General features: G+C 39.0%; 4 protein-coding genes across 4 annotated transcripts in view; all 4 read left to right on the plus strand.

Moving 5' to 3' along the window:
* Positions 1-6,111: 6,111 nt before the first annotated feature.
* On the plus strand, positions 6,112-7,654 carry LOC128885534 (uncharacterized). Its single transcript, XM_054139626.1, has 2 exons — positions 6,112-7,297; positions 7,533-7,654. Exons 1-2 carry the CDS (start codon positions 6,854-6,856, stop codon positions 7,569-7,571), a joined length of 483 nt encoding a protein of 160 aa, XP_053995601.1. The 5' UTR covers positions 6,112-6,853; the 3' UTR covers positions 7,572-7,654.
* An 827-nt stretch (positions 7,655-8,481) lies between these two features.
* On the plus strand, positions 8,482-141,254 carry LOC128885520 (uncharacterized). Its single transcript, XM_054139603.1, has 16 exons — positions 8,482-8,623; positions 43,712-43,741; positions 49,155-49,257; positions 52,383-52,500; positions 86,060-86,183; positions 114,401-114,520; positions 116,744-116,913; positions 117,326-117,519; positions 117,943-117,975; positions 119,232-119,350; positions 119,694-119,880; positions 119,992-120,189; positions 120,812-123,412; positions 123,948-124,051; positions 124,137-124,339; positions 140,596-141,254. The coding sequence occupies exons 1-16, from the start codon at positions 8,602-8,604 to the stop codon at positions 140,698-140,700; spliced, it is 4,431 nt and encodes a 1,476-aa protein (XP_053995578.1). The 5' UTR covers positions 8,482-8,601; the 3' UTR covers positions 140,701-141,254.
* On the plus strand, positions 127,848-130,409 carry LOC128885535 (uncharacterized). Its single transcript, XM_054139628.1, has one exon. The coding sequence runs from the start codon at positions 129,726-129,728 to the stop codon at positions 130,377-130,379; it is 654 nt and encodes a 217-aa protein (XP_053995603.1). The 5' UTR covers positions 127,848-129,725; the 3' UTR covers positions 130,380-130,409.
* Positions 141,255-185,140: 43,886 nt separating the features above from the next.
* Positions 185,141-288,358, plus strand: part of LOC128885518 (uncharacterized) — a 224,820-nt gene continuing 121,602 nt past the window's right edge. The window contains exons 1-3 of the mRNA XM_054139599.1: positions 185,141-186,161; positions 191,861-192,680; positions 285,430-288,358. The exon at positions 285,430-288,358 is cut by the window's right edge and continues 3,009 nt beyond it. Coding sequence (XP_053995574.1) covers positions 285,980-288,358 — 2,379 coding nt within the window. The 5' untranslated portion in view covers positions 185,141-186,161; positions 191,861-192,680; positions 285,430-285,979. The remainder of the gene's footprint in view (positions 186,162-191,860; positions 192,681-285,429) is intronic.

A 288,358-nucleotide genomic window follows, 5' to 3' on the forward strand; every position in this document is an offset into this window, starting at 1 on the left:
ATAGTTTCTTTACTTCAGCTATTTATTTCCAAAATCTCAGCTTGTACTTTATTTAATACCTATACCCCTTTCTTCTTTTTAATACTTGTATTCATTGATTCATTCAGGCTTTTGTATTGTTTCCTTCATCTTGTCTAAACAAATAGTAATCTGTTATAAAAATATAAAATATTACAAAATTACATCAGGGAACTTTCAATACTTACCAGTGCATTAATTTGATATGTAGCGTTCGTAAAAAATATAAAACGTATTACAAGTACACAAATTGTTTTCTACGTTCAATAGTGGCATAAATGCCTTGCTGACGATTCATAAAATGGATTTTTATTTTATAACTGGTATTATGGTTCTCGATTATCAAAAAAAAAAAAACAAAGACAGCGTGTTAAATTCATTTTTACCTCATCGTTGACGTATTAACTTTGTTGTTTGTTGAACTGTTTTTCGTCAAGCAAACATTTTAATCTGCTTAAATGAAATAAAGTCTGGATTGCACCTACCATTTCGCTTATTTATGGTATCGTAAAAAACGTGTATCGTAAATGTCACGGATGCATATCCGCGTGGGACGATGTTTATTCTATTCGTTGCCGAGCTTTTTCAATTTTTCATTTTAAATAGGAAAAATGGATGCGCAATCACGCGCTGAAATTCGTAAAAGTTTCGAGTCCTACGCGCGACGCTTTATTCTATTTCATATCGGTTTAGATGAAACTTTCGTTTCTATGCGTGGCCGACAAAACCCTTGTTTATCGCAAACACCTTGAAAACAACATTGTGTACAACCGCTGGCAATCAAATTTCTAAATAAAGCTGTAACAAGAGCGGTTACTCCATTCAAGGAAAAGGCAACGTATCACAATGGAACCCAGGGAAATCAGTGGAAGAAACTTCGTTGGCAAAGTTTCGTCAAGTTGGATGAAGAAAATGAACGTAGTGCGGTTTCTATCGCGAGTTTCAGTCTTGCAGAAGACCACTTGGAACCTGCCTCGAATATTAATCAATCTCATTGTACAACTCCGTACCTATAATTCGTTATAATGTCGCATGTAAAATCTGTTATGAATTTTGTCTCGACGTTCCCATTGTCTACTGTTCTTTCAAAAGTAATTGCGTCATTTTTTGGGGGAAACAATCTTATACATTTTCTATCCCTTGCCATATGACAGATATCAATTTTAATTTATCTTCCGCTATCACCATTCAGGTAGATAATATCAAATTTTGCTTTTTATAAGAAGAAAGGTAGACATTCTTTAAATTTATTTTCATTGCACTAACAGCAAGACACATACTGATTCTATTGCTGTCTTCAATTATCCTCATATCACTAATGACACATTGATTCACTAATTCTATATTTGGAAATGCGAAGAATATGCTTTTTCATACTTTTGTGCATACTTTCATTTCTGTGGCATGGGTGATACCAGATTGTACCTTCTTGCTTCGCGTTTATATGGAAACCCGGTACGGTACTGCCACGCACATTCGTAATGCGACGCGCGTATCGTTTGACGCAAGGGTTGGAGGTAAAAATAGATAGAAATAAGACGTTTCCAAGTGGCAGTCGTGGCACAAGAGGAACGTTTGTATATTACGTCATTCTTGCACTTAGGACGGCAGACGTGGGCGAATGATCAGATGTCGGGGCAGGAGTTGAGAGAAGATCCGGATAAAATGGTTTTCGTGTGATGCCTGAAACGAGTAAGACGACCGCCAACGCGACGCATTGAAAGCGAGCCACAAAAGTTCCGGTTTTCTTCGACTGTATACCGACTACTTTTCAGAAATATTTTTCTCGGCACAGGCCACGACTACGGCGAGCCTGTTATGTGACCGACGACGTATTTATACTTCTACTTATAAATACTTCTCGAAATACCACTTGCACGATCCTAATGCAAGCGACCTACTGTCCTTTCTACAATATTTTCAGCAAAAGAAATTTTTAACAAAAATACATTGTAATTATGAACATTTAGTGTTCAGCAAAATGACATCGAAAATGAAGCACGACTTGGCTATCGTGTCTGACCAGTGCTCACTATTTCTACTTGACTAGGTGAAAATTGTATATAAAAATAATTCGTCGAAAACGGAAAATAACGTTTTTGTATACGAGGCTTTTCTCGAGAACAATAATATTGGAAATTTGTAAACACGCGTGCGATTGAATACGAGTAGGCACCAACGTGTCTGTCCATTACTTGTTACTTTTGTTTGCATTCCTATTTGGTAAACATTGACTGCGATGTAGTAAAATATTTTTGTTTTTGCAATTTTTACTGTCTATAATCTAGCCAGTATTGATTCATCGGTACTAGTCACCAGCCCAAGTAGAAACGGCGAACAATGGTCAGACACGGCAGCCAAGATACTTTGCTGAATAATGAATGCTCGGATGAGAATATTGTATTCCACAGTTTCGATTTATGTTCTCGTATAGAATCACTAAAACAATACATCGTCATGTTTATTCAACAAAAAAGGAATAAGTAACATTATTTCTTGTTTTTATTTCTCGGTCGAGACCTCCGGAATTCTTTATACTTCACGTGCATTCAATAACTCTATGCGTATATATATATATATATCTCCATGCGAGTATCTCTTATTCCAGAAGTGTGTGGAATTTATTTATAACTCTCGTTAATAAATTACTGCACATCGCGTCAGCATTGTACATTTTTAAATTCGATTTATCGAAAGCGCGCGTTGCGTAACGAACTGCGCTTACATCGAATGTTGCCATACCCCGTGCGAATATACATTTCCTATTCACAGCTCGTTGGAACCGCCACAATGCGATAAAAATATTCCCTCATTCGTACCTTCGAGGAGAGTACGCAATATTTCAGTAGCCGAGGATGTAGTTGCTCGTGTCGTGTAACACGTTGCACGAGATCGAGTAGGTTTAGGTGGAGTATAGTCAGACATGTCGGTAACTACATGGCAACGTATTGCTGCGCCGAGGATACGAGCCAGTAGTATTACCACAGAGCAAGCGAAACGATTTCACAGTAGTACAAGTCAGCATTCGACGCATGTGCCAGCCAGGGAGTAATGAACCTGTTACTGATACTTCGGTATCGCGGATCTGCTTACCTCTGTCTATGTATCACCCGATCTAAGCTCCGAGTACCACGAGAAAATTGAACGTCAACTGAAAGTATCGTTTTCAACGGAAATTATTGTAGGTGGAACTGAGGTTAAAAGTTCCTATTTAAAATATAGAAAATGATTGAGAAATACTGTAGTTATCCTTTTCACTATTGACTAATTTATTAAAAAATTATCGCTATCTCTTTTAATATTCAAGATGAAGCCATCGGAACAGCTCCCGTCTCTCCTACGGTATTTTCAACGAGTTTTGCGTTAGCATCGCGTCGAGAATATCATTAGTCTAGAGAATGATACATCGTTCTATTTCGGATGCTATTCGCAAGAACTGAAAATTCCAGACATTGCGTGTCCTCAGGCTCGTTCAACTTTATATTACGGTCACTTCTCACGCGAGCCAAGAACGCTTTACGTGCAGTTGTACGAACGAACCAATTTTCCACCTAAAATGCTCGCGTTCGGTGTATTTTAAACCTAAAAACGCCGACGACGTTTTATATCGTGTTCGTTGTATGGGAAAAACTGCGCTTAAAGATCTCTATTAAAAATGGGACAGCTTTGGATTTAATTGAAAGGTTAATGTTCTTTTCAGAAGATTTCCTTGGGCAAGGTATATTAAAGAACTACGTTGAAACGATTCACGATACCATGAATTCGAGAGAAATTACTGCTACGAACGAACCAATTTTCTACTTAAAATGCGCGAGTTCGTTGTGTTTTAAAGCTTAAGCGTGAGCTATACATTGTTCTTTACGTGGGAAAGCTACGCTTGTTATTCAATACGGGCGAGTACTTTAAGGATGTCTTCATCTCTGGGATCCTTTTTCTTAGAACTTCCCACTTAAACATTATTCAGAATAACCGTTTTAAACATTTATTTCAAGCAAACGTATTTTTAATGGAAAATTAATTTATGTGCAACGATAAAAGAAAGACAGTTTTACAAAATAAATGGAATAATATTATTTCGAATACAGCGAAGAAAATAATATTCAGAGTAACGAGATTGATAAAAGAAGTTTTAGTAGCTCGCGGTGGATACATTAATGAAAAGAAAATTGAATTGTTGTTTTATTAGTACTGGTGTGGTATTAAATTAACTGTTGGTACAATGTATTCTCATTATTTATGTACATATTCCAGTTGAGGAAGTGTTCAAATACTTATAAGCAGGAGTGTATATATTGGGATAAATTGATAGCTGTCAGTGAATTAAAAATAATTGCAAAATTGAAAATCAATACACATCGCGATTTCATAGCTGGAGCAACTTCTGTAAACATTGAATTATCGAAGCACCGATGCGATATTTTTCAGGCCACGAGCGAGAGGCAGGCGACGTCGTTCCCGGACAGAAATGTGTTAAGGAACTCTGCTGAAACGATTTACGATATCGTGAATTCAAGAGAAGCTACTCGTCCCTGGTGGCTCGACGCGTCTTAAATCGATTTCATAACGCCGGGAAATTAATTGAAACGCGGGAGGCAACCACTCGAACACCTTTTCCTGAGCTCTCGTGTGCGGAGATAGGAAGCGGAACTACTGGCCCTTGCATTAGAACGCCAGAATAAACGGAGCGCCCGAGCGGAAACCGAAGGAACGAATCCATTAAAGATACAGATTCCGAACTCGAACGCGTGTCCCGTTTAATCAATTTCTCGTGTAACGTTCCACGTGGGGATTCCTGTATGAGAAAGGCGTTTAAACTCTATCTGGCACGATGCCTATCGCGATAATTAACAGCGCGTACACGCGTCTTCGTATCGCATCCAGCGAATAATACGGCAAAAAAATATAATAAAGCGGCTCGGAGCTTCGTTGATCGCTACGGTAGGAGGCAGTGACGTTAATACGGCATCCTATAGGTCAGCGTTCCTTAAACGTTTTTCGCTCGCGACCCTTTTTCATCGGGCGAAATTATTGACGATCCCCGGTTTCGTAAAATCTATAAAGAGGACGGATTCAACCATCGTGGCAGGTGCAACGATAATTTTAGACGTCGATGCATCACTCTTAACAGGTGAATTCTAGTTATTTTTAAACTAATGCTTCGCTTTTAGTAGGTGATCTCTAATTGTTATCAGAAATTAATTCATCATTATTAACAAGTGAATTCGGTTATTTGGAAATTAATACTTTATTCGTAACAGGTGAACTTAAATTATTTAGAAATTAATAAGTCATTGTTCAGAAGCAAGAGTTAATTTATGGCAATAATTATTGTACAGTTTCGAGTACAGGCAAAATACTCTGATATTTGGAAATAATGTGAAATATGGAATATAGTAACTTTTAATTTTACATAAATAATGGATACTTAGTTTCAGTATTAATTACTTTACGAACATATGAATATGCAACGAGTAACTTTATTAAAAAAATAAGTTTGAAAATTTGTCGAGTACGCGTGTACTTGATTTACTTCGATTCAATTTTTTACGTAAAAGCACCCCCTACTCGCTTGTACCACCAGTTACGGGACACCCTGTATAGTTACGTCTTGTGCTCACAAGTGACTTTTCAAAGAAATCGACAACGCAACGTTCATAAACGTTTACCAACAAATGAGCATATTTCGATGAACATCCCTTATTAAATCACAGTACACGATTGTCTTCAACAGTCTAGAAAAGTCAATCTCCGTTAACATTGACTTTCGAACAGTTACTTTCAATTTACTTTAAATTCAGTAGTTTTTAATAATTGATAATTATTTCCTTTCTTTTTTCAAGGTGCAATGTATAACCGGCAGGTAGGAAGGTCGCGAAGAGGTCCGAGAAGAAGGTCGACCGAGCATCAATCGAGCGTGTAATCGTCGACAGAAACGTCGAATTAGAAATGAGGAAACAATCGGAGCGAAATGCACGGCAGTTCCGCGAGGACGGTCGAAAGGGGTGGCTGGATTCGTGGCCGTTCGCCGAAACGATCGGTCCCTTTCGCTGGCGCTCGCGTTCCCTCGTTCACCCCACAAGGCGCCGGCGCCACGCTACCAGCTTGACGTAGCAAGATGGCGGCGGCGTGTCGGAGGCGTCTCCGTCCGCACAGTGCTCGACGTCGAGCAGTCCGCGTACGTTCGCAACAACGTTTCACCGCATTAATGTGTCAGTGCATCCGGAGCACCGTACACGTCCGCGGCAACGGTGCAGTCTCGTCATACGCACCGTAGATCATCAACAATCAGAGAAAACGACGCGCGATACGACGGGACCGTCGCGATCAGCGCCGAGCACCGCGGTATACGTAGGGGTAGTGTGAACTCGATCGTCCCGTTCGCGACGTTCCTCGTTCATTTCTCTCGTGGTGCGTGCTACACGTTCCCCTGTGGCCCTCTCGCACCCCCGGTTCTACCTTCTCTCCTTTTCCCTCCGATTCTCACCCTCTCTTTCTCTCTCTTTCTCTCTTTCTCTTTCTCTCTTGTTTTGCACCCCTCTCTTTTCTTACCTCCTACACACCAGTTCTTCGCAAGACCTGCACCCATACATACGCCCCGCGTGTGTTCCTTATTTCTTTCCTTTCCTTTCACCCCCCCAATCCCCCTCGTCGACAGTTTGTTCCGTGCTCCCAACCCCCGAATCTCTCTGTCTCTCTCCGATCGCGGTGAAATGCCCGTAACCGGTCGTGGCTCGCGACGACGACGAAGACGAGGCGGGTGTCGTTGGTGCACGGTTCCTTGACGAGCAGCACGGGATACGTGCAAACCGGCGCATGCACTGCAGCCCTTGCTACTATGATAATAACGAGAAAGGTGGCACGGTGGGCGCTCCTCCTGAAGCGAGAGGCGCTCGGCCGAACCTACGGTGCACAAAAGCGGTCAGAGCAAGCACCCCGCGGTGCCACGACGATGCTGCCTCGTTCCGGCCGGGTAGATGACAACATCGACACAGACACCGACACCGTGGCCACCGACCTGACGAGGACCAGCAGCTGCGTACCGCTGGCGCTGCCGTTGCCTTGCCCGTGCTACTATCGCTACTGCCCTCGTGCTACCGTCACCCTGTTAAGCTCGGACCACGAGGACGACTCGCCGCTGCCAATCGCGGGGATCGACGACACGCAAGCGGCACCGACGGCACCGACTCCAGCAGCATCGACCGCGAACATAGCGGAGCAACAGGACGCGGTGCACGGCGAACAGGAACTCGAGTACGCGCCGAGAGGAACTGAAGAGGAGGTAACGGCGGCCGCGAGCGTGGACAGTAGCCGACTTAACTTTTTGCGGCACAAGCATTTTAGCATCGAGACCATTCGTGCGCATTGGGGGGAGTCGGGAGGAATGAATGCGGCGATGCACGTTTGTTCGTACTCGTTCATGCAAGGTGGTGCAAACGTGCGGTGTATGATTGCTCGACGGTGTGGCCCGGCGTTAGGTCACCGATGCTAAACACTCGTGAATGGACATTTTCTAGGTGGTCAACCGTGTCAACTACCGTGCTGCGAAGAGTTAACCGGCGGAACGTGCGAGGCGCACGGTTTTGCGCGTGACCAGCACCCCCTACGCTGTCATTCGTGCGGTACCGGTTACGTGTGAGAAAGGAGACCCTCGTGCGCGACAGTGAACCGCGAACGGTCCAGCTCCAGAGAGCTTTCTACGAGATACACTGTTAAGGGATTGCGGAACGTAGTACGCGCGTGAATCCTCGTATCGTGGACAGCCCCACAGTGTTCGAACAGAGTGCGCGTATAAGAAAAAAGGTTCGACGTTTCGAGTCTGTACCGAGCCGCGAATTTCCGTGGAACAACGGTGAGGAAAGTTATCTGGGAGAGAGGAAGAGGTTATCTCTCGTTGTCGACGGTGCACGCGTGCCGGCGCATCCGGAGAAACTCTTCTGTGAAAGGACACGCTGTGAACGCGTGGTCGAACGAAGAAGGAGGCATAGAACGTGCATACATACGTACACACGAGTATAGGATAAAAAAAAAAAAAGCAGAACAAAAGAACGGGAGAAGTGTGATATCGACTGCCCGTTGCATTTGTACTCCTGCCCTGAAATTTCGATTCCGTGTAGCGCCATATCGCGACACACACACACACACTCACACTCTCTCCACACACATATATACATATTGTATCTTTCTCTATCTGTTTGTCTGTCTGTCTGTTGTCTGTTTGTCTCTATCTCCTTCTCTTTCACTTACTCTGTAATATTTACATATATATACATACGTATTATATACACACATACATATATATATATATATACGAGTACATATATGCACGTATAAACACACGCGTGTTTCCACCCCCGCTATTCACACGTTGTACGTGGTACCCAGGCGCACAGTGCGAAAGAAAATAGTAATATCGGTGCGGAAAGGGGCTTGTACGTCGTATACGCGAGTGTGCTCCTTCGATCCGGCGTGTCTCGTTATATAGCTGCATCACTTTCCTACGGATCTCCACGACGCGTCAAGTGCCGCTCGGCCAATTAAGCGAAACTTTCAGCGTTAAGCCGATCTACCCGAAGATCTTCGAACATGTCGCTGCTCGGCGTCACGGGTGAGAATTTACCCTTATTATTACGCTGGTTTTTTTTTTCGTCCAGTTGTTCGGGGACGCCGGCTCGAGGCGACGAAACAGAATAGGTCACCTTTTTCATGGATCGAATTAATCGCGACGCTCTCTACGAGATTCTTTGCATTTTTTATTCTGGATTTAATTCTGTTTCTTTTGTTCGTTTCTGTATAAGCAGGTTTAAAAATGCAGAAATTACATTCTTTCTGACTTGATCAGCTTTAATCTAATCGTTGCGATTTTTACTGAAAAACTAAACAAATTAATTCTGAATGTTAAGTGTCGGAGAAAATAAATTTTAACGAAATCCTTGAATTGAATCGATGAAGTTACAATTATAAATACCACAACAGATATTTGATTATGTAGTTTCCAAAAGGCTGTAAACAAAATTTAATCACAGTAGAAATTATCAACAGTATTAGACTAGCAGTCAACGTGTTAATCGACATCATTTCTATGTAATCAGCGTATTCTTTTATTTAAAATAGGAAAATCGAATTTCATGACATCCGTGTTTTATTAAAAAACAGAATCGTAAATCTCTTCCTCAGACCACTCCTTGTAAATTGGAGTGGAAAGGTTTTGAGCAAATACGCCATTGAAGATTTTATCGTTATAGTGGACCAACGATTCTTTTTTTTTTGTGAGGAAATTTGTGACGAAGAAATTGTGTTACTTCTGACCCCTTCGTTGGGGTGAGTTGTAACATTGAATGGGGTAGGTCGTAACTCTTTTCCTTTTCCGTGGATACGAGGACACCGGCTCGAGTAGGTCATCTTTTCCTGGATTAAATTATTCGCGAGGCTTTTTCAACGAGATTGTCCACATTTGGATTCTTATTCGTATTTTTCAACAAGTAGAATATCTGACTTTCTTAATTATCGTTTGTGAACGACGATCGATGCGAAAGAATAGGGGTGAATGTAACGAATTATAATTTCGATTTAGTTCTTATAGTAGGAAGGAGTAGTAAAGTAATTAAATATTAAGTTTTCCTTCCTTTATATATAGAAATAATATTAATTATTCTCTTTCTTTTATAGTTACATTAATGTATATGATTGGAACACTATAATTCCAATTCTAATTTCGACAGACAAATAATATTTTAAGTTTTCAACGATTAAGGTGTCTATAGCTTGCATGCGATACACTGCATTCATTTTTCTTTAGTAACGTTGAAATTGTATGATTCATAGCAGATTAGGTAGGATTCTTTTATGTCGGATTCGTTTCCTTTTGCATCATCAGTGACACATCGTTCTCTAACTTTTCCTTTGGCTTTGTTTTCACAGAAGCTTTCGTTCGCCTTTTATTCCTTGTCTGCTCCAAGCATAGCAAACTTTTCTCTGGGGTATCAGTTAGTATAGCTTATTTCCACCGCTTTCTTCCTTTATTTGTTTGCAATCTAGATCCTGCTTTGAGAAAGCTTACACTATTTCTGACGAGAATTGCTAATGGACGATAATTTTTGTTACAATTAGTTTTACAAAGATGTTTATTCCTTTTAGGCAAAAAAAGTTTCTATTGAAAATAATAATTAGATCGAATCGAACCGATTATTAATTTCAAAGAGTATGGAAAACGTTCAATATATAGAATAAAACAGGTACAAATATCGAGCTACGTTTGCTTATAAAATAAATGTAACGAATAAACCTTTAAATGATGTGTAGCTTCTTAAGAATGCAGAATCATCATCCTTTTATCTGTATATAAGCTTATTTATGAATATTTAACCTTGTTACTTTCAGCCAACGTCTCCCATATAAAAAATGTTGCAACCCTAGTAAAAATCCTTTTAGAAGTACCAATTTCGCTTGTATAAGGAAGTTTACTAGGACGTTGTTACATAACAGAACTTTCAAACAGAATATTACATAACAGAAGCAAAAATTAGAAAAGAAATTTAAAGAGAATTCATAGTTCCTTAATTTTTTAATAAGCTTGAGCTTAATTTCCTTGTCTCGACAGAAAATGTAAATTTAGCGTACTTCCTTATTCGATCGCATAGGAATTAAACAAATTATATACTCTCATAAATTTTCTTTCCTCCAATTTTGCGCGGCTGTTGTTTATTATATAAAAGTCTGGACTCTGGTTCACGTTGTTGGTAAATTTGCATTTTCAGTTTTTATAACTGGCATTTCCTTCTGCAGTTCTGCCATTTTCCTGCCTTTTTTGCGAGTCGCACCTGCAGCGGTACTTGACATGCATTTCACAGTCTCTACCTTCCACGTACAGAATAAACAACAAAATATCTTTTATTGCAAATTCGATAAAATCGTGCAGCGTTACAATTCTCTTTGAATTCTCGTCGTGCAATTACTCCAACATCGCTATTTTATTTACAAAATCCAAATCTAAATTATTCTTTCATTGTTGTATCTATAATAAATCACAGTTACTAAATATTCTACTAAGTCAACTGTGCTCCAAAAAATATTGTCGAATATAGATTTTCACGTGTCCAAGATGGTTTTTTCTCTATGTTACATTACAGTGGATGATTTTGCTTGAAAAGGCTTAGAATATCACAGAAATCTTTCCTTTGTAAAACGAATGCAACAAATACGTCAGGTTATTTTCACAACGCGGACCACAATTCACGGAAAATAATTTTTACTTACATTTATGTGTCAGTGTATAATTGATCCAGCAACTTGCAATATTCTCTAAGCTTTGTTACTTTCGCTTATTCTTATTTCCTCTGTTGTATTCCACGAATAGATTTTACTAGGAAAAAACATCTCTCGCGTGAACAAATCACAAATCCAGATACCAGTGAGCGCTTTCTAACGTTCGAAAAAGACACGGCCATCAAATTTGTTCCGTTAGCGAGGACATTTTCTTTCCAAACAAGCGAATGTAAGGGTGGAACGGTTGTTTATAAAGCCGTTGAAATTTCGTAACGATTCTCGTACTTTACCTTTGTCTCGGCCGTAGTTACTTTCATTTAACAACGCTAGCCAATTTATTATAGCCGGATTATTCCTGAACTTAAAATTACACGCGCGAACGTTCCCACGATAGGAATTACCAAAATGAGCAAAGTTAGAAATTACGTTTCGGACAACGAGCGTTCGTACTCCCTGGATGGGTTGTCCTTTTTATCGGAAAACCATTGGAAGACGGGGGATAGAGAGAACTAGGAATAGTGTTAAGGGTCGGCGCGATATTTTCATTCATATCGAGTGGCGCGATCGGGTTAACCGTCTATTTTTGCAAGTAAATGCCTGAGTCTGTATCTGTGCGCGATTACTCGTCAAACGGAGGCTAATCGGTAGCTAATCTTTCCATTAGTTATGAATCTCGTTTCCTTTGCTTGATTAATCCCGGCGACCTTATCCGATCAAGAATTCATCCTATCGTGTTCGCGTCTGGTTCGTACCGAATTCGAAATTTGAAATTCCGAAGCGGAGGTCGATGGCCTGGAATCCTGTTCATGGAGTGGAACTCGAAGATACCGGTGTTTCTTTATTTTCCTTTCGATGTATAAACGTACTTCATTTCATGATATGTATGGTCGCGCTAACTTCACAGGCGAAATATCTGGGATTTTCTCTCTATTCCGACTTTTGTGTTCGGGGTCGCGTGGTCCGGTTATTGAACGATTTAACCCAGTAGTATAAACCACCGAGAGAAGAGTTACTTGAAAAGATCTTTCTGGGTTACTCAGCCTCGGCCATTGACCATCGCCGATACTCTCTAATGTATCTTTTCGAATATACGGTGAGCCTTTGCTTGCATTTATATCTTCGCACAAAACATTCCATGACCATTGCCCAGTAAAAGGGGAACAAAGCTTGGATACTGTCTTAAAAGATATTTTTCGAAGATTTCAATTCAACATTTTCGTCGCCTTCGCTATTTAAAGACTCGCGCTGAAAATAAATTCAATAAAATTTTACATCTAGAAACACTCTTACTATTTTATTGAACGATATTATTTTTTATAACGAGACAAGGTACAATTTTATGATGACATATTGTAGAAAAGGCTGGGTGATCTATCTCTTTTACCTGTCACTTTGCATAATCTATTTAGAATAGAGATTTCACACCTTTTCACAAGACAAAGTTATTATCGACCCTGAATTTGATGACAACAATTTTAAAACCCGTCTAATCTAATTCAGAAGAGTGATCCTTATATATTTTTTTAAACACAAATTTCTACAGAATTACTTTGATATTCCAGAATAATAAGAATATACGTTTCAGGACTGTTTGAAGACTCAAAGAATTTTAAGAGAGACTCCCTGAGAGGACTCATAGTTTAAGAAGGCACTGATTTAGAGTAGTACCCATTCAGATCTTACAATACAGGGTGATTCTAGAAACTGGGGTAAGCTGCAGTTCTTTTCCAAGAGAAGAGACTAAAAATTGATGCAATAGGGTACTTGCAGTTACTTTCAAATGGAATCATAAATTTTCTTATACACAAATCGATTCCTCATATCGTACGAGACAATTCATATTTCACGTTAGGAAATTACTTTATTCCAGCAGGTAATGAAATGTTCCGCAGTGAAAGTATAAATATTTTATTACTCGCGATTGTAAATCTTTTATGGTACATTTAGATTGCGTAGCAATTTTAATTTCTATACTGTCGAAGCTGAGGGCTGCGAGTGCATTTAATCTTTTTAAAAATTTCATCAGAAGAAATTATATAAATTCTATTGCCATTTTAATTTTGTTCGTAAAAGAAATAGAGTACGTGTAATTAATTGCTCCCATACCTAAAATCCCAAATATGTGGCCGTAATAATAAAAGAAATTATTAACACGTCGATCGGCAAGCTAATACTCGTGAAAATCTCCACAAGGTTAAAATTTTGTTTCGAGACAATTGCTAAGTATATAGTCTTATGGTACTTATTTTTCTAACTAGACTATATTCACGAATATTATCCAAATTTATTTTCTTCAACAGCTTGCCACCAAAAGTAATAAATTTCGTTATTCGGTACAAGCTCTGTCACTAATAAATGGATAACGTGTTAAAATTAAACAATGCACTTTTATATCATTAGTTTAGCATGCCTGCTATTATATACAAAATCATTGACATTCCACAATTGCGTATGAAATAAATGAAAAGATCTTACTTCGGCGCGTACGATAACAGTCCCTTGATTCGAGGCAGATGTCAAGCGCGGAAGCAATCGACCGCGGTCGATGAATTTCTCTGTCCGTCGCGCGTTTCGTGGAAAAATCAATGCTGTAACGCCGTGCCTGTAAGGAGCCATCCCGGGCAATCTTTTTCCGCGAACGGAAACGGAGCCGAGCGCTAAGGAGGTATTGACCAACCGGGGTAACGCAGTGCAATTCTCGATGGTTCTTTTATCTCTGTCCCATATCTGACCATAAATATCGTCCAGCCCCGAAGTCTTCCTGTAGTCACGTAGACGCACGTGCACTGGCCGCGTATCGGTGTACTCAGGTGGTAGCGTTTCTCCGACAGCACGCAGTCGGTATACACTGATAACAAAGCGTATGAGTGTTCGTCTATGGGTACGGGACAGCGAGAGAGGAGAAAGAGGAGAGCATAGTGCAACGGTTGACCCCGGTACACGGGGTCATTCCCTTCTTCAACCACCACCAATCCTCCCACCGCCATCCGGTTCTACGGTTCACCTACCGGCCCTACTACTGCTCTTCCACCCCCTTCACATCCTCGTATCCTCCACCGACGCTGCCATCACGACCACGCAACTCCGCTCTCCTCTCGCTCGCCCGGCCAAACGATGTAGCTACGAGGTGCCACGGGAACGTAAACTCCTCTGCATACATTGGCCGACGGGGACGATCTTCGGTATGCAGCTCCACCTAGATCTTCTTTTACCTGTCAGACTCGAACGCGAGTTACAGCTTTTCCCAGTCGTTTGATTTATGGTAATGTAGCGTGTATTGAGATACTTACTCGCTGGTAGATCCGATGACTAGGTAGCGAGGAAGGGTTGCACCTGATGGTAGCTCCCTTCGATTGTCTAACTGGAAATTATTATATGGTAGAGTCGTCCTTACCTCGATGGTAGTTTAGGTTGATATCAGGGGGCATAGGTGATGTTTTCTTCTTAGATGTTGACATTTAGACTGATGAGAACCTTGGAAGTTGAACCTTGGAAGCTATGAATAGCAGAGAAGTGACCTGAAGGTTGCTCAACCCTTTGGTTGTCTGACTGGAAATTATTATATGGTGGAGTCGTCCTTACTTTAATGGTAGTTTAGGTGTATATTATAGTTATACACGTGAATAAACTTTGCACACGTATATATTTATAATGGAACATTTATTTGGAAACACCAAACCTGTCATTTAGACAAATGTCTTTGATAGACATAGAGGGTATGCTTACATATGGAACTGACTGCAGGTGATGCTTACTTCTTGGATGTTGAAGTTTGTTGATTGCTGAGCCTCTTGGAAGTTGAACTGATCGAATGCTATAAACAGTAGAGAAGTTCATGTTGTAAGTATTGCATAAACTTTTTTTGTTAAAACGAAGTATACCAGTCAGTGAAGTTGAACAATGTAGCTTCTGAAAAGGCTCACGTAACTTTCATAAATATAGTTTGTCACGGAATGGTAGGTTCATTCATACAATTTTCCATAACTCCACCCTCCAGTAGCCTGAATGAAATAACTACATGGTTATTGTCGACGTCTCAGTGGTGAACCAAAAACGAAGCTTGAATGTAAATTTATAAGTGTACGTGGAAGTGTTAGAAGTGGAGCATAGGCAGGGGGATTAGGACTCGAGATCTTTGAAGTCATCACTATGCTGATTAGATACTTCACCTAACTTCACCGACAAAGTTCTTGCCAAGAAAGTCTCACGAAGACGCAACAAGATGAAATTAATGGACAAAAGAATCTATTTCGTAATAAATCATCCCCATTTTATGGTTTTAAAATAACATCTTATAAATTCTTTCTTGTCCGTGTTATTGTACCTATCTAAAAATGCATAACAATTGCTGAAATAATGCATCACAAATATTTGATTAATTCATAGAAATTAATTTCAGTCGAGTTTCGAAGCATAAGGTGATTATTCAAATATTCTTTGAAGAAGTGAGATTTAAGAGTGAGGTATAAAAGTACAGTCGGTGATATAGCTAGCAGATTCTACGGGGGACGTAAACCTCTGTGCATACATTGGCTGACAGGGAGGATCCTCGGGTCCTAGCTCCACCTAGATCTTCCTTTGCCTGTCAGTCTAGAAGACGGGTAATAACTTGCCAGATGTTTGATTTATGGTAATGTTGATGCCGATGTGCTCTAGCGTGTATCGAAATACTTCCGTAGCCGAGTTAATGACCGAGTCGGTGGCAACCGAAGTAGCTTAACCCTTTGGTAGTCTGGCCGAAAATTGCAATATGATTGCTCTACTGGCTCTGTGATCTCAACTGTAATTTAGGTGAATACACAAGTGATGGACGTTCTTTTCCTCACATATTGAAATTTCCTCACTAATACAGAAGCTTTTCAGAAGCCAAATCCATCTACTCTGTGTAACAAGTAGTAGAGAACATTTGGCTTGTAAACATAGGTTCCATATTGTATTTTAATATTTATATTGAAATATTCTCAGAAAATGAGGTCGACCAATTTGGCTCCTTGTGGTCTTGTACAGCTAGTGTATAGTATATTTCAAAATTCGTTTCACGATGGGATCCTTGATACTTTGAAAAATCTGAGAAAGATAGTTAAAGATTGTGGAACGAAATAATACCTACAGTCAGTCCCATAAATATTCATACCCTCTGTGATTATTGAAGGAATTTGTTTAAATTAAATGACAGGTTTCATGTTTCCAAATAAATTTTTCATTTGATACATACAAACGTAAAGTTTACCCATGTACATATTCTTTAACAGACATGGAGGGTACGCAGAATATTTATGAGACTGACTGCATGTAATTCAATAAATATATATGAAAATTCAAATATGTTGCCTTCTGAATTTTCCTTAAGAGTCTGCACGAACTTTCTCCACAACCCAATGCATTCCGAGGCAACTGCGCTTTCATAACCGATGATTTCTTCCGAAACATGAAAAATCCAACGAGACCGTCCGTACGCGCGTACCGATCTTTTATCCCCGGCGTCGATTCTCTTGGAATTGATGGGAAACCAGTGCCGAGAACTCGAGCAAGATTAATCGGAAAATCCTTCAGGATTTGCAGTTCCGGAGATTACACGGATGAAATTTAAATGTAACAAGAATTTATGTTGCCGTGTTATTTATCGGTGGGCGACTACAGTTCGGGCTCGCAGCTTTATTTATTCGCCTCTGGTGTATTGACGATAGAAATAGGTCGTCTGATTCGACGAAAAACCGTCGACGTCTCGGCTCTTTGCTATTCCACTCGCGAAGATATCGTCTCGCTGAGCGTAGGAGCGTACGGATCGTTGTTTGTTGTCGGAAAAGATCATCGACGAGATCGACGAGGAAACGACATAAACATCGGACGGTTTCGATTCGGATTGGAAGGATTATGATTGGACTATTTTTAGGTGTATATTTTTGAGCCGGGCGGTGACGCAGGTTATTCAGGTCACCTCGAAATCCAAATACGTCGACGGAAACGAGACTAATAAAGGAATGCTTTCACGGCACTTCTGATTACGTGTGCCTCGCGAGTTATTATAAAAATGAAAGTGAAGAAAATGGGACATTCGAGAACATTTTCTTGGAGGAACAGTGGGTTCGCGGGCGCGCGAACGCGCGCCGCGTTAATTTATATTCGCGAACGCGGGAGTGCGAAATTTCTGGCACGTTATCGTCACAAAGAACGCCGTTCGCTTAACAATGCGGCCAACGTCGTGAAATCTCGCGGGAGGGGGTGCGAAAAACAGAATGGAAACAGTTCCCAGAGCAACGACATGTTATTGACGGAAACAGACTAGGTTTATAATGGATTGTTCGGTGCTTCGCGCGTATTGCATTCTTTACGCTTTGAGCTTTCGTCTGCGGCTCGATCTTCTATTTACCCAAACCTCTGCGTTATGCCACTATGTATATTTAACAGATTACGTGAGCGTATCATTGTCAAGGCGTCGTTAATATTTGGTTTGGAAGCCTTGTTCGGCAGAATCACACGAGGCAACCATTGTCCACGAAACATTCGCGCATAGACGACCGTGTGATATTGATGACGCGGATTTTTGACCTAACGACGGTGGAGCATTATTAGTCCATCAGGTTGGTGCATACGAAATGTTGGTTTCCCCGTGTTTGAATTGGATGTTAACATACATTTAGCTCTACTCTGTCGTTTGTAAAAATATTAACCCCTTCTGACCTCGTGTACATTGTAATGTACATTATTAAAAAAAAAAAAAAAAAAAAAAAATAATTAACAGGTTCATTTAAATGATAATAGCTGAGTTGTTTTTCCAGTGTTTCCATTACCCTGGACGATACATTTTGCTCCACTTTGTCGTTTGTAATATTATTAACCCCTTCAGACCTGGTGTGCATTGTAATATACATTTTGTCTAGGTTTTCACGAAGGTATAATACGTCATCGTGTAATGGCATTGAAATGGAAAGGTTAAAGCGTCGTTCGATGATAAATTTTGCACGAGATATATGGGCAATTTGTTGGACGGTATACGGAATCGAGCGAATCGAATGAAAATGTAAGAAACGCTCGAGAAGAGTCCGGCTAATGTTTACTCAAACTATTATATTCCTCCTTCTTCTTTTTTTTTTCACGCTTCATTTTTCTTCACCCCCCCCCCCACCTCCCCCGCCCCCTTCTCCTTTGTTGTACACTCAAAGGATTCGCGCTTGCAAATCCTCCGCTTGAGCTTTTTTTTTCTCTCTCTCTCCCCCTCCCCCCCCTCCCCCCCATTCACTGCGTATAATATTTTCAATGACAATGTCTCTCCGCCAGAGACCTACTTTTTGCAACTCGCACTTAGAAAGGGAACAACGTTGCATTTGAACGCCCGCGTTTTTCACCATGTCGTGGAAATGTGTCATCGTTAATGGAGATGCATCGCCTACAATAACGAGGACAATCTATTTTACACTCGCAAAGCCCCGACCAAACTTTATTTCGGCCTGACGCCACGCAGAATCGTTACCGTGGAAGAACCGAAATACGTACACCGTCATCCATAAACGTTCGGAGTACGTCTTGATTAACAGCGAGCCGACATTGTTAATCTGGAGGCATTCATCGAATTTAATATTCACGGCTGCCCCTCGTCAACTAAGACCATTGAAAATTTACGTGTTTCGAATCCTATGAAAAAATCCACCAACGGAATTCATTTGGTTTTTTCATTATTTAAATGTATTTTATACGTTACTCTTTGGGAGTTTTCATTTGGGAAATTTTGCTAGCTAAATTAGAGACGACGAAATTTCAGAAAGCAGTCGAGTAAATTTAATGATTAAAGCTTCCACTCTGTAAGAATAATAGACACTTGAAACATCATTATCAGAATAAAATATTAGGTAATATTATGCAAAAGCTAAAGAAAATTAGGGAAATGAAAAGTAACTCTTGTTGAGATAAGATATTTTTCTCATTATTTCTATTTCCAGGAGAAGAGAGGGAGGTATATTTGGATGTTCGACAAGCATGGAGCTCGAATGAATAAATTACTACTTCCTTCGACTTCTTCCTGGAATTTTCGCTTCGTATAAATTTGATGCTTTCATATCTGTATTTTCGTAGACTCTTTAAATATTGTACAATATCATTTTTTACCACCACACTTTACATTTAATTCTCTGTGTAGAGTAACGTTCCGCCTAAAAGACTTAAAAATAAAGTCGAAACTCATACGTTGCACGTTTTCGAAAACAGAAGAGTACGCGGACGATTCATGAATGAAAATGCGTACGTTCCATTGTTCTGTCGTGATATTCCGTCTGAATGAAAACGATCGAGTTTCAGGGAAAAACGTTCGTTTACGCTGCTACTTTAAATGCTCGGGATTATTAGCGTTTAACGAGACAACAGCTCTGAATAGAAAATAAAGAAAAAATTGAAACCATTGTTGCGTATTCATTGGCAATTCAAATAAATTCGTGCTCTTCGTTTATATTCGCCCCGACGAGTCGCGAGGCAAGAAATTTCGAACTGGAAAGCGATTAACGAGAAAGATTGCTCGTTAAAATACACGAAGACCCGGACTCTTTGTCGAGTAACGACCAGAGATATCTTCGATACCCGATATCCTTGCTATTTACTGAAGAATTTAATTCCGCGCGTTCTAGACAATGCGAGCCATAACAGGGGATATGAAATTGCATTTGCATGCGAGTTATACGCGACTGTAAACGTTTCGATTCCGTGAATTTCCCTTGATAGAATCTTCGCCTCGCGGAGTAATGCCTCTTCGATACCTCCCACATCTCGTTATTCTGTTTCTTTTATTTCTTCTCGAAGCTGTTTCCACTTGGACTGCTCAGGTGAGAATTTCCGTAGGTGATTTGCGGTATCCTGCGCTGCTTAAAGTGGCGCGTACACGAACGTCAGTCGCGGTACCGAGCGCGCGTGTGTGGATGGTTGGGAATACAGTCGACTGGTAAGTTTCCTTTAGAACGAGAATAGGAAACGTTATCGAGCACGGAAACCATCCCATAGTTACCGCTCGCAAACGAAGGTAGATCTTGTCTTCGTTCGCGAACGATATTTTCCGGGCATTTTCTCTCGAGCTCTCTAAGGCGAGACACTCCACCCAATTCGATTGTTTCCTTCGGCGTGAGTAGCTCGAAGACGGCACTTTAAACGGAGTTTAACGGTATTTCCCTGCTCTGAAAAATAATTCGAGTATTTTCACTGAATTAGTTGTCCGTGTACGCGATATTGGCACTGATATATAGGAAGAAACTCAATATAAACTGTTTAGTATGGAAGATGAAATTTTATTGAAATGACAGCATTAAATGGTTGGAGTAAATAAAAAATAAAGTTTAATAATTACAATAAGCAGGTATTTTGACCCAGTATATTCTTAAATAAATGAAACAATATATCGTATTGACAGATGAATTAATTGAAAGGGAATTGGAGCGAATGAAGTATGTACAATACTTCGATAAAAATTCATATAATAAAAGAAATTGCTTTCTTCATCAGATTACGTTTTTAACTGAAATAGTACTGACGTCAAACGACCGTAATGACGTCATGGAAGTTGATCACGAGAAGTAGATGTAATGTTTACCTATTGCTGACGCGAAGCTTCTACATTTAATTATTGCTTACGCTCGAAGGTTAACACACGGTTATTTCCATCCACGATATTTTGCAACGATAACACTAGAACATTAAATGTAGACTTACGATATAAGGGTTGATTATTTTCAGTGGTTTCGAGTGTTTTTTACGAAAAATATTTACCATGAAATTTGAATTCTATTTTTAACAAATATCATGTACCCATTGTAAACGTAAAAATTATTTTCAATGAAGATTATCGTTGAGTTGTAGTTGTTCACGTGTTTGTAGTTTTTTCATCAAATGTTTAGTTTCAAGAAATAAAAATAAAGGCATTCAATTCAAAAAAATTCGTCCAAGGAAAAGAATTTTAAATACAGAAAATTGATTAAATTAAAAATTGACACAAACTCGTCACACTGTACCTACGAAAAAATAACGATCTACCATGGCCATCGTTGTGTAAAAGGTCTCCGTCGTAGGGATCGTGCTTGTCTTCGACGAAAACTATCCGCTGGCTCGACGATATGCTGTGGACTCGTCCGGAATGAACTTTAGGAACGCTTTGATCTAAGCTACCGTTGGCACTTTGTGTCCCTACACCGGCGCCCCGACGCCGATATATTAGGATAGCGCCGAAAAGGTATGCGCTCTAAATCGACCAGCAGTTAATACCGTGTAGGTGTACGACAGGTGGTTCGATGAAACTTGGAAATTCCGGCTTTTCGGGCTCGCCAACACGCGACGTGCCCCATTCCCGACATTTTAAAATGCATAATGTGCATTCGCCGAACGCTTGGCTGCCGTGTCAAGAGGTTACACCACTATGGAGAACGAAGGAAATGCTAATACAGTTGAGATGGCTGGGAATGTTTTTCAGACGGTACAGAATGTCTGGTATAAACGTCTCGCGCGTATATTAAATATGGTTTTCCCAAAAGGGCTCCAGGATTTTGTTTTTTAATAACCGAATACGCCTGTCAGCGTGGTTGGGGTTTCACGTTTAATTATAATCACGTGCACTTTCATTTAAAATGAAAAAGTTGGACACGTTTCATATCGTTTGCATTTTATTAAAAAACAAACTCCTAAACACCGTTTCCATACGAACGAGATTTTTAGGATTTTTCATGAAAAAAAAGCAAAATATCTTCTGTATCAAAATATTTTCTGTAATGTATTATAACTGTGGTGTAGTATCGTGGACTTTTCTGGGTGATGTAGGACACAGATTTAAGATCTCTAACGAGGAAAAGACTAGAAGTGAAAACACGCCTTTTAATGAGTCACATCACAAGTTGTAGGCGTTGACGAGTCCTTTTAAGAAGTGCTGCCCTTTTGAGCATATATGACCACTCGTTTTCGAGCTAAGTAGAATTGAAGGTGACATTTCTGAGGTCCTTACATCGACAAGGTAATTAATATTGGTTCCCAGATGTCGATGAAAATAGCAAAATTATCTTTTATTAATTTATCGATAAAACTTTTATTCATCTTTCTTGGATGTTGCAAGTTCTTCTTATTCCAGTACCAATGCTCTGTGCATGTCGCTATAAATAGTAAATAATTTTTTTCCAACTTTTACAGTGAGTTAATGTATCCATTTATATTAAAAAGGATGTAAACTTTTGCTCGAGTAGTTTACGATTATGATTGTTCACTCAAATGATATTTACGTTTGTTCTCTCAATTTGAGAACCATATTCCTTGGAACAATATCATGAAAACGTGAAAGTCAGTTTCACGATGTTAATAATACCTGCGACGAGATCTTTACGAGTGCAATTCTGCAATTATGAGAGCAGATTAATGGCAGGATGCCTAGGTTTTTCGCGTCGAGAACATTTTTCTTCGGGGCACGAAACTTGCACGCAAAACGTACTTTAGCTCCACCCATAAATATGCATTACCTGAAAACCGTTTCAGGAGCCTGCAGTTAAAGCCACGTCGTGCAGTTTTTGTTACAGATTACAATTCCGTGGAGAATCTTGTAACTATCAGAAGTGGTACGAATGTAATTGTTCTTACTGTTTGTTACGCGAGTTGACGTTTCCTTTCGATAGGCTCCATTTATCAATGGAACTATCATTGATTTGATCACTTTTCGATGTTTACGAAAGAAATACTTCTCGAAATGACAAAATTGGGACTTTCAATCCAAAATTTTGTTAACGCGTTCTCGAGACACGTATGTTCTATTTACTGCAGTATTGTTACGTGAATGCAAGTTGAGCCTGCGAATTTCGATTGTCAACAATTTTTTGAATACTTTCGAGTACGAATGCACTTGTCTAGTCGGCCATACACTTGTAAACGATACGATGCGTCTCTATTTTCTGTCGTACGGACCCGGATAACTAGGTATCGTGGGGTTTCGAAGAGGGGTAGGAATCCAATACGAGGATCCTGTGGGAGTTTGTAGCCGCAGGAAGGATCGGCCTTGGTTAAGGATACGGGCATCGTCATTATAAATGGGGTGCTTTGAACTCCTGGTGGGGATGGGATGCCAAAGGAAGGAGGGGAGAGACGGAGACAGCAATAGTTTGGCTGCCTCCAGACAGCAGGGTATGGATTCTCTGCTCTCTTTTTCTATTCTTCGTACACTCTCGATCGTCTGTCTTTTTTCTCTCGTCCGACTGTCTCCTCCTCTCCTATTTATTCCCGATAAAAGGTGAAAATCCGTGACGTGCCGAAATCAGGATTACTGCTAACAAATTTCGACAGCGAGCTGATATCCGAGACGAGGTGCATTTCCGATTATATTTGGATGTGACCGTTTTAGCCAAGTATTTAAACGATATTCCATTTTTTTAAAATAGGTAATTTGGATGACACTCATAGCACAAGACCTCCTGAAGAGATATAGATATTAGGTGTTGAAATTAATTGGGTGCCTTTATATTCATTTATTATAAATGTATTGTAATAATATAATTGTTAGATATATATAGTTTACTATATATTCGTTCCCATATTTTATATATAAATCATTCCTACTATATTTACAAATGTATAAATACCATTTACAGAATTTGTATACTTTATCTATAAACAAAAACTGGATGAGGATAATGTAAAACTGCACACAGGGTTATTCCTTGTACAAAAGTATATAAAAACTATCAAAGAAAATATTTATTACGAGGCTTCCCTTTCAAGAAATCAGCCCTGAATATTCCTAGAGACCTTGTTCGATTAATCCTAATTATTTCTACTTGTTCCGAGTGAGTACTACACTGACAAACTTATAGCTTTATTCACTTTCAATGTATCCTGCTATTTTTTGACTAGTTACACCCAAAACGATCAAACAATTAATACTGCACCACCAACAATGTTGCTAAAAATTCCAACACAAGTAGAAATAACCAGTAATAGTCAGACGCGTTCTCTAAACTTCGCTCAGTCCCTACAAACGTAACTCTATCTTCTCGTGAACAAAGCCCAATATTAACATATTATAAAATGTTTCTCGCACATTTTCCATTTACATTTGCACTAGAAATGATGTATTATACGATGTACTACCTCGTCAACCCTATTCAACTCGAGAGAAATAGAATCCCGTTCGTATACAATTTCGCTGCATCGCTTCGTCGCCCCAGGACTGAACCATTAAAGGATTAGTCACTTTCGCGTGTCAGTCGCATTTGTCGAGATAAAACAGCACAACAGGTTACTTAAGCCGATTAATCTTCGATTTGTCGGAACGTTGAAAAGCGTTTCCACCAAGAGAATCTGAAACAGGACGTACCGTAGCAACGTCTCTCCGCTCGACTCGATATTTTTATTACCAGACCCGATCCGTTCTGTTCGTCCAGTGGTAAGCGTACTTTCCAAGAGCTCTTCCATCGAATTTTCCCTCCCGGCACGCAGGTTTTCTCGAGAACGTCGACGCCATTTACGAATCGTGCCGTGGAGAGCGTAACAGCGTTTTCTTATCTCCTCTTATCGAACGTCGATCCGTCTGCTCGCGTTATCTCGCGAAACGCGTCCGACGTCATACTCCCACCGCCCCTGGCCAGGTACCATCCGCGTCGAGGCGGGTAATTTTCTCGTGGCCGTGCATGTAGGTAACAATGTTGACGGTTATTGGTTTTATGGAGCAGCTGGCAATCGAAAATTTCACGACAGAAGAGGGTTGAACGAAGGCATCCGACGCCCGGCAGGTTCACGTGCTAGCCAGGGAGTTAATTACGCGCGAAAACAATATTATCGAACGAATTATCGGACAGGAGAGCGAAACTCCGTTAAGTGCTGGCCCGACAGGGCCGCTCATTACCAGCCTCCTCCGCGTAAATGTACTGCACGATATAAATTATTTAGGCGGATGGCCAATTGCCTCGATTCAACGGGACCTCGCGGTTCCCTTTAAAATTTTATATCGTTCTTCTTGCGCCTTTAATCTTTTTAACGGTGGCCGAGATTTCGCCTGGTCGATGCATATTTCCTTTTCATTAAGGGAAGCATTGGACGGAGCGGGTCGAGAAACGCGATCAGAGTTGGAGGGTGATGCCTCGCGTGTAAAAATAAGTCGAGAATGTGGAACGAATTTCTTTCGTGGGAAGCTTCGTTTTTGAGAGGGATAAGCAGGATTTGATTTGAATAATAGATACGTGGGAAACTCCATGTAACGACTTATGAAATACTAGATTTCGTCTTTCCCGAACAATTAATTAATTTTAATATCTCAGATTTAACGAAATTATTACTTCTAGAATTTAAAAGTTCTTGTAATGTCCTCATTTTACTTTTTCCTATTTCATTGCAATAAGATTTGGCATTAAGTAATACCCTCGGAGACTAGACATTGAGGATGCATAAATGATATTAATATTTAATGCACTTACAGTACATGTCTTTCATTCCATTAACTCGGGTAGTTAAAATGTATACACGGTTAAGTGGTCTGGAAACTTCGACGTTTGAGTATAATTTATTTACTTTTAACGAATTGAAAATTTGACCTTTATTATTCTGGTAGCTGATAAGTACAATGACTTCTCGTAATTGAGATCTATTCTCTGCTTAATTGCGTATCATTATCGTTACAAATTTAACAGAAATACGCCATCACGGAAAGCTTGTAATTACAGTTATGGTTAATTTACAGGTTCGTGTAGGCGTTTACAATATTCGTGGAGGTAAAAGCGTCATTTCAAATATTCATTGGAACTTTACGCATCGATGTATTTTCACTTTGCGTTAAATTCTGATACAATTTCCTTCAACCCGTCAATTATTGAACGCGTGGGTGGTTTGATCAGTAGAAATCAATTTAACTTGCTTGAAAGCTTGTTTATTTATGTCTGCCTTGCGAATTAATTTCCATTGATACATTTATATTTGAAAAAATTCCTCAAAACGTTTGGTGTTCTTATTTGCTTTAGGATATTGCTTATTATTAACAATATTCATAAATTTAATTTTTAAATGCAGGAAGAACAATAACGGAATCAGAAAGAATTATTTCTTACTTGAAGAAATTTCCAATTTATCTCAGAACAAAGAAATTGATTAACTTATTCGCTATGAAAACTCATTTATTATTTAATGCATATAAATTCATTCATTTTGAAAATTTATTTATTGTCATAATTTATACGAACTCACTCGTTTTATAATTAAAGGCATGCAGGTCTATTAATTTTGAGAAGGAAGAAATAAATCACACTGTGGTACAAGATTTACTTCAGTTTGGAAGATTGTTGTAATGTCCCAATCTCGTAATTACATTTGCTGTTATCAGCTGAATTCTCAGCGTAAGTAGCTGAACAATTTTCTACGGGAACAGGCCACAAGCTTAATACCGCAATATACGCGCTGCCTTTCGGAAGTGTTTAGAATATTTACTGCTCGTTTATGTGAAATGTTTGTGCCTCGACGAAAGAAGCGCATCAAACGTTTTACAACCCACTAAACAAGGTTACGCAATCTTCGGGGTGCAACGCACATATTGATACTAAAACAAGATTCCCGTCAGCTTTAATCAAACAAATGAGAAAATTACCTCTGATAATTAATACTAGGAACGATGTAAATAACATAACTTATAATACAAAAATACTACGATATATAGATTCACCTAATTCACACCCGATAATACCTAAACTCGAAGTAGGTCTAAAGTGACTTCGGATATTATAATTAACAGAAGTCACTTATGAATAAAAATATAAAATGAGATCCGAGCATTTTGTAACTTTGAAGTTAGAGTATCGTTCAGTAAACCTGCGAGTGGTGAATTCATGTATTTCACGCGATGAGTTCTTAATATTCGAGGGTCTTATCTCGCACGAAACACAGGGGCCGTGATATCGATTTGTCTTAGTTTACGAGTTGAACGACCGATATTAAAGAAAGAGAGAAAGAGCTCGAAAAAATTCTCCCTCGCGTGTAATTTATCGTAGCAGAATATGAGCCCCGTATTTTCATACTGTTCGCGTTATTGATGACTATACGCGAGGACAAAAATTTATCGATTACACGAGCTTCGAATACGATTCCTTGTCAGTTTGCATAAAATCGTACGTTCGCATGCGTGATATTGGTTCTCGCCGTAAAAAGAAGACGAGTATATCTCTATCGTGATTTACGTTTTTTATGCAAAGCGGAGGAACGAGGATTAAGTAGTAATATCAGATATTGCATCGACCAGGGAAAAACTAATATCTTTAAATCAACTTTTCGCTTTGAAACTTTCCGAGTTCCACGTATTTCAAAACAACGAAGTAAAAGCGAAATGAAGTAGTTAAGAATGTACACTCGATTCTGTTTCTTTTTTCTTTACACGAATTGAAATTACACGGTCGAATAAGGTCAAAAATTAGACTCATTATTCGATAACTCTTATACTCATTTCGTATGACATTTAAATAACATACTGCATCACTAAATATTACATGCGCAATTGAATGCTACTATAGGAAATCGATGTTTTTTTAACACGAATTTCTGGAGAAAAGATTTGGTTGTAGTTCATTTGATCCTAGAGGATAGAGAGGGGAGTAGAACTAACCTGAAGAACGATACTAGGAGTAAATCACTCGTAACTGGAAATGTTACGAGGTGCAAAGACAGCTCGTATCAGCCAGTGCTGGGCTCTGAATAAATTAGAATCTCATTCGGGGACATCAAACTGTTTGACTTTATCGATGGAGGGAGCTGGCGCCGTTTTATTGGTTCTCAAGGGGTTTTAGGAACCCTTGCGATAAAAAGGGATAAGACATCATATCCCCGATCTCGGGGATTCGTTCGATTCACTTTGAATGGAACGCATAATCTCGTGTCAGCATTCCTAGCACGAAACGTAATGCGAACTAAATTGTAATCACAGTGGCTCGAATTAATATTCGGGCACGACGGTATTGTTTGTGTTATTGCTTTTTGTAAACAAATTTAATATGGGATTAACGGTCTAAGTCCCATTTAATTGGTCAAAGCACTTGCTCTGAATGTTGGAAATATAATACTTATTTGTTTAGTTAATCGGTGTCCTGCATAACGAATTATGGGAGAAAATAATACCTAATTTTAGTGTCTTAAATATATTTATTGAAATAATTTAAATTAGGTAAACTTTTTGCACAGTGCAAATTGTCTTAGTTTGTTGTTTCTTGAAACATATATATCGCATCAATGAAGCCATATGTTCACTTAAGGGTGATTCCGAAAAAACCGTGATGGACGCTAATCGCAAATATAGTTATCTTATCTTCCTGGTACGGCGGGTCTGGGGCATTTAGAACGCCATTGAATTAAAATAGACACTGATTATTCCTTCTGTGCTCTAAACGATACATGTATTTTTTATATTTGTATAAACAAGGATCTTTTTGTGCGAACAGGCAAATTTAAAAAATATCATAAATTGCATAGATTTGGACCGAAGGCTACATTTATTATATCTTGCATTAATAATTCAGTATTTGATTACAACGGCTACCGAAAACGTTCTCGTATGTTTGCATTATCGAAGCACATCTCGATATTAAATTATATAAACGAGAGAAATCATTACGATAGCGTTAATATTGCGCGATTCAATTTGTTTGTCAAAATGTTCGTGATCGAACTTGTGTGTATAAATTAAAGTATGATAACCTTGCACTATCAAACGAGCTGTCATTCATTTACGTTTTCGACTTTTTGTTTGAGATCTATGTTCAGAAAACGTGAGCATTATTATTACCAAGTAAATGGAATTTATTAATTATAGTGTGTATATACGAAGATGCCACTAGTTCTTTCAAGCAAAAAGATATATAATACACATATTTAATATAGAATATAAATATGCTTGAAAACTAAACATTGTATGTAAATTGAACTAATTTAATTATTAAATTAAAAGGGTGGAGAAATGATATATCATATACAGAAAATTGAAAGAATATTGAACCGTTTGCTTATATTATTTTTTAATAATAAATATGAATTCTACACTATGTATTTTATAATTGTTTGAGTTTCCATAGAACATGCTTTTCTAAAACATCCCACTTGCGCCGATCATTGAACTTTCACGCAAAAGGTCATAACTATCGGCACCGCAATGAATGTTATTATTTAACGTTAATGGTGATGCTAATCGTATTGGCATTTCGGATATACGAAGCCGGTGATGTATTTGGTTCAATATTCGATGTAGAATAATCCCGTACGGACGATTGATTTTGCGAGGCGGCTTAAAGTAGAGCAACCGAGTTGTGTTATTGATTCTACGTAATGACTACACTCATTAATGTCTGCCGTTAGTTTTATTGATGACGAATAGTCGCTGAAATCACGAGTAAGATCGTCGGCGGAGCACGTAACTTCGCAACTGAAGTAATTAATTCGTTCCGCGGGGTACGAAGGCTCCTTTGATTTATCTCATTAGCGATTCCGTAATTACGATGAATCTTGGGCACTGCACCTGTGTCTGACTACGAAAGAGAATTCAAAGGTCAATCACGCTCGCGGAAAACTCGTCAAGCTCGTCGCAAATACCTTTTCTCTTCCTTCTTTGTTATAGTTCAATGCAAAACGACGACACGACGAAAGGACAATGTCGTACACGTGGAAATTTTACGTTTGTTCCATTTTCTCAAAATAATTCACACAAACGTTCTTTGGTATATTTATTAGAGAATGACAATTGTCGACGTAGTTTATGAGACAATATAAATACCTTCTTTTTCATGAATAATTTATTAGCAGTTAGCATCGAATTTTTGTTAAAGAACATTTCATTTTAATAAATAAATTTATGAAATGAATTTCTTTGTTTATCGTATCTCAGCTTTTATTATTATCGCTTTAATTAATATTTTAGTCTATTGCATAGAGCAAAGAGTAGAACGAGTGCGATAATAAAGCTTATAATGTCGATTGACCTTAACTTTATTAATAGCCTCTGTAGTTGATGCACCTTTAACTTTCAATGAATAATGGAACTGGACACACGATATTCAAGTAGGCGTTTGTGATTATGAAATTGACAAAAGTTATAACATAAAATAAGAGTGTTTCAGATTTTGCGCTCAGAAATTGCGTTTCGCGAATTTGAAGTCTCACGATGACACTTTTTGTTATTCGTGGGTGGCGATATTCCAACAAGAATACATTAGTTTACCGTAATTTTTAACGTCCCTGGAAATTCCCGTGTTTCCTCTGGATTGGTTCCTTTGAAAATCAATGGCTTATCTAGCCAGACCGCTGGCCTTTATCATCCTTCGATATCGCCTCATTAACCGTTCCGTTCGAATCATTTTACACGTTTTTTTTTTTTTTTTTCGTGCATGTAACGGTACACGAACGTTCGCAGATATTACCCAGTGATCTCGCGGAATCAACAATATTCACAACCGTTAAAAATTGATTCACACATTCGCGACCGCTGACCTGAATTCATGTCACTCCAAATTCTATTCCTTTTTTTATGAAAAAATTACGAAAAGCTTTTTATTTTGTGCACTACATATTTACAACATTGATATTTCAAAACGTATTTTGTAATTTCTATTGTCTAGGCCGACATTAATTTCTACACATTATTAACTCCAGTGATTCGAATGGTTTCTTGAATTTATCGTTTGAAACAATAATCTTGAAGTGTCATTTCGTATGAAAAAAAAAAATCGATTTGTAACAAAATTTACAACGTTACGAATGTATGAATAATATAACGCCTTTGATCTCGTACATGTGAACACATAAAATATTGTTTTGTAGTTCATATGTACCTAAAATATTAAAAAGTATATTGTTAATCACTAATGTTTCTCGATCCTTGAATTTCAAGAAACAATTTGTTTCCTTCGTTATACATGCCAATATGTTAACTAAATATTAAATATTCAGTAATGTCTCTCGATCCCTGTCTTCAAAAAAATCTCATTTCCTTTGTTACGCAATTATTAAAGATTCTTTAGTAAAGAATACTCGAAGATTACAAACAGGAATGGTAATTGCCTTTTCTCCGTGGATTCCATGGTCCAGTACTTAGACGAAATAAAATCGTCGGTAACCCGAGCACACGCGAACCAGCTGTAATCCTCGGGTCATGCGACTACGGAAAGACGCCGTTTCATACGGAAACAACGAAAAAGCGCCGGCACGCTTGCAGACTTACGTATCGCTGGAATCTAATAAGGGAACTTCGCGAGGGGATTCAGTCGTTTTTGCATCATCCTCTCGTCCTCGGGTCCCGTTCTGCATTCAGTTCTTTATAATGAACACGGCTAGCACACGCTCCGCGACTACGCTCCGACGTCTTCTTCTCGGGGATCGCTGTTGCGCTTATCAGCCGGAGTAACGTTTCTATTGAAATAGAAACCAGATAGCGAAAATATGGGTATGTCGCGAGAAAGTCGTTCATTCTCCTTTTATTGTCGGCGGGATGAAAAATGTTGGTTCGTCGTGCATCCGGGGTGGAATTCTTTTGCCAGCCCCGGAATTTCCTTGACGCGCATTTCACCGTTCAGCATCGCGAAGAATTTTTTTGGAAACCGTTTCCGTGTTTCGAGCCAGCGCCGGTAGTATTCTTCGCCCAGTCACGCTAGACAGAATTTTCGTTGTCCGACGATTCGTGTTTGCTTATTCAAGGACTCTCCACGGCTAGTGATTGTGTTTTGCTGGGTGTTTTTGTTACTCGAGATTCGAGAACGCCCGAATTCCTCTCGTCCGAGCGAAGTGTAATTCTTTGAGGGCGTGTAACGATGAGGGAACTCTGTTTGCTTCGTGTCTGATGTTTCTGCTAACTGGTTGCTGTTGTTCTTATGTGATTGACTCGTCGAACGAAAATAACGAGCGGTAAACATTAATTGAATGTTATATATTGGATATTGAAATCAATCCTGTGCTTTTCCATGGCGAACTTACCATTTGTTTATGAAGGAAAACTGTGCAACTATTTATTTTCTCTCAGTCACATGTTCCGAAGAGGCACATAGATTTGTAAAATCAAATGTGAAAGCAACGTGTGCGTATTACTATTGCGAAGGTTTGTAAAGAGAAAGAATTTATTTTTAAAGAAAAATCATACAACTTTTAATTTTCCTTCGGTCATACATTCCAAAGGAGCACATACAATGTAAAATATATATTGTAAAACCAAACGTCGAAGTGTGTGTATCGTTAATACGAAGGTTTATACTCCAATGTGATAAAATAGCGAGTGAACATTTGAAAATATACATTTTTCAAAGTACTCAAATTTCATATTTCATATCTAGACCACAGTTTTGAATATCGGTGTTCTCGTGTGCATACCATAAATGTTACTCTAAGCTTTGCAGAGAATCGATCCAGCGCGGTCACTGTTTCATATTATATGTCGCGATAAAAGATTTAAGGGAAATATGTAAAATGTATTTATATACCTACAATTACGCGATAAGATCGATAAAATGTAGGTGATGTGCATGCAACGCCCTTATTACTGACACATGAAAACCATCAAAGAGTAGGTAACTACTTTCGTAATAGGTGTACATACTTTTTAACATACTGTTGATTTTATTACGTCCCTAGGTTAATAGGATTTGATCAACACAACGACAATAATTATTTCTCAATTTAACAACAGTATTAAGTACTACAACTACCTCGTTTCGATGTTTTTTGAAGATTGCAATCCACCAAATCATTTTAATTTGAGTGTAAGGGTAATTTAAATTAGGGTTGAAACATGAGACAATATATATATATACAGGGTGTCCCACAATTAGTGTAAGAACCCAAAATGGGGGATAGCTGAGACGATTCTGAACCACAATTGCCTTTGAAAAATTGTCGGATGGTGCTTCGTTTTCGAATTATTTTCACTAATGTAATCGATATCTCCAGATCGCTTCTTCCAGGACATCCTCTTCTCTTTGGCGTTTGCCACGAGAGCTAGATCCTCGACAAGGACGCATTTTACTCGACAGGAACATTTTTATAGTCAGTTTTTATAGTCAGCGAGATGATGGTCGAGGTTTCGAGGGAGACGCACACCGGCCATCGCAGGATCCACGATGGCTTGATAAGGCGCGATAACGTATCGGATTTATGCGTCGCGTAAATATTGCTTCTAATATAGCGAGGTTATAAATAACGGTTCTAATATACGCGGTGACTCTAGTAACTGGACTAGGCTACATCTCTGTTCTAAGTGAAATTTTAAGTATAGTTTAATAGCCTCAATTATCTTAAATGAGCCTCAGTTACATTCGTAACTCGATCAAGTAAAAAATCAATCATAGAACAAAATTCGTGAATGCCTATTTTCGAACCAGCCCCTTAATTAAACATTCGAACACTTTCGCGTATGCGTCTATATTAACAGCCACGAATGACGTACTACCCCATCGTACACATCCAAGTAAAAAAGTCCGAGCGACGCATCTGCGGGTCGGCGAAATGCCAACGTGTTAATAGCAAATAAATAACCGCCAGGTTTTTTCGTGAGCTGCGACGTTTCCGCGGCTTCGTCGGTCGGTTCGCCACAGGGTCGCGTTTTCATGCCATTGAAACGCAGCACCGTTAGGGAAGAAAAAGTATAGGGGTGGAAAGTATCCCATTAGCGTATGCACACGCGCACAGGCTCAGGATGTTGCACGTACGCTCAGCCCGCGGAACAGATACAATGCGGTACCTGGTACACAATGACGACGAGAACGCCGACAAGAACTCCTCGACTGGTATTCATACGTAGACGCCTATTGTCTCGAGTTGTTCGAAGGTAAAAGACACCACGCGTAACTTCGTGCGCAGAGATATACCCTTGGCGCGTTTTCCATGGAATTTGTCGCTCCTCGACCATCATTTGCCCCTCCGCTTCGGGCGCGCTTCTCGTTCACTCCTCCTCCAACTCCCTCAGCCCTTCGCTCGTCGTAGCTGCCCCACGCTTTTTAGTTTATGGACGTTTTCGCTTTGTCCGCATTACTCGAAGACGGCTTCCTCGCGTGGATGCTGGCTGAGACTCTTTGACGCGGCGGGAAACGTTTTTACAGCTCTCGTGCTCGAGACGTGGAAGAGACTTGAAAACCGCGACTTGGGCGTATGCTTTTCTTAGCTTCTTTCTAAGAAAATGTCACCCCGCGAGCGTATGCTTAATTCTCTTCCTACGTGATCTCTTTGTTTCCACGATTCCGATTTTAGGGGGGTTTCTGCGTTGGTGTGCAGGTATATGGGGTGGGGTAATCAGAACTTATCCGTGAGAGGGATTCGTATGACAGAATTATTAACACTGTATATACTCACGTAAAGATCCAAAATCCAGTCACTTTTTGCATTTTGTCCTGCTACGTTGGATCCGCCATTTTGAATTTCTAAATTCTGAATTCAGATTTGGAATCAGAACCCCATAAGATCCCTGTAAACCAAGTCTCATCCAAATCCAGTCATTTTTCACATTTTGTGTCGCTTTAGATCCGTCATTTTGAATTTGTAAATTTTTAGTTCAAATTTGTGAGGTGTTACAAGTCAGCGAGAAATCGTCCGACTTGTGTTTTTGTTACAATATCTTTAACAAGAGTCAAATTAAAAGTTGGAATTTCTACTGTCTAATAGGCAGTTCTAATAATTGCTAGATACTCTTAAACAATTGTTTTATTCATTTCTGTACCAGAAATATGATTCTGGTGTAGTAGGTGCCATGCTGGTTAGTTAGTGCTTTTAGTTCTTGCGACTTAATTTAAATTCTCCTTGCTGTTTTGGGAAGTCTGTTTAGTACTTCCTCTTCAGGAAATGAAATATTTCTGTGAATATTTAATAGTGCTAAACCTTTTAATCTTTCTTCGCTAATAGCATTTCTTAAGTAGACTCAAGTCGTCTTAGACTGGAAAATGAACGCTCGCTCATTGCAATTGTTCCTGGTAAAGTAATTGCTATGCGTATGCACCGCTGGAAAAGCAGTTTAACCACACCATATAAATGGTTCTTGTAAAGTTTTCAAGGTGCATGTATTATCATTTCAGATATAAATAAAGAAGTCACGGAATTGTTAAGTGTTTATTTTAACGTTTCTTTTTTTTAAAGAGGGATGTTTGACTCCCCAGAAATACATACCTTCGTGTTTACTCTTGGGTAGTATGAAGTTAAACGGATCACCATCACTTTACTATTTTTATTTTCAGTACAACCTTTTTTCTTACTATTTCAGAAGGTAATAAATCTTTTCTGTAGAATTTAGATTGAATTATACGATTTTTTATGGCATTAGTCTGATTATATAAATATCTTTACTATGCAGGCAGTCGTGCATTTCCTGTTCAGTTGGAATTTTTTCTTTTCCTCTATTAAGATGTCAGAGAAAGATTAAAAAAGATATACAAACTTTTCCCTTTATAGATAAATCTTCCATGCTTTTTACTCAGTTTTTGAAAGTTATGGAGCAAATTCTTTATTTTCCCGTAAGCAATAAGCCTTCTTTTTTACCAGGTGTTCTTTAGAACGTGCTTAATGCATAAAAAGAGTATTAAGTGTATTGCATATCCTGTCGCTGAAGTGCTGTGGTATTATGAGGTACAAAGGGAATGCGATGTTGCAGCAGCATTTTTTATGCCGACGAATATTTAAATATAATACTAATACAAAAAGGTTTTAAAGTTTAAAAATGTAACGACCTCTATCGATGGGATAAATAATCACTCATGAATAAACCTAACAGCATTAAATTTATTAACGAAATAGGTGCAATTTTTCACAGCTTAGACTTCAATCCCCTTTGAATCAAATGCATTGCCTTGATTCACGTCCATATATATAAACATTTTCATCCAATGAAATAGATCCTTCGAATATATAAAGTTTCGAACGCTGAGGCTAAATGAATTTCAACTCATTTTTACGCTTTTACACTTCTCGATACGGTATGAATTAAACATCATTTCACACAGCTCGTTGACAATTTATCTGTAAGTACTTTTGAAAAATTCACGTTTCATAAATTCATCGATTTTTTCAGACTCTCGCGTATGTATCACCTTTCCCATTCCATATACATAGCAATTCTATACGATTTAATAATTTTAGACTCGATTTAGTTGAAGCGAATTACTTTTTAGCGGTTTTCCCGTTGCATATTGGGTTTCAATCGTGCCTGGCCGCAGGCCAACTTGTATAGATATCAAATGGCATCATGTACGCGAGCGCAGGTAATTTTAAGTGGTCGAGAGTAATTAATTCGCAAAAGAAAAGGTAATTAAGTGATATGCACCTGTTGGTGGTATCCATGGCCCTCTTGTTGCGAGCTCCGAACACATATTGGCGCCAACGATGCCGAAGTGTATGCCCCGCTTTAAATTATTATTCCCCCATCGCGGTTACCGATATCGTTCCACGGAAACTTTTAATCGTAATACACGAATTTTTGTACTCCAATACAAACGACGCCATTACCCCAGGATAAACGTTATGTTCCTAGCTTTATCGATACGTGTTGCTTTTATTCTCCTATTACGTTTTTGATACGAATCGAATCGAAATTTATTCTCGCTCACATTGTCGCGATCAATTTGCATTTTGTGAATATGGAGAACAGTGGTACTTATTTTTCTAGCATGGATCGTATAACGTACTGAGTAACTTTTTTATTTTATATATTTATTCGTCTATCTGAATTTATTTATTATTTTAACCCCTTTTGTTCGATTTTTATTACAGGATTATTCTTATAATTTTTATTTGATTTTCTTTTCCATTCCGTAAAATGCAAATTAGTAAACAATCACAGTGCTTCAATTATATTATATTTATAGCACATAGTGTTATGTACTCTTACATTTTATCTGTATGATTTTTTTTCTCAACTTTCAAACGCGAACTAATTTTCTGCTTGTTCCTGCTGATCTGTTCCTGACTGTGCAAGCATTTTTTTTTTTTTTTATCGAACGCATGCGTATTTAATGTACATACAGTAGGCGTTGAAGAGTTCACCAAGAGGAAGAAATCAATGCGAGCCGAATGAAACTTCAACGCCTGGGAGTATTTTATACACTTACGGAATTACACTTTCCGGGAATCGTAACGCTGTTTCGCGTTTCCTAGGGCCAGGACGATTGGGTCAGTCATCGGGCCAGCCTCTCGCTGCTGAGGGCGCGCTACTTGGGCGCTGTGATTGGTCGGTGGCTTTTCGTTAATAATTCAAAAACGAAGCGCCATCCGACATTTTTGCAAAGGAAATTGTGGTTCAGAATCATCTCAGCTACCCCCTATTTCCGGTTCTCACACTAATTTTGGGGTATCCTTTATACACCTAGTCAGAATGATAAATTCATGCACCAACGATAGAAGGTTTCGACTGTTTCAATGAGGGAGCCTTTCCATTTCTGAATACGTTAGCGGAGTACTTCGTCGCACGATGGAATAAATACCTTTGATTATCGTCCTGCGGCAGTTCGGATTACACGCTCGCCTGTGCGAATGAACGCTGGCTGCTTGTATACTACGCGCTATGGCACCTTGGCGAAGCCATTCTCGTGTGTCGCAGTTAACCTTAGGCCAGTTACTCGCTCACCATAGATTCCTGCGCATTGTCTGGCATTTATTAGTACAGGTCGTTGCTTTAAGTCTCTCCTGGTTCGTTAGAAGATCGCTAGCTCGTTTGCGAGTAGACACAAGGCACACGGAAGCACGAATCGACGACACGTCAACCGCATTCGCTCGAGCCTGGGTTATATATACCGTCGCTTCGTGACCTTTTCATTAGAACCGTATTAAAAAAAGATCATTGACGGAGCTCCTCGGATCTATACCCCAGGGATGGGCGAATGTCTCATCTATATGAAAAGTTTCGAATAAGGAATTCAAGATAAACACGTTTAGATTCGTTATTTGTTCGTTTCAAATTAAAGATTGGATCCAACGATCGAATTGTGTTTCACGTTTGGAAAATTACGGTTAATTCGTGTAACTTTTGGACGGAATAAAATGTGTTAGGTGTAGAAATGAATTCTGTATTTTCAGAAAGTAATCTTTATTATTTATTTGTAAAAATACTCATACAATTTTAAATCTTCCCTCAATTGTAAGAGGGTAGGTACAAACCCTCATTCAACTAAGTAAAATCTTTATGATTTTCCGTGTTACATAATTCATAGGAATTATATAAGAAAGACATGTTCCCGGTGTAAAGATTTTGCAAATAATTCTAGGTAAAGAAATTTCTCTTCGACGTTTAACTTATTTTTTATTTTCTTACTTAACGGCTTTACTCGCCAAGTTGAAAAATAAAATAAAATGAAGGCGTAAGAAGTTGTACTATATTGTAGCAAGGTAAAAGGGCAAGGTGAAAGGTTCAGCGAATGAGGCTGCTTTACAACCTAACCCAATTTACCATGACGCATAACTTATAGTCTAACTGAAACACGAAGTAGATGAAAAATGATGTCAATGCTAAAGTGTTTTAACAAAGTCCATAATAAGTGATAACGTTGTCTCGTTCACGCTATTTTCCAGAAAAATTGAAACTTTCGAAAAATCACGTTTCACTTACAAATATTATTATAGTAAGTCTTAATTAAATATATTTTACCATAATGAGAAAAAATAAAAAACAAAAAATTTTAACCTCGTATATGTTAGTATATTACGTTATATAGTTCATTGATATATGCATTAGTCAAAAGAACACTGATTTTTAAGATACATATATTATTCACTGTATGGACCACTCTTCCAGAAGCTTCATTTTTCCAAATGCTACAATAAACCATGACAAACTCTCAACGAGAAAATCATTTTTAATTGACTGATAATTTTTTAATAAATCATGTACAAAATCCTCCAAAATACCAAGGAATATTCTACATTACCAGCCATTTCTCGTTTCTCTCCTTATCAAGGGACCCTCTAATCGTCTCCCAGCTCCAGGTCTTAAAGACCTTTAATCCGACCCTGCTGGCTACACTTGCGTCGATATAGTAATTCACGCATACTTGGACTGTTTGACCTAGAGGCCTCTTTGAATCTTATTAAGTCTAATTGGACCGTCTGCAGTTCGATAAAACGTGTTGAAACAGCGGCGTTGTCATGTCGGGGTACGCGTGGATTACGTCGTGCTGCTACTTCGTGTCAAATTTCGTGTCCTGGCCGTCAGGAAGTCAACTCTGGTTAATTTTTTCGCGATAACAGTTCATTATTCATGCACGGTATTATATTTGACCCAGTGAATTATTGACTATGTTCCTAGCGGAGTTAAACGGTACGCACTGGCACTGGCCCGTGATGTTGCACTTTCATGCATTGATCCGTTAAATCCAATAATATTTTTCATTTTTGCCATCGAGAACGAAAGTGTTTCTTTAATTTTTTTTCCATCATTTTGTCTTCACTACGCGAGTCCACCTGTTATATAATTTTCCTTTTATTTATTGGCACGCTTAAATATTTTCTATACCATTCTTTTATTGCTGTTATATCTATCATATATTATACTAACTATAGAGCTACCTCTAGAATGTCCAAAATTTGATTGAAAATTCGGTGGAATAATATAACTGTATCGTTGGAATTGTATTGCCTTTTCGAGGCAATGAACAATCCATTCCTCTATTTGTGTATTTTAATGCTATCCATCAACAATCGTAATCTGTATTTAGATTATCGTATTTCTGTGAAACTACTATTGTTTGGACCATAATCGTCGTGAAAATAGGACAATGGCAACGGCTTTGGAGTTCGAAAATATTGGCTGTGCATGTTTATCGCTCTTCGTATCCAGTTTTTCGAGCCGAGTTTGTTCTCAACAGGTAGAGTCGAGAGGTCCAAGAATTTACCATAAGTCTGCGCCGAGCGTGCGAAATATGAGGTTAGTCACCTCGAGAATATGAAAGTCAAAATACTTGTTCAGATTGTGTTTGAGCGGGGAAAGAATTTTTATTCGGAACGCCTTATTTTATCTGTTGAATGGAAATCGATTGTCGAAGATTCACACCTTATTCACAAAAATAATCCTCATTGATTTGTTACTTCATACAACTGGGATAAAAAATAGAATACAGTAATTAAACCTTGATAAAAATGTAGTTAAAGAATGAAAAGTAAGAACTAAACTAAAGGATTTTATTTTGTTTACTTTTAACTATGTTGTTCTAAGGTCAGTTAACCAATTTCAAATTTTATAAGCACCATTAAAAGATATTACTGGCCGCATGGGTAACGTTATTGTTTGAGATAGAAGGTAACAAAATTTTACGAAACTTCGCCAAACGATTGCTTCCTTTATGCCCGTGTCGCGATTTGATGTCTCTTTAATGATAGGTCCAACATCAATACATCACCTGTGACAGCTGCCTCGTAGCTCCTGGAACAATATGTACCTACCGACAATGTGCGCAAAGCTTGTTAAGCAGAGTATCAAAACTTTGTAAAACAGGCGACCTTTGTAATTCAGGAGACAATGCGAGGAAAATAACATAACGCATTTATTTTCAATTATTAATTGAATAAGCTTGTTATTATTTTAATTATTAAGTACTATTTTCATTGTACCGTAATTACGTACAAATATATTTACGTACGAATACCGTATAGAACCCATGCATCTTATTTTTGCTAGCTTCACACACGTTCTTTACAAGGACTGAATTTGTTCAAAATATTCGAAAAGGTTAACACGTAACAAAAATGTTTGATTCACAACAAAGAGTCCCGAAACACGCTCACTTATATTAAATTTAATTGTTATTCGGTACAAACACTGATACAACAACAAATATGAATTTTGCCAAGCGTGCAATTATTCCAATAACAATCGCACATATTCGCTAAGTCTGCTTCGCCATGTTCAGACGCAGTTATCGAATTTCTTCGATTGGACGTGGTCTCAAGAAATTACATCCAAGTAGAACGCAACAACAGTTGTTATATCCAGTCTAGTTTCGAATGTCCGCACGAACGAGCGATTCCGCCAACGCTCGTTAAGACGCGGATAAGTAATTACATCCGAGCACACGGTGAGCGCGCAATAATGATAATTTTCACTTCGCTGAATCGATTGGTTCGTTAGCGTGGCTCCATTTTCTATCGAGACGAGAGCATTCGGTCAAGCGCGTTTTATATGTCGTTACCGATGCTTTCCCCCGGAAGAAATTCAATTCCCTTCTCCTGTTCGAATACCTCGATCGGCGTATGCGCGATTTTCTCGCTGGTGTCGGCGTGTACGTGTGTGTAGGTACTATCTGTCTACGCGTTCGTCGAATGCATATATGGAAGCCGTTTCAAGGCAGGCTCATTGTCGGTGAAGTGTCACACGTGAATTGCGGCGAATTGATTTATTCAGATAGTGGCTGTTCAATAGAAAATCGTGGAAATCGAATTCACGAGCTCCAGCATCAATTTCCGCGTATATGTCTTCGACTTCGAGAATGCATTTAAATGCGACCGGCTATTTTTAAACCACTGCTACGATCGGGCGTCGACGTAAACTCAAAAATCTTATTCGCCGTCGAATGGTTCGCGCTCGCATCGCTCGTGACCCGTAGATCCGATCTGGGGAAACTAACTGGTCGACTCTGGCAACTGAAACTAGTTATTTTCATGATGATTTCATCTCCCGACCTTATTTCCCTTTGGTAATAGTTGCGAAATGGAGGAAAATGGGTGTGGTACATGATGGAAACGCAACAGAGTGGAATTAACGAAGATAGAAATATAAATTCTTGGGAGTTTCTGATTGAGAATTCGAGATAGGTGTCATCCAAAGGCGATGCGTTGGCATCAAGTTGCGTTTACTATTTTTGGAGGTGTGTGAGAATTGAATTTTTTCAAGATATTTAGTATACTGCAAAAGGTCGTGCAATAAACATGTCAACCATGAGTGTCGGATATTTAAGAGTCGTTTAATTCATGTAAGAGATCATAGGTTCTTATTTATGACGGAGAAATAGCATTGGATTGCCAATACGATGTGCTGTAATACCCTTTCAGTGTTCTTAATGTGCTGTTTGTACCACTATGACCAGAAGATTGACCCAAATTCAAGAAAAGATTCAACTAACGATATATGCAGTAGTCTGAATGTATTTAATGGTTTAATGCTATCTTCTTGCTTGTCTTTGAATTTCATATTTTCTATATCATCTCGTTTCATTTTATTTCAATTATTTTCTTCTCTACTATTCCTTTACTTCCCCTTCTTTTCTTCACTCAGTACCAAATTTCTCAACGCAGCCAAACTATTATAGTAATTACCATCCTGTCAGAATAACCGAAACATCATCAACCCTATCGAAAATAATGGAAAGATCGAAATACAATTAACGACGAGTCTCAAAGGGTGAAGTAAGCCTGAAATACTTATGTAAACGCAATCACCGACTCGCTATCGTTCGATTTCTCCGTGGGGCGAAACGAAATTAACCATCAACCCGTTTGCGTTAAGACAAATAAGCGAAATAACCCACTTTCGTTTTAATTATTCCGAAAGTCCAGCTGCGCGTTTACGCGCGTATGCTTTTAATCGAGCCGATGCGGTTTAATTCCATTTATGGACGTGCTCGTGCTCACGCAGATACGTTTCCAGTTGATTCAGCGAAATAAAGCGATCCCACTACTGTTAACACATTGCTGACGCTATAGGTGCTATGAAATGGATCGAGTCACCTCTCATTTTCGGAAGATAAGTTGGCTATTCAAAGCCGTGTAAATATTAAATTAAGCGAAATATTTGATTGAAAATTGCTAAAATTGTGTGTAAAAATAACCAAATCATGAATAGTTTATCTGCGAAATTATTTTGTTGTTGTATTCGTGTTTTATGTCAACAGTGTGTCAACCCTTCAATAGTTAGGTTTCAAACAAATATCATAAAAAACTTAGCCGTGACAATTACAAAATTTAAGAGAAAGTAATGTCATCGAAATAAAAAGTATCATTAGATTTAATTACATATATCAAATCACTACGATATACAACGATACTTAATATCGTGGTAGTAGAAATATAAATAATTGCGTGACTATAAAAAAAAAAAGTATAAAGTACATACACGGATCAAATCGACCGGGTTGGTAGTTTTAGTGTTATAATTGAGTTAATGACAGTAATACGAATGAGTTCTGAACTAGTAAACGCATTCAACAAGTTAAGACCTGTGATTTTCATCCGCAACCATATAGTAACTCACCCACAACTGTGTATCGGCACCTTTCGCAAGTGGCTCATGAAAATTTGAGTTGCCTATGGAACAACGTGTGTACCACGACAGCTTAAAAATCTCCAAAACTCTAAAGACATTAGTGGTTGATTGCGCCCCGAGATACAAGGATCCCTACTCACCCATAGTCAATGATACATCGTCGTTCGATACTAAACGGGTTAACAGTATTCGTTGCTGGCGTTCCCGTAAGCAAACTGGCGAAATGAATCCGCGGATCGCTGATTTCTGGTTTCTCTGTTGCAGTGAAGAAGGCGCGGTTCGTCTGCGAGGAAGGTTTGTATGCGAGAGGACAGGACGAGGCGAACGGATCGATCGGGATCCTGGAACGAGGAGCGAACGAGCTGGCGTCTGGCTGTTCCTGGCTGTTCCTGGCTGATTCTCAAAGCTTACACGAGCGCAGAGGGGAGCGCAGAACTCGCGTGCAAACTGTGAGCGATCCGTTTCGTCGTTCGATTGTTCCCAAAATTGGAATCGAACCGATACTTTCATAAAACCAACGGGAGTAGAGGGGGCCCTTACTCACGCTCCAGTTCTGAAGTCCGCGCAAAATTTGTTGCACTCCGTTTGGAACGGTTCCAAGTTAAAGGCAACCTGACTCCTCAACCGGAATATCGCGATGTTCTGTTCATGCCGAAATAATTTTTCCGCGGCAGGCAAGATCCCCGCGACAACGCGACTTTACCGATGCCAGCTTCGAGAGAGGTTCAGCCTTAGTTGGAAACACGCAAATAACACGGGTTGAAACTGTAGGAAATATGAAAGTATAGATTAGTTAAGATAAGAGAATTCAAAGTCAGTAGAAATTTTGGTGCAGTAGCAGTGAGCTTGGAGCACGAAAGCTAGTGGAAGGAAAGGGAAAGGACTGGAAAATTAATTGATTATAGATCACTGATCAGAGCAGACGTATCGAAGGCTTAGCTTGGTTCTAAAACACGCAAATAATATTGGTGAAAAAATATAGGTAACTGGAAAATGTAAAGAAAACTTTTCATTTACAAACTATTACATCGCGATTTTTCAATTTTATAAAATTCTATTTCGCTGAATAAAAAAAAAAACTCCCCGTGAATATTCAAGGAGTCTGAACGTTGATGTATATCTTAACGCGTTCATCGTATGCGGCACACGCGATTCGTCGAGAGCGTTTAAGTTTAAACGCTTGGCTCCGAATGCTCGCCTATTTATTATTCCAAGTTTTAAATTGTCCTACTTTGCATTCAATAATTTCTCACTTTCATGCGATGCGGTATCTCGTTCGAGGGGCTTATGTCGACCGGAAGCACAGCCTGTTCTTTGGCCTTTTTATATTTCAACGCGAAACAATCCGTCGAGCACGGGACTAAAATTAACCGTTCGGTATTTGTGTAGAGCCACGGTTTCTAGCGTTGCATTATTTAGCGCGATATAACTTCCACGCGTGGCACGGTCTTTCATATAGAATGTTTAACGTTTAAACTTTCCAGATCGCGGTAATTTCCTGTTACGTCTCTCTACGGTTTGTGCCTCGCGTTGTTTCACGGATCTGTCCCGTTGTTCCAATGGATAAAGGCCTTGAGACTTTCAGTGACTTTGCATTCATATTGCGCATCTTTTTGTGTCCCGCGAACGCTGCGCAGGCACGTGTGCCACCCTCACTGGCTGCAGCCACGGGAATCATTATTTTCCGTGAACGTCACGCGTGGAGAACGACTACAGGACTCAACGTTTACATTGCTCGCGTTCTACCATTGTACGCGCCGTCACCGTTTAAAGAGACGCAAATTTTCGTCGCATGTCTCGGGACTCGTTGCTCCAGGTCGGACTAATGTTCCTTGTCACAATTTCGTTGGTATCGTTTCATGTGTCGCACGTCTCAGAATTCAGTGATTTCTCGTTTAAGCTAATTAAATTTTAGTGAAAACATGGATATTATTTTCGTAGAGTTTAGAAATTTACTTTCTTTATTTTATGGGTAGTTCCAAGTGGTTGAAACATTCACATAGTTCATTTCGATTTGAAATGTATTCAACTCTTAGCTTCCATCCACGTTATTCACATTTTAGGTACAGCTAATTTCTGTTGTGTTAAATAAATTTTTATGATTACAGTAAATGATCTATTTATAAGGTTTAGAATATTAAAATATAAAAGTATTTCTAAGAAGCAGTGGTAAGCACAAAAATATTTTTTCCAGTCCGTCAGTGATGAAAACTTAGCAAATAGAACTTTTTCATTCATTTATCGCGACTCTTTCCATAGTAGACTCTCGTTACGGTGCACTAGTGTTCAGCGCCACACCTGTTGGAAAGCACAATAGAATACAAACTAGTCGAGTCCGCATGATTCAGTAACAACGATTCGTACATCGTAGAACCACGTGTCCACTTCAGAGTGTCACGAGGGTGTCTGATATCTTCAGATTTCCTGAGACTCGATAGGCTTACGCGGTTCCCTAAATCTAATTGGTTATGGGGATATTAGAGTACCTGGATGAAGGGAGGGTGACGTATCCCCTGGCACCCTCCGTTCCCATGCAATCCTTAATATCCTTCAGGCTTTCTTGACCCCCGAAAGTCGATACGAGGGTCCGAAATTACTGGATACGTGATATTGTATTTTAAGGTTTCCAAGGTCACCTGTATCATATTTCGCGAGTTCCGTGTCACCTGCTTGAAATTTAAAGAAGTTGGAATTATTACTATGACCACGTGAGACTCCGAGGTTGCTTAATTCAGCCGTATTCGAGAGAGATCTATATCGAGTCGTATGTGTCCTGAAATATTTGTATCGGGTATCGCAGAGCTGAGAGTCATCCGTATTGGGTCATACGTGCACTGAAACGTTATGTTAAGGCTCAGATGTCAGAGTAAGATGTCACAGTTATCATTATTAGATAGTGAAATTCCGAGATCGTTCGTATTGGCATCTACGTACTCTACTTTGTTCCTATTAGGACTCGTATATTTAAAAATCATTTATATTGGTCCCTAAGTAGCGTGGAACATTTATAGTTCGTTGACCTGTATGTAATGTTTATCGAATCTCACGTGCTCTAACATTTTTATTTTGGTACCCGTAGACTTAACAGTAGAAACGTAGATTTAAAAGCCACTTACATTAGGTCTAACGTTCTCTATGTCTTCTAAATTTTTCTTATCGTTTTCTTACCTATAATTCCACAATTATGATCTCTAATGGATCCTACGTTCCACATATCGTTCGTTTCACGCTTAATAGAAACAGGTGTCGCTCGTACAATGAACTGTCAATTGTACGAACCGGAATTTCTGTATTAGATCTAATCAGTTCGATAACGCTAATATTGGGTTCCACGAAATTGGAGCGATCGATATCAAATGCCACTAATCCAAGGTCATTGCTCTATTGTACTCCGTTTGACCAATTCCAAAAAGTACCTTGAGCTTCTTTAACGTACCTATTAGTTTTATTATTTCGTTTATGTTACGTGTCGTTTATTGGAAATTATCAGAATTTTCTTACTATCGAAATATTCGAACACGTATGTCATTTATGATATGTGTTTATTCCAGCGACACAGACAGATTCAAAAGGTTTCGGTTAGAAGAAAATTGAAGAAATTTTTCCATGCTTGCTAGACTGAATTATAAGAGTTTACGGACGCGTGAATGAGAAATTGTTCGAGGAATCGCGAGGACAGGCAATGTATCACGCGAGTCAGACCGAAGCGTTCTTTATTCGCGACAATGTGCCAGATGGAAATGCAGCATGATTTCAGGCGGAATAAGACTGTAACAAGTGTTTCATTTGTACGATTAAACGATAGTCTTCCTAACCGCCCATTAACTCGCCTACGGGCTGCTGGCATTCTGTAGGTATTCGTCGATAATGCAAATTGTCTCGCTTCGTGAACCAATTGGGGGATTTCTCCGATACCGGAGTTGGATCTCTTGAAATATTAATAAATTCACATTTAACTCTTTGAGGTACACGATTTAAAAGAAAGATGAAACTCAAGCTGCACAGGATACAATCCCATAAATTATTCAGTATCAGAATTTCTATGTAAAGTGAAATAACATGTTTTTTTTTTTTTTATTATGAAGCTAATCAGCCACTTGTTATAGATTTTTAAGAAGAAAAGAATTTTTACATCACACGATTCGCTAACTTTGATCACAACAGTGTCAACAATCTACTGATACGTTCTTGCTTCCATACATTTTTAAAATTAAAAACAAACACGACATTATTTATTATAGGTACTTCTATTATTATCTGAGAATACTCATATTTGAAAACTATTTCTTCCCCAATGGTAGAAGTTCGCATACCATTTTACTGTGATCTAGAAATCGAAGGGGAACAATCCAGGCGTATGATGATCGTCTTCGTTAATTATCCACCTGTGTGTCGTTTGTCCATCGACCCGTTGCTCGTTTCTTCGGTACGAGCAACGTTTTCTACGACGTCTATTTGTCAAGACAATTTCGTTGCACACCAAGCAGAATGTCGAGGGTGACGACTCGGTGTTCGAAATACGCTGCGTCGTCCACCTTTTTTCCGAATTATCGAGAGCTTGTAGCCAGAATAATACTATACGCGTGCATGGACATCGTAGGTGGAAGCTTACAAGGCTTTACGGTTCGCCTGCGCCGTTTCCTAGGCACACAAACGGGGAAGACAGTCCGTATCCTTGGTAAATTGAGAAACGATCGCTGGTTCCTCGGGAAATGTTACGTTCGTGTGTGTGTGTGTGTGTGTGTGTGTGTGTGTATGTGTGTATGTGTTACCCGTCTCTTATCGATTCGACGACGTCGGCTTATAAATGTTTCCCGTCGACGTAGGTTGTTAGACAGGTCAAGCTCTGAGAGGTTATCGGAAAATACACTCCCGGACGCCAGTGGTTCGTTTCTGTATAATTATACGCAGAAGGAGGCTTCAAAATGCTCGATGCTTCCATAAATAACATTTAATTGTCCGTGGAACAACGCTATGCGATAATCCGTTTTTACTCGGAACAGTTGCGAGCTCATTCTCGTGGATTTCTGTTTCTAATGCGTCATTAATTTTTGTTTATTTTTCTATTATGTATCGGGTTCTCCAAAAAGTTTCTTCCGCGACTTGCATTCGGCAAGTTTTTCTGTTTTCACTTAATTAATATTTGACTTTTAAAATGAACAAAAAACGTCACTATTTGTTACGAGTACTTTTAATTTCGATACATGTGTAAGGGATGTATTCATGTTATTTGTTTTCACCCACCAAAAATCGACATGAATTTTCCAGACAACTCAATAACATAACACATAAATTACTTACTAGTGAAACAAAAGAAATTTTGGGACAACCTAGTAGTTGTAGTTTCATACATTGGACTCCATTCAATTTTTCATAACCAATGTGATTGTAACCATTGTTCGAAAATAATTTGTTTCGGTCTTTAGATAATTTATCATTCGATTAATTTAAATTTCGTCCCGATAACTCGCCATGATCCTCGCGCTCGACCGTGGCTACGGTATTTGTCAACATCGAAGTTTCCATTTTCATGGGACAGGTTCCTTTTACGATCAGACGCGTACCGCCGTATATCCCTCTGCGCGATCCATCGATGTCGAACAGCCGTCGCGATCGCCCGCGTGCGAGCGAAACGATCGCCAGGAATCGCTGGCGCCAGTTCGTACGACTGTAACCCGACTCACGAACGATCGACGACGATTTTCAGCGGAACAGTTCAACTCCTACGTAACGCTGAAGCTGCAGAACGTGAAGTCAACGACAGTCGCTGTGAAAGGGGCCAATCCATGCTGGGAGCAAGATTTTCTCTTGTGAGTACACGCAAGTTCGATCATGGGATGGCTCGAAGAGATCGTTTGACGTTAGAATTGAATCTGTTATTCCAGAAACGACGTATGCAAAGTTCTCCATGGTTCCGAGCTGGAACCAGAATGCACGTGTGATAGGAACTCGATTAACCGAGAAGTTAGTATAATGCGAAAACTTTCAATTGGGGATATCGGTTTCCCGCGGATTTTTCGAATTTATGGATCGAGATGGTATTTGCAATTTTATTTTTTACGAGAACTGAAAAGCGTTGAATCGTTTCTGACATAACAGATCGAATTATTGGGGATTCAAGATTCCATGAAATGGATCGTTAAGAAATTCTTAAGCTCTCGTAATCAGCACATGGTTTGATCATTATTGATAGCTTTGGTACAAGAACTTTCCTAAGCCACATAAACCTTTTTATATGCATACTGAGTAAATGTATAAGCATACTGAGGTAACAAACAAACATTTCTCTCTCTTATAATCTTATAATACAACATTTATTCTAATATCTAAAAATCTTCAGTAATTAAACTTTAAGTTTCGATCGTTACCTTTTAAGTTTTTATACCTATGTAAATATCACCTTATCAAAAGGTGACATTTTGTTTGTTTAAATTCTTACTGGATTCCAATATATAATATACTTTCCATGGACGAATATACACATTTTTCGCTGTCAAAGGTTTATGGGTATCGTATAAAAGCACGCAACAAACATATTCATCTTTCAACCTGTACACATATCCAGCACTCACCGAAACCAGTCAATAATTTTTGTCCCGCTGCGCTGCATCTAAATTCTCGCTCCGCGACGGGGGGCCGCAACAAACTTTCCAGAGTTCTCCACGAATTTTTCCATACGAGCAACCAATAAAAAAATGGAGAACTTGGTTTGCTGAATCGAGATTGAGCTAGAGATGGAGGGAGATGGCGGGGTTAGGGGGTGAATGCATTTCAATTTCGAATTTTAAATTTCGAATTGGAAGTTTCACGATCCACGGTACATCCTCGATTCCACGGTTCGCGAAAACTTTCAATCCAACTGGGTAATACCCGATGGCCGATGCTGAATAAAACTGATAAGGGCCGACAGAAATTGTCGCGGTCGGAGCGTGCGCGTTATCTAGCCGCGTTCGTTACCGAGTTTGCGTCAAGGCTCGCGGACCTCCGGAGTTTCGCGATCGACTATCGAACCCCCTTAAGAGGTAATCCGATCCATGGCTGATGTATAAATAGGTGCTTAGCCAGCACAATGGGATAGCGCGTTCACGATAGCGCGATTAGCTAATCGCGAGTTATGTTTCACATTTTAATCCTTTTTCCTCGCCTCGTGATATTTTCCCTCATCGTCGACTATCGATTTCTCGGCCCTTCCGGTCGACGAAGAGGATCCGTTTTCTTTTTTACACGTCGTGGTATAATTACATGCTTGATACATGCGGAGATATCTTGGGGATGCTGAGAAATCGGTTTAACTATCGATACCTGTCCAGAATACCGTGTAAATCAAAGTCAAGAGCTTTTTGGATCACTTTCGTTATTTAATTGAATCATTTATTTTATCGTGGAAAGATTCCATTAAACTCCAATTTAGAAGGAATTGCAATATCGATCTCGTCTCCCGAAAGAATTTAATTTTTAATAATATGTAATATAAATTGTAATTTAAAACTACAGCGCAAATTCTTGCTATCTCCAGAAAAATGTTCCGTACTCTTCGTGGTTGACACTAACTGAGGCCTCCAGGTCTTGTCCGAAGAACACGCTTTACATTCAGAACGATTAATTCGCTAAGAAGAAATATCGAAGTCATGGAAATCTCATATCGATAATGTACACCCAACTCTTTCTTTTATTTGCTTCGGTTGACGAACGGCTGAAAGCAGATACTCGATTCCCTAGCATATTTCCAGCATCTCGTTTCTCGTCAGAGGATGATTCATTTTATTTCGGGGCTGCATTTTTAATTACACTCGAGCGTTTTCTTTATCGGAGGAAGAATACGACCGCGTCAAGTGCTCGAGACGGAGAACACGCTATTGATCGAGCGTCGAAAATATATAAGGAGGACAATCGCGAGTCGCGGTAGCAGAAAATGGGAGAATTTTGGATCTTAGCTCTCGGAAATATCCCTACTGGCGCCGCTAAATCCTTAGTTGCCAAGTTGCGAACCTTTAACCTACTTTTCCTTTGACGCGCGACTCTAAGTGTGCACGGGCCGCTTTTAAATCGTATTTATTTAACCTATGACGAAATAGCTGCCTAAAAATAAGAATCCCGAGGATGTACCGATCAATTTCACCGTATTTACAGCGCTAGCGTCGGTTATGGAAATACTAAGGATGTGCTGTCAGAATTCGCAACCTAAATTCTGGACTCGGAGATTTTTCAAAAATTTAATGACGTCGGTGCTCCATTTGCAGAATTCGCCGTACAAAATTTATGAATTTTTAACACACCACTCCTGCGATACGAAGGAAAGCTGAGTTAGATATTTAAGCAAGACACACACACACACACACACACGTGTAGCCATTAATGTGTACATGTCCATACTTACAGAATTTGCTCAAATGTTTATTCACATCCACGTTCTACATAAACGTGTCGCCAATGTTTCATGATTTTCTAAATTATTTTATAATTTTGAAAGTTGTTATACATAAGCAGTACATATTATTAAACACGCTATGATTTTATTTATAATAATTTCATGTTCAATTGCTTATTAAAATCCTTAATGGCGAAAAATTATAGATCACCAAAGAACCTATATACAATATCGATCAGATACTGTGTGTACAAACATAATGAAACTTCGAACTAACTTGTTACCCATAAAGGGTTTTCCAAGCCTTCGGGATTTTGTTTTCGAATTAAAAACAAATGGTGTAGAAGATCATCCAACAATATGTTTATGTCTGTTTGTGTCAGAATACATGCGATTAAAAAATCAAATTTGAGAAATAATTAAGTGCCCATTACGAAACGTGTTTTTGTATTAAAAAACAAAACTCAATGCCTCCTTTGGAAAACTCTTAATTTATCACTCGATGTCAGTAATAAATAACCGTGCAAGCTTCCAGGTGAATTAACCACGATTTCGTTTGTTATCTAGCGAAACGAACGACATGAACACGGGCCTCCTGGCCGAGGTCTGGTCCAAGGGTTTCCTATGGGATCGTTTCCTGGGCTACTACTACGTCCCATTATCAGAAGTGTCCTGCATGAACGAGGTAACGTCTAAGCAGTCTCACAATACATCCGCCACGATATCGACAGGGAAACAAGAACAACGACACATATCCCCCGACAGCATGCGAGACACGAACAGCAATACACAGCCACCAGACATCACCAACACGGTACACTAATTGATACATGCACCTACCCTAGAATCTCTGTCTTAGTGCTCGGCAGCCTTTTGGATTAATTCGAAACCGCGCGTCCCCGGCGCTGTCGTGTTTCCAAACGCGCCCATAGGAAAATCTCGATTATCCGAGTGAACGTCGACAGCAGTTTCTATTATTTCGGGGCGTCGTTTAAACGACGTCCAGATATTTCGCACACGTGACGAGCTTATCGCGGCCAGATCTATCGTGTACGTTGACGTCAGACATGTTAAACGAGCCTCTTCTGCTGTTCACGTTTGATATATCATGGAATTCTCCAAAAAAAAAAGAAAAAAAAATATGCAGTATATGGGAGACTGAAGGAGACGCGAAATGAGAGCTTTATTTACATGAAAATCGGGCGATGAGTGACTCCTTGAATTTAAATGAACTCCGTGGGTGGACAGAGAACTGAGAAATAGTTGATTCGTGCGTGGCTGTTGGGGTAGATGAGGGTACAGTAGAAGATAGGAAAGTTTGTTTAATAAGGACCTAGGAATTGAATGTGCATTTTCTATTTAACTCCTTGAAGTTAGGTGGGTTGAAAACTACCCTACCTTTGGTTTAGTTTTACTATTTTATTTAAAGCTTTCCATTCATGTGGCAATACCATGAACAAAAAGTACAATTAGTGGAATCAGAAATGCATACAGGTGAAAACTCGTTAGTAACTTGTTGACGCTATCTTTTGAGCAGCTTGAATTTTATTTTTATTTTATAATCGTGTGCCTCGAAGAGGTAAAATGATTTTTATATACAAAATTATACATACAACTTTTTTTTTATCCTTTTTTTCTATACCAATTTCTAAGTAACGTATCTACCGTGTAAAAAAAAGAGTTAAATGAATAATTTGAAATCGAGTCTGCAAATGTATCTCACTGTCTTCGTTATTAAAATATTTGTTATTTCTCCATCTACCTACGACACTTCGTTAGAATCCAAACGTTAAACACACGGTTCCCTTCGTAGACACTTCGAACAGTAGCTTCTGTGTTCGCGTTTGAACTTGGGTAACCGAGATTCCTGTGATTAGAGATACACCGCACGAACGTGTCGTTTATTCCTAAGCAAGTACTTCCCGGATATCGTATCGCTTAAACGTTTCGAAGTAGCACTATCTTACAATCAATCCTGATCTAGCTCTAAGCAACTAGAAAGTGGAAGCACGTCTGGAGACAACCGCTTCTCCACTTTGCCGATAATACGATACGCAGAGGAGAAGCGGTTGCTATAGTTCAGCAAGGAGTACTTTCTTCGGTTAAACCCCCGGCTGCGGAAGAATATCGCTGAAATTGGCAACATTATGCGGCGAATCCGCTTTCTACGATTTCATTGCGTCGCTGTATATCCTGAATTATGCTTTCTACGCTTTGTTAGAAATTATTTCAAAACGAAGAAAGATTGTTTTGGTCTTTTTAAGCGATTATGAATACTAATATAATCTTCATTCGAAACATAATTTGATCGTGTCTTACTCTTTTTTTCTTTTGTAGTTAAAATGATAGTTTTAATCAACAAATGATGAAAACCAAACATTAACCACTTTCTTACTAACACATAAAAAGTCGTTCACCCTTCTTTCGTTATTCGAAATATTTATTTGGATAACAATTTCGTCCAAAGTTCGGTCTCCACGGTCTTGGACTTGGTAAAGAGAGTTCACCACTCCGTAGGGAACGACAGCTCGATTTTTCAGTGTCTGTTGAACTTTCGACGTGAAAGAAATGTTTTTAAAGAAACGATCGCTGGTGTCGGATCCGATGGAATTCTCTTTTTTGCGAGGTACCGTGATCTCGTTACCCTGGAGTCGATGGCAATTAAGAATTGCAACGGGTGTTTTATTTATACATGAAAAACATCGCTGAATAAGTATCGCGTGTGTTTTATTCGCGTCGCGATAAGAGTGGACGGCCACACCCCTTCCATTATTATTTTTCCAACAATTGTCCCGTAAATGACGCGAGATCGCGCTCCATCGAGCGTGAACGTCGCTCGATTTTGTTTTAGATGAGAGGAAAAAGTGTGGCGAAACAGGAGCGCGGTAAATGCGGCATTGTGACGCTTTAAAATGGCATTTTGTTGACCGAGGTCGCTGCTGCTAAGAAAAAGAAAAATTTGGCCGGGTGTGAGTAAAGTAAAATGAAGTACGCTACGGATATTGTGTTATTAATATTGGGTTGTGCCACCAGTGGTCTAAGATACAGTCTCTATATTTCTTGGAATATATTGGCATAATTTTTAAATTATTCGTAGAATTAAATGTAAAATTATTCTAGTAGAATGTTATCTCATTTTTCTTCGACAAGTTTCTTTTAAAATAAATGCTTTATTTTTCATCCACTTACACGGGGAGGACGCGGTCACGTAACCTCGAATCTGGTCCAAACTGTTTTTGGTGATTCTAGATCCTAAAAAAGTTTCGCTGTGTCCGAGGGTTTTTGTGAATTGGCCTCAAGGGGTCCAAGTAGAATTCAAAAAGCCAGAAAACGAATATTTTAATTTTACTCTGTCCCTTGTTAGTATGTAGAGGGTTAATTTGTTCTTCAAAACTATATTCAAATCAGGTGTCTGTGTTGGTTAAGGCAGATATTGGAGATTATTTTGGTAATCCTCGTAACAAGATTTGACTTTTCTGGCTGTGAGGATTACACTATAATCTTGAGAAATGTCTTCCTTGTTGGGAATTAATATGTGGATCATAGTATACACCTGATTATCTGGAATATCCAAGTATTCCAGCTGGCAGTAATACGACCAGTTACGGTAATGACGGAGGCGGCTGAATACCAAGGCATGAGCGTATGAATTATCATAGAACCTCCCTTTGTCCTTACCCTTATAACTTCGTCTGAATCTGCAGTCACATATTCATCATCAATATTCTTCTATCTTCAATTTAATCTCCTATTAATGAGTTGAATGTGTATTATATATAAAAACTCAATAATATAGTCCACAAATAATTTGTTTTTAGTATCTATTTTACAGTTTCTTACATTAGGATGTTCTTCACAACTGATAATAATATTACTGTCTCTCTAACAATAAAATAAATTCATTGTAATAAATTCATATTTCAGTAACTTTTATAATTATTTATTGAAACCATTTTTCAAAGCATAAATTGTCTCGTACTTTAATGTTAACGTAAAATTTTATCACGTATGAACGATTTTTATTACATATACTGCGTAGAGAATATAAATTGTTTGCCTCGGTAAGGTCACGTGGAATATAATAGATCATCAAATTAATGGCTTACGTGAAAAAAGAAAGTGAAATACGTGTTAACGATCCGAGTCGTAAATGATAATCACAAACTGCACGGTTAAAATCGCGACGTTATCGGATAATCAGCGGAGGACGTAAAAATTACGACGCGATATTTCATCGGGTCGTTTTATACCTGCAGTATATGAGCACTGTAACGTCATCATTTGGGGTTCGTCCTTTGGTGTTGCTGCCGTAGACTTCACCAGTAATATAGAAATAATATAGTAATATAGAACCCAAGAGCAACGTCCCTTGCAATTGCTCGTGATTAGAGATTTACGGGGACTTCGAGTACTTGTCTCGACGAAATGCAAAAATGGAGATGGCTTATCTTTCCATTCCCTTTCTTGGTCGACTTATAGTGGGTTCGTTAGAATGAAAACCCCCACCAGTAGTACTGGTACAAATAACCAAGTTATTTGGCGCCCGTTCGTTGTTATACGAACCCATCACCTTCGGATGGGGTCAGGTTCGGCCCTCAGGCACGGGTACTGACCTTCTGAATGAATAAAAAGATTCGTGTAACTTCACCATTACGCAAATTCTAGAAAATGTACATGTCGTAACAGTTGTACGGTGCATAAAGACAAGGATCAGTCAATGCCCTATTTTACACAAAGGGGCTAAAGAGGGAAAGGCATCATGGAAATTTTTATTTTTGTTTTGACTCTAAAAATGATTCATTTTGCCATATATATTAAAAATACATATGCTTGAATGTGTGATTTTTTAAAAAAAAATTGTATAACATTTCAAAGGACGCATTATGGCGTAAATACCTTTAGAAGCCAGTTATGAAAGGCACTTAAAAAGTAATTATTTACCCAATCGATCCACAAGTGTTGTCTTAATCATGCTCCACGTGTTGCCTGATCAGGCCCAAGTGTCGTCTCATCACCCATTAATAAATGACCAAACTTTCGAAACTCATTCTACTTCCCTTCAGCATGAAAAATGACCAAACAGCGATTTGCCCCGAAACATTTCCTTTCCAGTTTATACACACGGTTATACACACTGGCAGAGTTTTGTGAGAATGTCAAGAAAGATCGTAAAAGTTTGGTTTTACGACGGACATTGCACTATTTTCGAGCTTACACAGTGTCGAGTGGACTTGCTTGATCACAATAAATGTCCTTATTGTCTACCGCTGACTCAAAGGAAATGGTACCACTGGTCTGCATCTCCGAATGTACCAGCTATTTTTGCAAAACTTTATTGCAGTCACAAAGTAAATATGTATAACTTAAGAAGGTCTTGAAAAGTGTCTTTTTTATAAGGTGCCTCGTTAGATCATTTCTGAAACCTGAAGAAATAAAGAAAATTGTTAGGAATCTTTAGATGAGACAAATAATTGCTCTCCCAATGAATTATTTATCCATTTACTTGTTTATCTATTTTACCTACATCTCATTTCCACTTCATCTACCATTTTCGAAACTTATCCATCCATTTCATTTCAATTTCATCCACTTGTTTTCGAAATAAAATCTTCAAAACGACCCACTCGATCATGAATTTTTACGAGAAGGGTGCTCCGAGCCTTTTGTACGAAACGTGAAAAAAAAAAATGGCCATGCAGCGCACCGATAGCAACTGTAACGAAATCTTTCGTTCGGACGATTCGGTTTCCGGCCGAAGTGTCGGTTCTCCATCGATCGAACATCACGCGTGGATTGAGTGGATCATCGAGACGAAATACTCGCGGAGGGGTAGAGCGTGCGAGGCTGGGCGCACGTGAAATGAAACTGAAACGAGTGTTTACACGTCGAACGAGCCCGAATCAATTGACGGCAGTTGTACGTTCGATGGAAGTGTGTAACGAGTTTTAGGTTAGCTTCCATGATGCCGTCGAATGCGCCGGATTGGTCTGTGCAACGGTCCAAGCTGGTCGATAATGCGATTACCGGTGAACACCGTGTTTGTCTCCTCCGTGACCGCCGCGCGGACGAGGAAATAAAATGTAATATCTCGAAATTTCCGCTCGCGGAAGTCGCTGGTTTCCGCTTCGTCGGGAATTAATTTAATTGCTAGCGTAAAAGTTGCCCTCCATTAGGCACAAATTCTCCGCCCACGGATGACTACCGCTAAGCGTACATACAGAAACGGTTTGATTAGCGAAATCGAGGATCCTCCTAACTGCGCGATACGCGTCCATGGGGGATAAAATAAAGCATGACATGTAAAACATTATCTAGAAAAAGGAAAAGCGATCGGTGAATATTTTCAACGTTGTAGTCACTGCATGCCTTTTATAGGCAGTGCAAAAGCTTTGAAATGGGAGTAGAGAGGGTGAACTCGAGGATTCTGTTAATTTCAGTGGCTCGTTACACCTCCATGGTATACATACTGAAATAAAATTTGAGGGTCATTGTCTGAAAAGGGAAAAAGAGAATGAGTATCATTAACAGTAAAATTACTGATAGTATTTCAGTAATAAAATAAATAAACATTCGAATATAAAAATTCAATGTCCTTTCTGTTCCTCTTTCAGACTACTTCTGAAGCCAATTTTAATAAAATCAGCATAACAAACATCAGAATATATAATACACGCTACAATTATATATTCTGAATTTTAATTTAAATTACAAAGGAAAACTACTATTTCAAGCATATGTACCTTGCAACATTTACACATTTTGAACTTTTCTTTTTTTTTTATTGACCACATTGACAAAGCAACATGTAAATGTCGTCCTCAATTTGTACCTATAAATTGTGCCTGTCCAATGCTTTCGCATATTGTGAACTTTGATACTCAAAAATTGTTAAATATTCATTCGACACCCTATCACATTATTTTTCTCTGAATCTCAGTTATCCTACCTAAATTGAATTTATAATTTGTTTATTATGAAACTCGTACCAAGTACTGCAGATGATAAATTGAAGACCAAGGATGATATCTCTGATTGAATCCGTCACGAACAAACGTTACGGTCCTCGACCTTCCATTTTCAATTTCCGCGATGTCGAAGCTCCACCGGAGCAAACCCGTAATATTTCTTGCTAATTCGAAGGATTAATGGTATAATCTTGGATAGAGCTGCGCGTACGACTGTGCACGTCTCGATGCAACGGTGCGTTTCACGTCTTAATCGTCGCAATCCATTTCGTGGTAACATTGGAACTGGTAGCTAGATCCTTCGCATTCTGAAATCAATTAATAATTAACGAGCATGACGAGACTGATTAGAATACACAGAGCGAGGCATCATGCAACACGCTCATCCTGAATAGCTAGCGAATTATGCGACTTATGAAGAATTTTCATGGTACGATTGTGTTAAATAATTGCATGGTTTCGAGGGGAACATTATGCAATCGATTTTTGTTTGGGTGGAGATGCCTTAGAAATTTAAATGTAGTCTTTGATTTTTTAAATGGAATACTCTGTTCTTTTTTTGCAGAATTCGATAGAGAGATGAATTCCAGGAATAAAAGTGTTAAAGTATTCTTATCCTAAATCAATATTTTTCAAGATATTTGGTCATTCAGGTATTCAAATGTGGTATTGATTGCACTTGAATTGTAGGTCGTTGAACTCGTCTTTAGAACAGAATAGTTTCTAAGTATAGATACAACTTTAGTAGCAGTGTTGAATTGTTAGGACACTGTCTATTATTTGGCAATGTTTCAAGCAATGAGATGTGTATACAATATAGCAATCGAATGGTTACAATTCTAATATTTTAGCAGAAATATCATATATTTAAAGACACACGATTGAAATAAAAGAAAAGAATTCATATGTTGTTGGTGGACAAGAAGCTTACCCAACAGCGCCTGAGAAAATAGTGTCGAAGAGATACACCATGTATACAGTAAACTATTTGGCCAAACAGTTTGGTCAAACGTTACAACGTGTAAACGTTGCAGTGAAATCGAAGTTGGTCTGAAACTGAACCGATACTCTTATTTTTACTGCTATTCGATACCTACCGATGTTTGTTTATATTCCACTATCCAGAAAATTTCAAATCATTTTTACTCGAAAAACAAAGTGAAATTGACGTTTATTTGTTCTTCATTGATCAGTTCGACGAGCTGGGAGTTCAATGGAATGGTCACACTCCATTTAGAAATAATTGAATTAGGCAACACTAATCCTTAATATTTTTTCTTTTTCTTTTTTCTTCTTAAATTTCTTCTGCTCCTTGCCTTACATGAATAAGCGTTGTTGTAAATAATTCGCGAAAATTAATATCGAATCGTCGTTTCAATTATGGTTCCATAAAGTTTAGAAATCGGTGAACTAATTGCATCCCATTATTAAATTGCTTGAGCATTTATTTAAATGTAAGAATGTTTCGATGATGTATAACTTTAGAGGATTACATCGAGTAAAATATGCACTCGTGGTTCTATATTTGGATGACACTTTGCCATCGATATGATTACTTAATAATATTTGCAGCTTTCTGGTGTCGTGTCCTTTTGGAAAAGCGCTGTGACCTTTCGCCAGCATTCCAGGTTCATCACGGGGTCAAATGACACGCCAACGTACCGAGTATCGGTTTTCCAAAAGGACACGACTTATACGAACGTACGCGTATGGTTCAAGTTATATGAAAGTTTTCAAACTATGTGAAAGATTTGCCAAGTATTTATAAGTTTCTTTGATTAACTTCCATGGCTAAATCGTTGTTATAACTATTAGAGGGCTCAAAGAAAAAATAAGTTTCTGAGACCTATTATGAAATTAAGACCAATTAAATTTATTTTATGATTTCGCGATGCTCGTATACCGATCTTGAAAGCTTCCTTCAGCTTGAAGCTGTCTTTAGGTTGTATAAATTGACAATTACTTTTCTAGGAATAAAAGTATGAAAGTATTCTTATCCTAAATCAATATTTTTCAAGATATTTGATTGTTCAGGTATACGAATATGATATTGATTGCACTTGAATTGTAGATTGTTGAAGTTCCTAACCCAGTTAATTCGTCGACCTAATTATTTGAGTGGGCTTGGAGAACAAAATAGATCTCTTTCAACTTATTAAGCAACGAAGAGTATGTGAACAACATCCACCTATTATCATATCAGTTAAAGTTACTTTATGGTTCAGTGAACCACTGATACCGATCTTCAAAGCAAAGAAGCTTGCTTGTCTTCTGGCTGTAGAAATCGACAATTTCTCTATTCCTAATCCTGTCAATGCACTTTGAACAATACGAATCATCCGAAACAAGGACGATTCGACGGACACAAAGGATTTAGAGGGTTAACGTCGAGCGAACCGATCGAGCGTCGATCGATACCACGGTTTCGCTACGGCTTTCCTCTGAAAGGGTAGAAAACGACTTCCTGCTCTTTGCCGCAGCCATTTTCCGTCACCGTGAGTACCACGCCGGAAAATCGGTCGGCGAGCGAAGAACGATGAAAGTTTCGCGATGAACTAGAAGTCAAACTCGTAAAAGAACGAAACGTCTGCACGCGGAGGGATCCCCTTTGCTGTCAAAGGAACTGCTCGCATTGTCCCCGACGAATATCGAGGCCATTCATCCACGATCGATTTCGTATTCCGGGGATAGAAGGGGGTGCTTCGGGGAGGAACCAAAGGTCGAATAATTATCCGAGGAAAATTGTGAAAACCGTGTCCGACGACGACCTCGGCGATTTACACCCTCGACGGATCCCGCGACGGATTTACAATTCATATTATGGTAATTCGCGCTATTAATAATTAACGCCTAGGCGTTAATGCTGCTTGGAAACGTAATTTCACTCATCGTTCGCTATGTCGGCTGTTTCTTCGTCCCGCGTAATACATGGTCCTGGGGAAACTTGGCGATATCGATCTGCATATAAAGTTGGCCGGTCTGTTTAGACGTCGCGTGACAAATTGGCTAAAGTGACGATAGCGATAGCTGATCATGTATCAGTAGTTGAGCGTTTTTCAGATGAAAGGTTAGGAAGAAGATTTCGAGGGGCGATCATCTTTTCAATCGAACGCTATTGAGATATCAATGCACGAAGAAACACAGAAAATTTAGTATATTTTAATGTGAATTTAAATGTCAGGTTTTTTGATCTTATGGATAACTCAAAGCTAAAAACATTTTAAATAGTTAATTAAAGTATATCGATACCAACGCACGAGGGAATACAAAAATCTTATAAATATCTCAATGGTAAGAACAATTTGGAATACTTGATTTGAGATTATCGATACAGGATTCTCGACGAACAAATCGCGATGATATAATCATAATATCAACTAGAGTTTCTCTTGTCTTCAAACAGAACGATTCGTCTTTGAATGGTTTAATTGAGGGAAGATAAGAGGAGCAAAAATCGTGGGAGGTTGAATATCAAACGAACGAAACGACAATGGCCAACGATAGGAGGAAACGACCTTAAAATTGTAACGCTAATTTAAACGTCGAAAAAAAAGTCTTTGCATGCACCGTTCGTCACGCCCTCGTTTCTATTCCTCGTCTCGTCTAGATAAAGAAGCCATCCAATTTAATTAGCATGAATTCTCCTTTATCGCCGTATGAAAGTGCAGTGGACCGTATCTCACAAATGAAGAAAGAATGGAAGATAAAGGGAATTCCTAGGTCGAATTTCTTCCCAGGGAAATATTCCGAGGGTTGAAGAACCTCGGAGAACAGCCTGAAGATTCCGGAGGTAACCGATCTTAATTTCGCCGTAGCTTTCGCACCTTTTGTTTCAACAACGTCGTCGGAGAAAGAAATCTTCAGACTTCTTTCCCTGCTTACATGCGAAAGGCCCTCAATGGAGACAATTTAAACGGAGAAACTACACCGAGAACGTTATTCATGTTCCTCGGAAGGTTCTCGTTACGCGAAACAAACACATTGACGCGTTTACCCTTTATTAGGAAATGTAACATTAATGGCGGTTTTAATGCTAATAACTTATCAATTCGTAGTCATACTAATAACACACTGTGTTTAATGGCTGCATTTTGGAAGTGATGTTAAATGATTTAGTGGCACGATAGTGGCAAAATCAACGTTGAATTTCAAACTGACTTTATAAATTTCATTTCAAGTAAGCAATTTTTAACTAAACTATTCTTTATTTTTATTTACAAAATACTCGGTTAATAAGGAGTTATAATCAATGCTTAAGAGGCTTCTACAATACGTAACGACCGTCATACATATAATAAGATAATACATTTGAGACTAAAAAGCACTTCCGTTTCATTCTCGTTCATCACCGTGTATTTTCAAATTATTTTAATAAAATGTCTTCCTTCCATAATTCATCCAATATAAAGCGGCATCTAATTTAACTTCGTAGCGTACAATGATCCATATTGGATTTATGACGATAATCTTATATTTCCGATACATCCGGTTGTACGGGGACAGTATCTCATATTTATGATTCGTCATAAATTTTCTGCTTAAAGCATATTACAGAAATACTCGATGGACGCATATACGAATCGATATTCGTTTAAAATAAGAGTTATAGTCCCGTAAATGATTTAAGATCGTTAATATCACAGTCTCGAATCGGCTATTATTTAATTCACATTTCAGTTTTTCGGTGGAAATTATTTCTAGAGACCTGTGAATTAAAAATGGCCGCGACGACCAGACGGCGAGCATCAGACACCATGAACAGAGGATATGCAAATGCACGAAAGAAAGTGAAAACTGAAAGGCCCTGTTTGTTTTTTCCGCACGAAGTGCACCAAGTGCATCTTATCTTTCGACGGAGGGTCGAACAAATTAAATTAGAGGGCAGCCTTACCTCGGATAGGGGTGCAATTCAGTCACGTGCGAGCCCGCCCCTTCTTTTATACACACTCGAATACTCGCGTCGCTCTTTGGCTACTTTCGTTGCAACCCTTCTTGCACAGATTTGCCATAATCTCCTTGTAAGCGTTCGAGCAAACGATAGGCTTTAACGTTACGACACCCGTTTCATTCCTGATGGGTAATGTTCCTTTTCTGAAAGGGTCGCAATATTATGAAATTCAAAAAAAGAAATCAATGCTTCGTTGTGGCATTTTTCGACAGATAAGAGAAATCTGGTTGTGTTAAATATATACAACGAATCAGGACGTTGAGGATTGTCGTATTATGGAAGTTCGTGTCTAAAATAATGGTGTTTGATTTATATTATACATAACAAAAGTTTTATATTGTTCTAAATAACATAACGTCTGCCGAATACAGCGAACGAGTAGCAAGTGATTTTCTTACAAATTCAGAACAAATAAGTACCAGTTACATTTTGGCGTAATCTACTAAGTGAGTTGTTAAGTACATTCGGTACTGTTCAATGTTCATACATACGAAACGAGGTTGCTGCACACAAACAATCGCGCAGCAAATGAGACACTAGAAATGTGTCAATAAATCAGACGTTCATTACGAAAATGGCGTAAGTCTATCTTCCTTTGTTTCGAGGTATAAAAGGTTTACGTTTCAATCGATGACGTAGTTTGATCAAGGATTTTAAAACAATCGCGATGCACAGGTGACGCGAACGATGATAATTCAAGCATTTATTTCAAATATTGGTGGAATAGCTTCTGGAATTTCATTTCTTTTTTTGTCGAATGGACACGAATCACTTCAATAAGGTCTTACGTATGAGAAAGACTTTTATTTTAGTAAAATATTCACGAATATTTAATACAGCAATTTGTCTCGTTCAAAGGTCAAAAAACAAGGAATAACTTCCTTAGATTACCTTTGACTGGTATCGCCATTAATTTCTCCTAAATTATCATATATTATGCATACAGCAAGTTTTAAAATTAAACATATTTCCACTCAGAAATACAGTCAAATGTACAGTACAATATTTAAATAACATTTCAGAAACTCCAATTATCTAAACGGTGGACTTCAACCCCTCTCATAACGAACAACAGAAATATCATTCTACGTTACGAGTGAACGTCGCTGTAATTCTTTAAAATCCACACGAACATTGTAACCTTCAATTCGATAACATTTATCGATCACGAAGCAATTGGAGTCACGCGAGGAATACTTTGTTTATCCGTAGAATAGAATTGAATTCGAGATCAAGAAGGTTAAGGCCAGCATTCCTTTGGTTTTTCTCGACTCGGAGCCAGCGGGGAGGCTATCGGTCGAGGTATCGCGCATCTCTGGCTGTCCTCGGCCACGGTTCCATCACCATCACCGTTGACAATCCCCGGCTCTCTTCTGCCGGTGACGTCACTTGGCGCATAGCCAGCTCCCAGCGCTCAATGAAACGGTCGGGGAAGCCAAGGCGACCGGTGGTTGACGTAGCTTTACGACGGCGTTATGCTGCGTGCACACATTCGAACTGGACTGTGGCAACGACCTTGACAAAAGATTTCCTGGATTTGCCCAGCACGCGTTCCTCGCGCGGACGCAATATGCAGTCTCGGGCACGCGCGCGCACCCGAGTCGCGAACAGGGGAGAGAAAAAGCATCGAGCGTGACTATTCGGATCGACGTGGGGTTGGGAAAACCTCCGCGTTTGATATTCGAAATTACACCGTGCCTGGAACGCGATACCAGTTCTCACGATACGTCCGAGTTCGGTAGATCAACGTACGAGACGTTTTGTTCGAAGCGAAATTAGGGGATGAAGTTAGGGGATGAAGATATCAAAGAGATGCGATTACGAAATTTATTTGGTACAAAGGGGGGCATTATACGGTCGATGACCTCATTACTCATCTTATTAACGATCAGTTATGTATTTCATTCATTTTGTCTTGACATTTTAAGGGTGGAAATAATATTAGAAGGCCACATTAGAATATCGAGTGTTTTTCGTGATTTGTTTCATTTTCTCTGAACATTGAGAATACTTTAGGTATGTTTTAAAGTACATTCGGTAATTCTTTTAATTTATTTGACATAGAAATCTTCGAGATATCTCTTCTTTTTTAACTACAATTCTCCAATCAGAGGGAGTGGTAACTCAAAAACTAATCGACCATTCCTTTTCGAACTCCTTCACCTCTTTACTTTTCTCTTCGATACCTATTTATTCTTTTTAAACATTCCCATTAAAGGGTACAGTTTCATTTTCTACTCTCCTTTAATCTCCATTGAGCCAATACACTTTTCTCAACGTTTTTTCCACTGCTGGAAACAGTTCTTGAAGTCTTCAACGTGAACGCCCTTAATGGATCCTGGCGATTTTTCTTTCTCTTCGTCTACATCAACGAATCGCCTCCATTTTATAGTTTTCTTCGTCCGTAGAAAAGAAGTCGCACTTGAAGCGACAGAGTGCCGAACAAGAGCCATCTTGTTTTTCAGCGAAGACTTTTCTTGATCAGACACTCGTAGAAAATCGAAGATTGCTTGCCATACTATGTATGATAGCGTTACCTCGAACTCGACCTTGTTTATCCAAAAATAGTTTTTATAAACAATATTGCGCGGTTCTTTAACGCTGTCTCGTCCCCGTAGCATTCTTTTTCATTCCCATGGATGAAGAAGACTATGAAAGGGAAACGATTCGTTGGCGTAGACGAAGTGGAAGATAAATCGCCAGAGGCCATAAACAGTATTCCCGTTGAAGAGCCCCAGAACTGTTTCCAGCAGTGGAAAAAAACGTTGGGACGAATATATTGACTCGCATGGAGAGTACTTTGGAGAAGATTGGAATGTGAAATCGTGAATTTTAAATATACGTGCTGGAAGAAAATGGTGTGGTTATTTTTTAGTGCTTTCTCGTATGTACATAGAGGAGATTATATGGGTAGAAATTGTTTAAAAATTTGGGTGACTTCAGTGTCCCAGGCATGAAAGTTACCATAACGATTTTCATGATTTTCTGACAGACCATTTCTGAAATTTAAAGGGAAATAAAGGCCAAAGACTAATTACATACCCACGTCCATGCATACAGAAATTGTTCAAACTATGATTTAACGAATATTTCATAGATACAAATCGCAAAGGCTTAAATTTTTACTAAACCACTCTCGAATCATAAAGCAAAGCAGACACCAACATACATAGAGACACACCTAGGCAAACATCCACGCAAACAGAACTTTATACTCACTTTGGTCGCATTTTAGAACTCGATGCATCTCTGAACGTTGCGAATGACAAAAACTCGCGATGAACGATGAGGAAATTTTGACCTACAGCTACGCTCTCCCTCTGTCGTTTCCCGGTAACAGTCGAGAATGTGAAAAATAGTTTACCTAGCGTCCTCTGCGAGGGATGCAACAGAACCACCCGGCTGTACTCGTTTCGCTAGCACGCGTCAACCCCGTTATGATCCCTTCCACTCTGTGTTCGAAACGCGGACGATCGTGGCCACGGGTAAAGAGGATTGATGAATCACGGGCAAACTCATTCTTTCATGTTTCTGGACGATCGATCGACGAGCCTCGGCGCTCCAGCGCCAGCGACACTGAGCGAGGGAATAACGGACAAAGATAGATACGTAAACATAGAAGAGAGAGAAAGACAGACGTGGACAGAGAGCTAGGCGAGAAAAATGGAAAAAGATAGAAGGAGACAGCGTTAGAGAAAACGACAGATTGAGGGTTGCACGAAAGAGAGACGGAGAAAATTGTACTTTAAATAATTCGCAGGGGATCACGAGTTAACTCGTGTTTCTTGTATTATCTATTCGACTTTATGAAACCCAAGGCGATTTAAACAAATTTGGAGTTATGCAAGAGATACGTATGTAAAATATTTCATGTCAGTTCGTTTTATCTTAGTAAAATATAAATAAAGTTTATTGGAGTTTCTGTGTAAAATTGCCGGTCCACAATGTGTTGATACCACCCTCGGTGAGTTATTTATCACGATTCTTCATAAATTGAACGATACAGTCGAAGAAACATAACGGAGAACGTAAATTATTTCATCAATTCACAGACATTCATAAACTTTAACAACCCCTGTCGACGCTTTATTTCTTCCACGAACGGGAAATGCGAAACGGCGAACGAGGAGGACGACGGAGGACGTGGTGGCACATACGCGAGGATAGCGAGCGTAACAAAAGAGAGGGTATAATAAAGGGGGATAGGAAATGGACGGAGATGGGTAAATATGGAGAGCGAAAGAAAGGGTAGGAAGAGGAAGACAAGTAAAAGCTGAGGAATGAAGTGAACTCTAGCTGGTAGCCGAGGCCAGGTTGGTTTTCCTGTTGCGAGGACAATCTGGGTCAAGCCTGGCTTAAAATATTCATAAAGCTGCACGCGAGATCCACGTACGACCGGTTCGATTCACATTAGAAATGCGCTGACTGGGGTATGTCAAGTAACTCTAGAGGGATGACGATGAGACATCGCCGCGGACGGGCACCGCAGCTGATTCGTCGACGTGTGTGTTAGTGATCTGCGGCTAACCGGGTGTTCGTGTCCCCTCTCCCCTCTCGTCTATGACAGGGGCTTGACAAAGCTCTTACCGACACCCCCCCGCTACCGTCTCCATTTTCCTGTCCCGGACGGTGACGGTCTGCCATTTCTGGGCTGCTTCGGGGTGCACACGTCGCCGTGACGACAAAATCCTTGATTCCCGTGGCTGAAGAAAGCTTTGCTTCGCGCGGGGAAGCGCGGAGGGGAGAGGCTGAGGGATTTTTCAGCGCGGGACGTGTCACGGCTTGAAAATGAAAGTTCAACCGCGAAAGGCGCGCCTCTCGAAAAGGAATTCCGACCTCCAGCGGCGTCCCTTTCGTTACACGTCGCGACGGAATATTCCCGCGAATAGCTGGAATAATATCTCCGTCTTGACGCCGGGACGCCGTCGCTTGTGAAATATTTTCCCCTGGAACTTCGTTTGCTCTCGTTCGACGCTAACGCGCCCCTGCGAATTCGATAGACGGGAATGTTGCAGGAATTTTTCGACGACTGGCAGCTTCGTATTGGGAAGGGGAGTCTTTGTTCGGGAGACAAAACATTGTAAACTTCTTTACAAATCCATTTTTTTCGTACGTTTCTTGAAAGACCCTCCAGGAATATTTTTTTTAATTACTGTATTTAAGTCCGCATCAGCTACGAGGTTATTAGTGACCACGTCCATGATTACAATCTAATTATAATTTATTTAACACGTTATATTTCATTAATTTCTTCGCGACATTGGTCAAATATGTGCACGTTCAACTTTTCATAATAACGAAAAAAATCCCTGAAGAAATTGATGTCTTGACTAATTTCAGAAATTCGTTCCTGTGTTTAAGGATTGTCTGCGTACTATTTGAAAGTTTAAATTCTACTCGATCGATTCGTATTCTCGCACATTCTTCAATTAAATCTTTTACTGTAAGAGGCTCGTCGCAAAAATTGCATAATGGTAACTGTGACTTAGTTATTTTGTAGCAATGAACAGAAAGGATATGATCCAAGTCTCATAATTTTAAAGTACATTTATTCGAGACGAGGTAGCAGTTCTCTCGGAGATTTTCCTGCTGCGAAGATGAAAACTGAATTTAAATCTCGGAAAATCTAGTCGAAATTATCCACAGCTTTCGATGATAACGGAGAAACTTTATGGAGTTGGACAAGGACATGACTTGAACGTTTACATTTGGCGAGGAATATGAAACCGTAAACAGCTGCAGTCACCGACTCAGAAAAAGTGTGTCTTTTAGAAAGAAATTGGAGAAAGTGTGGACAGACATATGATAGTTTTCCAAACACAGACTGTTTTCTTCTCGTCGGAGTTATATTTAACCCTTGCAGGACGTTGTCGATGTCTCTTCGGATCTAGGCTCGATACTTGATACTTGCGTTAACGATTATGTCAAAACGACGAACAACGTATGATTAAAAGGAAGTATTTTCTGGTAGTATTCTGTGTGGCATCAGAAAATTCCAAACATTGTAAATATTCTTTTATGTAATGGTAATATTAACAATACCAACTGTAAGCTTGCAATTGTACCATCTCTGTTTATTGTATCTTTACTGTATCTTTTAGTCGTTTTCAGAATTTACAAATATGGCAATTAATTTTTTAATTTTCAAACAAATACTCTGACAATTCCAGAAATTTCAACACATTGGCTGCCAGACTAAAACTCGTGAAAATTTGTATAAAGTTAAAATTTAATCTCGAGTCTGTTGAAAATTAGATAATTTAATATTTTCTCTAGTATGTAATTTTTTAACTTGGCCAAATTCAAAAATCCTATCCAAATTTATTTTCACTTTTGGAATTAACTCTTTTAGTTTCTTAATGAAAAGTCCTGTCATTTATTTCTGGGCGACGTGACAATCAACGTGTTAAGTTGATTTATTAAACTGTTATATCGTTATTGAATCCCATTACTATTTTATATTATCTCACGCATTGATGGTCCTAAAAAAAGCTCCCTAAATTCTAGAAAGTATCCATCCAATTTATTTCAACAGGCGCATGAAAGAAGACGCTATGCACGCGTTCGAACCTTCCGGTCGTTGCCACAGCCGTTCGAGGGTTAAGGGCGCCCAACCCCTAACACACTTACACACACCGGCAAACTTCGTTCAGCCACTCCAGCGGCAGCACGCATTCCGAGAAACCTTATTCCTAAACACCCAGCTCTCCTTCCATTGGAAATCTCTCGCTCGCGCTACTCGAATCCCCGCTGAATAAGGAATTGACTTATTACTCGTACCTGACCTACTGCTGTAGCAAAAATAATGCCGCTGAGATGCGATTCGACGTGCACGATAAGGAGATCGATTCTCACGGCGATTCGAGTTTTCGCCGGGGGAGATTACTTTTCGGAATTTGCATTTTCATTAACGGCTTAAGTCTCGTTCAAGAGTGCTCCGTCAACAGTGTTCCCTGCCTTTTCGTTTCCGAGCAAGGACTTGCCGTTGATCGAGGATTTTTTCAATGTTGCGCCCAACGACGAATAGAATCAAACCACCTGAGGCTCAGGTGAGATGAGACGAAACGGGTGAATATATCGTCGAGCATAAACATATCTTTGATGTACCGTAATCCTGGTAGAACGAAGAGAAACGGCGCCAGAGGGTGAGGCTATCTCTGGGCTTGATGGAAAAAGGATCCAGGATCATCTTCGTGATCCATGGAAGATCTCAGTCTGATGGATGATTCCTTACTAACCGGCGATCTAGAAGGAGAGCAAAAGGAAATCACGGATCGATCGGCTTCTTCCCTTCATCCAGTTTTCGCTTATTCTGCTTTCGTTTCCTTCGCGGTGCCGCTGGGGAAGTAGGAGGAGCCTCGAAGGCACTAAATCGTTCCTCTAATCCTTGAGAAATCACGTCTGATCGACACGTGGTCGAGGCCGCAATCGTTGCGCGCTCTTTACAGGGGATATATTTCGTTTACAGAGATTTTTAACTCTAACTTAACTTAATTTTATTTGCAACGATATCTTATTTTACTTAAAATTCCTGCCGAGGCACGTATTTTTATTGTTTTCGATGTCTTTTTCTATTGGAAATATATGCTTCACTTATAAACCCTATCCTACTTGACATGTCTGACCAGGTACGGTTTTACTTGGACTATTCTACTTAAAATGTGTGGTCATGTCGCATTAGTTTCTGTGACATTATTATTCTCGAGAACCGTCTTATTGTATAGTACGACAGTGTCTGGTCAGTTAGATATGTTAAGGGGAATAGGACAGCACCTGAACAGACATATTAAGTAGAATAGGACTATGCTTGGTCGGACATAATAAATACTACAGGAGCATGTCTGACCGCACATTTTAGACAAATTAGGAGCTTGTCTGGTCGCACAGTTTTAATAGAAATATTCAAAGAATTAAATAACAAAGTTTACAAGAACATGTAAGCGATGTAAAGTATGTTTAGCTAAATCCCTTGGAAGGAAAACTAATTTTCAAATATTTCGAATTTTTCTTATCGAAGTTACAGAAGTATTTGGAAGTTTGCCATGAGGTATTGGTTAAATAAATAAATATTAGCAATCCAAGGTTCTCAACTTTTGCATCGTGCATTGGTCGAATAAATAAGAAGAAGAATGTAAGAGATTTAAATTTGAGAAAGGAACACGACAGGTAGTAAGTCCTATAAGACCAATCTATCTTTTCAGGAAAATCTTTCGTTCAAGAACTGTCTGGCTACTCGGCTGAAATAGGACGGTGCAACGTCACGCATAAATCACACGCGACGTACTACCTAATGGAACTTCTTCCAATAATTCAAGAAATTGGCATAAGACTCGCCCGTTAATCTTTTATTAAATTAAATTAAATGAAAATGGTGGTATAACAATGAAGAACAGTTTTGTCTTTCAAATGTTGCAACGCACATTTTATTTCTCATATTTCATATATTTATGCGTTTCTACACATTCTCGTACATTCCTGTATATTTACATTTGTGATAAATAGTAACAAATCAAAATAGATCTTCTCACAAATCTCATTAACTGAAATGAATCCTACACGTTAGGACACATCCTGGGAAAAGGATCCAGACTCATTTTCGCGATATCCAAGTAAGATCTCGAGCCGATAGAAGACCTCATTCTATCCAGCAATCCTAAGGAGGCTATAAGGTATTCGCGGATCGATTCCCTCCGTTCCGTTTTACCTTATTCCGCTATCTTTTCCTTTCGCATGCCTCGGGAAAGAAGGAGAGGCATGGCCGGCTGTAAATCGTTCCACTAATCCCCGTGAAATCACGCCTAGTCGACACGTGGTCGAGGGTTCACTCGTTGCACGCTCGTTACGAGGGTGACTGAACGAACCTGTCGGGAAGTCAAACGTTTCGGTGGATTTTCGTTTGTAGCGAGCAAACGGAGCTTGAGTTACCTGTTTGCTCATCACGGCGAGTTCGCGTACCTTCGCCATGCGAATTGTTGACTCGAGGAATTGATGAGCGACCATCCCCAGTCGGGGGTAGTTCCTTTCTTTTCTTCTGTTCTCTCCCCCAAATGGTTCATTGCGTCATGAAGGACACGTTGGACCGCGGTCGAGTATTTGATTGGACAATCGCGGTTAATCTCACCCCATATATCATTAGCAATACCAAATCCATCGATACCAAATACAATGATATCGTACAGTGACAGGTGTTTAAACAATTAAGGGGAGGTTCAATTGTCGAATGGGAGAATTTGTTAGGGTATAATATCATTTCCTAACTTTATTAAAAATAAAATGAATCAATCTTTCCCTTCGTATCGTAATTTTTCCACATGGACCAAAAGAGAGCAATCACGTGGCGACAAAATGGTTAATCGCACGCGGAAGATTAACTTCAATATAAGCGAAACGCAATATCGTTCGTCGCCCAATGATTTGCATTTCACATCAAAGTGGGACGAAATAATGCCAACACGCGAGTAGAAACGCCATTGCACATGTCAGACAGATCGTCGGTCTTGTCGCCCGTAACAAATGTGCCTGTAAGTAGATGCAGGCCTGCAAACGTCAGACGTAGAAGCGCGTGTCTTCGGATGCGCGTGATGAATATACACGTATTTCGCTTAAGTAGGCAACTGGTATAGCCTCGCAATACAACGTCTGCGCGGTTTCCTGCAGGGCTATACAGAGTGTTCACCAAAATAGTAGTCAGTGATTTTCTCGTAAGTAGCAAGTATTAAAAAAAAGACGAAACAGTTGCTTCTCTATATTCATATATGAGCCAAAAATAATTAACACAGATAATTACTTGTGGTTAGAAAAATCAATTATTACATATTAACAATAACTATAAATAATATTGAATATTGACAGTCGATTTTAGGAGGTTTTAGTGTCTTGGAAATTAGATATAATTTTTAATATGCACTTCTTGTCCTTCCTGCACTTCCTGTTTTCATATTTCGTATATATTATCGTGCCTTGAACATTCTTGATTGGTTGACATCAAATTATCCATCCCTGAAAAAGTGATTAGATTTTCGTATAGAGAGTAGCCAGAGTATAACGAAATGAAAAACAGGAATATTCAACTCGCTCGTTGAACGAGTCGATGGGCACGAAATTCAGAGTTGAAGTATATTATGTTGCGTAGACGGGAAGTTCTGACAGAGTGGAGGATTTTATGCATGAGACAACAGAGGTGTAAGATCCACTTTTGTGTCACGTTGAGCTAGTCGGATTCGTGGAGAAACGGGGTGACGTGGCCGTATTTACGAGCGAAAAAGAGAACCAAAGACATGAATTCTGTACACATAGCGCGTGGAACGAGACAATTTTTGGCCAGACAGGGCCAATAGACAGTAATAAACATTTCAAACGCAAGCTTGCACTGTTTATGGCAGTCTTTTATTTTATTGGTGTTTCGATTCATCGAAGTAAACCGTTTTCAAAATATCTGAGTAATAACAGTATTCTACTTTGAATTTTAAAGATGCGGTTTGTGAAAGATTTCAGAAACAACAGTCAATATATGTCAAGCTTGATACGAATGTTACAAATTCAAGGATTCAGTTAGAAAATAAAGAATTTTTACTACTTACAGTCGACAATAAACCAAAGAAGATTAGACAAGGTTAAAAAGTGTCAGTTTGAACGAATTTCAATTTTTTAATAAAGAAGTCCAATGATAAAACGTGTATATCGAAACCTGTAACGAAAAAATATTATGTAAATGCTGTATCCGTTTCATATTTCTTTTCCCGTCAATTTTTTACACGGTCGCGACGATTACCCGCCGCGGCGGCAATGAGAGGCTTGCAAAAAAGATACAAGTGGAACACGAAGAGGGAGGAACGCGATAGACACGAAACAACATTAAGAACCGTGTCGGTCACACCGCCGGCATCATCGTCGCGTGCTCGAAAGTGTAACTTAAAACCTGGCTGACTTCTATTTACGACTTACCTACTCCACGTTAAGCTTGATCTCGCCACCGTGTTCTTTGTCGCCGTTTGATATAGCTTTGCGTTGTTACATATGTAATTGTTTTCATAAATTCCACCAGGCACACCTTATTTCTTCAATTTACATTTTGTCCGATTGTTATTTTCAGACACGTGTGAAATATAATATTTCTTTGCGAGTACTTGACATTTTTCATTTGTTGTCATACTATTTATTGTCAATACTCACATCCTTTATTTGCCTTTGTGAAGTAGGCTCTTAAATTTAGATCAGCCTCTAATTTTAGATCAGCCTGTATAATGAATCCTTACGAAAAGACTGATACGATTAACGACGAAGCTTGAGGACACACGGAGAAGACTATTGATACCGAAAGAGTTGGGAGAGAAAGTCGCGTCGCGGGTAAGATTGATTTGTAGGTGGAGGCATTAAGGTGAACTTAAAGGTCAGTTTCGTTTCCTAGACTTACGATATCGTGGAAGCTCCTGGGTAATATAAGCGACTTACGAGAAAGAATTTCGAGTCTATTATCTTTCAGTTTGAGATATCTAGTGGTTGAAATATCAGGTTGATAATTCTGATTTCAGTAAATCTCGGAAAGGAGTATATGCAAAGAGTAAATTGTTTAAAAGTGAACGAAGTGAATTACCCAAATGAATTACTGACTCAGTTTACGATACAAGTGATTTAACTATCAAAACGCACCTCGATAAACGAATTCCAGCTACAATCGTAAAATATCAAATATTTATTTGACGCTGCGTGGAAATTAATAAAGTCCAGTCAGAAAGGATGTCCCCGTATCGACACTCAGCATATACGATCATACTGTTTCGCGTATGTACCGAATCGACGATACGATCTTGCGATTATTCCCAGCGATTGTACCATCATATAGGCCAGATAATGCGGATTTCTGCATTATTGAACCGACATGGATATTCCGTGCAGTTCGAATAAACGAATTGCAACCTGCTTGCACTCGTTTGCTTCATATTTCACCAAGTCCCTGCTTTAATATTGCCTGCCTGTTCTGTTGATCTTGTCAACGACGCTTTATATGTTAAACCTCTCCCGTTTCGCGAAATGAAATTATTTACAGAAGTGCAGACGCGGAAAACGCGTCGTTTAGTTTTTATTATGCAGGCGAATAAACGAGAGGTAATCAAGTGTTTAATTTTCATTTAGAGAGCGAGAATGAGAGAGATATGGGCAGTCATTTATTATTCTAAAGAATGTTATACAAATTATCAGAATCATTAAAATAAAAATTACCATTATAATACCTCATGATAAAAAATACGAAACAGTGGAAACGACAAAAATTATTTCTCAGCATTTACAATTAAAATCAGAAATAAATATGAAACAAGTAAAGGCAGTAGTAAGACAGAAGTAATTCTCCAAACTCGAGGCTTGCTCGTTACAACCTTCCTTTCTCGATCCAAAGTGAACAGTTTCAAGAATTGTTCGAAACCCTTAAACTCTTGAAGGTTGACGACCAGAGTTTCCATTACTTCGGTTTGGGATTGAGAGTTTTACTAACACAGAAAAAGAGATATAGTATATAAGAAAAATTGAGAGGGTGGAAAGGGAACAACAGCCGATGAATCGAAGAAAACTTGTTTCCTTCACTGCGAAAGCTCGTTGAGGAATCGTATTTTTCCTGACGACTGATGAAAATGCATATTCGCTCCGTAAGTAGGCGAGATCGATCGGCTCGCTCGCTTTTCCAGTCTATGCAGAGATAGGCAGATACGTCTCTCCCTCGCGTCTTGCACCCCATTCGACTGGCAGCCTCTTATAAGGGTGTATCCCCTAATGTTGTTGTGAATGACTTCATCAGTAAGAAAATGCCCAAGAATAAACGTCCTTACAACGCAACAGACTAGAGTTAAACGGATTCAGTAGCTGCCTCAATGAAACGAATAATGAACAGAGGTCTAGTTAAACAATAGTTCTTTGAAATAATTTATAGTTATCTAAAACAATGAATAAATTTAGCAAAATGTATTTTTTCCTTTTTTTCAATAAAACTATTTGAATATACAAATTCACAAACTTCGTGAGAATCGTGAGTTATACCTACAGTAGTCAGTCTCATAAATGTTCGTACCCTTTATGACTATTAAAGAAGTTTGTTTCTCGCTCTCTAAATGTAAATTAAATAATATACATTTGTATATATATATATATATAATGACAAATTCTTTCAATAAACACAGAGGGTACGTATATTTCTGAGACTGACTGCATATTGGTTTGTATGATTGAAAAGGAAATAAATTTATTTAAAATCAATGTGTTATTTTTCATCCACTTAGTGCGTGTCTACTAAACAAATCATTTTTGGTTTCTCTGAAGAAAAGTCAGGTATGAAAGAGTTAATCAGGGAATCGTCGTGCCTCTTAGACAGGATTGTACGTATCATAACTTCATTTTACTATCACACAGGAAAAAACGAATAATCGAAGGTACGTAGTGCTATCCTAAGGGAGCTCAGTCGCTTTTACAGACTATGCAGCAAGGTGCGTCTCTCCCTCGTGACTTGCATCCCATTCGACTGACAGCCTCTTATTTCTCCTGGCATGATCGTCGCGATAATTGGTCTCGGTTGCTCAGAAACAGATTGAAACCGGAAAGGGAGGGAAGGAACAGCGTGCGTCACACCAGACTCCGTGACTGCTAACCTAATTCGTGTCTCCCCGCCAGAACCATAATCGCGTTGAATCGGCAGCCAGCACTTTTGCCTCGTGCAGTGCTGGAAATGTCGACCACTTTCCGGTGATCGTCGCTCCGTTGACAGGAAACAAAGTTAGGATTTTGTTACGGCCACGAGGGGACAGCAGGACAATCATGTCCGCGGTTCTGAGAAAATTAGAGGAGAACTTTGATGAAAACTACGCCAGAGAGCCATGTTTTCATACATTAAAATTTATGCTCGAATCTGATATCGTTGCATACAAACTCTTCCTTGTTGAGGTATTGCAAAGGTGAGGATCGTGATTTGGAGGAGCGATGCTATTTTGGAGAAATGTGTGTTGGAAATATTTAAACATTGATTAATTTGAAAAGAGAATAATCGTTTTACTGCTGGTTGTAGGAGTGATTGAAGTTTTGTGTATAATTGATTTCATTATTGAAGATTGCAGGGGGAAAACAATTAGCGTCACTACAGTTACGATATTTGGAAAACAATTTATCTGGACATTCCGTCACAGTGTGTATGCGATTAAAGATTTAATGTTCGTCTTCTTTATAATAGGCTTTGGGGTTCGCGCATAAATTTCAGGACAATTATTTCAAGTAATCAGCAATTATTTGCGTTGCTTTGGCTTTGAACGCCGTCGAGGACGAAAAGTCATTTCGAACGTAATTTTCTTTACCTTTCGACGATTTTCCTTTCTGTCGACCGGTCGTTCGCTGCGGATTTCATTGCTTTTCATTTTCGAGGTTCAAGGAACGTTTTCGTTCTCTCGTCTTTCCCGTGTCCAATTTACAAAATTAAATTCTACGTCAGTTGAGATGCAAGAAAAATCAATACCTGCTGCTTGCATGTTCACGCTTTATATCGCCCTGACATGACTTGCTGCCATTTCGATCGTCGATAGATTTCAATAGCATAGTCAAAACGATCGTTATTTTAACTGTACGCTTTTCTTGCCTATTTGCATACTGTAAAACAAAAGTATCCCATAATTGAGTCTAACTCTGCCGAGAATAATTCACGAAATAATTCAAAATTGGATTGCTTTGATACTAATATTTTACAGGCAAATCTAACTCCAACGAATAGTAATAGTTTAAAATTTAATTAGCTTCAGAATAATGCGTGTTTAAATTCGTTTTTAGCTTCTGTTCTATAACCCACCATTATTATAACGCCTGTAACATAATTCTTGAATAGTTCCCCAAGGTATATCACTATCGCTGAAATTATACGCGAATTAACTAGTTTATTATTAGGACCAGTACCGGTGTTAATGAATGTATGGATTACGTGATCAGATTGCGTCTTGGTGTGTACAACGATAGCAGCTAGAATTAAAAATACTATGCAATGTAGCCAACTGCTTATTAGCCTCGTAAATAACGAGAGCCTATTTCTGACGAAATTATACCGATGTATTATCTGCCGTTTAATTCAGCATGTTCTGACATATTAAAAGTCGTTAAAATTTTTTATTCCAGAATGACGAATAACGGTCACGTTTGCGTGACTGTGCTGCTAAGGTATTTTTAAAAATGCATTTTTGAGAACGTAATCGAATGTTTCAAACTATCACTTGCACCGTTCAGCAGTATGAATTTGTCTGCTGATATTGCAAGGAAATATTACTCTTTTATTGCGATCGTAACGATTGATGCATTAACATACAAAACGTATTTCAAATGTGACGATAAAAGATGCGAAGCACTGCTACCAATTTCGTAGGAATTACTGCAACTTTCCTCATGAAATATAAGCTATGGTGGACCGCACGACGAATCGTTATCTTTTAGTGCGCGTTTGCGCCACGAGTACAGTAGGAAATTATTTAATTAGTTTAACGAAATTTTTAGTTGAAAATTCAGTAATGGAATCTACCTAAAATTACAGAAACTACGGACTCATCCCGCAAGTTGGGTTCCGCAGTTCGTGCTGCAAATGAGAATTCTTGTTGATGGCCAGCGTTAAGTATAAGTACGCATAAGTCTCATTATCGGAGATTCTCATTAGCAGCGGAAGTTTGCAGGTGTAAAGCGACACGAGAACGAGAAAACTTGCTGCTCGGTGACACAGAACGATAGACACACAAGTTTGCGTGACGAACGGAAATTGTGTTTGCACGACAGACTTCTCCAGTCAGAGGGAACGTTGTTTGCTTCGAATGTTTCATTCTGAACTGCGCTTAATCGGTGTTTATATAAACAAAACAATTGCATAAACACGATTGTGGGGTAATATTTCACGTCGGATCTAAAATTGTAAATCAATTGTATAGTTTTATCGTTAGTAATAACAATTCACGTAGGTATTCCTTATTCAGTGACGTTTCGAGTAAAAATGAACTTAAAATTTCTCTTACCATCCCAGCGTAGAAAACAAAATAATTATAGTGAAAATGAATATAATAAAGCAGACTTTATTTTGCATGTTTTAATTAGTTTGCAGAATATTAAATTAACATGCGATGAAGAGACAGATGAACCATTTTTTTAGTACACCGAAACCATAGATCTTCCTTTATTTCGACATTTTTGCAGAATTCCATAGAAACGGTTTCGTTATTTAGATACTAGAGGTTTCCACGTAGCTAGAAACAAAATTGTTGAGTTTCCATGTTCGGCAACACAACTCTCTCACCATGCTGTATGTTCCAGCTTCATTGTTATTTTATCTCCGCCATCCTATCACTCATACCGAATATTTTGGGATAAACAGATCCATTCTAGTCGAAGTACACTTGAAAAATCTATTTTCCTCTTTCGAGGATTTCGTTCGTTTCAAAACAATCCTTATTTTCGTCGCAAACCGAGATAGTGGCATTCGTTCGCTTAAGATGGATTTTTATCGCGAACTGGGTCGAGTAAACAATGTAGAAATTCATTTTTTCTGCTTTAATTATTCGTACTTATAATTGCATCAACCTTGCAGAATTAGTACCTATTTATCTCAGCTTTGTCAGATTTAATGTTAACAGTTTTGTATTCTTAAGAAGTACAGTAGCTTCTTAGTGTTACTGGTATTTCTAGCAGTTCTCAATGTTTGAATTTGCCTCGAGAATTCTGTCTCTCACATTTCAGGCATTTAATCAATACATCTACTGTGAATTGTGTTCCACATGTTTCAGATGAATTATCCTCGTGTGGATGATTCCGAGTCTTGCTCGTATATTCTGTTCCTTACTGAGCTGATTAATTTGTTATCACCTTATATAACATTATATAAATAATTACACTTATTTATACTAATTTCATTATTATAATAACTATTTTATAATTCCATAATTATGTTACTTCGTAACAGTATATTTTATTTCAAAATAAATCATTAATAATTAATTAGCAACGTTGTTGAGCATTAAAGATTTAATTTCCATTAGAGAAAACACAATTTATTAGCGTAACAATTTACAATTGCTACTACATTTGCAATGTATTTACGTACACGAAACATTGTATTTTTAAAAAGTGTTGTCACTACTGTATGCAACATGATAGATCCAAGTGAGAAGGGTTGAGTACTATAAAGAATACAAATTCGTTAGTTTCCTGGTCAAATATTGGCTAAGAATCACCGATCTAGAGTAACCATTAAAATAAATTGGATCTACTAGAGAATTAATTGCTGGACTGCAAGCAACTTTTAACGAATTCCTACGTTCGATCTCCTGCGTGCTGTTTAAGTGGGGTGGCAGGATGACCTTTAAATATACGAACAGATTGTCGAAAAGGATCAGTTCTGTACGTAAAAATCCAAATTAACGGGAACAAAGGTCTCGCTCGAGCGTGATTGATTCGATCGTTCAGCCGTCACCGAGCGTTTAAGCCGCAAATCCGCTCGAGCTTGAGGTTGCGCTTTTTTTTTTCAAACGGTCAAATATATGGAGGTTTTACAGCGTCACCCGTTCCGACGGGGCGATCTATTGAATTTTTTACGCTTCCGTAATTACGCATAACAATCAATTTGAGCCGATAACGACCGCGCACCGACTGCGGTTAATTTTATTGATTTGTTAACGTTTCCAACGTTGGCCCCTCGCTTGGCGACTAATTGCTATTGCATACGAATGGTTTGATTCATATTCGACACGCGTCCCAATGAGTTGCTGAAATTGTTTCCGTTTTATTTGAGAGAGCTGAGAAACATACATTTTTAAGTTTCAAGCTTGATTCCAGCACGTGGGAAAAATAATGAAATTATTTTAGACGATTTCAACAAGTAATTCTATTGAGTACACTTATAATATGTAAATTTTCAAACAGCTTCAAACTTCAACTTGAAGAAGCTTGGAAACATAGAATTTTATGCTTCAAGCTTAATTCCTGCGCGTGGGAAGATAATGAAATAATTTTAGAGGATTCTAACAAGCAATTCTATCGATTATTCTTACAGTACGTACATTTTGAAACAGTTTCAAACTTCTGTTGGATCTGTACGCGATATCACCTTTGATCAATTCGATAATCATTCGGTGTTAGCAAATTCATTGATGCATTTCCAAAGTCGACCCCGATACTAGGAAATGGAAACGTTGTTAAACGTTTAATTGGGTCTGTCAAATTGGGCTTCCCTAATCACCAATTCGATACTTTCGTCAGGTAAGCCCGGTTCGAATGATTAATAGACTCGACTGGCGGTTGGTGGTTGGCTCGTATTCGGGGAGAACTAATCACCGCAACCTCATGAGAATATCGCGTGTATGTCGGTCGAAAATCAACAACGGGAGAATGCATTCCGGCTAGATACAACAGGTGCAAGCAGGTGTCTTTACTTACAGAGGCAGCTCGGTAAATGGGAAGTGGCATCACGGTAATCCAATTGTTCTGGATTTACGTTTACCCGTGCCTCCATTATGTTTGCGCCAATATCACGATGCCAGCTATCTTAGCGGTGGTCGACAAATTTCGCGGACGACACTCCGCACTCTGTTTGGCTGATCTTCCTTTCCGTCGTCTCGGCCATAAATGCGTCGATGCGCTATCAATTCTGTAACCGCGTTTCCAGTCGCGGACGCTGTGGAAACATTTGCGTGAAACTTTCATTCGAACTTGCTGTTTATGCACGAACGGAATTGATATTGGTGGAAACACGCAGATAGGAATTAAACTTCTATCCTCGACGGGAACCATCGTCGCTGGCCTCGCCGAGTGTATAAATCTGTTATTATTATCGTTCCGTTAACGTACACGGCCCTGCAAAAGCTTGGCCAAGCATGCTAATCAGAGCGAAACTTACGTATTTCCCAGAAAACTGAAACTGTGTGCTCTGACTATGAAGTTCATTTAAGTTGTGCCAAGCTGGTGGTTGATTATGTAGACTTATGCTGTGTAGGGAGCTCAAACATTAACGATAATCATTCCAAATCTAGAATACTTTGTGTAGTTATGGCTGGGGTTAGGTCTAATACAGAAGGGACGATTTTCAAGGCGGTGGATGCCGAGAGTGGCTTGAACATTCTTGCAAACAATTTTACATTTGACATACTTTCGACGAGTTAATAAGGATATTCTACATCATTAACGCCTGTGTTGTTATTAGACTGCGAATATTTATGCATGTGTACAGAAGGACGTGTACAAATGTACAAATATGTAAAATATAAAATATAAAAAGTAAAATATACGTTACAACATTTAGAAAACATACTTTAACACGTTGAGAGCCACGCTAATTTTTGTGAAACTTTGTATTGGCTAAAATTTTATTTTGAAATCATTCGATTTATTTTCTTTCACACCTCGTTTTCAGAATAAATTTTTTAAATTCCTAAAGTTCTGTCACCCATATATGGGTGACGTTGCAGTCAATGTGTCAATTTAACTTTCTGCTCGATATCACAACAAGAATTTGCGCAAATATCCGCAGTCTATTCGTTGTAAACGCGAAATAGAGCCCTGTACCTAAATTAACGTTAACCCATTTGTTTTTCAAAATTGAACGTACACCGCATCGAAAGAAAACGAGGGCTCGTATATCGCGGGCATGAAAACAGTACCCGGTTCCATCGCCACCCCAGCGTTAAGCTCGCGTCCCTGCTATGCTCGCAGCGGCGTTCAAGTGGATGCAATTATTAGATACGAGCCCGTGGGGGTAATTTACGTAACTGAAAGTTACTCCGTCGAAACCATTCTTTGCGCGATATATATAGGAAGCATCGGCGCGGACTAGTAATGGCTATGTACAGGTTGGGGGTACGGGAGGGGCACGTAACGCGTGTACATAAATTCCGTAAAGGTCTCTCTCCCCAGCTACCTACAGACCCGCGCTCTCCAGAAATGAGCTGCGAAGCATGGCTATCAAAGTGCGCGCGCGGCTGTTTGCAAATGGCAGGCACGTAATTAAAGCAATTCTCTTTTATCCGCAGCTGCCGCCGTCGCTGAGACTTACAGCTGGAACGGAAACGCGAGACGTCGTATTTCACCGGCGCTGCGCGAAATCAGGCTTGAGAGCGTTTCGTCTTAATTATTAGTAACGAGATCACGTTGACAAATTAGCTCTTTGCACGGGCCCCTGGCGTGATCGAAACGAACGCCGACGGTTCGTGACATGCGACGGACTCCTGTCCGCCCCTCGCTCCGACCGCCCCAGCTTCCACCGACCGAATACTCGTAACTCCGGCATCCCTTGATTGGGCCAAATTGTCCAGCCTCGTCGTGGAAATTGGATTTTCCTAATAAATTCGGTTTGTAACGAGACTGGCCTGTTGTTACAATAATGCTCGATGGAGTCGTTTCTGACAGAGACGGGCGGCTCGAATTGGTAGGCGATGAATATTGGAGGTAGCCGTAAGCAATGGTGTTTTTTTTCTACCGACTTTTATTTTATGTTAGAGTTAATACAGTTTCAGATTACGATATGAGCGATATGGATCCCAAGTATTATAGAATTCGTACAAATGAAAGGCGAGGCTAATAGTTATTCAGATGGGAAATATAAGACAAAATTGAAAGGACAACGAACTGTATTATAAATCCAAACTAAGGTTCACGTTGAGCGAACAAGAAGCTTACCTGCATAACTACCCAATTTAATAAACCGATACGGAGAGTCTCCATTCATCTCCCATTATTCAAATAAAATTCTGCCTCTCTCTGAAACAAACTTAAATAATACCATCTACGTCGACAGAAGAAATTTATCTAAATTAAACGATAGGTTCGATGTTTCCAAATCAATTTTGTATCATAAACATATTCATATGTAAAGTTTATTAATCTATATATTTATTTGTAATCAACTAATCATCAAACTTATCATTAATTATTATTCATTCGGACAAATTTCTTGAATAGAAATAGGTGGTACAAATACTTATGGAACTCACTGTACATCGTCGCCTGATGTCTCAACGCAACGTTTGGGAATTGATACCTATCGGTACTAATGACTGTATTATTAGTATCGGTCCACTGCGCGAGAATTAGATTTCGTGATCGAAGAGTAATCGTTCGGCGACGCCCACGAGTGTTGCCAATCCTATTAATTTATTCATAGCGTTATTTAAGCGAGGTAAGTAAGATGTCGTTTCGCTATAGATTGATAATTGGGCGTTCGCCATCGAACCGAATACCTATCCCGCGGCCCGAGCGAGGATTAGAATTTAGATGGAACATTAGCGGAATTCAGCGCACTCGAATCGGTCGCGCGCTAACGAGCACTTGTATATTATATGCACGTCTTGTATTGCATTAATCGTGTTAACGCGCATCGGCGATTTTAGAGAGAAACCGCTGACGATTTAACGCCGTAGATACGTACGCAAGTTCGTAGTTACCGGTGCTTACGACGGATAAACTATTGTTTAATAGTTCAGGGAGCCTGGGATAATATGGATTACAGTTAGGTTTATTTTCAAACTTGGGGAAAGTAACAGGGACTGAATATCTGAAAAATAATACAGAATACTATACTCAAACTAAATACTACACTATTCTACACGAAACTATTCTTTACCATGTGGATATGAAAGTATTAATACAATGCATTATGATGCGGTATATAATTTTTATCGAACCTATAATTTGGTACTGAATAAGGTACAATTTATAAAATGTTTCACAGGTTACATTCGATGCTTGACTGTCCATCACTATTAGATTGGTGCAAAAATAATTTCATTCTTTACCGGTCAATTTTCGAATGTCGCAAATCAAATTGCAATAAAACGTATATTATTACAATATCAAATAGTAGACTTGGGGAGGAATTTTTCTATTGAGATAACAGAAGCATATTATAGAAGAATATTAAATATTCGTACCTTCTGTGTTTAGTTAAGCAATTTGTCTAAATTAAATAATAAGTTTCATGTTCTCAAACAAATGTTTCATTATATATATACAAGTGTATTATTTAATTTAGACAAATTCCTTCAATAAACTCAGAGATTGCGAGTATTTATGGGACTGACTGTATATGTACATTCTATTCCGCACTTGTCATTAAAATGCATTGTATGTAGGCGTAACGAAACTTATGAACGGTGGTGTAGCTGACCGACGTTCGCTGAATTTTATTTGAGATTTTATAGAACACAATAAGGTGAAATTGAGTTCCCGCGGAGCTTGATTACGGGCATTTGCATCTCTTTGCGTTTAATCTGTTCAATTATCCCGTAATGGCACGGCGCTTCGCTGGGATTTCTTGTTACCAATGTTTGATGTTCTGATTTTCCTTTCAGGAGGGTTCCGGACAATGGGTCAGTCTAGATTTCGAGCTCGAAGTGAAAGGTGCCGAAATCATCGGCACAAAAAAGCCAACCGGGCACTCCCTTCTCATAGATTGCCGTTTGGAGCTCCCTTTCGGTAAGTCAGCAGAAAATTTTCCTTATTCGATGTAGACCAGTGGTGACGCATGCCTGTCGTATGTAAAGCGTACGTGCTCGCGAACGTGTGTGTACCCGCATCGTATAGATAAATGAATAGAAACGTTCTACCAAGTAATGAAAAGCATATCGGTGAAATTTTCGTTCCACGAATGACGACGAATATTTTAAAAATTGTTTGGAATATTAAAACAAATTAATTTTAAAAATATATTCCATCGGAGTAGCTGTGTGCCTTGGGTGTGATTGGTATACGACCTCTGACCATCTACGTTCGAAATGTAATTAAAACTAAAGCTTGTTACTTGTCAAACGTAATGGATTCTATGAAAATAAATATTGGACACTTTCGTTCACTGTATTCCACGACATGGATTCGTTGTTTTTTATTTCAATCGTTTTAAAGCTTCCGCAAGAGAAACTTCAAGTGATTTAAGGAAATTAAATATTACGCGCAAAGGTAGAGTATTAATTGAAATGTTGTGCAATTCAATCAATGATTTGGCATTAATACGCTTTCGTTATTAACCGAGGCCAGGTCTGTTGAAGTAAACTTCGTTTAAACAGAAACTTTGATTGCTTCCGTACTCGACTAAGTCGATTCGACGGTTGTTTAAACATTTTGGCTGTTCTCCGCAATGAAATGTTCTCTGTTTCGTTTAAAGAAAATTTGTATCGATACATGAATCGATAAATTTGTTAATATGTATCACCTACTGTGACAAGTATTTTATGGAGGTCGTATACTCATTTCCACTATATAGTGTGTCTTAAAATGATGAGACAAGTTGAAACACGTGAATTTTGTATGGCGGAAGGAATTAAGGAGTATTTTGTCATTTTGCGATCCGTTGCTACGTTTTCCTAGGTGAATAAATTGAAGTGTATGACAACGCGAAATATAATATATTGATGGCTTACCTTTAACTATTTTTTATAGATTTAATTTATTCCTACTTTCGTGATATTTCTTGGTACAGATTTGGATATTGTCAAGATAACTCTGATCAATATTGAAGATCTAATGAAATATTTAAAATTTAATCTAACCTAGAAAATTGAGAAAGTAATCTGTCCCAACATCTTAAGAAGGTACTCTAAACTCAATCTATCCTAGTAGCCTTAGGAAATGTTTTATCTTGTGTCCAATCCAATATTTTAATAAAATATTCTTACTTCTATATAAGACATATAGGTGAGACTAATTTTACCTGCAAATTGTAGAAAGGATAGATAAAAGATTAAAAATTCTATCAATTTTTAAAAATTTTCTTACATTTCAAAAACTTGATCACAGATTGCAAAATATCTCCATAAATCTTCTATTTCTCGTGGCATTATCGAATTGCATGCTTCATCGTGTCCCATAATTTTAAGTAACGCTCTGTAAACGTTACGTTTGCAAATCAAAAGGCACACGACTCTCGAAGCAGATTACAATCAAAGCAATTACAACTACCGTTGTTAGATTATCGTTTCTATTCATTCATCAATTCCCCAAAGAAACCCCCAAGCGAAAGGTGATCATGGTGCACGCAATATGCGCCATGCAATCCGTTGCGATAGTTGCGAACGGTGACGCGAAACAAGTAGAATGCTCTATAATGCGTGAGACATCGTCGAGCGTGAAGCGATTGCCAAAAGCACCCTCGCAGTAACAACTACATCTCGAGACGCCGCGAGGAATCGACGTAGATCGAACCGTGTTCCAATTGACGCCGATCGCTGCAGTCGACCGACGTAATCGGTGGAAACAACCCCGTGGCGTTAAATCGACGGAAAAAGGAAGGTAGACAGAGGTTCAAGGGGGTAACATTTTATTTCTGGATCAAGAAATAGATATTTGTTTTAATATTCTCGTTACCTGAGATTTTTAAAATATTTGTATGAAATTATACTTAAGACATTTCCAAATTGCTAAAGCTATACCCATTTATACCGTTGCATATTGAAAGAAAATGTTTTCTTCTTTTGAAAGGATTTCAAAAAGGAGTTGATTGTACATAGTATCTACTATTGTAATTGAAGAATAATTGGATTGGTAATTTTTTAAAAAAGTTATTTACCTAAAACTGATATTAATAGAAAAATTACTCAACATACTGCATATATTGATTAATATGGGTAATATATTCCCTTATATAACTATATTTTTATATTCATTTATGTGCATAATTATATTCCATTTTTGGTGATTTATTCTATTACTACTATATCGAATTTGCATTTTTCTATAAAGACTGCATCTAATTCTGTACATTTATCCATCCCAAGACATTTTCTGCTAAAAACACACGAACCGTTTAAAGTAATCGAGGAAGTACGAATAGTTTTGCGACTCACTGTAGTTGGGGTAGTCGAAGCCGATGGGTAGCGTCGCGACGGTTGAATCCGAAAGGGTCGAGTGAAATTGGCTGGCAGTAACCAGAAGCACTCGTGTAATCGAGGCGATAATGAAATGCCAGAGGATCGTGCCATTCGACTGTGATCGACGTGGATCCCACTTGAGGAAAAAATGAAGACAGAATGGGTTCCGGGCCGCGCTACTTTGTTCGAGCGCGGTTCAAACTTTTAATTGAGTACGTCTAGGAACTTGTCGAGGCTTTGGGGAGGTTCTCGGTACGTTCCTCTATCGTATATTCAGCGCCATCGTGTTCCATAACACCGTGAGAACGTACGCGTGTGCCTCGAGGATTATTTCTATGTGTGGAATTTCCGAAGTCGAGGAAAGGAAGCTGCGAAGAGGAGACTGGAAAAGACTCGAACGGGTTTCCGAAGAAAATAGAAGTCTCACGAAGTTTCTTTCCTCGAACTTCCGCCAGCTTCCAGTGCGTTGCAACAATTGACTTCTGCCTCGTCGCCTGAAAAATTAACGTAAAACCAGATTTCTTCATTTCGAACAATTCGTTACTCCGTTGGAAAAGTTATTTACCTAAAACTGATTTTTCTTTATATATAGTGCGGTTTTTCCTAAGCAAAGTTTTAACGAACATTCAGAGAAAGATGTGCACAGTTTAATCAAGGATACATTTTTCTTCTTTATGATATTTTTCCATCTCCCTTTTAAATTTTGAATACTATTTTCATAAAATTGTTTTGATATGAATTAAAAACATTAATTATCTCAGGTTTTACGTCATTCGTGTTTGACATACTTTTTCATCCTACCAAATAATTTTGTGAGCTTCTGAAGAGGCAACAATTATTTTTAAAACGTAATATGATTCATGTGCTCTTGCATCATCTTTTATTTTAAATCATTGTAAAACACTGAGTTATTTACGTTACCTTTTCAAAGACTGAAAATATACCGCGGACACAGACAAATCTTATACCTCCCTTTAGAGGAAACATTCAAGTTCCACTTGAATTATTAACCATAATTTTTACCTATTTCTTAAATCTTAACAAAATCGCATTAAATATAAAAAGACCAAATATATTCAGAGCCACCATGTTCAATAATGCCGTGAGAACCTACGTACATGCTTCGAGGATTACTTCTATGTGGAATTTCCGAAGTCGAGGAAAGAAAACTGCGAAGAGGAGACTGGAAAAGTCTCGAACGGATTTCTGAAGAATATAGAAAATAAAAGTTTCAAGAAGTTTCGTTTCTCAAACTTCTGTCAGGTTCCGGTTTGTTGCAAGAATCGAGCTCTGCTTCGTCGCTTGAAAAATTAACGTAAAAACCGGAAGTGGTTCTGCCACGGATTTCTTCATTTTGAGCGGTTCGTCTTTCGTCGAGGAAGTGGGAAAGGGGAAGTGGGCACTTCGAACTTCCCAAAACGAGATCTTGCAATATTAAATCCACCATCAACAGGAATTCGCGGGGTTATAGTCTGACGTTGGGATGTATTCGTCGCGATGAAGTGTATACAAAGAACTAGTTTAACAATACTGTCTTTGGAACAGTAATATTTTGCTGAAAAATAATAAAATAAAATAGTAACATTATACACGTTATAATTCCCCTGAAGAAAATCAGCATAATAACTAATAGATGGAAAAAATAAATCTTCACCAAATTCTCCTTTTATTCCAAATTTTACAATTTAAAAATCATAAAGAAAAATTACCACTTTGTATCGGTTCTTAAAAATTGGACTCAAGTCTTTTTCAATATTTCTTCTCAAAATCAATATCATTCAAAGAAGATATCGAAGTGGTTATTGTTATAGAAGCAAAACAGTAATGGTTTTTTTTTCCAGGAAGAAGCATTTTCCGATCAACGCGTACAGCTTCATTTAAAATCGTTTCAATTCGCTCGTTCTCGTTACGTTGCAACTTTCTTAATCCCGAACGATCGATATTAAAGCAACCGCTGGCTTTCATGCTAAAAAAGAATACCATGGCTATGAACACCTATATAAAAGCGTCGATCTGATTCGTTGATCAACCGTACGCATTACAATCCAACCGCCCATGCATTATTTATGGGGGCCGGAATAACTGTGGAAAAATGTAAATCTGGCTTCTCATGGCTTAGAGCGCGGTTTTAACTGATTTAGACCAACAGATAAACGATATTTACAAGGGAACAGTACTGCGAACGTAAATAGTTTGGGTTAAATGAGAACAGTGCTTGGTTGTTTAATCTAAAGGGTAAACAAAAATGGTAGGGAAACATTGAAAAAATAGTAATACAAATTTAAGTAGAAAAGGTCAATAATATCGACAGCGTTTTGAGCCATTTATTGCAATGTTGCATATGTCTGGTCTCAGATCTTTTCAGAATAAAAAATGTTTAAATTGATCAAAACTTTGCACATGAAAGAACAAAGACGAGGAGTAACATAAAATGATTACATAAATTGTGAAGAAGAACTTTATAATGATCATAAAATTGTCGATTCATAACCTTCGTAAAGATGGCAAAGCGTAGTAGACTAAATTATATCTGTAGCTAGAATATTTATAAATTAAAACTTACAAAATATTTTGAAATTTATAATTATTTATACGGTATGAACGTTATTGAAATTATGTAAAGCTATAGATCATAGGAAAGAAAGCATCTACAATAAAGGAGAATTAAACCCAAATATAAAAAAAAGTACTGCTCGTGGCTTCAGTTTTATGCTTTCATTTCATGTTAATTTTCAAACTTTCTCGACACTATAGCCACGAAGGCTAATAAATTAACGTGGCAGACGTAAAGGATGGATATTGCGCGAGTGATATTGTTCGTTGTTCGATTACCAGTAGAAAGAAATTTATTCAGAACGGCATCAACATCGATCACGATTATCTTTCATCTGTCGAGTTACTTTCGTTCCATTTGTTCCCGTCATATTTTTCAACCTTAGCAACAAGTTCAACTCTGTTTTAACGCCCCCGTATAGGTGACAAGTGAGCAACTACTTCCAACGAACTCTTTACTCCCTGGGGATGGATAGAGAAGGATTCGTCCGGTTCCCCTTTCCCGGAAGTGGCGTGCTTTCATCCATTCCCCGGTCACCGGCACATCAACGATCCATTACTATCGATCCCTGGTTCCCACGAAATAGGGTTAACGACATGTTGCGATTCGACCGCGTTTCTTCTCGGGGCACATGCATTTCTTAGATTCCCGGGACACGAAGAATTAGATTCCTTTCAGATGTACGTAACATATTCTCTTCTTTGGATTATCAGGCTTGGAGTACCACTTTTAATAATAATTTGTTAAACATTCTATGCGTGACGTGCCTGTTAAGAAATTTTAATTTAGACTGAAAGTCAGAATGAAAAATGATTTCTTCAAATTATTATAACAATCGACTTGCATTCTCTTACCTTTTTAATACGTGGACTCCCACATCAAAATTATAACGACTTATTGTAGCATACAAATCGTGAATTATTTTATCCATATCCTGGAGAGTGGTTAAAATTACAAAATCGAAATGTCTCCCGATGTCTTCAAATTTTCATGTATTCATTCTAAAACACGTACTTCTACGTATGTGTGTATAATTAAACTTCATTTTTTATTTTACGAGTAAGACACCCGCGTAGGAAGTTACTTTTATATTTAATTAAATTTATTATTCGAAATTTTTATTTAGATTTGGATTTTGTTCGTCTCTGGTAGGTGCTTGCAACCCTCCTACGATTCCTCGAGGATGGTATCATCGCGCCGAACTTTTTTCATAACGTGCCATCGAATTCGCAATAGTCGCAGAATGAAATCAAAGTTTACCGCGAGATAATACGCGATTTCGACGACCGATTCGCGAATTCTTCGCGTTGGTACGCGACAAATGTGCTCCGCTGGCGAGTGTTTCCGTTCCGAGGAACTCCGGTTCGGCGAGCGGGCTTCCCTTGACGTAAAGGCGCAAATTATTTTTCGCCACGCGATGCTCCACTTGACCGTGTTGCGAAATGAGAAAAACGAGGCCGTTTATAATAAACCTACCGGCAACGAAAGCTGACGTTTCACCTACCACTCCTCTTCTTCCCCCCCCCATTCCTTTTTGATCCGTTTCCTCGTTTTTTTCCCCTCTTTCTCATTTTCCTCTCAGCGGGTTCCTTCGGTTTCTCGAACCGCGCCAACTAGTTTAATGGAATTTCGCTGAATACCGTCGCGCTGTTCCCTGCGTTTTTCGTGTACGTTTCATCGGCGTTTTTTCCCGTTCGAGTACGGGCTTCGGTTTAAATGGAAATTTGATCGTAAGTAACCGAAAGCAAAATTTCACCCCTTTACAGTTTACTTTCGTGTGGCTGTGGTCGTACGTCCAATCCCTGTCGAATAGTTTTCAATCAAACGTAACGGTACGAAATTTTATGAAATTACTATGATTGTTTGTTAAATCGGTCTAATAGAAATAGAAAATAAAAAATATGTAAGTATAGTCTCTCTGTTAGTTTTGACACTTGGACTGTCAGAGCATGAAAATGTCATCTGAAATAAATGATTTGTTATTCGATAACCAACAAAATTTTCTCATTTAATAGTATTAATCTCGATTATTCAGGCGAGTCATTATAAATATAAAAAGGTGAATATACCGAGAGCTTCGACACTTAAATTTAAGATTTTTTAAAAAGTGGAGTTAATCGATTCGTGCAGTGAAAGGCTCAAACCGCAGGCTTATAAATCGCTATTCAATTACTCTGAGCATGCAGTCCCCTATCGAGACTTTCTTAGTACCCCCTTCGCCTCGAATCCCCACCATCTATGATAAGATCTCTCGCGAAAGAACTGAGCGATTCGTCCCAGCCCATTTTTGTCCCTTTCTCTGTTTCTGGCTCTATCGTTTCGTTTGTTTCCTTCCTCCCTTTCCTATGCTGGTTCTAACCCTCTCATCTTTCCCTTTTCATTGCTCTTGAACGTTCTCCCGCCGGGAAGATCGACCTGGCCGCGTTTTCCTTCTCTCCCACGCTCGCCAGCCTCCCCGTTCCTCCCGTCGTTTCGTCGGCACAAAGAGGAGAGGAATAAGTATCAGAAAACGGATAGAGGGAAACTTGCCCGATACGATCGCGGGAGTCGAGTGTCTGTTTATCGTGGAAAGTATCGACATGTTCGGGAAGACGAGCTCATGACGATGAAAAAGTAAGATCTCTATCGCCGCGCGACGCTGAGACTCCGCGGTGCTACGACGCTAAACGCAATGTTTTAATCGCGTCATCGGTGGCTCGGGCTAAGATCGGCTTGGCGAGTGAAAAATTGCGATGAGTGATACGAGTTACTGGTAAGAGTTCTCATCAAACTCGATCAAGAGATCAGAATCTTCGAAATTGGCCGCCGCGAATCGGAAACTTTCGAACCGACTTTCAAAGTTTCGCGTTTCGCACGAAGTAGGATCAAGTATCGTGGGATCACGCGATTTTTGTTGATTTTTTTTCACGAATCGCGGCTCCGGTTTCGCGACGTCTAAATTACCAGCAGTTAACTAGTTAAATAACGCAACTAAAGTAATTTGTTCTTCAAAGTACGGAAGTTCAATGACTGTAGTAGCATATTTCTCTTGTAGCATATTGAATATACCACCTGCATTGTTCGACGAATGATTCCATTCTAAAATTTTCGGTCAAATAAATTGTATATTTATGTAATTCGAATTTTCGTAATTTCTCGGATTGTACCACATTATTTGAAATACATAATGCACGAGTATCACGTGTTTATTAGAACGGGAAGTTTATTTACTCTTAGTTTGTCTCTCGGATTTATTTAATTACGTTATTACATTTAACGAGCAAATAAATGTGGTGAACAATGCGCAATGGTTATCATAACAGGAAATTAACCCAGAATAACATCAACGAAGCAAGTATACTTTAACATTTTTCGCCCCTGTTTAATATATAATTTTATTGAAATCAATTTTAATTATATACTAAAGAGGCTTCAAGCTGTCAAATGGAAACGTTTAATAAAAGTTAAATCATGCTTGAACTGTTACTATCACTTTGAAAAAAAAATGAACTGAATATAATTCAGTGAAAACAATTTAGTCTGTAACAAATTAACAGTAAGGATAACATTTTGTTTATAAACCATGTGATGCAGAAATTCTTTTTATTACGAGGGAGTAGCTTCAACGAGTTCGTAAAGCGCTGATTTAATTAATCGAAATGAATAACGACAGCATCGTTGAGTTTTACTCGAAGTAAAATAAAAATATTGCAAGCCCATAGGAGCGTGCATTCTCCATGCTCTCCGTTATAATGCATCCAAGTACGACGACTCTGAACAGAAAATTTCTATACCTCTGACCTCTTTCTACCTTTCTCTCACCCGCCACGGAATTGTCATATACGCCGGTGAAGTTCGATCGAAATAACGCAAAGAAGAATGTTCGCCGCAAATTGAAAGTTCCATTCTTTTTTTACATCTTTGTTTCCACCATTTATTATTGACTCGTAAACTTCGCTTCCGTGCCGTCGCATACGAACGTCGCATAAAATATATATATATATATCTGATGTTTCCCAGCCTTGAACCAACAAACAGACAATCGCTAACGGTGACAGTTAACAATTTCTCATTTCAGAAGAAAAATAGAATCCTTGTGTGCGCACGCGAGGACTTATACACGCGCCAATGGACATTTTTACGTTATTTGGAGAGATGAATCCCTAAGTCGAATGACGATATCCTGTGGAATATTTTTTTAAAGAATGGAGAATTGAAATGCAGAGGTCTTGAACCTTGATGTATTTAATCATTTTTATTTTGTTTATTCATACTTTTTGTCAAGTGTTTTATAAAAGTCTTTTATAAAAAAGGCATTTATAAAAGTCTTTGGATATTTGGAAGTCTTATTCATAAATAATTACATGTAGATAAGACGTGTAGCTGTTAGGAAGTGATTAAGTCTCATTTTAGTAGAGTTTTTACTATTCAATTCCATCAAATCGCTTTTATTCGTTTAATTTTCATTTATTTACACTAGTAGGTTTCCAAAGTTGAACGAACTTAAAAGATTAAAGTATTGATTCAATCTCAAACGTTCCATTGCAAGCGATTTAATCGAATTAAATTAATTAAATCCCTCGCGACAGAAACTGGATCGATAGAACTCTTTTAAAATTATATTCGCTCACCTTCGATTCCCATGAAAATATCTATGGACAAATTTCGCGCGCCTTTGAACACTATAATCGTCATCGAAACGGTCGCTTTTGGTAATCGCTTGTACGCGCGAGATTTCTTCGCGCCCGAAGGGCTGAGAAATTAGGACATGATCGCGAACCGGATCATGGCACGGCCGGATCTTCAGTCTGATCAGTCTCTGACCAATCAGGAAAGTGCGAACAACGAACGAGATGGAAAGCCCTGCTAACGAGTGAAACGGCAATGCAGTTGCGAGCAGCCCGGCCCATGTGTGGCTCAGGTACCCTCGTCAAGATCCTTGGTCCCGATCGTAGGACCGTCCTGACTTCAGGATCGTCCTTGATCCCGAGATCTTCGTTTCGCTTAATATCCTGGTTCTTTCTGACCAATGCATCTGATGATCTTCCACGTCATGTGGATTTCTCGTCGATCATGCGACCGCGAGTTCGTCTTAAAACGCGATCGTAATATACAAAATGAGACGAGTCGAGATCTAAAAGCTCCAGGAGCTAGAGAATCACGTGTGCGCACATACATACGCGTTTCCGGGTCCACCGGGGATCGTAGTTTCTCGCGAGTTATCTTTAATCCGAACTTTGGCGCGGATTTAGCTCGTTGAAAGTTCACGAAGCGAGTCCACGATCCACGAGAAATGGAATCCACGCTGTTTGTACGTAATTAGCGATTACATAAACCCCTTCTTGCTCGTCAGCCACTGCACCTGAGATTTCTACTACGATTCTAATTTCTACACCTTTCTTTCTCTTTCTTCTCCTCCTGCCAGAATCCCAGGCCCCCGTTCCCCATTCACCGTTTCAGATTGAGCGTCGACGATTGGTCGGTTCGGCCGGATATCGAAAACCGCTTTAGATAGTAGCTAGCGCCGAGGGAACCCATCATCGTTAATCACGAAACTTGTGCATTACTTTCCGTCGCTGGGAAGGAGGGAGCCCGGAGAAACGCCCGAACGATCTGAAATTCGTAATCCAATTTTATTTCTGCCTCGACGTTTCGCTGGCTCGAAACAAGCGTTATTTATTACGATTGAACTACAGCTTCGAAAGCCACAAATATCACGATTTAATTTAAGTTTAAATTCTAATTCAAGTTTTCTAAATCGATTTCAATCTCGCGGGGAATCATAATGCGAGTAAGCGGAGGATCATAATGTGAAATAAAATAACCATTTTCTAATTGAGAAATTTGACGAAACTTTTAAACGGGAAACTCCGATGAAACTTTTAGATTAGGAATTTTTAGAATATCTCTAAATCGAGAATTTTGCTATCAAACTTTTAAGTCAGTTTTTTGCGACACAATTTTCAGATTGAGATCAATTTCAAATGTGTATAACACGAAACTGATTATTATTAATTCATTATTGGTACAGAATTACACAATGTGTTGTGTAATTGAAAGAATAACTAAATGTACAGCTTTGATTGTTTATATGATACTCATATAGCAGTATATTACATTGTCATATTTCATTAATTGTGATGAGTTCCAAAGATAACTGAAAATTAGAGTCGACACGTAATAAATAATGTTCAATTTAATTCGAAGGAATAATATTCGACCTATAATCTAAAATTAAATATTACTCCAAGTCGCGACATTTTTATTTATTTTTATTTGTCGATTTTGAAGTCATAAAACGTAGTACAAAAGGCGCGATTAATTGGATTGAAAAGTGTTTCGAGAAGGATACATTCAAAGTAAACGCTTTGAAAAGTGCGAGCATTAAAGTTGAATGGCAATAAAATTCATCGTCAAGGAAAGAGGGATTACTCTGACCCGAACTGATTCCAAGTCGACGTGGATTCGTGGTCTTGGACTATCGCGAATAACGACGTAATGGAAATTCAATGAGAGATGACGTGGATAAAATGCAGTAGAAACTCTTTATCTGAACTAGTCTTGGGAGAAAATCGAGCAACTTTTTCAACGTGTCTGAGAAATGATAATAAGCTAAAGAGGTCGTATACACTAAATTGTTAGAATATTGGTTCATCTCAATAACAATGGCATCTTGAAAATCATCATAGGATTCGACTGGGGTTCTTTATCATAACATATGTATGAAGTGACAAGTAATTCTACGTTTTCAAGACTGTCGCTGGCACTCGATCAAAGCACTTCGATCACTGCACATATTGTACATAAATATTGATACATTCTGCATTCGAAAACGTACAAATCATATCAGACAGTGATGAATTAACCAAAAGGTAAACAGACTGATAATGAACATTATAGACAGTCTACGTCTTCATCAAAAGCTAGCACCTACCGTCATAGTAAGTTCATTTCGATGAAATTTGAGTCATCGTAGGTAGAATAATCTATCATTACTTGCTCATTAATGCGTATGATAATAGAAAATTCAGCAAAAGTTATAGTAACATTAAAAACAGAATTTGATAGTTTTATTTTTGTTAATTCGTATGCTCATCTCGAAAAGGGTTACACGCAGATTTATAGTGTATATGATTCTTTTGGTTAAAGGAATATCATTAGAATAACAGAGATTTTGGATAATAGAGGATATACTGTAAAAAGGCGTGTCTAACGAAACAGTAAAAGAAATAGATAGACGTACCAAATTAAACTGCATAAATTTCTGGGAGCTGTCACTAGCAAAAGTTGATTTCCGCGAACAGATGAAATCACGAATTTCAAGGAGTACTTTTCACGGGGTGTCAGAGGTGGTTTTAAAGTTTGAATCAGTCAAGTTTGGTTGAATCTAAGTAACAGAAAAATTTAAATTCGTCGTTCAACGAAACTCATTTCCGATGAAGACAAAATCTACTGTCTACTGTAATTAATGAAATTATAGTTTATATACTTTAAAACCACGATTGATATATAATTCAATAACAAAATGGTGGGTTTTTCGAGGAAAATAGAGTGTATGCGTCAGAATAGCGACGACGGATTAATCGGATAAAGTAAATGGAAAAAAAAATAATAAGGTAATGTTACTTATAAATATGCATTGAAAATAATATATTAAACGATACAGAGCTAATCCTTGTATTATCTTTTATTCAACGGTAAACACAAGACCGACCATTGTTCGATGCCCATGTGTTACAGCTAAAAGCATAAATAAAATACTACGTCGATTCAGGATAAAACATTTTGCAAATAAACATCGATGTGTACATACAAAGTGCAAATAGAAAATTCACCAGTTTTTCAGTAAGCACGCAATGTTTTCCTCGAAAAAGTCACCATTTTATATCGTTCATATTATTGCCAGAAGCAACCCTCGATTCAATTAAATTTACGCATATCGATAGGTGGATTAAATCGGAGATAGAAAATATTCGTGACTCGAAACTCGCGCGGTATTAAGGATGGTTAAGTCTCAGCTCTTCAACCCGTCCAATCGACAATGATGAGTTCCCTTCGGCGCCTGGATTATTTCATATTCATCGAGTTTCCGCCGAATGACACACTTTCCGTTGTTTTCGTGGCTTCAGCGTCGTTTCTACATTTTGTTTGTTTTTTTCCATCGCGAATATCAGTCTCCCGGGTTTTTACGTTTCGTTCACACGCGTCTCCTCCGTCGACCCTGTTTCGTTAATTTAATCGTACAGCCTCCTTTGAGTTCTCCGTACACGCGTGTCGGACACGCTGCCGGCTGGTCACGCTATCGAAACTCGTTTCGGTCGTTACCAGCGTACTTTGATACGATTTCATGCTTGATTAAACGACTTTAATTATGCTATCACCGGTAGTCCGCGTTAACCGACCAGAGGAGTTTTCAACCGCGAAAATCACTGGCCGTTGTAATATTGGTTGGTCCCCGATACTCGTCGCCTATTATTCCTGTTGCCCAGCAATCGTGGCGGACGCCACTTTGTCGCTTATCGCGTCCCTGCATGCGAACCGAACGATCGTCGTGCCCTCGGAAAAAAGAGGGCCCATCGTCTGTGCACGAAAGGGTGAACCTCATTTGTTCCATCCGGTTAAAACAGAATTTCTGCGAAAGCGATAGACGACAGGGAAAATTATACCACGAGTGATTTGGAGGTATGAAGTTTCGAAATGATGTTGAAAATTATTAGGTGTAATCTATCTTGAAGTGGAATTAGGTAAATTAAGAATTTATATCTATAACGATACGTTTGTATTAAATATATTTACATGTCACGAGTGCTGTATTATTCGTCGAACTTAGTGATGAAATCAAAATGCTTCGAATCGGTTGTTTAAATGTATATATCTGTGTTATTATTCAGCAGCTAGTAAATAATATACTTGTCTTCGTCGATTTAAGCTTTAATCAAAATCCAAAGCTTATAACTGAAATTAAGAATGTAAACTTGTTCTGTTTGCCATAAAAAATACATGTACCTTAATTCATGGTAATTTAAATAGTCGGTTGTACACGATTCATACATTAATCAATTATGTAATCATAATCGTTGATATAACTAAAGGTGCGGTAAATTTATTAAAATCCTTTCTAAAAGAAAATTATATACATGTTAAATAATGATATCCAGATTACAAATTTCATGCATATATGACGTGAGTAAGCATGTTAAATATATGGTAAACGTGTGCAGAGTATGTGTACCTTCGTAAAAGGAAATAATAATGTTATTTTATCATTTTATGAAATATGTTCTAGGTTTCGTATACGTTTTCCATATCAGCATACATCATAAGTACATAAAATCCCCAAACTAATAACGACAATTCCAGTACAAATTTTAAATGAACGTTACCTCTGAAATTGAAGTGGTATTATTAAAAATTTCAAAGTTTCAAGTCACAAATATTTCGCTTTCGCAGAAATTAATTTTTCACCGAACAGAATAAATCTTTGATGTCTCAAAAACAATATCGAAAACCCTTTTAGATTTAGAATAAATAAACTCTATTCCAGCAGAAATGGGCAAAATTTTACTCCAGTGGTAGATACAATGGAGTGCAAAGCTTTTCGAACAGACTAACTTTTCACTGTATGTTTAATGTTGTTTCGAAATAACTAATATTTGTTAAAATTACTTTAAATATCGTTTTCGGAATATGAATTAAAAACTCTTGAACATCACTGTACATTCAAGGGTTAAAATATTATTTATGAATTGTAAAATACATCCCTCCTATAATTCAAATTCTAGCCACTACTCATGGAGTCACGGATAAACAATCGTCCACTTTTCATTCCTTATTCGATCCTTTTATTTACGATACTACCACTGTAACTAAGAATTCTGCTCCTCTCTGCGCCCCAACGCACAGTGTTCCTACAAAACGAAGCCCTTTTTTTTTTTTCAAACGACACCTGCCAGTTCGTCTCGCGAGGATTCGCTGAAAAGCGATGAGATGTTCGACGCGTTCTCTGCTTACCCAGTCCTTCTCCGTCCCCTTTACCCTTCTGAATTTTTCTGTCTATCTGTTTCTGTCACTCTGTCTCTGTCTGTCTTTCTTTTTTATCGAACACGACGTCACAAGATCGTGACGCGTCGTTGTCACTCACTGCTTCGCGAGGAAACGAAACGGGCTCGCAACGTGCAAACAGATAGCGTTTGCAAGGTCTGCTCGGGCTGTTATTCAATCTTTCTTTTATTTTTATTTTTTTTTTATTTTTTTATTTCGCTTCTCTTGAAACCCGTTCCACTCAGAGGTTCGTTTAAAGCGCACCAACGGGTCGATGTACAGTAACCGAACGTTGCGTGCCCATTGAAAGAAGCACCGTGTTGTTGAGTGAAGCACGTAGTGAAAGAGAACTTCGTTTGATCCCTCTAGGAGTTTCTTATAGGGTAGTAATGAGTTGCGATCAGGCGAAAGGAAGAGACTCCTGCTCGGATGTATCGGCCAGCGAATCGACCTCCACGCTTATGTTTCATTTCCGGTCGTGGTGAACGCTGCGTTGAGAGGCCTCGCTTCACCGATGTTATTGCGTTCATTCCTTTTCCTTTTTTTTTTTTTTTTTATTATTAACCGTTCGTTTACCTCGCGATACGTTTCGCGCAACGTTTCTATCGTCAAAGGAATCGGGACGAGCGATCGTTTAATTTTTACTTCGGGCGGTTACCTTCTCTCGATCGTCGAAACGTTTCGTTTCGTTTAATGCGTGGACTCGTAACGAAACGCACGATCGTTTCGACAAAGTTGACGCGTTGACTGCTGTTAATGTTGTATTATTGTAATAAGTACAAAATAAAATTAATTATATTTTTCGAAGACGGAAGCATTTTGACTTTTATTATCGAGCACAGTTTTGAACTGAAAATGCTGACTCTTTTCTGTGGCTTGCAATGGGTGCGCATGAGTATATCGAAACTAGGAGAATATCCAATTACGCGAATAAACGGTTGCACGTGTAATGTATACGTAATAATTTGATTAAGGATACGTTTTAATTATTTCTGACGTCTCATTATTTGGCTCGAACGACCCCCAACATTTTCAAGCTTAAAAAGTAGCTGGTGCGAAAATAATTGATAATAGCTATACAATATATGAAAATAGTAATACGACTAGCGCAGAAATAACCATTTGATTGATTTAAAATCCAAATTTTTGTGTTTTGTTTTGTCATATGTATGCATACACATCCATAAAAATTTCTATTTGTAATTTGTGTTGAGTTCTGCAACGTTTAATTTGTCCTACTCTAAGACTATCCCTACGTTTCTGTCTCTAACATTTTTGTGTTATTTGTATTACCAATTTATAAGTATTTTATAGTTATTATCTACCAGTTATTTCCATAGAAGGTACATATTGAACTTGACTGAACCAGCATTCTTAATCGAAACGTTGCCAGATAATAAAAATTAAAATTGCTTTCACTACTCCCAAAAATACTAATTTTACGTACACGTGTCTCGAGAATTAAAATCTAAAAGAGGTCTTTTCATAAACTTCACGATCAAAAGAAGTAACAAATGGCAGTAGTCAACGTGTTAATAGCACGATGACGACGAACAACTCCGTTCCAATTGGTCGATATTAACGTAGAATCGACTGTAGGCTAAAACTTTTGGAGTTTTTCTCCTCCCTTCAGGCATAATTTTGTTTGAGCACAAATTCACATTTTCGGCGCACCATATAATCGCACGTGCACGCAGTGGCGCGGCGATAGCATAAGACGGGTGGAATACCGAACGGGGGATAAAAAAAAAAAAAGGTACAATAAATATGGAAAACGAGAAAATGTATAAAACATGAAAGACATCATGTCTGCCGCGTGAATTGACTCTCGAGCAAAGAGAATCGCGTGTATTCGATGCGGAACATCTTCTTCCGATGCGCAAAATGTGAAAGAGGGTACCTGCAGATGCATCGAGCTATGGCTGCGACACTGTAATCAGTTATCAATTTGTCCGTAGACGTTTTGTCCCCCTCTTCTTCCGATTATTTTTCTTGTTCCTCTGTTTGCTACACGACTATACATGTACAGGGTGTTCCACTAGACCGCCACCTTAGTATCGTCATTATTTAAAATAACAAGATACTACAACAAATGACCATGTATTACGGGTCATTGAATTCGTCGAAACAAATGCTATCATGTAACGGATAAAAATACGTGAGGCTCCATTCTACAAAATTAATTTGTCGAATCTCACCCAGAACATCACTTGCAACCAAATTATTTTAATAATTTATCCCTTTAAATCGAATTACTTTTGTAAGTACATTCTTTCATAGCTTCATCCCCTTATGATATTTTACCTTTTCGATTTAAATAAAACACACAAAGCTTTACACCTACCCAGAGGCCTTGATTAGCATCGATCACGAAACCGAACAGGTGAAATAATTACTCATTGAGACTCAGGAAATTGTGCATGGTAATTCCTCCCATTATTTCGAATAGGTAAAAATGTGCCGGTGGCCTGTATCTAGTGGGACACCGAGTATAACGATTTTCATCGACGTCGAAGCTCGAAGTAGTGGCACTGCGTCGCGCGAATTATACGAGCCACGCCGAAAGCTACTTTCGGCGACATCAGCGTTCTACATTTAAGTATGGTTTAACCGATTCAATTAGAATGAGAAACCTTTAGCTAGAATTTAATCACGCATGACCTAGCATCGTGAAGTGTGTATTCGTTCGTCCGTTCGCTTCTTACGGTAAGGATGCCCGTAATAATTAAGGAGCCCAAAAGCGAAGTAAAGTATCGAGGCGAGTCCGTTATTTCAGCCTGCTGCGAAGTATGCCGTTTCCGACATGATCGCGTTAACCTTCGGCGAGCAAAGTTATATATACGGGGATACTTTGAACGCAATGCACCGTTTGATTCGTGAAAAATAAAGTACCACGAAGGTAATCCAAACGACTTTCGAGACGATCGTACACGTTGCTTGAACAGAACAATCCTGTCCCGACGAAAATTACGAGCACGGCTCCCCGCAGCCAAATAGTTTACACATTCTAGTACAGTTAGTAGATTAATAATAAATCTACTCGGGGGTGCGTTACAGAATTACGAGGAACTTTGATCATCGAGGGTGGTTACACGATGAATTAGTTTCCATAGATTATTAACCCTTTCGGACCTGACGTCCAAAATCGAGAACACGAAATTTAAAAATTACCGTCATGAAGAAAGAGCAGTGAAAAACTGCACTATGAAGATTTTTTTTTTTTTTTTCATTTTTTCCATACTAATTTTAGTCCATAGTTAACACTAAACATTAAATTACATTAGTACGAGAAAATAAATAATTCAGGTCTGAAAGAGTTAATAGACTAATGATTATGAAAATTCATAGTTTTCTATGCACAGGTGACGAAGTTAAATTATGAAACTACTGGGTTGTCTAGAAAGTTCGTGCCAAATTTTAAGAAAAATTGAAAGACTCGTTTGAATTTTCAAATTTTTGAGAAACTCGGCAATAGACTTTCCAGAAAAACCAATACAAATAAATTAATAAAGGAAACTATATTCGTAAATTGTATACCGCAAAAGCGGTCGTGGATGTAAAATATCCAAGGCAGACGACCGATTTTCAGACTGTTTTCTTATTGTTCTTGGGTAGCACGTTTCCAAAGTTCCGCTCACGTTTTGCGGTGGACTCTGCGCAACGAGTTAAGCGTGTAGAGTTGCCACGTTCGTTGTACCGTTTTCGTTCTCCAGTAGGCAGAGCGTGCGCGACCACCTTTCTTCGGGGCGGTGCTCTAATTCTCCTCGTCGACGACGAAGTTGAGTCGGCAAAAATAGACTAATTACACGCCTTTGGCCGTCCAGCGAGTCGCGCAGACAACCCGAACGAGCAAACCGGATGTGCCGGGATTAGAGGTAAAGGTGGCGGAGGGTGATTAGCGGAACGGAAGCGACTTTTCAGGGATTTAAACTTCCCCCCCTCTCCCCGTATCTGGTTACATGCGACCCACTGTTTCGCTTTCGACTCGAAACACATTAATCCATCGCCAGAGTAGGGATGAAACAATATCGAGCGCCTGGAGGGCGAGTGGGTTTGTCTGAATGCAACCGGTCTGTTTTAAAAGTCAAACAAACGGTCCGCGGTGGAGAGTTTAATTAAGTTGATTAACTCGCGGCCGCAACTTCTTGACGATCCACGCGCGGCGAAAGAATAATTCGCTGACTAGGAAACGCCACGTCACTCTTTATTCGACGCGGCGTTTGGTCTGCCGTGACTATCTGAAGGAAATTTTGATTTGCGAAAACGGAACGTTTCGTCAATTGTTTTTAAACTCTTCGTGCAAATTGTATGTTGTTATTTGTTAGGTCGATGTATATCAAATTCATCCACTGTTTGAATTAGATTAGAAAAAATTAGAACTTCATTATCAACAATTATGAATAGTAAACTTGGGAAAATAGCTTTTGAGGAAGTTGCCGTTGACTGTGGACCAACTTGGCTAAGATGTCTGATCATTATTCGTTGTTTCCACTTGCGTTGCTGTTTCCAAACAGTGTCAGTGGTTCTTATCCTGATTAAATCGAAAGAATTTCTCTTCTTTGCGTTCGACTTGCTCGGTGGAATGACGTGCGAGATAAATGTAAATTTTATTAACCTTCGTGCAAAATTACAATTGCAATCTATTAGAAAATGGAAAATTTCTGTTTGTTTCTTCTGCTTTTCTTCATTCTATCATTTCATTTAGATAAACTTTTTCAATGAACGTATAAGATATTACCATTTCAAGTTATTTCTATTTGATTATAAAAAGAAACGTCGTAAGTAACAATCGTGCAGCTTCAATCAGAAAATTTCCCGATTTACGCTTTTTCTCCACGTGTACTCGTTAGGACAAAACCATCGATGGCTCCCCGTCGCCAATTCTCGACAGCGACAGGTTCGACAGGACGAGACAAAGACAAAAACATAAAGAGAAACTGGTGGCTAAGACGAAAGACAGTTCCAGTCGACAAAGACGCCTCCGGAGACGCTTCCTCTCCACATTGTCTCCCCTTACGAAGTTTGTCAATATATCGACGGCCAGCTGTTACCGTTCGACCATTACCGTCGCTGCAACTTACATCGCATTTATATTTCGAACGAACGAAGCAAGCAAACGCTACCGCGAAAGTGCAACATAAAAATGGTTGCAACGTTCTTGTTGGACTTTGGTATTGGTTTAGAACGTATGAAATTTTTCTCACGTTTCGTTATCGAAACTTTCGACCATCTAATTGGCCGATCACTGTAGAAAAAGGATAAGAGTTTTCAATTTTCATTTTTCATTTTTTAAATCACTTCTGTACATTTCGAACAGAGTACAGAAACTTAGGTTAGCGTGCACGTGAACAAAATTTTCTCGGATTACAATGATCGCGAATTATAAAGCGCAGAATACTCTGGTCCCCGCCCACGAGGGGGTGGATTGCTTCAAGCGCAGAGCTTGGTAGGATTTTTTTTTTTCTTTACTTTAAAGAGACGTCCCACTGCCAGGGTGGAGGACCCCAATGCACTCGGGGGTGGTGGGATGGCGTTGTCGTTGGAGTTAGACGGGGTTGAGGGAGGGTTGGCGCGGTGAAACCCTCGCCAAACAGGGACTGGGAAGGTCTCAAAGAAAAGAACTACTCGCGCTGCCGAGACGCTCTCCTGCCAGGGCTTGACCCTTTTTTTAATTGCATCCAGACCAAAGTTAGAAATAGCGAACGGTGCCTTCCTCGAGTGAAGACGAGAAAGAATAAGCGAAAGACGGACGGTTGGCCGCTGTCGTCCACTGGAGGAAATTATACACAGTGTGACTATGAAGTTTCTAGACTGATTGAAGCACTATTGGTGTCATAAGAGGAACTTTACCTTGGAAACACTTGTCGATTTTCTGTATATTTACGTAATATACAGTCGCTCCCATAAGTATTCGTACCCTATTTGTTTACTGGAGAAATTTGTTTATATTAAATGGCAAGTTTGGTGCTTTCAAGTGTATGTTCATTCGTAAAAAATTCATTTGGCGATATCAAAACTATCGTTTAATTTAATTAAACTTCTTCGATAGACATGGTTCCTTCAATTTATTAAGTTAGTGCATATAAAATGTCGTTTTTCCAGTATCTGAATTGCTCAACCATTATTGTTCGTAATTTTTTGCCATGTTAGCCTCTTGAGAAACGAATTTTAAATAGACTGTTACTTCAATCGAATACCAAACCAAAGTAATCTTTACCTGAAAATTGATTTTGACGTACAAATATGCAGCTTTCTTTAATATTATATATTTTTTAAATCTAAAAGATGTTGTGATCATAAATGATGATAATTTGTGTCATATCTGCGCTATTTAAAGCTACAGTGTTGATATCAAATATCGAGATTTATTATTACAGCCAATAAATACGAGCAAGGAAAAACGATGAAATTTAATTTGTTCAGCTTGAAGCCATTATGGTCACACTGTGTATGTTGGTGGATACCGCGGGTCGTACGTGCTGGCCGAGGGTGTTAGAAGGGGTTGGAACGCAAAATATGTGGGTCACGGTCGCGCTCGAGACCATCGAGTTCGTTTCCTTTTTTTTTTCCCTTTTTGCTTACTTCAAATCCGAGTTTAATGGGCTCGCGGCGTCGTATTACGCTTCTTCTGATATTATTACGAGAGATTTTTGTCGAGAACCGGGGGATTAGGACTCCCAGACGGTCTCTCATCGGTTTGAAAAGGGTTTTCTCGGTCTTCGTCCTTAATGATCGTTAACAGTTCGTTTACTCAATCGTGTTCGACGGCGTGCTGTTGTAATTATTTTCCTGGATAATTGAGAAGCATTGACTGCCGAGTGTGTCGCTGTTCACTTGTTGGAATTACTGACGAATGAATTCATTTAATTTCTTTACCATATCGTGTATTAATTACTCATATATTCTATCACTTATTTATTTAGTAGAAATATTCATTTTAATCAGAGTAGCAAGGTGCACTGAATGCGTCGAAGAGTCGTGTCATCTAGAGTTTTCTTAATCCTGTAATATACATATTGTAATTATTTCGTTGGATAACTGAAATGCATTAACTTCTAAAAGTAATCTCGGTATCCTCGTTGATGAAAGAATAATTTTTAAAAATTTCTATGATTATTGTATCAAAGAAACTTCTTGTGCTGATGGGAATTAATAAACTACATACTTCTATACTTACTCACACTATGTACTTGCAACTAAAATTGGTTTGATGAAATTGCACTGCTCGGTTAAAAATTAAATTTAAAAAGAACTTTGTAGCAGAACTGCTTTCTCATTATCCTCGAGTTACGTCACGCTGAAATTGATCATTTGCAACTTCGCGATTCACGCAACTCTAAGCTCGTCGAATGCCAATTTTCTTGAAACGGGTGAGTAATAATTTAGTCGAATGATACACGAGCCCGAATGGCGACAATAAAAGTAACATTCGCGTGACTAGGTTGCGTTTCAAGCCACGATACACATGCACAGTACGTTTCCCCGAAAGGAGTTAAATTTACTAAGTAGTCTATTAATAAATACCCGTTAATTCATTAACTGCAACATTCAAAGAATAACGTTACTATTATTACGAACTGGGAACTTCGATAAGCTTGTAAAAGACATTGATAAAGCGTCAAGAATAATAACTTACTTTGTGATTTGAATTTGTATTATATTTGCTATTGAAGTGTATGTTCGTTGGTCAGTTTGTTGCAACTTTCCTGAGGAGTATTCTTTTACTGAACGTCCCATTCGTTTTAATCGATAGAAATTGTATAGAATCGATAGTCCGTCGTCAGATCGTCGGAGGAAAACTAGCCAGACGGAATAAATTTTGCATAGGTTGCTTTCTAAACGCTCGGCTACTGTTAGAAGGAAAACAGTAAACAAAGTGGGTCAGCCACGGAAATAATCGAAATCTGAATCCTTAATCGTCTGGTTAAAACTTTCACGACATGGAAACCAGATTGCGCCACTTCATAATTCAACGAGCATGCAGAATAAAAGTTTGAATATTTATTTCTCACATATTCGACATAGCCATCGCGGATAATATATGCGATATTTAAATGTTTCGGGCCTTGCGTGTGGTTTCTCTTTGGAATTCAAAAACTAGGGACAAAAGTATTAATTTTTTTACAATAATGGGGAATACGTTTGAAGAACTTTCGTAATCTAATGATAAAAATAGTTTAAGGCATAAGTTTCAGCCTTGATTAGAGACTTTATACAAACTGACTATCAAACTGGGATAATTTTCAATTACTTTGATGATAAAACATAACATTGCATATTCCGTCGTTACAAAACTTGAAAATGTTTTCATTAAATATAAATCGTTGACAAAATACAAAACGGAGAGAATTTTTAAATAAAAAATTGAAATAGTAACTTTTCAAATGAATATTGCGAGAATGCAACAGGAAATTACTGAAAATTACAAATTAAAAATAAAACGTAAATTTACGAACGAGATGAGAATAAATCGAATTTTATAATGATAAAATGAAATTGGGGTTTTTACATTAAAACTGTGTGAGCGCAGCGTGTAGCGTTGTGGTAAAAGTAATTAATTTACTAACGCAATATAAAACCAAATACAAGGCTACGCGAGTTATATAAAACATAAGAAAAATCAAAAACTTATAATTAAATCAATTAAAACTGTGTTCAACTTTTCTGGAGAAGGAGCAAGTGATATTCAACATTCGTAGTTTTACAACAAAAACTGTCATAAGTATTAAAAGTCATTACACCTGTAGTGCAAAAGGGTGTTGCTGCGACGGAAGTAATATAATATAATTTTGTAGATAAGAAAGGAGAGTAATCGTTAAATATAACAGCACGGGTATAGTTTGCTGACTAAGCTCCGCTGAAGCGTCCACCTACAGACCTGGAAAGTTTTGTACCATAACTGGTGTATCTTTCTGGATGGCTGGATACTGTTGAATAAATAACGAACAATAACAGTGAGGTTCTATTAATCATAGTTTACTCAACTAAAGTAATACTTACTTTCCTTCCATTTATAGCGATACTTATGCTCTTGTCACATACGTATTTCAATCATTTAACCAAAACATGTTTGACCTTTTGTGTATTTCTGTAAATAATAAGTCAAATTATTAAAGAAAGAAATTGTGGAACAATTAGTAAGGCATAATTGCTCAGTGTTTGAAAACATAAAGTACAACGTTTATTTAAATCAAAGCATTCGATGGCTAAATATTTACCAAGAAAATATTCTGCAATTTATTAATTTATTAACACAATGTTGTAACGCTTGTTTGTGCTGATTACGAGAGCATACCTTGCATTCATTTGCGTTTTCATTATTTGGTTCGTTCATTTTTCGAATGAGTTACGAAAATAAACAACGTTTTGCTGTCTTGCGCCATTATTGAAAATAAAAAGATAATCTTATGATTAAAATTGCAACGCATCTGAAATAAATTCCACTCTTTAAATTACTTTCTTTCAAATTTACGCAATTTTCGAGCTGAGGTAATTCAACAATGGCGACGACATCAAATATGGATGCGAAACACTTTTTGCATCCAAACAAATAGCATGTGTATTGGAGAAAAATGCAACTGCTTTCAGAATGAACTTCTGGTTGAGGTCTTCAGTCTACAAAAGTTAGTTTCATTATTACTCTAGATCATATTTTTCTCTACAAAAGATGAAAACCGAATCTGAAACTCGAGCAAACACAATGAACATCTGGTCATTAACTAAATAGAATGAAAATCATTAAAAAGAATAAAATATATAAATATTCACCAGAAGTCCAAACGTGTAAATAACAATTGCGAAATGCTCAATGTTTTTTGAAATGCTGTAACAAAATTAAGAAAGTTGAACTTCGACGAACTTCGATGACCCACTTTTAACACTGGAAAAGAAAGGTGAACTAGAGACACGTCGATTGACCAGAAGTTCAAAGTACCCGAGAAGCGTTTGCGAACTTATGATCGGCAGCGTACGCGTACGTAGTTTCCATTTAGGGCTTAAGTTGCTAGTTTTGCTTCCGCCTCCGACGCAAATATCGAGTTAGAAGTAGCTGCTCGAAGTTCCAGCGGACCAAGTTACCCCTCGAAACCGTGAGACGAACGCCGCGAGGCGGGATATCGATGCATCCTGTTCAAGAGCGGTTTGCTAAGTCGGCTAGACGACGCAGACCTTCCTGCTCCTCTTTCATTTTCAAACAAATTGCGTGCGAGCTGAGTAGCTCATCCCTAACTCGAAACCATCTTTCGTTGCTGCCATCATACGGTTTCGGGGATGAAACCACCCTTTGGAGAACACGCAGATTCTTCTTCGTTGTGAAATAGCTCCGGAAGGGTAAAAGATGTCGAAGAGTTTAAACAAAAATTGCAACTTTTATTATTAGGTCCATATTATATTTATAGAAGACTATGAAGAAATAATTATTGTAGAAAATTTGATGATTTTTATGTAGTTGCTTTCTTCATTTTTTTCTTCGATATTTATATCGTACTGATTTTGTGGGTATTAGTATGAGATGCGAGATTTATTCGAATTGAAAAGCGTGGTCTCGTCACTTTTCTTATGAAATTTGAATCTGTTAATTGGTCCTGCTGACTTTATCCTATCAAAAAAATATTATGGCACCAACAAAAAGTGGTTTTATATTGTAAATGCACTACTCTGTTTCTACAAAATCTTTACACATTTCTTTCTATAATTAATGTGCAAAATCCCAATTTGTACACACTTGATAATAGCATAGAAATTTACACGAGAGAAAGAAGATTAGATACCATATCGTGTAAAAATAATACCACCACCGTGTATAATACACTCTTGAGAGGAGAAATTTAACCCTTTTAGTGCCGAACAACGATATATCGACGTCGGCAGGTATAGCCTGCACGAGTACAAGTTTTAACTCGGTTGGACGCGTTTAGTAGTTAATCCAATTATGATATCATAAAATATACCTCAACCTCTCTGGATGATACGGAATTAGTTTAATCGACTGGTAATGTAGAATTAAACGACGAGAGTAATAACTTGTAATATTGTTTCTATCGTCTCTACCAACTGCTTCCCTTAAGCTCGGTATTTCTCGTTTCAATTTCTTGGGTCAGCACTAAATGGGTTAACGTTTGAAAATTGTCTGAATTTAGAAGATCGCGAATGTCTCCCGTAGGTTGGATAGACGTTTCCGCTCCTCTTTCTTAAGCCTGGCCAGCAAAAGGGTTGCGTCGGCGGGGTTGCATAATAAATCGTTGTTAAGCTCTCGCATCAGCGCGCCGCGTATATCCACCCACTCCGCGTTACGAGGAAATCTCTAAAGGACGACACGAGCTATACTTCATTCGGCTGCGATATTAATAAACCGCTGAAGCGAGCAAGACCGCAGGTCAATTTACGCGGCTTAGAATATGCCTGTGCAGCGGCATATAATTATGGTTCAGGATAAATTAGACAGCGGTGGCGTGCGGTAATTGTACGCGAACTTTTCAGAATGTCAAGGGTCCGGCGACTTATCGCGCGATAATTAACGGCTAATCGCGCCAAGTTGGATCCCACTTATGGCTCTAATTGATTCGAATTTATTACGCTCGGTTTTTACACTCGTGAAATTTCGTATTTGGATACGATCTCCCACGGTGATTAATCCTTTGCACACACGAGAATTTTGTGTATTGCTCAACAGACAATTGAATTCTGTAAATTATCATGTAACAAGAGTTTACCAAATTAGTATACGAACGTGTGTAACAATTTATTTCAAGCAGAAAAGTGTGAATGAAAATACAAAAGAAGTTTAATATTTTCATAATTTTAAATGAATAAGAGCTTGTCCAAGACTGTAAAATAATCATACTTTAATAGAAGATTGTATATGAATTAATTTTTATGTATCATTTTATATTATTGATTCAATGCGTGTTAATATGTATAAATAAAACTTGAACTGAATTGAGGTACGCATTATGTCGCTGTAGCGGCGTCAGTGGAGTGCAAAGGGTTGAAAAACATCGGTGCAACTCAAATCATCAACCCCGATCTTTGTACTATTCCTCGCTCAAAATAAAATCTGAGATGAAAATGATAAAACATATTTCAAACGCCATTTAAAATAAAAATGGAAATAAAAATTCTACTGTTATTCGAAATACCTAGATAATTCAAAAGAATCGAAAGAAACGCGAACATTGAAGTAAAAACCCGGCGAAGTTTCGTCCAAGTGACAGAAATTGATGACTCTCGAACAATGTACATCTACAAAGATACTTCATACGGTGATGTATCGCCTCGCGTTTACGTGGCCGGCTCGACGGTATTAGATTAGACGAAATTTCTTCGAATTTGTTTCAAATCCTGAACCATAAAGCGGCATCATGGTATGATTAATGGCCCCCTTGCGATCCGCGGCACACTTTATCCCATCCAGCCTCCAAGCAACGTGTACGGTGCTCGACAATCGCGGACTCGTAATGCATATGAAACGCGTGACACGAGTTTCCTTTTAAGACGGCGCATACTGCTTGATTCGCGTCCATCGGAGGCGTAAAAACTCCGACGGCGCTCCTGCCCCGTAAGCTCATTAGAAACTGTAGCGTCGCACAGTGGTAGATACGCGGACGAATCGAGGCACCATTTTCCACCTCGTTTTCATTCGGGTACCCATTGGTCCAGTCACTTCGAATTTTATCATGGGAATAGTTTTGTCAAGCTAAGTTGTTGCGTATATATTTATTCGGTTCTTACAGATAATATGTAAAAAATTGTGCAGTTACGGTGTCATGAGTATTCTGAGTAGTCCAAATTAAATGTGTATAATTCAGAATGAAAATTTTATTCGGAAACATCAACTCTTTCATTTAATTTAGTCGAATTTCTTCTGTAGAGGGGATGAATACTTATGTGACTGATGGCATGTGGCATATTTGGAAGATAATTTTCACAGAGAATTTCCACATCTTCATTTTTGATAATAAAACTGTTCCTGCAATAAATAATGTTTGGATACACCCAAAGAAACTTTTTATAAAAAATAATTGAACATCTTCCATATTACTTGTAAGTGCTTAACAGAAGTATTTGCAATTAGCTGGACAAAACGATTTTGGTAACCTCCTGTTAATTAAATCCAGAGTGACTGGACTGTACGATAGGGGAAATAATTGAAAAACTGAAAGAAAAATTGAAACGCAATCGGTGCAGATTAGAGACAGTAGAGATCGTCGAGACTCGCGATTAACAATATCCCCACCCAATGTCTATCTTTCCGAAAGACCCTAAGAACACGGAGACGGCGGATCTGCAGAGGAAGCTGGAAATGCTGAACAACATGATGGACCAGGAAGCACGAGTCGAACAGGCACGACGACAGATATTGTACAATATAGGCCACTGTAAGTACTCGCCAAGTTACAGTTTATGTGGCTGCTGTTTTATTCGAATACTCTCTGACACGAAGGGAATGTCCCAGATCAATTGCTACTCTTGACTCGATTACTCCGTGCGTCGTCGCTTGCGCTGTTTTTGAGTTTCCTTTTTTTTTTTGGTCGCGACGGATTGCGTACGCAGGGTGCCTCTGGCAATCGTGGTACCGCTGAGAAGGGGATGATTTACGCAAAAACGAATTGAAATGTGAAACATTTTGTTATATAGGTTTCCGTCAACGAGGAAGACACGTTTCATTCATAAATTCATTTCGACGCTTCGACATTTTTATCTGTAGTCTTCGTCGCTGGATATAAATTTACACAGACAGAACATATCACTCGAATCTAGGAATAAAAATGTTTAAAATATATTCCAGATTATTTTTAGAAATTGGAATGTTCTGATCTTTATAAAATTTGACTTCAAATTTTTGATTTGTTTCTATACGAAGAATCATTCCTTCCCTGCTCATACTACGAATCCTGGGACACCCTGTATACGTGCAATTTGTAATTAACGAGCGTCATTCGTGGAATTTATGAGTTCGTTTTAAATTGGCAGCTGAAAAGTAAACATACTGCTTAAGTAATTATACAATTTTATTTTGTGGCACCTCTTTGTTTGTTTTTGTGGTATTTTTGTTCAACACTGGTACTGTACGTACAAAATAACTGACAATAAAGTCACATTAGTAAATGTGTCTAATAAACAGTGTGTTAAAAAATGGTAAAACTATATGAAAATAAATTTCAAACTTGCTACAGTAAATATTTTAAAAAAATCATGATAAAGTACATCGTTTCTTTGAAACTGGAAAGAATTTAATTTTTTAATTTATTGCACTTTTTTTACACTTTTCGTTTAATTGTGTAAAACGGTATCACTGGTAAGTGTTCTGTTAATTTTATGTCCAACCACAAATTTGAATATTTGTACAAGCTGATTCAAAAAGAACTAAACACTTTCGAAAATGTATTATTGATTAAGTGTTATAAACACACTCTCACCTTTTAGGGACCATATTCAGTCCCAAATAAACTTTCAAATACATTTTCGAAATAGTTCAATTATTTTCGAGTCAGTCTGTACTGGTATCGCAACAACGATTACTTTTACAGTTCTTTTGAAACATTTTTGATTCCCAATTTTCAGAATGTGTTCGCTCGAATGCTATTTTGGCGCGGCTAGAGAAGGTTCCAGCTAGCTTTTCGCCTAAAAATTGATTCAACGCAATGCTAGTTTTTTTTTTATTTGCGATCAGCGACCATAAGAACGTTTAATGCAATAGCAATTGCATTATCCATGGAGCGTACGCGTGGATAACATCGGCTGACAAGCGTAGTATGAAACGTCGCTCCTGTTATGGTTATCGACCATCGAAAGTCGTCGGTAACTTACCCCTAAGAGTTTCACCTCCGTTTACAATTCTCTCGCCATCAATGATCACCACATCTTTGGCATGATGGAAATTTCATACCTTTTTCACCTTGCTTTTTGTAAAAAAAAAAAAATGAATTGTATTCGATCCATCTATTTTCGCTCTCCCCGTTTGTGGATCTCCAATTGTATCACCCCCCTCAACCCCCAAAAAAAAATATACCGAACTCCACCCCCCCCCTGACACGTCAATTACATGGATGTTAATAAAAAAATTCGCATGGTTATTAACTATTTCTATCTACATCCCGCTGTTGCACTGTTTCCATTCTCGAATTCGTCCAATATCGACCAATTCCACTTCGGGGAAATTTTCAAAAACGTCGCGACGGATTATCCGGACAATGGCTCCGAAATTCCACTGGGAAACAGAAAAACGGAGAGAAATACACAATGACGTCCGTCGTTCGTATTTACATTCTCTTTTCGTCGTTTATGCGTATCCATTTCGGTGAAAATCGTTGGAACGAACGACGCACGGTTTTCGTTGTAACGCCTCGATTTTCCAAGAAATATTATTTATGGATGGATCGTTAATTTTTCGGGGGAGAATTTGTCGCTTGATCGTCGCGCGTGTGTTTAATTTTATGGAGACGAAGGCGACTTGCGAATTGTGTTTTTCAGTTGATCGTTAGGAAAAGCGATTTCCGTTGAAAATTAACGAATCGTTTCTGTGACCATGAAAGGATGACGATTGTTTTGAGTAGTTTGTCCTGCTTCTGTCTTCGATTGAAATTTTCATTACCTTTCAGCGGGCTACTCGGAGGACTCAGACTACACGTCGGATTTGAATTATCCAGTAGGCGGACAAGGCGCGAACAGCTCGGCTTCGCAATTTCGTACCGCTGCAAACCAGTTGGCCACCCCTCAAAGATCTCTCGAGACCTCGAGAGAAAATAGCTACGAGAGGGATGATCATCAGGTATTGATGACAATTCGACACCTTTATTCATTAGTCGCTAAGCTTCCAAGCAAAATTGCTTAATCGAAAATTTAGTTTAGATGTAACTATACTGGAAAATTGAAAGGCTTAGAATATTTATGGTGAATAGTTCGCCGCTTAAAAGTAAAGCGTTAATTTATTTCGACCGCTTTAGAATTAGATACATTTAATTTTGGAATGATACCAAACAAGACAAAATTGACTCATTATGAATATAAAAAAATTAAGTTATTCGAGCGTCGTGCTACTACTCGAGTAAAATAAGAATGAATTCACTTTAACCAGTATAGTGTCAAAGGTTTCTTAAGGAAATCGCGTTTCGTGGTATAGTAATTCGTGGAAGTTACCAATGAAGAGAAGAAACTAACGGAAGAATCGTTTGTGTCACCAGATTCCAGCCACAGTTGGAAGCAGACTAGCTCCGAGTAATTACGGAAGTTACGGTGGATCAGGCCATAGTCCACGTTACGATGAACCGTACCCCGAAGAAGGTCCACCGCAAAGGTATTCTCAGTCTCAGCACGCTTCAGAACCTTCCGAGCCACTCTTCTACAATAGTAGACCAAGACACTATAAGGAATACAGGTATTTTCACATTTACGAGCCTTAAAAGCACAATGTACACACAGATTCGATATATAGAGTACCACACGTTACATGAAGTAACAGTTCTCACTTACAATTATACTTCTACCTTTAGCGTGACTTCAATTTACAAGACTCGTAGCGAAACAGATAGTAAATCTCTTCTCTTCTCTTCTCTTCTCTTCTCTTCTCTTCTTCTAACACTTTATCTGCAATTTACTAGAACTATGTTTAATTTTTCAAATCAATTATTATATCGCATCAACAGGGTCGTGCACTTTGCCGAGATACTACTTTCGATATTTTCGTTTCTCTGTTGCCGTTACGCGGTGTAAATTCAATTTTCAAGCTCTGTTGTGCGACCCTGGTCGTGAATCGCGACGAACTTGAACCAAATCGTTTATTGTTTTCTGCCTGATACAGACGACGGAAGCACACGTGGGATTACGAGGACAGGTACGAAACGTGTACCCTCAGCAAATTTCGTGAGAAATTTCAATCGATTTTTCATCGCATTTTATCGAATGTTCGATCACACGATTCATCTAGCAAACCTTGTTTTTTTTCCATTAGCGTGCCACACCGTTAGTTTGATCCCGTGTCTTGGCGCACTGGCAACTTTCTAGCTTTTCCATATATACGTACGGCTAACTTTTGATATTCGGGCACTTTGTCATTTTTACTATGTAGCTTTAGAATTTTGCCTGCGATGAGAGGTAAAGTAACCAAAGTATATATAGCATTAACAGTCTAGTTAACAAAAATATAATTGTGGCATCTTTGAGATATAATATTTTTATGAATTTCATTAATAAATTTTATACTTTCGTTAACTCGACTCAAAGTTTTAATACAATATGCACCATAATTACTTTATATACTCGGTCCCATAAATATTCGTACCCTTTGTGTCTACCGAAGAAATTTGTTTAAATTTAATGGTAAGTTTGATGTTTCCAAGTGTATGTTTGTGTAAATACGTTGATGTGTATATACATATATACATGTATAAACTTATTCATATACATATTTACAATAAAAAATTTACTCGGTAATATCAAACCTATTATTTAATTTAGTCAAACTTTTTCAATACACATAGAGGGTACGAATATTTATGTATGTACATAATTACTCCTTCGTCGTAGGTGAGGTTATTATATAATGCGACAAAATAAAAATGTGGAACTGTCCAAATACACAAGTTACTCACCGTATGTACGCAATCAGGCACGTTGTGTTCGATCACAGAATAGTGCAAACATTCTTATAGCTTAGTTGGTCGCAATCACGCGACTACGGTCCTTTCACCGCTGGTTTATTTCGCGTTCATAGTTCCGAACAAGATCGCAGTTTGCTTCAACTTCTTTCACGACGAAACGAAGGGAGATCACAGTACACACACAGACACACACTCACGTTTCAACAGAGTTGGTCGAACAGAATCCGAAGAAGCTAGATAGAGAATTTCATCACAGATTAAGATAATAGTCCGCGTTTAATGGGTCGCAGAGAATGCACTGAACATCCACAGGTAGTTGCATGGTGCAGTCAGTGTCGCTGCGGCTATCAGAGAAGTCGAATGGAGGTGTCTTTTTGCCAACTATACTCCCACCGAGCATCGTCATTAATCTCGGGTCATATTTCGTCTACGCTTCTATCGCTCTCGTCTGAATTCACGACTTTGTCTCACCGTTTCACCCTTATTTCAGCCAAGACGGCTGGTACAGCGAGGGTTACGACTACCATGGCACAAGAGTCGACGAAACAAGGATCTACAGCGACACGGAGTACTATCCTAGCACCACGACGGGCTCCTCTAGACGAAGAGGTAACGTTCATTCATGTTTCACTCTGTGAACGCTTTGGGCCATTCCATTAAAAGGAACAGCATTACAGATTTTGTGCAAATTTGAATACGTTGCAGTCTTTAGCGATACTTGAACGTATCTCGAAGGATACTTCAAAATTTCAAAAATTATGGATTTTAAAGCATAATACTGCAAAATACAGAACATTTCAGCACCATTACAGCATAATACTGCAAAATACAGAATATTTCAGAATATCTCAAATATTAACTTGCAATACCTGATGTATCACTAACCATTTTCATACGATAGCGACCATTGTCATTCCAGACTACAGATTGTTTCGTTTACATGTGCGAACAGGTCCTCATAGACGGCCATCGTTGGAAAGGCAGATGACTTTATACGACGATCACTCTTATTACGCCGATGACTACTGTAGCGACGGGAGAGTCGGGAAAATGAGTGCCACGTATCCAGAATGCCAGACGGATATCAGATACAATGAGTACTACGATAGCATCACGGGATACACTTATCAAGATGAAAGGCAAGTGTTTCTGAATATTATCGGTCTTTCATTCAGTCCCGCGCTATTATTAGCGCGATACGTATCGGTTTTTCCATCCTACGTTACAACTGACATTATTCGCCACGCTAGGTACGGTCAAGACGACGAGGACAGACAGTGGGACAGCGGAGGGAAGTGGTATTTAGGAACAAGTACCTATTATGAGAACAAACGGAATAGAAAAACGCTTCCACAGAGGCCTGCATCTAGCATCGGTATTCATCGACCAGATTATAGACCAACGGTCATCAGACAACGCAGTTACGAATCTGATGAACTCAATTACAGGTATTACTATAGCTCCTTTCTCTCCTTTTTTTTTTTTAATCTTAAAAATGTCGTCTCTAATTGAAGCATCGGAGGCATTCGCGTGTAAGTCGTGCTCCCTTGGAAAATGATTTCGATGCTATACCACCATTGTTTCGTCGGTGATCTAATGACTTATTAATATTTTAGTAACAGAAGGTCAGAATCATTTTCCAAAAAAAGCGACGAACAGTTTATACATGGTATCCTGCTATACGTTGGAAGTATTGTATTTCAGGGATTGATTCAGCACCTGAAAATAATCGAATCCATTCGTATAAACGTATGATTTAAGTACCTCAGTTTAAAGTGACTATTTGACATTTCAAGGCACACATGTTTGCCATTGATCTGAACGCTCTCTTGAAAATATAATAGCTCAATTCTGTAACACAGTACCTCGACATTTTCAACAGGCATACACGTTATAAAACCGTTCTTCTTGCTAATAATAAAAATAAAATTAACAGAATCAAATAGGATATACATCGATACAAACATTCCTCGTAGCTCCCAAGTGCTAAATTACTCCCTGAAATATCTCTCACGTATCGCAAGAGAGATTTCTGAATTTTCACGACACTAACGAGATATTTTTCCGCAGTGGCCATAGTACCCGTCGTCGAAAACCACTCCAACCTCAACAACGACCGACGTCCCGACAGGAAGGGACGGGAAAGAAACTACCTCCGACACCAACAAAACCCAGCAACATTATTATCAGTCGTAAGCTTGCCTCCTTACCTGCCACGCCGAGCAGGCAACTGCCAAAGACACGAACGCCCTCCGAGGAGAGCTACTACAAGTCTGAATACAACGAGGACTATAATTACGCTTATCGCAGCCAAGACAACTTACCTCAGGACACCTACATTGACAGCATATACAGCGCCGATCAGGGTGGTTACGATCAGATTCGCGCCCCCGTGAAGGCCCAGTACCCCGAAGAAACCCAATACGGGTCCAGCTACACGCCTCAAATCGCCGATCAGTACGGTCGCTCGTATCAAGAGCCACCCACGCAGGATCCCTACGATCAAACGTACTTGCAGAACTCGTACAAGGACGAGTACCAAACGCCTTACGTTCAACAGAACGCGCAAGTTTATCAGGAAACGTATCAGGAGATGACATATCCGAACGCCAGTCAGCCGAACGATCAGTACACTAGCCAACCCAGCGATCAGTATAGGAAAACTAGTAACGAAGATAATTATCCGATTATGGGCTACGAGCAGAACAACGTCCACGAGGACAGGAAGACGACGCCCGCTTACCAGAAGGACGCGTACCAAGAGCAATACGGTGATTACGAGGTGCCTGTGCCGTCGAGCGTATACGACCAAAACAACGTGACGAATACATACAATCAGTATCAACCAGAGCAATACGATTCACAGTACAATATAAATACGTCGACGGATTATCAGAAAACTTATCCGGACGCGTACAATCAGGGCACGTACACTCAGAACACGTATAAACAGAGCACATACAATCAGGAACCTTACAGCGTGCAGGAGAGCTACGGTCAGCAGGACGCTTACAATCAACAGGACACTTACGTTAAACGAGATAGCTTCACTCAACCGAACACTTATGTCAAACGTGATAGCTTCAGTCAACCGGACACTTACGTTAAACGTGATAGTTTCAGTGAACCGGACGCTTACGTTAAACGTGATAGCTTCAGTCAACCGGACACTTACGTTAAACGTAATAGCTTCAGTCAACCGGACACTTACGTTAAACGTGATAGCTTCAGTCAGCAGGATACTTACAACCAACAGGATACGTACAATCAACAAGACACATACAAACAACAGGGCACATACAATGAACAAGACACTTACATCCAACAGGATACTTACAACCAACAAGATACTTACAACCAACAGGATGTTTACAATCAACAAGATGTATACAACAAACAAGACACCTACAATCAACAGGACACCTATAGCCAACAAGACACCTACAACCAACAGGATACGTACAATCAACAAGACACCTACAATCAACAAGACACTTACAATCAACAAGTACCCGTCACGTCGCAAAGCAATTACGAGCATGCGTATGAGAAGCAGAAAGATTACGTCGATTACCAGCCACCGTACACCAAGGAGGAACCCATCACTGCGCCGTACAAGAACGATTACCAAGATCAGTACCAGGACTATCACGATCAGTACGAGGATTCGTATCACGGCTCTTACCAAGGATCGTTCGAAGAGAGGTACAAGGAAAGTCCAGTTGCCAGCACGGAAAGGAGACAGAGCGAAGTGCCGGAGTTGTCGGTGACCACGCCGAGAGGTCAGACGAGAACCAATGGATACCAGTCCACCGAGCCTGAGTACTTCTACGGTTCCCAAGAGAGTCAAGAGGTGTCGGCGGTAGGATTAATGAGACGGAAGAAACTCGAGAGGCACGAGCCTAGTCCGCTCGTGCAACAAAACACCGACTCCTTGGAGTCCAGAGACGACGAGCTGAAGGAGTCCATCGACACCGTCGTGAGTTCGATGAGCAGCATTCAGCAGAAGATAGGAATCGAGTACTCGACAGCTGGTGACTCCATCCCTGTTGCTCCTTCTTTGATCGAGTCTCCACCGACCACTGTCCAGCCTGTGACGACAATAGCGAACCACGTAACGTCCAATCACGTCACGACCAGCATGACGGTGACGGCGATGGTTCACACCACTACCACGGCGAACGGGAAACGACTGGTCAGAACCGAGTCCTACCAGGAGGAGACCATCGAAGACGAGGAGTACCCAGAGATCATTCCCAAGGAGCCGCAGAGGAAGGACTCCCAGCTGTCGCACCAGAGCCAGCTCAGTCAGCACTCTTCTCAGCACAGCCAGCACTCACAGAAACCGAAACTCACCAGGGGAGATTCCTACGCTTCCGATCACTTCCCCGAAGAGTCCTACAGCAGAAGGGGTTCCTACGTTCAGCCGCCGAGGAAGGATTCTTTCTCGTCGACCACGCAGGAACCTTTCAAACCACCTCTGACCAGGACGGACTCTTACCAGAAGAGAGGCAGCTATGCACAGAACTTCAGCGCCCCGCAACCTATATCCAGAGCTGAGAGCTATCAGCGTGGATACTTCAAGGACCAAGAGTCTATAGAGGAGCCGGAGGTTGTTCTGAGCAACGTCGTCAACGATGATTACAAGATCAGGGACGAGTCTCTCGAAAGGTAATTGTTTGCGGTGTGATTCTTCTATGAGTAGCAAATGTACTTCGTTGGAATATTGTTCTTTTTATTTTTTGGTAGAGTGTGAATCTGGGAATTTATTTAGATTTATTTAAACTGAAGGGTGCAAGTAGTTCGTTACAGATTGTAAGATGGTTTTGTAATACAAAAGATATTTCTTTTCATGAGAAAGATATTTATCTGATTGTTCTTCTTATTTCTTGGTACAGTGTGAGTCAATGGATTTACTTAGATTTATTTCAATTAAAGGGTGCAAGACATTCATTACGGAATTTGAGTGCCGGATGAAATTTTCATACATATGAAAATAGTATTTCTATACACATTTCATAGAAATATGAAAACTCCAAAATCGTAAAAGTTAAAGCACCCGAATGATTCTCATTCTCGTTCAAACTGGTCAAAACCCTTAAAGAATCATGACTACTCTACTCTGTAGTTACTCGTGACTAGGTCGAGGGAATATCGTAGTATCTAAATTGTAAATAATGATTGAATCTCTGCATTGTTCTTTCAGGTACGAGCGAGCCGATGAAGGGATGCTTCGTAGCTCTCGAGAGGACTCGTTAGTGGATACGTACAAGACAACGCCGCCGATGTCGCACACCGACAGCCCTCGTGGTAAGCTTTGTAATCGTAATTGGCACCTACTCTGATCGACAAGTTATGAATGTGGATTATAATGCATTTAATCGTTGCCTGGCAGGGAGTATAACGAAACAAGCATCGTTGGAAGAAAGCGTCCAAATGGACACTCCGCCGAGGAGTCCACCGGAACCGCCACCAGATGAGGAGCTCCTCGAGATGGTAGGGGCTGCACCAGTGCCTACACAGCTGAAAGAACGACCAGAGATGACAGCGAAACAACGATGGCATTGGGCGTACAACCAAATCGTCATGCAGCTGCGGGTGAGTAGCTTTACGAGCTGTACTTCGCTTTGTAATGGATATGAAACATGTAACACAAGCTTCTACTGATGAGAAACACGGATAAACAGATAAATAGGTTCATAGGTTCATTCATTCCCTGAGAAAACGAAATCATCCAGTACCAACAATTTTTTTAATATTTTGGGCAGGCGACATTGTCTTTAATTACCAAGAATCGTTGTAACCAGACGTACATAACAGGTTTATATTGTAGACAGACACCTTTAAGGGTTGTATTACCATGGTTGAGTCTTGCGTTCTCTATGTAAATGAAAGTCTTTATAAAAGATCATTTGTTTAATCTGAGAACTACGACAAGTAATGAAAAGTATTAAGATCTTTGTGTCAGCGTAGGTGAAAGCTCCTATCAAAGTGTCCAGATCCATAGATCGCCCAATAGCCAAACAATCGAGTGAAAATTGCTTTCCATTTCACCGAAACGGTAGTCAACGACCTCGGTTGGCGACCTTCCGAAAAATGCGGCCACTCGATGCCGGCGACCCGCATTTCCCTGGCAGTCCTTCGCAGATACAACGTCGGCCTTGTCAATCATTACCTTCACGGCGTAACGATTCGTCACGTACGCTCGTCACGGTTGAAGCTACCGAGTGGTTTATCACCTGCGAAACGCATCATTCATCGCGTATTGGAAGGTCGCCACGAGTCCGTTGATCTTTGGCTCGAGATACGACGAAAGACCCCACACCACTCTTGGAAGTCACACGCGAGTGTGTGCGACTCGAGGATGATTTATGGTTAGCAAACGGCTCGTTGGCAAGCTAAACTCTTGGTTTGCACTGTTACTAGTGGATTATGCGAACGCGTTCCCTGAACGTGGGTTTCTGTACCTCAGGGGCGAACTGTATCAAGTCCAAAATAGACGTACATATGTACTATAAGAAGGAATTAGTATTATTTTATGTTATTTATACTTTAAACTCTATCGAGTATTGAAATAACCCTACACCGAGATGTAATGTACACAGCAACCCATTCTCTTCCATTGTAGATAAATTCTACTGTCTTGAAGAGATCCCACAACAAGGGATGAAACAGTGGGTTTCTATTTTATTTTCGTAAATAGTATTTTTCCTCTTCTTCAATTAATTGTTATCAATCATATCAGCCACACAAAAGAGGTATTAGATTCTATAAAGAATACATTGAGTCGTTACCATAAATATTCGTACCCTCTGTCTATTGAAGAAGTTTGACTAAATTCAATTATAGTTCCGATATTACCAAATGAATTTTTCGTTATACATATGTATAAGCTTATTCATGTTCAAACCATAAAATGAAAAATTCATCTGGTAACATTAAAATTTTTATTTAATTTAGTAAAACTTCTTCAATGGACACAGAGTGTACGAATATTTATGGTATCGACTGTATTTATTCTGTGTCACCTTCTTTAATTACAATGTGGATAAATTTACGCGACCTAGGTTCAATCAGCTAATCTTAACTAAAGATCTCAATTCGCTTGCTCGTTCACGCATAGCCTGATTAACGTCCAATTGAGTCAGACGTCTGGAAACTGCATCGCCACGTGCTAATTCGATTCCCAACAAAATAGAACGAGACATTTCTTTACGATTCGACTAGTATCGAGTCGCCGAACCCCCATCCTAGATGACACGCGCACGTATAAATTACGAGTAATGCGTGGGCGATATCGCGTTGGAAACGAACGGTGCCGTCGTTATCTCTACGAGCCATTAGAACTGTACAACGAATGTTCATTAAAAGTTTTATGGACTATCACGTGGAGAAATACGAGATTATCAACACGTATGCATGGATACGATCAGCGAGGCGAACGAAAACAAGTCGAATCGAGGCGATCCGATCTGAAAAGGGGAAGAAAAATAAAAGAACGGAGAGATTTCGAAATCGAAGCCTGTGTCGTCGAAAGGAATAAAGTCGGCGCTATCGGGTATGGCCAGTCACCTTGAAAATGGCTCCGGAGAGCGACGAGTGGAGGATTAACAGCGACTGACACGAAACTTCCATTAACGCAGCCTTGTCGCCCAATCATGGCCCCCTAAGTACGCACCTGGCGCGCTCCTGGGAGCCACCGTAGTCGATTAACGGGACCGGGAAACTCACCCCTGAAATGGAAAATGGAAATTCGCCTGGGCCAACAGCGGGGGACGAAGTTAGGACTGCGACAACGACTGTTTGCTGGCGCAGTCCGGCGTTCAAAATTGTACCGCCTGCTGCAGTTGCAGATGGATGCGGGAATTTGCATTTCCAACATCGATCCTGAAGGTGCAGACTCTACTGCGCTCGATGTTGCGTCTTGCGACGTTGATTTTTATTTATGATTCTGTTCTACGATTTAATGAGGAGTCTTCTTAGAAACGGCGTAGATGGTTTATTAAATGAGATGTGATGCTTGTGAAGGATTTTTTGTAATGAGAATTGAGTTTGTTTTTTAGTAGGAAGGTACGAAATATTTTAAATTCGAAAATCTGAGATACTCCGTGTCACTTGTGGATGATACCAAATATAACCTAAAGAAATCCTTTTATTTATTATTTATAAATGGGATATTCTGATATATCAGATTCAATACTAAAATTTAAGAAGATGAAGAATATAATTAAAAAATATTAATACAGACAAATATGTCGGAATATTTTCTGATAAATTGTATTTGTAAAACAATTTTTTAACGAGTCAGTAATATCATCGGATGCAAATAATGAAAAAGTTGAGAATAGGAAAAATATAAATTATACCTTCGCACTTGTCTAAGAATGTAAGATTGATGAAACCATAAGTGAAGTAAATCTGGAAGCTCGAAAAAGTTCAAACCAAGACCACTCTTGTCTACTAAATCACCAAGTGGTCCATCTCGTCTATGTTTTATTAAACTTTCCTTCTTCTCTTAAGCGTACAGATTGCGTTCAGCGAAAAGAGCGATGCGTTCGGATAAGCTTCCTCTCGAAGATATGGGCCATCGTCAGTGTCCAAGCGCTGTTTTACAGAACTGCTTTCCACTGAAAACTTTCAAACATCTCATTAACTTCCATTTCACGACGAATCGAGTTCGCTTCCGTGTTATGGCGGTTGGTATTATATCACAGGGGATAATGCATAGCCACCTTATTTCCTTTGCCACTAGAAAGAACCACTGGGAAAACCGTTTGTCTGAGAGGCTCTTTGTTACTTGTAACCCAAGAGTGGAGCGATTTGCAAGAGCTCACAGACGTCAGCGGCTGCTACCTTTATACTCCATTCTTTCCGATTCCCTAAAATGGCACTCACGTGTAGACGCCATTTTATATCGTATCCAGACCCGGGTTTCACTGACGTTACTTCATATTTGACGAATTCCCTGAGCACCGTTCCGTTTTATCGCTCCCGTAAAGATCTACTCTGCTATTCTTGGACTCTGCTCGATCTGCACTTTATTTTGATCCCCTCGGGTACTTCTCACTTGAACACTCTGTACGTATCTGCTCTTTGCTTCGAGAAATGGTAATACGTTATTGATGTATGATTACGGACGTACCGGTGAAAGGTGTCGATTTCTTCTTGATATCTTCGAGCAAAAGAATTCGAGAAGAACGTTCGCCTCAAACCAAATCCATGAAGGAACTCTGTTCTTTGAAAAGATGAACACCACTTATTGTAGTAAAATAGTTGCGAACGTTTAATAAAATACTTTATTTCGAACGAAGGTAAGTTAAATTAAATTTACTTGTACTGTATCGTGAGTATTTTATTTTTAATTATTACAGAGCGTATTTTAAATTAAATAGATACTTCTATCAGAAATATAAATCATGGTTTATTTACAAGCACTGTAATTCTAAATGCCACGCCTTCGATGCCGAAAATCCTCAACGCTGAAATCCTCCAGCCACACATTCTAAATTCTTCCTTCCCACTTCACCCATATTCAACCCTCTTCCTCCACATTCGTTACCCTACTGTACGCATATTGCGTAGGCGACGCAGATCGTCGCATGTGCCCCAAAAACCGGTGACACACTGTGCCCAAATCGCTCGAGGCAAGAATCCAGAAGGAAGGCCGTGAAACTAATCCGTTTCGTTAGTCAGGTCACGTTCCCTTGCTTCGAACGAAAACATTATTTTTTCCGCGATAGGACCTCGCAGGGCCGCAATCTATGTAGGCCAGTCGGCCCAACCGCAATCGGAAGCCCGTATGTCGACTGGCAACCAGACAGAGTTAGTGGTATCACCTTCAGCGCCAAGGTCTCGACCCCCCACCCCCTGTCGTTCGTGTTATCATCGCCAGTCCGTCATCGCGTACGAACTTGGCATCTTTCTGTATCGTATTTGTTCACTGGACGTCGGCCGAGCGATACGAACCGAGAGGAAAGGTTTTCTCTCCCTTTTTCCACTCTCTCCGCAAGGGTGAAAGGTTCACGAACCGTGAGGAAGAATCGGCACACACGCCTCGCGGAGAACTGAGAAAGCCACTGGGCGACGATATCGATCGTTATTAGGCTTTTATTAGACGGAAGTGTTGTCGATGGCGCGCAGAGGGTACATCTACACGGGGGGTCGTGTTAACTTAAGTGAAAATATCACCGAGAGGTCCGTCAGGGGCTGACCACCTCCTTTGCCTTAATTCCCGCGCGATCTGTCACAGAGTCTGATCGCGCTGCTCCCAGAGGCAGGATGCTCTTCTCGTTCTCCGGCTTCGTCCCGAGATCCGAAGAGGTCTGCGTTGAACGCTGCGCGTATTCGAGACTGGTCGACGGTACCTGGATCGTGCCGGAGTGCTTAAAAGAAAAAGGGACAATTACTTCTGTCAACAAATTTTTGACGTCGTTACCAGCGAAGTTCGAAGACGTATCAGAGGAAGGACGTTCGGAGCGAGACCGTTGGGAAACTATCGGATAGCTGTCGCAGGAATGCGAAACACGTTCTGTGAACTATAACTTTCCCAAGTTTGATAACCGATTGACCGGAAGCGTTTAAGCGACGGACCGGATGCCGCGATATCGCCCGGATAATGGTATCATTAATGTCGTCGTTTGCCACGCGAGACACGGTGAATTAGAGTGCGGTTGCTGCTGAAACTATGCCATCGTCGGCTAGTACGTCTTAAGGTTCTTTTTTCTCGTGGACAGTATTGAGTGTTTCTCTTAGAGGATCAGTTAAAAAACGATGACTGTGTATGAGTGCTTTGTTCGATCTTACTTGTGTATTACCACTTTGCTCTTGAAAGGTGACTTAATTTTCAAATCTCGAATTAGTTTAATCAAAGCTTAGCATTCGTGGCAGTAGAATGCTAAGGAAGCATCTCGAGTTGCTGGTAGATACCAGAAAAAAGCCTTCGAGTGCAAAGGGTTAATAGACGAAGAAGTGATAAAGGTTCACGATGGAGGCGCGTGAAAAGTCCATCGAATGGGCCCTGCTGTTCCCCTTGAAGGCAGGCCTCTTCGCCATGAAGTCGTCCTTGTCGTCCAAGAGCGTGAATCGCGAGAAGGACAGACTATCCAAGAAGAATCTGCTCCCCAGCCCTAGAATACGTCGAGGCTCCTCATTGTCCGATTTGGACAAGCTGCAGAGCAAGCCAGTCCTCCCGGATGTGGTGAGATCCACGGAGAAATGCTCCGAATCTCTTCCCCACTCGCCAGCCTTCTCGAGGACGAACCTTCAGCTGGGGAATCTTTACGTCAGGGGCAGCATAGGCGACCTGATGAATATGAAGAAATACGGCGCGTCCACGTGGAGCGTGAGAAGTGAGAGTCTGATCGCCAAAGCTGTGCCTCTAAGCACGGTGACCCCTAGGCACAGCCCGCCGTTTGAAAAGAGCGTCGAGGATCTTGAAGACGAGCTCCAGGATGAGTGCCATGTCCCCGGGAAGCCTTTAACCTGCGCTCAAAGAACGCAGAGGCTCAGCAAACTCATCAAGAAGCAGAGACGCATGATGGTCTTCAGCCCCAAGACCCTGCAGCGTGATCTTGTAAGTGGAGGCTGGAGGAACCTTTTGAATTCTATTCTTGTGTCTGGAGATGGAGATTGTAATTAATTTCGATCGTAAGATTGAGTACTATTTTTGGGAGGGTTGATTAAGTAGAATGGAAGACAGGATTATTCGATCGACTAGATGTTATATGATCGACTAGAACTTATATTTTTCAAGCGAGCTAAAAAGAAAGTTATATTTAATAAATAACTAAGATTTGTTATTCATTTGTTTGAATGCAAGGTGATGGGTCAAATCAATATCAAGGAATATAATGAAGATATGATAAATTCAAATAATTTAATTAATTTGATATTACCGTTGTGTATAATTTCGAATTAGGACAAATAATTAGGTTTATGGTGTACACTTTTTCTTCTGTTGAATTATTAGGTTGGTAGGACAATAATGTCGGTTTTCAAACTATATATATATAAATCCGTTGCAATTTATACGTTTTTCCCAGCGAGCTGTCAATTTTTTAATTCCAGTAGCGTAAAATTCTGTTGTTCTGGACTTGATAAATTCTTTGAACGCATTTTCAGCAGTTGTACTAAATGCCATGTCACACGTGGAAGTGTTTCTCAACCTTCTTTGGCCCGGTGGGTCTTATCTAACAATAGTATTATTTGCCTCCGTAATCTTTCCTATCGTAGTCGCCAACAGTTGGTACGAATTATAACATATCGTTCATTTATAATTCGTAATATAAATCTGACTGAAATACATTTCTGAGCGTGATCCCATTTCGTAAGCGTCGTAGGAAATGACGGAAGTCGTAAAATAAGTAGCAATAATCGAGAATGCGGAACATTTATGGTGATACGTACATTTATTGCGAATGCAGCTCCACGCGAGTTCTTTTTGTCACTGCAAATCGTCCGCTTTACTGGGAGCAAGTTACGAGATTAAAAGTCACGCTCCAACCTACTTCTTTCCTTTTTCGCGTTCCACGAGGAATTACGAGCAGCTCCTATATGGATAAAAATACGCACCACGTTTCCGTTGCAGTTTCAGTCTTCTTTATACGCCTGACGCGTGTGCGTAGTAAACTGTCCTCGTATATTTTCATACAGTATTTACTAGGCTGCGCCTTGGCGTTTTCCTCACTCCTCGATTCATGTTTTATATCGATCGTACATTTTCCTCTTCTTCTCCTTTTCTCCTTGGATTTTGAATTCGGGAGCGAATCGCGCCGCGCATCTTCGTTGGCAATTCGTTGACTTGGAAGGATGTTAGATTTGATGGGAAACGGAGTCATGAAATATTTTATTGCTTCCTTGGTTTATATTCAGAGGAAAATTACGACGATACTCTCGAATGTAGCTTGACTTGTTTATGGCGACTTCTAAGACATTGAGGATTTGAATTTGCGACCTGGAACATTGTATAGATATAAACGAATCACTGATGCTGGCTGTGAAGAAGGGAAGATACAAATTTATGACCACAGAAATCATGTTAGGAAACCGCACATGTAACTCACCGATTGACACTCAATTTTCTTCGTTAATATGATTATTTGGTAGAACTTCTATGTTTCCTATTTTCAGTAAACTGTTAATTTTATATTTATTGATACGGGTTGCACGAATGATGGATTCACTGGGAATTCATTGATTTGGATGAATGTTAGATTCGATGGGAAACGGAATCATCAAATGTTTTATTGCTTACCTTGGTTTATATTCAAAGAAAAATTACGACGGTACTCCTGAATTTAACTTTATTTATTTATGGTCGCTTTTAAGACATCGAGGATTTGATCAATAACAATAAAAGATGAATGTGATTGGATTGTTTGTCGGTGGGATATTCTGAACGATCCTTCATGCGTATATGGTAAAAATAAGTTATCGACCGTGGACTGAGGAGGCTGTAGGGGCTAAAACTAGAAGCGCATCGTTAAACTTGAAACAGCTTCTGTAGTCGCGGCGTGAGACACTTACAGGGGTTGAAATATTCATGGCGCATCCTCCCCTTTCCCTCGTAGGCTGCTCTATCGGCAGGTGGCCTGCATTATCCTCTCGACACCCATCCCGGTGTCTGTTGTTTTGGGTAAAGGCTCCTGTCCCGCAAGGAAGTTGTCATTCGGGAGTTGTCCAAATGAATCAAGGAAGTTCGTATTCGAGTTAATTAGAACAAATTCAGCACGATAGACGAGGAAAAGTATTCTCACATTTCTGACTTAAATCAATACTTTCAATTTTGAAGTTGATTGTTGACATTAATTACAATAAAGTAATTCTGTGAATATGACAGTATATATATTTTTATCTGCGAATATAGATTTTGTAGCTCTGATTACAATCGTAAGTATAGAAAATCTTGAAATTGATGTGTCTTATATTTTTTAAGTAAATGTCACGAATGAATCATATTAATTATAATTTTAAAACCATAGAAATGTAAAGGGGACCATTATACTATTAATTTATAATAAGGGGTTTACGGTAGTGCAGAATCAAGTTTTCGAGCCAATTATCGATTACGAACGCTGCACGAAGTTAACCTTTGATGAGCTGAAAATTCGCCTCTATTGTGAGGTCGACTGTAACAAATAGAATAAGCAAGATACTTAAGAAGTTCTCCAGTCTCGAGATTATCGTGCGATTAACTTTATGAATCCACTGAGGAAGGATAACTGCATTGTGAAAGTAGTTACTGTAACATCATGAGATTAATTAGTCGAGTGCTCTCCAGTTTGCCTTTTTTATTTCTAACCGCGAGTTAACGAGATCTATCGAATTCTCAATGATCATTTTTATGAAAGTACAGTGAACTTATACAATAATATAAAAACCGAAAAGTTGAACTATTCTTTATGAAAATGAAATTTTATTATATTCAACGCTTTCAAAACAATTACAAATTATTTATTATTCGATTCCTTTACTGTTCTCTGATTTATTTCGGTAAATTCTAATTTTTGTATGTATGTAAAGATACTTTTCTTTCGACCGATACTAAAAATTCATCGATTTCAGAGCTGATTAAATTCGAACACGAGAATCCAATCTAGATAATGACAATGATAATGAAATCAGCACTGAATCGCTTATTTATTAAAACGCCCTCCAAAATTTGTGAAGTTTCGCGAGGTACCATGCTCTGTTACGAAGGTGAAAACTTGTATCGTAGTTTAATACGATGTATCGCAGTTTTAGTCGCAACGAAGTACTTGAAAATTTAACGACAGTGCTCTCTTGCAGCATGCATTGTTGCTGTGCAATATACATTGCCGTCTTAGTAAGTTCGTCTTGCGTTGGCTTGTGTTTCATCATCCACATCAAGGAACCATTTTGCACGCATGGAGAGAGTATCAACAAAATTATATTTTAAATTATTTTAAAACATTTCCAAACCATTATTTAAGAGAGATATTTATTTAGTTTCATTAAGGTTTAACCTTACTGCCAAATATTATTGAGATAAGAGTTGTAAATATAATTTAACTTCTGTTACTCACATAACTTTTCTTCATTTCAACTTTAAAACCTTAATTTATATATCTACCACCGATAAAACGTTGGATAATTAAATTAAACATGACGAAAATACCTGTGATCATGTCAGAAACAATTGAAATTCGTAAAGGATCAGTCAGGGATGACAGATTTAGTACAGCTCGAGACCCAATCGTACGTGATTCATAAATAATTCCCCACGGTTATTTCGATGGAAAGGCTCATACTTTGATGTTTACTTTTCCTTCAGCGCTTTGCTTTCCTGTAACGTATCGAAACCTTCTTGAAATCTCTTCTGTCGCTCGGAGTACTCGACACTTTGGCAGACATTTTAAACATGTAAATACTTTTAAATATTTTGCATATTTCTCTTCTGTAAATACTGCACGATTGATGCGTCGAGGGCTTCTCAGATCCTTTGCCAACTACTTAAACGACGTTCGAATATTAACATAGAAGTCCATTCTGATACGTACATGTATATTTAATTGTGTAACAAGGAGAGCTTTTTATTTAAATGTCGAGATATGCAAGTCGAGTTTTTCCTCCTAGTCTTAAACATCTCTACTTTCGAGAGGAAGATTAAAACACCACTCTCAAGTACTTGTAACACAATATCGGAAGTCATGAAGCGGATCACGAGTGGGAGAATCTGTCAAATGAAATCAACGCAGAGACAGATCCTCGAAATTTCGAAAGTACCCTCGGCAATCCTAAAGGAGGGATTCGTCACTTTAACTCCTGCTCGCGGACTACTGTCTGAAATTTGCATATTTTCGCGCAGTTACGCCGACCCAGTAATTTCTGCTTCTCTCCCGCCCCCGCCCTTTGCAATGCACACCATAAAGCTCGAGTTTCGTTGGAGCTTTTAATTTTTGTTCCGTGTTCCCCCGTTTGCTTTGCCGTCCGCTCCATCTGGGTACAAAGAGAATTTCTAAAGTTCGCTTTGGCGATACGTGGGGAACGGGAATAATGTTCGGGTCTCCGGGAAAAATGTGTGTGCACACAATGCTACAAAGGATCTAATAAAATAATTTTTTGGAAAAAAAATTTAACAGACTTCCAAAAAGGTGCAGTGAAAAGTAATGAAATAATTGCATTATCGACCGAGCACTCAACATTACCGACAGAGTAATCTGCGCTATCGGCCAAGCACTCTACATTGTCGACAGAGTAATAAAATTTATGATTTTCTTGATAATTTGTTCATTATTCCAATGTAATGACGAAAATGTAAATTCCGAGGAATATTTCAAACGGGGTTGCCAGGGGAATTTAATTTTACGGTGAAGAAATATTAAGAATGAAGAGAAAGGACATTTTTGGGGGTTAAGTAGGTTAAATGGGCCTAATAAAAAAATGAAATTATTTTCTTCAATTAAAATGCTACAGTAATAAACCGATCCGGTGTGAAGTACTAGACTTTTTCTCGAAATTTTGAATTGTAACTTGCTCTCGTAATTGGCCAAGAACAATCTTCTTCGTCAAGTCAACCGAGTCCCAGACGGCAGCAATGTTTCGATGTTTTGTTTAGATAGAGAGCACCCGTCGACGACCTGTACGGCTCAATCGGTTAGATAAGTCGTTCGCCAAACGAAAGGTCTGGCCTCCAATCCCTGGTCCAGCGGTTCCTCTTGTTCCTGCAGAAACAAAGAGGCTTCAAGAATCAGAATTTATCGTCGCGCCAGCAATACAGCAATCTCCTTCCAACCGATAAAGCCGCAAAAATATACGCTGCTCGTGTGGCGTTGCGACTGCAGGATACCCATTGTACCCGCGGCTTGACTTTTCCCAGGAAAAGCTGATGTAGCGTGCACGGGCCGCGGAAATACGTGTGAGAAAGTTCCCAGCGAGCGATAAACTTCGATCCTGCCACCTGTGCACTTCCTGCGGTTCCCAGGAGGAAATGAGAAAAAATCTTAGAACCGCGAGCGTCACCCGTGATTTTAATGCTTCGACTCTGTCAGTGTTCATGGGGTACGCGAAATCGTGAAACATTTGTCCGAGTCTTTACGACGTCGTGACCGCAAGCTTTTGAAGTTAAACTTTCTTTATTGTGTTCCATTTTTCTAGTTCCGAAGGTACCGAGAAGGGAAATTTAATCACGTCGTATATTAATTCAATGTTTAACAGGTTACACAATACATCGCCTTCATATCGTCGATATCATACGTACTAATTATTTTACATGTCATATTCATACATGTTAAACTTTACATAGTCATCGGTGTACACTCAGTAGTACAAGTATTCGTACCCCCCGAAGGAAGTCTAAATTAAATGATAGGTTTGATCTTTCCTTTAGTTTTTATATGCGAGAATATATAAAAAGTTTTAAATTAAAATATATTGGTTGTACGTTCACTTTTAATTATCGTATGAAAGTAATCATCCAACATTTCGGATAATATTCTGCATCTTTTTATATCCTTCAGCTTGCTGTTAGAATTTTTTACGCTCACTCTACATTACTCTTCCTTTTCAGCACGAGGGTAGAACCTTCATTCCTGAATCATCCCTCTTCACTTCATTCTAGCATTAGTTAAATAATCTGTTTGCGAATATTCAACTAGGCTCTCTGTAATATCGCTATAGGTTCGATTTTAATAACAGGCGCGCTTGGTATTTTAACATCGCTTTTTTTGTGATTTTGATTGAGATTAAGTAATAATGAACATTTTCCAAAGACGGTACAGAGCAAATTACTGTTACCCGCAGTTAAGCTTTGAAAACTGTTCAACGGATGCCGCCACGGGTATCGAAATTTGAAATTTGCGTTGTACCGTCTTCGAAAAATGTTTATTATTATTTACTGATCTGAACTTCTGGATGTGATAAAGTGCATGAATTAATTACAGAACGTGTATTTATGTATCTATTTATGCAATACATTTTCACTTTCGACACTAAGTTTTCCATATTATAGAAATAAAAATAGTCCAATTATTCTTCTAAAATATAAACAAACCGAAAGCCTCCCTTCGCATTACCATTTCGATACATCGAGATCAAAGAAGTAAAGACACCTGTTTATTTGTCGGCTGGCACACTAATCTCCAGGGAAATTCCATAGAATAATCCCGAGAAAAAGAAGCGTTAAATAATTTCTTTGCCCGTGTCTCCGAGTATGAATATTTCACTAACCGTGATAGAGTTAACTCTCTGAGGGCCTAATCAAAATTCACCTCGCTCTTGAAACATTTTCACGTATTTCCGCGGTGTATATCCGTGGAAGGCTCGCGGTACAATTTCGCCTTACCTTTGAGATTCGCCTAAGAAGGAAAGCGTAACATCTATCGGTGTGCCTGGCTTTTTATCCATCGAATAAACACAGCGGTTCCGTCTAGCTCCTTTCAATTTGCAAAGGCTCCGCGATTTCGTATTTACCGAAGAGATTGCCCCGCGAGAAAGAAATTAAAGGAGGGGTGTCCCTTTGAGAATGTTCATATCTGTTAAATCGCCCCGATTGGTTCTGGTCCAGATCCTTGGAAACGGTCTCCTTTATCCGTTTCGTCAGGCAAATGAGACCGACGACTGTCTTTCCCGTGCTCTCGCAATATTTCCTCTTCCTCTGCCAACTCCTCGGATAACCCTTGCATGGAATCCTTCCGCGCGATCGTATCCTGGATATCGTTTCAGACGTCTCGGGTTAAAGGACGCTGGCGAAATCCCTACGATTAAATTCAACGTGAACGAAATCGTATTCCGACATCGTCTGTGGTGGTGGTTGGGGGGGGGAGGCATTGACCCCTCCTTTTTTTTCTCCTATTTGTTTCTATGGGTAATCGTAGTTGGGCTGCTTGGAGACCTCGAACGAATCACTACGTATACAATAAGAAACGAAACTGAATCGATCGCATTCCTGAAGATTATTTGTTATTATTGAAATAACTCACAAGAAGAAAAAAATTAATGTTGATCATCGTTACGATACCAGAATAAATAATGGAAAATATAATTTAGCAAATGATAACCGCATCTGAAAAATGAACTTTAATATTTTTTTTTAAATTTTGAGCTTTTTAATCAAATTCGTAGTTTACACTATAGCCTTCATTATTTAGAACAAGAACGTTTCGTGTTTTTTGATCAGAAGACAATGTATTACGTATTTTCGGGAACATACATTCAGCATATGTAATTTTTCCGAAATTCCACGCGTTTATTAAACCAGTCAATCAATCCAGACGATTGGAATACATAGGGAAGCATTCCAGCCGCGATAGCTGATCCAAATGCGAACTTAGCCCGGCTTACCTTGCAATTAACACATTCGCTAATCCTCGTTTGCAACTCGATGGACTTTGAATGGACGCGTTCCCACAATTTGCGTCTCTAACAATGCTGTTGTGCGCGACAGAATAGTAACGAACGCTTTGTAGACGATGGTGATAGTAGGTTGCAACAAGATGTTCACACAATTCAATTGCATCAATTGGAACAAAGTTTTCAGGATAAACGACAAGGAAAATTCTAGGAAAAAACACGATGAGTACGTTATTTGTGGTGTACATAATTTTTAATTTAAAATCTTGAGGTACGAAATGTGTAAAAAGTAACAGAAATCTTCAAAGTAATCAAAATCCAAAGCAACAATAATATAGGAGTCGTTGAAGTAATATCTACATACTGTGTACCAAATGAAAAAAGTTAAGAAGCTTTAGAACACGATGTTCCAATGTAAAATAGAGAAATGACTCTTGAACCTCTACCTTGGGTAACTCATTCGTATTTGTATGACTCTGTTAAATTTAGCATTGCGTTGCGTTGGTTTATTAATTATACTCCTTGGAATTAGCTCCCATTATCTTCATAGTCCTCGAAATCTTCTACCACGTTCCTCGAATCAAGTTTCGTAAGTCTATTATCCACCGAGTCGACTTCCACGGCATTGTTATCCTGTCCAAATTGCGTCACGCGATCCTGGCCACTTGGGAATCAGTGACCATTATGTTTGCATTCGGCTTCCGCCACCTTAACGTATCGGAGTATCGGATCCCGCGAGCCTGAAGTCGTCGAAATCGACTTTTCTGACACGATGTTGTCATAATCGACTCCAAACCGCCCGAGTTTCTCGGTATCGCATTTCATGCGTTCAGGGTCCTTGGTATCATGTGCTAAGTGCTGTTGTATGCGGTATCGAGTTCAACGTGCCTGGGCTATTTGGGATCGGCTTCCATGGCGTTTGAAATGTTTGATATCGTCTTCGATCGTGTATTCTGTGATTCTCAACTTCAACATCCTATAAAGTGACCCTTTCTAATATTTCTCTATAGGGATCTGACGTATTGGATTACGAAATAATCAATAGAGATTACTCTTTTAAACGAGGAGCCATCAAGCTTTTGCTTACGTTTTCTTAATTTTATCTTGAGCCAAGTGTGTTTTATTTTTTACGTATGCATAAATTTATATTCGTTGTGAATGGGAGTAAAAATTTTAATTTTAATTTCTATCTTCACTTACACACTTTTATATTTCATGTCGTTCATTTACACCGCGAAACGCACGCTTTCCTCCTTGGACCGTTTTATTCTACTCGGCTGTGTGCCGTTTTCTAGCACATGTTTCTAGAGACAATTTCGACGTCGTGCTCAGCTCTCATATTTATTCATGTCTACCGACGGAATAATTAAAACGGCCTCTCCGGTTTGTTCATATTTACAAGCGAGCTTTGTTGCGCTGACTACAGTCAATTGCATATAATAATAGACCTGTCGATGTCGTTTTCGTCTCTATTTACACACGCTTTTCCTACCCGTTCTCTAACATCAAATAAGCTCGGAAATTCTAGGAACCACATTATGTACCTTCCACTTGCCATTTTTATCTCAATTTCAAGATATAAAAAATGATATTTTAAAAATATTTTTAATATATATTTGAATAGAGCTTAGGTAAAATTTTACTAAATAAATTTTACTCGTTTCGATTTTACACGCAAAGAATATTAGCCATTAACGAGAAATTTGTCGAATCGTTATCATTATTTTCATTATGCGTAACTCCTTCTAGAATTCTGCTCCGTTTCCTGTCGTCTTACAGATGGTTCTGACATTTGACTAATTGAATGTGTGCAGAGTTCTAAATGAAACGTCCTTCAAGGTAGAAGGTATTCCACGACGTGAATACATGAATTCATGTACATTTAGTTATCAATCATACCTCTAACTACGTTACACTTGCAAAATGTATTATTAAAACTTGATAGACGGCGCTACTTTATTTACAATTGTACCTACCTCAAACTGTATCTCATCCTATTGATAAATAAAATGGTCTATTATATTAGCTAATATAAAAATTATAAGGTATATAACGTAAAAGAAAAAATTTTAATAAAATTAGAGTTGATTATGGGGTTGTCACATGCATTGAACATAAAGTTTCCCTTTTATTTAGCCCTTGCGTGAAAACTCATATCTCTCATATTTCAAACGAAAAAATTACAGTAACATTATAAATAGATTCCGTTTATGAAAAATACCCGCAAGAATTTTCGTTCAAAAGAGAAAGGGTCAATTAAAAGTTATAATAGCGCTTTTACGTTCTCCGAATAAAAATAAAAATGTTCTAGTTACGAAAGCTGACAAAGGCAATACTATGCTAGTGTTTTTTCTGGCGGCTATGGTAACAAGAATATTTTTATACTTTTCTGTGGAGCAAAAAAAGGTTGTTCTTTGTCTGCTGTGGTAACTGGGATGTTCATGTTATTTCAAGAACGAAGAAGTGCAATTACAATTTTTAATATGTTAGTTTAGTATATTATATAGAATATGTATCTACATAATTTTGTTTGCTTTCTGTTGCAGGTAAGTAACTATATCCGTTCAATTTCCTGGGAAATCCTATCGATTCAGCGGGCGAAATCGTCGGTCGCAGGTGAGTTTTATCTTCGCACAATGCTTTGCCTCTAACTTTGATGAACGAACAGTTCAATATGTGTTTCTAAACACCCCGATGAAAACTACGATACGGCAGGAGTAACGTATCGTCCTCTTGCGGATGAAGTTTTCGCAAGAAATCGTTAAACGCAAGTGCACCCGGACGTCGAAAAGATGATAAAGCGAGAACAATGCTCTGACAATATTATTCAATTTCTCTCCGGAGGGGCAAACTCCAACGTGCTCCGACGAGAAAGCAAAGCTTCGCTTCCCTCGTTAACCCACGCATACTTGCGACAACGTGATTTAACAAATACAAGAACGAATTAAATAACAAAATTCGTTTATGCGTCATTAATGAATATGCTATTTGGTAAAATTTCATTTCATTTCAATTTTTAATTAAGGCTTGAAGCTGAAAACAATACATTTGCGAAATGTGAGTGAATAATATTTGTTATAATGACGTACTATACGCAGGAATGTAATATAATTTTTTTATCAAATTTTTGTACAGGTATTATAATAGAAATATTTTTGAAACTCGTTATTCTAATAGTCATAAAACTATGAAGAAATATAATAAAAATATTATTTATAAGTCCACAGTCTAACTATTATATTTTTTAAATAAAAACCATAGCGAAATTTTTGATTATTACTACTATCTTTAATAACCCCTGTGTGTATTAATATTTTTGTGATTCGTCGTATTTTATCGGAATCGCTATTTTTAGCAACGATATCGACACTCGAAGATGAAAATTTGAACGAGTATTACCATTCGAGGTTATCTTTAATTCTGAAATATTTATAGATTCGCGCAGGATATAGTTTCAGCGCTATATATTTCAATAATTCCTAGCCTCTTCGAATGTCACGTAAGTGATATTTTTACGCCAACCAACGGCCTTTAATAAATTACGTGCATTCCGAGAAATAATTCTATGATCAATTGAAATTTCTCAGACATGAATCTGTTTAATAAAAATGACTTGAATTTTAGTTATTTCTCGTATTTTTTTTTTACGACATTTAATTGAGAAGGATTGGAACCAATTTACGAATCGTATGAATGTATGAACATATTTCATTTCATTTTATTCGCTAATTGAATTCATTTGGATGCACTCATGATTTTTAATGAGTTTCAATAAATATAAATATTCTGTAAATGCACGTTGAAATGAATAAAATGTAAACAATAGAATTTGATCACGCGAGGATTTATTTCGGGAAAAATAATTTTTAAACTTCATCGCGTACACGAGCAATTGATCACTGGCTAACATGTCTAACCATTTCCCACTGTTTCTACTTGTGCTGACGTTTGATAATATTCACGGTGGAATAGCATTATTTGTTTCAATTAGTTACAATTATTTACACTCTGGGTAATTTGTAACTCGTTAAATACTACCACCATCAATATCTCTAACTTCTCGAGGCACACGATTTAAAAAAAATGAAAACTTCTCACTTCTAATTCAGCTTCAAAATTGATATGAAACATCAAATAACACGATTTCTTTGATTATAAACCAATTTAGAGACTCATATTGAACGAGTAAAATTATTTCGTTGTGCCTAAAAAGCTAAGCAAAGGTGAGACAGCTTTAAGTAGAACATAAGTAGAAACAGTGGCCAATGGTCAGACATGTTAGACAAGTTACGCTTAAATGGTACTTATGCCTAAAGAATTTTCGAAAACGATTTTATCGAATGCAAAATAAAAAACAAACGTGCACGTGTTCGAGCAAATAGTTTATTAATTAACATTTCGGATTAAACGAAAGACAAACAGAAAACAGAAACGTTTAAAAAGCAAGAAACATAAGACAAACACGTTGGTTAAGTGTCTACTCGCGCACACACTCGTAAACAAATCTTGTTCCCCTTTATCTGAAAATTTCTGGTTGCGCCACTGCTCATCACCGGTATCTGGGAATCAATCTAGCGAGTGGTATGCAAAATTCGCGCGGTCTTCGTTTCTCTGAGAGCCTCGTTCCCGCTGACGACACATTTTCACCGCGTAATTTTCGTTAATAGTCGCGTCGTGTAGCCCGGTATATAGCGTGCTCGTAGATTTGCTTGCAGGAATATCGAGCACTCTTTCCGCAGCCGCTAACTCGGGGAACCGTGGACCATCGAAACGACCGATGACACGATTTACATTTTGCGCCGGTGTTCTGCGGCGTTCTCCTCGCTAAATCGCCGTTAAATCCGGGAACGTGGTCTCGGTTTACCCCGATACGAATACCAAATATGCGCATCGCTAGGATACCAACAGCGAAATGGTGTACTGGTTACTTTGCATTTCTGGTTAATTGACTCCTACCTTCCCCGTCTTCCCGTGAACCGAGCTGCCAGAATTCGTTCAAGTTCAAGATTCCCTCGTATTTCCATCGAGATGAAACGTTCGCATGGTGCAGAAATTGGGCAGACTTGTCCAGGTGAAGGTTTTGAATAATTAATCTCAGATAGAGAACTGTTGATCTTATTACAGGTCCTTGAATATAAAATATATGGAATTATATTTCACAATTCGTGGAATTCGTGTCTAGTGGAAGAATGGAGGAGAATTCTTAGCTAATAAGAAAGCTACGAATGACATACATGAGATAAAGATTGTTTGGTTTGTCGTTGATTCAATTAAAATTACAATTTTAAACATGAATGGGTAGAATTCTTATCCGGATGAACACCTCGATCAACGAATATCAGATAAAGAAGTTATAAATAATAAATGGAAACATAAATAAGTCATAGTTTGTTTGAGACTGCAAATAAATTATCCATTAATTATACATGCTATATATACAAGCTCTCAATGAATATATATAAATAATCATTGAAATTATTCCATCAGTATTAAAGTATTACCGAACAGTATTAAATACAATGAAAAATCCCCAGAAATCTTGAATTTTCAACTGCAAAAGGCCCTTCTACGTTTCAATTATATAATTTCAAACACTAGCGCAACAAAGCTCGACAGCTCTGTATCTGAAATCTCCCGAAGAACATCAGAATACGGCGACAAAGAAAAAACAGTGGCAACGTGTCACGACCAAATTTTCATTGTTAAATTCTTTCGCGTATGATCTCGTTCGCTGGTGCTTTTGTCATTTGAAAGCTGTTAATTGACCCGAGCGATGTCAACGACCGAGCGTATAAAAAAAAAGAGCAGTCGAAAAATTGTCACTGGTTACGATTAGAGGACAACTCTTTTGTTTTTAAATTTCGTGAATTTCGACTTGTCAGACGATTTCAAATTGTCAGTTTCTCGTGACATTAGTCCTGAATAAATTTTCTGAAAACAAATGACAATTTTCCTTTTTCAAGCGTGAATTAATTGAGATTTGTATTTGTAGCGCCAATTAACCGTGTAATTTCGCAATTCTCTGCGCGCATTGCACAGGAATAATTCAACAAGTTTAGCAAGAAATCTGAACGTCGCAAGGGTGAAATACGCTACCAGAGATTGTAGGTATGCAACGCAAGCAAAGTGTACACCGGATAGGTCTTCGCCATAACGAGTCCTTTTTTCCAGGGCATAAAGTCCGGTTTTTACATGAACGCAACATCGCGTAGCCTCATTTTATGACACCCTCGGTGCTCATGGTAATTATGGTGAATCATAAATCTCGGAGACATTATTGAACGTCTGCCATAGCCGAGTTAGAGCGCCAGATTTTATTTAAAATTATAGTGCAAACGACTTACTACATATTGGGTGCTTCACGAGAATAGATCCAAATTGATTAATAAAACTCAAGGAAATTAATGAAAGCATCTTACTTCCTTTGGAAACATTTAGTTCTTTATTCTGTTTGGGTAAATAAATAGTTTAAAAGTGTTTGATACTATAGGATACCAATAACCTTTATAATTCCAGCATTCGCAACAATTTATTTTAATCCTTCAGTACACGTACATTCCAGAAACAGTAATAATACCTCGTGTAAACCATACTCAAATATTTTCCTCGCTGATTCGAAGGCTCCAATATTTCGTATAATTTAGGAGTTATTCTCGAAAATATTTCAAAGAGAATACTCTGACCATTCCCTACAGGTCCAATCCCACAAGACCCTAACTGCCCCAACGATACAACTGTTTATACGTTGCCCCGTGAAATGGTTCCAACCACCTGAGAGACTACATAACGACTTCATTACAATTTTCCTGCTGCGGCATAGAATATCCACTTAACACTAAGATCTCAGAGTGGTATTCGCCCTCGGCGAGAGGGTTTCCGAAGGCTGCACTGCTCAGAAGCATCCCTAGCTCAATTTGGAAATTGGTAGCTCATGAACGTTGACTTAATGGACGGTAATTTAAGGTCGGAAGCTTAATGGTTACGAGAAAATCGACCCGTTGGGGATACAACTGGGAACGGAGTTTTGGGAACAGTGTAAGGGGTGAAACGACAGGATGCGAGGAAGTTCGGTCGTACGAAGCGGTGGCAGGTCTGAGAGAGATTGACGAACTCGCGTGACATAATACGTCGCTACCATGCGTCACATATCTGGGTCGCACTCATTTTCATGAAAAATCGACGTCATGTACGTGTGACAGCGATTATTTTCCACTTTGCACCCCTACAAACGGATGAAGCGAGAACTAAGCACAGACCAGTGTCACGTTACGCGTGGTATATCGTTTGGAATGTTTCGACAGGATTAGGAACGAACGCAGACTTCTTAGAGTTCCCAAAGAAAATTCAGTTTTAACCGAAGAATGAGTTAGTTAATTAGTTATAAATCTTTTTCACTTGTTTCACTTTGTTTCGATAAACAAGTGAAGTGAGAACTAAGTGTACACTGATGTTACATCCTTTAGGACTATTCAGGATATCTAAAGGAAATTTAATTATAATCAAAGGAAAAATTCTGTCTTTTATTTAAGTTACAATGGGATTTTAACATATATCTGCATAATAAATAAAATTTTTGTAATGGAAATATTGTTTCCTTGAAATGTGTATTTTTAGCACGTACGGACTATTTTAATTTTGCCTTCAACGACTCCACGAACGGTACCTAACAAACCAAAGAATAATAGCCTGCCTATCGTACAATACTAATAACATCAGTATCAACGCAGCATGCTCTGTCACAGACGATTTTCCAGCCGAATGATGATATCATACGTGGTAATCATACACGATATCAGCTCGATGATAGAAAGAATTCCTAGCAATCGTGTCTGTATTTTCTATTTTGTTTTTTTCCGTGTCCTAGACGAATATTATCTGATCTCTGTCATTCTTTTGATATCGCGAAACGAATCGAGGGTAACGTTCATCGTCACGCGAGCTCAGTGATACTGTTTTTCCCATTTTTTTTTTTCGTTTTAGCGACGGGGTAGGAAATACCTGTACGAAGGGAAACGCGACGTGCCAAGTGTGATCACCTTTTTATCTGGCTGGCTGTTATCGAGGACATGCGAAATATCAAACGCGCGAAACGAGAACGTGCGGAGGTGATATGTACCTCGAGCTTTGGGCTCCCTTGGGACCAGAAACGCGGCTCTTCTGTTCGTAAAACGAAACTTCATTTCGCAGAACTTCCTGGGCGAAATAAAACTGCTTTGCGATAAGGCTGATTCCAATCTGTCTTCGTCCAAAGGGAACTTTACGGGTTACTCTTATTTTTGCGGAAGATTTCGGTGGATAACGAAACGAGATTCGTGGAATTTTGAAATAGGAAATTGGAAATTTGGGAAAATTAGAATTGGAAGTTTTAGGAAACAATGTACATTATTTCGTCGCATTTTTCAACTTTTTGTTTGATAGAGTTGATAGATTTATGCAATGAACTGCTCATTTAGAATTGAACAGTGAAATTCACAAAAAAGTCAGTGAATGTATTACATAAAATATTCCATCACGGCGACATCGTTAGCGTCACATTGCCACAGTTGAAACATTCGCAGAAATTTCATTGGAACCGTTCCCGTCGTCTGAGCGCGAGGATCATCGCAATTCTGAAAATTGACAGGTAACAAGGTCGAAACGCCCGAATCGAATGGCGCAAATTTCGATGATCGGCGAACGCAGTCTGCCAGCTCTATCATTATTCATCGCGTTAATTCGTAGGTTTCGAGGGAGGCGTTCCAGCGTACGCGGGCGCGGCGAAGTGTAAATATCCGCGGACAGGCTGCGGTATTTTGCCAACGAGCGACCATGTCTAGCGCGTTCGAGAATTAGTATCGCTGGAAGGATCGAGACGACGAGCATGTTTGGGCTGCCGTATCGCGGCGTGCGATGAAGATCGCTAATTCGGAATAATTACTACCGCAGTCGCGCGAACGTCACTTTATTAGAGGCGTTAATTCCACCCGAGAGAGTAGAAAATGAACGACTAGTTATGAGACTGTTATGAAGCAAACTGCCGGGAACGTTTAATATACTCCATTTGGCGCTCGTCCAGTATCTATCAATTTTACAATTTCCCTTCGAACGTTGCGTCTCCTTCGATTTACATTATGTTGAATCGATGTTGAAATAAGGGATGCACCAGGGTTCGCAAGCTGCGCTCGGGAACGATCCCATCGAATATTCGACGAGTAGCAATTAACACGTTAACCCTTTCAGATATGGCGTCCATAATTGAGGACACGAAATTTAAAAATTACCGACACTATCGTTTAGGGAGAATGTTTAACTACGCTATTAGGATTTTTTTTCTAAATTTTGTCCATGTTAATGTTAGTTCAAGGTAATCCTAAAAATGAAATTGCATTAGTATGAGAAAGAAAATAATTTAAGTCTGAAAGGGGCATATTGACGAGGAATATTGACTCTCGAGGAATATCGACACGTGTGTATGGTTGCTTTTACATAAAAGTTACCATTATCTGTTTTATCAAACACGAAAAAAATTAGGTTTATCATGTGCTTGAATATTTTAAACGTGTCAGTTATTGGTCGATGCATCCCTACGTTCACAGACACGCACTGCTTCATCTTTATCCATCTCTGCATACCAATCAGTGGCGAACACCTCAACTCCCTGCGGTGCCGATGCTGTCCAATCTCACGTTAGCGTAGAACCATTTCCGAAGGTGTTGAGTTAAATATAGGACAGGTATAGTTCAACAAGTTTAATAAGATCCCCGAGGTAGTGGCCTGAATGTGAAGGAATGACTGGTGAGGGTGAGACCAGACGATTGAACCATCGCTGAGATCTCTGGCTTACCTAGCTGCTGTCATTAGGTACCTTTTAAAAGAAACACTACTATGGAAATGGTATGGCTATTGGAGATTCGCTTAAAAATTGAATTTTCTCTCTGAAATGGCAACCTTCTCAATCTTCGAGTTTTCTTATCTCTTTCAGATCAATAAAAACTCACATCAGTGCAGAATAATAACCTGCTTAAGTTGGATGTTAATCCATCTTCTGCAAACATACGTTACTTGCACAAAATTAAGTATTCATACTTCAAATAAATACAAATAAGTACTTGCGTAAAATTAAAAATTGACAGATCCAGTAGCCTTCTTAATAAAATAATCTGAAATATCTCTCACAATCAGTATGAAATTTGAGGTTTCAAACTAATCAGATCGTTCAACCGGAAATCGGCTTAAACTGAGGTCAGCAGGGGAGCTTCCGTCTCTGCGTACACACCGCATGATGCGGAATCCAATTTTAATCGCAATCCAGTCAGCGATTACGTTGTTGTTTTTCCACGGGCTAAGTGCACCTGTTACCAATGCTCGCGTCGTTCCGGAAATCAGTGGCTCGTCGCGCGTATCGGTAATTGCATTTGCCTGCAAGCGAATCACACCGTTTCGACGATTTGTCTCGTACAATTTGGTGGAGGCTTCATTACGGTCGCTGGCCGCGCGCACCGTTTGGTTTCTGCACGTAAATCCGGCACGCGAGCGGCCAGCCTCGTCGTTTATTCGACATTCCGCCAACGAGACGCGGAACAACTTGTCGAATACGCGCAAGTTGTCAAATTCTATGAACCGTGAAACTTGCAACAGGATGTTTCTCTCAACGAGTCCCTCCACCGACGATTTATCGCGAGAGCGTTGCCAATCGTAGACGAACTTTCCTAGTTTGGGGGTGAAATTATCCGTCTCCAAGTCAAGACGTACTTATTAAATCTTATTAATTAATATTGAATGAAGTAGAACAAGTTCCTACTTTGTATTTTATTCATTGATAGCATCTCTTACAAAATGAATCGAATCTGTTGTTAATAAACTGTAGATGTTAATGCATTTGTGGAACATGAAATTAAGGAGAAATGTATGAGAATATGGACAAATGCAAGAATGTATAAAATATCAAAAATAATGTTCCTGTATATTATACTGTTTAGAAGATATGACAGAGTTTCATATGAAAGTAATTATTTAAAAATACTACATACAATTGGAGATTAATATAATAGGTAATTCAAAAGAAATAAAGGAATGGAGAAGAGTCAATTAATCGTGGCACGCTCGAGAACGGAGCGTGCACTTGAGGAAGAGATACTCGGACAAAAAGATGCTACGTGAACGCTAGAAGGTTCAGTTTTGAAAGATGAAATAGGTTCGCAGTCCCACAGCTGTCTGCACCGCAGACAGCGTATCCTTTTGAGATTTGGCACGAGTCCGAGAGACGAACTTTGAATATCAACAGGGCCAAGAAATTCATATCCACTTCTTTGAATACTGTTGCTAGCATACATCGAAGTGTACGTTATGGAAACTCATTCGATGAATTTTTATAGCGTATTCGAACATTATACACCACTAATCGACATAGAGTTAATAATGTTGACATAGCTTCAAATAAAAAGGAGATTTATTTTCGTAGACATTTATATTATAAATTTAATGTGTGCAATCAAAATGATTGCATAAAAGGTTTTCATGTAATTTTATGTCATACAGTTAATTTATATATCCAATCAAAGAGGTGATACCTGTGACGTTAATTTTCTATTCGATGCAGAGGCTAAATGATGACTAAAGCAATACTGTGAAATCATAATATCTGGAAATAATGCTACTACAATAATGATCTGGTCTAGAACAATGAAATTAGTACAAATTGATACAAATTATTGGCTACAAGATCAAATTTGTCAGTTAATGATTACGTGAAAGGATAATTAGATAAAGGGTGATGGATAACCAGGGAAGAGAGGAATATAATAGCAGATAAATAAATGTAATAATTTTGCCAAACCAATAGTGAAACAAATAAATACGAAGCTATAATCAATAAATTCATCAAGTGAATAATATTATTAAGTTCACGAAATAAATGGACAATATGCAGATATAAATAGCACATTAAGAAGCATTTCCAGCAAACAACGAGAGAAATATATGACACGAATTTATTGGCTGATGAATAAATCAGTGGACGAGGAACTTGAACTTCAGGGAGCTCGATGTCATTAATTAAGCGCTAGCTAAATGCAGGCCAAATGAACGTGTAAGGCCTCGCCCATAGATTACCTGCGACCTCGCACACCGTAATGAATGTAATTCGATTTCTTTTTCAACGAAAATCTGAAATAAACGTCACTTTATTGCACCATCATTTCAGTGATACAGTATTCATTAATCGACACGTTTTAATTTCCAAGCGTTGTGTCGTGGTATGAAACAGATTACGAAATCAATATTTATTCACGGATGACTGGACGTATGATTTATTTATTTATCGAAGAAATGAGTTGTGTTATTGAGGTGTACTTCTTAACAGGCGATATTCTGTTTGTGCTATTTTTCATTTCTGAAAACTAATCGTTTAATTTTAAATGAATCCTTTTCAATTTACCATTCTTCATTTTGTATGAGAACCGAAATCGACTCGGTAATAGTTGGACTGCAAATTGCACGCGTTTGTAGCGTATGCAAATGTGAGACATATACGTATGTTAAGCGTATGCAGGGTATAATACACTTAGACGGAATGAAATATTATTATGATTGTATTATTTTCTGAAGCATATTCTGCATACGTTCTGCATATGATTTCGGCATTAACGTAAGCCATAGTGCATAGAATCCACAGTGTAATAATAACGCAGTGAAAAAATGACCATAAAGTCAAAGATCAGCATAGTTATTAATTTCCTCTGCGAGATTCCTAGAATGTAATCGGGAGAGGATAAATCGGAAAAATTGATGAATCGATCAATTCTCGGCCGGCTCGACTCATGCATATTCAAGACCTAGGATAGATTTGCGAGGCTAATCGTGAATAATCGTATATTTATTGTATGATTTACGGATAACCAGCGCCATTTCACACTTTACACGCGCGGAGATACCAGGACGATTTATCCTGAACGAACGAGCGTCGAAACATGGGAACGCTGGGAGATAAGATAAACTATAGATAAAATCCGTGAATCGGTTTTATTTGCGGTTACGTCTTCGTAGGAAGTGTTTACAATATATTGGTTATTCATTTTGGTTTTAAAAATGAAATCTTTATTTATTATGCGACGGTTCGGGTATATTTGCTAGCAGTTTTTAAGTGAGACAAAAATTGTACCATTGAGCTCCAAAGTTAGCTCCAGCATCTCCTATCTTTAGATTCTCTAATTTCTTTTGAAATTAAAGGACGCGGCATTAAGCTACTCGAAACACCAACTTCAAATTAAATATGCTTTCGATAAGTTTGAATTAACGAACCGCCGTTTACGAGGTCTCTTCTTCAAGATTGCTCTGCGAGTTCCCGAGGCAATAAACGTTGAAGAAAGGTGATTTCAATTTACGACTGCGTGGTCGATTAAACGAGAACAGAATGGATGCTCGACAGTGGATGATTTCTGTTTGAGGGTGCAGATAGCGGACCGTGGTACGGAGAGCGGTATTATTCCCTTGATTCTGGTTCGATAACTTGGGGATTCACTGGCCGAGCAAATCATTTGCATAAAGTACGAGTCAGCCTAGACGGAGATGGGAGTATACTCTCATGGAACGATCCTAGCGAGCTCCTCCGTTTTCAGATGCTTGCGAACTCGTAAATTCCATCGACAGTCATCAGACCTAACCCTGTTCCGAATCGTTCCTTTTTATGGATCGTTGTGGGCCAAAGCTGCTCGGTGTATTTCAAATAAAAAAGCAGCGCGTTGATGTCTTAATTTTGATTAAATGTCAAATACTACTTCACTGCATCTTCATTTCTTTAGTCTGCATCCTCATTTGTTGCTCAGTATTTAAAGATTTCTATAATAAATTAATGTTTGGGCCCTCTAATAATACAATTCTGAAGCTAGACAAAATACTTTTTGAGATATCAATGTTGTAAATACGTATAACATAATTATTTATCATTTTTCCTAATCAGGAATAGAATTTGACGTGACGTAAATTCACGTCAGCGGCTGTGTTAAGACATTGTGGCCTTCAGAAGTTTCAAACTAAATTAATCCACTCAGAGTTAGGTTCTCCGTCGACCTAGAACTTATTTCCGTAGTATCGAAGATAAGTCGCGACAAATCAGGCGGAAAATTGTACTTCCACCTTTCCCTGGTTCGCGTCGACTCCTCGCTTTTATTTCTCAATCGTCTCGCGGTCTGGGCATCGATCAAGAATCAACAGAGGCACGGTTATTCTCTCGCGATTCGATCGCGCTGGCCGGAACTGATCGACGGAAGTAGCTGGAAAATCAGACCGATTGAGAAGGGAGACCAAGTGCACTCCCTCGAACTTCTCCCGTTCGTTTTCCATTCGCGTACGTTCGTGGGTAGCGTTTCACTCGAGGGAGACTTCGTTACTTCGCCGCTCTCGTTTCAATATTAACTGACTAGAGTAAAACGTACAGAAATACAATAAAGGAAGGACGAAGGTAATTGTTTCCCTTGAAGCATTTGGGACGTCTTGGCTCTGGTATTGGCGAGAGCTGAATATGTGCAGAATGCTTGATGGAAGTTACCAGCGCTCGAAGTACAGAGTTTGAATGCCCAACTGCGAGAATATCTGCAGTACAGGGCTGAGACAGAAGGTAGCAACTCAGAAGGCACAATGTATCTGTGAGAAGTTCAAAATCCTAATCGGTGGAAGTTGCAAGGGAGTTGTTGCAAAGCACTGACAAATTGGTTCTGGGATGTTGGTTTTGGGATTTGAACTGGTTTACTCCATTAACATCAGAAAAATATTTGTATGTTCTTTATCACCTATATAATGTTTGACGTATACTGATTATTCAAAAGGATAAGTTTATAGCCCTTTGAGTCACGAATTATTGCAAAAGAAGATCGCGAATTTCCTTTTGAAAACAACAAATTTAACATCACTTTTTATTATCAAAATAATAACCTAGATTACGCATCTGTAAAATTCAAGACACAAACGCAGAACTCTTGTTCATAATATATTTTTTATAGAAGTACTCCTCGTGGCTATTTGCTGCTGCTTACTTGGACAGTGCTATCTTCGATATACGAAACCGAATCTAAACGTGGACTTTAGGAACTGGGTCCTCGTTGATATTTACATTTGAACTTTCTGCCGCCATTACTATCAAGTACATTTTAACGTGTTTGAAAATTCCACGATGTGTTAACTTCGTAACGAGGCTCGTGGACTCCGCGGGGGCCAGTAGGGTGCTCTGGTGGGTTGTAGGAAGAAACGTCAAGTTCTCGGTGTTCTCCAAGTTTCAATTAGATTTTCGAGTTTTCCCGCGCGTACGTTAGTAAGTAAAGCCGAGGGTCATGGATATAGCAATTCTAAACGGGGAAAGAGCACGAGCGCATCGTAAATCCTGCTCGGCTTCTTGGCTGGTCGATTACTATCGCGACTGTTCGCGCGGGTGGAGAAAGCATCAGCGTTAAAAGGCGTTCCTGTTTACAAGCTGCCTCGTGTAGACATTTGTTCTTTCATTTTGCAGTAGGGCAGGGACTGCTCGAATAATTTAGTATTTAAATGCCGTACAGGAATTCAAGGGTTACACGTAAATTTTGTCAGACAGTATTCCGCTTCTTCCTCTGGACAACCGGGCATTGAGCTGTCACGCGCACCGAATGAAATAAAATCGACAGGAGAAACTATTTCATTACCTCCAACAAGAAAACTTCAAACTACATTATCAAGATTAAGGATCGGACACACTAACCTGACACATAAATATTTAATCAAAAACCACCAAAATGCAACCATTGTGACGGGACCCTCGCTATTACATATCTCAGAGACTTTAGTAATACTAAACGATACGGGTAAGTTCTATAAATTTGCGAAAGCATTGAGCAGACACAACTTACTGGTCCAAGTATGACAGACATAAATAATTGACATTTACATAAACAACTAGTCGCTTTGCCAAACGTGGTCGCTAATAACCTAGACGTTGATGCGACCTTAAACAAATTATTTAAAAAAGAAAAATATTCTGCTCCTTCGATTCGGTACGCTCTCGTTCTATTAGTTACACTGGAACGTATAATGGGAACCTGGTCTTGTTAAATGCGAGAGAAAAGTGGGACGTTGGCAATAAAACATTTCTGATAGCTCTGTTAGTAATAACGGACGAAGATAGAGAGACGGTTGGTCGCGATTTAACGCGCCAACGGGTACTTGCGGTGCTGCGCCCGTTCTTTCGCGCCCCAAGTGAATTGCAATTCATGGTCGAACGCATCTTGATTAAGCGATGCTCGTGGAACGATTAAATTTTCATCTGGGGAAGATGAAATCGTTGTGATACGTTGTTCGCTGCGAACCTGTGGGATTGAGACCGTCCCACGAGTCCAATTCGATATTTCAATGCAACATCTGGAGTTATATTTTGTTAGAATATAAGTAAATTAAAATTTAAGCAAAAACGCTATCTCTGTAGAAGCCAATATGAGCAGTCGTAATTAACGGTGTTATTTTATTTTTCCTTAGTATCAAGTATTGATATTTTTATTTATCTTATGTTACATACGTTGTTCAGTAACTGTTTGCTTGTTAGAAATTTATTTAAGAAAGAACTGAAGTCGTCAGAATTACCACTAATGAATTTATGGAATTATAAAAATCACAGTATGCAAGGAACCAAGCGGAAATGCTGATACATAAACAATTCAAGGTCTCGTGTCAACAGACGCTGTGTTTAAATTGAGAATAGCGCCAAGTGCTGCTGCAAACGTTCAATTAAATGTCTCCACGTTTCCATAGAGATATATTCGCGAACAGGTAAGACGAGACTCTTCAGGCGCCACTTTTAAGCTGGCTCAAGAATTTGTCTTCACTGACACAATTTAGATTCAAACGATAGCACCATTCGACACAAGCAATCGTCAGAGGGGAGAGGAAACTAACGTATACATTCAGAGTTGATAGAGACATGTTGACACGGTTAAGTCTCTGCGGCCGACCAATGTCGCAAGTTAGGCGTTTGTTAAGTGTCCAAGTAAACAGTAAAGCCTATTCATCGTGACTTGGCACAATTGTATCCCCCTCGACAATTTGGCATTCTCCAACAATGCGCAGTTGCGTCGAGTATACTGAACGATACCGTGACGCATGTAAGTCGTTGTTGAGAAATTAACTGCGAGGAAGTATACTCGTATTCATACCAAATAGGAGCTATAAAACTCTTTATACCGCAATGTTGCACAATAAAAAGTGGACCTTTGTTATTTAGGGTTTGATACTTACTTTGATACAAATGGAACCTCATGAACTTTCACGAACCTTCCAACTACTAATTTAAATCATTGACTCTACAATCGTCTTCTCGAATTAAATTCTATGAAAATTTCCAACGGCTCCTCGCGCCATTCTTCTCTTCACGACAGTGGATCCTCATTTCGAGCGGCAAGTCGGGTGACCAGAAGGCCCAGTTCGCGATTTCATAACTTCCTTGTACACCCCATCGGTCTCTGTGTTCGGCAATATGTCAGCCAACGTTCGTCGGATCTGCAGAATTGACTTCTGCCCCGGAAACTTCCCTCGTAGCGAGGTGACGGGCCAATCTGCCGTCCCGAGATTCGGCGGCGGAACGCATTCAGCCGGATTGATTTGCCGCGCGGAGCGAAGTCAACGGAACAGAGTCTGATAGATCAGCCGTATGGCATTAAGCGGCCATTCTGGCCGACACGGGACCAATTAATCGAGCTGCGACGACCCGAAAAACAATCAACCGCGCGTTCAGCGTCTGGGATTCGATTCGGCCGAACGGTGATTGACTGCGCTGACCATAATGGAAGAAGATGGAGTAGTGATTCCGAAGGAACACAATATGCCGGCACAAATTCGACGTTATCTTGGCAGATTACTGGATTGTTGGAGCACCATGGTGGATTGTTGTGAGGTTCTTGTTAGGCAGACTGTTTTATTAGAGGAACCAGAAAGTAATTGTTTATTATTTACCTGCTTATTGTGTACCAATAGATTTTTATCGACCAGATATTGAAAATTTGCACACCCGATAGCAAAAGATAGAAACTTGTTATTAATTCATTTATTTGAATTTACTGTAATTTGTCATTGCTTTTTAGCTCTGTTGCCTTCAAAGTATTCATCTAGGAGTTCTTAACGATCGTACATCTATTATTGGTAGCTAAGAAGGGTGTTTCCGAAGAGTATATACTATATAAAGAATTCTTTCATTGCTTTTTAACTCTGTCACTTTGACAATATTCATTCCCGGGTATTCTTAACAATTGTACATCCATTATTGATATCTACGAAAGGTGTATCTAAGAAGTACACTTCAAAAACTATAACATCATCGATTAGACACGTGTGTACGTAACCATAGCTCAAAGTGAACGTCCAGATGCACCTCGGTGCATCAAGGTGTACCAGCAGCGACACCGGCAGAGAAAGGACGACTCAGATTGGCCAAAACTGACAGATTCTGAAACGGTCGAGCGACAGAAATAAAAGCGACAATGGTAGCTTTTACGAAGACAACGGCGTGAGAACTGTTACACGTATCTACGCGTTGCTTCCAAGTGGATGTTCCCGTTTTCTTTTTTCCCCGTTCCCCGTGCCTCGTCGCGACGTCCCCTGCAACCATAAATCGCGCCAGCAATAAGTTGTCTCTTTCCTCGGTCGCTCGACCCGTTTCTTTCCACCCCCGCGCCAGTCTTTTTCCATTTCTCTACGAAATACTCCGGTTTCAAACGCTTTTAAGTGCTTTCCGCTGTTGCTTCTGAACTACCCGAAAATCTAGCCGGCCGTATCTCCAGCGCGCTCCACTTCTGATCCGTCGGAATTCCTTGACAGAGCAGCACACGCTCCGAGTAAATTCGCAGACGCTGTTCGCGAAGCCAGCCGCGTCCCGATGCTGGCAAATATTCCCATTTACGCCCACTAAGTATCGCACTGGGTACACTCGACCGCGGTCTCCGGTGATCTTTAATTCATCTCGCAGTGTCGACGATCCTGGGCGAATCTCGGGATCAAAGGTTCCTGGTCGGCGTTTCTTAGGGGCCGCGAACGACAGATGTTGACGTGTGACATCTGTTACTTGACGAGATTAATGTTGGTACACTTGCGAAGTTGGAAATTTATATGTCGAATGGGGCTTACACTGGGAATCACGAAGGCTACGAAGTTTCGTGAGCTTCGAAGTTAGTGGAGTTTTTAAAAGAGATGTGGTAGATATATTTTTGAGGTGTTGATAGGTTAGAAAAGGTATAGGTTTGATAAAAACGGGCGTGAGTTCACTTGGTTTTATTAAATATCAATTTACTAAAAGCATGAATTATTCTAGCAATGCTTGCAAAATTCAAAAGAATACAATTATGATATTATTCCATTGTATGTCTAAAGAAGAATGTAATTCTCCATATATGACTGTAAGAAATTCATGAAATTGAATGATTGAATTTATACAAAAAAAAAAACAACAAAATTGAAATAAGTATAAATAAACTAAGTACGAGAATAAAATCATGAATACAAAATTCTGTAAAACGTAGAAGAACCTAATTCAGATGGAAATGAAATTCAGAAGATAAATAACTCCATTAGAAACAACGAGTACCCGTATAAGCAAAAGGAAGTATACTAGATATTCACTAGAAAATGAGCTGAAAAGAAAGCAGAGGTGTTTATAAGAGAAGAAAAATTCCTAAGAGAGACTTGCGATCCCTTCGAACAAGTAATTGGCTGACAAAGAGAGCAACGTGGAATGCTTTGATCAATCATTCGGATTCGTTGACAGCGGATCGAATGAAAAATCATCGATCACGTTCCGTTCGATCGCCTTCGTCGCGTCGAGCGCTCAGCGTGACACGGGGTGAATCGGTGCTGGAAATATTATCAAATTGAGAAATCGACGTCGATTTTTAATTTCGTGGGATTCTGCACGCTGTCCGATCCTCTGTTTTCGCATCGACAAGCGGGAACAATGATTGGAAATGATGTCGGGGGTTTATACGATGACGAAGGTACAACAGCCGGCGCGTACGTGTTGCGCCCCCGACCTCTTGGCACGTCTCCAACCCCGTTCGTGTCGTTTTTACCGCTCGTAATTGAAAGTTTGTTTGAACGACCGCGGACTGGAAAGTTTGAACTCCCGATATATGAGTGCGGCACGTACGCCCGCGGTCGTCGATTCGAGCGGCAATTTGTAATACCTTGATAACGTAATCTAAAATATTCACCCTACAATTTTCTTCTACTTTCTCTTGGCTACTCCATCGACCAAGTCGATTTCGTACATCCAAATTGCAGGGTGAGCGAGAAGTTTGTACATTTCTTTTATCGTTGTTTCTTTCCTGTTATTTATGAATTTTTCTTAATTTTCGTTATATAATATACGACATCTATTGAAGAAATTTGTTTAATTTAAACGATAGGCTTCGTGTTGCCAAATCAATTTTCTATTATAAATATGTACAGGAATTACTATCTACTTAAATCGAATAAAGAATTCAATTACAGGTTACTGTAGTTGTAGTTAATTAGTGGATTAACAATCTTGGACGCAACGGCCACCTACCAGCGACGTAATCACACATAATTGCTCAGGGCAACCGAAACATAATTGCGCTCCCATGACTCGGTTATTTTGATTGAGATTTGTGTTCGACGCCCTACGATACTCTGCACTTGAACCGCGCCGAGTCAGTCGCTGTAATTTCGTCTCGAGGAATGTTTGCAGAAAACATTAAACGTGCTTGGTCGAATAATTTTGTCTCTCGATTGTATCGTTCTTCCTCCCTCGTGCCTTAATTTTACGAATAATGGAACGCGAAGATAAATTCACAGCAAAGCGGATTAACTGTCCCACCTGTAAATCTCCTTTATCTCTGTAACGAATTAATTTACAAGGTGGCGCCGTGTTTTGCAGACTTTCCACGAAATTTCAACACCACCGACCCGAAAAAGCGGTGAGATATTCGCGTAGCTTTTGGGCCAAAAATTGCGAAATACACTCGGGTTGCGGTGCTGTAATCGCGAAGCTTGTATCGCAATTTCTGGGGAACAGCTAATGCTCTGGCAAAGGACAGCGAAAGGAAATTAAAGTATGAATGTACACGATGTAGGCGTATTAACATTAACACGTTGTTATGCAAAGCACGACTACCATGGTTTCCAGACTTTTATTTCAGTTGTGTATACATCAACCCGAGTGGATTTTTAATTTTTATAGTTGACGGCACAGCTTTTAGAAGAAGATTTTTAATCTTTTTGAACTCGTTGCGTTGTTTAGGAAGTTTTTAATCCTGGGTAATTACAGTATTAATAAATATTATTCAACAGTGTAACGTGTAGGTGTATATTTTTATCTCTTTCTTCATTTTTGTCTGTTTTATATGGTTCTAATTCAGTCTTCCACATTTAGACTAATAAATAGATAAGAACGTAAGTGAATTTTGATTTTGTTTTCGTTAAGCAGACTGTATTTTTAACAGTTTCAAGTAAATTGAATTTTTCCAAATGAAATATTCTTTATCCATGTTGCTGTATGCTCAACGAAATTACAATTTTAATGAACCCTGAAAATAGGTTATGCAAGCAATGTATAATATCCACTGACCAAGTATTGGTTAAGTATACTTTATTTAATGAATATTATAGATTGCATGCACTACCCAATTTCCACGTTTATCAGGCTCATAAATAAATAAAGTCGGTAGGGATGGAATATAATCTTGTTCTTTAAACACATTTATTGTATGATTTGCTTCAGATATAAATACACTGCATTCGTTAGCGAGTATTAAAAAAAATTAAAACACAATAATTACTATAATACATAAATTTTGTTAGCAAAGGAGGTACGAAACTCAAACACCCAATTCGTGAAGTTAATTGCTTGTCGCAGTCCTCGCCGTCGAATAAACAATACAACAATGATTATGCAATTAATGGCTCGTTTAAATTACTTGATTAGTAGGAGCTGTTGTTTACAGGAAATAGAGTAAGACAGTGGAGCCATGTGGTCTCGTTTCGTGACCTCTTCGCAACCATGGAACTCATTTTATCGGTAAGAGAACTCGCAGAACGTTGCATTAATATCTGGAGAGCACGATTAGTCTGAAAAGGTGTTTTCATGGAAAACATAGACTGCATCCATGGTTGAGCGTAAATACCGCGGTATGATGGATTACACGACCGCCAGAGCGGCAGAGATTTTCCAAAAAGTCGACACCACGAAGATCGCTGAACCAGGAACATTGATTTCTCGCGCTGGAGAGCCACCGTGAAAGCCAGCGATGACTATTTACTCGGTGGTAATGAATACCTTCATCGAGACGGCGATTAACACCACGAGCAGGAAAAATTCGAATCGATAAATGAACCGTTCGATATGAAAGTGATTACTTCCGATTTTACGATAAAAGGGACTTTGGAATTTTCATTATTCATCGCAAGGGACACTAAAATTTGCCATTTCACGCGACGAAACGTAACATTGTGTTTTTTGGTTTACTGATATTATTCTCTTCTCAGCGAAGGTTCTATCCTTTTTTTGGCGAACTGTATTAAAGCAGCTCGTCCTCGACCCCTGAGCAGCCGAGTTTCGATCAAGCGAAAAGTTCAGCGTATCAATTATCAATTAGGTCCGTGCGAATCGGATTTATCCCTGTAATCGAATTAGTATAACTGAGGCGAAACTTTTTTTGGACATGGCTGACCTTTTCACGCGTTCGTTCGACGTTAAATGATGAAGTTTGAGAAATGGTTTGGGATTTGAATGTTCAACTAAAACTTGTATATTGATCTCTCTAGTTTTGAATTATACATAGATTCATGTTTGGTATCGGCAGTGCAACAGCAGCAGTGATTGCGAATGGAAAAATGAATGAAAAATTACTGATGCAATTTTTTTGTACGTGGCTCCTATTTTGAGGAGATCGATTTCGAATATACGTGGGCTGTGGCGAATTCAACTACACTAAATTAATTGGAAGACGATGGTATTTCTGTTTTTAAATTGTTTTGTATGCTTGTAGCATTCATCAATTTGTCACTGATAACTAAAATTTATGTGACATCAAACTTATAAACAAAAATAATTTATTATTTTATTGGAACTAGAAGCACAGAGCTGGTTATTGTGATGTTTGTCGGTACAATATTTGATTGAGCTTATGGACCAACGATAGTTAAAAGCCATTTTTCTGTAATAAAAAAAAATATTTTATGTAACGTAGGATGCGACTATAATCAACTATTATAGAATAACCGAAATTAAGTGAAGGTATCGAAGTCTGCTTGAGGTCGGCTTAAGCAGATCTTTAGCTTACGAACTTCTTGCTCCTTTTTTCCTCGTTGCTTTGCACTTGGCGAGCTCCTTTTACCCGTAAGACTGTTTTTCTCTTAAAATCTGGGACGACGCGAGCAGAGGGATTGGTTTTCTCCATTCTAGCGGCTGGTATTCAAAATTCTGTTTACATACGGCCAGGGAGCAGGGGAGTTTACATTTCACGCTGTAACTGCACGTTTTTACATTTCAACCAGGGGAGAAGGGGTGTCCATCGCGAAAGCGACGCGACTGTCACGTTTTTCAACAGAATGAAAAATTGTGTTTGGAAAGAATATTTTGCAAAAATTATGGTAGCCGCTGAGATACGCATGACCCTAGCTCGACGGAGAGTGCTGATTGACGCTTAAAGAAAATTATGTATAAGAGAAACTACAGAGAGCAAGTTCGCGTTTAGTTCTTTATTTACTTATTGTTCCACTAGATATTGGCCCTTTTAAAAAATAGGATCGACAAAGAAATATGTTTTTTTCAATGTATTCTTTTATAAGAACAGGATTAATAATTAGAACGAGTACTTTAGTTTTTATTTTGGTCGTAATTTAAGAGAATGGAGATAGTAGTATAATTTAGACAACATTTTCCTACGGGCTTGCTATTATTAAATTTATATTTATTTTAATATTGCACCGTGGAGCACGTGTACGCAGTTAGACGCGAGGATATTGTGCGCCGTGATGCGCATAGCAGGCAGGTGGACAAACAGTGGTACTCTGCTCACGTTGTTGAAATTTCAACGATTTCCCTAAGCTTACAGAATTCTCGGGAGGAGAGCTCCGTTTATGCGAACCGCAGAGCCAGTGGTCGCGAAGTATCGTCAACTTTGAACGGTAGTTACCATTCAACCTCTGCAATCAACGGCTCCGCATGTAGACGTGGGAAGTTTTAATTAACACCTTCATATTTAATATTCAATGTAATGTATATTAATATTGCTTTTCGATACAAAATAATTATTTTCTCACTTGCTAATCGTTCACATTACTTCAATCTACATTTGGATAAACGACTGGATGAATTCACTTCCCACACTAAGGAGAACAAGTGTCTCTACTTTCTCTAAAAAAAATAAAAATAACCTCGGTATCCCACAATTCTGCCATTCTTCGGACTTCCAGCCACAAAATCTCTGTCCTGCATTACTCAACTAATTAGGAAAATCTTGTATACAATTACGACACACGATGTACGAGCGTCAGTGGCAGAGGCATTTACTACGTTTCAAGCAACGATTCAACGATTTCCCCATTCATCAATTACTGCAGCGGCACTCACGCGTGGGAGAAATATTGTTCGCGTTAGAATGACTCCATTATCGAGTGTATCGATCGTGGATACTAATGCGAGCGTCGTTTTATAACACGAATGACAAGTTGGAATCGTTTGTCCACGTCGAGTATTAAGTCATTACTTACAGGAATGCTTGCGTGGACGGTGGTAAAGCAATGCTTCTTTCCATCGCGATCGAGATGGGAACAGGCGGCTGCCACTGACAAAGCAAAATGTCCGTTGACCGTTTGTTCGACCCTCTTGGCCCCCGTGATCCCAGACCGCGATTAATCATCGAGCTTTCGTGAAAATGGGTAATCGTTTCCACGGTCGACGCCAAGGTACATTCGCCAATGGACTTTTCTCAACCTCTGCTGGCCGGACTGCTATTTGTCAGGGAAAGGTTTCGGTTGACTTCTCGTCCACTTGAAATTTCGTTGTCGTCTTCGCGAGCGATACGATGCGCGATAATTGGAGTTTTTGAATGATAACGAACATCTACCATATCGTAAAAGTGAAGTTAAAATATCGTTTGGATATCGTACATAGAGAATTATAATAAATTGATGTATAACCTCGTGCACTCTACGTAATGAATATAGATTTACTTCCATTGGGCCGGGATGAATTTCACTAAAATTTCATTGGACGATCAGTGTAAAAGCGATACCAGCTCAACTAAAATAGATTTATGATCTAATAAATCTTGACAGTCGTTGATCTATAGGCACGTGTATATTCGAACGCGAGCTACGGGTATTTGAGGCTCCTTGATTTTTAATTTAATGGCAAAAAAAAACGGAAAGGATTTGTGACTTTATGAAATCAACGTAATTAATGCATTGCAAATATTTCTTTAAATAAATTATAAGTATTATTGATGGTAAAATTTTAATCAGGGGAATAATTCGTTAAAATTGGGATACTGCTGCTTATTGATCGCCCAATAATGACGTCATATCTCTCGTCGAATCTGGTTTATAGTAATCTAGATCAGAATCCAGCATTAATTAGGTACTTTTCGGTTTATTTAATCGTCGAGTTTCCTACATTTCCGTAATTTCAACGCGGCAAAATTAATAAAGTAAACTTTTCATCGCAAGCTCAAGTCTTGTTAAATGATAATTATAATATTATATAAATGTTACTTATTTGGTTCAGGTTCTAGATTCTTCTTATATATTTCTTATTAAGATTGTAAATATCGAACTAAGCAAATGTAGATCGATATGAAAAAGATTGCTCATTTAGGTTAAATTAATATGCGAACTATTCTCGGAACTAAAATTACGTGTATTTCACTGTCTGTCAATTATAATTAAAACTTGAATAAATAAAATGAGGTTTAAGAGATTTCCAGAGTTAGCATTTACGGTGTATTTTTCACTCGGTAATCCCGCCTCTTTTCAACAAGCCCTATATCAAAAAAAGGGGACGAGTTAAACTTCATAAGTGCATGTAATAAGTGCGTGCCACGATTTATAGCCTTATATAAGTGTGTTCTATCTAGCCTTCAATCACCATTACGTAGCACTGTATAGCCGACGATAAGTCATACCACAGTTTCTTCCTTATTATCTTCGATAAAATCACCCCTTGTCTCCCGTTCCTTCCATGCGTCGAACTCTGAAAGAACACGCGAAGCAGAAATTCGCGATGGCGTCATCTTGAGTGACTAGAAACACTAGAAAGGAACAAAAAGGTTCGAATACTTGGACAAAAGTCATTTGAAACTTAATTAAATGTCTGTCCGTGACTGTCAAATTATACTTCTAAGCAGTGTTTTTGAGTGACAGATATCCGAATGAGAAGTAATTTATGGGATCGTTTTCCGATAAGATATCGATTTCTCTATGCCATGTAATATTCAGGGATAATACTCTCCGCGAGATTTAATCTCTGTCGCTCACGATCTATCTATCAATCACGTGATAGATTACACCGGTGATCGAAGACGATGGCTGGTTGATTATTAAACGGTTGTACTCTTTGACGCTTCAATGTTCGCGCGTAAATGGAAATTCCGACACATTGTGCACGACTGCGAATTGAGCTTGGGTTGATCCCAAAAGAAAAGGAAAAGAAAGAGGAATTGAACTTGAAAATTAAAATACAATTTCAAATAAAATGAATGTAAAATTTGAAAGAAAACGGGGACTCGAGTCAATCGAAATTCTGAAAACAGCTCTCATCGTGGTTAAAATTTAAATCGTACCTTTATGACAAAATTTATTCACGCTCTTCGCCGTAAACTTCTTTGTATTGATTCTAATTTTGGAAAGCAAACAAATTGAAGTGTAAGTGTTTCACCATTGATTTACCGCCATCGCGCAATATGTCGTCGCGTTCATCCGATGTCATATTTTATTCACGCACTAGCGTGCATTACGAATGCAGATAGTCGATTTTGTCGATATAATGCCGTGCCCGTTTAGAAACACTGGATGGCGACTGAACATCCAGCTGAACAGTTATTATGCGCGTCGGAAGTTCAATCTCCTGCTTATTCTATTTTCCTTCGATATGTATTAGTCACAAATTTCTGCACATGAAACGGGTTCTGTCGATACGTCTGCCCCGTGGCGTTGTTGGCGCGCCTCTATCGATTATTTGCATTTCGCGAGACGATTCCGTATGAATAGAGAAAACAGTACAATTTTTCATCAGCTTAATGTATCGAACTACTATCCTCTTTCGACGTGAAACGAAAGGTCCACAAATTCGAAAAATATTTCAATATTATTAAATCTCTTTGTAATGATAAAATAGAGAGGTCAAATACTACTAATCGAAGTAGTGTTGCTCCATTATTTTTTGTTTCGAAATGTTAAAGGTTTAAGTTTCAATCAATGGTGAAGAACAATAATTCTATTACACCCATGTGTTATTGCAACCTGTTTTTGTCATGAATGTTTTCCTCAATTTTTAAAATACATAAATAAAATAATATAATTAGAGTTTCTTGTTCAATCAAATGTAAGCAAAACTGTGAACCGAGTCAATACATCAAAATATAAAATTCATGAAATAATTGAAAACTAATCGAAGAGTCCTACGAATCCACGAAACCAAAATCAAGTTTAATTTCACCACTTGTTACTAACAACGTTTACCAAAAATTCGAATTTCCATGGGTTCATGTCCGAATAATTTAAACGCCAACTCACGTCTCGAATCTGCTACTTCATTTTCATAACGTATCCGCAAGAATGGCTGCCAGCGAACATTTTCTACGAGGTCGTCTTCTTGCAGTTTCCTTTTCCGTGGCTGGTGATGACGACACCATGATTTCGTGGTTAACTGCCAACGACGACATTGGCCGGAAGCTGGACGTGTCCAGAGTCTCTGTCTACCGATATAAATTACTTTTCTCCGTGCGGTTTTGTAGCAACGCGACCGCAGGACTGCGGCCGTCGGGCCGAACCTCGACTTTAACTACTGGCAATTATACCCGACACGGTACACGGGCATATCGCGCTTTAATTACCGAAAGTTTCGGACTCTGCGGACCTTTGCACCTGGCTCCGTCGTTATCCACCGGTTTAACTCTGCATTCAGCTAATCCTTTATCTGATTCTGCGTTCTGCCTCTCGATAATGCAGCGGAGTTTCTTAGAAATGCACTGCGACAATGGATGTTCAGTCTATAAGCACTAGCAGCACACCTTATCGACGATTAAGGAATAATTAAATGTATCCGAGCTAACATTGACTGGAATTTAAGTTTCTATACGCGCCTACTTTCACTTTATTCAGAGTGAGTTTGTTATTTATTAATTGCGTTGTGTAGAATTAATCCTTTTTCTTAAATATCACTTTAAAAATTTACAATCGTTCTGTTTATATTACTTTTTCATTGGTACTTTTATTATTATCGTCGTTACAATAAGGTCGTAGACCAATTTTACTGCATGGCAATTTTATTGAAAGTGCTTTTATTCCCACCAAAATTCATGAATGCTTAGAATTAAATTTTACAAGTGTCTTTATTATAAAAGACAATTGTATTAAAAGTGTCTTGAAAAATAAGTCTCCTACCTATGTATATAAAAGAAAACTTCTTTTTCCAATCCAATGAATATAGAAGTCACTGTTTGGGAACACACGAATACAAATTCATTCAACGTTTATCGATAATAATTAAACAGCATCTAATAGAAATGGATGGTAAAGGGTATGCAAATTATTCGAAGCCCGCAGTACAATTATGAAAACAAGTCTGGAGCGCTACAGACCGCAAACTACGGAGTTCAGAGAGACAGAGTTTATTTGTTCGCCCGGCAGAAAAGACAAACTCTCTCCGATTCTTACGAACTATTTCAATATTATTCCTACAGTGTAATTCCCTCCAAAGACAATCTTGAACGTCCGGTTTTGAGGATGGAAACCCACGAAGAATCAATAGCAGTTCTAGAGCTCGGTTATTTTTCTGAGAAATGTAGCCGATCCTCATCGACGCTAATCAAATTCTTACGGGACGCATACAAGGCCAGAGCTATTAAATCAAAATCTGAATTGAGCGAATCTAGAGCTGCGTCGGTGCGGTTTCACTCCGCAATCGCTCCGAGCAAACCCAAATTCATTTATCATGAATTCCGTATAAGCATCGCGATTCGTCGCGGAAATAGCTGCGCCAGCGTTTAGTAGACAATTCAAGTATTACTAGACGAAGGGTATTATTGTAATTGTTGAATTGAAGGGTTCCTTGCGCACGGAACGCTATCGATTGAATACCTAATTTAATTTAATTGGACTGGTTCTTCGTCTGCGGAAGTACCCTTCTGCAGAAGTCATCTTATCTGCTCTTGCTTGTTCCACTTCAGAACACAAAACTTATTAAGCTCCATGGTATACGTTGCTGCTAGAAAACACTGACAAGGAGAGCCTGTTTGGCGCCTGCTTCCTATTAATTTCAAAATTTCCATGCATGTGGAACATTGACAAATATTTCAGCTCCTATATCAAATTTTGTGAAAATCGTTCTAAGGAAAACATGTACGTTTTCTTTTTTTACGAACATTGAAGAGTGCTTTCACCCCCTAAATTTGCAAACAGTGTAAAATATTTTTCCTTGCGAGGAGAAGCGCACTTTATGAAAGCAACTTGTTAATTCTTGTTTATCGCCAACGTGCCCGATGCTTTATCTCTTTACACGGGAGTGCATTCTCCGCTCACCTGTATGCATCAGGAAAAAAACCCGGTAAAGCACGATTTTCGTTGGAATCCGTGGTGTTGGAGTCGGCGAACTTCGAACGAAGCGTCATGAAAGTTTAATCGGATGATTCACGTGCTGTGAACTCGACCTTTTCTTTTATAGGCGCTATGCGAGCGAAATCCCTTGTTTGTTCTTTAATAACTATCCCGCTGCAGAGAGAAATGCGTAGCCGTGTTTGTAAAGCTACTTCAGAGCAATAAGCATAGTATATTTCGGAATCGGGCACGCTTTTTGCTGCGTACGTGAAATCCACATGCTGATTAAAATTCTCTGGCAACACTGCTTTCTGTTTATTCGTTGTGAGTTTATTATTTGCAATCACCATTTGGAATATTGCATTGAATACGATATATAGTTATTCGAAATATTTGGCGCAAGCTTTGTCGAATAGAGAATTTAATCAAAGCAGGAGTGAAAATATCTTTCTTGAATATATTTTGGGAATTGAAATTAAAAATTGGATTTAAAGGTGAATAAAACTTAAATTTTAATAAATTTGCATATTCTATGATATAGAGAGTATTTTTGTTTGCAATATTTAGTTCATACTCCATTTTATTTTGTACGAGCTATACGACTGCTTTTCCACCAATACTTTATCCTATATTTTCCCTGGTTAATTAATAACAGAATCCAATGGAGCTCCAATGTAAAATCGCCTTCGTTTCGATTCCATCTTCATTCGTCAAAGCTTGCCTTTTGTGTTGGTAGGCAGGTTACGTCTAATTACACTGTCATTCGATACTGTGACACAGATTTTTAATTGGATCGACCACGGATCATAATTACCCGGATAATATCGAATGATAGGTATGTAGGCCGCGTATCGGGAATCGTGTCAAATTTTGCGCTAAAGACGAGTACAAGAACGGGCACGAAATCGTTTGAAAGTCATCCAGTATAGATCTTTCAAGAGACGTGAATCACCGTCACAATTGTATCTAAATTCCATTTGAGTGACAGAGGAGTAAACCAACGTTCTACTACAACGTCTCTACAATTTTTATGTAATTAGAGACGAATGTTGTCAACGTTAATGACTTCTCGTTAAATAAAAATAATTTGTACTGTAAAAATTCTACACGTACGAGACATATTGCAACGAAAAATCCAGTCGAGAAATAAAATTCGTTAGCTCTAAAATTAATTTAAAAAGAAAAGTGTTGCACAATATGAATAACTAAATCTAAATAAAACCAAACATGCCAAGCAACATGAACGTCGCATAAATTTCAAAAATTACGTATCATGCATTAGAAACTCTTATCTAAAGAAAATAAAACCTGAACAGACAGTACACGTCAATGATTAAATAGCAGCGTTTCGTTTAACTCTAAATTGCCTTCGAGAAACAATTGCTGAATGTCTGAATGACCATCACAGGCTACTCGTTGCAAGATTAATTCTTGCTCGTTCGATTCGTAAAGAGGAACAACAGGTCTCGTGCTCCAGTTTCATGGAGCAGGAAAGAAACGAACCGATAGAAGAAAGGGATCTTCGTTGAGATAACTTAATCTACGTCTGGCCAAATTGATTTAGCGAGCAACGGCCGTTGGCGTGTCGTTGTCGCGTCTGATGGCGACAACAAGTGACGCGGCACAAGAGGACAGGGCAATCCTTTAATTTTGGTAACGATCCGTGTTGGCACGCATGTGCAGCTCGCGGATTGCTTAACGAGCTTCGTCTGATGCATCGGGCATGCTAGTTCGCAACTGTTACGACCTAGCAGGCTAATACTTGTCATGCAATCTTGCGAATTTATCAGTGTCGAAGCTCATCTTAAGGTCAAATTTCGCGTAGGAAATGCACCGAGAAAGGGGGGCAACGGGGGTATTCCCACAGTGCTAGATCCCTCGATTATTCAAGAAAGGGTGCAATTAGTTTCTGTCCTATTCTTGATGAAATAAGAATAGCGTAACAAATTATTACTAGGACGTACAACATTTTCTAGTAAACTCGAAATTTTGTCAATAAAATAAATGTAGGTATAATGGAATTAAATGGAATATAAAGTGGAAGGGAATTTCAGGTTTAATGAAAATGTTATTTAAAATTACTTTCCTCGTCCTTATCTGGCTGTATACATAGGTTGAACCACACGTGGTACCATTCGATGGTGGCAGGAAAATTAACATAACTTCAAACCGGTCGTATTAAGGTTTCACAGATAAGGTTTATTTTCGGTAGAATTCTGTACTATGGCGTCCATATATTTAAAATCTATATGATGATTTTAGAAACCTGGGAGAAATCGTATGAGAAATATTTCCTTCTTGATAATACCAAAGGATATCTTTAAAAATACAGTTAAAATTTTCAAAGTAGACAGATGATTGCAGTATAGAGTTATCTATTACTTTTATAATTATGTATGTAAAATATATATTGTATTTTCTGCATAATTATGGTCAGATAATGACAGGTCTCAGCATGACGACGTCAGCAAAAATTCAGAATGGTAAACGACCTTTCTTGTTCCAGCTTCCTAACGATGAAATCAATTGCCTTACTCTTTTCGAATATGCCGTACTGGAAAAACACTGACGTTTCACGTTTCAACATAAATCTAGTTATGGGACACGCGACCCAGTTAATCGCACGATTACCTTTGCTAATTGGTATGCGGGCAAACAAGATTGATCACTTCGCTGATCTCGTGTCATAATTCAAAAGCAATCTGCATAGGAGTCCATGTACTGGAAACCGAAATAACAGTAATATTAAGTTATGCCGCGGTAAATTCATTTATGAAAATGACAAATGAACCAATAATAAATTCAGGGTATATTTAGGTTCGTTTAAATCATTAATATTATTATTTATAACTCTTGAATTTTCTATGGCTTAAGTTGACCTCTCAGATTTTTCAATTCAGGGTATCTTCAGGTTCGTTTAAATCATTAATATTATTATTTATAACTCTTAAATTTTCTATGCCTTAAGTTGAGCTCTTGGATTTTTTAATATTTAAATCTTTAACCTTCTAGCCTGCCATTGCCTAATTATTACATCAATAAATCGTTTCCTGTTTAATAAATAGATAATACTTGTATGCCACAAGAATTGGTTACGGTCTTCCACTCCAGAAACAGAAATGGTTAGCCAGGTTGTGTAAAAAAATATGATCCCTCGTCCTTGGATTCTTTTCGACCTATTGACTCCTGTCACGAGGGTCGTAATCGAGGAATGGCCGTTCAGCCAGTCCGCGTAAGAGTAAATCGAGACGGTAAAGCTCCCCTTTCGTTTGTTTGCCGCTCGAATGCGGGACCCTTTCCTCTTTCACCGATTAATTCAAAACGCATTATCCCGCCGCGATGCTCAATAGACCGGACACTCCACATAACAGATGACGTAGAAAATGCTGATACAAAAGGCGGTCAACACTGTTCCATTTATTGCCTACGCATCCCTTTAATAGATGGCCAGCGAGAAATTCATTTTGTTTGTTGGAATTTTCTTTGTATTATGTAGAATACATAATTATAAATTTGTTCATTTTGGGGGTTGGTCCGTAATTGTATTCAGTGTGATTTTGCAACACAATATTTAAAGGTATTTTATATTTCATATTTCATATTTATATATTGAATATTTAAAGACAATCTAAATTATATTTTCATTTGTTTGATATACAATGTAGTTTAATTTAAATAATATGCACTCTATCCAGGTGCTTCACGTTTGCGTGAAAGGGTGATAGATGGAACAGCAGAATAGTCACATGTATTATAGCGGGATTTATCGTTCAATAGCTACAAGTAGCCAATGGATTTGTCACTCACCCAGGTCGGACTCGTGATTAAAGCTTTGTCTGGCATAGTTTGCTTCAGACACATTTACCAATTTGACGGGTTTCCATTTCCAAAACTCATGAGTCAAACCTACCAGCGCGAAATAGATGTTATCATTAGCCACCTGGTAGCGTGTATTCAAAGCTATTCTTGCGTCCGAGCACGGTGAAATGCAAATACCTATTCTTGGTACTGTTCTACGCCACAATTGCCAACACCTTTGAAATCTATTAATACTACATTCAAAACACCTAACCTGCATTGAAATTTTAATAATATTAACATCATATATTATTATTATTATTATTATTATTATAATATGAAAAATATCTGTTTTTGAAGTACTTTGAAGGATAATAATGAAATAGAAATGTTAGATAATGCTAAACGTTAGATAACTTTAGAATACTTTTGTATTATTCTTAAATAAACTACATTTGAACGATGCTTGCTCTGCTACGTCTATGATCGGATTCTAACCAATCAGGAACGATTTGGATCTGAAAATATATCTTTAGATCAAGGTTGAAATATTTTTCTTGTACTTCTATTCGTTTGGAAATAGAACAAAAAGTGTCGCTGAACTTCTGTCAAGCTTCGTTGCACAGGAATATTAAATTACGCTTGGGTTCCCAACAGAGTATAAGAGAAAGTGTGGTGGCAGCTTTTGCTCCCCTTTTGCAACAAACACGCGGGCAACCTTGGTTCTTTCGCTGTTCAATAGCACGTGAAAGACTTCGTGTAAAAATAGGACAAAGACGGAACAATTAAAGCGATTGGACAATAGGTAATGCGAATAAAGTTCGTATTCGTATTCTCGAGAGACCTATAGCGGATTATCAAGATAAGGAGTTATGGTATGAAGCTGTTACTATGAAGAAAGCAGTGTTCCAAGAAAGAAAGGTGTATCTACCAAGAAGAGATTAGCCAACAATGTTCCATGAATCAATATTGGAGTAATAATGAAGAAGCACGTTGCGTGTTGCAAGGCGCAGCACACGTCGATTCCCCTTGCATATTTCACAAGTCATCAGTCTAAACAGAGTATAGAGAAATGTCAGAAAATTAAGTTCATAGTTCGAACATAATGGAGGACTGAATTTATCATTTGACGTGCTAGATTCGATGGTCGAAGACTTACCACTCGCCATTTACCCATTTTCAAATAGCGACTAATTACATTTTAACAATTTTTCTTTGAAATTATTTGGATCAGATATGATTCATCAATAAATCAATAAATATATATATATATATATATATAATAAATATATAATTGTTTCAATGGTGTATCAAGGAGGAGCTACCAAGGATTTGTCCAGAATACAAATATTGAGCAGAGAATGCGATACGTATCAGAGAATCGATAGCCCTAGTGCAGACACTGTGTAGTCTACAACGTATCTCCTTATCAATATCGACAGTGTTTCAGACAGAAACTTCGCAGACTTTCGGAAGTTCTGGGAAAGTCTCGGTAAAACAGGTTCGTGCAAAGGACTCGTCGAAACTTTCCAATTTGATCTTACCTTTGGCTTTACAAGTTGCAACGCGCGATCGATATCTTAAGTAAATTTGCAATACCTCGAGGACGCTTCGGAATACTCGTTGAAAGTGTCATGGAGCAAACAGTTATTATAAACTAAACAGTTTGCTATCTTTACCGTTATTACACCGTGTAAGTGGATTCCACCGTTGCGTATGAGCCTGGTCCTGTTAAAGTTCAGAAGAACCTATCCGATGTTTACAGATTCATGGCTTTAGCTACAGTTCATCTACCTATTTGGTTATTTTAAGGTTTGTCTAAGGAGTTATAAATTAATTACAAATTTTTTTTTCCTTTGCATCTTAATCATTCATTTTCGGCTTCTAAGAGAAGTTCAAAGTTTTTACTAAAAACCAATAATTCTTCCTTGATTTTTGTAAAAAATTCTTAATGATTAATCACTGCTACCCATGTCTACTTTTATCAATTGATATATTAAATTCCATGTACGCCATTACTGGCTCATGATAGGTTCGTCGAAGTTGATAAACGAGCTAGTAATCTATTACAGTCCAACATTAAACACTTTTTTTTTCTTTTTACTACCGCTCATTTCACAATTTCCACCTTCAATAGTTTGCAGAAAAATTGAACCTTGCATATTTTTTATACAAATTTCCATATCACAGATTCATCGCACATTTTAAAAAAATTGATTTAAGACATATAGGAGAAAGGAAATTGTTTTCCAATATTTTTTTATTTCATTTCAACGAATGCGTGCCACCATTTACAGCAAGGCTATTATATAATAAGTCGTTCGTTGCGCTTTTGTTTGCAAATTGGTTTCAGCCTCGCAGCTTTCTCGAAAGCTATATTTGAAACTTCGTTAAGTTTCACGTTCTCGTAACTGTCACGACAGCGACTTCCTCGACTCGCGGCATTTCCTTTCCGTATCAATCAGGTTGTGCCTTCGCCTTTTGTACCCTGATTAGGGCATCCATTTTACAGTTTCTACCCTACGAGGGTACACGTGAAATTGCAGATGACGCTTAACGCGTCACGGGTGACAGCACAATTTAATCCTACGAAAAAGGTCACAGTCCTTGACTCTTCCTCGCTGACTTCGCGTAAAGAGTATATCCAAGGTGACGACATGGTTAATTCAAAGAGAAAGGTCACGTTTCGCGTCCACTCTTCCTGTTTCAGTGTGAAGATTCAATTAAAAATAAAAAATGTCGCATTTGTAACTGCACCTAGTTTGTTTCTAAGTTTCATGAATTCATTTTAAATTTCCTAATAATTTTTCTTAATCAACTTACACATAACATTCGAAAATATTATCACTGAGACTTATAATTAATAAAATCTTGTATAAAATTAAACATTATTAACTCGCGATTTTAGTACTCCAGTGGTGTTCATTTCTGCACACGCAAGCATTTTTCTCGATACACCTGCACAGACCAACATCGCATAAACTGCATCTCGCGATCTCATAAAATATGACCTGCTCGTCTTTAATTTCCCACGCAGATAACAGGATTCGCGAGGGAAATACGGGGATAGCAAGTGCAGCGGTCGAAATTAACGCTCTGACGAAACCTCGACGTTAACTATGCAGATTTCATATCGCCGTGATAAAAATTCCAGTCCGGCTGCGAAATCGCTAGCCGGCCAACTTGGCCGCGAACGCTGGGATCCCAGGACGATCTAACTCACACACGAAGTCCTTGGCAGCTTGCGGAACCGAGAACCGTTGCAACGGGACGCTAACAAGCGCGGAGTTTGTCAAGCTTGATTTACTTTCACGCAGCGACTTGCACCTGGGCGCGGAAACTTTGTCCCGCGCGATAAAAGCGAACGTGACCTCTTGGTTCGTTCCCGTGCGTTACTTTGCAACGCGTCCTATCGGTTCTCGTAATGCGAAACTTCCACCGAGTTCCATCCAAGGAACGCCATTATTCCGCGAACTCTATCGCATCGCAACGCCTTCTTCAAGGATGGAAGAGACGCTAAGTCTTCGACTACTGATGGCTATTTATGCTTCGTGTCAGGAATCTTAAATAGTAGTCATTGCAAACATTTGTATGCGAGAAATTATTCAGTGAAACCTGATTGGTATTTAACTTAAGGGGGTACTTTTTATTTTTACCAGTTTTGAGATCATTTTTATGATCTTTTTGCAGCCAACGTAGATGATACGAACCTTTGAAATTTGTTAAAAGATAAAGGAATAGAGTACTAAATAAAACGAAGAAATTGTTGATACTACGTTGACTTATTATATTTAATTATTATAGAAACAATTATAAAGGGTTAATATTAATAGTACATGTTTCTAATTTAACAAAGATTTGAATTCTTATTTATTTTTAACGCGAATAGTTCATCATCGAGATCGATACCCCTTTTTGAGAACGAGTTGCGTATCCACGCTAATTAATTGAACTTTTTAATCCTCTTTTTTTATTAGTCAACAATGTCCAATAACTTTTGTCCGGACTCTCGTTCCCAATGCTTGGTAGGATGAACGCTAAGTATAAATTTCCGCGTAATCGGGGCGGTACGTATTTTAATGGGACTTCCCGTAATTAAAATAAAAATAACGCCGGTGCATTTGCGCAGAGGATAATTAGAATGTGAAGCCGTTTAATCCGTCCGGATGGACATTAGGTTCTTTAATAACGAAGAAAGCTATTAGCTGAACAATGCGACCAACACTCCGAACGTCGCGCGATAGCCAAAGAAATACGCAATTCTTGTACACGTGTCTACTAGCTTTCCAGCGATTAAAAAAACACAAGTAAATGTTTCTCATATTTCTGCTTTCTTCCTGATCATCTGGTATAAAAAAGAAAATTTACAATACCTTTTTTGTCTTAAAGTATTAGTGTTAATCCTTATTTATTTTAGAGACGACGTTTCTGAAGCTAATGTTTGAGGTCGAAAATATGTATGTATTAAAAATTGTTAACTATCAATGATTATAAATCAGTAAACAATTTCTCTGCTTTGTATTAAAATTCACACTCAACGGAGAGATTTTCTTGAGTCAATGCTCCCACTACCAATGAATTTTCTTTCGTTTAAGAAAAAAGCAAATTTGAATAGAAATCAAATGTTCACCTCAGATGAGATTTTCTATGGAGGTTCAATCGATCGTATCTCAACACAGACCAAACGGGTGTCCCCGAAAGTTATGGTGGGCACAAGTTTAATTAAACTCCAGCGTATCACTGCTAGATCCAATTTGTACGCCGAGAGGAAATCGATCGAGTCGAACGGAATCTATCATTTGAATCGCTATGAACCGGATATCGATGATCATTGAATGTAATGAGACTAGTTCCATGTAGATCGCCAATGGGTGTGAAAGGAACTATATGTTTATTACATGAAATGTAAGAAGACCAGGGGATGATATTAGTAATCAGCCTTCTGTTAAAATAGCTACCCGTTCCACGGTTGCTCTTAAAGTACTATTTTGAATCTAGGTGAGCTTGCACGTAATGTACCAACTAGCAATTACCAACTACGCTAAAAGGGCCACCCTTGCATAGGGAAACCTAATGGCGTTACCAATTAATAGTTGTTTGAGGGTTTCACCACCTGGTTCTTCATGGTTGGTCATTTACATCGCTATGAACAGGGATGATTATTGAGTACCACGAATATAGTTTCACGTAGACCGCCAATGAGTTGGAGGGTAACTAAATGTTCGTTACATCAAAGATCCAAAGTTATTGAACTTTGATTATTCACCGTACAACTAATCAAATCAGGGGATGGTAGTAGCAACTTGCCTCGTGTTCCACAGTTGCTCTTAAGAAACCGTTTTGGATTCAATAGAAAAAATAAAAAGGTCTTTCGTGACGATCGAACGACGTTGGCCAGTTTCCCATCGAGACTCGAGTAATCGCGCGGTTAACGCAAACGCGTAGCGGAGTCGACCTTTCACGATACACGACGAATTACCACGACGACTGCCGAGCAGACGCGAGGGCGTCTGACCAGATACGGAGCGCGTCTACTGTGCAGGAAGAACGATCCACTGTTCAGTGCCGTACGAACTCACGGCACAGAAACGTCGTGACTAGTCACCTGAATTCATTATGAATGAACCATTCTTTGAATGAACACGAAGTGCGTTGTGTACGTACGACATACTTTACATTGCGAGTCGTGACTTCTGAACGCCTTTTTTCAGGTTAAATCATTCATTTTGAAACTCATACGTGAAATGTTATATAAATTTAATGAGGTGGGATAAACGAAGGTTTCTAATCGTTTAATGTGAGATATAATAGAGTATAATTCAAGTTTTAATATGTACGAAAGTACATAATTATTAAAAATAGTAATCGATGCTTCAGCTACATTTTTAATCCCACTCGTATATATATGCAAGAATACAATTATACATGAATGAATAGTTATCTGATATCAGATAAGATAGCATTTTATGTCTCGGTAAATATTATTATTTACATAGTCAGACAAGACTGTACTGTTACTTTTCATCGACTTTATACCAGGTCTTATTTATGATCATAACGAAAGGTCATGCGATCACCCTTCGTTGGTCGTAAAGAGCAGACTTTGGTTATATGAGAATAAATTTATGAGACTTGTACAAACTTTTGCAAATAATTCACGAGACTACTGTGTAACGTTACAACATAACTTCCGATACTAATAATCCGTGAAAATAAAAAAACTCATTTTCATGCAAATGAAGTCCACTTTATACAACCACAGGAGACGTACTTTTTGTGTCATTAAATTACTTGGACAGTCAGAGTATGAAACAAAAAGTAATAATTTCATTTGTAAGTTTCAATATTAAAATTGTACACAATTTTTAAGTTAGTCTGACGATTGCAAATTACTTGCAAACTATTTTCACCGCGTAAGTTAATTTAACATCTCGATAATCTCGAGAATTTATTAATTTATTTTTATTACGACTTCTGTCGGAAAAGTAACTTTTAAAAGTAAATTGCCACGCAATACATACTAAATTACTTGGTCAGCGATAAATTAACGACCACCTTATCAGCGATGACACGAAGAATGTATTTTCGAATTTTTTAAAGTAATAGTTTTCGCTGAAAATGAATTTTTTCCCTATGAATAGATCATACAATAAGCTTCGGAATGAAATTTTTTATGTCTACGTTACGAGCGGGCAAATAAAATGACTATGTATTCTGTATGTATTCCGTCCCCTCGTCGATCCCTGTCATAGCATCAGTAATTCCACTGTGAACAGTGTTTGACCAATCAAACTTCAGATATATTATTATTTATTAACACTGTTGGAAATATTACTTGCATTAATTCTTTTAGAATTATTGCTCCGGTCAGTTCTTCCAGACTATTATATTTATTAATTCTTTTCGAATTTTAGTTGAATTTATTCTTTTAAAATTATTCTTCATACTGATCCTTCCTGACTGATTAATTCAAGCAACATTTATTTAGTAAATTCACAAGGCATTAAATTCTTTCACATACATTTTTCCTCATTCCCTCAAAACTGACTTGATGGAAAGTAGAGAAAAACAACCCTTAAATTTTACAATGCAATGTTCAGTCCAACCAATAACTATTGAAAATTCAATGGTGGTCCACACACTATTGCTGCTCCGCGGTAATATTTACACCGGCCGGTTGAAGGGACGGCCATCTTCGTCGAACTTAACTTCAGGGGTTACTCGCGCTGGTTAACGGCGAGGAAGCGGCTAAACCCACCCCGACACGCGTTCTTTTCCCTCTCGCACTCCTGCTCCGTTTTTCTAGCCTCTGCATCCCTCTGTCCCTTCGACAATCAGCTCCGCGTTTACTTTAACTCTCTCCCTCTTGTGATTCCTTTCTTCCTCTGTTTCATCCCTTATCCCTTTCCATCCATCCTGTCTCTCTCGCGCTTTCTCTTCACCGCCATTCCACCCCCCTCCCGGAAAATCAATATGGAGTGGCGTTGGTATACGACGTGGTAGCTGCTACCGCGTGTACTCCCTCTCTCACGAACCCCCGTCATCGCGTCCCTCTTAGCCACCCCATTCCCCAGGTATCTCCCGCTTCGTCACTCTTGCTCCAGCGTCGTACCAGCCCCGCGAAACATTCTTCCGACGCGCAGCGTATTCTGGGTCGCGCGTCCCTCTATTCGACACGGCCTACCGATCAAATACAGGCCTCTCGAAGGGAATAGAGCAAGCATGTCAAACACGCCGCTAGCATGCGACTGAATCCGTCAAAGTTTGCGGACAGCTTAACCGTTTTGTTATAGATATTGTTATTTGTTCGAGGGTACTAATAATCCCTCAATGCTGTGGGGCGCAATGGAAAGTGAATCAGGGTAGTTTGAACATTCGATGGTCTTTAGGACTATTATTGACGATGACAGGATGTGTCAAGAAAGAGATAAATATTTGGTGATAGTAGGAAGTGGAGGGTTTTCCAAAAGGGGATTTAGGATTTTGTTTTCTGATGAATCATTAATGGTAGGAGGTGAAAGATGACGTCGTTTAACACGTTGACTTCCAGATTAATAATCGTGAAAATTCCTACGAGGCTAAAATTTTATTTTTATGCAATTAAGAATGATGTTACCCAACGTTTGTACTAGTACTTATTTTTGCAACCTTTTTAGAATTTACCAATGTATATTTATTTTCTTCAACACCTCAGCTTCAGAATTAATTATTTAATTTCTCCATTGCGAATACCCTGGCAGACGTTATTGTCGTTAAAGAAACATAATTCGAAGCCTCTTTCGGAGAACCCTTTAATTTAGGAATGATCCATAATCAGGTATAAAAATAGCAGGCAAATACTCGGGAATTCTTTGACCACAAACTATATGACTATTATAAACATTTCCTACATGTATCAAAAGTACTCTTTTCAAACAACACTCCGACATATCTTCAGAAAAAAGTATCAACCAATACAGAAAATATAAGCATCCTCCTTCCAAAACACAGAAACCTCACCTTCACTTCAACGAATATTTTCCAGAATTCCAAGAGTCCAAACGAAAGGCAAAAGAGTGTCTCCGTTTTTCCATTTTCCAATTACCGATTAGTGAGCAACGCTCGAGAATTTCTGTGCCTGGATTCTGGAGCGAGATGAATTTAAAGTGTAAATTGGCCGTCGGGCAGAGACGAGTATGACACGCCTGGAATCGAGGTTCGATGGCATCGCGACGCCGCGCGGCAGGTGGTGGAAGGGCGGCTGAAGATCGGTCACCGAGTCACCGCGGCCGCGATTCCGACGTCGCCCTCCTCGTCGGGTCAACATCCGGTTATATGGCGCGCCGCCGCCACTGGTTGAATACACACCGCGTGGTGTGTGCGCCTTCCAGGCGAATCGCCGCGCTTTCCTGCTTTCTCACGCCGCTCGTCGACCCGCCGCGGGTCCGAGTATAATTTCTCCGGAGAATATGAGGGTGGCAGTACCGAGAAAAGGCACAGAAACCGGGCTGCGAGGAAAGGTGGGTTCATCGAGGGACCCCGAGGGGCTCGCTGCGGCCTCTGTCCTCCGTCAGCGATTTCATTTTTCGCCGCGGCACGCGCAATTTCCTTGTTTTTCACGGCGATCGATGCATCGTGTAGATTACACGCATGACGCCTCATAATTTTTGTCTGCGATCTAATTTGTATAAGTTTGACGTTCCGTGTTATTGAGTGGAGTTCTTTGAGGGTGATTAATTTTCTTAGTTCTTTTGAAGACCTCGAGTCTATTCATTCTTTCAGAGTTATACTTTGTATTAATTATTTTAGATTGACTCGTTCTATTAACACGTTGAGTGCCAGACTACAATTCGTCGAAATTTCAATAAAGTTAAAATTTTGTCTCGAGACTGTCGAAGATTAGATAACTGACTCTTATGTACTTGTCAATCCTATTAATACTCTTAGATGTATTAGTCGTAGTAATTAGTCATTTTAAAATATTCATCTGTATCTCGCGTCCATCGATAAATAAAACACAGCCACGAACATGTACACAGCTTCGTCATCGCGCGCATAAATATAAGAAACTGAAATAAAATCCCCCCAAAAAACTCTCGGACACTCGCAGTACGTAGTCATTTGCATAAAACCGTGTCGACGAAAATATCTACAGAAAGGTGCTGCAGATTCCAAACACTGACAATCGTAATAGAAGGTGAAACTCGATGAACGAAATCTCTCTGGCTGATCCAGATCCCAATACGATCCTCGGTACGCATCTACTTCCAGAGGATAGACACCGATCTAACGAGAAAAGCGAGCTCGTCGAGGGGTTCGTATCCTCTGCCAGCGATTCCATTTACTCGGAGGCCACGGCACGCGCAATTTCCTTGTTTTCCACGACGATCGATTCACCGCGGATGTTACACGCGACGGTACGTGATTTCTGTCGGTATTGTCTCGGCGGATTTTACCTGTTTCTGAGCTCGCTTCGGGCATGAGGGTGCACCCTTGCAGTGTTTGTTGTTGTCTTTGGCGCTGGGGGTACGTTTCAGAGCTTTTCCCCGGCTATGGACGGCTGTTGAATGTAGGGTAAACTGTTGAACGTGACACAGTTCGTATACTCCGTGTACGCGGTATAAGTTGGCCGCTTTGTTGCGCTCGGTGGAGCGCAATTTTTCACTGGTTGCACACGTACCCCGCGCGGAGAGCCAGCGATGGAGCCGAGGGATAAGCGCCGCGACGGCGCGTTTCCCGCTGCACGCGAGGATGCCGTTTCGATTTAGGGAAATAGATTTTTAAGCGGTCCTGCGTGCCTCGTTGCTCGGAATTTGTTGCGTTTGGCGATTTCGGAGGAGCACGTGTTTACTTCAAAACACCAACGATAACGCGTCATGCGTCTTGCCGTGATACGGTTATCAAGAGGAACCGAAAAAGTTTAAATGAAAGCGTTTAAACGAAGTATTTTATATTCTTATGAAGTATAGTAGGTAAAGCCAAGCAAACAAACTTGATACATTATCAACTGTTTCTACTCATCGTAAAAATCTTCTGGAGGATCTTTATTATTAATAAATGCAAGGTTTCAAACAGGAATAAATGAAAAATAAACCTGAGTTTACAATTTACTTAGAGATTTTTCTTTGGTTTTGTGATTTCCATGAGCAAGTTAGGATTATTGCCAACAAGTCTTAGGTGTCCTGTACCTTGCGACGAGTCCACTAGGACTCCTACTACACTAGGTCAGTGAAGAGTTATAATAAAAGTCAACGTTGTATCTGCATAAATGCACGCTGCGTCGCAATCCACTCTATTCCCATCGGGTAACACGAGAGAAAGTGTGAACGCATTAGTGTGAAAGTGTCTTCACAAATTGCTTTGAGCAGCTCTCCCGTGAGAATAATGAAGAACGGCATGCTTAATAATATTGCGTTACTCGAAAATAAAGAATTCGTATTATGTTTTATTGTTATTTCGGAGTAACAGTTGCGTTAAACTATTGGTATGAAAAATAAATAAAAAATAAAATAATAATATATTATTGTACTCTAATGTTGACTGAATGATAGAAAATTTTCTATTCGTTACTAGTGGAATTACAATTGAAAACTATAAAATGATATTACGTTCCTTGTCGAGCCAACAGAACCTAATCCGAGTGACCGTGCAGTGGAGTAAACGCAGCGAAAAATCCCTACACGGCCGACTCAATTCATCTATTATTCGCGTAGAATTAACCTACTCCCATATACTGTCCAACCGTGATCGCGGAGAACAAACATCTGCGAGGGTACCTCAAAAATTATTCAACGCCGGATCGCACGTCTCGGAGCCGATTCTATGGAACGAAATAACCGAATATGCGATTCAAACATAAACAGAATTATTGATGGCGCCTGTACGTGGGTGAAAAGCAGAGAGGAAAGCTTACCCCGTTCGGTGTAATGGAAATAGAAAAATGCATAGTGCATGGTGCACGAAACGAGAAAAAGATCACGAGACAATGCAGGAGGGCTTCATAACCAGGGCGAACTAGATTCAAAATTGATTCGGACCGAGTCGCTGAAGGATTGATACTCGCCAATCGATGTTACTCCAGTAGCGTATTAACTGACGGAGCTGATTCCTAAATATGTAGTTCACGTTTCCTATTTATCGAAATATCTTTGTCTTTGTATCAGTATACAATTTAAGCAAAGATTTATGCACAGGTTCTGCACCACTACATCATAGTGATGGATTATGTAAAGTCTGAAAGTAGTAGTTTACATACGGAACGAAAAAAGAAACACTTTGACAAGTGTTAAGATTTAAATTGGCCTTCAATAAGAAATATAATTTTGTTTTCTGAATTGTAAATAGTTACTGATAGATAACTTTGTTTTAATATCATTCAACTGAATATATTAGAATTACGTGTGCATTAATCTTTGATGATTTAATTTATACACCAATACTCGTTAGACGTCGTTAATATTAATGAACATGACTCTAAGGGAATACTAATCCCACAGTGATTCTGTTTCAATTAAAAATGTCTTAATTTAATACCAGCCTTGTTTGATAATGTAATCCCAAGGTGTGAACATTTACTGTAGTCAAATATTGAACGTTATTTAAATAATATACAAGGGGTCGTATTCAATCTGAAAGCTGTAGCATTTCTTCTGAAACATTTGTCTTTTAGCACACTAATTCACTCAACGACACAAATGAAAGAAATCAGTTTTTCACTGCAAATAGAAGACAGTTATACTCTTCACATGCTCCTGAAAGAAAATATAGGAAACAATAAATTCACATTGTTACATTGCAATGTTGTCAATGTACGTTGTCAAGTTAACTACGCCATTAATAAATTTTCTCCTGAGACGTTCCGAATAACTTCTGATTTTCGCGACGTGCAGTATGTAGCGTTGAAGGGCAGTAAAATATGTAGTAAGGAAAATCAATTTCCTTTATTCCGATTTTGCAGTAAATAAGTATACGAGATTATATTAAACCGTAAACAGTCTCGTGAGAAATTTCGTCACCGCGTAGGGGTAGTATTGACTTTCCACTCTCCATCTTCTTCCTGCATATATTCTTGAAAATAGAGTGCTAAGCTATCAGAAAATCAATTTCTTCCGGGCTGACCAATATGTATGCGTAATTTCCTTTTCACATCGTTCCCTCCTAAGTGACCCGTATAAAATTATTGACATTTCATCCGGTCAGAGGTGTCACAATTTTTCTCTTTTACGTATTTCAACAATTCATCATTTTTATATTTTAGAACGACTAAAATAAGCACGTGGAAGGAAAAGTTTATAAATATTTATAATACAATTTGAATGATAGGAAGACACAAGTTTTGTTAAAACCTCCCAAACATAGAAAACTCCACATACAATAAACATATTACTGAATGACATATACAGATTCTACTTAACATTACTTCCAAAAAAAAGTTCTTTTTCTTCCTCGTTGCCGTAACCACGCGACCATTTTCCCTCTCTAACAACTCAATCATCAACAGTACTGCGAATGTACCATGCACATTGTTCCCAAGACCAGGCACTGATAAAGACACATCAAAGCCATTCTTCCTCCATTTCGCCGTAACCGTGAAACCCTCGTACACAATCGCATCCATTTGTTCCCAGCGTTTCGCTGGTCCACGTTAATCAAGTTCGGCTGCAAACCTCGAAACACAAGACCATCCTATCTCTAGTACGCTCTCGTGTCCAATGACACTGTCGAAAGGTCAACCCGCGATGCTCCCCGTTCAAGCGACGTCCCCGAAAAAAAATCGACCGCCAGCGTTTTCCGCGAGTTGGTGGGGATCCACGGGTTCTGCTCGCGGTGCGATACGCCACTGCGATCATGCGCGGTTTCGCGGGCGTGAGCAAGGGGTGGTGGTTCCCTCGGTTGATCGTCGTTGCTTATCAGGGTGGGGGTTGCTCCTCGCAGGTATCCCGCGTGGCGGGGGTCGAGGAAGGTTCAGGAGGGAGAGCCGGCGGTTTAGTAGCGGAGGCACACGTTGTGCCAGGCGGCCGGCAGTAGCGAGAGCCGTGCATACCGCGGGCCACACGGCGACGCGTGTGCGTGGGTCGAGCCTTTGCCCCACATTCGTTCGTCGCGCGTACCTTCGCGTCGTGGCGGTATTTCAAGTGCGAAAGAAACCGGGGATGGTAGCGAAGAAGTGCCGGCGTCGGCGTCCGAGCAGCGTCCCGCCGGCGACGGCGCTCCGTGTACAGTCGACGGTACAAATGTAGTGACTGAGACACAGGGGACGAAAGGTGCCGCTTAGGGCGCTTTTCGCATGGTGCAATTGATTCGGAGCAACAAACGAAATCGGTTTGGAAAGGTTGTTGGACCCACGGCCGCTTCAAACCTTGGGCGTCGAAAGCACGCGAGCAAAAGCACATCGGTGGCGAGTCCTCTGCGGACAACGACTCCGGAGCTTGTGTATAAACGAAGTCTGTAAAATCGAGTGTACCGAGTTGATCGAATTCTAGTAGACCGAGAGCAACGAACGGGATCGGTTTCGAAGGATTCTTGGATGCTTAGACACTTGTGTGCTTGACAGCACACCACGAGTAAATATATCCTGAGCCCTCTGCAGACAACTAATCTGTTGTTATAAACGCCAGCAAAGTCTGTGAAAGGAAGAGTCTCAGGACTGAGTCGGTTGCATCGGTATATTTGTACCGTGGGCTACACGCCGGCAGGGCTTCCGTGTGAACGGCCTTTCTTCGGCTCGACGTGGACGCCGAGCGTTCACTCGCTCGCGAACGACGGCTCCTAGGCGTGGAAGGCTCGTGTGCGCGCGTGTCTTGATCGTCGAGTGAGTGCGTCGAGGGTGCGTGCGCGCGCGGCGCTCGTTTTCGTGCTTGTGTTCCGTGCTCGCCTCCGCCGAAACAGCGGGATTCGCAGCGGGGGCGAGGAAGAAGAAGACGACGACGACGACGGAAGTTCGAGATGTGAGCGGCTGCTGGTCGGCCGTCGCGAATCAACCACCGTCGATCGGCGGTCGAAGGGTGGTTTTAACGGGGGAACGCACGCACGCAGGGAAAAACCTGCTGCACCTCGGAAAAATTTCGTGATTCGTGATGTGAGTGCGGGAAAATCGTGGTCGGGGGAGTCGGGCCCGATCGGGGCCGAGTGGTGTTGTTCGATAATTGTTTCGACGTGGTCTACCTCGAGCGATTCGCTGCTTGATGCTTTAGGGAAAATTTGCATCTCGTGGAGGGTGTCGTGGGGAGCGAGGGCAATCGATGAATTTTGGGTCCTTTTAACCCTTTGCACTGGGGGTTTCTGTTTGGAACGACGCGACGATACCACTTTGTGGAGATTAAAAGTATTTTTTCTTCTTTTTTAGGGGTTGGAAATGTGTGTATTTACAATTTATGTAGCTCATCGTAGTGTAATTGAAATGGTTTTCGTGAGTATATGCAATCAATCCCATAAATATTCGTACCCTCTATGTCTATTGAAGAAATTTGTTTAAATGGTAGATTCGACGTTTCCAAGTGTACCTGTATATAAATATACATGTATAAGCTTAACCATATATATATATTTATAATGAAAAATTCATTTGGTAACATCAAAACTATTATTTAATTTAGTCAAACTTCTGCAATAGACATAGAGGGTACGAATATTTATGAGATTGACTGTAGTTCACAATCACAACGTATATGGTCAAGTTGGATGTTCTTTGATTGGCAGAATAAATTTATATATATTCATTTATTTTTCAAAACAATAATTACACGATAACGTTAGTCGAAACTAATTCGACAATTACATTTATGAAGAGGGGTTAGACATCAGAGTCGAAAATACTCATGATATTCCTTCCATGGACTAAAAAATTAAAATTTTTAACAAACAAGAACGAAAGCCATATTAATCATTGATGAAAGTCTCGCAACTCGTGCAAAGAAACACCGATAACAAGTGGTTATTGGAATATAACATAAACAACAATACTCTATCAATATATCAAATTTTATTCCTGAATGCATCGAACTAGATAACGTACGATTATATTTAAAAAACAAACATTTGTCCCGAAACCTGCAAGTGTACGTCACTCCGTATAATTAATTTTATTCAGTTTCTGACTTCGTAACCAAGACTCGAGTCGAATCGTGGTGCTCACGTTCATCCAGAGAAGTGCAAAGGGTTAAATTTTCGCGACCGCTTCGTACGCTGCCCGCGAGCTAACCAAGGAAGCCATAATCGCAAGAAAACGAAAGACGTCGGGAAAGTTGGGATTAGCGTTCGTGAATTAAAATTCCAGAAGAGTGGAGCCGCTGGTGAGCGTCGATGCTCTGTGAAGGGAATGGAATTTCGTGGCCGGGAGGAGGGGACGAAACGAGTCTCGTCTGCGGGGCGAGGGAGACGAATCTCCGATAATACAAATTCCCCGCGTTTCTTCCATTTCGTGAACTTTCAGTGGCTGGGCTCTCGGCGGGCGTTCCTGTCTTGGAAAAAGGCGAGCGATACGAAAAAAATTCAAGCACGCGAGGCGCGAGACGAATGGAACGAATTGCTAGCACAACTCGTTTCGGTCTTCCCTAAACAACGAGAAAAATATTGCGATTCTGTGAATATTTTAGATTCCCTTTTGGAGATACCAGTGCCGAAAATACACGGAGTTTGCGATATTTTTCTGGCCGAGAATATTCTACGAGTTGAAGTAAGGGAAAAATAAAGAATGTTTGTGAATTAGAGTTGTGAACGTTTTTCAATTACATTTCGTCAGGTCGGTGAGCCAGTTTCTTTATTGACAATTTCTTTATCGTCCGACACGAACGTTTTCTGTACTGTCTTCTCCTGGGAGAAAGAACACGAGAGAATGATTCTATATTCTATTTTTGAAGAACAGAATTCGATAACTTCGATAATTCTATTACTACATTTCAAAAGTTTATATCATATTTTCCTTTCTTTAATGTTGAAAGTGGGTAAATGTTATTTAAAAAAAAAAAATAATAAAAATGTCGACTACAAAAAAAGCTTCGTTACTCACTTCTTAATAATAATGTAGGAATTCTCGCTTGCTCCTTTATTGATGATTATAAAAAAAGTATTTGTTCCGTTATGTATAATCTATAAAAAAAGATAAATTGAATTTTCGTTAACGCATATAATGTTACTCGTGACTATGCAAGAGAGTGTTTAAACTATCATGTAACATTTTCTCCTTACCTCCGCCAGTAGAGTATGTCACAAACGTTTGACGGAAGAAGAAATATTAAAGAACATTAAAGAGCATGGACCCTTCGGTTCCTCGAGCCGTACAGGAACGATGTATTTAATAATCCCTTTCATCTCTAACCTCATTGTCTCCATTCTCGTATGTTTCAAGAATATCGATTCGGTCGGAGAACGGGAAAAAGATTTCTTCAAGCTCGGTGTCTCGATTGCAATGAAATCGAACTCTAAGACTTCGATGAAACGTTTTTGTTTTATCGATAGGCGATCGTAGAGATACGAAGGAGATTTTTCTAGCCGAAGTGATCGAGTTCGTTCGACGGTTCGCTGTAATAAAAATCTCCCGCAATTCCGGCCCGGAAATTGGTTTAGCAGGTCAATAGCACGTTAGCTCTGCCGCGAAGAGGGACACGCGCGTGTGTGCCGCTCAAAACGTTTGGATATTCCTATTTTCCTTTTTCGCCTCCGGCCAGATCGACCGCGCTACAAGTTTTCACGATTTTTCATTTCAAGGAGCAGACACAGCTTTAATGTTGTATTTTCGTTCCGAACTTCTGTCATGTAAAACGTAATCGCGCGTTCATGTACGTCCATTTTATTTGAAATTTGTTCTTGGAGGACTATTTATTGTCAACATTATTATTTTTATCATTTTTATGGTGTCTATAACCAATAACCACTGCGTGATTTATTAGAGATGTTGCAACACTCTTGTTTACTTTCAAAAAGTGTTTATTATAAATAATCTTTAATTATAATATTTTTGATAAGAAATTCCTTTATAAACAATAACGATCGTAATCTTGGATAACATTCTTTCAATTTCTGTTTATATTCTGCAGAATACGAAAACCCAGGGATATTTTTGAAAAGCTGCAACAACACAGCAATTACATTCGCGTGTATTTTACTTTTTCGAAGTTTCAGATTTGTTGGAGTGTATCAATTACCGAACTTCCCTTGTCAGTCCGTTTCGACGTTTGGATATTCCTATTTTCCTTTTCGTTGCCCATGGCGTGATCGCTCGAGCTGGAAATTTTCGCGAAATTTTCATTTCAAAGAGCAGATGCGGCTTTAATGCGGTATTTCGTTTCGGAGCTTCGTTATATCAAACGGAACGCTCGCGCTAGAAACGAGCAACCTAATTGCTCGTACGTAGAGAGGTGATTCTTCTGAAGCAACCGATGCGATTATCTTTCGCGCTCTGAAACGTACGCGACAAATGTTCGCGGCGAAACTGGTCGATTCTAATGAGAAAGTCGTAGAATTAATATTGCTGCGTGGATGGAGGTGTCCAAAAGATTCTGAAACCAAATTTTCATATAATTTCACGCTATGGGAATGCCAGTCGCTTCGAAGAATAGTATAATTCATAATGAGGTATCATTCAAAATCGTAGACAATAGGTGAAGCACAAATATTACTTCAGTTATTTGATTATCAATTTGATCGACTTTAACCTAAATAAGGAAACTGAAACTTGTTGATTTAGATATATGAGACACCATTAAAAAAATTAGTGTGTTTACTTTACTTATAAAAAGTAATTTACACCACGCAATTTTTGCAGCAAATGCCTTTTGTAAAACTGTTTCTGTAATAGTTTCGTCGTACCAATTATAATGTAGGTTGTTATCCTGTTATCCTTCCACTTGGAAACAATTTTATTTCGCCGAAAATCAACCACAATCGCTTTCTAATTTTCTTCGCGCGGATCGCGTCGCTTTAGTACGAGATAAAGATTTATTTCCACGTTAATGGCTTGCTATCGCCGAGCGTGGATGAAACACACCTTCCCAAGCGGGCTGGAATTGCGCACGGTTACCCTTACGATGTCGTACAACGTGCTGTGTGTTTTGCTTAGAGCGCCGATAAAACGGGAAACTGGTTAAAAGCTTCGTTCTCCGAGCCGCGGAAAGCGAAGTAATATATTCGACTGTGATACGCTCGCGAATGATCGCGCTTCGCTTCGTTACGCTAAAAACAGACAACCCCTTTATTGTTTCGTATCGAGCTCGAATGCCTTCGGCCAGTCGCTCGTACTTTCGTCGTGTTTTCAGTTTACTTTCTTTTTGATTTCTTTATTTAGAGAACCTGACATTTTCATTTCTTTAAATTTCGAATGTTACGTCAATCGAATTTAAAAATGATGAAGGTTAATGCCGAAGAAAATTCTTAGTCGACGTTTTGTTGCAAGAAATTCGAATTTATTACTCAATCTATGCGCCGCGTCGTAATTATAGATGCAGGAAGCTCGTATTGATCGTGTTTTCATTAAGTCCGAAGGCGATAATTATTCAAGGGGGTGGTTTTTTTTTGCCAGCTCGAGGGGATCACTTTAGCTCGCGAGCTAACAATAGATTCATGTGTTTAAACTTTCAGTGTTATTGCATTAAAGGCCATTATCTGCTGAGTAACGCGGAGCAAAGGGCTCGCGAATGGAGGACCGCGGCTCTACGAGACCTTTACTATTTTTTTGCACTATGCAGCCGACGTAATATCTCGTGACGAGCATGTCGGTATTTCTTGCGACCTGGAACAATTCCTCATTTCACGTCACGAAACTGAGTTATGTAGACTTTTTAACCCTTTTATTTTCAAATTATTTAAAAAGCGGTGAAAAGAATGCTTGCACTTTTGCGCATATTTTGTGGAAAGCAAATTATGAAGATGGTTTAATATTTCAAAACGTTAACAAATTTCCTCGCGTTAATATAATTAAAATAGAAATGGCATATAAACGCGATTCCGATTTAAATTCTGCATATAACGAAATAATTTGGACGAATTTTGCTTTTATTAAGCGACCTCGAAAGTTTGAATTTGTGAAAGTTTCAAGAGTGATTTGAATTTTCAGTTATTATTACAAGATTAATTATTTATAAACATTCAACCTTCGGTTTAACGTCATTTTTAAATTTAATATGATTTGTACATTAAATTTCTAAACAAACCCATCAATTTTCACCAAAAGTTCATTAAATTCTAATTAATAAAATTTACTAATGAAAATTTATTTAAACTCTCGTCGTTTCCTAGTAAATTTAACGTAAAATATTCTATTACTACTAGAATTTTAAAATGATCCCATATTACGATGTACAATATCATGAAAGTGTAAAATTTGTACTAAGCACATAAATTAAATACGTGTCCAGCTTTTCCCGAATAATATTTACCTTTTGGGATACTTTAATGGTACTTAGGAGCGTAACAAGCAGCGAAATTGTGACAAATAGCGAAAAGCTCAAGGCAGAGGTTACGTAGCCGTTAACTACTACCTACACGCAATTACACAGCTTACAGGGAACTGCACAACAGTTTTAAAGCTCCGTTGTCGGAACATCGTCGATCCCAGCGGCTAGGGTCGTTCTTGCTGATGCTCGCGCTTATCTCGCGGGAGCAGCTCCACGATCGCATTAAAAATTTTGTCGCGCTCGTTCGGGGCAGCGTATATAGCGGCAAAAAGGCAGAGCCAATCGTGCTAGAAAACAAGAGAATTTCGTTGAATATCGACCACCCCACGTGGTGTTCGCTTCTGCCAGCTTCCCGCGACGCGCATCAACGCGTGAAATCTCTTTCCAGCGAGGGCAGCGATCGTCGAGGGGAAGCTGAAGTGCTACTGGCAACGATTCTCGCGGCGTGGAAGATGAACAATTTTGGAAAAGTTCGCCAGCACGAAGAGCACAGACGAGCGAACGAGGATGTATCGATCAGGAGGGTGAGAAGTTGAATCAAACGCGTGGGAACAGGCCGACATATCGACTGCGAGGAAACGAAGATATCGGATGCAAAGTTCGTCTACGATAACGAACGTAAAATTATCGAGTTAACAATATATGGATGCTTATCGAAGGAGAAATAACTATATAATAAATCTATTAAAGAGGAAATAATATTTATTCGTGGAGCGATTTGAATCTATTTGTTTTATCTACTCGTTCGAAGTTTAAAGATTCTATGATAATTACGTGGTAAATAGTTGAATAAAGCGCCGAGAGGCCGCGTATATCGCCGTTTAAACGAGACACCGAAGCTGCGAATCTTCGACGAAGAGAAACGACCAAGAAAACGAATGCTGTCAATTATAATATTCTGAATCATCGGGTTACGATTTTCGCCTAGTTCAATTACTATTATTCTACTAACGGGTTTAAGCAGTTTCACTTCTGTAGCGGTTCTTTCAATCTACCTCTTGTCTAAGAAGGATACAAGCATAAGCTGACAACGAAGAAGTGACGCGTGGTGAAGAAAAGTGCGGGTAAACGGCCTACAAACGTATCCGTAGATATAGTTCGCGACGGGTCCTCGAGTTGGCCCCTCACAATGGTTGTACCTGGTTTAATCTGCTGTTAAGACTTCGCCGTTCAGAAACGGAAGCTCTCGCTTCTGCGCCGATTCGAAGGTAAGGCAGCGACGCACTGGTTACATCACTCTTTAAAGCGCGAGGCTGGATTGAAAATTTCGCGACTTCACATGCCAGAAGTGTAACAAGAATTTTGTTTTATAATGTTGATCGTGATTGCGTTGAAACAAATTCAAGGGTTTTTACGTGTAATCGTTTTGAAACGTTTTATTTAAATTTTCGAATCTATTACTTTTTCAATTTTGAGGTTTTTTTTTTCTCTGTGCCTAATAAGTAAAGTAGAACAATTTTGCTTGCCTTGAAATTAATTCAGAGATCTGTATTTATGATTTGTCATCTAAATCTAAAGTTAAAATATCGACTATATCTATTTAGAATCTTTAAAACGAGTTGTAATAAGGAACAGAGAAGGCAAAGAAAATTTGTATGAATGAAAAAAAAGATTGATCTACTTTTTATCCTTCACGCGTCAAGAACAAAATGTTTTCCCTAAACTGTTTATCGTGTTTCCATAAATCTATAACATCGAAACCATTTTGTACAGTTATTTGATACACGATTTTCGATTTCTCTCACTTTCGAAACAATAAGTGCACACTCGGCTGAAAAATTTTTTAGAGAACGCTCCAGTTGAAACATCGACGAAAAACTTGCCAGAGACTCTAATGACAGTTGACCTAACTTCGCAAAAAATAATCGTGCGTCTAGTGCTGCCTGTGTATGATAGGTTGCGAGATTTTCAGCCCACTCTCGTGCTAGTATTCAACCCAGCATGCTCGCTGGCACAGTTTTCATGGTGCAGGCCCATTAGGGTTCGAATCGAGCACTAAATATCCTCCGAGGATCCACGAGACTGTTTACGAGGGAACTTAACTTTTAGAGGGTTTCATGCTCGGAAAACGACGGTTTTATTTGTTTGATGCTCGACGATATCCGTGCTTATGTATATGAAAGTGCTTCTTTCTACATATGACATAGAAATATAAGTTTACCAAATGCACGAAACGTGACCGCAAAGAACACGAAGGAATACGAATCTAAGAAGTCTAAGAAGACTGTTTCCTTCATGGATACATTCGTACACGTGGAACTACATTTCTGAGTAGAATGAACAATTTAATTGTAACTTGAACTCTGACCTGAAACTATTAATTTATATGCCTAAATTAACTCTAAAAGTGTTTAGAAGTTTTAATCAGTTGTACTATGTGTATAAATTTTCAATGTAGGAAGAAATTTGTTTCTATTTTTACTTTTAGGTCATCTTGGTTAATATTAAATTACTGTAGGTATTTCATTTCAACTTTAATTAAAATTGGTTAAAAGTGACTACAGTTCTTTGCGAGTAGATACATAAATACATCCATGAAAAAGTGGACATTTCGTGGGACGGAATTTTCCTAAATGGTCCACCGCTTTAGAAATGACGACGGTAAAGATTTATCTGGTCCGAAATGCCCGAAGGGTTAGGAATGACTTCGAAATGGACGTATTGTTCAGTTTTTTTAGCGAATGACATAGCATGGCGTTCCTTATCTTTGCCGTGACCGTGTTTTTCTTCCACGATGTCGTCTAAGAATGAGAATGATGTGTTCCGAGGGTGGTCATTGTTTTAAGAACAATGCTCCCTCGCTATTCTCCTCGTTAAACATTGCAACAATGCCAGATTTTCAACCGCGGCTTCGTGAAATTTTTATTCCTCGCAATAAAACGACTTCGTCGTCGGTTGTTGGTTATACCTGTTAATTAACGTATTGTTGTTGCTTGAAATTAATGTAATCGAGTACTAGAAAATCTTACTAAAAATAATTTATTAATAGCAGTATAGCAATGTGAATTCGAAGGATAAATTTGAATATCCAATTCCTTTAATTGACGTCGCATTCTCTATAAAAGGAACCACTAAAAATAACGCGACCCATGTTTCGAAAGCTGTGGAACTCTAGGTCCCAGTTTACTGACACTTATGTACATGCTTATTTTCATGAGTATATCGAAAATTTGGACTATAAACTTTACAGCGCCCTATGTAAATATAGGCATAAACTGTACCAAACTTTACAAGTTGACAGAAACATCGAAGGTAACTAATAATTGTTCCTAAGTTTATCAACTTTGCTTAGGAATAATTTAAGACGTTTGCTGTCGGGAGTATTTTGGAACCGATCTACCATAGTCGCATTCGTTATTCACAAAACAAATGTTTGGAGCACTAAATTATTTTGTTAAAAGTTGATACAAAGATATTCACGGAGCATTTGTTATTCTGTGCCTAACTGTTTTCACGAGTTTGCGCGTGTTATAAATACTTGAGGCAAGAATAGAAATGTCTGTCACTCGTAACACGGAGTCTTAATATTCCTGCGATTAAAAATACTGTAGAGCCCCCATTTGCATGAAAGCTTTCACACGTTCCGCCGACCTAGTCTAATACATTTTCACTCGCAATATCCGACTTTTCTCATAATCTACAGCGTAACCGTACATATTCAACTCACTGTGCAAGTTGTTCAACCTTGTTGACGAAATTTATATCTAACAATTTTTGCTTCCTGAAAAGTTATAAAATTCTAAAAAATATTTATGCTTATAAAAATTCCTATCTTTCAATTTAATCGACTTGGATATTATTTCCAAATATGCTTAGTATTAGCGAGGACCAAGTATAACTCCTTACTCTTTATAACGAACGAAGCTCGTAACTTCCAGTAAATGTTCGAAAGTTCAACAAATTCGATTTCAGTTCGTGATCAGAATTCAGTTCACACAATTCTTCGTGTGGTCTGTCTTTCTCTCGTTGATCAAATTGTTCCGCGTCGATGCTTTCAATTAAGTTTCCAATCGTGTCGCCACAGCGCCAGGGAGAAAGAACCTTTTATCTTGTAAGGATTCCACCATCTTCCTCTCTGAAAGTCAACAAGAACGTTCTACGAGACAGCGAGCAGTAAAACATGCGGGATCATCTGGTTCGCTTAGTCCATCGTTTCAAGGGGAGATAACTGTTTCGGACGTTGCTGTGTCACTCTATGATTAAAATTTATAAGAACACGAGTAAAGTCGTCGCAAATTTTCGGGCGCGAATGGACGATGTCCATTAAGATTGTCGTCAATTTTTTCTACTTCATGGCTCAATATTTTGAATTATTCCAACGACGTATCCTGCTGGAAGAAGTGGCACCATTTTACTCGTGAGGAATATAGACAGTTTATATTAGCCCTTTTATTATAACGTTCGATTCGCGTAAGCTCTGAGGTATCTTAAATTTTTAACATAATATGATGTCCAACTCTCTCTGAGCTTTATTTCAAACCCTTTTTATAGGTAAGATTAAAGGCAGACCGTAACAAAATTAAAAGTAATGCTTCCACCAATGTTGATAATTTGATTAAAAACTTTGTACTTGAAAATTAAATATAAAATTGATATCCAACAGAAAACACCATAAACTCTGTCTATAATTGAGTTACTGTTAGAATTTTGAGAACTTATATAAAATTTTACGGGGCGCCAGCTCGAGACGATTTTCCGGATACGTCTTCGAAAAGAACGCAGACTATTGAATTGTCCAACGGTACAGCAGGCAACAGCATCGTTTTACGGTCCATATCGTGAGATTATAAAGGATCATAAAGTGTGGTACGTGCCGCGAACCCGCGACGTTACGAGCTTAGAAGTTACCCCGTTGAATCATTCGAACGACGGATGCGATCGTTGCTTGTAAACGTTAAACTTCGGGCTACTTGGCAGGGCCAGACACTTTCAACAATTTCCGGGGTCGCCTCGCGTGAGAACGAAACGCCTTTAGGAGTTTCGCCAGTAAGACACTTCGCTGTGAGAAACCGTCCGAACGTGCCAAGACACTTGTTGACGTAACAGACCTAGTGTATTTACCATCTGCTTCTTCATTGGGAGCAATACGAGAGCTACGTGTTAACCAATCAATTCCTGAAAACGCTCTAACCAATTTTTTTTTCAAATTTTTTTATTCATATCTGCTGAATTACATCTAAAACTAACTGTCTAGGTGGCACCAGTATTCAAAAAATACTTTTGTTACATCCCTTAGATGACGTTAGAGTGCTCTACAAACTCAAAATATGATTCAGAGAAAGTGCAAAGGAAATTAAAAAAACGACACCGACAGGATAATATTTTTAACTATATCTTCAACTCGATATTATTTTCTACAGCCTAAAATTAGTTTGACATATACACCATTCTTTTTATCCTACTGTATTGTGAACTAATAAATATTTTATTATTTCATAACGTTGTATTGTTTCCACGAAAGGCGAAAATCATTAATTCGACAATCAACACAAATTCTGTATAATTCCGTTTACCACAATTTTGGTGAAAATTCAAACTTTTTCGCAAAAACGCTGTTTCTTTTATACGGACGATTGTAAACCACTGAAATGTGAAACCGAATCAATTTTAACGACTAGTATTCATCAGCCACGCGTGATCGTAAAACTGACGCGAACAAAGGTGTTACCAAACGCGTTCGGGACGAGGATAAGTGGATCCTGAACCGTTTCGCGAGCTGGATAGTCGAACGGCAAACCACTCAATGAAAAATTAAAGGCTAGCTTTGAATCGCTGAACGCGATAATCGGGGATAATCGACGCAGTGGCGGCGATCCAATTTCTGTTTGCGCTACTTACTGCCAACTGAACCAATTCGACTTTGGATTATTAGCGACACTGAGGGAAATTAATTATCGTTAAAATTGGGGGGAAGTTGGTCGAGCAAGATAGACGATTGATTATTAATCTTGGTTTCTAGATAATTATGGGAAGTCTGTGAGTGTTTAGAATGTTTTTCACCTTTTAATTTGAATTATTACTATTAAAAAATATTTGTGTAAAAGGATGTTGAATAAAATATTGAAGTATTGAAGTGTTGAATGCAAGTAAAATCGTGTTAGAAGCGAAGAAAGGAACTAAAGAAATTGTATCGATTGTGAATACAATTCTGAAGTTATTTAATAAAGAATGGAACAAAATTCTGATAAAAATAGACGCAGGAAGCCAAGAGATATCTGGAGAATTCGTAATTGGGTTACGAATCAAATATTTAGGTTCTTTAATAAGAGATGCGACGATATCGCAGTAGTAGCAAAAACAAAGCCAAGAATATATCCAGCAAAATATACACAATGTAATTACATAAAAATTCCATCAAATCTCTGTAACCAACTTCCCTTTGAAATGTCAAGCTTTGACGTAAACAAGCTCTAACTCTGAAAAAAAATCAAATATTCCTTTTATCCTAGTTTTACCATGGCCAGTGATTTTATCAAATTATTTTAAAAATACACAGATACAGTTACTTGTAGCGTCTGTAAATTATTTGATCAACATACAGGTTGTTTCGTTCACAGCAGAATAGGTGAATATTTCACAAAGGGATGAAGCTATCAAAAGAATGTTTTTACAAAATTTACTTTGTTCTAAGGGACGTCTCTAAGAGATATAACAAACAAATTAATTTTCTTGATATGATAGAATTTGTAATTTAAGGCTTTGTAAACAAATCAATCTTATTATGGATCGCATAGAATATATTATTATAAGAATATTATGTACACTTTATAATTTGCTACTTCGTACCAAATACTTGTAAAAATATTTTTGTAATAACTTCATCCTCTCGTGAGATAATTAACCATTAATCGAAACAGCCTGTATGTGTGTGCTAATCGCAGCTGAAGATGTTGAAGGGAAACCCCAGCAAGTTCTCAGCTGCGGTAATTACAGCAGCTGAAATTGAGCCTTGCTATCGCCAGGTTCTTGATCATAATCATTGCTGCGTGATATTATACGAGCTCGATACCAAGCCAGTTAACAACTATGATCGTTAACCACAAGCTCTCGGTCTACAGGTGGGAAGAAAAGCTTCAGCGATAAAATTACGATTATGCGGCGTCATAATCGGCAAAGTGTGTTAAATATTCAGAGAGCAATCAAGGGGCGGCATTGATAGTTATAGTTGGCCAACAGTCATAACTGAATTACGAGAAGCTACGCTAGTGTTAGTAAACCCCGTTCGTGGTTGGACAATAAAGCTATTATTGTGCTGGCTTGGATGAGCTTGCCAGGATTAATGCAATATATTACATTGACTGTGCATAGGTACGTTTCCCATATGAAACAGTCATTCAAACGGCATTGCGAAGGATCAACGATTTTGTTCGTGATACGATTGTCGAATGTAGATAACAATGTTGAATGTAAATAACTCCAGGATTCAAATAATCCAAAGGGAATTAATGATGTGTATTGCCTTCAGAAATAAAGGAAACTTGATAGCTTGCAAATAATTAGTTTGGTTTTTATATAGATGATTAGTAAATGTTGCTTCTTCTTCGTAATTATTATATTATATTAATAATATTAATGTAGCAATCGCAAACAAATTTTTCAAAAGCGTAGAATTTTTCAACATTCCAAGCGACGTGGTATGTCCCCCGTTTGCTATTTCCAAGGAAATAAATACAGGAAATTCTCTCTCTCTCTCTCTTTCTCGCTGCAACATGTAATTTGAACCGCGCAAGAAAGTCCTTTACAGAGTTACCATCAGCATAAATTGCGGCTAAGCCTCAACAATGTGATAATTACCCAGGCGTACCGCTGACGAGCCAAAGAGAAGCTTAAAAGCGTCCCAAAGCTGCCCGAGTCGTTCCTTTGACAACAGTTCCAGCCAGCCAATGAGAGATTGATAGCTGCATTCCCGAGTGGGGCTGGCGCGTGTAATTGTTTCAAGAACATCAGCTGCGGTCCGACGATAAACGTCGGAGCAAAGCAAGCAGCGAACCTTCCAGGCATCGCAGGCATTGTCACGGGAATCGTCGATGGCGTTAACCAACTCACAATCACCTTTACCATTCAGGAAGTCGCCGAACCACAACCGCTCTTTTCCTCTTAACGCAGAACGATCCGCGGATGATTCAACGAATTTGCAATTCCGTCGTTCTTTAGAAGGTATCTTCGTTCCGTTTTATTCCCGTCGCTTCGTTTGCATCGCCGCTTTAAAATCCCTCGCGGGAGCCAATTTGCCTTTGGACTTTGCGGTCTCACGGGTTGAGACGTGACGACTCCGAAACGGAGTTTCCACATACAATGCTTACGGACGCCAGAAATCGTTCCATCTGGAAACATGTAAATTCGACTGTGACGCCACTGTGCAGGAGTTAATAAATCGAGGAGCAGATTCCTAGTAGTCGTGTAAAGAGAAGGCGCTATTAATTATTGCCCTAGATAAGTAAAGAGCAATGACGCAAGGATTAGTGATGTCAAATAGAGCACGTTTTTTGTTTTTTTTTATGGAAATGGGGAAAATTTTTAAAACACTTCCTCGTTATGGGTATTTAAGATTGCCTATAGAGTTATACTGTTGGGGAACCTCCAACCTCTTGCAGAATAGAAAAAGTGCCTCCAAACATTTCTTAATAATAGTATCAAGTTCTTTTTCGTCTTTTAATCCAAAATTTCGCTCTAGAGAAGTAACTAGTTGTTAGTAAAAATTTAAGACACTCGTAGATGAATACCTAGTGTCAATACGAATCGAAAAGTCCTTTTCCATTTTTCGATACGACTCTTCGTTACGGAGATATTCGCAGTTCAAGTTTCTATGAGCTTAAACGTATGGACCACGTGGAGAGCGCGAGCGCTGAACCCTGTGCTGCGTGACGCGAGCGCTGAACCCTGTAAGTCTCGTGACTGCGTGCGCGCGAGCGCATAGTCACGTGCGGGAGTCGCGCGCGCACCCAGAAGTAAACAAACCCCAGCTCCGAGCGGGCCGCGTCGACAGTCCCAAACATGATAAACTTCAATCGCCTACATCTCGCTAACGAATGATCGGATTGAAAAACGGTAAAGGACTTTTTGATTCCTATGCACATGAATAATTGATCTTAGGAGGTTTGAAATTTTTATTATTACTCTATATAGTAAAATTAAGGGGATATTGGGCATCGAGAGTTCCAATGATTACTTTAATCGTTTGTACATTGGTAACGAGTGATCAGATTGAAAAATGGTAGAGGACTTTTAGATTTCAACGAATTTTTTGAAATATTATATCCATCATTTAAATTTCTTTAATAGCCATGGGAGGTACGAATACTTATAAGACTGACTGTTTATCACGAGTAGTCATAACCATTCATTGACGTTGACTTATTCTAAACTTAACAATTGTTATTTTCGTTTCTAGTGCATTGTATTCCGTGATGAAAGTGTACATTCTCAGATTCCTGTTAGCGAAGTAAGGCTGTTGTTCAACTAGACCAAATTAAGCCCGATACCGTAACACGATTGTTCTCGGTGACAACAAAATCTAGATCCGGTGTTTTATAAAGCCACACAGCGCTGAGTTGTTTGATAGCAACTCGTTTCCATCGGCAACTAAAGCGGTTTAACCGATCCCATGCGACACGCGAAGCGCACACACCGGTTCGCCTTCATTCGCTCCATTATTTACTTATTCGCGGAGGCGGGCTCAACTCCACTTCGAGCACTCTCTTGTCTCTGACCCAGCACTTTAAATATTTGCAATCGATGGCGGCAGTTCTAAAGTCGTTGACTCCATTCCGCTTCTTCTTTCTCCGCTTTTCTTTCTCCGATTTCCGAAGGTTCGTTTCTTCTCGTTATTTTTCTGCTGTACTATCGACTGGATCGCTATCTCAGATCCTAAGGCTCTTCATTGTTCCCCGATTCCTCATTTCGTCGACTTTTTTTATTAACTTTGTTCTTTGGTTTGTCGAGAAACGTGCCGCAATTCCGACAGAGTGTGCTCTTTCTAGCTTTGTATCTGGAAAGGTTTATAAGTAGGATGGAAATTTTGGTACTTGATCTTTATCTTGATTAATCGAGGTCTTTGTTTTTAAGAAAAATTATTTGTTTACTTTGGTAACCTTAAAAAGAAAACAAACTGTAGCACAGGCAATAAAGGGGTAGCAACATTCATTAAAATGGTAAATTATAGCTTGAAATTGTGAATCGTAATGAATATATCTGTTCAATCCAATCAACATCATGAATAAATTACAATGCATTCTGCGTTTCCATTCGAATCAAACTTTGCCCATTTCTGTACCTACTGACTCGATAAATTTGTTTTTGTTAATGATCATATTCGATAACTTCTTTCATTTGTTGAGAGATTTATCCCAAGTTTCTTTTTCCAACGTTAAATTCAGACGACATGGAACGAAAGATAAGAATGAAGATGAGTGAATAAATATGAAGATGAATTCTTTAAAAATGTGAAATTTTCACCGAGCTTCTCGCGAAGTGACTAGACTGTCCGCCTTTCGACGACTCTTGAAACTTGTCTTCAATTCGCCTCCGCAACTAGGTCACTTGTTTTTGCTGTAGTCCGTTAATCCATTGATCGTAATTTTTTTTCCCTCCTGGAAAAAGTGTGGCCATGCAGAATTAAACCTGTTTAAGCTATTCAATTATTTACTTCGCAATGTGTCTTTTCGGCTGTGGCCAAATAAAAAGAACGTAGCTTGTGCTGGTTAAGCAATTCACTCTGTACAGAGGAAGTAACTTTAAAGCTTTTAGTAACTTCAATTTCTATAGAAATCTCAGTTTAGTTTCTTTACATGATGAATATTTTTATTCCATTTACTACAAATTTAATATACTTTATTTTCTATTCGAAAGAAACGTAACGCCTAATGTGATGTAATAATTCCATTGTGATTTATAAATTTGTACCTATCGCATGACCCATATTTGTGCACTTTTCTTCCGCGAAAGTTCATATAATAATTATCGAAAATATATCGAAATAACTGACGGGATAACTTCTTAAAAACTTTTCCTGAAATGTTCGTTTTTATTTTATACTTTCGATCGTATTTATTCGTGCTTAAGGAGAAATTCGTGCAGCGAAAGGTTAAAATGTCTGGGTATCGTTTTATAAACTGAGCGACTGAAAAAGTTTCGCTTAACGTTCCACTTATCTTTCATCTGCCTCAGAGAAGAAATCCTTCAGAGCGCTACGTAATTGTGCCACGGGAAAACGCTTTCGTTGCGAGGTAATCTCACACGAATCGTCTACAGGGTGTACCATTTAAATGAAGACGCCGAAATATCACGGTTGCTTACGAATATATATAACGAAATTCCGCGGGAAAATATTTAATTACATTCCATAATGAATAGCATTTTCTCCAAGGTTATTTTTCAAGGGTATTTGTATAAATACATAGAGATTTTTATTTTTTTTAAATCTCACATTCTTTGACAACTAGCAGAAGGAGAAATTGCACAATCTATATTAGGTTGTTCCAACAAATTCTTTCGTTTCATTCCAAAGAGAATTGACGTCTCCCATTTAATTGTTTTTCCTGATTTTCCATTTCCTTCAACGCAATTGATGCGAATATAGATAGAATGTTTTTACTGTCCTGATATCGTGAATGTTTGATGGTACACTATATTCGCTAAATTACTCTATTCATGAAAATGTAATGGCGTAAGATATTGCGAGTTGGCCAGCCACTCTACAGTTCTCTGCGATCCAGCGTCGGATAAAACAGATATCCAATAATGCTCCAGTAATTCCAGTGAAATGTTCCGAACATTCTGTTCTATTGAAACCACATGAATTCTACTATAATATCCAGTGGAACATCGTCAAAAAATTTCCATTTAATTTACCAGAGTAACGTGACACATTTTTCTTCCGAAAATATCCTTTTAATGAAACAGTGCTATCAATTATTCGTTACAAATGATAAGGCCTATACATTTATAGACGAGGGAGTGCTTATCATAAATGAAAATATTTCGATACTTTTTACAAGTAACGTTTTCCTACAAAATTACTATCAATTAGCTGAATTCAAATATGACAGAATTTAAATTGGACAGAAGTTATAAATGATCCATGAAGTTGAACACGAAGCCATCCTAGGTTTAATAACAAAGAACTAGGTACTTTACGTGCATTTGCTCTGAACAGTTTTTTCGTGTGTCAGAAAATAACAGAGTTATTCGAGTGTTTTTTCATTCGAATGGTGCCACCGTGTGTGTTCAGGCCTCTGACAGCTCAAGTCGAGAGAGGTTGAACCGCGATGAGAATCGTGACCCTATTCAAGATGGATATAGTCCCAAGTAATTCCAACGACACTGAAATTTATGCGCCCAGCTCGTGTCACCTGGAAAGATGCATCGTGAAATTCGCGCGGTGCAACGTTGTGTTCGAGGCAAAGTAAATCTAGATTAAACGGGACAATATTGAACATCGGTGTCTATATAATAAGTATCAAGGAGACAAAGGAGCCTACTTTTGAGTGTCTCGGATGTTCAGAGCTTACTGATCCGATAAAGCCCCGTGTTTGCTCGCTGGCTTGCTCGAATTTCTGCAGGTCGCTTCTTTGAAAACACAGATAAATATAGATAATAAATCCATGATAAACGAGTCTAAACGTTTTCAACAGATCCAGGTCAATGTTTAAAAACGTCCAAATTATTTTGTCTGGTGGAAAGCTGCGGAATCAAACGAGCATAAATATAGACTAGATAATTCACTTAGAAAATTCAAGAACCATTACAAATAGCAGAAAGCAGTTTACATGCTTGATTTGAAGAAATTTTAAAATAAAATCTACTTTTTATTGATACTTGAAAAATATATAAAATTGATTTTTCATGCCCTCGGAGATTGGTTATTGAACACACAGAGGGATACTGTGCAAAGTTCATTCATTGTTTGTTTATGGACTGAAAAAGAATAATCATGTCGTTAAAATGAGAAATGATACCCTTCGCCTCTAGTGATCTTTGAAACCGACGTTGATGGATCGTCGTATTTTCAGATCATCCTGAAATAATGTAGAAAGAAAGTACTCGATAAGCTTTTTGTAAACCATTCAATAAATTCCGAATATATAGAAAAACCAGCTAAATTAGATAAATTCTTTCGTTATCATAAAATTACGTGATACACCTCCGCAAAGTTTTTAAAGCGTACACTCTCGCATATCAACAACAAAGAGCTAACTCGCTCAAATAAAATTATAATTAAAGACAGTCGCATCACAGCATCACAATTGGCCTACATAAAGCTAACTCGAATCTGCCTGATATCATAAGCAAAACTCTCGCCATATCTCTCGTGCGTTATTACTTTTATAACGGTTAAGAAATACGATCCTCCTCGGTCAGAACAGCTCCATATTACAAATATACGGCAGCGCGGTGTCTCGTATCGGACACTGCACCATTTCCTTTCGTTTACCGGAGTTCGTCGGTGACACTTTATCCGTTTTCGCGCGATATACAGCGAACCAAAGGACACGAGAAAACTCGTGTTATCCTATGCGAGACATTCGCTTGAATATTTCATTGTTGTCGTTCTGACGCGGCCAGAAATAGTGGAAGCTAAATCGCCTCGAATCATTCGCGTACCAAAGCGAGGCCAATATTCGTCGTTTCCTGTGGATCAAAATAAACACTAACACGACCGCGTGATAACGGTTCCGTGACCGATAGAACGATGAAGACACTTTTCGCGTGCTCGGTGTTTCGCGGTTTCTCCCCCTCGTCAGCTCGAGCCTCGAGATTCGAGATCTCGTTATCTGTTGCTCGAAACCTACGCAAGTACGCGGTATGAACACTACCGGCACAATCCTCGTTTTCCGTGATTGCGACTATTGAGTGAACGTTCTCAGCTGGCTGTAATCGCCACCAACGTCTGCAAACCTGGATCTCTGGTTGTTCGATCCTGGCAATTTGCATCCAGGCGGCGATGGGGTTTCTGTTTCAAGCAGGAAGGAGTCGGATGGTATCTTCCGCGGTCGAATTTCAAATTGACTCTTTAGCGTCGGCTATTTTAGTATTATTATTATGCAAATCTTTCGCATCGTATGAGCCATTCATTGCACGAATCGATTTACTAACGTAAAACAAGAAGTTTAGAAATGCGATCAAAATGACCTCTGAAATTAATTATATATTATTCAATGACCACAACAATTTTTGTCGTTGAGTTATTATAAACGTAAAAAGTTATAGACTATGTGCTTTGACATTTAAATTTAAGATTTTTCAAAAAGCGGAGTTGATCGTATGTATGACTATCGTACAATTGTTTATATTTATCACCTTTCCTGATTTTAATATAATTTTAGGTGAACTTGAATAAATGTAGGAGTTTCTTCCCATCCCATCGAAGTATAATAACAAAGCCTTAAGTTTTTCGAACGCAATAACTGCTTCAACATTCTATCATAAAATAACAACACTCTTAGTGCAATAATGGACCATATCTAATCCTTCTCTTTTACCTAAAACAATTACTCAAAGTTTCCTACACAGTTCAACCCTTCTGAAGCACCTTTTCAACCCCCTCTGTACTTTCAACACCCTCCGTACCCACAATCCGCACGACACACGGTTTTCATAAAAGCGTCCAAGCCCACGTAACGAATAGACAGTCTAAGAAACTCGAGATTAAAGGAGAAGAATGATTCGCGCCATCTTCTTGCGCGGCCGCCGCACAACGTCGGCAATCCCGACGGTTCTCGGTCGAATATCACCGCGAACCTCGAAATACAATGCGTCGCCGTCAGTTTTGTCGTTATTAAGCGACCATGAATCTCCCCGCGAGTCATTCGACAAAAGGGCTCGGATCTATCCGGCAGCGTCCTTTTCCGTCGTGATTTTTACAGGCTTTATCCGCCCATCGATCCCACTCCAACCACTCACGCATTCTCTCGCTGTGTTTTCCTGTTGTTTTCCCTCCAGACAATAGCGTACCGGGGTATTCCAGGAGATCAAAGAGACTGGCCACATGGTGCACGGAGCAAGTGTGTTCGCGAACGCGCGGGCCTCCGCAGATTGCATTGTCGTTCTCTCTTTTTTCATCCCTTTGCTACCCTTCGCTGTTTCAGCGCTCTCTTTATGCCTATCGCTCATCCCCTCCGCTCCTCCACCCACCTCGTACACCCGTCCCGAAGCTTCTGGTTACCTTTCCCTCCTCTTTCACCGGTGTCTCGTTTCGCCGTCGCGCACTTTCTAGCCAACGATCGTCCCGATTCCTTCCACGTCGTCAATTGCGTTTCACGAGCACGCGTTCAGCGTTACCCTCGAACGATTACATCTGAAACGAAGGCAAACGACGGCCCATTGTAGCTCGTTCCGCGAAACGAGAGAGTAGCAGTAAGAGGGAAACTACGTACGCAGCGGTGTTCCGATGGTAGCCATTGTTATAGGCAGACTGATCTCGCGGAAGAAGTAAATAGGTTGAGGTAGCGCACGATGCATGGGGAAGCTTGGAATCGACGGAAGAATTGTTAGGCGATTCGGGACGGAGAAAATGTTTAGTGCCCGCTGTTAACCTGGGACACTGGCACCGGGCTGGATCGATACAATGTTAGAGGGGACCGTTTTCGAGATTGAAAATCTTTTTATTTTCGAACAGCCAAAAATTCATGTCTTGTTTTATGGTGAAAAATGCTGAGACACGATGAAATCGGTGGGTAGTTACAAAATAAGCTTCGAAAATATTAACAACTGTCACTTGATTTTCAATCAAGTATTTTGCGTCATGACGAGTATACTCGTCGCGTGCAGAATTTAGTTACCATTGGTTATTTAAGAATATGTTTCACATATTAATTTGAGTAGCATAAGTGGCATGAATCTTTGAGACTACTACTTGACCAACTTTTGAACTTTGATACGCTTATTTGTGTACATGTATGTACAAGAATTCTATAATTATAAATGTACAGTTCAAACAATACCATGCGGGTTGTTCAATCTCAAATAACGTTCTGATGAGGGCGCAAAACCAAGGCGAAATGATGAAATAAAAATTGTTCGCAAATCCTCGGGAAATTTCAATCATAAAATAATTAATGCTAAAAATATTAATGGAATCGCTACAAATATACAAATATACTAATCGTGAGTTACATTTAATTTCCTTCACGCAACAATACACCGATTTTTCTATAATTCGGAACGATATTGCTAAATATCGGAGCTAGTTGTAAAACATAAATGTTTGACTTTGGATAGAGAATGGAGAAAATGATTTACTTCGCAGTAATGGAAAGGAATTCTGACAGGATGTACTACTGTACTTCGCTTTAAGCTTCCGATATGGGAAGTCCGATGGAATCGAAAATCGTAAAGTTACAATAGCACGGTGACTACGTGGTTCCGTTTATCGACAAAATGTTGAATGTGAAACTTCAAAGAGTGCTTCTCGCCTCATCCTTTCTTGTAGGTAGTCACTTTAGGGATGTCGATGAGACAAGAAAAGGGAGAGGATATCCTTTTATTTGTAAAAGGCAAAAATCTTCTTTGTATCTTGGAAGTAATCCTGCAGAAAGGATCTTGTGCATTGTGTTACTTTTGTTACACTTTTGTCAGTTTTTTATTTAGCGTTTCTTTGTAGTAATATCTCTTTTCCTTGGCTACGATGTTAGAACACTTCTTGATCGTATAAATATAAAAATAAAAATAAATAAATTATCGTTTCTTTATCTTTCTTATGAATTTTTTATATCACAGAATTATGTCACTATTATATGCCATCGCTTTTTTCCAAAATAAATTCCACTTACAAATAAAAATAGGTCAATCCGTCGCTATAGACACAAACATCGATTTTTCACATATTAGAAACAGCTGGACAAATACATGACACTGCATTCGTTATTCCACGTGTTTTGCATAGGAACGATTGATGCATTTGCACGAACCGAATTAAACTAGATTAAATTCATTTTCAAGCTTTTTTCGCAGCTGTGGATTTTCGACATTCCTGCGTGAAACGTGGCGGAAATATCTGCGCATTCCGAAACCTTCGTCGCATTCCCGTCAACGAAAAACACGTCACGAAATGTACCCTGTTTTCTCTGTTTATTGGGAAAAAATTCTCTTTTTATTTAAATTTCACTGTCGAGCGATATTCGGTTCTGCGATATTCGGGTCTGCGATATCTCGTCGGCCAGACTGATTTTACCGACGATATCGTCAACGTCGTCTGGGTCAGTGTTTCTCAACCTTTCTTCTCCCGAATTGTAAAATAAAAATTTTAAATTTTATTTTGGGAAGGTATGAGCGTATAATTTTGGAACTATTAATAGTATTAGTCTCGGATTGTATAATAATTTGATAAAAGCAAACCACTACGTATCTTCCTGCAATTATATTATTACTTTGATAATATTTGTCGTTGCCTATTCAAAAGTTCTGATTGTCCCCATTTAAAATCGCAATAAAATTCACGAAAACTTCCATCCAACCTTCCTCAAAATCCACGGTCTGTATTGATCGAGAAGCACAAGCAAAACGCCCACAGAAAAAAGACACGGAGATTGAGCTAGTTGAGAGAAGAAATGAATACATATTCCACCAGTTCGGATTTTACGTTTCTCATATTTCTCTTATAACGACGAAGTATCTACCTTTCTTCTTTAATAATGACATTAAAAGAAAATGAAGAATACGGTATTGCCTGAAGGGTTTATGCCTCCCATTGCGAATCCCTGGTTGGATGGTACGAAGGATCGGCTCCGCGTCACAGCGAAACGCACTGAACTCTACACGGTCCCAGCCGTCGAAAGCTTTTATATGGGGATTCCGCTCGCGCGATTTTTGCATAAAAGAAAGTCACGACGAAGGAGGTCTCGTGACGCTGATTCATGAAGTCGACACTGGTATTAAACGAAGATTAATCTCCGCTGAACGTGGTGCAGATTGGAGGGGGGAGGGCGAAGAAAACGCGGAGCAAAGGAGAAATGTAGATAATCCATTATCAGGGGTACTATCTGAAGTCTGGACCGTTGGAATCCGAATTCAACCCTCTCTTCGACCCTTTTAATCCCTGCCTTTTCTTCCGCGATTTCTTTCCTTGCTTGTAACTCTTGTAATTGTCGAGCGATTTTGTTGTATCTTCGCAAGAAAAATTTGTACTCGGTTATTTATGGATTCTTGGATTGATTAACCCTTAGAAGCCTGATTTTCTAAATTAAATTAAAATAAATATCAATGTATTTATTATTTGAATAATTTTGACGACTGACGTTTATTTTCTTAACTTTCGTTCGAAAGAACATCGTGCAATGGTGACATACATACAGACGAATATTTTTAAAGTCCGGTATCAAATTTGAAACTTAGGGCATTTGATAATTAATATTCGATATACGAAAGTAAAAATCAAAAATAAAATAAAAGTATGTGTGACAATCCCAAAATGAGAGAGCAAGTTCAGTAATTATCGTTCTAAATAATAATGCTTGCACCGACCAGCAGCTTACCAATACGAAATGTTTACGAAACAGCACGGTTCGTACAGTTTGACGTTAAAACCACGGGGAACATGGCATCGGAGACCAGTAAGTAGCCAGGCTTCAAAGGCAGGATAAAATCGTAACAGGACAGATGGAATCCTTTCCCCGTAAGAGGCTCTCCGCTTGTAAAATTACCCACGGAAATATAATCTACGGGACCACAAATTGCATTAGCATCGTTTCCGATCGGATTTCCGCGCGCATAACGAGACAGCTGTCTCGGCGGATCCCGGAAATGAAATCCAATCGTGACCGTCCCACCGGTCGCTCCTCCAATCGCACGTTTTCCTTGTTTTCCGGAAACGCCAGATGCGTCGGACGCGTCGCGATAATAAGATTTCCATTCGCAGGGCCGTTCCGACGCCGATCACGCTGCTTCTCGCGTGCAAACGTCGACCAATTCTCAGAAATCGTGCGAAACCTCGATCACGTCGTTCGATCTTGGACGGTAGCTGAATTCTTCTAAATTACTAGTCGTTTCCATAAATGTATTTATTAGGTCACGTGCTAATATGTCGACATTTTACGAAATAATTTTAGTTTCTCCACAAAATGACGTATATGACTCGTACTTTTCATGTTCGACTCGAATTCCTTACCGCGTGTCCCACACGTTGTTATAAGCGAAAGGGTTAATTAAATAATATCTCTGATAACCAATAACAATATAGATAACTGTTGGCAGTACCATCAACCTAAAATATCAACGTAAATGCCTTGTATGTTGTCTGCAGAAACAAAATTCGGCCCATGGAGTGTTAATTATTATCTACATTAATACTATACAATAATAAAACTAAAGAAAATAAAATTTCACCGCTGCAAATTTCAATAACCGCGATAGAAAAAATTTCAATATTGTAAAACTGGTACCAATAAATCCCCAAAATAAGAATTTAATACCGTACAGAAGAACTGTTAAAAATTGACCCTTTTATCGATAGAACCACTATCGAGGTAAAATTTTGAAACCATCGACCATAGCCCCAGCGGTGCCATATTTCTACACACCGTTTTACCAACATTCCTATAATTTATCGCGAGCCTTATCGGAAAACGAACGACCAGAGCGGAGCTGTCGCTGTGGAGCTGCGCCATGCGTCCAAGACACAGTATCCTGTTGATATCGGACACTTTGTAGCCGAAGCTTTGCGCGGTGTGCCGTGTCGGAAGATGGATTAAACGCGCACCGTGGAACCACCGAGATCACCGTGTGTAGACGGGACAGCTTCGCGATCCTCCGTCCACGCTCGTCGCGATATTTCTGGCGCACGAACGACTGCGGATAATGGCGCGTGAATAATTGAGGTCGGAGATGGATTCGAGCATCGAATACCGGAGGTCGTTCGGGAGGATGTTATTTTAACGGAGCATCGAGCTCGAGGGGAACATGTCGTAATGTCTCTATTGGACAGTTCTGTCGCAAATCGTAACGTCGATCATCGTTCATTTTACGCCGAAATAGGTCGCATGTATAGAACAATGCAGAGCGCGGTGTTCTGCTCACCGAGCAAACAAAATTCTAGAGCTCTCGTGTGGATTTTACGAGATTGGTCGCTAGACTTTCGGAGAGGAAGTTCCTTAACGTACTCTAAATTATCTGTTTCTTTAGTGTTTGAGTATTCCCGTTTGTACGGAGGGATATTTCATTTCCCTGTTGGATTTAACTTGGTTGTTTGGTAAGACCTGTCCAGGAAATATTGCTTCATATAGGTGAGGTTGTTTGTGTAGTCTTCGAAATAAAGAATTGAGAAGAAATTTTATTGGGTAAATTAATATCGATTATCGTAACTAATAATGCTTGCACCGACTACCTGCATTTTGTTATCATTGTTGTGTTTTGTGCTGGATCCATTTCTAATCTTCAGTAAAGTTTATCTAAAATACTTTAGATGTGAATGATTGTATAGGCTTCGAGATGAGGATTCGAGAAAATGTTTTGATTTCGTTGTACGGCTTTATTCCGCACATTCAAAAGTGAAAAGAAAATATAAGTAAGTAAACGAAACGTTGCTTGTAAACGACTTGCTTCTTTTAGCAGTATTAGTCGGGACCTTTTAATGCGGCTATAACCCTAGACGATAGTTTAATAGTCTGTCTTGAGCCCTGCCGATCACATTTCCCCGTTTTCACGCTCAAGCCGTCACCGCAAGGTTCTTATTGAACTTGTTGAACTCCGACAATGCGTCACCTGAAAGCAAAGTGTTAATGTGATCCTAACTATGTCTTATAGACTTACCTAGACTATAATATCTGATATTACCTCTACCAAACTTCATTCCGCTATAACATTCTTTCAGATCGTTGATGCATTCCATGGTGATTCAACATTTGTATAAATCATTACAGAAAATAATTAAAGTAATTGCTGTTTGTTCCGAGAAATCAGTACGAATAGCCTATTTTATTTTAAACCGTCCGTGTAATAATGAAAATAAAATAATTTGATGAAAATTCATTTTCGATATACAGTCAGTCCCATAGGTATTCGTACTCTCTATATTTATTGAAGAAATTTGTCTAATTTAAACGAATGCTTCATATTTCCAAATAAATTTGTAATTGTAAATACATACATATGGGAAACATGAATCCTATCATTTAAATTAGACAAATTTCTTCAATAGATATAAAGGGTACGAATACTTATGGGACTGACTGTATAACATCCATTACTTAAAATACATGGTGTCTGAAACACGTGTTCTCTAAATTTTCCCCACCTCTGACAATTTATTACTTTCAGAGAGCAATTCATATTCTTTATTGTGATTTGTACTTTAAATGGCTCTTCAGTCTCTATCACCTGAGACCTTCTCTAGGTTTTCAGAAAAAAAATCTAATTTCAAAAAACCGGAAAAAATGGGTTGTACGTAACACGATCGTAAAAACTATTCCCATTTCGCCCCGCCCATCCAATTACTGGCGTCGAAAGGAAAAGAAAGAACTCGCTCGATAAGCGACCTAAGATCGTTCGCAACCTTGAAAGCTTCGATCTTGCGCGAACGCTCGACGACAGATGACGAGTTATCGATCCTTACCTCAATATTACTATCTTTGCGTGTCACCGACACCTCGAACCGACGTCGACGCTAGCGTTTTTCCCGCCACGTCGTCTGTCGACGGCGAAAGATGCATTGGAATACGCCTGTATTTCTCCCACCAACAGCAGTTTTGATTTAACACCCACTCGCCTCGCATCCTACTCATTCATTCCGTATTCTGTTTTCGTATTGTGTACCACGCCTATACCACGTTGTCTTGTTGATCAAATCCTTGTGTTATTAATTCCGTGAGTTGTGCTTCGACCCCTCGATAGAACTTACAGGATATATGACGGTGTCGTTGCGTAGCTCAACGTATTTTTTTAATCATTCAGACTATTTTTTGAAGAATAAATTCCTTTAGATTGATGGAAGTACGAAAGCATTACGGGATTTATAAATTCTCGAAGTAATAATTTCTTTAAATCTGGATTACTGAAATTATTAGTTGATAACGATGCGTAGAATTACGTGAAAATTATTTTGATTCGATACACAATGTTTTAAGAATACTGTGTACAGTTGAACTTCATTTTTATTTTCAATTTGTTCAGAACGATGGAAGTATGAAAGCATTTCGAGGATTTATAAATTCTCGAAGTAATAATTTCTTTAAATTCGGTGTCCCTTTAAATTTGGTATATAAACTACATTTCTTATGGATGAACCTGATATTAGAAATAGAATTCGAAGTAAACTTTCGCTACCGGGTGAAGCAGACAACACTGATTACTTAAACAGAGGTGTACTATTCGGTAATAGTAGCTTACGTTCAACGATCATCCGAGCTCACTGTTCAGAAAATTGTGCAGCCTGTCGAGAAGATTACGTATGACCGTAATCTTCCTAGGGCGATGATCTATAACGCGCGAGGGAGAACCTTCACGAAACCCAGCTACCTGGCGCCGTTTCGCCCCCTTCGGCCTCTGCGCCTTCCATCACCCCTTCTGCGATAAATCGTGTGTACACCGCTGGTATCTGATGCGAAATTTCCCCGTTTTCTGCGTGGAGAGAAGAAAAAAAACCGCCCGAAGGTATTTCTACTCCCTAAAGGCTGCTGACGGTTTCCCATTAACTCGGGGAAGACTAACAATAGTTGGCTTAAAAAATAGTTTATTTTCGAATACTCGACACTCGAATTAACATGTAAAATAATTATTGGAAGTCATCGTAGCAGGCTACACGAGGTGTACGTAGAAATAGATAAGGAATAACAATAGTGTTAGCATTTTAGCCGGCTTTTTGGAATATTTATCGCGAGATATGTTACGCTTGTTCTCGGAGTTCCTCGATCAGCGGGCAACGTTTGCTCGGATATGGACGTTCAAGCGCGTAACCAGGATCGAATATGTAAATTTGGATTTTAGATAAGCGCCCGCATGGTCTTTCCTTTCCCTAGTCGAAGGAAATGGAAAATCGTTACCGGATTAAATCCGGACGAGCTTAACTAAGAACGAGAAGCTAAAAATGGTTCGTCGTTATTGAAACTTTTTAAAGACTAACTGAAACCGAGATAATAAAGTTAAGATAAAGTTAGATGTTAAGGTAAAGTCAGATAAAGTTTCATCGTGACCTAGTACTCCTTTCCCAAATAGCTGTAATATTATTTTCTTCTCGACGCACATAAATTAAAAGAAAAATAAATCTCAAGCTGCACACACGGTATCAACAACTTAGCAATGGGTTTTGATTTGTATATGTTTCTTTCCAGTTATACAACATTTAACGTCGGTATGTAGCATTGCTGACCGAACACAGGACTCTAAATAAAATATTGATGCTCAAGCGAAAGTGAGAAAGTTTTTAACTCACCTAACGTCAACAAGTTAAATGGTGAATTATATTATGGTGAGCGAATGGATTTAAATGATGTTAACTTTAAAAGGCAACTGTTCATGTTTTCATAGCCAACGTTTTCTGAAAGTCACGATAAACACCGAAACTTTTTAACGAGAGACGCAAGAGATCTCTCTTGTCTTCTTGGGCTTTAGTAAACTTTTAATACGTTCAATTTATCTAATAAACGAACTAACGATACGACAAAGTTTCTTCTTGAGTAGAATTACGAGAGTTTCGAGAATGGAATTACGGAATTTATCGCAATTTCAACAAGCCATTTAGCCTTATATTTGTCAATGTAGTTTCGACTTTAGTTCTTCCAAGAGGAGGAATTTTGTTTCGTCGCTTACGCTTTAGTTACGGTATTTAACTAGTTACAACGCTAATAGCGTGAATGAGTTCTACGAGGCTAATAATTATGGAGGGTGTATTGAAATTTTGCGAGCTGTTGTTAAACGCCAAAATCTATTGGTAGTAAATTTAACAATAAAATTGAGACCGTCTGCGACGCACGGTCCATATTTATCAGCGGAGATTTCGGTAAACAGGAATCGATTCGTACGACACAATCAGATGTTGTTACGGCACGTCCAATGGGAATGCCAATGTCTGATTGAAATGCAGAGTTCGATGCGTGCTTGACTACGCTCCAGTAAATAAGGGGTCGATGTCGGTGTTCTTCTGTACTGGGGACATCTTTACAATCAGTGTCGATTCGAACTCTTGTCTTCGGGAATTAATTACGACATTCACAATTACTTTAACACATTGGTATCCACGTCAAAAAGAAATGGGTGACAGGACTGCTCAACTAAAAATATTAATTTCGAAGCTGAGGCGATAATGAAAGTAAATACTAGGACAAGTGTTATCTGATCTTCGATGGCCTCGAAGCAACATTTTAACTTTGTAAGTTGACAAAGCCAAGGAACAACAGTCTCGCTGGCTCTCGATACGTTACGTATGAAATTTTAAAGCTTACTTCTCGAGGACGAATATGTATGCTCAGTCAGAGGGTTAAACAAGGAATTAATGAAAGGGCTGCGAGAGAGAGGGGAATAGTTTCCAAATTTTCCTTTTGGCCCAATTTCAAAGAACAGTTTTATTTTACTCAAGTATTCGCGCTGCATAATAATGTAATGGACTCCGAAAACTGGTGGCTGTATCAAGGGAAAGGAATTCGCATTTTCCTGTGAATTTACCCGGAACGTCTCCTTACTGCGAGGAACTTTTACACGGTGAAATTAAAATGTTTGTCGGGGGAAAAAGGGCGAAACTAATTTCTGTTAAGAGAGGAGAACGTGTCGAGAGTTTGAACGATTTTCGAACCGCTTTTTTTCGCGAACTTTTTTGGTATTCTGGATACGTTCGTGCTGACTTAATTTGCAATGCAATTTCGGTAGCTGCGAAAGCTGTGTAAAACAATTACGAGCGGCGTGCAGGGTGGCTTCAGAGGCGTTGTACAGTTTTGAACTGCAAGCCTGACCAGGAACACCACTTTAACTATTTTCAAAACAATGGCTGTCGAAGGGAAAGTTTGACAAACAAAGATTTCATCGTAGAGGAAGTGTTATCATATTGTGATAGCAGTTTTAATTTTCTTATGATTGAACAAAGATCATCTGCCTTTGGTTCATTCTTTTGGTAAGAATTGAAATTTGTTGGGTGTTGCATTAGTAAATCATTTTTTATTATACATATATATTCTTCTCTTTATCTGGCCAGCATTTTCTCTTTTTTTTTTTAAACAGTATAGAGTTCCAACTACTAAACCATTATTTTCAACTCATGCTAACCTTTCTTTACAGAGCAACGTTTATACCTGTAATAAATTTTCCAATAATTTTATTTATACTCTGCAGCAGAAATTTTAATTTTGCAGGTCTTCTTTAAGGTTTCCAAGTTTAAATGAAATTTATATTTATCGCGTTACCTATGGTACACGATACAACAACAAATTAAATGTATTTCCTACGTTTAAAATTTCCCTGTGACTCCTAATTTCGGAAACAGTAGTTACCGTATCACCTTGTATCACACTTCATCGATTTAAATGTTGTTGAACGTGAAAACGCTTCAGGGCTGCGCGTTATGAAATTACCACCAAAGCTGCATTTCCCTTTAATAATATAATCAAATTACGCCTTGATTCGACGATCACCGTTGTGGTAAACTCATTCTGGCGTGCGCTCGCGAATTATTTTAATTATCGATCGTTTGCATCGGGCTGCGAAATCCGCGAGTGTTGATAAAAGAATTCGCGTATCATTATCGCGTACATTTACACGCCAATAGAATTTTATTATCGTCATATTTATTAAGTAACTAAAGCTAAATATTGATCCACTTTGAATGAACTTCATTAATTAGATCGCATCGATATCGTACAGGGACGTGAATCTTAGATTGAAGAAATGTAACATATTTTTATATTTTTAGCCGAGTAATATATTTTATTATCATTCGATATCGAACTGTTCTTTATTACAATTGTTTTTTGCCCGGAATTGCCTTTCTATTGGCGTGCACGATTGGTGATTATTATTTCTAGATAATTTGATTATATCTCAATTGGCACGAAACGAGCAGCAATTTGTTTCTCCATTAGTAATGAAATATTAAAAACGAAGTTGATTATTCCCTGGGGTCAATTGCACGGTTCGCTGAACATAAATAACTTTGGTATCAGCACCAGGCAATGTTGAACAGTAAAAATATACTTTTTATTGCCGCACAATTAACAAGGAATGTATCATATATTCGCAATCTATTACGTTATAGTAGGATTCTACGTCATACGTTCGAGTAATTGAATTTTTCACGCGAGATACAGCCAGTATTATCAACTTGAGTAAATAAATATTACGTTTATGCATCTTCCATTGCACCTAGGAAACCCCTTTTATTGTTACAAACAATTTCGATATTATCGGTAATCTTGTTCAATTAAATGAACATATTGAGACTTGATTATTACATTCGTTGCGTATATACCTGCTGCAATAACAACAGAAAATGATACTCTGAATTTATGTGGCCATTACAAAAATTTACTTCTTAAGAAAAATCGTGGAAGTTTCGCAGTAGCTAAATTTCCCATTAATGAAGCTCAAAGGAGTTATGAAAAATGAAAGAACGTGGAATTTCAGAGGTGATATTTGATCTTCCAGTTTAATATGAAAGAGGAAGACCCGGTGTACCTCTAACAGACTAACTTAACATTTATAAGACTAACTGAACGTAATCCTAGCGAAAGGTACTCGAACTGGTATTCCTTTTACCATGAAGGGATGTCACTGAAACTGATGCCGTTCCTTCGTCATTCGCGATGTACCAAGATAATTTTTTCTCCAAACAATCGATTAGTGCCCACAGCTCCAGTCGCGTCCTCCTCAAGTACGACAGTGTGTCTACGTCCATTATCTCAAGATGAATGATGCCACTAGATCGACATTTTCACGTTGAGAAAAAAATCCAATTTCGTTCGGGAGGCTCATCGATCTTCTTTCCCTTACTGTTCCCCTCCACTTCGATAGGTATGCGTCTCGATCTAATAAATTGCTCTTGCACGAAGATAGTACCAATGTAATTCGACAAAATGGCGCCATAGAATTAATCGTGGCCTACGAATTTTAGCATTAGTTCCAGATAATGAGATTTATAAACTAGAACATTTGCCTGTCCCTCGATTGGAATTAATTTAAATATATAAAGTGAAATTATTAGCAGAATGTGTACTTATAATGGTAGCACACAATTTTTTTCGACGTCTTTTTATGATATCTGAAAGCCATTAATGTTTTTTTTTTTTTAAATAGAACTGTACATTGTTTAAATCATTATAAAATAGCTACTGGTTAGATGACTTTAGAATGATACTATACAAGGTCATTGAAGGTCACTGAAAACTTTAGAATCACAGAAACATTTTATTGAATGTTATGCTCTCTTTATAAATTGTTCGATAAAAATGATAAATGAAGAAATTAAGTTAATTATGTAGGAATTATCAGAGTTAATTCTGCATCAGAATTTGAAAAGTTTGCATACGAATTGCTGTATATGAGGCGTATCCTGCGCAACAGGAGCAAGAATAGGGGATGGAGAAAGCTATTTTAAGACTTCCTACCCCCAAGGGATAGTGTTTCAAGTGGTCTAAGATTGTGTTGGGCCACTCTCATTACACAAGGATTCACCTATTTCTGTCAGTCTTACATCTCAACTGAAGAATAAAACGCCAGATTTCCTTGCTACAGAATTCCACTGGGAATGTTTCAGTCAAATACTTAATCTAAAACACGCAGGAATGAATCGCATAACGAAGAATGTTCATCGATTAAAGTGTACTTGTTGGCCTTAGTATCAGAATAGTATAGTGCGTTTATAGACGGACTAATATTAGTTTCGCGAATATTATAGTTTCATTGTATTATACATATTACTGTTATTATACCATGTTCTGTGAGATGCAATTGTTGCATAATCTCTTGATTGTTTTCTATATTATGTTTGCTACTTATATTTGCTATTTATTTTCACTATACTAGCATTTACTTTTTAAAGCATTCTATTTCAAAATTGTTAGCAAACACAGCTGAAACATGACACGATAAAGTTACATTCTAACGTCCAAATTAATCGTAAGTGTAATGCTTCCAACAAACTTGCCAATGTACACCGAAATGTACGTGTAAACTTGTACGCCTGAGGGTCCCATAAACTCTTTAATTATAACTCCGTAGGTCTGACTCGTTAGTCGCCGCTTTTACTCTGTCTGAAACTTCCTCAAAGAGACCTGACTCTCTCTTAAGGATGCACTAGAACAGTTTACGACGCCCCACGGTACGCACTGGCCATACTTAAGTACTCATATTCCGGACACGTACAAACATACTCTCAGCCACCACTCGTCCACCCCCCAACTCCTTCACACGCTCCTTGTAACCATATTTCTAAACATCTCGGTCATACACACACGCACATGCACATATATACGCAGACTTTCCACGGTTAGAGATGCTCTGTCGCTCCCACAATAGTCCAGGGTTATTAATATCTTAGTTCTCAGTTCAGAAGTTCAGAGGTCTATCGAAGGTCGCATATCAATTCGCTAGCCAGAAAATGAATGCCAGCACCATTCCCTCGTCTGTATATAGCAACGGTTAAGGGTAGATATAGTGCCGAGTCGAATATATTTGGACGATCGATACTCCCGTCACCTTTATGCATTATTCAGCCTACTCGAACGTCGATAATTGGCGCGGCGTTTACTTCGACGTTCCGATTCGACCGTCGAGACGTCTAATTCGGTAATTAAGAGTTGTGACTCTGGAAACTTTCCTCCTTTCCCGTTCCCCGCCCCTTTTTTCCACCCGGTAGACGTACGTGGGTGGGTTATAGAGACGGGTAATCCGAGCACGTGCAGGTCTCACGGCTACGTGGCCGTACTTGTAATTCCCTGATTCGAGACCGGTCCCTCAAAACGCTACCAGGATGAAGAGGATTCGCGCTGGCAAACAGGCCAATCCATGCTGCGGCTTGAAAACGGGTATCTGTCAATTTTGTCCGACCAGGTTTTCGCCGGGACGTCGTCGAATATAGGAAATGGGATTGGTTGGACCACTCTCGGTTCGGTGTCTGGAGGATTTTTATTTCTTGCGTTGATAGAATTTCTGGTTTTGTTCCTCGTAGTACTCTTCTTTGTCAGTATTTGCGGACGCAATGGGCTATTTAGTTTTATTTGTGTTGGTTTTCGTCTGGTTGCAGTTTGGATTGAACGTATGGACCTCATGGAATTTATGAGTGCTTCGGGTATTGAATTTAACAACCGAGTTAAGTGATTGACTTTGACTGGATTGATAAAATAATTGATTATTTATGCTTTACAGTAGGGAGGTGGAGAAAACCCCAAAGTGCCACTGCTCTATCTGTGGTGTCTCGTCCTAGATCTGCTGCAGGTCTCGTTAGCAAGACTTTTCTAGAGAATCCCATCTTAGATACATATGTCTCCTAGTTGGAAATGGTGTTTTCTGAGAGGAGCGCTTAGAGCAGATATATCAGTGAGAAGGATCCGACATCTAGTGGACGAATGGTTGCTACTAAATAGCTACTGCTCTTAAAGGAGACCGTTCCCAACTAGGAGATGTATTTAGGACAGGATTCGACAGAAAAGCCTTACCAATGAATCCTCTAACAGATCTGAAACAATATATCATAATTCTACTTCTCTCAAAATGAACAAATTACACTTTGTTTGTTTGACACATAACACTTGAGCTATGAATTTATTTTCTGGTCTATAACTATAATTATCAAAAACCCACAGATACAAAATTATTAAATAAAAAATCAGTATATCGCGAATCAACTATCTAACGAAGCATGATTAATTAAAAATACCTTTGAAGCGAACGTGGCCAGATTTGAAGCCACGAGGGAACGCATTATGAACGTTTGTTTCCCCGACCGAATTAATCGTAATTATGAGGTACCTATTGGTAGCCGTACACACATTTCCCTGAATTAATCCCCGGCCGGGTTCTCTTAAATTCGAGAATTCATTGGGCGTTTCAGCGTACATGTGTTATCGGGCAACGTATAAATTTTAATCACAGCCACGTGCGCGCTTTTCAACCCGCGACCTTATAATGGATGGTGGCGTGCAAAAATCATAACGCACGGAGTAATTCTGCGTCGATAAATAATAAACGCATTGCTCTATACAGAAACGTGAATAACGGCCAGCTAGTGGATAGTTACGAAAGTGCATCGATTCGAACATTAATTCCGAACCGAATCCTCGTTTCTCGTACATATTAAAGTTGGTTGCAACTGGTATTCCCACGTGTCGACAATTAATTTAGATTCTATGCTCCTGTGGAATAAACTGCGACGACGTTAAATGTGAATTCTATATAGTTTCATCTGTTCGCATCTATTTTTTCTGTAATTTGTGCTACTTAGATACGTCTGACTATTACTCACTATTTCTACTTGACAAACGCGTCTGATAATTATTCGCTTATTCTACTTGCGACATCTTAAATAAAACGAAATGATATTTTAATGGTAATCAGAACTACAAAATGCTCATGACACAATGAAATTAGAAAATCTGATTTCACGTTCGTAATTACTTTCGAAATTAAGGGCATATATTCGCTCAATGGTTTCACACAACAGATGGAAAAAATTACTTATTCAAATACACCGCGAGTAATATGTTATCGTCGAGATAAAATGAAAAATCGCCTGTTCAAAGGGCTGTATTTCCATTTTTGATTGCAGTGAATGTACAAGAAGTAATATACAATATACTGTCGCGATCTGGGTAATAAATCTGTCGGATTATCACTTGATTAGCATATTTGCGCGATGGTATCAACCAAATCTAGACCTTGTTCCATGGAATTGTACCAGCCACGCACTAGTCACGATATCAAGTAGAAGGACCTGAGTTTTCGCTCTTCCCTCCTGTAAGGTGTTTATTGTTGCCTGCGCAAGTTTCAACGTCCGACTTGAATCACCCCTCTACGACTTTCGCTCCAATGAGAGGGTGATTTCCTTGTTCCATTATTCATTCCTTGTCAAAAGCATAGTGCGATTTACAACTCTTCTGAAGAAACAATCAAAATAGAGTTTGAGTAAAAGCGAATCAGCTGTTGATAGAGTCGGTTTAGCGAGCCCGAGAGGCACAAGGGGGATTAGGCAAGGGGACGACGTCACGAGGAAGATAGAACACAGCCACGACAGAAACGTGGTATTAAAGAACCACGTATCTTTTTCCGTTCTTTTTCACTCCGCTCGTTACACTTCTGTATTCGTCTGGTTTTTCTCGTCACGTCCGCAATAACGGCGTGATTTTTCATCGGTCGACGGATTTCCTTCAATAAAAAGACAGAGACGGAGGGTCAACGCGACCTCTGACTGGCTGGAGCTTACAAGAACACAGCGTTCCTACACTTAATGGGTTCAAGGTGCGCCATTTAGAGGAAGTTCTGTATTTCTGTGCATTAAATAGCTGGCTCGTAATTACCCTCGAAAATGTTAATTGTCCGAGGTGAATTCCTTCCTCTGGCGAGCACTGCGATCATTTTACTTCACTTTAGATTTATATTTCGTCGCGCGAAACATGTTACTACTTTCAGACAATTTTTTTCCGTTTAATTTTAGTTGGTAATTGTTGCCGAACAAGCTTCACTGAAATCTTTTCTTTGAGGCATGAAGAAATGATTTTGAATAAGATGTGGGGGATGAAGCCAATATCTTTATTATGGTAATTGCATTATAGCAATCTGGAGGTAAAATCTGAAAAGTCTTCTAAAAGTCTAAGTCTTCTCTACAATATAAATTAGATTGAACTCGTGTCATTTTGCTTTATATATTCTGTAAACTGTTATTTCTATTTATTTTTTTTTTTCAGGTAGTTTAAATTTTAGTATGCAATTTCAATGTTTCTAAATTATATTAAACAGTTGTCATAGGACGATTAACATTTTTAGAATTCCATTATGGAAATTACAAAACGTACAGGGTGGGGTAAAGGCGATTGCCAGTTCGACAGACATCAAGGTAGAGGGAAAACAATGAAAGAAGTGTATTGAAACGATAGGTATAATAATGCAAGGGGCACTCACCGGCATAAAGTTTTACGACCCCAATTAAAATCGACATAAAAGCCGACTCCACCTGCGGATACTTCTGGTTTCCGATCGGGGCGAATCAGGGTGTAAAGCGGCAAGGAGGGAAGGCGAAGGAGGATCCTGAGGGCGAAGTCATGTTTCACCGAGGGCTACGATATCGACTTTCGATTGAGACGTAAGATCAATAATATCATTTAAACGGTGGGAATATTAAGGCAATAGAAAAATGAGATCGAGTAATCGCGTTTGGGATGGATGGTATTGTCAATGGAATTAATTGTCGGGAACTGTTGTGAAGCTCGTGGTAGAGATGGAAACGTAAGAGGTTTCGATGGAAGACGTCAAAATAATCTTGAATGCGAATACGAAATGGGAGAGTGCTTTTCAATGAAATAAATGGTAAAGCGACGTAAAGGATGCTTTCAAGCACTAGAGTCTCTGTTAGGGGATGAAAAGATATGTTTCAACGGGGACAAAGAAAGATCAATCTCCAGTGAAGTGAATATGGATTACGGACAAGCTAAACATGAACAGTGTTGAGTAATTTTTGCTTAATCTAGGCTTTACATAATTTCTAATGTATTTTCTTCTTGTTTGAAATTTTTTAAATTCTGCTGACGTAATTTTTGTGCGAATAATCACATCAATTATTACTACCACCTGTCTGAATTAAATTCTTCGCTTTATTTCGTGAACTCTGTTTCGCCAAGATCCTACCGTCCTGTTTTATTTATGTGGGTAGTCTGGGTTTTCTTCTGGAGCCATCGATACATAATTTATTTGAACCGAGGTATGTGGGCTACATTTTTCAGAAGACAGACTCTAATAAAAACTGAGGAATGGCTGAGAATACGTAATACATGTAGACATTGGAATTATTACTTGATATAAAAGTAATAAATTGCAATATTATTCGTGTTTAATATATTCTCAAACTGTAAACTTAGTTGCTTATAGCTAGACTGCGGATCTTTATGCAAAATAAAATCTTCGCTAACGTGCCTACAAAAATTGAACCTGAACAAGAATTTATTTTATTCTGTAAATATTATAACATGAACTTTACTTTCGATCTTTTTTTACATACCGAGCGACAGCGGATACCTGTCGTGGTTGTCCACCACGAAGGGCAACGGAACATTTCGTATGGCCTCCCATACGCTCCCGACGGTAGTCGCATCTGGTCCTCCAAAAACTTCTCCAAAACCCTCGTTCTTTTCCTCTCGAAATGCAAAGAATCCATTCTATGCAAGGTTGCAATCCAAGGAGCTCCTTCTCAACGCAATGCCGGGACAGCCCAGCTGGAAGCCAGTAAAAATTATTCTTCAAGAGAGCTGTTTACGTTTCCATGCAATTCCAGCCAGCCAGCGCAAATGCCTTTTGTCGTTTAAATTAACGACCTGACGCAAACTTTCCGCTAAAAGTTTAAACATTACTCTCACCGACGTCCTCCACCGTCGTCTTTAGACCTTGGTAGCGTATTACGCTGCATAAAAGTCGCGCACCTTTCCTGTCCACGCTATCAACCAACGGTTTAATCGCTTCGAACTTATCGCTGTACCGTGAATCGGTCACTATGTAAGCAAGATACTGGAATACCGGGATACTTGGAAGGAATTGATTACATTTTCCGATGAAATTTACTGTACGACTATCGCACTCGATTAACAGCTGAGCAGTGCAGATGTGGGAGATCAGATTTAAAGTACTAGTCAAATACAACTAGTCACAGAAAGAGCTTACTTTTCATGTTGAATATATTTTATATAGTTAAATAATTTCTAGTAAGAATGAGCAATTTTAATTTATACTTATGTACATCCTAATTAATAAATACGATATTTTCTTTAGCTATTCAGACAATTGCAAGCTTCGTTTCCACGTTCCATTCGATATTGGAAATGTACAAGACTAAGTAATGAAATCATCAAGATCTACATATAACATAAGAACATAATTTTCCCTCCACGCACCGTGTTGTACGAGGTTTCCCGCATATCTCCAAATGTGTTGCAGAATTACCACGAAAGGGTTCGTAACCTGCAGTTACAAAATACTGAACTGTAACCCGGGGGATCGAAATATTGCTGGAAATACCTGCCGTGGTAATTAATTAAACCGCGGTGAAATTCCGCGCAAAAGCGACCGCGACGTATTTCGAAGGCTTAGAAACTATTATGCTTGGGCCATGCTACTTTGAAGTGGGATCTGAGACCTCGAAAAGAAGCCTGGGTCAGTCCGTTGATGCTGGCCTTTGCGAGAAGTGCGCGCAAGTTTACAAGCTGTAGATTGCTTTTGAGCATTAAAGCGCTTTCTCGTACACTCGGGAAGGAGCCTTTTCTGCCATCTTCTCGGATACAGCGCTTGAAACGCGCTACCACTGTACCGTGGCTGCGGTTCACTTAATCGACTCTTTCAAAATATTAATTCAACGCTGGTCAAAATATTTTTGAACCTTGAGAAAATATTTTTAACATTGATTCTAGGATAGAATAATTCGAACAGCGAGCTTTCGTTTTGACAAAGTAATTCTAACAATGATTTCATGCTCTGTTACGTATCGCTTAAAAACTGTGTCACATTACAGAAACTGTATTTCGCCAGTTTAGAACAATGCAACGTGAAATTGGTTACTCGACGAATGTTTGTAACGGTCCTATTTGTTCCAAAGTTTTCTCGAATGTATTCAATTTTTTTGTTGCGCATACTTAAACGTTGCCGGGAGAAAAGCGTACAGTAGTGTACTTTTTTTCTTTTCGTTCGTCGACGCGCAAATTGTTCTGCTGGCTGTTTGTTAGTCTCTGGCGTTGTTTTCATTCAACCTTTTCGATCAATCAAACAGCCATAGAAGGTAGTGCCCTTCTTTCACGCGTCGCAGCTTCGGCTAGAAACGGGTTAAAGTATATTTTCGTTGTCAGGAACCGAACAGTATGAAAAATCACCTTCCATTCATACGGTGAGAGTAAATATTTTCCTCGATGGAGGAACTGGAAGAAATTTTAAAAGCATTTTCCAAGATACGAATAAAATTTTACGACCTGATCATATAAAGAGAAGAAAGTTCCATTTTTATACATATAAAATATTTTCATTATTCACTTGTGATACACGAATCGCTATTTTATAGGCCGATCGTAATTTGTTAGAACAAACCGCGACGCAATTAGAATAAAATGAAATTAACCGTGATTTATAGTTCACAGCACTTCAACACAACCTTCAGAATCAACCCTTTCTGCTAGTTGTGGGGTACGCTCCAACGGCATACTCATTAATAACGAAACCTATCAATTCCCAAGCGTCGTGTTGTGGTTTCCCCGTCGTCTTTCATTCTAGTTTTTCCGGTCCACGTGCTATTTGCACTCGCATCCACATCGTTATCTAAGCGAGTGACACTATTATTAAAATCAACTCGTAAAAGATATTGATGCAGCACCAAGAATAATAATTTACATAACTAAATTACTCGCGACGTAGGATTATTCAAGGTCATTGCCAGGTCAGGATGAACGAAATACAGTAATCAGCGAAATGGAGCCTGAGTAAAAAAATTTGTTACGTTAAATAAATTTCCAACGGTATGAAACATTTCGTGCGACGAAAGTTATGCAGCTCCTGTTATCAGTGCTCCATTCTATTAAATCACACTGAAGAACGGGAGATTTTTCAATTTATTTTAATGAGGATTTAGTACTTTAGGATACTTCATAAAAACTTGCATAAAGTATCCACGTCGCATCCCGCAAAGAACTTCATTAAAGTAACTTCGAAGGTTAAAATTAACGAGTATCGCATGCCATTAAAAACTCAGCATGATAAATAAACCAATTTTTTTGTCAATGTATTAATATAGTACATGTTTGTATAAAATTTTGCACGAGGAAGAAATTTATTGCGAAGTAATTAAGAAATAGATGGAATAAATAACTAGCTCCCTTGATTACTTTATTAATTTCAATAAGTCAATAATCAATGTAGAATTTTGTATCCTTACATAAAAATGATTACACAGGAATTTAAAATATCAGAAGAAGCAGTCAATATCAATATTATATCAAATGTATACCATTCAGTTTTTAATTTCTTTTTAAATAGTAAATTCATAGTTTGCATAGAGTATATTTGTGTGCTACAAAACTTTCTGTCTAACCTATTTAAACGCTTTGGACTACTTGTAAGTAGTGACGCATACACGTCACTTTAAAGGATTGCCTTTGTGCGTGTCAATCACAAAGTTCTTCTGAATTTACTCATGGTCTAGTACACGCTATGGCTCCTACTAACTAAACAATTTATTAATAAGTTAACGACTAAGTTGTGTCTATAGCTCTTTTGTAACTTTTTGTAACTATAATGCAACCTATGACATACACAGCTATTCATTTACGGAACCAAGCAAAATCCATAAGTTTGCAATTGTTATTGATACTTGTTACTGAAGGCTTTATTAGTTTTTATACACAGAAATAAATCTAAAATTTGTATCCCTCATTGGAAACAAACTTTTTCCAACACCAACTATAGATATATCGAATCGTACACGTGAAACGTTTACGTGTACGAGGGCTGCAACGAACTTCAAACGTAATCTAAAGTTTGTTGTTTTATAGAATGTTTATGTTTCGAATCAAATGAAATTTCAATCGCACGTCTGGTTATTTTGCTTCATTTTGTTGCGCTTCGAAACGGAATGTTCGCTCGAATCTCGTGCAACGGCTGGAAAGCTTAATTGTAAGCAATTATTGGAGAAATTCGAACACGTACGTGTTTATTATTTAAAAAATGAATCATGCGTCCAAATGAGAGGAGTTTATCTAACTTTACACGGAACACGTAGCAAACTAAATGCTTTTCACTCTTCTACTCCTATAGTATCCATTCAGATGATTAATTTAGTTGTTATAATTTTACTATAATTTGATATAGTATTTTTGAACTTAACCTCGAGGGGTCTACAAGTAAGAAAAATAATTCTCAGCAAATTGGGCATGTCGAGTCGATGTTTTCAATAGGTTGACGTATCGATTTTGGAAGTAAAGTTGGCACAGGACTCAGTTAGGTGTTTAAAAAGGTGCTTATCGCCTTTCGTCCTGTCCGCGAGAATTCTTAGCGACGCGACGGCGACTTCGATTTCCGTCGAACGCCACAATAGGACCAGATCTTCCTGTTTGATACCACGTAGCCACGGCTACTCCTTACCGTGAGCTGAATTAGATTTCCCAGGGGTTCGAACTTGTTCGTGACGTATCTACCATCCGCTTCTCGTTAGTACCACACACGATCGTTTTAAATTGTCATCCCCCGTTTTCTGACAACGGAGTCATTATCGGTGGATATTCCAGCCATCCAGCAATATTATCGATCTTACACGCCTGTTCCAAACCCATTTATTATAAAATCAAATTGAGCTGAAACATACCGAAATAAGAGCATGTAGATACATTTTGAAGAAAATTAACGGTCAAGATTGTAAGAAGAATGAATTCGAGAGAGGCAAACTGTTGCATCTTTAAATCTGAGATGGATATTCAGATCATTCGATATAATGTCCAAGTATGTTTTTAAATTATGATTTATGAACTTTCTAATACACCTTACATTGGTTATAAATGAAGAGTATAAAACAGACTTATTACGTCCTAATAGACTTCTTGTAGACTTATAAAGAAATCAGAAGTATTTGTATTATTCTCTATTCAGTCTACTCCAACGAATACAGTATAATAATCGCTAAAAATATTAATAACCTAATATTTACTACTCCCAAACTCTCATATTCTATAGATTGGAAGAAGCTTGAGAACCTATCAAGATTCTCCAAAGTCGACACTTGGGATTTACCAAAATAACAAAAATAATCGAGACAACCAACATTATCGGGCCACCCTGTACAATAACGAAGGCACTTGGCTGTTATCGAGGGACAAGAAACTTCCGCAGGCTTAATCGCGTCCGAACGCGTTTATCGCGAACCTGGCCGAAAGAACAAAGCGTTCAGAACCTTTTCTTCGAAAGTTTCAACGCTGGAGGGATATTCGCCTTAATGGATCCCGCCGTGTCGATGGAAAGAAGAAAATTCCGTAATTATATTCCTCGTCGATCGATTCGGTTACCTTCTTCGCCATTTTCTTTTTTCATCTGCACCGCCAAGATGAAACAATCGCTGGGGTCGTACAATGAGGAGGCGTCGTTATTATGCCTTCGTTACGCTTTGTTACACCCCCTACCCCTCGCATTATATCCCATCTTCGGTGTAAATTGCTGAAGTTTAACGTAAAACCATCGCAAATCGATTATTCCCCGCAACAGTTAAGCGGGTACTCTAATACATTTTATAAAAAAAATACCATTGTTTATATTCTCGCTTGAGTTTTTTAAAACATTTTACTAAATTATATTGAAAGCCTCTCAAAATTGCCAACGTTATAATCGTTTATGCCACCGCTCGTCGCGAAATATTCGGCATAACTTCGAAACAAATTGATCAAAACTATTAAAAATTTAACAAAATCTCATAAATTCTTGTACAAATAAACGTGCCAAACTTCAAATGTTCACGTCTATTACTTTGCTTGTGAAAAAATCGTGAAAGTTGCCTAGCATCTGGCAAAAATAGAAAAGCATCCCTTCAGTTTAAAAATGATCGCAGATCGATTGTTCCCGGGCGCAATTAATGTCTACGTTTCGCGAGAACGTCGAAACAATTATTTTAGTACAACGGCACCGTTTCGCCGTGCATTCGTTTCATGTACGTAATTACGCGGCATACGCTGCGTGCAGGCGCCATTAATATTTATTTGAATTAAAACGATGGAGGCTCACGCGCGACCACTGATACGGGAAACGTTATTATCGCGTGCTGTACTTTTGCGCGACGATAAGGATACTTGTTCCGCATTGATCGTGAATTTATTGCCCCCGACGTGGCAATCCCGTTTCTGATTTTGAGATTCATTGAACGGTAAATCGATTCAATGAACGCCAAGTGTTTGATTGGGCGATACTCGAGGCGTTCGACTGGCGATTGGCGTCAGGCAGGAATTACGAAAATTGAGTTTATCGTAGAAATAGTTTATATTAAGTGTGCTCGGTTCATTTGCTGATTCGATTTGAGTATGTTTTCTTGCGCGATAATGGGAAATATGAATGATTTTAATTTTCAAAGCTTTTTAAAGTGGATGCAAAGGAATTTGGAATTACACTTCGCGATGTCCCCTCGTCAGCATAAATATTAGTTATTATCACAATCACTAGACATTATTGCACGGGATTTCCTTAAATCACAAATGTTTACTGTCCACGAGATTAAAAAAAACAGACTTGTTTCATCAATCAACTAAAAAGCTCGATTGGAATTGGATGTTTGGTATCCCACGGTTTATATTGTTTTTGTTTCGTGTAGACATTTTAATGAAATCGAATTCTTCTTTTGTTAAAAGAGAGCTCGTGTTTGCCCGTGCAGCGCCTCTGGAATTTTCGATTTCAGCCGCGAATTCCAGCTGCTAAGCTTTCGTTTGCGATGTCGGTTCCAATATCGTATTAACTGTTAAAGTATTTCCAGTCACGTGCATCGTCGCGGCTAAAGTCGATTCAGGTCTCTACATCATTGTACGTACGTGTTCTCCGTAATTTCGACGTAATTGCGAAACGTTCGTGATGACCATTGCGCTATTATGAAGCAAAAATTCGTTAATATTTATATTCGAGTACGAGAGAACAAGAAAATGTAATTGCACAATTTAAATGTGTCTGTGAGGAATACATGAAATTACAGGTGGGATTCTATAGAACAATTCGTCGCAATTTTCAAGGATTATGCAATGCCGTAAAATGTGGTGAATAGAAACGAAATGTCAAAATCTTATGTATTTGCAACTGTAAGGTTGCCTAGAGTTTCTTTTGCGTCTTTTCAATGATTTATGATTTATATTAATTAAATTTAAGATTGCCTTTGAGGTAAACATTTCCGGTTGGAGATGTAGTTTGACATTTCCATAGAATTTTCGAGACTCTCATTGACGTGGTGAATCTATAAATTTTACACTCCAATAAAATGGCGTACCAATACCGCTGATAAGATTTCTATTATCATTCGCGTTGGCAGTATCGAATTCCACGCGTCAGCTGTCAAATAAACGCAGCATGGTACATTTCCTTAGACTTATTCATATGTCCACTGTTCTTCGAGTAGGGTTGGTGCTACTGATCTCGCCATGAAATTGAAATTCCACTCGGAGAGGCGTCTCGTGCTTTGCAACTGTTAACGACGCGCACGACCTGTTTCGGACTCTGTTCTCTGTTTCCCATTGATAGGTGATCGTATCCGCTGCAATGTATCTCGTTTCATTTCTGCCAATCACAAATGACAGTCATAGAATGCTCAGAACAATGAGATCTTTAATATTCCATACAAATCATCTGCTTCCTTCGTCTTCCTTCTCGTTTTCATCCATTCGTTTCCGTGGTTCTATATTTTTCCTCATTATATTCTTTAATTTCATTTTATCATTGTAAATTGTTTCGATTGAACTTTGTACCGATTCCTCCTGTTATCGAAAATTGTCACTTTTGTATGTTTCCTTGTGCTATAATAGAAAATACGAATCAATTGTACAGCTTCAACAGAGTGACTGCATCTGCAATTGTTACGTTATAAAGTGTCTGTAAAAATGATTAAAAATGTATCTGGAATTGTTACGTAATTGTCTGTAGAGAGGCAGTGCGTTAAAATCTCAGTCTCAACACAAACATTATTTATTACAAGGTGTCAGATTCTTGATTTTCGATCATTTTTAACGTGAATTTGATATCCATAACATGCATTTTCTCTACTTTCAACTTCACAAAGTCGATCAGTTCGACTTCCTAAGGCTCAAGTTAGAAACTTTGATATACTTGAACGTCGAAACGTGAAAACTTCATTCCCGATTCATGAATTTTTATTCGAACCTTGAATTTCCAATTGGAATTTCGAATCCCCAGTCTCGAGCCTCCAATTTCAAGTTGCAAACGCGAATTTCGACATACTGAGCCAACAGACTAAAGCAATAAAGGAATAATTAAATTGCGAACGAGGCCCGTGATATTGATTTCCAATCGAAGAAAGTAGGACAATAACAGAATTCCCAAGGTACGAAGTCCTGACGGATCGTTCTCCAAATTTCAGGAATCATCTTAATTTTACTTCCTAGATTCCGAGACGGGCTCTATCGGAACATAGATCAAATTCCTGGAGAGTCTTCGCGCCTGTGCATTCTTTCACGAAAATCTACTCTTCGCTTCGTTCATGGTGCAGTATTATTGCTCGAAAATTATCATTTACTCGAGGTACACCACGTGGTGGGCTTTTGCCAGCCATAAATTCCACGCCTTCGAATACGGTTAGTAGTCGTGCTGAGACACGAGGCGTATGCAGATGTGGCGCGAAAACCGTGCAGTCGTTGGTAGCTTCACGCAGATCGGAATGCCCACTTGGAATGCGTTCACGTACACCTCGTATCATTCCCTTCCGCCACAAATGCGACCACACGTGTGCAGGTGACGGTATATTTCTGTGGGTCGTGCGGCTCTTGACCCAGCATCCATCCACCAACCAACAACCTCCCTTCGCTATTGATGTCTTCCAACTCTTCCCTGGAGGCTGTGGTCATCCGATCGAATATTACTTTCAGCTTTGGTATCCATTAAACGCGCCGATATGTGTAATCCTTTTCTATTTTTGTTTCCTGTATATCAGAATAATAATGTGAACAGGTGATTCTCATTTTATCACACTTTACTTTCAATTGGAATAAGACAACTGTCAAACAAAGCTCTTTTAATAATTTATGGTAATTTAATTACTTAGTACTTAGTTACAATGTGGCATAAAAATTGAAGTATCTTCTTGATGCTTCTTAAAGTCTTAAAAACCAAATGACAATTATATTGCACGAATTACAAAATAATTCAAATAACTTTAATAAACTAAATTCGTAACATAAATGTTTAAATAATCCGCTCCGTTCTAATATCAAATACAATGTGATACAATAAGTGGAACAAAGTTGCGACAGCTGGCTGGTTAACGAATCCTCTGATAACCTTCGGACAAACTTCGCCCAACTGGAATCAACCTTCTACTTCAGCTTCGTCAGTTGCTCGAAAGTCGGGACCGTTCAATCTACCGACTTCGCCATTCCACCTCGAACAAAGTTTAAAGTTCCCAGCGGAAACTATTCCTTCGTTAGACGATCACGAAGAATCCGGCCGCGAGCCCGTTCGCCAAACATCCGAAACAGCGTTTGACGCATCGCGGGAAACGAAGTAGAAACATCATCCTCGAGGGCGGCGCTCGGCCGCCGCAACGTTCCGCTGCACCGCAGACCGCACCAATTTGAATTCTGCAGCGGCCTGGCCCTGTTCGAGTGCATCGCGCTGCAACGCGCCGGACAGCTAGCGCGGAGCCCAGGAAACCTGCCGCCACCGGAGCGTGGATGTTCTGATGGAATTCTCCAAAGTTGGCTCGTCCCGTGTTTATCGTAATGTTTGCTAACGAGCCAGAACGGGGAGCAGGAAGGGAGAAGAATGAGTCGACGAACAAACAGGAACGGGACACGAACATCGGAGGATCGATGACGAATAAGGAAACGATGAACCGAGTCGAAGCGAGGAGTGATCGAAGGAAGTTGGGGAGAACGAGTCGCCTGGGAGACAGAGGTTGGACCAAGTGGATGGCAGACTGGTTGCAGTGGCTGGAAGTTGAGTGAAAATTACGAGAGGCTGGTTAGGGTGGCGAGGAGGTAGACTAGGGTTGAAGAGGAGGTCGCTTTGAGATTGGAGAGGAGTGGTGGATGAAGAGGACTCTGTGGCTGGAAGTTAAATGACAATAGTGGGAAGATCAGGATGAAAGACGAAGACTCTTCGAGATTTGGGTGTCAAGAAAGTGACGTAGAATTAATCACAGTGGGTGAAGGGTAGACGAAGAGAATTTGTATTGTCAGGGGTTAGGCGAAGAGAGACTCGATGCTGTGATTAAAAGTTGAATGATAATAGTGGGAATATCAGGATTAAAGACGAAGACTCTTTGAGATTTGGGTGTCGAAAAAGTGACGCAGGATTGGAAGACTTGTTGTAATTAGAAATTGAGCAATAATAATGAGAACGCGGAGCAAGATTACAGATGTCCCTTTGAGATTAGAAGACGAAGAAAATGACGAGGAATCACTGTAGACGAAGAGGATGTCAGATTGGTTGCAGTGATCAAAAGTTTAGAGAATGGGTGGGATGACTGGATGAAAAAGTTAGAGGTTTACTAAACAGGATGAGGTACATGTTACTGTGGTTAGAAGTTGAATAGTAATGATGGAAGACTGGTAGATCAAGATTAAAGAGGATGCCTCTTTGAGATTTGAGAGCCAAGGAATCAGTCACTGTAGAGCGTTAAAAAATGGTCCTGGATTAAAGAGGAGATCCTATGGGATTTGAGAGTCAAGAAAGTGATGAGGAATTAATCGCAGTAGACGAAGGATTGACGATATACTGAGAGGTTAGGTGAAAGAGGTGGGAGACTGGATGCAGTAACTAAAAGTTTAACGATAACGATAAGAGACAGGTTAAAGTCGAGAGATGATAGGTCAGGATTAAAGAGGATGTGTCTTTGAGGCTCAAGAGCCACGAAGTGGATGGAGAGTCACAGTAGAGAGGCGAAGAACGACGAATACTCATCTCAGAGATTAAACGAAGATGAGGATGTAGTTACTGTAATAAAATTTGGACGATGATAAGAAGAGACTAGCAGCTAGTTGCTTAATCAAGATTAAAGATAGTTAAGATGACGAGAAACTAGGCTCAGCAGATAAAGGATGGACCAAGAGGATTTTGTGTGTGAATAAAAAGAACTATCAAATGCCGAGCAAAAGTGACGAGGAGCTAATTATAGTACCAACAAAATTGGTCGATGATAATAGAAGCCTAATTGAAGAGAATTCGTCATCTTAAGTCGACAGTCTAGAAAATGATGAGGAATTAGTGCCAACAGTTTTAAAACAGAGCAGACCGAGATTCATCTTTTCAGACATTAGCTACAGACGATAAGAAGTCAATTACAACAAGAAAAACAAGATTCATTTCTTACGATAACTAGTTAAGAAAATGCTGACTAATCTCTCACGGTGGAGGGCAGGCGAAGAGCACCAGTATCGAATAGTCGTGATTGAGAAACCAACAAGAAGGGCAAAAAGCTACCAATAGTCGGAAAGACAGTCAAAAATGATCTGGGGAGAAGAGCAAGGGGTGAACGGAGGGGGTAAAACAAGTGGCGAGTAGAAAATGGTTGGCAGGGTGTGAGAAGTAAATGGCGAAGGACGAAGGGAACCACAGGGAGTCGACTGCTCCCATGGCTGGCCATTTCGACACACCAGGGACATCGTAAATGGTCCGAGTCTAACTCGAGAGCAAGATCTATATGCTCTCGAATACGTATTCCTGGAACAATATCGATCGATTCGAAATGGGGGGTTGCGCCTCTTCAACACAGCGTTCTGCTATTCGACGATACAGAAATAATACGAGGATATCCACGAATTTCGTACCAGAATTCGATATATCGATGGAAGAGACATTCTTCTAGCAGCGGTTTAGAAGAATTGATGCGTTTGTGAAAATACTGTGTTCTATGATACACGGATCTATGTATCCCTCCCTATTGCGAAGCGATTGATTCCATGGTACTATTTCTCAAACCTTGAATCGTCTCCCAAATTTGTTGGCATTACAAGGGATTATTTATAACACATAAGACAATTGAAAATGAAACCTCTAGAGCATTAATATTAACCGAATAATCGCCACCCCGATGATAAACGAATTTTCCGAGAAGGTAAATAGCTCGTCGTGTCGAATAAATAAATAACACAGAGGAAACTTCAGTTGCCGTAGGCATTGCTGTTCAAGATGAAGCAACATCTTACGACCTAAAATAATCGTCGTCGCATTTTCAAGTAGACGGACTTCCGGCACTAAGTAATTCCTCCGTAACGTCTTCCGGCGAGTAATAAATCATGAAAGAGACAGAGTAAGGAAGCGTTTTAAAGGGTATAAAATTTATTTCTCGAGAAGCCTGCTCTTGAAAAACAAGATTCGGTAACAGCTGCGCCAATATATTTAAAGTGATAGTTACTTTACTTTATCCCCAGTAATAACCGTATTATACTGACATAGTTTTCATTCAATGAACTCGAGGTATTTCTCTGCTGCTGTTTGGAATATCCCAATTTCGTCGTCTTTGGTTCGTTTGGACAAGTTAATAACGCTCTCCTGGGTTAACGTTTAGAGATTATAAATAATTCATGTACTCGTGTTTCACAGTTGACAGTATCGAGGGTCTACATTGTGAATAAGAATATAGTTTAATAAGGAAATAAAAGATGTTCAGAGTCTATTGACTTCTACGTTAATTAACGCAGGTACATAGGCAACAAGTGGTTATACAATTTTCTATATAAATTATCTCTATCGGGATGCTTTAATATTCCTTTGGCTCATCACCGTTTCAAGTACAAAGTGCTACAAGTGCAAAGTGATTTTTTAAAAGAACATATTTTTATAAGGATGTAAAAGGTGTACAGAGTGTATTGATTTCTCCGTTAATTAAGGATGCTTTAACGTGCCTTTGGCTCAATTTATTTTCAAGTATACCATTGGATCGACGAGTTAATTAAATATTTTACTCGCTACGTTGTGAATATTTGAAGCTCAGGATGGTTCTATCTCCATTCACACTATCAGTCTTGCTATAATTACCCGCCATGAATCTGTTAAATAACTGACGTCTAGAGGGAAATGGGTTGTGCATCCGAAATTGATTTGAATCCTTAATCGATAGTATCGAATCGACGTGAACTGCTCGTACTTTCAAAGCAACTCGTCTGCTCTGTTACAAGGATCGCCTATTTACAAGTTCTGCGCACCTGCGTTCTCTATCTGCCATTAAACTTTGTAAGAACTCCAAGCAACAATATCTAAGGCTTAACAAGGTGTATGCAACCACATCAATTTTTTTATAAATATCTTTGGCTTAGTTACGCTGTGTAATTTTTCGTAAAATATTAAATTTTGTCATTTTCTTCATTCGTTAATTTTCAAACAACATGGCCAACGATTCAGTAACTTTAAAAGGAAGTCTAAGGTCCATGGATCAAATTGATGGATCAAGTGAACGACAGTTTTCACTCCTCGAATATGAATTTCGGACAATAAAATGAGAAATACCGTCTAATGCTCTGTGCGCGCCAAGTGCCGTAAAAATTTGGGATCGTTAACGAAATGGCGCTCCTGATAAGGCTGCAGACTCCTAAATTTAAAGCAGGTTTACGATTCATCCCTAAATCTCTTGATTTGTGTCACCCATGCAATTCCATGATATCGTGTCACGATTCCAATCAAACATCTAGACTTATAAGCGTTTGGCCCGTACGTGTAGCAATTCTTTTCAAACGTGTCACCAGTAAATCACGCTTAGATCGATTCACCCTGTGTACGTGACATACGATAACTCGTATCGAGGGTCCACCCCTATATTATTTCTTCCACAGTAGAATTCTGCGCGCGGCACGAACCAGTTGGTATTGGGGCACAGAAAGGACATGCCAAACTCTCCAGCCAGTATACCGAGTGGCCTATTTCAATCGTTCCTCTCGAGTATAGGGGTGATACCGTCGAGTGAGTCAAACGAAAGTTAAACGGTTTTCAGAGAGACATAGTTACGTATGAATGGAAGTGTAAAGAATATAAAAAGATCAACTTTTAATTCTTTTTAATACAAAAATGTTGTATTTATGAATTCGATATTTGGATTTTGAGAATGGAAGTATCGAGGTACGATAATCCTAAAACTAACAGTTTCTAAAATATTCAGCTGCGAAAGTAGCTTTTGAATTGATACGTTTGTTAGGGCTATATTTAATTCCAAATATGTATACTTTAATATTTGAACTCTCAGGAGTAATCTCCGCAATAAAAGAATTAATAATTTTATTAAAATTATAAAAAGTCGACCTCTACATTTCCTTTACGTTTCCGTCTATAAATGAAATTATTGATAGGAAATTCCGTGCTCCTTGAAATCAAGTAAGATTCGTTTGAAGCATTTTCGTGTTTCGTCAAAAGGAAATGAATTATCCGGGTGACCTCTCTAAGTGCCTCACCCCGGCTAAGGATACCAGAGGCAAAGCGAATTGAAAGCTTCTCTGATCGAGATAATTTTCCATGAATCCTATATATGCTCGAGGAAAGACGAGAACTTTCACTGGCGCTTCGAGGCGAGAAGATCGATACAGCAGCCTCGATAAATTCATTCGAATTCGCGAGCAAATTTATTCGTGTAACGCCGTCCAATCGAATCCCGTGATGTCTTTTTAATGCGTCCGCGCATTAAACACCCCCAGTTCTGGATCGCTATGTCCATTTTATCGATACAACGATGACATTCGCGGATATTTTACTGACTTCGATGAAATACACGTTGCGCTTTCGTAATGGAAAAATGCGCGAGAGCATTACTCCGCAGAGAAGTAGGCGAGAGTTTAGGGTAGCCAATGTGGACGCGGCTGGAGAAACTTTTACGACTGGGTGTGCTTTATTCGTCATTGAACTCAGAGATTTTCAGGAACTTCTTGAAGCGAATTTGCGGAAAGTTCTGTGGCCCGAGTATAAAATTTCAGTTTCCAGTGGCAGGAAATAGCGAGTGCTGCGCTGTGTGATTCGTTTGAAAAACAATAAAAAAAACTCGACTTAAGTTCTGTAGATAGCAGTAGGAGGTGAAATACTTTTATGAGCAATTTGATGTAGTTTGATATAAAAATTCGTAATTTTTATTTCAGATGTGTTTCAGGACCGAATTTAAATTCAATTTGAACTCAAATTAATTCTTTTAAGTTGTATTCCAATTCAAATTCAAGTCAAACTCGATGACGAAGATGCGAAACGTTGATTAGTACAACCGCAATTTACAATAATTACTTTAACTAGGACGAAATAATTTCTCGCGTACAAACTTTTCGCGATGGTTCGCGTGTGTATTGAGCTCAGGGTCTGAAACTCAAAGAACGTCAGCGCCCCTAATTAGCTTTCAGCTGTTATGGCTATCGCAGCCCCTCGCGCTGCTTTATTTCTAACAAAATGCTTAACGTTAAACAGGTTACCGTGTTCCGAGCGCGGGAGTCCGAGTTGAAAGGGCGTTTACATCCGTAACAACTTTCTGAATAACGGGCTCAGGTATTTCACCGATCAAAGATCTTCGTAAACTACTTAAAAAGTTTGCTGCTCCAAGGGAAGCTGAACCAATGAGAACGCTTCGGGGACTAATTTATTTTCGGCAAGCGAAGTTATTATTGAACGAAGTTAAGGAAATAAATATACATGATTAAGTAACAAGGAGGGTCTCATTCGGTGAAAGTGTAATACACTGCCCTGAAAATTACTTCGTAACGCTATATTTGATTTTCTAACTCTAAAACGTTTATGTTCAATTTGATATGCATCAATATTAAAAATTGAAATTAATATTTACTACAATTCGTATTTAAACTACATTTTGACTCAATGGAGATACAATTCAGATTTTAATACTCTCAGGTTTAATTGATAAAAATTCATGTCATTGAATCAGAAAAGAGGTGAAACACTTTCCACGCGATAGAATTTCGTTCGAAATAAAAGTTCATCATCCTTACATATGAATGAGATAAAAATTGGAAAGAACATAATTCGTGACCAGCTTAAGCAGCAGCTAAGTAACCGTTAGCGATTAATTACGTATGGTTGAGCTACTGTTCACGCATCCCCTATTCACAGTTCGCTCGCTTGGACAGATCCTTTCGCGAGGCACGCGTGCAAAGCTTGAATATTGCGCGATAGCACAAGCTGTGCGTAGGTTGCAACAGAACGATCCATCGCGAACAATTACCTGGGGAAATCTACGATGCAGTGACCCGTATAAGAGACTAAAATTAACAAACGCCGGTCAATCGAAGACGTCGGTATTTCCTGATACGTACGACTCCTCTACAGGCAAATGAAAACTCGCCAATAGCAGTTATTCATTAAAAAGACGCATTCGTTAACGGAATATTATTTACTTACGAATCCATCCTGGGAATATTGAATTACGGATACTACAGAATATTGTGCTTCATGACGATAAAAGGGTCCTCGCTAAATCCATCTGCTCCAGTTACACGAAGTTTCTTTGTTTCATTACAGCTAAAAGGAAAGTTAAGCATTCAATGAAATTGAATGAGAGTTGGAATTCAACAAAAACGCGATGCATTTTGCAGCGAAATAAAATCATTTCAATAGACCTTATTATTAACTGTAATTCTCGAGTACTGTGGCATTCGTGACAAATTTCAGAGTTGTAGAATATTTTTAGAACGAAAGTTTGATCTTAATAAAGGTATTAGTGGATTATTGTGCGGTACTTGCTAATTTTTTCTTACTTCTTCTTCTTTCTATATAACAGAAAAGTACTGTACTTCGTACTAAAGGTAATTGAAATTCTTCCTGTTTATTTTTCGCAACACAATTTCATTATTTCGTTCTATACTTCCTCATCGCGTAATTTACATCTGAGTTTATCAAACAACCAAACTCATTAACTTCCCTTTTCCAAAGTTCGTAATTACGGTAAAATTTCATAAAACAGTAACGATAATTACAGCATCCATTTCTATTGCTTTTTATTTCACGTAATTGATCAGTATGACTTCCGAAGGGCTCGTGTATATCTCTTTTTAACGTGGACCACACAGTTCAGATAGTTTTGTAGATTACCGCAAACGGTTGATCGAAAACGCTTAGGAATAACGAATGGCTCGTTACGACTACATCCAATTAAAGATTGATGAATCTGGTAATTGACCCCGTAAAAAACGACGCCCTAAAAGTTCGCCAACTTTCGCCAGAGCCTCTCTGAATCACTGTTCTTTCATCGCCACGAAATTAACGACCCTTTTCATGGGGTTGTTCCATTAGGAAGACTCTCCGGGCAGGGGATTCTCGGAACGTTCGGAAGAAGAACTTGAAGTGGTGTAATTCGAGACGGGGTCTGCAGATCTCTGAGAAATGCTCTTCGGACACCTGATAGCCAGGCACGTGGTCCTAGAGCTGAACAGTCCATAAAAATGCGAAATACTACGTGCGATAAACTCTTTGGACTTAATGGCGATGTAAAGTTGAGGTGGTGCATTCGTGTGGAAATTAACTATCAGTCATTTTCTAGATCAAATCTGGAAAATACGTATTTGTAGGTGGACTACTATGCTGAATTAATTGACGTTAAATTGTGAAATTATTATCATAACAAAGTCCATACTCTTGTTTTGTGTTATACCTTCCAAAGAGTATGTAAACAAAAATTTGATGAGGATAACTTCATTTTTGAAGGAGTTAATTTAATTTTAAATTGAATAATATAAAGAAAGAGAGTCTATTTCAAACAGGGAGTATTAATTTCATCGATCTCAAATGAAAAATAGGCAGCAGTCAATGATTTTAATCCAATATGGGCCTCTGCAGAATTATGATTTTTCAATCTTTGTTTATTTTATTAATCAACAGTACTTGAACGAGACGAAAGGAAGCTTAGTTGCGATTCTATGGAGTCTATCGTGTCAATCTGTTTTCTCTGGAAACCGAAAGAGTGATTGGACAAAGCAGTGGTTACTTCTGCCGACAAAAGATTCTTCCTACCAACGGTAATAGCCTAATGTCCCACAAAGGGCAGGTTCTTCTTTAATCTGAGAGTCCGCGCGAAGGAACACTTGAGGGAACATTTTCAAAAGAAATACTCTCATTTTCTGCACAACGCGAGAAAGTTTCCGGCGCAACTGGAATCGGACTGTTCCTTTGAAAACACTTCAAATGGGACCGGTTTCAGGGAGTCGCGCGACAAAGGAAAGTTTCCCCCGGTCCTCGATCGACGAAGCTTGCCTCGAAACACGGCCACTTGAAACAACATCGATTCCGAATCTCTCGAAGTGGAAAAACTTGCGACCCGGCGATCGGTAGCTGCCTGCAGAAAATTTCAATTTCATCTTACTTGCGCACCCTTCTGCTTCGTTATTAGAAAATTAAATTCTCCCATTTCTCAATGGACGAAAAATTCGCTACGAAACTTCGAGATTACTCCAACAACCTACATAATTTAACATATCGTAATTAAAGGGCAACTACATAATATACCAGTTAAAAGTTTGATAGATACGAGGCAGACTTTCGTTTAAATTAAAATCTTTTTTTATATCAATGAAATATTTCCACAAACATCCGCAGTCTATTAATAAGCTTTGATATTATGAACAGATACATGAGCCTAGTATAAACGTATGTTTATTCATGGTCTAGCGAATTCGTAACAGTTTGGCGTTTGAAAGTATGCGCTGCGCCCTCTTGGCGAACCGTTTCTGGATTTCCTCCCTCGTTTCGTTCGTCACGGAAACTGTCACGACGCTACATCCATTAACTGTATTTGACTGGGGTTTTGCGGGATGTTTCTTTGATGCTTGGTCGCGGGAAAAACAGAACGGAAAGTGGGTCAGCGAAATTGTACGGAAGCGATCGTGTGGCACGTACGTCAACGTGCTGGAAGCATCTGTGAGATTGGGATCGTCTAATTGATCTATTTTGTCGCTGTTAAAAGAGATACGCATCGCACAACTCCGCCGTTAAAGGTGAACGTCATCCCCAAAGAGAAATACTGTCAGTTTGGAACTTTTTTCCGACGATGTTTGAGTGACTGATATTAATGATTTGTATGTTTGTTAAAACATTTACACAGAGTTTTTGACGACGATAAATTTGTTTAAATATAGAATTAAAATGAAGATAAATGAAGAATTATATTGTATCTTGCTGCATTATGTTGTTTAGAAGAATACAGAAGTGATCATAGCATTTGATAACAACTTAAAAAATTCAGTTTGTGAACTGTTCAACTTTTCCATCCATAAGTGTTGTAATATTTTTCTGAGTTTATTATTGTACTAACATTTTAAACGATACACTCTCTTTAAGGTTGCTGTAACCTTATAATTTTGCTGGATACCAATACAATATATTAGAAATGAATATTCCAATGATCAAACTTTACTACTTTTTATCACATCGAGTAACAACGCTATTCAAAATTTATAAAGAAACCAAAGTTTTGTTTTGAGACAACGTGATCTAAAATTCATGTACTTATTTTTATAACTTTCCTAATCCTACTCAGATTTACTTTCACGTCATCTAATCGCTGGAGTAAATTTACTTCACTCCACGGTATAAATAAAAGTTACACGAATGTCGTGCCACCCACATAAGGACGACGCGACTGTCGATATGTTAGTACCGTCGCTTGTATTCGATTTCAGTGAAAATCTCAGCATGCAAAGAGTATATCTGATCCGCTCGTAAAAAGTTTCGTCATGGAACGAGGTCACGTTTTCCCCGACATCGGGAACGCATCGATTTCGAGCATCAATGAGTATAGTATAGCGTGAAAAAGATTTATCGAAACTCCGTTCCCGCAAACGTTCTCCGTTTCGATTGCAATCTGTTTACATGACACGTGCGTAAACGTTTGCGAACGCGTAGCGGAATAAAACTCCCCGGTTCGCGGCTGTTTCACGCGTGTTTGAAACCGATTAGCCGCAAACACGGGGACAAAGGAACTCCCGTTTACGTATGGAAGCTTGTTATTATTATTGCGACGCGGACACGGTGTACGGATGCATCGCGCTAGGGAATAATTTTATAATAGCGCGAAGGCGAAATGTAGCCATGGCGAAATCTCGTACAACGATAATATTGGATTTAATAAAGTACAATTCCAAATGGCAATGTAAAATAATAAGTAACGTGCCAAATACAGCATATTCAAGCATCATAAACAAGTTATACATCATACAAGTTATAATAGTGTAATGCAACAAGATACAACGTAATTCTTCATTTTGCCACATATCTCAAAGACTTTATATATACTTCTAAACAACTTGGGCAAGTTGTATAAATTTGCGAAAGCATTGGACAGTCACACTTTACTGGTCCAAGTATGAGGATGACATTTACATAACCAACTAGTCGCTTTGCCAAATGTGGTCGCCAATAACCTGGACGTTGATGCGACCTTAAACGAATCATTAAAAAAAAAAGGGGAGAAATATTAAATCGATAAATTAAAAAAATCGGTGCCACTACTAATTTCTGTTACTCTTGATTATTTCCCCCCTGTGTTCTGCGTGCTGAAACTGGGCGTCATTCTTGAAACCACGAGAGAGGTGAGAAATATCGGATTCACTCGTTCGTCTGATTAAGGATGCTACAAACGCGTACAAACTCGAACGAGCGGAGACGAGAATCCATAAATCGGCAAGAGTAGCCCCGACACTCGTCGTTCGTAACCCAGAAATCTCTGAGCCTCTATTTCGGTTAATGGCGTGGTATCGATTCCCGCCTCTGACGTGTCTGCTAAAGAAAAAAAGACAAAAAACGTCGGGAAGGGAGTCTTCCAGCGAGAGCGACGCGATTCGTAGGTGTAAAATTCATCGTTGACCCGGTCGCCAACGGGTATCTGTCAACGGTGAGGACATATCAGTTTTATTGAACCGTCTCAAGTGATGGGTTACGCAGCTCCTCCGAGGTCGCTTTTATTGGTTCGTCCGTAAATGATGCACGATGACGACATTCGATAACGTATAAATACACAGGGCATTCCAGAAATACATCGTCAAACTTTGAAAACTTGACCCGATCGCGTCCATGTTGGAAATGGGTCGTTCGACTTGTGCCTTCAAGAGAAACATCAAATAATTTCCCTTCTGACTTTCGTGTGACTTCGAAAATATGGGATCTGTAGCATTTCGGCTACAAGAGACTTCAGTTTAATGCGTTAGAGCACAAGTTTAGTGTTTTATTAAATAAAAAGGAACTTTGTTTGACAGTATTAGGGTCGTAGAATCATCAAACACATTTATGCTAAAAGCATTTTTCACTAAATTTTCATGAATCTTCCAAACGACCTGATAAAGACACAATTGAAGACGAAGTTACTCTTCTCCAGCATCCCACCTGCTACAATAAGTAATCTCTTCAATAAATTTCAAATCTGCAAGTTCTACAAGGTCGCAGAACTAAAGCGTCCATCGCATAATTTCTTCTCTTATCTGCTATTGTAAATTTCCCTGTAGATCTACTTTTATCAAGTTATTGTAGAATTTGAGAACCCTTGAAATTATTCGACTGCAAAATGTCACTTTAGGAGTTCTAACCGCAATTCCGGAGTTTGCGACGAAGTAAACTTTCTACATATATTACAGCCGAAGCGTTACATATTAACTTTTCTCGTTAACTTCCGCGAAACGAGTCTTACCCTGTGCAGTATCTTCAATTACCTGACAGTTCTAATTGAACCAATCCTTTTTTCTCCGGCTCGGTATCGAAATGGCCGGTCGTGTGCTGAAAAGGCAATCTGCATACATAGAGGTTGCTTACTATCAACGTCGTTGGAATCTCACGAGGAATAAGGAAGAGAATGAAGCCAAACGGGAACAGGAATAACGCACCCTCGAAGGAAATGTTAATGATACGTTGCCACCCTTAAAGGAATTGGAAGCGTCTCCTATTAAAAACGAAGTTCCTAATTTAGCTAGAGTTACTAACTCCTATGCAACATATAATTTAATTTCGTCTTGCTCGTGTTGGAAATTGGATATAAATGAAACCTGAGTCTTCCAGCTTGGAGATAATACGTATATAATTTTGCATTATGGCATTTTGTACCATAGAAATATTTTTACAAAAATTTCCGTTGAGGGTAGGTATACAGTTTTTGAAAATTTAATTTCCTTAAATTTTAACCAGAAAGCTTCTCCATAATTATATCAATCATCTTCTTTATCGTGGCATAAGAGGTTACTGATATTTTTTCTACAATTTTATTTAAAAAAATAAACTTAAAAATTAGAGGGCAAAAGTACTCGCCTTCCCAAACTAAAACAGAAATAAACTTCGAATCACTGATGGAGAATCCGTTAAATATTTGATCCAGGTATCGCGTGGACCCTTAGGTGTTTGCACTGGAAAAATAATAGCAACGTTGGTCGACGCGGAAGTGCGATACGTTCGAACTGAGCACACATGTTTGCAGAAGAAATCGGATCGTTAATTGTGGGCTTGCACAAAGTAACGTTGGAAAAGTAACGTTTCCGCTCCATTCCGTAATCTCTCGTTAAAATACATAAAATTTATTGCAATTCTACGAGAACGAATGCTCTCGGCATCGTTAATAACGCTCAAAGAGCATCGTCGCTCATCGGAGATTTACCTCGATGGCAAAGTGTATTCTATCGGTAGAAATATTCAGCAAGCGAGAGACAATTATACCTAATATCGTTAAGGTACGTTTTCATCGTCGCCCTATCGTCCTGCATTTTAAAGACAAAAGGATCGTAAATTCTATTACGAAACTCGTCGAATACTCGAACCGATTATTCGCTCCAAAGTGGACTGGATAAATTGGCGTGTAGCTGGAATGAATAAATTACGTCCGACGTACTTTAGCACTCGATAAAAAAAAAATTGCGTTTCGAGTCGTGGCGAGAATTCGCTCCCAAACGAAATTTCGATCTTTGTCACCAAGGTTTCCGCACACCTACGTCGCATTCGAGCGTCAAACCCGACGTTCAGCGAAACGTCAACGGCACACCTTTGCATCTGACCCTCTCAATCATCCCGTTGTGCGTGAAAGTCGCTGTACCAACACGCTAAACAAGTGACATGTACATACATATGCACCTGTGCCGCAGCATTTCGAAACCCATTCGGTCGTTCTGCAACATGTTTGACGATACACGTTCCACGAACGTTTCAATAGACATTGTTCACTTAAACGGAATTCATGATCACGAACGCTCATGTACTTGCCACATTTTTTCAAATAACACGGTTAACTGTTGTCGAGCAAACTGGTTCGTTCATTCGCAAGAAATAAAATTGGACGAACATTTTCAATCGGATATTGGTCATACGTATAAACACAATGATACAGGGTTTTCCAAACGGGGATTCAGAATTGTTATTTATAATAAAAGATATACAAAGAGGAATATTAAATCTATGGAAAGCAATCAGTGTAAACAAACGTACACGACAGTTTAACCTGTATTTAATAATATGACGAATAAAATTCCAAATAGATTTTAATTCGTTTTAGATATTGCAATATAATCTCCTATGAAACAAATAGGATAAGCATGTCTATTGAAAGTCGCGAGCGACGTTCGCTACCAAATACAGAAAATTATGTTAAGCATACTTGACATTTCCTGCATTTTCCGAGAACTTCCTGCGTCTATGTTTCTCCTCCAAGCGCCTCAGACAATGCAGATTTCCATGGAATCGAATTCCGCTTCCGTTTTCTTCCCATCTAAAGGAGTTCGACATTACCATGAATATTTCTGCAGTCTTATGAAATTCCTCTAATACGACGAAACCATTCCGCGTCGATGTTTTCAGCCAATTCCAATGCGGAGGAGATCATCGAACAAACTTCCTTTAACACCTTTTTTCTACCTGTTTTCTGACAAGTATTCGATATCAAAGATCAGTGGTCGTTAGGAAATATATAATAAAGACGCTTTTGTGCGAGTATTACGAATACTAAAGGTATATATGTTGAATAATGAAATCGAAGTACAGTAAGGTATACTAATTTCGAACGAGCAAATATTTTATATTATTATATTATTATTATTCGCTAGATTATATTTCGAGTTAAAGTGAGAAAAGACTATAAAAGCTGCTAAATTTATTCTGTAACTTAGAGTTACAAAAATATTTAACCTTTCAACAAAATCACAATATTTAACCTTTCAACAAAATCACAATATTTAACCTTTCAACAAAATCACAATATTTAACCTTTCAACAAAATCACAATATTCTGCGAGTGAAACAAACCAAAATTATACAAACATTTTATTAATTCTCGCTGTCCATTATTCTATGGTCCGAGTACTTCTGAACAGGTGACATTTTTTTTTTAACATCTGAAGCAATAACGAAATTCGTCTTGGACTCCACTCCTTCCGCAGAACTCTATAGAAGTGCACCTTATTTTAGAAACTGTGTTCGGTTCAATTTTATCTCGAGAGAGTTCTTCTAACTTCGAAGTGTAATCAGGTTAAGGAGCACAATACAATGTTTGCAAGTTGCTGCAGAACCACTTTTCGGAATCTTGATCGTTATTGTGGCTTCTCCAACTTTTAGGAGGTTCTACGGCCATTTGAAATTTGCTATTACATGACAGGATTCGAGAAAAGGAGTATTTGAAATCAGAAATATACAGTCAGTCTCACAAGTATTCGTATTCTTTATGTCTATTGTAAAATTTGTATAAATTAAATTATAGGTTTGATGTTTTCAAATAAATTTCAACTAAACTGTGGATTGTTGACTTCACCTTCGATACATCCATGTTTCTTCTCAACGAAAACTGCAACGAGGTCAAGTAGAACAGCGACGAATATTAATATGGTGGACACGATGGATCCTCTGGAACAACAGAGGATTAATGGGTGCTGGTAGACGTGCAACGATAATACCGATGAAACTCATAACAATAATATTGCCTCGTAACGAATTTCGAGAGAAAATGTATGGAAGTTTTATTGATTTCGATAGCTGACACACATTGGGAAATTGAAGTCAATGTAAACAGTTACATGGAAAGAATGGACGTGTTTTTAAGTTTCTACGCTCATTCATAAAAAAACGTGAAGAAAAATTCCCAGGAAATTCTGCCCCGTAGAGAGTTAAAGTGACCAGGAATCCGATAAATTCGGATGTAACGAGAGTTTTTATTTCTTGATGGATGATTTAGTTGAAAATCTACTAAATACTGCTCGTAACGCAAGTGGTTAATATTGGTTCTATATCGACATCAACCATTAAGATGAAGATAGGGGATTGCAGTTGGAAATCAGACGTCACTGCGCCAATATGCAGACTCCCCTATAACCTTGCTGCAAGGGGTATGCAGGTGTCCAATGTGGAGACGTTGCGCAAGTCTTTCGTTTGGGAAAGCTGACCCGCAATCTTCTGAACTAACCTGGTTCGACAGCACATACTCCAAGTAACTATTCGAATTATGAAGTGTATCACTCTATAAACTGGAATCTACATCTGATATCGAAGAAGTGTTAATATTTATATTCATTAATTTTGTTGAGTCATAGTTTTGATTATTTTACACGTTTTTATATCCTGTGCTTTCCATGTTACAGAGTTCTGAAGTTAAGAATGCCTGAAAATTGGCCTATTCGCTATAACATCAGGGTAAATATACACCTTAAGAAATTAATTACACTTCCCGCCCACGAGACTTTTAGTTTGCTCGTTCTGGATTCCACGCGCACGGATTTTAAGATCGATAATGAAGGCGTATGTTTCGAGAAATACATACCTTACTCGCCGGCTCGTCGGCCTAGTTAGGGTTAATTAATAACTCTAGTCGACGGCGGGTTGTACTACACGCACACGAGGCTCGCCATTCACAAACTTCCGTCTAGGACAAGTAACCACGTGGTTGGTTCGGTTCGTCGTCCTCGTCGATCATGCTCATCCGTGCGTCGCGTACACGACAATATATTCCGTGCTTTGACATGATGAGAGCTGTATTTGAATATACGACTGACTCTCCGCGATCGTGTTTATGGCGAAACAGTCTTCGATCCTGTCGGAACCTCAGATATTTGGTATCCGAACGCATTGAGGCCGAGAAATTCGTCCACGCGTGATGCATCGCTTTTCTGATGATCACATTTCTCGTTTGGGTGCTTCGAAATTTATGCGAATGGATGCCACTGATATTATTAATCAATCGAAACTTCTATATTTTTAGAAAAATTAGAACGAATTTATTTTCGAGAAAAGAAATTAGTTAAACGAAAACATTATACATGCAAAATTCAATAACACTTCCTATGTATTCGATGATTGATAAAAATGCAACTAGTCTGCACTAGTATGCATTTGGCGTACGGTATCGAGATTAATACTTCTTCATTAGCAATCAACGGGATGGCAGCACGTCAACATCAATGTAATTACCAAATTATTGACAATGATCGTTATTGGATTCCTGCCAATCGCCTCGCCATAACCCTAATGCGAAATAATCGCATCGAAGCTTCATCAGTGTGAATTAAACATTAACTGCTGGCCCGGACGTTGCGCTTAGAATATTCTATTTACGAAATTCCTTCGTTTGATGAACGGAAACCGGAAATTGCTCATTCCTGTCAGAGAATTTAATTAAACTATTCACGAAAATATCTCAAGGCAGGGAGTTCATAATACATTCATTTTCAAATCTTAACAATTCCAGAAAATCATTTTTCTCGTATCATTTTCCATTATTTTTCTTTCATTTTCTTCCCCCGTATCATTTCATAGTCTTCTATCGTTGTAGCATTTATTCTACTTTTATTTCATTTATTAGTGTGACAGTTTTGTTAGTATTTCATTCCGTTACTTACATCCTCTAAACGATTTTCTAATTTCAAAGCATTAAACTGAAAAGAAATTAAATTCAGCGATGGAGAAATTAATTAAAAAGGTTGAATTAATAAAAGTCGGTACGAAGACTAATTTCAAATAATAATAAAATATTTTCTGTAAATCCAAGACCCAGACATTGTAATTGCTTTTTAAGCAAACACCTTTTGGAAACTATACAAAAACCACCAGTATAAACACTTCATAATTTACGCATAGCGGATGGAAAAATTGTTTACGTCTACCAGTATCATTTTCACCTTGTTTAATTGCACTGTTTACTTGCGTTAATGGCCACGCATTCCGTGTTTACCTGGTAACATAACCACAAGCTCCTTGGAGTGGAGAACTGTAGCCCCTTACTGCCCAGAAGCGTGTACACCACGAGAATGGCCTCGTTATGCTAATTCACAAAGCTACACAGCCAAGAAGCGCTGGCTTCGACTTCCGGCTGCTCGATTAACCGATAAGACCTACACAATAGACCATCGCGTGAATGCGGGGATTCGTCCATTCAAAACGAGGGCTAGCCTTGAGCTTACCAGGAAACAATCTTGTGAGAATGGTCATTGTACTCGTTGATTTCTTATTCGTTGCCATTCGGAGTCGATTTTACCGCAGCTTGCAACCGAGGTTGCTGAGTACATTCACCATGAACGACTTACCGAATTATGGTCGCTGTTACGTAGCGTCTGTTCCTGATGGTGCCGTTAGGTGTTACTCAAACATAAATATTCTCAGATAAATGCAAGGAAATCTTCTCGAGCATCGATATTTTTGAACATGATAAAACGTAAACCTTTAAATACTTTGATTTAAAAATAAAGTGGCTTTCGTGAATTTACGTCACTGTAAATTCTATTTCTGGTCATGACAAAATTATGAAAATCTTTTTATTTTATACACTTCATATTTACAACACTGATGTTTCAAAACATATTTTCTAATTTGTATTTTCACCCTAACGATACAAATTTGTGATGTCCAGCTTTGGAATTTTGTTTATCTCTGGCAGTACTCAGTATTAGAATCCATGGTAAATAAAATAACTCGCAACATCACATAGCTCAGTAAAGAATTCCGTTTAGGTTGAATTAACGAGAAATGTATTTTCCAGTTCGATATCCCTTCCACAGTAAACAAAGTAAAACTCCGTGGCTTTCTCGACACGTTTCTCGAAAGAAGTTGGAGCAACGCGAGCGGCAATGAACTTTTCATTTGTTCGTCCGTCAAACCTTTCTAAATCCTCTTCTCATCTAGCGATCAATCGAGCTCAACTTTCACCCCGAACGAGGGGGAGCAGCACTCGCGAACGGAAATCGCCGTTTCAAACAACTAAAACTTCCGAGCTCGCTTAGACGCGAAAAGAGAGAATTGAAATGGTTTCGCCGCCGAACCAGGGATTTCGAAATCCGTAACCCGTCGTATCGTCCTCGCGGATCGCTGGCTGTGCGAAACTTTCTCGCCTCCCTCGCCGCGATGCGCAAGCTTCCCTTCCTGGCCGAAATATTCCGTAATTTTATGGAAGCCTTCATTCCTGCTAACTTCAACGGATTTATGCTTGAAGGCGGCCGAAACGCAACCCTCGGCGAGCTGGGGATTCTAAGTGCAGCTGAATTAACGGGGTACCACCCAGAAAATTACGGTCACGAGATCGTCCTCGAAGCCGAGGATCGTCCTTCCCAGTCATTCCAAAACGTGGACGATAATGCCATCTCTGGGGAGGAGGTCGCTACAAACCTTCAGGGGGGGCGTTAACGCGGCTAGAAACAGATGGGGCCATTTACGCGTATTAGGGGGGCGGTAATTCTTGAAGAATTTTTTTTTAATGGTTTCAGTAGATACACAAGTGTTAAACTTTGTATGCGTATTTGCGTATGATGGTGATAGGTACTTAAATTTTTGTTTTGAGGTGGTAGAAATCTCGTCAGTTTATTAATTGCAATTGTCAGAAATAATAGAAAGAAATTATTGAATTGAGAATTGAGAAATATTCGTTAATAATACGATGTAACGTAACAATGTAAGTGCCACTTAGAAGAGGGAAGAGGGCTACATTCCTTCAGAAAGACGTTTAAATGATTAGCAACGTATTATGTCGCTTGGATGCATTAGTAGGAGGTTAATAACTTCAGAATTTTTTTCAAACGATTAAGTAGATGGATAGATCCGAAACCTTGCCAGTGTATTTATATATCAGCCGTTCATTGCACAAATCGATCAACTCTATGAAACAAAAAATTCAGGAATGCTACGAAATAATGTACATTGTTTTTTAAAATTCCCTTTATAATATAAATTTAAATAAATATTTTAGAATGCATAAATACAGGTGTAGTCTTAATCTAACGGTATATAAAATTAATAAGAAAGAATAGTATAATGTTACAATTTTTATGTGACTGGTGTAATGGTAGTAAACATAAATTTTGTACCCATAAAACAAATGAACGTTCACCACTCCCCCAAAAACTCATTTTATTGACAAAAATACGAATGTCCTCTTAGTTGCGAACGTCCCTAGGAAGCAATTTTTTTAAGTACGCGCGGTCCATTGGGCCGAAAAGGGTTATACAGAGAGGTATCGGGTCGATACAAGTTGGGAAATGCTGGTCTTTCCCCTCCATTTGTTGCTCGTTTTCGGTACAGCGTCCAACGTGCTGCGTCTGCAAACACGTAGAGGCAGTACGCGACGTTTCGCCCCAACCCCACTGCATCGCGGCCACCTCGAACGCTGTATTTACTTTGCCAGGGTAGCTCGTCTAATCCCTTACCCCAGGCAGACGCAACCTAAGTTCCGGATAATGCGACCCTCGATGCTTCTAATTGCGACGACAATTTCGGGGTTCGTTAAGGGTGGAACGCTCGCAGGAACGGCTGGAAAACGTTTTAAGTGTTCCTGCATTTGCATTTTCCGCAGCTAGGGACAGGAGTCGCGGTAATGTCAGACTTCTACCACTGATTGCTCTGGGCCGATGCCCGCGAAACTTCCAGTTGTCTGTTTCTTCCACTTAAGTGGTATGTTCGACACAAAAATGGAAAAGAGATGGATTCGTTTTTTTTTTTTTTTTGTAACTTCCTAAACGTGGAATTATAAGAAAAAATTTCTATATCTTTATCTCGAAATAATTTTTATCGAGTGTCGAATGCAGTCTTTTAGAAAAATTCAGCGAATTTTGTAAACTTATTCTGAGCAGCAAGGTACTGCTAGGTGCGTGTCAGGTAAACCGTACTAATTTTATTACTTGAACATATTTAAGTTGTAATTTATTATGCTACCAAAATTGTAACATAATTCGATAACAGAAAATGGAAAGTAGGGCGGTTATCTATTTATGTTGTACTCAAATTGAGTTGTACTATAATTATTACTAGAACTTTCGTAATTGGAATAGGTTCACGAAATTACCAAATTTATTAGCAGAATCAATATTTATTAAATAAAGGTACTCGAGATTGTGAAAACTTTTAAATAATGATAAATTTAAAATAATGATACGTTATAATAATTCCCAGCAGAATGTGAGATTTCCTCTCGTTGTTTTCACGTTCGAACACGATTCATGCACCTCGAATATGACCGATGGCTTCATTTCGACGACAATCGGTACGTTTCGCCCTCTTCATTCCATTACGCACCGCGATTTAGACGCTCTTGTCACTTTAGCTGGATCTGGTCGCGGAGTATGAACCATAATTGATCAGAGGTAGCGATCGAGTTAGGGTAGCGAGACACTGCGATTGATGATGCATCCAGCAAGGGAGTAGACTAATTTTGCCGTTTCTGATCGAGACCGGACCAATGCCATTTCCTGTTGGCAATGGAAGCCACGATAAATTCCATTTCCTTTCGAATGAAGCGAAGTGATGATTGACATATGGATCAGACCTCTGACCCTACGTTCGTGTCACCCTCTGTAATCATTTCAATCCGGTCTTGGGGATGCAACGATAAATGAAGTTAACCAATTACGTAATTACTGTGGATATTAAAATAAGTTTATTTGTTAAACCCTGCAGGATACATTGAGGACATTTTATCATAGAAATTACATTTGGACGCTGATAAATACTAATTAGGAAAGTTAATTATATTCATTCATCTTTTATTCGTTATTAAAAATATTTATTCAAACAAGATGTTTCGTTATTTATACACGCTGGTTCGTGTCTGTATACCATGGACGAGAATTTAGGAATTTTACTATAGTTGAAGCTGAAATAGGTCCAAGCAGATGGGTCGAAGAAATTATGTAAATAATTCCCAGCTTCCGATTATAGAGACACTAATTCCTGGCTGATCCGGACCTAACCCAGTTTTTACCCAGAATTGGGACGTTATCTGAAAGTATAATGAAAAATCCCTGGAACTTAAAGTACGGGAACTGACCTGTCCAAAAGTTCCAAGCGACATGCTATCGACATTTAACATTACATTTTACTTATTGAATTAAATTGTTTCTACTGTACTTGTTCATTTCAGAATTTTATTCTCCATAATGAGGAAAAAAAAACAAATTTTGTTTATTAATTCAACGTCTCTACTATAACATTTCACAATTATTTGTTATGGGAAATAAAAATTCTTCAAAATAAATCTTTTTCTTTCACGTATACAATAGCTTCTTAATCATTGATGAACTCTTTCGAATAATAATTACAATTAAGAATCTGCCCACATACTTTCGAGCTACAGTGTATGCATATTCGTATATTTTACACGAACCTGGTTCGTATTTATGTAAGAGGAACGAGAAGGATTTCTGGCTTATTTCATCCTCCAGCGAAGAGATTAAAAGCGCGACGCCATCGCAAAAACAGTCGTCTTTCCGTGAAAATGCATCATCGTTATCCGTGTCCGTTATTTCATCGCATGGCGCGCACATCCGATCCACCGTCGAACTATGGGAAATCCGAGCGGTACTATTATTGCGCTGGAGTTCTCGGTTTCAAGGAAGCCAGATTAATCGTTCGATTTAATTTCACCGGTTGGACCGACGGCTGGCATAACCGACGATGCTGTTTCCCTCGCGTCGATGGCTTCCGCGAGAGTTTCACAAACAAAGGGGAAAGCGGATAACTCGATGGTTTTGTCCGAGACAGGGAAGAGAGGCCCGTTCAATCGAGACTAACGCGCCAGGTAGCTCGCCGACGGACGCTTCTACCGTTAGGAAGTACGACTAATTACTGGGCGCAACATCATTGGCATTCTCGTAGTATCGTTTCCCGTCGGGGATAACGACGCGTATTCGATTTTCTGTCGCTGAATAAAACGACGAGAATGACTGGAGCGTCGCGCTGCAACGTCACCGAAGCTAATCCAAGAGTAAATTAACAAGATCAAGCAGAGTGGTCCTTGTTACAACTCGGAGCCAGAACTACAGGAGGTGGATTTAGAAAATAATAATTGTAAAAAAACAGAAAGGGAAAGTCAGCGGATATTCTGAGCTTTCGATTAGGGGTCTGATGAATTTTCAGATTACAAAGATTATAAAGTAGAAAGAGCTACTTGAAATATATTTAAAATTAAAACATGAGACACCAAATCATAATGAAAATTGTAAAAAATTACTTCATATTTTAATTTATCTACCCACAGTATGTTAATAATGAATAAATGAATCAGTTTCTCCATGGATTAGTTATCTTTATAATAAGTATGAATATAACGAGACCTACTAACCAACGAGACACAAAACCATTCTTTGTTTTATCTCTTCTATGTATAAAAGCCCTGCTACATAATAAAGTACACCAGTAAAATGCTCGTCCAAAATGCAACGTTCATCGCGCAACTAATGAAACGTAGAGATAGCATTGTTTAATTCCACCGTCCATCCACTCAATGGAGAATATCACGGAAACGGCATTACAACGAGAGGACAATTTCACTTTTATCGTGCAACATTCGCTCCGCGTCGTCGTGCAGCTCTCAAATGTTCTACGCTGTGCATTTTTACTCGGCGGCAGCTTTGCATAGAGATTGCATTCGACACAGAACGACCGTGTCGAAACGACTCCTCACACGGATAGAAAATGAAAGAAAAGCTCGGAAAGGATCTCGAAGCAACCTTGACACAAAGAGTGACTCCTCCGACAAAGGCCCGTTTCACGCGGCGATATATCGTCTCCGTTTCGATCTGTCGATCTGTGGAATGATACCTTTAGCTCGAGTATGAATCGCTAGCCAACCGAGATTGCTCGAACGAGTTGGAACAGCTATTCCACGACGGGTCAAGCGACCGATCGATCGCTGCTGTCGTCTATTATTATTCTCAGTCCAATCGTTCCTGGAGTTATGGAGTATTTCGCTGTGCATGGTCTTTACTCGTTGAAGGATGCCTCGTTAATTCGACGAGGAACCGAAATTACTTTCCGATACAACCAGCTCGTTTTATTCTCGCAAGTTAGGAAGACCAGAATAAAATTCACGCACTAAAAGGTTAAGCAGCTCACGAATAAAGTTGAACCATTTATTAAAGACGCGCGCTTTCACATCTGGCTCCGTTCAACCAAGCGTGAAAGCGAGTTTATAAAATCGCGAGCGACGACAAATTGCTGGAATGAAGTTCACCCGAGCTCCCCACCGGGCCAGCAAAGTGAAACGTGGAAGTGGCAGCGGTTTCCGTTGCCAAAATAGAAGAATACCGGCTGGACTGCTTCCAGACGTCTGTAAATGATTATTTAGACGAAGCACCGCGCGATATTACGCCGTTCGACGAGTTACGATACCGAATTCGATGGAGCAACCAAGGGTTTAATGTTCCGTCAGCTGCTATTGAGAAAGTTTGGTCAGGAATGATTGAAAAGTAATAATAACTTTCTTCCTCTTCGCGAGAGAGTTCCCGGACGTAACGAGGTCGTTAATGCGATCGAAGGACGAATTATCGAAAATAATTATTTCTTCCTCGAGCGGTGAATCATCCGTGTGATATCGCTGTATAACTGCCCCGTGGTTAATTTCCCCAGGCGATTAGATTTATCGCGAGAAGTTCAAATACACGTACGGGGCAATTAGAGTGTAAAATGCGAAAGTTCTCAATAGCTACGGCGTTAATTTTCTGTTCGTGATCGCCGTGTTTGAGAACAGCTCGAGGAAAGTCATTCATCATTTACTGTTTCTGGTCAATTTGTAGCCTTGCGTGGTATATTGTAAGAAGTAGTGGGAAGAAAACTACTTTGTATCAGCTGAGGAGGCGTGGTTCAATTAGAAGCATCAATTGATTTTCAAATGTTAGAAAAATGGCTGGAGTTATTACAATCTCTTCTCACGTGATGAAGTAGTACAGAACTACACTCATGGCTGTGTAAATATACACAGGGTGAATTATAATTATAATTTTAAAATTCTAATTTTATAAACAATTATGTGAATACATCCAAATATTAATTGCAAACGATGAAAATGTGAACAATATACTAATATAATATACTATTTTCCATAATATACTACTATGATATAGTAATACTTCATTTTGATAGGCTTGAAAATGATAGGAAGTGAACTGTTTACTGCGCAATATTTTCTAGGGCACCTTAATGTGTTTGTTTAACTTATTATCGCACAATAGAAAATTGAGACATTAATTTTGCTTGCGTTCCACTTTTCGTGAAAAGTGATTCTTAAAGCGCAGCGTGAATCATAGTTTGCTCAGCCTTTCTGGAGAATTTATATTCAAATTACGTCGTGGGAAAGAACAACGTCATTACGCTGCGAACTTTATTGATAGCGTTTCCGGGAGGTGTTTCAGCCCCGCGGTTCCCTGGAAAAATCTCTTCAGAAGAAGGTACATCGACGAATTATGAACCCTCCGTGACGGGGAATTATGTTTGCGTTAAATTTCAACAGCCAATAATGATCTCGCAAAGACTAATCGTTTGGAAAACTCTTTATTTCATCTTTATACATATTCACTTATTTGCTATATATTATTATATATAAATAGAAAAATAGTACAAATAAACATACCTATAAACTACGAAAATACGATTCGTTTATTGTTTGTTTTTCTATTCACATAAAATAATATATAGTAAATGAATAAATATACATAAAGATGAAATTAAGAGATTTCCAGTGAACACTTGACTGCCACCATCTTTCTTAATTGTTTAATTCATTTGAAATTAAAGAATCGAATATATTCCATACCATTCAAGCTTTGTCAAAAGCCAAAATATATGTGTGACGTGTCGTTCCACGTGTTAAGTAGTTCCCTCTAATGATCGTAATGAGTATTAAGAGAAGCAGGATTCCCCCTCCCGTGACTCCGATCCCTTTGAAGAAAATCCTTAATTCTCTTCCCGCAGGGGGGATGTCGGGCCTCCCCAGTCACTCTTTTCACCCCTTGAAGTATCACCCATCGATCCATTGATCCAGCCCATTTGCATCCTTACGACCCTATTAGCGCGCGGTCGGCGACTCGAAATCCCGGAAATAAGCGCGGGGAAAAAGGCAACGGAAGCCCGGGGAAATAAAGCGGATAAAGAGTTGACGATAAAGGCGCGGAATAACCGTGGACGCGACAGGAAAACGTGCGGCTCGGCTCGAACGTATTCCCGTATTAATGCAAATCGATTCGGTTCCCGATCTGTAATTGAATGATTATACTCTGCGAACGACCCGCGCCGTAAATATGCGAACGACAAAGGCCTGTCTCGGTTCGTTTGATGCGCGACTTTCGAAGCTACCGATTAGAGATTATTGCGGGGCAAGATGCATAATTTGATCCTTCCCTGGTCAAAGAAACGACACTACTGGGATGTTCCATAAAATTAAAAGGGGGGCTGATTTCAAATAGTACATTAAAATCGTCAAAATAGATAATAATTATAAAATACCTATCTTAGGAGGAACCTTATTAGTACATGTACATACTATTATTATAAACTATATTAGACTACATATTCCTTTTTCTGATAACGAAAGTCGAGCCAGTCTCTAAAAATAACATTTTTCGATATTTTCCAATAGAAATTTCACCAAAAAAATTTTTCAGATATTTCACAACGCATGCACAATTCATATCGAAAATTCCTTAAAATTGGCCTTGTTTCCGAGGAAGCAAGGGTAGTGATACTCCCTTATTTTCGTATTACATCCCTGATTTGATTTATACGAGTAGTGCGCCGAAGGAGAATCGACGAGGAAACGGAGAACGTCGGGAAACTGGGACAAGAGCGTTGCGCTGTTTTTGTACTTAAACTTGTTCGTTCCGATTTATCTCGATAAAAGCCGAGTTCAGCGGTGGACGACACGGGTACCTGGAACCCTGAAGCACCGTCCTCGTTCGACGGCTGACTCGTTTCCGTGTTTCGCTCGGATTGAAGGGTCAAATAAATGACAATCGGAAGAAGCCCCGCTCCAATTGCCACTTTGTTTCGATTATATACCACTTTCTGTCGAGATCATTCGAATAGGTTTCGTTAGCGGAGTAAACAGTAATTGGCCCCAGGCGAACGAGAACTGGAATTGATTTTATCAGAATATTTTACATCTTGAACGCTGACCGAGAATCGAGAGGTTAAAGAAAAATAATCCTTTTGCCTATTACGTGCACTACAATTTCTTTTTTTACGAATTCAATGCATATATTTCATACCGTATCTTCACGTATATAGAAAAGGTTTTGGAATTATATTTGTTACATTTATATTACGTATCATTTGTATGATTATTTTATTTTATTCCCCTGCTTTATTTAAATAATTGATATGTTTAATGTATCATATAAAACGAAGGAATAAATGGTAACGAAAATTAAATAATCAATAAAAATGATAATCGCGAAATAGCTCGACGAATGCAAAATAAGCATAACGGATCATACATAATTATAAATAAGATTTGTGGTGCGTAATAAATAAGCTAACAATTAATATTATCGTTAGCTAATTAACCAACTTATTACCAGAGGCGATTGAAATGTTTCATAAGCGAATAATTTCAATTATTTTCACGGCACGCGGTATTTGCTTCTATTAAACGTCAATGCTGTCGACGAGCAAGCAGCTTTTCCTCGTTATTCGAAGATTTAATATAAATTCAGAATTGACATGAAAATACATTCAAAAGGTATTACGCACCCAGTCGTCCCCGAATATTAAATATCCTGGTATCGAATCGTTTTTGCAAAGCAAACAGGCTGCACGTTTTACATATTATACTCTGTAAAAAGATTTACAGAATGCAATAAAAATTTGAAATGTATATACTCTTTCCCAAACAGTTTGATCCCTATCACAGTAGTTGGTTTCATTTTACATTTGTTGCGTTCTTTATTATACTAAAATTTCTACGTTAGCCCATTCCATAACTCTTTTAATTCGGTTGGAATTTTTGTTGACTTTCTTTCAGTACGAGAATATTAATTATTTCATGTAACTTTTCGAGTCAATCGAAAGATCCCAGAGGTTCTTCTAAGGTTAAATAAATTTCTTACCTTAACCAACAATGTGTGTTGCGATTGTTATCTTATCGTTTACAAATACTCCTCAGCTGAACATTTCGCAAACATTATCCACGAAGTCCTATCGATCAACAGAAACGCTTGAAATCTTAATCCAGCCGCGGCCATGCTAGCCCAGACTGTTCATGAAACTTTCAGCGCTCCCGTCGTCTATATCTCTCAGCGTTGCCAATTTCAATAAACAACAAGGTACGACGAACACGTTCGACATTTTGTCGAAACGAGGGACAAACATAGATCTCAATGCGAGTGAAAAATTCATCCAACGTTGGTCACGGATGGCCGTTGATAAATGAACGCATCGAACGAAACGAATCGGCCGGTCAGAGGGTTTCCCGGCCGATTCGAAGGGATGAAACAAAAAGGATATCGACAGATCGCTGCTCCGTGGAGCGTTGCTTATCTCGACGAACGGTAGCCACGGAGAAATCGAACAGCCCTCGACAGACGCGAGGGTTAAGTCGACACGGCCGATGGGATGAATGAAAATTTGTAGCCGGTTCGCTGAACGGGGTGTTCCGCCCCTCGGTCACCCCTTCCAGCTTGTAACTCCCACGAAACAGACGACCGGGGGAGTCGTTGACCAAGACCCGAACGAAGGTGACAGGGATAAAGAGCTGTGCTGTAGGTTCGACGTGATGGATGCATCCGAACGGACGGAAACTGTACGATATTGGTTATTTTATTTAAATACGTGAATTGTGATCAACCATTCAGTCCTTTTAATAATTGATTTACTTTTGACTCTGTGAATTTTAATTTTTTAATAAGAATATTCTAAGACAAATATGTACTGCAATTTTATGGAAAGAATATTATAAAGTAAATACGTACTGTAATTTTCTGACAGGAATGTTATAAAGGATATATGCATTGTATTTTTAGATGAAAACTATTATAATATAATTTCGAATCTTTTTACGAGAATGTTACAAGATATGTCTACTTAAGATGAATATTACAAAGCAAATAATTATAAACATAAACTCGTAATAATTCAAAGTTGAAACTTGCCTCTTGCATTATTGAATTCTGAGTTCGAAGGTGCAGGTAATAATTAACAAACACAAAGCTTGAAGCTTGAAATCCGAACGCCAAATGTGAAACCTGAAACTCCACGTTTAAAATAAAAAAAAAAAAATATATATAAATTTCTGATTCGTAATTTAAATTTAAACACGAAATTCAACAGTTTGATAGATGTACAAAAATTACAAGCATCCCGTGCGGTTTTTGTCGTGTAAATTATTTTACTGCGACACGAATCTCGAAAGCTTCGAAACGAGTAAACTCTCTAAAATTTCCCTTTTGCGGTGAAAATGATGAAAAAAAGGAAAAGAACGAATGGCAACTGCATCGCTGCAAAGTGAAAAATATGTGTAACGAGTCCCCTTAGCGCGTGAACGTACGCGGATAGCAGAAATTTTGAAAAAAGGAAATCATATTTTCGGGTTGGTCGACCATCCGGAAGCAAAAAGATAGGACAGATTGAAGAGGGAGAAAAAGAAGATCGATTTTTATTGTTATAGAAGGGGATGAGGATATCGAGTGAGAGGGAGGAGGATGGGCGCGGGGATGAGAAAAAGATAAAGCACGAGTCTTGTGGAAAAAGACAAACTGCTGAAGTCAGAGGAGCAAGTACCCTGGCAAAAGGGAAGCAGAAGTATTTACGGACAAGAGAGAGGAAGAGAGAAGCGTTAGAGGGAGAAGCTCACAGTTTTGGAGGGCTGCCGAATATTGATCCTCGGCTGGAGTTAAAACTGGACCTCAAATCCTGCTGAAGGATCGCGTTTGATGTGCTCTTCGGCAACTGCCTTTTTTATTACCCGTACGACTCTGCAGGATGATATTATTACTATGCCTACTCCGCGAACGTTAAATTATGGGAATTTATGAATCTGTAATACGAGATGAAAAGAGTTTCATGCGAATAAGAAATTTAAAGAGAAGCACTGGAAAGCGCAAGCAACGAGATCTCTGGCTTGTGACTCTAAAACATGACTTTAATCTCAAAATATCTAAAGTGGACGTTTTAATACTCTAAAAAATTTTAATACCCTGAATAAAACTTTCTATACTCTGCATATGGTAATCAATAAAAGTGAGTAAGTGTATGGTATACTTTTCCCATTGTCAAGAGCAATGACACGAAATACTTTATTTACAATAATTGATTACGAATGTATTTTTTTAGTTTGTCTATAGTGGTTCTAATTTTTTGTTCCTCTTTTATAAAAATCAAATTAATAGTAGCTTATTATAGTACTCGCACATCGACCTGTGTATATTGAAAAGACAAAAACCTCGGGAAATTTCGATTACTTTTCCCTAAATCGGGAAACACTAAATCCGTTCTAAAACCACAAACGTTCGATCGGGTTCCGAATGGAAAGGTTAATATTCACGAGCCGTTAATAACAAATAGCTTGATCAAGCATCGTGGGTCGTTACATAGCATGGCGATAAACGAGTGCAATTCGTCAGGAAGAGATAGCGTTTTGTTATCAATCGTCGGGGATACAAATCAAGACGCTGGGGAATTCGAAAGAGTGGCGAGATTAATCGAGGGCTATGTTTATATGGAATAAAATCGTGTTTGACGCGCGAAAAAGCTTTTTCGTCCAAATAAAAATAAAAAGCTGGAAACATCGTTTCCCTGGAAAGAGTAGCGAAAAACTGATCAAAGTTCGCGTGTACGTTTTAATTGGAACACATGTCGGCTGAGGCGTGTTTACCTGGTGGCCGGAGCGTTTTGTGATCCCAGCAAATCGTTTGTCATAATTATCTACTTCGTCGTAACGTAACACGCACCAACGCTGCCGTAAAACCCCAACGCCCGTGTGTCATAATTAACCTAATTACGTCAAGCCGATGTGCATGCGTATTGTTCTACAGCATCGGGTAGAAAGAGAGCACGCGGATGCATGACGTGCGTCTTCTAAGCTTCTCTTTTTGAACAGTCAGCAAGCATTCTTGTCTTGGATGTGTCAAGTGACTACTCTCGGAAGTGTTACCAAGATAAAGAATGACTTTTGAGGGGTTTCAAGCGACGTGCATACTTTTTGATACAATATAAATTTCGTTATAATTGTTTTATTATGGCACATAATCCCTCCATTTCTAATCTGATATATTTAAAGGAGTTGTCAGGGATGAATGAGTGAACTTGTGATCCAATGTTTCATTTTCTATGCGTTAGTATTGAAATTCCTACCGCCTATATGATTATTTGAATTTTTTTTCAATAAGAGAATACCAACAAAAGTATTCTACAAACAAAAACTAAGGAAAAATGATAGAATCATCGAGTTTTCAGAAATGGTGAAAATGTTGCTGCCAACATGTTAAGACTTTCACTTGTGTCACGTGTCTACACATACGCACGTTTCCATGAAACTTAGTAAATCCTCTTGGAAAGTAATTAGGATTGAGGATATTAAATCGGCGAACTTCAGAATGTTCTTAATCCTGGAAATCTTCATCGGAAACCTTTGCCCGAAGCCATCTAAGGAATTTCACGACAGCAACAGCGATAACACGAATACAGACACAGCTTTCAGCTTGGAATTGCTCGTATTTATTTCAAGTAAAAGGTTCCACGGTTGTAAAGAAAACATTTTCAAGTGTATTTCAAGGAAGATTTCAAGTTACCTGGCTGTCAGAAAGAAGATATTCTTGTTTTTCTGTAAAATGTAGGACCATTAGATGTTCTGTCATAAACAGTGATATGCTTGACTATGAATGCCAAGGCACTTTTGTGCTTGAGGCTACCAAGATACTATCTTCGCTATTGTTACATGCCAGAGTACACTTCACAGATTTATTTACATTGCTTCGTGGTTATTTATCAAATTTATTCATATGAAGTGGTTACATGTATTAATACATCGTTGGAAAACTCTGTTCAAATTTGTTAGTAAAATAAATCTTGCATTCGCTTGAATTTCAATTTCATTTAAAAAAATGACTGTAACAAGATTTCATTATTTTAATCTTCCACTTTTTAATTATTTTCTATGAATATTTGTACAAAACACTTTTTAGAAGACAATTCTTCTTTTTTCTTCTCGTCTTCCTAATTTCGATAAATTATATTCGTGAAGAACTTAACCGAATATGAAATAAACAATAAAATGATCCAATAGGTTTTTAGGATTTTTATTAAACTTGAAGAAATCGCACAGCGAAGACCTAAACAAAATTACGAAAACAATAATAAGAAAAATAATATACTAACAAAGAGTGAATAGCACAAAAATAAATATCGAAGCAAACCTGAAATTAAAGCTTGTAGTTAGATTCGTGTTTTACAATTTAAATTTCTTGACGTCATAAGTAAGATTTATTTATATTTCACGTGGATCCGTACAGTAAGGTAGCAAGTAAGGCTCGTTAAATTTGCCATGTAATCAAAAAACTGCGTGCATTAAAACAGAAGGTAAATAGTCGCCAGGTTCGCCTCTCAAGTGTTCACCCTTCAGGGTGCAGCGCTCCCGAAACCACGGTTACTTCAATATTACTCCCATCGAGTTCAAAGATCCCCTATTCACGAGAGGAAAGGTTAACGCGACGATGAGACGCAACACGCGGCAGCCACGCACGAAATTCAAGCCGCCGGGACTTTGAAACGCGTTCCCCTGGAAGCTGTGCTCGAGGATACACTCGAAACGCTTTTCTGCACGCAGCGAATTCGAGGGAAAATCGCTATGACGCGATATATCGCGTGCGTGTCTGCTACTGAAAACTCCTAGACTCTTCCAACCCGGGAAAACTAGCGAGTGTGCTTTCGTGTCGAGGATACGTTTAAAGTGAACCGTTCACTGTACGGTGTAAAATCCGTCAATTGACTCCACTTTTCGAAAAATCTTAATTCTAAGTGCCAAAGCACTTGGTATATTCGTAACTTTTTATATTTATAATAACTTTCCTGAAAAGAAAAGAACTGTTTTCAATATTTATTTGAATTAATATTATAAAAGGAATTCTAAAAACAATGCAGATTTATTCCATTGCATTTCTCAACTTTTTGTTTTGTGGAGTCAATCGATTTGTGCAGCGAACGACTCATAGTAATTCTTCGAGAGTGAGGATCGATGCGAGCTTAAAAATAAATTACACTTTACGATGAATTTTGTCAAATGGGTACCCCCATGCTTCGATTCGAGTACTCATCCTGTGCGATGTTTCGTTTGATGAAAAAATTCGCAATTTCATTTCAGTCTCTTCATATACAGCAGTATTTCGATGCGAGTAAATAAAAATTGCGTAGAATACGGCGCACATAGATTGAGAATGCTCGTTAATATTATTTATAAAGGCGGAGGTATTTATGTTCAATTTCTAGCATACAAAAACTGATACAGGTAGTTTCGCTTTACGAAGCTTTATATTCCATAGTCGTTTTATAGATATATCAATGTTTCAATATACATACTACAAAATTCGCATGCATTCTGTATGTTTTACCGTCCACATTCATGCAATTATTGTCGACGTTGCGCGAATTTTATCGTGTGAAACCATCGTATATTATCAAGTATACACGCTCGAGCGCGCATATTGCGTCATTCCTTTTGTGGTAGCCTTGCGTTGAATTTTATAAGCTAATTTTTAGTACGTTATATGAGAAAGTAACGTAAAACGTTATTTTTCTGAAGAGAAAATTGTAGTTGCAGGTCATAGAATTAAATACTACATACCCAAAGGACCTGTTAATGTCTCTAATAAAATACTGTGTCCCGTTCACATTTAATTGGAGGAGCCATGATGTAACAAACGAATATATCGCGAGCGCTCGAGTCCTCGAAAATTTGATCACCGTGCTATTAATTCGTTGAGTTCGCAGAAGTCTCGACCAGTTTGTCGTTAATTCTCTAAATCTCGACTGGTTGCTCTTAATTTGGCAAATTAGCCGAAACCTCAACCAGATTCCATTAACGAGACAAGTTTCGACTATTCGTTCGTTCGGCTTGGAACTCGGAATTCGTTGCTCCAATGTACCGTGGATTACGTTAGATTCGTTCGTAAACGACTCAACGAACGAATGATCACACGCTGGATTTATTCTGTTTGTCTAATTATGCGACGACCCGTTCCATTTGTTTGACGAAGGATAATCCCATACTACCCAGTCTGCTCAGGATTGATCTAATTCTACTTGTCTGACCAGATATAGACATATTTCACTGGCCCGCTGGGATACGCCCTATTCTACTCATCCGAACGGACACTGACAGACACTACCAATCTAATAAATCAATTACTCGATGAATGATATAATGGCCAAAAGGACTAAAGGATTTTATTAACGAACATAGATTTCATTAATGAATAAATAAATTTAATTTGTTCGCCTAGAGAAGATGGAAAATTCGAGAAAGCGAAAATTATGTATTAAACTGCAGGAAAACTTAAAACAATAAACATTAATGGATGAATTGAAATTAACCAAATGTTGGAAAATTACTAAATAATGCTTCTTTATTTGGACGGCATTGGTATTAATAAAAAGTAACAATAAAACTCATTTATTTTCAAATGAATGTTCAGAGTGAAAATCCTAAATTAAATCCTCAATCCCGAAGTAATATGCGTGATAGTTCACGGTAAGCTAAACGTCGCAGTTAATTTTCACCAAAAATTATAAAAGTCTTTGAAAACTTGCAGAGTTGTTTAAACAACATGTATTGTTTTATATTGACTAGTGACAAGAGACCATCCACTGAGTGCTCGGATTACTCGACGTGTCTCAGTAACAGTCGACCGGATTATAGAGACTGAACATTGTATGAACAACGATATACGGGGATAGTGTAGTTATGTTTGCTAATAATAACGCCGTTAAAAAAAATCTTCAGCTCTAAGGTCTGCAGTTGAAATTTCTTACACGTAAAGATGTCCAATAATACCATCTGTTCGAAGTAAATTAAGGTTGCAGAGAGAGCCTCGAGAACTTCCAAGCATACTCTGCAGGCCAATTCTTAAGATAATGTAATTTCACCAATTTAAATTATCATTTTAAATTAAACTTCCATATTCATTGTGTTGCAATTTACGTTAAAATTCATAATACTATCGCGAGACCAAATAAAGTGGAAACTTACACCGATAATGTAATTTACATCGCTACACTCTGGGCAAGGAAAATATTATTTACAAATGCAGATTATCATTTAAAATAAAAATTTCAAATTTGGTGCGTCGACACAAATGCACCGCATATTAATTTTTTGAAATGACCATTGATCGCTACGAGCAGAGGATTACGTCAATGAACCTGCAATGATCATCTGTTTCCACACGCTTAAGTCATTAGTTCGACACAGTGTCCCAATTTCCGAAAAAAGACTCGAACGTGTGTCCTGACGCTTGCAAGGCTGTCTTACACGACGAATGCGTGCCTCGAGCATGTACGCTTTGTGGCTGTCAGTATGTGACGTGCAAATCTTGGTGAACCACGTCCACCGAGCCGACTAGCACGCCTCGCTCAAAGGTTTCTGCAGCTTAATCCTTGCGGCAAACCTGGAACACTATCGAGATCGCTTCGAGTTATCTCAAAAGGGGCGATTACTTGGCGGAGGACCAAGGATCGAAATCTCCATTTTGGGAAATTACAGATTGCATATCCGATGTAGACGATCTAGCTTATTGCATCTCAAGCATTAATTTGATTGGCAATATTGCTAAAAGAATTTCAAAACTTTCAAAGCCTAAAGAGACAAAATAGCAACAGCAAAACTAGTTTAACAAATATAGTTCCAAGTTTATTTACATTTTAGCTCTTAGAATTGTTCCATCGGCAGGTATCCGTGTACATTTATTCAAGCGTATCTCGCAATTCCAATAAAAAGCACGTTTCTCCAATCTCCATTTTTCCTGGTATGAATAAAATGGTACCGAGGACGAGCTCGAACAAAGTCCCAAAGCGGCGGCGTAAAGAAACTCCAAGGAATAGAAAATAGCTTGCTCCACTGGAAAATCCGGGTCCAACTTCCGCCATTAATAACCTTCCATTCAAAATGTGAGGATGGAGGAGGTGATGGAAAATACTAAAAAGAAACCAGCGAACAGAGCAGAAAGTTCGTGTCCATAAACGAACGGGTCTGAATAGAAAATGGCGTGTACTATGCAAAGTTCACCGATACTCTTTTAATGGAAACAGCTGATTCTCCCAATACGAGAAGTTATTCTTTGTACGTTCGTTGGTGCCTAAGTTGTTATAATCTAACAACCAAACTAGCATGTCGAATTGAGGGGTCGCGTTATGCGGGTGGACGCAGTGGATGGTAAATTAAGAGAGATCAGAGCGATCGAATAAGTTCTTCTGAAACTTTTAGTTATACTTTCGAGGAGTCTATCTGTTTAAGAAGATTTTAATAATTTATAAGAATACATTATTCAGTAGACTTTCTGGAGAATACTTTCCATTTCTCCGTTGACAATTTGTTCGAGAGTTTTGTTCTGGAGTTAGTGAATATGGCGAAGGTGTTTTTCTGAGATTTCTCGAAATGTAATGAATCTGTTGACGTAGAATTTAAGCAGTATATTTTCATACGTATTAGATATAACACGACTGTTCTCCTAATTTGTTTGCATTTTAGGTTATTAAAAGATCAAGTAATTTTTATGCTGCGAATTAAATGTTTATATTTAATCGACGATCGATTTTAGCTACCAATAATTTTAAGTAGAATCGTCATTTTTTAATTAGTCAATTTGAATCTTGTAGGTTTGTATAAAATCGTCGAAGGAACGAAAGAATAAACAGTTTCGACCTTATATGATCATCTTTGGAAATTCCTCAAAAAGTTCTAAAATTCTAGAAAATATAATAAACCGAGAAGGTTGTCTTACTTTTTTCTACCATATACTCTGGTTATCTCTCACGAACGAGTTGAGAATAGAGGTTGAGTCGAATCGCACGACAACCACAGTTCAGTGGAAAAAGGAAGGAAAATGAAGAACAAAATGGAGCCCTGCTGAAGCGAAACGAAACAAACGGTCAATAAAAGCCACAGATTGGAACCGAGTTCGGCTGGATAACCAACAATTCCGTGTCGTATTTTCAGCGTGTAATCGGATCGATCCAGCAATTAATGCTTCCTTTCGAGTCTCCGCGAGCGTCGTCCGCGCGGAAGAAGTTCGTCGAACCATTGAGAATCCGTTCTCGAGTCGGTTGCGGGGTTATTTCCACGTTCCTCTTATTTACGTCCCGGAGAGGATGACCGATAATGAGGGCTCGTCTCGACGTCTGACGAGATACCGTGCACCGAAAAGGGAAAGGACGAGAGAGGAGACTCGAGAGGGTGGCCAGAATGAAGGACGAGCCACGAGAGGGAATTCTGAGGCCTTCAGAAATTGCAGCGATACTCCTTTCACACTGACCAATGGAATGGCGCTATGTAGCCTAATGAAAATCCGTGGCTCTTTGTTAAGAAAATTTCAGAGGGTCGTGTAATTATATTTTGACATTGATGGCTTGCAGAGTAGCCATTTCTGATTGTTAGGGTTAGGGAGAAAGTTAATTTCATCGTCTTGATGCTTTTCATCCGTTAAGTCATTCAAGTATGGTAGGTTGAGAAATAATTTTGGTTCGATATATTTTTGGTGTGAGCTCTGTAACTAAATTTATTTACTTCCTATTTGTTTCGAGTATTAGCTTCACACAATTATATCTTTCTTTTGACAGGTTTGCAAATAAGACGAAAGGATAATAATTTTTAAACATATCATGTCTTCCATTCGAATCAAGTATTTCAACAAATGTTTTTCGATTAACATTTGACGATTGAATATCAACAAATTCGCATTGGATACGTGAAGTAGTTATTAACAAAGAGGGTATCACCTGCGATGTCATTATGGTTCGACTCGATTAAATTTTGATTAGCTCTGATTAAACTTGCGGTCCAAATTTTTAATTAAGAAAGCAAATAAGAAAGAAAAGTTTACGTTCTAAAGTTGAACTAGTTCGTCTCTTATTAAACATAAAATAACGCGAGCAACCTCGAAAACGCTTCGGGCACCACGTGAACCTGGAAGATCTTGATAACTACCCGCGGTAAACTGCGCTCTTCTTTTTCAGTTTTTCTTATTTCTTCCCTCGAGTGCTTTAGTGATCTCTCAGAGTTCACCCCTCGCATAGAATGCATTAAACATGTTTATTATTACCATATAAGTGCCCGAAGGGTTGGGGCTTGTATCTTCTCTCGTGCACATTGCAGAAAATTTACAATATTACGAGGGTATGCTATTGTAATCTCTCGTTAACTATTACTCTATCTTTTATGTATACATTTGTACTTAAAAATATGGTGAAGGTAGAATTTGAATTTTAAAATTTGAAATTTCTTACTTGAGTTTTTTACTGTTTGCGAGTACTACTACATTTGATCTTCGAAGAACGAGGCTCGAAGTATAATGAAGTCTCTTTTTGTTATCATAATGATTTAGATCGGAAACTAATGGGCTGAAATGGGTTTTCAAACTTCGAACATTTTACGAAGACAATCCTGAAAGATGGAAGCGGAAGGTTGCTCTTTCTTTTGATACACAGTGAGACTCGAAACGCCTTGAAAATTCAATTACAGTAGGTCTGTTTACTCGTGTAATTTCGTACGAAACTCAAAGCTCGCTAATAAGTTCCTCGGAGTTACAACGCATATTTACGAATAGAGCATGGCGTGGTATGCGTTGCTTATAATTAACCTAAATGCCGTGGCTAGGATTAATTAAAATTCGCCTGTATGCACGGCAATTATGCGAATTTCGTCGGTTCGCCGCATACGCGTGCGCCATTATGCACGGCTTTTATTAATTTCGAGCCCGCTAAAATGCGCGCGCAAATGTATCTAAAGCCCACTTATTACGAACGTTAATGTTATTCAACAATAAAAACGGTTATTATAAACAGGGTGGTTCACCTAAACCGGACTGCCTGAATATTTCTCTCACTTGCGAAACGCTGAAGGAAAATTCAGTGAAGAATCGATGCCAGTGGCAAACATTTATCGTGTGATTTTTACGAAATATCGCTGCTGGTAAACGAAACGCGACCATGAATCACATAAATTCCAGTCACGAACGCATCGTGTTCGAACATCCATCAAAGCTATGATTAATCTCGTGACTGTATTGTTTTGTATTGGTGCAGCGTGCAATCGCGTAATTAGGAAGGGGAAAAGATCATTTGATTTTACTGTGTCGTGTTATTCCGATTTTTGTTCATTTATGTTGTATTACAAGGTTTGGAAAGATAAACGTGAGTGTTTAAAACACTTAGCGTTTAAAGCACAAGAAAACGCCGATTGCATGAGTCAATTTGCAACCAATTTAGCCCAATAAATCAAAATAATAGCAACCTGTTCCATTATAGGGAACGCAATCTACAAAGAGGGTTGTAAAGTATTACAAGCTATAAAAGCTCTTATTTTTTATATTTTAAAATGGTAAGCGGCTCAGAGGGCCACAGCAACTTCGCACTTTTGAAAAGTGTGCTTAAAAATACGTTCATACTTCGCGTGTTTAAGGAAAGTCTGAAAAGTTCCTTCTTCGAACGGGGGAGCTCTCAGGAAGATTGAAAACGGTTAACTAAACATACTACGAGTTAGAAGTAATCGTACCAACCCGTTGTACATAGTGTAGGTAAAAAACAAAATTTATAGAATATTTTTTCCATTAACGCTTCCATAGTAATTCGTCCTATATCGTAAGATTACATTCTTGGTGTAAATATTTGAGTGTCAAACATTGTCAAACATTTTCTCATTACTTCGTATAAGTTTAAACGTAGAATTATATAAACAGGTGGAATAAAATGAAATTGTTAAATATTTATAGCATTCATGAATATGGTATGCAAAATATAATACACAAAAATTTTATCAAAATAAAATGTCATCTATTAAGTTAGCTATACTCTTTACTGATTAGTTATAATATTGTTCACAATGACGTTATTAGCAAATTATTAACATTTCTACACCTAAGGGGTCCTAAATTAAAAATCGAAACACGTATTGAATAAATAAACTATACTGGAATTAACTACATATGCTACAACATTCGTTCTCAGGGTGATAAATAAACCATATACCAATATTGTAGAGTCCGTCTATATTCACTCGCTAATATCTTCTAAGTCAACAATAGAATTCCTCCCATTACTCCAGGTAACTCGAATACCAAGAAAACTTTCGAAAAAGTTCGCGAAAATACCGAGAGAAATACGCTGCTTTATTTCCTTATCGTTTCCTCGAGAACTTTCCAGTCCGCGGATGTAAAATTCGACGGAAACGTTGCAGTTTCGAAAGACGCGTCTCGAACGATCCGCCCCCGAGGCGAACTCGAAACTTTCCCTCGAACGGTCGCCCAGCCCGCGACAAAGTCGCCAGTTTTTCCTCTAAATCGCCCGTGAAACGTTGCCGTATACTTCGGATAACCTAATTGTCGAGGCAGAACCGTGGAGCGAGATAAAATAAATTTTCCGAGCGATCGGCGCCCGCAGCGTTCGATTTCCAACGTCGAGCCACTCGCCTCGATCATCAAGATCTCGATAAGAGTTCCCTCTCGGTGGCGAGACCGAATTTCGGCTAGCCTGTGGCTCGTACCTTGTTTTCCAACGCTGTACCTCGTATATCCTGGTGACCATAATGCTCTAGAATCGAATTTTCCTCTGTCGACGACGCTGAAAAGGTATAGCACGGTGAAAAGCGAGAATCGGAGGTAAAAAGGTGGGTGTCCACCTTTCTCCATTTCTGGATTGTGCTGGGCATGTTTGTAGATTGGTAGCGACCAACTACTTAACACTTTACGTTCGACATGTATTTAAATTTAATAGTATTTGTCATTTTCGTAAAATAAGAATGAGATGTTTTCAGATTAATATTTATACAATGTTTTGTAATTCATGTAGCGATGGAAACGTATAATGTGAACGAATACCAATAGCTATAGTTCGTAAGAATAAAATAAGCGAACTTATTGAAGTAAACTTGTTGAATATTCATCGGGTGACAGGTGTGCAGTACTAGGCAGGCGTATAAATTGAAGTAGCTAGAAAATAAAGCATCGAGCGATTTTCTATACGAGCGTCTGTTTCTTAGATTTGTCCAATCGAAATACAGTTCGTTCTCAGCTTGATGTATATTCAATACCCATGAATTAATAAATATTCAGTAGTAAACATTAAATGATCGTGCCTGCAAGTCTTATCATTGATGCATTATGCAGTAGTGAGTTAAATAAAAATATATTTTCAACGTTTTAACTATGTGCCATTTAGGGCCTTCTCTTCTTCTTATATTTATATTTAATCTGGTGGTCACTTCAAACAAAATTTAGTACCTTTCTACTTTTAATTTGTCAGGATTAAAATTTGTGCTAGGTTTTTTTTGTCTACACTGTGCCTTGGACCCAGATGCTACAGGGTTGAAACGTTTCAAGTTTACTTATATTTAATCTGATGCTTACTTCAGGCAAGATTTATTACTTCCACTGGATTCGTACTTCAGGAGCACTTTATCATTAAGTTCCTTTTACTGCGATTAATCAGGATTGTATCTATGCAGAGTTTAAACGTTTAAAATATATTTATATTTAATCTTATGCTAACTTGAAATTTATTACCTCCATTGAAATCGTACTTCAGGAGCACTTCATTCTTAACTTCTTTATACTACAATTAATCAGGATCGAGATCTGTGCCACGATCTTTTTGTTTACGTCGTACCCTGGACCCAAAATGGCTGAGAATCTTCCTTCGAGCGGTCTCGTTAGTACAAAAAAGATGAAGAACCACTGAGTTAACGTAACAGACTATTAGTTCTCTTCTTATCGACAACTTCTTTATTCCAATGCCAACGCGTCCGGAGCCCCTCTTCGCGGTGACAACGCATATTTCTCTTCCAGTCCATAAAGAAACGAGTGAAAAATGGTCTCGAGGTGCAAACGCGTCACGACGCAATTGCGCTTGTCCAGCTCGAGTCTCTTTAAATTGGACTTCCGACTACGCCTCGTGGTTCTCTATTATCATCCCAATGGGGACACTTTTCTGTCTCCCGCGCAGGGATTCTCAACAAAAGCCACGCCATACTTTCTGGTGTTCTCGTGTGAAGACCGTAAAGAAATGGGAAGTCATTACTTCCGAGTAGGTCACAAGAAAGATCATTTGTTTATTGTAGTAGACAGTAAAGGGTCATTTAATACTCGTAATTGTCGCGTGAGAAAACGAAGTACAGTGACAGACATTAACAGTCAATCTCATAAGTATTCGTACACTCTATGACCATTAAAGAAATTTGTCTGAATTAAATAAGGTTAGATAGGTTAGATGTTTCCAAATAAATAGGTTAGATGTTTCCAAATAAATGCTTCGTTTATTTATTATGAATATTTGAGAACATTAAACCTATCATTTAATTCGGATAATAATATTAAATATTATTATTATTATGTACAGTCAGTGCTATAAGTATTTGTACCCTCTATGTTGAAGAAATTTGTCTGAATTAAATGATAGGTTTAATGTTCTCAAATATTCATAATAAATAAACGAAGCATTTATTTGGAAACATCTAACCTGTTATTTAATTATTATTATTAATTATTATTAGATTAATATTATTATTATTATTATGTACAGTCAGTGCTATAAGTATTCGTACCCTCTATGTATGTTGAAGAAATTTATTATTATTATTATTATTAATTGTAGACCATGTTTAAATTCCCTAAAAACTGACCTTACAGGTCCTCGATATTTTCCTACAACAATTACAATTTTACCGCTTTTTAATCGTATAACCATGGACATTTTTAGCGTAGTAATTCCAAATAAAATTCAAAAGGAGCCGAAAAACCCAAAGCGATTGAGAACAACTGCTCCGGGGTACATTCTAGACCATCTTAAGGGAACGAAGACACACGAGAACGTCCCTGAAGGGATGCAGGGCGTTCGTCAACGAAAGCAGAACTTATCGTCGAGAGGGCTCGATTGCGCGGTATCGTTCGCAAACCGTGAGAAACATAATTCCATGCGACGTCGTCGTGTGTGCTTCCGGGATTTGTCGAGGCCGTACGTGGAGCTTACAAGCGGAATCCAATTTCATCTCCCCAGGGGTTGCTGCACCTCTTGGACAATAAACGCGGAGGAAGCCAGCTAGACTCCTGTTATTACGAGCGACGCGCACACGCGCATTCACCTTCACTCGTGGAAACGATAAGCGTTTTATCACGTCGAAAACGACGTCATCCACGAACGCTAAAAATTAATTTCGACCGTCGAAGCAAGCGTTTCGAACGACCAAAGTCTTGATCCGCGTTTCGTGGAAGCGAATTACGGGGTAGTTTGTAATTGAAACGGGTCATTCCCGCGTAGAATCGATCAGGTACCGTTCTCGAGGTCAGGGACTTTGACTAAATCGTGTGGGAAATGAAGTTTGCTATAGCGGAATTCTGGAAACAATGACGCGTGACGGCTGCGAAGCAGAGAAGCTCGACGGCGATAAAGTTTAACGCTTGGTTTATAGATACCACGGTCATTTTGACTGGCAAAAAGTTAGAAAAAACAGCTTAAATTTTTTGTTAGAAAAAGCTTAAATTTTTTGTTATCCACTTGTACTGAGTTTTATTCAAGCATATATCTAGATTCGGTTTTGTATTACTTTAGTAATGAAAATCCGATAAGAGAACTTTGTAGACCTAGGACAGATTGATTCCTTTACTTTTATAAGCTTGTAACAAGATAAAATGTTGATCATTCATGAGCCTTGAAATTAATAGGTGTTTTAATGGGTTCTAATATTACAATAATTAAAAGATACATTTTCCTTTCAACCACGTTCGACTGTAATTTAAAATTAATACCCGAAAATTGAGCTTCATCATAAATATTGAAATCAGGAACGGTTTGGTAATTTCGGTTTAATTTTGATTAAGAAATACGAGACAATGCGAATGTTTATTTCAGTAACAATGAAAGAGAAAATACGTTCCTGAAAGACATAGCAGCGTTTAAATTGCACGTCGATACGATTATTACTCCACTGACTGTGTATGTGGTCGTAAATCCCAGCAATAAACGTTTTATTCACCCAACATCTGTTTATGAAACAATGTTATGAAAACCGTGGAACAACTAACCATCAGAGTCAATGTGAGAAAATATCTTTTAAACGAGCGTCCAACATCAGGTCCACACTACTTTTAATTTTTGTCACACAAAGATGTTCGATTTGAATACATCGAAATATCTAATTATCCCTTTTCAAGCAGAGGAGTTAAAATGTTAATAAACTATAGCAATCATGTTCGACCTAAAGAATCACCATCCTTTTACTCTTTATGCATACAAGATTCACTTAAATATAATTTCTTCTGAAAATAATAAATAGTTCAACATAGGTCGTCTATCTCCAGAAATAAAAATTCATAAATGAATACCATTTCCTTTCTGTTACTAACGTTGACCAAAATCAAATTCAGCCAACCACATCTTGACAAATATAGTACGTACAAGGTAACAATTACCAATTTATTCGAGTTCGCGCATTCTTGGCACGTATACCACAAACTCCCGTAAATGCCGGTGCAACGAGGTTCCGTCGGCCAGGTATTCCGCTGGTTAATTATTTAGCACGTCTGAATGCGCTCGCTGCAGCCCGTCGACGGTCGAGCATTTTTGCGGGCATCGAATAACTGCGGGTGACATCGACGCCGGCACAGAAAGGCAAAAGTTGCCCTCGAGGCCCTAATACCTCTTCCGTGTCGCACTTTATCGGGCACACGACTCGAATGGCTAGACAGCATCGTGCCATCTCGGACGTGACGCGCCGGGAGCGTCGTCTGGGCTCTCCAGGAACGAATAATCCAACTTAAACTCGGACCAACGACCGGTTTTATCCTCGGTTGACTTTAAGAAACGTTCGAGACGCTCATAAACGTGGTATCGTTCTTTCTAGGAGATGGCGTTTGGTGTTTGCACAGGATTGTTTAGTATAGACTGGCGTGGATTTGGATTGATACATACTGTTTGGTATAGATTGATATTCGTTGGTACATGTTAGTATTCATTGATATAAATTGCTATAGTTTGATATACTTTGGTATACGTTATAAACCTCTTGGAATTTTTAGCAAAAATCACCCCGCAGTCAGGGTGTTAATGAATCATTTGTTAAGACAGAACGTTAAACTTGAACGTTACAATCGACCGAATAAATTCTGATAATTCATAATGTTCAATATTTGACTACATTCCATTTTACTAATGTTGGTTTCCAACCCCAGCGCGTCAAAGATCATAAGATATCAAAGTTCGTGACCTGTTGCTTCGAATTTATGCGACTCCACCTAATTAAATACTTCTCAGAGGAGAGCGATGATATGCTTCCCGGCATAAATTTAGTCGTTGATCGCAGTATCTTTCTTCGGGGAAGAGGTTCTGTCGTTCTCGGAGAATAACCGGAAATGGTGCTAGACCCTCTCGCTCCCTCTTGTTCGTATCCCATTTCCTGCGCAACCTACAACTTTCATACTCCCCGTGGATAACCCAAAGAGACGCAAAAGGGCGATGTGACTATCAACGTAACTCTTCTGAAATCTCATCCAGGGAAGACGATATGTATTTCGATTACTATCCACAAGGAAGAGAATTTTTTATTCTGAGGATGATATTATTTAATGAAATTGTTTTCAACATTATATTGCTTTTTCCATCGAAAAAGTAATTCGCGAAACATAAATATCGCAGCAAAATCATATTCTCCATCATTGTGTAAATGATAAGTATTGTCAACAATTAATTAAACTGTTGTCAGAAATTTTGAATTCCTCAAATCGATAGATATCAAAGTGTAGAAAAATATCTCACGATTAATATCTTCAATGAATACTTATATTAAATTTTATGAGATATAAATCTATGCATATATTTATTGACTAAATGAATTCTTACTCGATTCTGTTAAATCTTACAACAGCTCTTAACTCTCTATTTCTACCAATCAGAAATCATCTCCACAACGTTCCTAACAACGTCGCGTGAAACTATCAAGATCGATACTATTCAACGCTCGAAAAACAATATCGGAACCTATCTGGTTCGTTTCTATTAAGCCCTGGGCGATACATCCTTGCGAATATAAAAGACAATAACCCCTTCACCGAGGCGCATCGAACTGTATTTCCAATTCAAATCCATTAATTAGACACAGGTCGGTCTCGCAGCGATAAATCGATTCTTACTCGCGACCTGGTCGGAAAGGAAAAAAGGAAAGCGCAAACGAAGACCTGGAGAAGCTTTACGCTGCGGCAAAATTGAAAATTAAAATTTATGATTGCATTAAGCAGCTTAAGCGCGACAGCAGCTGCGCCGAAAGAAACTTTTCAAACAATACGAGCCAACCAGCGGCATGAGTAATTATACGGTCAACCTACTTTCTTTCGTGTCCTTTTCCCTCGCCTTTGTAGCAACCGTGACACGCATTCTCGTGAATTAATCTCAAAACAATACAGGAAGATACAAAATGTATCGCGTATAAAGACTTTTCCAAGAGCTGCTTTAGAATCTAGCATTTGATCAAACACGAGCGGAACTCTTAATTCCTTTCGGTTTAATATTACAAATTTAAATATATTTTGTAACAGAGTCTTACGAAAAGAAAGAAGAACTGATTCGTATCGACAGAAAGTGTTCGTGTCATCATTATTTGAATCTAGCACCCGAGAGAACGATTGGTAACACCGGCTACTATTTAGTTATATACCTTAAGCGATCACCATGATCACTAGACCTCGAAATCTTCAGATTCCTCTCTGCAGGAAACTTCGGAAACTAAAGTTAGCCAAACTAAAGTCAGTACACGAGATGAACTATTACGCGAGAGCAATCTTGTGTTACTCGGATTAAGCCAAGACGCTGAGTAAATTGATTAATCCGATACCAGAGCTGTCTCAATCAGTACATTTTAATGCCATTGTACTCACACCTGGACGCAGAGAATATTATTTATTTCTTTTCTGATGCACAAAATTCATTTCCCTCAAATTCGATGAAATTGCAAAACTCAATTTGTTGAAAAGTGTAACTGAAGTGAACTGAATATGAGGTACCTGCCATTTCTTTCATCATTATATTATTTTACCCATTCATTGTATAATCGAACAATCATTCCATTATTAGGATCATAACTAAATTCTTCTTTCACTTGCCTATTATACATAATTGGAATGAAACCACGGTATTCCTAGCGCCACGTCTGCTAAGGACAAACTTCCTGTGCCACTATTTGTACTCTTCATAATACAGTTTCGCAGGTCATCCAGAAAAGATTTGTTTACTCAGCCTCTATAACGAAATTTATGTAAATCGCGGAGCTTCTCTCGGGTAGCGGCACGACTCGAATCACGTGCGCGCAGTTTCGTGCAGCTGACTGTATTCTCCATAGTTATCCAGTTCATTACGGCCCGCAGGAATACGAATTCGTCGGAAAGTTCTGCGGCTGCTTCGCGGATTAATGAATCTCGTCCAACGAAGATTCTTCGAGCCACGTAGCTCCGATTCCGTGATAACGAATTCCGTTTTCATTTTTCACGGCAGAACTTTCCTCCCTCGGATTCCGCGGACCGCGAGGCTATTGGAAAATTTTCACGATGGCGGACGCGATGCCGTGTCGCCTTACAAAGCTTCATCGGCATTCAATTTAACAGTCTGGACGGTTACAATCAATTCGAGGTCGCCACGGGTCATTCCCTCCAACCTGGGCGTTCGATGAAACAAATTTCTCGATTTAATAGCTCGGGAGAGAAGAAACTGGATTATTCTTGATTCTGTGGCCAATGAAGGTACAAGATCGAGTTATATCGAAACTAAAAGTATTTTGTATTATTTAAATAATTCACGAGAAGGAAAAATTGGTGTCGATTATTGTTATGGTATAGTCTCAGCACATTTATACTATTTTCGGATGTTTAGAATATGTCCTGTTTTGGCTGAAAAAATTAAAATTGATAAGATCAGCTTTGCACAAGGCACGATACAGAAATTTTAAATAATTTTGTGTTGGCTAGCATGTTGCTGATTTAACAAACTACTGCAAATTTTGTATTTTGAAATTGTTAATAAGAAGTGATACTAAATGTAACTATGAATGCAATTATGAATCGATGCTCACCGTAGGGTTAATTTTATGTTGAAATCTTTCGGAATTTTATTCCATTCATTTTCGACACGTAATGTTTATATTTACTAAGTGATCAGATTTCTGTCAGTTTTAAATCCAAAATTGTCGCATTCCGAGAGAATCTTGCTGCTAGGAGGTCCAACGAGGAGAACAAAAGACGTAGGTCATAGAATTTAATCAGCATGGGGTGTTTGACGTCATTCCCAGAGTCTGCCGCTGATTGGTTACACAGTTCCACGCTTAACTGAATTAAGACTTAGAGGAGCTTAAGTTGGATTAAAGCTGGATCCAGCGGAGGCGCGAATCATCCGGAGAGGCACTTATCCTTCCGCGCGTTCCATTCGCTTTTTCCAAAGTCTGGCTTCCCGACTTTTCCCTCAAAGCCGACGGAAAAGCTTGACAATCCTGTCGTCGCTGTCACCGTTACAGAAAGAGGTTTTGCGAAGAGATTTGTTTGAAACAACAGGGACATTCTTCTCTGCTCGGTATAATCAGTAAACAGGGATGAACGGTAAAAGGATTACGTATTAATTGACCGACAAATTACTTTTTATTTTATTTGATACGTATTATATTTATGTATCACATATATATATGAACGAAATTAACACATATGTATATAAAATTAAATATATAATATGTATTTACTGTTTTAAATATTGTATAGGGTAAAGATTTCCCCTAAATAAAAGTCTGCAAGGAACTACGAAATCTTTCTCGAGAGAATTTCAAGAGATCCTTAACAATTGAAAGATAATCATTTGCGAAATATGATTAATTGGAGATGGTTAATTTATGAATGTAAACATATTAGGAAACATCTCAGCATCAAATGTCGAAGGAGGGAATACATTTCTGACTCACTAAACTCAAAACAAAACAAACATATATTACATGAAAAAGAAGATCACGAGGAAGGGTGATGGTTGTCCCAAGTCTTCGTGTCCGAAACAAACGATTTAGGAAATTGCGTTTGGACCAAGCGACGACGAAGGCTTTGCAGCTCGAATAGACGTAAAAATGAGAAACGATAAAGATGGTGTCGAGGAAAAGATTCCCCTTTATTCGAGGGATTTAAGTCCAGTTATTGAAGTAGACAGCAATATCTAGCCGTGGTTGATACGTTCCCTTCTCAATAACAGGGTCGCAGCACGCGCTGTTTCATCGTAAACGAACGATAATATTAGAAATACGACAACCGAAGATTTCAATATCTATTTATTCTATTCCTGCCGTTCCTCGCTTTTCTTGGCTTCGGGTATTCAAATGAGATCGAGGCGCAGTTGAATTTATAAACGGCAGCCTTTTCCGGGGGGTAATGCTTAAAATACAAGAATAATAAAATTTGTATTGAGATCAGGTGCGCTTTCTGGGAACGCAGCTTGAAAAGGAGCTTCTCCGATTCTGGTTTCGTTCGAACAACATTTCAATATCATGGCCCACAAAGTGATTATAAATATACTTTCACAAAATTCTCCGGTTATATGAAAGTGACTGCATAATATATAACATAAACTCAGACATTTATTCGTCGGTGTTTGTGAGAGTTGATGATATCTAGCCAAAGTTCCCTCGATAGAGTCTAACAAGCCTATATTAGATAGTGCCTAATTAACTCCTGCTGGAAGTTTCACAAAGCCCGAGTTTTGAAGCTTCCTACATATTCATCCCCTGTTAATCGAGTCCATCAAAACTAGTCAAAATACCAACCATAACTCAAACCACGTGGGATTGGCCAACTTCAAGTCATCGTCAAATTATCTAAAAGTAGATCCAGCAGAATTACCACTGAATCTGGGAAAAACTGGCTCTTTCAGAGTATTTCACAGAAATTACCCGCGAAACAGCTCGTAAATGCATTTTCTGCCAGGAGCTGGTGCTTTATTGGTGTCCCTGATATTTCATGAGGCGAAGTCACTTCGAGATCGAGGCACCAGGCGTCTCTTCTCGTTCTCGCGACATGCCGTGTAATGTTACGGTCTCCATAAAGCGCATATCGTTTTCACGGTCTGCTGGGAAGGAGAAACGATTTGCAAAGCTCGCGCACGTGTCGGCTAAGTTCGCGAGGTAAGAGAATTCGCATGTTGGCAATGAAAGCGCAGGAAATCGCACGGGAGGCGGTACGAGAGACACGTGCACGATTATTTCCGGATTAGAGTGGCTGTTTTGAGTCTCTTTCTGGCGCGGATGTGCGTGTTGCCCGCGGTAGATCGAAATTGTGTCAGTCGTTGGATCAATACTGGGGCGCACGGGATCGATCCGTTTTTTTTCTGGACGCTAATCTACGGTCCAGACGAGACCGTTTAATTTATGCCGGCAACCAGATGATACATCGATTCCTTGCTCTGTGGATCGTATTAAAATTCAATACTTGGCTGGCTGCCCAGTTTACAAATGGAAGGGTGGTCGTTCATTTTCGCCTGGAAAGTAAATATATTTTTAGGGTATTTATTTTGTGTGAATGATGCACTCATTTGAACACTTATTACGAACACATGTACGCCGATGAGTGATCCCGAGCTGTGGAAATTATTCCACGCTCAACTTTTACACATCTCGTCGCGCATTTCGATTAAGCTCGAACACGTGCTACACCTGAGCATGCATTTAATGGAGTCTAATTCGTTCGCAGCTCGTCGGAAATCATATTGATTACGGACGTGAAATGAGCAATAATCGGCAAAATTGTTGCGATATAGTTATCGAACACTTTATTATTAGAGGGTGAAGTTGAACATTGATCAAATCACGTTTGCGTTAGAATGGGTTCCAAATTTTGTATTGTCTTCTAAATTAAGTGTCATTTATTTTAATATTATTGCTACAGGATAGTAATTGAAGCATAAAATAGTTTCCATTTATCCGTATGAGAATGGATTTATCGCGAAGAGAATGTTATATTGAAAATTCAAGTAGCAAATGTTTGTATTTGTACATTTTCATACCATAGAGCAGCAAATATTATCGATATTTTCTATTTGTTTTACAAACTTTCACGTACTTTGCAAGAGTACGCTGCACCGTTCCAACTCTGCCATTCCCAACATTGATTTTAACAGCTCTTACGGTACTCTGAAACAAACTTTGTCACGTGTACAAACACGTATTCATCGACCCAGTAGTTAGAACCTTCTAAAAGTACTCCCACGCTACTAGTAAACGTTCATTTTTAAACACACTTTCATAAGATTCCCAAACCTCCATCCTGTTCCAAGCACCCACTTTCAGAGATTCGGAGTCTGAAACGAACCTAAATCTTTTTATTACCAATTTTATTTTAGTCTTATTTAACCCTCTATTGCGTGAATTTCATTCTATAATTCGAATGAGAAATTATTCCTTAGACATTCATAATTGATACTTACGAAAAATTCTCTCGAAATCTCTTGAATATCACCTAGACGGTTTGTATGGAATTCCCCATCAGATGCATTATGCGATAGAGGGTTGAGACTCCCTCAACTAGAAATTAAAATTAAAGTAAAGAGTAATCGAAATCAACAACGCAAAATTTAGTTGATTTTGTTCTCGAGGATGTGAGCAAATGTCTCGTGGATCTTTCCGATCGAAATCCTCGTACCGTAACGGGGATACGCGCGTTCTGTAATATAAGCCTATCACCATGGAAACTGTGTCAGCGATGACTGGGTACGAGCGAGTCTCGTACTAAGCCACGCAATCCGTTTGCTTCTATTTTTCAGATAGCGGCGGCGGCATGAACACACGAGATTGGTTACGAAGTGCCATTCGCAGAGTGTCGCGCGATCTCGAACGATTCATCAAGATCGCGCCGAACAACTATCAAACTTTGTGCATGCGGTTGTAGTGTATAGAAGAAACAAAGGGAAAGTAGACCGACGAACGGGGATAACGGAGAGACACAGTGACAATATATTTCCTCGTATCGCAACGTAGAAGTGAACGGTAAAATAGTGCGCGGATTCGACATATGGGCGCGAAGTGAAGAAGGGGGAGATCGAGGACAGTCGACATGGAGATCGTTAACGGGCGAAGTGCGTCCAAGTATCGTTCGGGTTTTCCAGCGTCGAAGACCTCCGCGAGATACATCAAAGCGCCGTTAATGTTCCTTCTCGGGCCCCAAGGAAGATTGTAATTTCGCTTATCATCAGCGTCGTACGACGCGCGCGATGAATCGTCCCGAGGATCGTCGAGAGCCTAAATCAGGCCGACCAGTGGAAGCTTAGGTGACGGGGTTGACCCACGGATTGCGTTATTGTTCACGCGAACTTCATGAAAATGGACTCGACGAAGCTGGGCGGGCCAGCCCCAACCAGCCCGAGGGCTCATTCGCCTGCCATGCCGACGTATAGCACCACCGGGGACGGGAACATCGATTACATAATCGGGGATTACATGGAACGACTCGGCACGAGGTTAAACATACTCGAGACCGAGCTGAGGTACGCGTGGAGGGCGCTGGATCTCCTCAGCCAAGAATACATTAAAATGTGGGAGAGACTAGAGAAACTGGAGGGTCTGCTCTACGAACAGCAGACGGTTATCAGTCAGCTGATCGAGTTCTACGCGGGCGGAAGCAGCCACGAGGCTCCGAACGTGGTGGAGGAGACGTTGGCCAATCAACAGAGCACGGTGGGAGAGCTGGAGGCGATCGCGAAGACTATAGGGACCTCGATGAGCATCGAGGAGACGACAGCGTTGAGGGAGAAACTGACCCAGCAGGAGTTGGTGAGGATGCACGGACTAACGCAGGACAGTACGGCCGCTGCTGCCGTGGTCACCGACATTCACCGAAACGTCAGAAACTTGGACGCTCTGGAGACCCTCGAGGAAGAGGGCAATCTTCCGGACGAGGCCTTCTACAGAAGCTTGAACAATGCTTACAGAGAAGACCTGATATGTGGCGACACGTCCAGGCCGACGTCGCAGTTGGGGATGATCTGGGAAGAGGCGGAGGACGAGGACGCGAACGGAAAGAAAGACGCGGAGGCGAACATCTTCGACAAGACCACGAAGAAGGAAACGGAGCTCGAGGAGTTGATCAACAAACCGACGAAGGAAGAGATACAGGAGGCGGTGACAAAAAAAGAGGACGAGGCGGACGAGGACGAAGGCGAAGTGTTCAGCGCGGCTGACTATAAGAGTTACCGCGGTAACACGCCCTGCGTCAGCGAACAGGATCTCGCCCAGCTGTCCAGGCTCAGTTCCATCGATCAGGTGGCTCTGGAGAAGCTTCACGAGTTGGACAGGCTGACCAACAAACTTCAAAAGGACTCTCAGAACTTGATCGAGCTCCAGTCGCGACTGATGGACTCCCCGAAGAGACAATACAGCTCCGAGGCTGAAGCGAAGTTAGCCGAAGAAGCGAGTAGCATAGACGAACAACTCAGAAAAATTTACGCCGAGACCGACGTCGACAGTTGGACTTTCTCGAAGAGCCCTGGGTCGACGGGCAGATCGATCTCCAGAGTCAGCACCGACAGCGGCCTGGCCACCGACGGCGACTTCACAACCAGATCGATTTCGCCGAGGCTGACGTCCACATCCAGAACGAATCTGGATTCCATCTCGACCACCTACACCCCGCCGAGACTGGCCTACAGCGCGACCGTAAGGGAAAAGAGTCCCGAGCCAGTTATTCAATTACCCATAGACGTCGGGAGCTTCGCCAAAGGTTACGCGGAGAACAAGGAATTAACGGATCTGATGGTCGAGAGCTTCGTAGCCGTGACTTGCGCGTCGCCAACTATCTACAGCACCACCGCCGACAAAGTGCCATCGCCAACTCTCTCGGCGGGTAGCGTCCACAGCGTGCACAGCGTCCACAGCGTGCAGAGCCTTCGAACCAGGCAAGACGGTTACTTCGGTAGCGCAGCCAGACTGAACTTAGAATTCCAAGAGAGTAGAACACCGCCTAGCCCCTCGCCCAGTTCACCGCCTCCTCCAGCTCCTCAAGACTCCGCGGAATCCTTCCTGATGCCAGGCTCGGATCAGAGGGAACCCGACGTGAAGAGCTCTCAGAGTCCCACGTTTCTGAGAAACGCGGAGAAGCTCGTGTCCCTGGAGCAAGGTCGCCTGAGTCCGCGGACCCCTCATTCACCTAAATCGCCGCGAGTGTCGCCTAAGCACACGGCCAAGCCTAGCTGCGTCGCCAACATAGTAGCGGCGAAATCCGACTCGGGCCTATCTTCAATGAGCGGTTGGAGCAGCTTGGACAAGTCGCCGAGCTCTCCGAAAAGTTCCATCGCCAAGATGCTCACGTCCTACTCGGTGGATCACGCCAGGACGAGCTTGATCCCGAGCACAACGTCGATCAGAACGAGCAGTCCGATACCGCCGCTTCCGGAAACGACGATCGCGGTCATCACGGAACCTCTGTATGACACACCCGAGGGCAGAGACGCTTTCGCGAACGCCAACGCTACAGTCACCAGCCACTCGTTCACCGTGGCGATGAATCATCTCTCGGCGTACACGTCCATGAAGTCACCGACTACCAAAGAGGATTACAACTTCGTGCCACCGCCAGCGCCGATCGCGACGACCTGTCAGAGTCCGAAGAAACGGAGTCGTCAGCAAACGTTGCAGCACACTTACGACTCAGTGGCGCCTGGATGCACGCTGGATTACACGTTCAGGCCGGATCAACCG

Source organism: Hylaeus anthracinus, unplaced genomic scaffold (assembly GCF_026225885.1).
Source record: "Hylaeus anthracinus isolate JK02 unplaced genomic scaffold, UHH_iyHylAnth1.0_haploid 11981, whole genome shotgun sequence".
Taxonomy (NCBI): domain Eukaryota; kingdom Metazoa; phylum Arthropoda; class Insecta; order Hymenoptera; family Colletidae; genus Hylaeus; species Hylaeus anthracinus.

Coding starts and splice junctions, on each gene's coding strand:
- LOC128885520 (XM_054139603.1), top strand. CDS start 8,602: ATGTCGCTGCTCGGCGTCACGG. Junction 120,190..120,811: donor TCTGATGAACTCAATTACAG/GTATTACTATAG, acceptor ATTTTTCCGCAG/TGGCCATAGTACCCGTCGTC. Junction 123,413..123,947: donor AGGGACGAGTCTCTCGAAAG/GTAATTGTTTGC, acceptor TTGTTCTTTCAG/GTACGAGCGAGCCGATGAAG.
- LOC128885534 (XM_054139626.1), top strand. CDS start 6,854: ATGATAATAACGAGAAAGGTGGCACGGTGGGCGCTCCTCCTGAAGCGA. Junction 7,298..7,532: donor CGAGAGGAACTGAAGAGGAG/GTAACGGCGGCC, acceptor GACATTTTCTAG/GTGGTCAACCGTGTCAACTA.
- LOC128885535 (XM_054139628.1), top strand. CDS start 129,726: ATGGAGGCGCGTGAAAAGTCCATCGAATGGGCCCTGCTGTTCCCCTTG.